Source organism: Mixophyes fleayi, chromosome 3 (genome assembly GCF_038048845.1).
Source record: "Mixophyes fleayi isolate aMixFle1 chromosome 3, aMixFle1.hap1, whole genome shotgun sequence".
In the NCBI taxonomy this organism is placed as follows: domain Eukaryota; kingdom Metazoa; phylum Chordata; class Amphibia; order Anura; family Limnodynastidae; genus Mixophyes; species Mixophyes fleayi.
The window spans coordinates 308,446,190-308,734,547 of record NC_134404.1 but is presented as its reverse complement, the minus strand read 5'-3'; the positions used below and the strand labels follow the sequence as shown (position 1 = coordinate 308,734,547).

General features: G+C 40.1%; 2 protein-coding genes across 5 annotated transcripts; one reads left to right on the top strand and one right to left on the bottom strand.

Moving 5' to 3' along the window:
- Window positions 1-20,080: 20,080 nt before the first annotated feature.
- On the top strand, window positions 20,081-65,100 carry ISM1 (isthmin 1). Its single transcript, XM_075203956.1, has 6 exons — window positions 20,081-20,995; window positions 44,135-44,356; window positions 54,610-54,874; window positions 56,339-56,482; window positions 62,439-62,528; window positions 63,512-65,100. Exons 1-6 carry the CDS (start codon window positions 20,882-20,884, stop codon window positions 64,027-64,029), a joined length of 1,353 nt encoding a protein of 450 aa, XP_075060057.1. The 5' UTR covers window positions 20,081-20,881; the 3' UTR covers window positions 64,030-65,100.
- A 59,352-nt stretch (window positions 65,101-124,452) lies between these two features.
- Window positions 124,453-245,962, bottom strand: TASP1 (taspase 1). 4 transcript variants are annotated; one of them, XM_075203953.1, is made up of 16 exons: window positions 245,838-245,953; window positions 245,059-245,141; window positions 241,615-241,687; window positions 240,499-240,713; window positions 238,626-238,693; window positions 236,614-236,682; window positions 235,050-235,170; window positions 226,551-226,635; window positions 211,973-212,052; window positions 202,224-202,330; window positions 186,494-186,613; window positions 172,554-172,632; window positions 153,507-153,617; window positions 136,028-136,138; window positions 135,791-135,864; window positions 124,453-125,555 (listed from the first exon to the last, which is right to left on the bottom strand). In XM_075203953.1, exons 4-16 carry the CDS (start codon window positions 240,641-240,643, stop codon window positions 125,463-125,465), a joined length of 1,263 nt encoding a protein of 420 aa, XP_075060054.1. In that variant the 5' UTR covers window positions 240,644-240,713; window positions 241,615-241,687; window positions 245,059-245,141; window positions 245,838-245,953; the 3' UTR covers window positions 124,453-125,462. The 4 variants fall into 4 exon arrangements, with proteins under 4 accessions (XP_075060054.1, XP_075060053.1, XP_075060055.1 ...); XM_075203952.1 differs by lacking the exon at window positions 245,059-245,141; XM_075203954.1 differs by lacking the exons at window positions 153,507-153,617; window positions 245,059-245,141 and having other exon boundaries at window positions 245,838-245,962.
- Window positions 245,963-288,358: the final 42,396 nt, after the last annotated feature.

Sequence of the window (288,358 nt, the reverse complement as noted above, 5' to 3'; positions counted from 1 at the left end):
CGGGCAGTATGCGGGAGGCTTTCTCCCCCGGGAGTCCAGGAGACCTACCTGGAATTCAGAAGTCTCCCAGACATTCCAGGAGAGTGGGAAAGTATGACTTACACCTGTCCTGTAGCCGGTGAAAATGATACAGCTAAAAACACGTACTTAAGATAAACCCAGAACTTGAATCGGACACATCTGCGTAGGCACGCCCTTGGCATGTTCTTACTGTGCATGGATTATGTTCTTCTGCCCCTTCAAATTGTAGGCAGTCATAAGTGTCATTTACATGCAATTGCATTTATTGGGGTAAGTGATGCAGGATACACCACGCAAATGGACTTAGGTCTGAAAAAGAATCAGGCCCACAGTTTGCTCACCCATAAAGATAGGAAAGCCTTCCTAAATGCACATTCTCCTTCCCCACCTTCTTATTTAAATAATCTTGTTCTTCTCAAAACAAATCTTGCTTTTCCATGCAACCATTTTGACCTGTGTATCTATTCAGACTTCTGTAAAATCGTGTACTCGCACACAAATAAGTGCATAGCATCACAAAAGAACATTTGCTTGGCAGATTTGCATTCAGGGGCGGCTGGGCCGGGGGTCAGGGGGGCATCGGGCCCCCGGGCCGCTCAGTCTAACGGCTGTTCGGGCTGGCTCAATATTACCGGCGGCCGCATTACTTGTCAAGCGATGCGGCCACGTCAGCGCACAGGCGGCCGCATCACATGACACGCAATGCGGCCGCATCGCGTGTCATGTGATGCGGCCGCCTGTGCGCCCCCCCGGGCTGAAACTTGCCAGCCCGCACCTGTTTGCATTTGTCATAAATTGATTTTTATTTTATTAATTGACTTTACTTACAACGTTCTCTGTCCTAACCATTCAGTATAAAGCTTGTTTTCCTTTTTTCGGCTGATTTTTGTTTTTAATATATAGAGGTCAATAAAATGTTTTAGATATAAAAAGAAAATAAATCTCTTCATACTATACCATATTTTTTGTACTCTGGCTAAACACACGTAATCAATGCAACTGAATGAATTTCAAATTTACTGTCACATATATTATTTTTCCCAGTGTTGTGCTCATAATTTTACAACAGCATCAACTGCTCAGGTAGCACAGATAAAGAAAAGTGACATATTGTGATCCTTATGAGTGCAATAAATGCCACAATAGTACATAACTGTCACACAGTTGCTATGGAGACACAACAGGCACAAACAAATCCCAAAATGGTGCTCAGCATTCAGTACATATGGTGCTGACAGTGCAAGGGGTCATAGGATAGATTGTATCCAATGTAGCGTTATACTCTGCTAATAGGATGTATGTCATGACAGTAAGTACAGTTCAATTTGCATGTCTGCAGACCTTTTACAGGACACATCTTTCCATAGGAGTGTCCGGCCTATGTGTGCCTTTGCTCTTTCTCCCTGCTGTACCATATTTAATTAGACTTAAAATAAATATTTTTAAAAAAATTGCATCCATTAGAATTCTGTTGACTGCTAAATATAGGCCTCAATTTACGAGTCGCAACTGGAGTTAACAAGTGACAGGTTACTAAACTAATAAAAGTAACTTCAGTCAGTTCAAGTTAGTGCCGCTTAGGAGCCCACTCTTATTTTCTTTCAGATACATCTTACTCAGCATGGAGAACACTGATAGAACTTAGTATTTTGAGGAGAAAAAAACTACTTCCAAACTCGCCCATTATGCTATTTCCCGTATTATTTGATAAATTTGGTAGATGCAATGGTGTTGTTTGTGCAAAAACCTCCGAATGAAAAACAGGTACAGGCAGTGCAGCTGCTGGTGGATGATCAGGGTGAGGCGCGGCCAATCTGCGGCTCTCCAGGTGTTTTGAAACTACAAGTCCTATCATGCCCTGCCAGCTATCAGCTGGCTATCAACCAGCAAAGAATGCTGGGGCTTGTAGTTCATACTTGCCTAGTCTTCCGGAATGTCCCGGAGACTCCTGAATTCCGGGTAGGTGTCCCGGACTCTCGGGAGAGCAGGCAGTTCTCCCGCATCCTGCCCACTTCCTAGAGAAGTAGGCAGGATGTGAGCCTCAATGATGCAATTTGGGAATCATGTCAATTTGGCCAGTCCCCAGCGACAAAATGTCAATTTAGTAGCGGGTAGGGCCAAATGATGCAATCAATTAGTCCCGCCCCCTTCCGCCATCCAGACCCACCCCCTCCTCCGGGATCTCCCGGAGGTTAAAAATTAAGTCAGCAAGTATGCTGTAGTTTCACAACCCCTTGAAAGCCACTGATTGGCCAGGCCTGATCAGGGCAATTTGCTTGGGACATCACAATAGGATGCCTGCTAACATTCCCTATCCCCCCGTCCAGTCCACCCAAGCTGCACTCTAACCAAGCTAAACCATAAACCCAACCTGCCCATACTCCATCCATTTGATGCAAAGCTACGACCCTTTTGGTTGAGAAAAATCAGGGAGTTGCACCTATGTGATGAGAGTGGCAAGAGAGGGTCACAGGAGGCAAAGATACAACGTTTAAATATTTAACATTTTGCTGGAAATATTATAGTATAGATTTTATTCCCATATATAAAGAACATAAGGATAGCTCTGCAGAGCATCGTGTCCTCCTGACCCCAGACTATGCAATTATATACAGTTAGATATGGGAATTCATAATTAGGGTTTCTGTTTTTAACATACATTTTCTACATACCTATAAAACTGCAGTCTGTTGAAGCTATACCCGGTGTATAAATAATGCTGTAAACTATTGATTTCAGTGACTGGAAAAATGTCAAAGTCAGGAAATAACATAAAGAAATATGGAAAGATTAAAGTATAAACCAGCTGCCTTTCTCTCAGAAATCACAGACCACAGACTGTCAGCACAGCCCTCAGTATCAGTGTTACTAGTTATTGCATTCAGTCAGTTCCAGCAAGTGTACAGACCTGGGACAATGACCACAGTGGCAGAATGGTATTTATGGTAAGGCTACATAGGCAAAGCCCAGAGGGACACTCTACTCACTGACATCACTAATATATTTGTATTCACACATTAAAATCATAGGCTGAACATTCAGACATTCAATTATTATGTACATATTGTAATCATTTAGCCATGGGTTGAATTATTTACATTTATTTATATTATACAGATGGGCCATGGTAGCATTTGAGGAAATGGGCACTGCAGCCCCTGGTAGAGAGATAGCACAGAAAGTGTCCTGGGGAACCAAAAATGTAAATCTAGACATGCACAGAAGATAAGTAATTCAGGACCAGTCATATAATAATTGTAGAACACAGGGGCGTATGGGAGGTACCAGTGTATGGGGCCTGGACTGTTTTTAGAAAATTTGGGTATTGCTGTAAAGGGTAGGGTGTTATTTATAATATATGGGGAAGGTATTGTGATACGGGCTGGTACTAGTACTGGTACTAATACTAGTAATACTTATCCCACAGTCAGTGCAATATACATGATGGGCCTGAGTCAGTAAGGAGAGCAAAGCATAAAAAATGAGTAACTTTGCACCTGTGCAAAACCATGTTTCAATGGCGGGGGAGGTAAATTTAAAATGTGGGGACAGATTTAAAGTTGGGGTAGAGCATGTCCTAGATCAACATTAAATTTCAGTGTAAAATAAAGCTATCAAGTATTTGTGTGCTAGATGAAAAACAGCCAATATTTAACTTATGTGCAAAATAATAAACTAATTTACACCCCTTGGATTGTAAAATGGTTTGTCCCAGAGAACATTTACTCATTTTCTTGTCTTCCTTTCCTTAATGACTCAGGCCTGATATCTCTCTCTCTCTCTCTGATAAAGAGTATGTGGGGAGGTCTGATGGGGCATGTGGGGAGGTCTGATGGGGCATGTGGGGAGGTCTGATGGGGCATGTGGGGAGGTCTGTGGGGAATGTGGGGAGGTCTGATGGGGCATGTGGGGAGGTCTGATGGGGCATCTAGGGAGGTCTGTGGGGCATGTGGAGAGGTCTGATGGGGCATGTGGGAAGGTCTGATGGGGCATGTGGGGAGGTCTGATGGGGTATGTGGGGAGGTCTGATAGGGCATGTAGGGAGGTCTGTGATAGGCATGTGGAGCATGTGGGGAGGTCTGATGGGGCATGAAGGGAGGTCTGTGGGGAATGTGGGGAGGTCTGATGGGGCATGTAGGGAGGTCTGTGGGGAATGTGGGGAGGTCTGTGGGGAATGTGGGGAGGTCTGATGGGGCATGTGGGGAGGTCTGATAGGGCATGTAGGGAGGTCTGTGGGGCATGTGGAGAGGTCTGTGGGGCATGTGGGGAGGTCTGTGGGGCATGTGGGAAAGTCTGATGGGGCATGTGGGAAAGTCTGATGGGGCATGTGGGAAAGTCTGATGGGGCATGTGGGGAGGTCTGATGGGACATGAAGGGAGGTCTGTGGGGAATGTGGGGAGGTCTGATGGGGCATGTGGGGAGGTCTGATAGGGCATGTAGGGAGGTCTGTGGGGAATGTGGGGAGGTCTGATGGGGCATGTGGGGAGGTCTTTGGGGTATGTGGGACGGTCTGTGGAGCATGTGGGGAGGTCTGGTGGGGCATGTGGGAGGTCTGATGAGGCATGTGGGATGTCTGATGGGTCATGTGGGGAGGTCTGATAGGGCATTTGGGGAGGTCTGATGGGACATTTGGGGAGGTCTGATGGGACATGTGGAGAGGTCTGATGGGACATGTGGGGAGGTGTGATGGGGCATGTGGGGCATCTGGAGAGGTCTGTGGGGAATGTGAGGCATGTGGGAAAGTCTGATGGGGCATGTGGAAAGGTCTGATGGGACATGTGGGATGGTCTGATGGGGCATATGGGGAGGTCTGATGGGAATCTAGAGGGCATGTGGGGAGGTCTGATCAGCATGTGGGGAGGTCTGATGGACATGTTATGGGCATGTGGGGAGGTCTGTGGGCCATATTATTTTTCTGGGTGTCATGGCTCCATGCTACATCTCTGTGTCCACTGAACCGAGGGGGGGATGGGGATGGTCAAAGAGAGGGGTGACCTGGCCTCCCTCTTCATTTGTACTGGGCTCCACAATTTCTGACGGCAGCCCTGATAGTACAGATAGTACAGGCACAATAGTAAGCAAGGACATCATAGAAAGAGACTAGATTCAAAAGTACAGTTCAGTGTGACTTCTAGTTGCCAGTGCTCTCTAGCAAATTTGTACCTTAAACTGGACATGTCACCTCCAAACTATGGAGGCAACCATTTTTTATATATTGAAACAGCATATACAAGAAATCAGCCAATAGGAACCAGTGATATCAGTGGGCCATGAAACATGAAGCATGAACATTGGATCAGCTCACAAAAATGATTACTTTCCCTGTGTGAAGATGACAGATAGACTTTAATTATAAAAATGATAGAAAAGTATAGTGAGAAACATGACACAGCAATTCAATAAAAGCATTTAGAAACAAAGTTGTACTGCTGGTTCAATAACACAGAAATTCCTAGTTAATACAGATATAAAAGTAAATCAATAAAGATTCAAAAAATTCAAGCAACCCGTTAAAGGAGTCAGTGGCTTTACAGAGTCTAATAAAAGTTAATATATCAAGGCACTCACAATAGCAGTCTCACAAAACAGATACAAGTAGGTAAATAAGGTACAACTCCAGTAACTCTCTTTCTGGCATGCACTAACCCCAAGCCTAGACGAATCAAAGCTGGATATTATAGAACAAACACATGAACATCTCGTTTTTCCTTCATCGGCTGTACTGAAGACATGCAGGACAAGGATTTCCAGAAAGATAGAGGGTGCTTGAACAAGCGGAAAAACAAAAACGGCAACAATTTATAATAGTGCGAAGGTTTTTATTAAAATTAACAAACTGAAAGTAGTTGCAGTCACATAGTAACAAGCATATACAACAGGCAGGCCATTCTGATTTCAATTAAATCAACGCAACTAATTCAAGAGGCAATGAAGTCTGTCCTAAAGAAATGTAAATATACTTGACATTTGGGAACTCTACCTATAACACTAGTATAACATACTGTCTCACGTATAAATCCACCATACTACTAGAGATCGGCCGTGTCTAAATTTGAGGCACGGAGTCTAATGGGAACCTTGGTTTTCTGAAGGACTTCACTACAGGAAACGTACAAATATTGGTCCCCAGAGCTATCCTCACTAGGCAGCAGCTGTCTATACAGAACGATGAGACAGGAACCAAAGTCAACATATAGATCAAGGTTGAAGCAGGTAGCAATGGTTCAAAGGCCTGGCTCAGGATCACTACCAAAAAAAAGTAGAGTTGAGGATAACAGTAAGTTAGACAGAGTAATGCACAAAGCACAAATAAAGGCCAACACAACCTTTTGATCAGACACACCAAACAATAGACTGAACTAGAGGAGAGACTGACATCACAGACCTGTGACGGAACACTTACTCACGTCATAATAAAGCTATAATAACCTATATATAATTCTAATAACTCTGGCCCGTACGTCTGTAAAAAGCTATCAACTGGGCATGCTCAATTAGCAGGAAACACGGGCATAGCATCTGAAATAGCGATAACACAAGGACAAGTTTGTTACACAAGCAAGGAATTGATGGCACATTATTATATAAACAGATATATTAGTCATGTTCTACTTCTTTTTCCTGTGGCACAGTAAATTGCCATTTTCTCCTAACTATGCAGCGAGCATTCCTTTGTTATGAGTTACCACATTTATGTGAAAGTCAGTTGCTATTACTCAGCGTGCTCAGAACGTGTCTATGAACCCAGTGCCTCTGTTTATAATGCCATTTGGCCCAGGCACCATCTGCAAATTCTTTTTACAGTCCCAGGGAGCAGGGGCCACATTCCCACTTCTTATTCATATTTCCGTTTCTATTAAGAACGCCCACAGAACTCTGACAGTGATGGCACTTGGAAACCATGTGGAAAAAATTAGAAAAACCACAATGAGGCTCCTGTACACACGCTGCCCAGTTTGGACCTTAATGACCTTTCACACCATCATTTCCTACAGTTTATTTTTTTTGTACACTGATTTCTAATATGTTGTGACCTTATGTCTGTAGCTAGGGTTTTATGTACTTTATGTGTGCCGCTCTGTCATTTCTCATTTAGCTACTAAACAGGATCTTCCTTTCTTACCGGAAATTTTAGCTGCTCTATTTACAGCAACTGCTCGTCAACTCTCTTATAGATGTTAAAAAGCTCTCACTAGGATAGATATGAAAACTGTGTTAAGAACAGCACACTTTATAGATAGCAATAGTAACAGTGCCACCTACAGTATCATTGTTCATACTTGCATCAAATATTTTTATCTGATCTAACATTACTTGGTCACTTGCAAACTGGGCCTTGGTAGTGAGATTGATGTGATATAACTGGATTCTGCAAAAGGCTTCATACCAGAGGTTCCCAAACTTTTTCAGTTCGCGGCACCCTTAGGCACCCCTAATCCAAAATAATTACTGAGCAGTCCCGTTTTATAAGTAGTTGGGTCAAAATAACGTTATAAGTATTTAGGTCAGGACAGAAATACTCATTAAGTTGTTTGCATAAATCCTACACATAAATCAAAGGGAAAATAATATTTTTATATATTTTTAAAAATTATATTTCTGTCAAAGAACAAATTACAGCTATTATCAAGAAGAATAAGATTAAACAAAATAAAAACAACAATATGTACAAAGATTATTACACTGTGCCCCTTCACCATTACACTGTGCTCTTTCATGATAACACTGCCCCTTTCCCATTACACTGTGCCCCTTCACCATTGCACTGTGCCCCTTCATGCTCACATTGTGCCCCTTCACCATTACACTGTGCTCCTTCATGCTCACATTGTGCCCCTTCACCATTACACTGTGCTCTTTCATGATTACTCTGCCCCTTTCCCATTACACTGTGCCCCTTCACCATTGCACTGTGCCCCTTCATGCTCACACTGTGCCCCTTCACCATTACACTGTGCTCCTTCATGTCCTCACATTGTCCCTTCTTGTCCTCACACTGCCCCTTCATACTCACACTGCCCTTTCATATCCTCACATTGTCATCATCATCATCATCATTTATTTATATAGCGCCACTAATTCTGCATCGATGTACAGAGAACTTATTCACATCAGTCTCTGCCCCATTGGAGCTTACAATCTAAATTCTCTAACATACACACACACACACACACACACACAGAGAGAGAGAGAGACTAGGGTCAATTTGATAGCAGCCAATTAACCTACCAGTATGCTTTTGGATTGTGGGAGGAAACCCATCCATGCACCCTTGAGCTTATAGACAACACTGTGGTTCCACGCAAACACGGGGAGAACATACAAATTCCACACAGATAAGGCCATGGTCAGGAATCGAACTCATGACCCCAGTGCTGTGAGGCAGAAGTGCTAACCACTAAGCCACTGTGCCCTTTATATCCTCACTTTGTCCCTTCATCTATTCACATTGTCCCTTCATGTCCTCACACTACCCCTTCATGTCCTCGCATTGTCCATTCATGTCCTTACATTGTCACTTCATGCCCTCGCATTGTCCCTTCATGTCCTCACATTGTCCCTTCATGTCCTCACATTGTCCCTTCATGTCCTCACACTGTCCCTTCATGTCCTCACATTGTCCCTTCATGTCCTCACACTGTCCCTTCATATCCACACACTGTCCCTTCATGTCCTCACACTGTCCCTTCATGTCCTTACATTGTCACTTCATGTCCTCACACTGACCCTTCATGTCCTCACATTGTCCCTTCATGTCCTCGCATTGTCCATTCATATCCTCACATTGTCCCTTCATGTCCTCACATTGTCCATTCATATCCTCACATTGTCCCTTCATGTCCTCACATTGTCCCTTCATGTCCTCACACTGTCCCTTCATGTCCTCGCATTGTCCATTCATATCCTCACATTGTCCCTTCATGTCCTCACATTGTCCATTCATATCCTCACATTGTCCCTTCATGTCCTCACACTGTCCCTTCATGTCCTCACAATGTCCCTTCATATCCACACACTGTCCCTTCATGTCCTCACACTGTCCCTTCATGTCCTCACATTGTCCCTTCATGTCCTCACATTGTCCATTCATATCCTCACATTGTCCCTTCATGTCCTCACAATGTCCCTTCATATCCACACACTGTCCCTTCATGTCCTCACACTGTCCCTTCATGTCCTCACATTGTCCCTTCATGTCCTCGGATTGTCCCTTCATGTCCTTACATTGTCACTTCATGTCCTCACACTGACCCTTCATGTCCTCGCATTGTCCCTTCATGTCCTTGCATTGTCCCTTCATATCCTCACATTGTCCCTTCATGTCCTCACACTGCCCTTTCATGTCCTCACACTGCCCCTTCACCATTTCACTGCGCCCTCCATTGTTGTTTCCAATCACCATTTCACCTCCGTTCCTTTACTTTACTTACTTGGCCTTCTCTCTTCTTTTTCTTCTGTCTTCTTTCTTCCAGCTTCTCTCTCCTGACGCTACTCACTGAATATGTCAGACATGATGACGTCACGCCAAACATTCAGTGAGAAGAGAACAGGGAGCAGGATGCAGGGTCCCGGGCGCTGCCAGATTGCTTTTTTTTTTCTTCCCTTGCCGTGGTACCCCTGTGACAACGCCACGGCACCCCTGGGAGCTGCGGCGCACGCTTTGGGAATCGCTGCTTTATACTGTTCCATAATAGTGTGGTGCATAAGATGAGATTTATAGATCTAGGGGTAAAAGTATGTACTGCATTTGGGTATAAACCATGTGAAGGATAGGAGGTAAAAGATAAAGGAAACATATACAAACTAGGCTAAAGTTGTTACTGGGCTACACACAGGGATCAGTATTGGACCCTGTCCACTTCAGTCTACTTATTCTTGTAGATGACCTTGAAAATGAAGTGTCCATATACACAGTTCCAGGCAGCGGTTGCAAAGATGAACAAAATCCTGGGATGCATAATAAAGCACATAATGCAAACAAGGTATCACCAATTTCTAAGTCACTAGTTAGACCACATCTTTGATATGGTTTAGGGACCTCACATAAGAGTATCCCTTACCACACACATCCCAGGAAAGATAAAAGCACTACATGAGTAAGATGAAATTGTTTAACTCCAGGCGACCACCTTAGATGTAGCTAAATTTGACAACTGTCTGAGTTTTTTTATGCCTTCCTATTGTTCAACACAATTAGAATTTATGAAATGTTGAACTTTATGCACCTGAGTCTTTTTTTCAGTCACAGTTGCCTACTCTCCCAGAATGTCCACAGGACTCACAAATTTCTAGGAGTTCTCCCAAACCCCCGGAAGAGCAGTACAGCCTCCACAATCCAGTTCACTTCCCTAGTGAAGTCGATGGAGGCAGGCTTGAAGATGCAATTCACAGTGAAACGTGTCATCCTGGCCCAACCCCTCCGCTGTGTGGTGACACACATTACGGCTTTATGTATAGGCTGTGGGACTGCCATGACGTAATACAGGCAGTCACCAGGATCTTAAATGAATATAGTAGTGAATAGCGACGCACAAAAATCTGCAGCCAATACCTATATCAATAAGGGTTCCACCCAAAACCCATTCAAAAGTACATACAATACACAAAAAAGATATGGCAATACGGAGCTGATCTCTTGCACATAGAGATGGTACCAATAGGAAAATTCTTCAAAAGTGTGTCTATTCCAAAAAACACTAGTACACAAATAATGGTAAATAACAACCTTACATAATGGTAAATAACAACCTTACATAATACAGTCCCACAGATGACACTTCTTCAAATTTTCAGAAAAAAAGTCACTGATATACTTGATGTTACTAAATGATAACTTGTAATGGTATTTAGGTAACATGGGTAGAATATAAAATATAAAGGAAACAATGATAGTGTAGTATTTTCGAAAATACAGGCATGGCCAAAAGTTTTGAGAATGGTATAATTATTGGTTTTCACAAAGATTCTGCTTCAGTTTTTTTAGACCTTTTTGTCAGATGTTGCTATGGTATACTAAAGTAAAATTACAAGCATTTCATAAGCATTAAAGGCTTTTACATTAAGTTTATGCAAACAGTCAATATTTGCAGTGTTGACCCTTCTTTTTGAAGACCTCTTCAATGTCCACTCCCACCAGTGCAGAGCTTGCTCAGTTATGGCAGCAGCTAAGTGTGAGTGCATCTGTACGCAGAGTGAGGCGAAGATTTTTGGAGGATGGCCTGTTATGAAGAAGGCCAGCAAAGAAGCCACATCTCTCCAGGAAAAACATCAGGAATAGACTGGTATTCTGCAAAAGGTACAGGGCTTGGACTTCTGAGGATTGGGTTAAAGTCATTTTCTCTGATGAACCCCATTTCAGACTGTTTGGGACATCTGGATTAACCTGTACGGAGAAGGAAAGGTGAGTGCTACCACCAGCTCTGTGTCATGCCAACAGTAAAGCATCCTGAGACCATTCATGTATGGGGTTGCTTCTCAGCCAAGGGAGTGGGCTCACTCACAATTTTGCCTAAGAACACAGCCATGAATAAAGAATGGTACCAAAACATCCTCCAAGAGCAACTTCTCCAAACCAACTAAGAACAGTTTGGTACGATCAATGCATTTTCCAGCAAAGGCAAAAGTAAGGCAAAAGTGATAACTAAGTGACTTGGGGATCAAAACATAGAAATTTTGGGTCCATGGCCAGGAAACTCCCTAGACCTTAATTCCATTGAGAACTTGTGGTCAATCCTCAAGAGGCTGACAAAATTCTGACAAACTCCAAGCATTGATTAGGCAAGAATAGGCAGCCATAAGTCAGTATGTGGCCCTGAAGTTGATTGACAGCATGCCCGGACGAATTGCAGAGGTCTTCAAAAAGAAGGGACAACACTGCAAATATTGACTCTTTGCATAAACTTAATGTAATTGTCAATAAAAGCCGTTGACACTTATGTAATGCTTGTAATTTTACTTCAGTATATCATAGCAACATCTGACAAAAAGGTCTAAAAACACTGAAGCAGCAAACTTTGTGAAAACCAATACTTGTGTCATTCTCAAAACTTTTGGCCATGGCTGTATATACATACACCCTGTGTCAACAATACCTACACCATATAAGTGCCAGAAATTGTGTACAGTCTCCAAGTTCCCAAGCCACTGAAAACCCCTGAGTGAGACAACAAGATGAGATTTACATATGCAAATATTCTGAGGGGATCTCCTTCATCTTTGGTTCGAAGGCCCTATTGAAAATGCACTTACACAAATGCAAATCGAGTAGATAACAAAACCACTTCGGCACCAGGATCTTCTCACCTCATTCCTTAAAGTTCCTCTCCTCAATTACTCCTGAGTGTTGGTATACAGAGTCCCATAAAGAAACAGCCCATAGCATGCAAGTCCACACCGTCCTTCTCTTGCACTGGTGATGAATCGTGCTGGAACCTTGGTATTCGCTTCTATCACTCTTACCTTCTGACGCATTTCAACCTTTGCATTATAGGTCTTTCTCAAGGCTTAGGGATCTCTCCAACTTCTCTAAAAAATTTTCAAGTATGGCCTAAGTAAGCATGTAGCTATGTATATAAAATGGGGCCTGGCTAGTACTAAAATGAAACAAATAGAAACTTGAAGCAAAACATGAATTCCTCCATTCCCTCAAAAGGAGAAGATCTGGCCTGGAGCATGTTAATCAGCCTAACTCATATGCTAATCTCTCTGTGAGCATTTTCATCAGCATAGACCAGAAAGGAGCAATGACTGGGTGACAGCTCCGCTGCCCGTGGAGTGATGAACCCACAGGTGTGCTCTTCACTGTTCCCTCTATCAGGCAAATACAGGTAGAAAATGCATGTTTTTCCCCATAGATTTTTGGGAGTTATTTAGTTAAATAACATCCATTCCATACTACATATACCTGCTAGTGGCAAGTCACCTTTAAATATAGCTCCCTTTTCAGTAACCAGTAACCTAATAGTCTAATACAGCTGACTGTAGCCAGTAGGAACAGCATTGGTTCAGAATTTCCCAGATGTAAAGTAGGCTATATAAATTAAACTTAATAATAATAGATATATAGGCAGTGGTACATGCCACACTTATTATATTGTATGTACTACCTCTCTGTGCATTGCTGCATAATATATATATATATATATATATATATATATATATATATATATATATATACATACATATATATGCAATAATAATAACGCTGGGTGCTTCCCAAGGAAGGGAAGTGTTACTCTCCTAATGACCCGGCTTGTGGACTAACTGGTTAGAGGCAATGTTATTCAGCTACCCGAGTCTCCATAGCAGTAAGATAATGGATAAACGTAATGGGCCCGATTCAGAGTTAGACGTATGTCTGTTTGGTTAGCGTATATTTGCTTTTTTTTCACTACGCATGCTCAGACATTGAACCTATGCAACTACGGCTATTCAGACCTGGGACTTTTTGGCACTTACCAATCATGACGGTAGAGGGGGGGGGGGATTCTAATCTAGGCAATGTACAGTAAGGGCGTGTTCATGCAATTGTGTACGGATTCAGAATGGGACATGGTCGCAGATATGGCTGAAAAAGGGGTTTTATTTGCGAGTGGTCAGGCTCAGGTGTAAGTAGCAGATGAGGATGATCATGATGGTCTGAACTAGCAAACGTCTTGTAATTCGAGATTTGCTAATTATTCGCTGACGATTATTTAGGCTCTAGTAGTCGCTTGGCCAGAGATTAGGATTTGCCGGGTGGGTTGTAGCAAACATAAAATAAATATTAACTTTTGCACACCTGTCGGGAGGTTGCTCCTGCTGTATTAGCTGGTTATTCATGTTTAAATGATGCTTCATAGCAATTGTGCTCATAATATATAAAATAATAGGTTTTTGTACATGGTCACAATTTGGACGTAAAAGGGGTGTGTCTGTTGTCAAGCGGACCCATCGGCTACTAATTTAGACCTGGGAGCATCGTCAACACTGAATACAGCGTACATATGCATACATTTGCTTGCAACTTTTTCAATCGCAAGTTAAGCTTATGCTTGCGTTCTACTCTGAATCAAGCTCAACGTTACTATTGACATCAGGCAACCTCTGGAGCAATACTTCCATAGTTTCCTACTCTCCCAGAATGTCCGGGAGACTCCCAAATTTCTGGGAATCCTCCCAGACTCCCGGGAGAGCAGGGCAACCTCCCACATTCAGCATCCTTCGTTAGTTAACAGGGTGGGGCGGGGCTTAGTGACGCGATTCTCGCGTCATTGTCGTCCCGTCCCTGTTGGAATAGGGTAAAATTGTGTTGCCTGTTTAGGGGACGGGTCCAAATAATGCAATTTGGTGAGCCCCGCCCCACACACCCACCTGCCCCCGGGATCTCCTGGAGGACACCAACCAAAAGTTGGTAACTATTAATAATACTCAAAATGAGGTACCTAATATTTTGAAAGACAAAATACCCCTCACTCCTGCTGCTAATACCTTGTGGTGGAGAACTGCATTTAACTCTACCAACTGCATCAACAATTGCACAACACAGCCTGCTGATCTGAGTTTACTTATCATCTATCACTTCTACCACTCTCAAGCTGTGCCCACATCTCTGTATATCCCAGCAGGCACATCCATGAGCTGATCTTGCAAGCAGAAGCTAAAGGCCCCACGGTTAGTTATGTTTGTTGTCATTAGCACTTTGCTCTTCTGTTTCAGAAGTCAGGGCCACCCAATTAGAAATGTAGAACACTGTGTGCAGGGTCTTGACAGTATAATGGCTATGATGTAACAGGGGAACAGCGCTCCCAATTCACTTTTATGATAGACTGACTGAGTGTATCATCGCCCTTACTGACATATGTCTTGTCTTGTACTTCAGGCAAGTGAGAGCAAGACTGTCATAAGAAAGCAATTGTTTCCGGGTCACTCATGTTTATACCAATAAAATCTGAAAATTGTGAGATTGATGGGGTTTCCTTCAGTGCTGCACTTAGTACACTCAGTAGACAGAAGCCAGGTGGGTAACAGTGGTCCATACAAGCAGCCAAATAACAGATTTAACCACATGGCTTTGGAAGAGGATATAGTTATAAGCATAGGAATAGCTCGTCAATAGATGCTAACTCTTAATTGCCTCCCACAATAGCCTGGAAATGAGGGTTGCATGGCAGCACCATGAGTGATACCATGAGTGGCTTGTACGTGTTTCCCAGAACAAACACTGGAAAAGTTTCTCTGACCTGTCACTATAAACAGTGCCAGATTAAGGGAATGGAGGCCCCTGGGCTAAGAGGGCCTCCATCAGGGGCGGATCCAGACTTTTGCTATACCCCGGGCGATTTTTAGGGGGGGGGCGATTTAGGCCCCGCCCCCTTTCTAATTTCTAAGGCTGCCGGCGGCTGCACGGTATGTGCAGGTCCGCTCGGCAGTGACAGTGTGCTGCCCCGCTGCTCTGATTGTGTTTAAAACACAATCAGAGCAGCCGGGCAGCACACTGTCACTGCTGAACGGACCTGCACAGTGTGCAGCCGCCGGCAGCAAGCCCCGATCGCCCCCCCCCCCCTGGATCCGCCACTGGCCTCCATTCCCCCATGAGGGCCCCCCCCCCCCCCCCGTGATCCGAGCTGCCCGCCCCCTGCCCCCCCGTGATCAGAGCTGCCCGCAAACCTACCTCCTTCTCCGGCGCGCTGTACGCTCTTTACTGAGGAGATCTCGTGAGAGTGAGACTCACGAGATCTCCTCAGTAAGGAGACTACAGCGCTCCGGAGAAGTACTGCAGTGAAAGTGCTCAGCAGCACTGATCGCGCCGGGGGCGCCCCCGACCGATCACTACTGCTGCTGAGCACTTTCAAGGGCCCCCTGGATGCCATAGGCCCCTGGGCTGTAGCCCAGTTAGCCCTATGGTTAATCCGGCCCTGACTATAAATAAACATTTTCTGGTTCAAAAAATATCTACAAACTACCAATGGTCATGCTTACTTTATGTCCAAGCTTATTTTTGTAATCAATGTCTTTTCTACGCATGGCCTATTCTTTTTCTATAGTTCCTGCTTTGCCCACATGCAAATAAGATGCAGTCTGGTATATAAGAGAGGGGAGTGGGGGTGAGAGCAGTGTCGGCACATCTCTCTTAATTCATTGCATTCCGCGCTGCTGCACCAGATGGAGGGCAGTACGGCACTGGGGAAAATGTGAGCATACACTAAATACAATATTTAAATGAAATCTCTCTCTCTCTCTCTCTCTCTCTCTATATATATATATATATAGTATATATATTGTGTGCTTGATATCATAGCAAACATTACTTTTTATTTTTTGCACTGAATCTCTGCCCTTTTACAACAACTAATGTTCAGCACCCACTACCCTGAGTATAACAGTGTTACTGATGATGGCATGTACAGTTTAACGGATGAGGAAACTCAGTATTTTCTTACATTACACCAGGGGGTAAATGTATCAATCTGTGGGTTCTTCAACACCCGCGTGTTCAGCCTCTTCCGCGATTAAATTTCAAGCGGCGCTGCATAATCTTCCATTTACCCCCAGATGTGGTAAGAAACGAACGATTGGTCTGATAAATGTTTTATCTGCTAGAATAATACAGAATAAAGGGATTCCTACTTCAGAAACTATAACAGTGACTGTAAAAAAATGCATCACTTCTGAATTGGTGTTAAGGCTGAATAATTGCTTTTATTCAGGCAAGGAACACTGAGGTGTCTTCAAATATCCTTATTATCTATACTGTATAACTAAGGGAAACCTCAACGCATAGCCAGGATGCAACAGGTCTTTGAAAAGGGAGCAGCATCAATTGAATCCCTCAATCCAATTTCCTGTTTGTTGTCACTTAAAGAATAAACCCAGGGGAATTGAATGCTCTGTGACTCATCTATCCACATTGCTAGTCTGAATGTTTATATGAACATGCAGACACAAACACTTTGAACTGTTTATCTCTTAATATTTCTATATGAAGTATTTTCAGGATACTGGGGTTATTACAGCTAAATAATATATACAAGACCTATTTGATAACTTTTTCATTATATAGTTTGTTTTTTTTGTATATTAAACTGCACTTATCAATTAAATGCAACCAATTTTTGTGCTTAACCAATATTTAGACATTGCAGCCTATCATCGATTTTGTATGAGGTACTGAATATTTAGAGATAAACCAGCTTAAATAAAAACAGTTGAGACTCATGAAACAGCAAAACATTTGAGTAGCTAGTTCATTGATGGTCATTTCTAACATGATTTAATGATACGCAACCAAAGATACTAAATACTTTATCTGCGCTGCATTTGTGTGACAGATATTATAAATAGAACACAATTTATTCTGTTACTTACAGCTCTATGGGGCATATTCAATTGTCCGAAAGTCCACCCGCGTAAAAACTACTACCGATATTACGGTAGTAGTTAGCTGGATTTCAGCTGAAATCCAGCGAGAAAATTACCGTATTAACGGATTTTCCGCGCACTATTACCGTAATAATGGTAATAGTGCACAAACGCGGGATTTTCGGCATTTCCGCCAACAATTGAATACGCCCCTATATGTCTGTGGTGCTCTGTGCAGACAGAGTTGCCCCCACGCTACAGACACTGTTCCTCAGCTTTTTACCTGGTGTGGAGCAGGGGGTGGCATAGTCAGACTGGGAGTGTGGAGCAGGCCCAAAGCCACACTCCCAGCCTATTACCAACATGGTGGAGTAGCAGCATCAGGGAGCGTCACAGGTAAGGAGCTGCTGGCTGTTGCCCCTCCATGTTAGCGGTCTGCGTGGAGTCACCACAAGAGAAATAAAAACACTAAATGAGGGATATTATGTCACTTATTCAGGGCCTGATACATTAAGGAGCGTAAATGCAAATCCATGCCGTGTTTTGCATAAAATTGATCTGAGCATGCTCAGAAACGGACTATACGCCAGTGAACGCAAGTGCATGCAATTCATCCTCGAGCGCATAGGACTCTTCCAACAGCCAAGGACGGAACGTGGGAGAGAAGGAGCGTATGCACAAGGTCAATGTACAGTGAGGTCAAGCTCTCCCACACCCATCTGATTCAAGTTTCGGGTATTTCTCAGGTACGTATTTAGCCTTATTACTTGAACCCGCTACAGGTCAGATTTAAGTGCCGATTGATAGTGATGCGGGCCAGGTATGCGTGTCAGAACGTGTGTTTACAATTAAGAGCAACTGTAAAAATGCTACAGTATGCATTAACAATATCCTGATATAATTTTCCTGTACAAAAATAAAAAATAAAAATTTCCAATATATTTTTAAGAATGATTATATTATTAACAGCTATTAATGTATTAATATATATATATATATATATATATATATATATATATATATATATATATATAAATATATATATATATATATATATGTGTGTTCTGATGGGACTTCACATATACATATGCATTGTGCACATCCTGCAGTGTGTTGTGTCTGATACCCGTTTTCAACTATACACGATTCTTCAGACCCGCTTGTCCTTGAATACAGACCTACTTAAGTGCAATATCCACACTCCAAAAACATACTGGTAGGTTAATTGGCTGCTATCGAAAATTTACCCTAGTCTCTACCTCTCTGTCTGTATGTATATGTCTATGTGTGTGAGTGTGTGTCTATATTAGGGAATTTAGACTGTAAGCTCCAATGGGGCAGGGACTGATGTGAATGAGTTCTCTGCACAGCGCTGCGGAATTAGTGGCGCTATATAAATAAATGATGATGATGATGATGATGATGAATATCCGTTCAATTAAAAAAAATACAAATTGTGTTCACTTTGCATTCTTTAATGAATAAGGCCATCAGTGTTTTAGGTGCCCCTTAACCCTTGGTGCCCAAGGCGACCAACTAGGTTTGCCTAGAGGTAGCTAAGGTTCGGCAATCACCAATAATATGCCAAAAGTTGCACTATGACACTTGCCAATAATCCTCATTTTCCAGTGACAGTCATAGATTTCAACAGGGACAAAGCTTCACCAAAAATAAATGAATTTTGGTAGAAAGGATGCCACTTAATTTGTCCCTAATTGTTGACAAGTAAAACTACTATTTCCTAAGTACAATGTCTTTTCCATTTTTACATGAAAGTCAAGGGGGATAATAAAGTGCAAATGTTCAGCAATCACCCAATTAGGCATACATTTTATTATTTAGATTAGTCACAGCTAGTTGCTGCACAATTGCACTTTGTTAGTAAATAACCAATATATTATTCAAAGAGAATTATAGCCTAACTAGAAAAGGAGCCTATTTGTTTTCTCTCTAGATCATTTTGTTTTAAATGCTTTTTCATTTTAAAGCAAATAATAAAGAACTCCTTTAAAATTAATTTTATTTCCAATAACAATGATCTGTTTACATATCTTCTGGCCATGTGCTGTATTTCTATTCTGTTTTGTGGCTGTCATTTACTTTAGTTGCAGGTTTGTATTTATTTATTTTTTTTAAAAAAATTAAGTGTATTTAATTATAATTTAATTGTATACTTTGGTTCTAACTAAAGACTTGTACACAAAATACATTTACTTGTCTATGGTGGACAGTAAGGCATACAGCTGCTGCAGAACTTCTTCGAAAGCAGCTTTAGTCTTATAGCGCAGAAAAAACCCCACAAAGAGGTTCTGCAGAATCTGAAATTTGGTACACACTAGTTCCAGACCTATTTTATTTTTAGATATACCCAGTTTACTGCAGCAGACATATTGAGGGATTCTGGTTGCTTTGTACGGGCTAGTAAGACTTATCAGCTCTGTCAGTCAAAAATCTATTAGCAGGACCCTACTAGCTACCCCCAAGTTAGCCATACAGCACTGCTGCGCGGCTAGATGTGGTGGATAGCTGCATCCCCCTGTGGCGAGTAAGGAAGATTGTTTGTAAATTATCCCTGGCTGAGCTGGAGCAAACTCCACGGGGGAGAGAGGGGAGAATGGGGGTGGGAGGGTAGTGTAATGACAGGGGGAGGGGTAACACACAGCAACAACAAGCACTTGGAGTGCACTATAAAGCCCATTTGACACGCTGGGCGTCTACACACAAATAGATTGGAGCGAGCAGTCTCTGTAGCTCAGGGGTAGTAGATACAGGGGGCAACAGCCAAAGGGGGCGGGGACAGGGTGCAAATAACTACAGCGGGAAATCCAGATAGACTTTTTAGATGTGCCAGGTAAGAGACTTCATGGAGAGCTGATTGTAATGAGACTTGTGTGGAATGGATACAGCGCACACTCTGGAGCGCACAGCAACTGCCTGCCCGAGCTAAGCAAACACTGAGCCCGGAGCAAGAAGACTTCTGTCTGAACCAGGGGCCAACACCGAGTGTCATAGAAATGACAAATATTCCTAGAGCTTCCTTCTGATTCCTAAATGTCAGACTGCACGTGGAGCACAGCTGGACAATAACCTCCTGTACCGTGCAGTCCCCCCTCCGTGCTAGGATATCAGTGTCTGCAGTGCGCCCTCCTACTGGATCTGGCTCATTGGGATATTGCACACCTATTACCTGCGCACACTTGGATTGGGTGCTACGTCATTTCGGGGTGAGTCTTGGGGTGCAGAAAGCAGCCCATGTTAACTCTGGATCTCAGCTGGCTCAAGGAAGTCCTGCCCGTTGCTAAACTGCCTCCACCCCCGGCTTGGGGAGACCCTCACTCGCCCCCTCCCCTGTAGCTTTCCCTGGGGCTTTGTTCCTTCCTGTCCCGCAGTGGCTCCTATTTGCTGCGGTGGTGGCGGTGGCTCCTCCGGCTCCTCCACCCAGCCGGCACCCCTGGATCCGGAGAGCGGGGGTGCAGCTGGCCCGAGTGAACGGGCACTGAAAACTGGACGCATCAAGAGGATGGTGCGGCTGGCAGCTGAGCTACTCCTGTTGTTAGGACTTCTACTACTCACTCTGCACATTACTGTGCTTAGAGGCAGCCCAGCCAGTCCTGCCAATGTCAGTCAGCATCAGGTATTTAAATTACTTGTTATCAAATTATATAGTTTTAATGGTGACACCACACTATTCTGTTGTTGATATACAGTTTTTAGTCATATGGTTTATATTTTCTTATTGGCTATATAGGCTACTAGGAAACTAACAATTATATATGTTAAATATCCATAGACTGTATTTATAGATGACGTTCATCCCCGTTCAGTTTTGGAACGATTAACTCATTAACCTCACACTCTATAGTGGCCATGAAGTTGTGTTGTGGTGTTTTTGTTGTGTTGTTTTTTTTTTATGATATTATCCACTTAGCTGATGTTGAATCTTATTTGCTGTGAGTGACAGTTGCAGTTCCTCAGTAGCTACATGCTTAAATTCTATAAATAATTAAAACCTTCCTGTTGGTGTTACACTTTAAATTTGCAAGGTATATAATTATTCATTGCATTACTGAATGGCTGGAAGAATATGATGTAAATTGTAGTTCACCATTCGCTACAAAGCTACATGCAGCTTCAGTCTCCTCTAAATTTTGGTAGCAGAATCCCTATTTAATAGAGACTTGGCACAAGTTTAAAAAAAATCCTAGCGTCTGTCACTTCAGAAACTGCTGCCATATGGTTATTACTTTCATTTATGGTGAACCGAAATGATGAGATTATAAAGTCTTCTTAACAGACAGATTAGGGATACAATTTATGCTCTGCAGCCCAGCAAACTCCAAACATATGGACATCAAAGATGCATCCACTAAAGTATTTGGGTGAAAACCTAGAGCATAATTAAATATAGTTTTAAATTGTCTTAAAATAAGACTGATTGATGTAACATATATAAAAAAAAAAAAGATTAAATAAGCACAGGCACACAAAATCTCTCTCATTGGGCAACAGTTGCCTTGACTATGTCAACCTCTTTGTGCCCTGACCAGAAGAACACTTGTTTTCTTCTTATGCAGTGAGTAAATGTCTCAACTATTTTCTTTCACATATATGATGTCAGAATTTCAACACTTGTTCCAAGGGTCATATCTGGGAGTAAAGAAAAATAAGGGATCACAGTTGGTAAATATGGTGCAAAAGGAAATAAAACATTTTTTACTCCAAAGAAACTTCTATAAATGTACCCCTAAGTATTTTCTAACAACTGCTTAAAATGGAATTTGTAGTAGTCAAACTATTTCTGTTGCCTGTCACTCCAATTGTAGCCCTATCAGTCTGACGTGTATGAGTGATGGCTGGGGTGATGCCCTTGCGGAATAGAGTTGGGGGTGCAATATTGATATTAAAAACATTTCTGACATATTTCAGACAGAATCTTAATGTGCTTTTCAGGGATACACTTTTTTTTTTTTTTTTTTTTTTTTTAGTAGTGATTAAGTTTAACCTATAGTATCATTCCAGTGCTCTATCTGTTGTTCTGTTATGGAGATGAACACATTGAAGCAATTGTAACAAGGAAGTTGAAAATGAGGTCCTAGGATGTGCTGCTACTAGTGCATATCCCATCTCGAGTGTTTTGTAATGCAACTTCCACCGTGATGACAATGGTTTATAGATAATGTATGTGTTTCCAACCTCATCCTATAGGGAAATATTAGTGGCTAGAACTCCTTGGTCCATCTACTGTGTAAATGTTGACCTTTCTATTTATTCCTTCATAACCATTCTGCAGGTCTGTTATAATGGGTAAGATTGGTAGTTGGACAGGGTCAAGTTAAAGCCATTCCTGTCCCTAATGCCACTCTAGGCTACCACTGCTGCAGAGGTTTATACAGAGGTGTTCATATGACTGGCATCTGGAGGAGACTGTGGATGCGTAGTATGAGATGTCCACGTGCTGTCTTCTGTCTTGAGCACATGGTACCAGCAGGGAGAATGGGGATAGGAGGACAGTTATTCCAGGAGCCAGAATTTGCTGCTGACATGATTGTCAGCAGGAGATATGGTGGACAGGGTACAGTGTGTTTCTCTTGGTGTCGCTGTAGAGGAGCAGCAGAAATAGGAACTTGTTCTGATCCCTGGCGCACCCAGATTCTGCTGCCTGAGGGCAGCACAGTGGCCTAGTATTTAGCACTTCTGTCTCACAGCGCTGGGGTCATGAGTTCAATTCCTGACCATGGCCTTATCTGTGTGGAGTTTGTATGTTCTCCCTGTATATGCGTGGGTTTCCTCCGGGTGCTCCGGTTTCCTCCCACACTCCAAAAACATACTGGTAGGTTAATTGGCTGCTATCAAAAATTGACCCGTGTGTGTCTATATTAGGAAATTTAGACTGTAAGCTCCAATGGGGCAGGGACTGATGTGAGTGGGTTCTCTGTACAGCGTTGCGGAATTAGTGGCGCTATATAAATAAATGATGATGAGGTGACTTTTGTTCCTGGCCATTCCATCCTAAACCTATCAAGTTCAAGTTGGCTTCACCTGGAATCAAAGGTGTGTGGCTATTAACATGTATATAAATGTCCTATTGGTGTGTAATTAATAAATATACATGCATTTTATGGCAGAGAAATCTACAATGTCTTTTCCAAGTGTAAATTTCCATTTTCACCCTTTTCCTATATATTCTGTATAGGACTAATCATGTCTCACTCGCACAATGTCTTTTAACCGTTTGACCTTAGCTCAATGACACAGCTGTTGACGTTTTGTTGTTAAGAGATTCAAAGGTATTTGAACATCAATGTTCTCTTCATCTTTCATTTAAATGTTTGTTTGTATATAGTTTAGTCTACTGTGCACCTAGGTTAGCATGAACAGAAGAATTTAGATTGTTTTGATACATTTGCCACTAGTGGCCCTTACCCACTGAGCACACTTCATGGTAAACGTGCAACCTTTGAGAGGCTCTCCATTGCGGATGACTCCTTGTAACATACAGTATAAGCAACTTTCATGTTAGTCTGTGTTCCAAAAACCCCTAACATTCCTGAATCTCTTCACTGCTCGAAGGCTCCCTTTAGTACCAAATGGTTTAAATTATCCTCCTCAATGTAACAGGATTTGAAAGCTCCAATATTGTAATTCTATCTCTTGGAAGTCCCTTCAAGTAAATTATTTTTGTTTAAGCAGCTGTATTTCTGAATTGAAATATCTCGAACAAATATTAACTTGATCATTTGCAAGTAATTAATATATACTAAAGTGAAGCGTAACATCTGCACGGCGGAAATCCTGTACCTGCTTTATAGTTTGTTCATATAATAAATTCGCATTAAAGTGCAATTTCAAGGTTTAATATTCCAGTATAAGAAATTTTCCACTATGGAAAGATGCAGCTTAAGTGAAAGTTGTCTTTTGTGTGTGTACTGAATTACTGTTCTGCATGGGTGCTGGTGGGGAGAGTTGAGTGTATTTGAGAAGGGGAAGGGTGGGGGGGGGGGGGGGCTCCTTTCAATCCCCTGAATTTTATGGATGCTAAAAACTTCTGTGGCTGTAATCTAGTCTGAGGGAGTTTAAAAGTGCTGATTATAACCCTTCATTTCTGGAGTTTGTGCACTAACTTGAAGAAGAGAAAATTCTAGTTTACTGGAATAATGCAGTGTTTATTTGTTACTTTTTTGCTTTTGTGTGTAGTGGATGTATAAAATGCCATATAGAGGGCACCTGAGTAGAAGACCAGGAACTTCTTATATTTTGGGGAAAACCTTCAGAATACATTTGTATCCAGTAATTTGGTTATGGCTAGTTGACTGAATAATGATGATGACACACTTTGCTCACATTTATAGATGGAGGTTCAATTGCTGATGTGGCGCTCGGACATCGCCCTGCGCACATTGGCGCCAATTATTTTAGAAATCTCCCCTCACTTCCCCTTGCATCTCTATGGGGGTCGAGGTAAAAATGAGTGGGGAGATTCATGTCTAATCTTTACCGCAAGGTGTCTCGCGGTTGTTCACGGAGGCACTTTGCGTCTATTTGAATCTCCCCCATAGAGGCCCATACTCTCTCGGTTGTGTCTTATGGGGGTTTTTGGGGTTTTTTTTGGGGTGGGGGTGCAGTTTGTGCTCTATATTTTGCCACCCCAGCCTACGCCCCCATGCGATTTTGTCTTTGATGCTTCTACTTCACGTTGGGCACAGTCTTCTAGGATGAGCGAGAGTCTGTTCCTGATTGGCTGGCCATCTATTAAGTAGGCAGGCTTGCTGGACTTTTCATGTTGGGAGCTCAGGAGCAGTTGGCAACAAGGTGTGGTGTTTCTTTCTTTTTGCAAGTGGATTAGAACAGAATAAGACTTCATATTAATACCACCGTACTACAATCACATTGGGGGAACAATGATTTCACTTGCGTATGGAGAAAATAATTTTTTTATTTTTTTTTTAAATAATAAAATTAATTCCTATGCCCAAAAGTCAGGATGGCAATTTGTAATGTGGTGCTTTGAAAATTGTATTGTTTCATTTTTTTTTATTTTTTGTTAATCCATTCCAAAATTTTACAATCTGCAACTTTATACATTTCCCCTTAAATAAGACTCTATGTAAGTATCCATGACAAACAAGGTGACTAATTATTTAATCAACATGTGCCACATATATATATTAATTTGTCAGACAATAAAAAATACATAATGTAATCCTGCATTTTTTTTGAATATAAAGAGTCCGTAAAATCCTTAAGTTTTTTTAAAGTTTAAAAAGTGATAAAGCGACCATGAAATCTAAGGGCCCTCTGTCAATGAGAGTACCGACATTCCTTGCATATGAAATTAGAAATGTATTCTGCATTATTTAAGACCAGACAACGTCTGGGAACATAAATTACGTTCCTTAAGAGATTTTGCCAGTAGCTTAAACTTGACTTTTTGCTTCTGATAAATTAGAAAGGAAGAAGCACACAGCTGGGGAAGTGATAAAGAAATGATGGCACTTCTAAAAAGAAAACCACTGACCATCTCTGAACAAAATCCTTCTGTTGAAAAGATCATTGATTTTTCCCCTGACAATTTAAGTGTACATCTGTGCGGTATTGAAGCAGATTTCTTCTGAGGTAGCATGTGCCGTGGTGTGTGATATTTGAGATCACAATGCAGAGCCTTCTTTCTACACCCAATAATGAATATAGCAGGTCTGTTGATATTTCATTATGTCTTGCTGTATCGTTTCATCGCTATTTTACGGGCATGTACCAAGAATGATTGCAATGTGTCCTCTCGGCTGAATTACATTTATTAAAAAAAAAAAAAATTCTCTTTTTTTTTTTTAACGGCTTTCATCAACAACCTCTATCCCTTACCTCATAACAGGGCACTCTGGAATTACAAAGATAAGGCAGTCTACGTGTCTTTACAAGAAAGGGTCCCGCGAAGTGAAATGTAAAAAGTTCACTATTCACATTGGAACGTTTGTATGTAAAAGTTGCTATACCAAAATAGAACCTAATGTATTTCAAATTGTATATGCCCTAATCAATTTAACAAGTGTCAGGTGGCATAACTGGTCATTCCAGTTTAGTTGTGACAATTATAAATGAAGTCGTTATTTGCTTATCACGGCATTGAAGTAGGACTGAATCATTTCACGGATATTGAATTTACAGTACATAGTTTCTCAAGTTCTGTGCTCATTATCAGCTATTTATCTAGCGCTAGTAATTCCGCAGCGCTGTACAGAGAACTCACTCGCTTCAGTCCCTGACCCATTGGAGCTTAGTCTAAATTCCATAACATTGGCGCAATGTGACTCCGTGGACATTCCGAAGATGCATCGTGCTAAATGGAATTTCTACCATGCTTGCTGTATTATAAAAGTAACCCCCTGTCACTGTGTGTAGTGTTGAAGTGCACAGTTTAGGCAGTGCACCTCCTTCTCAGCACTGGCTACCTCCTGGCGTGGATGTAGATGACCAGAGGGTCCCCGCACACGCAGGTTATTTTTAGAGTCTCTGTGAAGGTGTTGGGACACAGGTGATGTAACTTGGTGGTGCAGTGCAATCAGATGTCTAAATAATGCGGGCACCAGACCATCCCTATATTGCAAAATAAACTCTTTATTTATACTCCTCCTTCACTCCAGCACATTCTTAAATTCTTGCAGTAATAAAATAAATATTTAAAGGTTCTATATACATCTCCTCCTGCACAGTTCTTAAGGGCTACATGGACAGAATATCAATGGGGCAGTCACATCCAAAATGGTGGCTCTCTAGCTCACCCTCCTCTCACAGCAGTGTTCACGCTTCCTTCCTCTGCGGGGGTAATATCCCTCTCTCCCTTCAATGTTTGCTGCCTCTCCTTTATATCATCCTGTCACTTTCTGCGGAAAATTCTCCCTCATCTATCCCATGTCACTAATATTATGTCAGTGATGTTGTACATTTGCCTCTAGTGGCAGCAGGCGATAGACCAGCTCCCTAGATTACAAAGGGAAGGGGGGGGGTGGAGGTGTCTCAGGACCTCATCCCATCTATCCTGGGTGTTGCATAAGAAAAGTGTAATAGGTCTCCATCCCCTTTTGCATAAGAAGGACCAATTCACGGTAAACTCTGGGAATGACTGTCTCTTTTAAAACTTATTTTGCAACCAGTCCTTTTTACTGATCATTAGGTGCTTGAATTTGCTGGGACATAACCTTGGGTCACCCTGTATCCTAAGAAAGAAAGAGCCAAGCTCAAGAGGGAAAATATTTTCCAAGTGATTCACTAGAAAACCTCTAGCATCTTTATGCTTGCGCTCTTGTTTTTACCTTATGATCCCAGCAACTGTCCAAGCAGGACTGTCTGTAGATGTATACTGAGTGGTAAATTGGTTCAAAGGTTTCCAGGTTTTCTTGAATCTATGGGGATCCCCAGACAGAGAATCCACCAGGTCTGTCGGTTGTGGAGGCGTATTGATGTAACGGTAGTTAAGATCTATTCTATCATCAATTTGAGTCATTAGAGAGAAGGGAAAGACAGCATATTTGGGGTGTTGGACATAATCCGACACGTCAACTTCTAGTTTATGCAAGTGTGTGTAGCTTACACATTTAGGTGGTGGTTTAGCTCATAGCGATGTACCGCTGGACATCGCCATAATGTCTGGCTGTGCACATTACTACAAATTGTCCTTGCATCTCTATGGAGATTTCAGGCTGGACATCTCATGAAAGTGTCTTTGCAGCCTTTTCCTGGGGCACCTCGAGGCACACATTGCAAGAACTGAATATCCCCCTTAGAGGAATCTGTATTCCAAAGCTTATTAATGTCTCCTAGAAATGATAAAAGCAAAAGTAATTCCATTGCCTAAAATGCAAAATATGTTTACTAACAAAGAACCAAGAACCATGTTGAACCAAACTGAAGGTCTCCTTAGACTTTGCTTTGTTCAGAGCTTCTTTCTTGGGCAATTGATTAACACTACTTTTTTATTTTTTATTTTTTATTTTTTTTTTCCTGGGTTTAAAGTGTCAAAACCATGTTGATATGAATCATTACTAAGGGTGATGCCATGAACTATGTACCAGTGTTCTCGGAATTCCACCTGACAGAGGTGGGGACGTTGTTGGTAGGAGGCAATCTCACCCCTAAAGCCAGTTTATAGGTCTTCGATTCCTACAACTCTTATTTGAACAAATGGAAGGATACCACCTAGTAACAGATAATGGGAGAATAACACACACCTGATGATGGTTGCTCTCATAAAAGCCACCTGTTCTCTTTCTGATGTAAATGTAGGAAAGGAAGGACATCTGGCTGCAAGCTGAATCTTTTTAGTAGAAGCTGAATCTTCTAGAGTGGCCTTTAAAGTGAGGCATAAGTGTTTTGAGGATTTTTATGGCAAAGCTATCCAACTCCTAACATTTTAGTCTTCGCTGCTTGGTAAGGAGAGAAATGTATAAAGAAGAGTTGAGAAATGTTTCGTAAGAAGAGTTGTATTATAGTTATTAAGCACTGAGCTATGTACAGGGCTGAATACTCTGTATCTCATCAATGTTAATGCTGGTACTGCAAGGGACAAATTCTTAGTATTTTTCATTAAGAATAATGTAAAATCCATCTGGGGTAGGTCGGAGACGTTAATCAAAGATAACTCTGCACATCTGGCCGCCAAAGCTAATGCTGGGAGGCTTGTTTGACATACAGAAGGTTTAAATCTTTGGTAATTTGATTCTATTTTGGAATAGAAAGATTGTATTGCCTCTATATTCCAAGTGGAAATGTAGTGGGGTCTTATCAGTCTGGGAAATGCTGCCCCTCTTAATGAGACCTTGGTATAGTCTTTATTTGACATCTTGAAATAAACCTACGGATCAACTTTAGTGTAGAAACCTGTAAATCCAGTTCACATTTATGAGCAAGAGAATTCAAAACTGAATGTAAAGGGTCTGTTGAATTGATAGACATGGCCTTTTCCTCAAACCATTTTATGAACCAATTTGAAGTGGTGTGGTATCTATTCATTTTTAGGACATTAAGCAGAAGTAATCTGATCCTTTCCTCTAACTTGAAAAATGGTTTAATTCTTGTCCCTAAAGTGATTGTAACCAATTTCATTTCTATGAGAATATCCACTGTGCCCTGAAAGCATTGCTAAGTCCCAGGGGGCAGTTTGGTAACTGCTATTAGTCTAGAATAAAGTACCAGAATTTTGCTAAAAAATGGGGTACTCCAAAAAGTCTTTGACATGATCCTTCATGAAGATTTGTAAAACCTTGTGGAGTAGAGTTGGGGGACGAAATCCATAAAGGTCCCAAAGATGGGTTCATGGGAAGAATGTCTCCATCTTCCATACTTGTTGGGTTGAAGTCCTTGACACGAATACCACCATTGAGGAGGCAAATAGATTGATTACTCCAGACTCCAAAATTAAAGCAATCCCATCAGGTGTCCTTGGTCTATTTGCAATGAGACACCCCCCCCCCCCCCCCATCACATGACCTGCTGCAGGCTTCAGTCTCTGAAGCTGCCATTTTTGTTTGCCATTCAGAGAACTTTTGAAACTGACATAATGATTTGTAGGAGGATAGGTAAGAAGAATGAATGCTTTAAAAGGTACTTAACTTTCTTACTCAGTCCCTTTCTATTGTTATAGGCTCACGTGTGTGGGAGGGGGGGAGGATTTAATTGCTGGCGATGTGCCGGCAATTGAATCTAGCTAAAAATGAAAAATGTAAGTAAACTATCTATCCAGGAGGGTTGTTTTAAAGGGAGAAAGACGAGCGATTGTGGAATTCATTCTCTATGCCTAAAATGTCTTCTGTGCCAATCTCTACAGGCAAAGAGCTTTCCAATGCCGTTTTATATTTTGGTCTCCACATTCTGTTGCTGTAAGCTAGAGCCATTCTGTTAATTTAAAGAACAGAATAAACTGGACTTTGAGGTTTCAAGATCACTTAAAAGGGCTTGAAAGCTGCCTTGAACTCTAATACATTTAAGTGACAGTGACCACAAATTGATTTTGAAAAACTCCTCACAGGTTTTGAACCTATGAAACCTCAGTTCCATTGGAATCTCTTTATCCTAACAGACTCTAAGCAGACCTTGAATAACTAGGAATTGAAACAAAAGCATCCTTCAGATCTATCTTTATTGGCCATGCGTTTGCGCTTGAATGACCAGAAGATCTGCAAGCATTCCATCATAAATTGTTCTGGCTTTTAGGGCATTTAACAGCTTTATATTTTGGTATGGGATGGATAGACACGCCTTGTCTCAGAACAAATGTGGCTTATTCACCCTTTTGTGTGTAAAACACAGTTGTGGGATTCAGCTTTTGAGAAGTGTGGTGTGTACTACAGACAGGTGAGTACACCACCTTGTGTAACTAGTAAAACAAAAGTACTTGGCTTGTTGCCATGAAGCACATTGCCGATATATTGGGTCATCACAAAAGTTTTGCTTCCAGTTGCGGAAGAAGAGAGATAAAGTGCTTAAGAGGTTACAATTTAGATATGAGAGGTGAAATTGCATTATATTTTTTTTTATTTATTTTTTTAGTAATGGAGTGAATTGTATATGAATAGAGGGTGTTTTGTAGGTGGAAAGGATTAGTAGAGAGTATGGATGTAGAATATGTCTATGTAGTGTGGGAAGTCCACAAACCCGCATTCCACAGCAAGACCAAGCTAAGTCCTTTTGTGGTGTGATCTGATAGAACGATATTTCCCATTTGGTGCTGGTGGAAGACGAACCTCTTCAAAATTCATAACACCTATTTAACTTTGGTTATCTGTGAACATGAAGTAATCTTTGCATAATGGGTGATGTCCCCCCCCCCCCCCCCCCTAAATCCTGGTTGTATGAGATGAGTAGCCACTTTCTTCTCTGGACTGCATCCTCGGGAAATGGACTTGTATAAAGAAAGAGCCTAGATGCTGTCTTTAGTTGTTGTTTTAATGTTTGCTAAATATTTCCAGGATGTATATTGCAAATCAACTTGCTAAATGTAATCGGGGCTTAAAAAAAAAACCCCCCAAAGAACAGAGTTGAGCAACAATCTTGCTGATTTTATGTAGTCTACATCTTCCATCTGTGACACGAACACACGTCTGACCGAAAAACAAGGGAGCTCTGACTTTAGCTCTAAAAAGGGCTAATTTCTCAGCTAACCAATAAGCCATTGGGTTAGCAGAAGAGTTTGGTTGCCATTTACTAAAATCAGTGCCAATGAGCCAGTTACTTCAGCAATTCTCATTTAGTGATCTGAGTGTGTGATCTACCGGATGTGCATTTAAGCTGCTTGTGTCTTAGAATGGAGATTAAGGCAATATCTGTTTACAATGCAATCAACTCCTGCATCTTTGGGAACGCTCTTGTGAATGCGCAGTTTGAACTCAAACTCATGCACCAAGGTTGTTCTAAAGACCAGGGGTAAGACATTTTGACTTATGATGTAAATGTTGGTGTGAGGGTGTGAATTTAGTTGGAGGTTGTTTACCCAATAGGCCAACACAGCCCATCTGTAGCCTAGCCTAGTCTAGTCACTTGCTAGATGCATAAGACGGTTCCAGCTTCACATATTTCCAGTCAAAGCTTCTACATTTTATTTGAAAAAAACAAAAAACTTAAAAACGTGTCTTTTTTTTTTTTTTTTCTCTGTGGAAAATGTGGCATCTCTGTAGAGTTGCAGTGAAATGTTAGCTAACCGTATATATTTTACCTTTTTATGGTTCATATCTAAAAATTTCAATTTGGGGTTAAGTGGTTTTTTCACACTGATCCTTTTTACTGTGTGGTGGTTTTGTGTTTTTTGTTTTTTTTTTTAAACCGGGATGTGGATGACAAGTCTCAAACATTTTAATATATGTTGTAGATTGATCATTGTCTTGCTACATAAGCTTAACCCAGAACATAAAAATGTGGACATGATACTTTTGAGCTATAGAAAGTGTTTTTAGATCATTTGTTGCTTAAACTGGCCCATATATCAAGAACATGCTTTTTGGGTTTCTTTGTTGATCCAGGTGGTTTACATTATTACAATTAATACATTTTTAGCTTCATGCCAATAGAAGGTGCAGGTGCTGGAAGACTATAAAAAAATATGTAAGATTATAAAATGCTCAAAGGAGATTTATTAAAGGAGCATTAAATTTTATTTGTGGTAAAAGTGCTTTTCAGCAAATACACCAAATGCTGGCACTACTATAATTTTTACTAAGCAAACTTAAATGGGTCATGGTTGAAACGTGAATTGTACATATTTTGTTAATCACATGTGAAATGGCTGCTTTTATATATTTGCCATATATAATCACTCCCATATTATTGAGGATTGTTTCAGTCTTATACAGTCTCTCATTCATCTGCAAAAGTGACTTGGGTTACTGTGTCTGTTTTAAATTAGAAGCTAAATATTGCAAACACTCTACTTTCTATCTTTCCCCCCCAGATCATTGTATACACAGTTATGTCTTGACAAATTAATTTGTCTGGATTGTAAGCTCTTGTGGAAATGGTCTGCTATGCCTTTTATATAGGTCTCTGTCATATTGTACATCAACAAATTGTACAATATGCTGTTGAAAATATAATGGGGCTAATCACACTATTGCATTAAATCACAGCAACCAATCGGATACATTCTCTTCCTCCTGAGTTCTCCACGGCAGCCAGTACAATGTTTGTCCCTTCTAACCCTCGGGCAGCTCTTGCTCTTTCCCTGTGTCCTTATTCTTGAGTCTAATTGAGGATACAGCACATGTAGTAGTTTGTGTACAGAGTTACCTGCGACGCACCGCTAAACTGGGTCTGTTTCTTCCCAAACCAGATTGGATATTGCTCCTGACAGCCATCTGGTACCACAGCTGGGGTCTCGTCTCCTGTCTAAGGTAGCACCAAGTGCATAGTCAAAGAATGCAAAGAAATTGCACCCAAATGTTATGGAAATGTGGACAGTATAGAATGCAATTCATAGCTTTCACCCTCTCCTATAGGGAAAGTGTCTTAGGATAGTCTCTGACAACAGGACTGTAGTTGTCTTGATAGATGGCCAAGACTGTATTAGGAGTAGGACTATAATGGCAGAAGTAGCAAAAGTCATGTCCTAGACAGAGAGAAACCTGAAGTCTCTTTAGGCACTTCATGTAGCAGGCGGAATGTCATAGCCAATTATCGCATCTCAAAACGGGTTCGTCCACTCTCCTGGATGAACCATCAGGAAATGTACCAGTTGCTAAAGTGAAATATGAACCTAATTCAAGTAGACATGCCCACAAAGTCAAGGTTTTTCTACTGACACAAAGTTCCAGGAGAAGAGGAGATGGATGCTCTGGCAATCCATGGATTGTTTTTCTTTCATTCTCCATTGCTCCTACACCTTGCCCAATTCTCCATCCAAATCTAGAAGGATTATCTTTCATAGCATGGAGATTGAGCTGTCAAATAAAGGCATTTCAGATGTAGGCCTCCAGCGTGTTTTCATGTGGCTAGAACAAGATGTGTCCTGCAAACTAGAGTGCTAACAAGCAATGGTAACAGCTGTAGTGGGAATGGTGTCCTTAGATACAATAGTACTGACCTCCCCGTTTACATACTGTTAAATACTAGTATCTAATTCGTGACTGTGAGTATGCTGATTGCTATCGAATACCTTCCAAAGGAAGGTAAACTATTTGGTAATCTATAATTTCTAGTTTTATATAATAAAATCATATTAATCAACTATGATATTGCGGCTTTTGATTGGCTCTTCCTCTTTCGTAGCCATTTTAAAGTGTCAAATTGAATCGCTTTTTCCAGTTCTGTATTACATATGCTGAGGAGTACCAGGAAACAATGGTTGCATGGAGCAGCCCCCGGGACTCCAGCTAGAAGAGGGACAGAAAACATAACCTGTAGGTGGTAGCGCAACTTTAAATATTTTATTTAGTAGGCTATAGTTGTATACCATGCTGCTTAACCAATTTGCTCTGCCTTAACTTATTATATTGCATATGTGACTGTGGTTGACATTAAAGCCATTCTGTACTGACCACACAGTAATGCCTCACTGTGAGGTGTCAATGTAAAAGGGTGTAATATTTTAACTGGAGACCCAGTATCCAGAAAGTTCTGAAAACCAGAATGAAATAAAAACAACCTTCTGTTGCTAATTGATGTTGTAAACACAGAAATGATTGCTGTGAACTACAGCATATATTTTGAAAAATTGTTTGGGATGGGAAGCTCCCACAAATCAAGCATTCAATCCTTAAAAAAAAAAAAAAATAATAATGAATTTTAGCAGGAGGCAGTGTTTCCAGATGTCGGCCTCTACTATTGGGGTTCACACCTATCTAAAGGTGCGGCGACCTTTTGCTCCCTCTGGTACTATAGCCAGGGTGGCTATTGAAGCCAAATTCTTAGCACTCTCCGCTTTATGGGCACTTACCAAACCTCATACACGTATTCGTCCTAGTCTCCTGCCTACCCTCAGATTTTGTGGGACACCTGCGTCAACAAGTTCAACCTCTCCACTGCTATATCCCTGGTTACCCCAATATGGGATAACCCCCCCCCCCCCCCCCTCCTTCCACGTTGCATGCATGGAAAAGATCACTTACTACTTCCATGATCGGATCTTTCATTAGGTTTAGTCCCCTTGGCTCTTTAGAGAGAGCCTGCAACATCCATCCCATTTTTAGTGTCCATCCATCGCGCATTTAGGTGTCCCCCCCTTCTCTTGACTGAGCTCCCCTCCTCTCTCAAATTCAAATATAACCTACTGAGTATTTTTACAACCACACCCAAAATCTACCCAATGCCTATTCTCCCCTTCACTCCCAAAATTGTGATAGTAATGTCTGGTTTTTCCAGTATATGGACCTTTAGCATCTTTCTCTTATTTCTTGTACTGAATGTATTGACTACGTATCCTTTCAAAATAAAGTTTCATTTAAGAGAAAAAAAAAAAGTAATTATCTCTGAGCGTCTCCTCTGATTTGCAAATGTGAGGTGCACCACTGAACCTGATAGCAAGGAATAGAATACTGGTAGCTATGCAGGGGTCATTCTATGTGTGTTAGTATAAGCTGTCATGATGCTCCAAATTACGTAAAGTAAAACTCCAAGTCCCCAGTATTTTGGAGAACCGATTGTATTATACAAGAATGCAATGTAAAATTCCAGTAGAGCAGAAGCAAAATGTATATTGTATAGTTGTAACTAAACCTATTTTTGTAATGTGAGAAGTTATTGTTCTATGACACTGTTTGTTACTTTTGGTTCCTGTATCTGGTCTATTAATGTTTTGGGGTCATTTGGTGTGTTCCAGTGCTGTCGACTGTATTGCTGCATTTGTTTTTCCAAGCAAACTAGTGGCTTCCAGAAGGCAGACCCAATGGCCAAATGTAATGAATATAAAACAGCCCTGGGGTAAATGCATTGTCCTGTCACCCAGACGGGCAATCCTTTCTGTAATATCCCTCCTGGCATCACTGGCCCCATTACTAGTACAGTGATTTACTAGGTCTCATGTTTCTCCATATATAACCGGCTGGGAGCAGAGGATCTTTCAGAGCCTGGACTATTGTGTATCTCTGCCTCCAGAAGGACAATGCCCCTTGTATTCTTGGCGTGGGCCCTTGAGGGTTACCTTAGAGAGCTTGAAGGGCTGTGTACTTGGGAGTATGTTCCAGTGTATACTTCTCTCTCCATGCTCTGAGGCAGTAGTTTACTTTAGAATTTCAGCCTTTATAGATCCAGAGTTTCATAACTGATGACTGATTTTTTTTGCCTCCATTGTCTAATCAGTTTAGGTGACCATGCAGGTAAGTTATACTCTTTCTTTTATATATGAATTTGCTGTGGATAATGCTTTTGTTTCAAAATAGACCTTTTATTTGACATTGTGGGAAAAAGTTCACTTGAAAACCTATCAAACCTATAGTGCACTAAAGGGGTCTACATCGTATTTTTCTCAAGTTTGTTATTATCTCATTGATAAGAAATTATATAACGAGCCTATTTATTGACTTTGTTCAGCTGGAACAGCAGCTGTGATAGGAGTCTGTCCCAACAACTAATTTTGTAATAAAGTGATCACAATTGAGATCCCTTAACGAACAGGTTTCTATAGCCAGGCTGAAATTGTGATGGGGGAGCACAAACCCTGCTAGGGAGGGATTCAAAGATTCCTCTCGGGTGATTCTTTCCTCATAGCCTACAGTGGCTAATGTCATCAGGTGGGGTTAGCTGACTGGGTCAAGCTCTGAATATCGGAGCTTGATAAATAGTGCATAATCACAGTCCCCATAGACACCCATGGACTGTATTTGTGAACAGTGAAGCTGGAACTGCAGCAAATATTAGAACTGTCAGTATTTTGTCATACTTATCTAACAGTGCAGAAGCAGCAGTGGTCTGTCTACAAACAAATGTCCCATTCTATATACTGAGTGCTAAATGGTTCACTAATATCCATGCACCCAGCGGTTGCGGTGGGTGTGGGGGGGGGGGGGGGGGTTAGTGAATTATTAGCCAGGTAATCATTTGGAAATAGTTTCTCCAGGTTGTCATCACATTTGGTCGAGCACAGTGAAAAATCTTGTTGGCCGTATGACTTCCATTGAGGCATTAAAAACCATTTTCCAACCCAAGAGGGAAGAGGTACTTGGCAGGGATAGTCATGTGGCAGCCACTGAAATTATGTATCTGTCGCATTTGACCCTAAATGTGTATTGTGTATGGCCAAAGAGGATACAGATCAGGTGATTTGAAATCGCCCAATAGAGGGTGCAAACAATTGATACATCAAATACACCCATCGGTGACATCACTGATGTGGTCTGTACAGGGCCGCCGAGAGGGGGGGGGGGAGCGGGTACAGTTTACCCGGGCCCGGCCATGCCAGGGGGCCCGGGCCGGGCCCCCGCTGCTAATTAATTTTTTTTTTTTTAATTTTTCTGTCTTGCGCTTTTTTTTTAAACTTTTTTTTTTTTTTTTTTTTTCCCGCGGGGGGGGGTCTTGGGAGCTGGGAGGAAGAATAAATTAAAAAAAATAAAATAAAATAAATACTCACGTGATCGCGCGGCGCCGTGTCCCTCCTCTCCTCCATTCACACTGACTGCCGGGCGTGACGTCATCAAGTCACGCCTGTCAGTCAGTGAGGAGCACCGCAGCCAGCAGGAAGAAAGAAGACAGAAGGGGAGACAGAAGAGCAGAAAAGAAAAGAAAGAAGTTGACAAAAGGTAAGTAAAGAAACGGAGAGGCAAGGGGAAGAAAACAGAGAGGGACAGTACTATAAAGAAAGGGGAGAGAGGAACAGAGGAGGAAAAAAAGGAGAGAGCCACAGAGGAATAAAAAAAAAATTGGGGAAAGAGGAACAGAGGAGGGGAAAAAAAGTGGGAGAGAGGAACAGAGGAGGGAAAAAAAGGAGAGAGCCACAGGGGAATAAAAAAAAAATTGGGGAAAGAGGAACAGAGGAGGGGAAAAAAAGTGGGAGAAAGGAACAGAGGAGGAAAAAAAGTGGGAGAGAGGCACAAAGTAAAAAAGAAGGGGGAAAAGCAGCATGGAGGTCGCAGTGTGAGCATAAGGGGGTACAGTGTAGTTGTGATGAAGGGGCACAGTATTGTGTGTGTAATGGCACAGGGGGCTTGTTGCAATGTAGTGTGTGTGAGGTAGGTGGCAGCTAATTAATGGGCGCTATTTTGTTTGTAGGGTGATGGTGAGGCAATTTAATAGTAGGGACTATTAATTTAAGATGGGGTGGTTTGGGGGCTATTGAATCTTGGGGTGAGTTTAGGGAGAATGAGGTCTATTTATTAAATGTGACTATGAATTATTTAATGGCAGTGATGGTTGCGGGAAATAGGTATTGCTGGGGCTGTTTGCAGGAAGGGATATAGGTTTATTTATTAAATGTGAATAGTATTATTTTAATGTTGGGGCTAATTATTAATCGTGGGTGCTATTGATTTAACGCTGGGGCTGGCTGTAATTTTCTAAATGTAGCCATTTTTTTTTCAAAATAGGTCCTTCAACATTTCTGGATCCGGACAAGCCACAACTAAAGAAAGCAGCAGCCACAGGTGGAGAAAGTGAGAAGAACAGGTAGGAGAGAGCAGCACAGTGTGTGAAATGTTGTGATTCTAGTAGGGACAATACCAATTTTTGGTGAATGTTGTGTCCAATGTAAGGTGTAGGCCAAGACTGAACTGTTTGTGTACACACTGCATTGTTTGTATACTACCCTGTGGTGGTAGATGTCCTGAAAGTCAGGAGTGCTTGAACATATGTGACGCTCCGGCGAATTGAGAGCCTAGTGGTTTTTATGTTAGCCACGCCCCAATGGCACGTTTGCCACGCCCCCAAATGCATGACCACACCTCCCAAAAATTTTGCACTGCCGTTTGGCTAGCCACGCCCCTGAATATATGACCATATACCTAATTTTTTTTGCGCCGCCGTAAGGCGGCGCAAAAAAATTTTGGGGCTTACTTCACTATGAGGGGGGCCCCATGAATTTGTTGTACCCGGGCCCTGAATTCTTCTTGGCAGCCCTGGGTCTGTAGCTGGAATTATACAGAATTGGTTACCGTGAAAAAAAATAAAAAATTATATATATATTTCTGCCAACCTGTATAAAATTCTGTTTGCCATTTTTGTTTTTCCCCTTGAAGTCTAACTTCCCTGATGTATTCCACATGTTAGCAGATTGAGGACAGCTCAGAAATTAATGCAGCCACTGACATTTCTGGCTTTAAATGCACCTGTTTGCCTTTTAAATCTTATCTGAAGTCCTTGGAATAGGACCCAGAGCTCTAAACTCAATTTAGAAAAGCAATGGCAAGAAACTGCTAGGATTATCCAATAAGTGTAATATCAACTTTCATGTTCCTGTTCCTAACTTTAGATCGAATACTGAAAATAGTGGACATGCCCTTGTAATTTTTAGAATGCATTTGTAGGTGATTTCCAAGTTCTCTTACCTGGATTGACTCTGTTACCAATGTACAATGGTGGCATTTTTAGTAAATGGGATCTCCCTATTAACTTTTTCCCATTTTATGCACTTTTTAGAATAGACTAATATATATATATATATATATATATATATATAGCGCTTCATTGTATTTAGTGTTTCTTACCCATTTGTAGCCAGTATATTCTGGTATGGATGTCATTTACTTTGCTTAAATTTTTCGCTCTTAAGGCTGCAACAAGCACAATTTGTTGCATTCTGCTGTGCTGTAAACAATGGGTTGTTGTATAATCACAAATTAGCCAGGCTAAAGCTAAAAACACAGATTTCATCAGTCAGTCTGGCCTAAACATGTGGCCAATTTGGGGTCACAACTGTGTTTTGGACAGTCTAATGAGTGAAACCCAGCTACTAAGTGTTCTATAGCTATTGTGCAAAGCTATTGTGGAAACACAATGAACCTGCAGAAAGAACTATTCTAAATCCATAAAACTCAATGAAACTAACATTTTATTTTATGATCACTCCATACACCATGAAATAGAAGAATGGTCACAGCCACTGTTTTATAGAGCTGTAGGCTTTGTCTTACTCTTTGTATACAGGGACTGTTTGTAACGTAATAAAACAAACCTAGACAAAGCATGTTTCCCATATAGACTGAGATGTGACCAGTCAACAAAGACTTGTGTTTTGTTTTTTGTTTTGTTGTTTTCTGATCACATACCCTCTTTTTTTTTATTTTGTTCACTAGCAGGTGCAATGTATAGTGGAACATTTTGGGCACAGGCCAATATGCTGTCCATTTGAGCTCTATAAAATATAACCTTTTAAGCAATTGTATTCTGGTCACTATTAGATATGAAGCTGTGTGCACAGCCCTCACTATTTCTGTGTGGCTCACACTCTTACTTTGGCTCTGGCTCCTAACTTTTTTGGGAAATTTGGCCAGGCCTGAAATAACTTCAGATGAAACGGACCCTACACAGTACGCTTTTTGTTTCTGAATGGTGTTGTATGGGCGAGATCTGCAAAGGCACTAAAGTGGGACTAGCTACATCCTGTGTAGTGCTCCTATAAAGCAGAGTTTTCCTGCAGTGTCTTACCGGGAGGTTAGAACGGACAGACTTTTCTTTAGGGTTTGACGAGTGTGACTGTTCTTTTTAAGGGAATTAAGTCAAGCCATAAATTCACTGTTCGCCCTTTTCACATTGACTGTGTCTCCCCCAGCACGTTGTCTTTGATGTTGTAACAATAGAACATTGACATAGTGGAAGATTAGGACCCTTGAGGAATAACAAGAAAGTCCAATGTCATTAACCCTTTGTTAGTTATAGCTTTGGATTCTCTTACACAGCATGTCACTAGTGACAAAGGAATAGAGGACTACTGTTTAAAGTACATTGTACTGCACTGAAAGAATTAGTGTTTCTCATAATAAACTAGCATGTTTACACTTAACAATTTAAATGTTGTTTTTAATTTAGATCTCCTGATTGAAGATGATATTTGCTAACATTGTTGTTTTTTGTTTGTTGTTGTAGTGAGGGTGTATACTTTTCTGTCCCATATGATGGTATATGCAAAATGTAAAACTTTTGGTAAGTCCCCGCTGTGTTCGTTATTGGAATGATTAAATTAAAAAGATGTGGGGGGGAAGGGGTGGATAACTAGAAAAAAAATAAAACTTTAAAAAAAATTGAGTTGTCAACATTATCAGTTTTTAAGCAGCAGGAATGGTTATTTTTAATTATTTTACTTTGTTGCAACAGTGTTGTCACACTATAATAATTAAACAGATGGAGTGCTCAGACTAGACTCTTCTGTAAAGCTGTTAATACAAGTCAGCTGACATTTCCAGCACACAACTAGAGAATATTAGTCTCCACTTATATACTCTAAAGTTCATTCTTTCACCAGAAGGCGGCAGGAAAAATTGTAGACGTCATTTGTAGAAAATATTAATACATATGCATTTTTATCAGGGGGACACTAAATAATGGATGTGCATCTTCACCATAACTTGCACTACCACTAGGTGACTTAAGGCTGCCTCCGAGGGAGCACAGGTTTAGGGGGCACCTAAGGTACACAGTGTCACTCATTCAGTGGTTTTCTTGTTCCCTGCACCTGCTGCTGACATGAAGGTGGAGCATCATGAACCTATGATCATCTAAGGCAGTGATAAGCTGGGAATGTGGGGCTATACTATAGCACTACGCTCCCTGTCTGACAGCAGGAGATACCTTCTTGCATCACACAAGGTATGAAGCAGAGGTGGGCGAAGGGTTAGGGGTGTAGCAGAGCGCTTCACTAGCCCTGATCTTCAATGCTCTAGAGATCCTGCTGGAGATTTCAGGAGCCATTAAAATTGAATTGACAGAAGTCCCAAATATTTACTCAAATAGAATACGAAAAAGCCCTGTTGACCAACAAGCAATAACTTAATAACATATCATCTCTCAGGTTATGTCCACATTTTGTGTGGTGGTTTTCCCCATGGAATAATCCTAAGACATTTAGTGGTCTATGCATCAAGCTAATTTCCACTTAAAGATGCGGAAACGTCATCTTTAAAGTATATTTGCTATGCATTAACTGCCTAACGTAGGAGGTTTCACATAAATCTCCTCCCTTTAGGCTAACACCGTACAGCATCGCAATCCCCATAGATTAATATGGGGACTGCGATGTTCTGCAATGCATCAAGCTTTACTAAGCTTCTCGGGATTGCATTACCGGTCACTTCCTATGGGATTCCTCTGAAGCCTCTCTGGCTCCTCAGAGTCCGATACGTGGTTGGTGCTCTGCGCATGCGCACAGCACTTCCTCCTGTTACCAGCAGCTTCGTGCAGGAAATTGTGATTGTGGAAGAGGGGTCACTTCACCAGGGGCTCCCAGAGTAACCCTGGCATGATGCATCTTGACGGTACGTAAATAAGAATCGATGTGATGCGCAGCGATGTATATTTAGCTGCACCGCATCAAATTGATGCATAGACCCCTTTTAGTGTTTACATTTGTAAAGTATATTTTAATCTACTAATAAACGAAAACCTTTACCTTTCTGTAACGACCGTAGCTCTCCAATTTTCAGAATGGCCAGCCATATTTGGTACAAGGTCATTTGAAGGTCAATTGACATTGGGGATATCCATTTACTGCAGTTATTGTATATTGGACAAGCATTCAGAAATAAAGTGCATAAGGAGAACATTGCATTCTAACGCCCAGGGTTGTGGATACTGTGGCCCAACAGATTTGTGGTGAATCCATTGACTTAACTGGCAGGGACAAACTTCTGGACTTAAAAAATCTCTTTAGGCTCGTTGTTTGAAGGTCTACCATTACTATTGATGGCATTACCATTCATTAACTGGGCAATGTATCGTGAAAGGGTCCCTCTGCTGGACATGTGGATGGCCTGGTGCTTTCCTAATGAGTGAGTGTGTGTATATATAGATGGAGAGAGAGAAAAACTGAGCTCCTTTCTTTACGATGGTACATTTGTTGGGCTTTTATTATAAGTGATCTATCAGAGTAACAGACCTTTTTAATTGAGAAATATTTTTAAACTGCTTTTTTTTTTTTTTTTTTAATATACATTGGGGCATCAGGGTACAGGAGCCAGGTAGACAATGAACTAAAAAGATTACTGCTGGTGCTAGGTTTTAGGAGTCATTTCAGTTGCTCCATAAACTTGTTTGTGAATGACTGACTAAGCCAAAGCCGCTGCTATATTTTTTTGGGAAGGCCATGCATACAAACTATAATTTTCCCTTTAGGTCTCGCACTTGCTGAAGTGGGTTGTTTGTTTGTTTTTGGGTTTTTTTTGCCATTTTTAACTGCTATTTAATACATGCAGATGTTTTTAAATAAAAAATAATTTATTGAGTATTCTGTCTGAGGAGGAATTCAATTGACTGCGTTTGTGAAAATAATGCAGCCTATGCGCCATTAGTAAAGTAATATTAACGTGAATTTTTGCTAACGGTAATCGTGTTGGTGAGAACAACGCAGCCCACACACTGTCAATTTAAATCCCCTCCCCCCCTACATGTTATGTTCAGTAGAAGTAGAGCTTATTTTTCTTTTGAGAGCCATTCCTACACATGGGACCAGTGAGATTTCCACTAATCAGATTTAGTGAATATTATTCTCTTTCCTGGTAGTAATTCTGCAGAGGGTGTGGAAGGAGAGCTGCTGGAATGTACACACCAAAACCATGAACCATTGACCCAAGTCTTTTGGGATATGAGTCTAAAAAAAATTTTTGCATGTGGGTTTTTTTTTTTGGGTTTTTTTCTTTCAAATTGTGGATTGTATCTCCACGAGTTACTTGTAGAAATATACATGGTGGAGTTGTGGGTGCTTTCTCCTCCATTATCCTAAATTAAGAGGTACATTTTATTTAAAGCTGCGATACCACTTGGAGCCAATTGGTTTCTTCCCCTCTCCTGAGCCACAAGGGCAGCCCCATGATGCAGTTTTTCTTGTGTGAGCCCAGATGAAAACCGGGGACTGTGTGACAATGCAGAGGGGAAGGATTAAGAGCTCGGGCACCAATGAGAAGTTGTAATTGCTGATATTATGGATTCTGATTGGTCTTGGCATAAAAGAAAGGACTGAAAATATGACTGAGCAGACACAACTCCCCAAGTTGGCTCAGACTGTATAGAGGGAATAAGATAAAACTGTCTATATACTCATAAGGTATCTGTGTAATTACTGCATCTTGACTGAAATTGGCAAAACTTGCCAACACTTTACTAGGTCGTCCTTTGCATTAATTGCCAGTTTATGTAATTATTTCCCCTGTCACCTCTGCAGAACGGACAACCCTCTTCTGAAACCAGCTTTCCGTTCACCCATGGTGAAAGACAAGAGTATCTGGATGACCAAGCTAAGCGCAGGCCTCTTCCTAAACATCGTATTATGACCAATGGACACTCCTCTCTACAAAGAGATGGACCAGGCTCATTCCTTTTGGATCTTCCAAACTTTCCAGACCTGTCCAAGGCTGATATTAATGGACAAAATCCAAACATTCAGGTAAATTGTACTGCTTTTTCTGTTTGGATATTGTGGAATAAAGTAGTGTCTATATTTGTTTTGTGTTTTTGGGGCAAACGGCTTGTTCAGTCACTGACTATCCTTTTACAGCCTTCCTTTAATGTTTATCTGCTCCACATGTAGCCAATGGGCGAGTGGGAGTCTCAGGAGCTTTGTTGCCGATGACCTAAAATAAGGGTGGGTGAATTTAAACTGGAAATGGTCAATAACCTGTTAACATGTAATATCTTCAGAAGCCTAGGAATGAGGGTTTGTACGTCTGTCTACCATAAATGCTGTTTGCTTGTTTATCGCTGGGATTCGATGAGGGGTTTGAAGAGGGGCGAGGATTCAGTACATAGACTAGTACGTCTAGCCTGCTTGTTGGTTGTTTTTTGGGGGGTTTTTTTTGTGTAGAAGTAGATCAATCCGTCAAACACAATAGCTGCTTCTTGCTTTATGCAAAACTCCTAAACAGGCTACGGTAGTAATTAACGTATAGCAGGGGTCGTCTTGAATTTTGTTGAGTGAGTGTAGAGTATGCTCCAGCACCACCAAACTGTTATGGGAGAACCTACTGTTTGGGTTACGAAAGTAATTTGTGACCCTCTTATGGATTCAAGAGGTACTTGCGTGGCGACCGAAAAAACATGTTGCTCATTTCTGGTCTCCGTATTGTAGATATATATACTACAGTTCAGTAAAGGTTGATTTGGTCTTGTGGTATAGCTATTTTTAATTTCTTTGACTTATCTAATTTGGAGACTAAAAATAGAAAATCAACTGAGATTTTGCCAAACTTCTAACCTGGCTTTGTATACCCGAGACTTTCCCTGTTGAGCTTCAAGCCTGTTTCCAAATAGATAAAGAATGACTGGAAAACTTTTCAAATGTCAGTCAGTCTGGGATTAAGGGTCTGTTACTAAACCTAAACATGAAAGAAATAGGTGTTGGCTATCTAACATCATTCTTAACTTCTGCCAAATTGTTGCACCAAATAGTATTGAGAATCTGGTTAGTCAACCTCTGGCATTGGAAAGGTGAACTGGTAGTGGCTGCTAATGCATACTTACCAACCTTTTTAAAGTTCTATCCGGGAGATCCCAGGCAGGGGGGGCGTGGAGGACGTGAGGGGCGGGGGCGCAATGAATCTCGTCATTTTGGCCCTGCGACAAAATGCTGTTTATCTCGGGCGGGGCTAAAATGACCCGATTCACCACGAATCGCGTCACTTTGACGGCAAGAGGCCATTTGCAGGTTATTTGCCTGCTCTCCCGGGAGTCCTGGAGATCTACCCAAATTTCGGGAGTTTCCCGGACATTCCGGGAGAGTTGGCAAGTATGTGCTAATGCCTTAGTGAATTGGTCGACTATAATGTTGTAAATGTTGGTTCAGCCACAAACTGGCTTCTTTCATTGTGTATAGGAAAAGCACGCATTTGAAATGTCCAAGTTACAAGTTTGCGAGGTTTGTTTTGTCTTTTCCTGTCCTGTGTAATGTGCATTCAGAGGTTTGCTGTATTCTCTTCTGGTCTATGATCATGGATCGGTTTGTCTTAATGCTGTACTGAAATTTCATGGATACCGGACAGAATACATGTTTACTTTTGGTGACGTCTGTAACAGATCGTTTGTGATCTGTGTGGGAAACTAGTTACAACAGCTGTCTTGAGTCTGCTCGCAATACATTGCACACTGCAAAAAAAAGGTTAATACAAGTAGAATGGTGTGTGGAACATCTTTATGCTAACATAAGCATGTCTCGTTTCTTATCTAGCTTTTAATTTTGAAAATGAGCAGCTGATTCTGTCTCTCAAAGAGATGGTGAATTTGTAACAGCTGTATCAGCACCATGTAATCTACAAAAGACATCTCTTGGGTTTGTTTGTTTTTTATTTTTATATATATCGAGCCAAGTTATTTGATTGGTGGTCCTTGGTTCATATAAAATATATGTAGTGTGTATAGTGATGTGTTAATAAAACAATCTCTACAGGTTTTTTTTAGTTGTCTTCCTATCATATCCTGGCTGAATTATGGACCAATATTCCCCAAGAACATAACCATCCGTTATTTATATAGTGCCACGAATTCCACAGCGCTGTACTGAGAGCTCACTCACATCAGTCTCTGCCCCATTGGAGCTTACAGTTTTTGGGTGTGGGAGGAAACCCACACAAATACTGGGAGTACATACAAGCTCCACACAAATAAGGCCATAGTTGGGAATCAAACTCATGACCCCAGTGCGGTGAGGCAGAAGTGCTAACCACTAAGCCATTGTGCTGCCAGCTGCTGATCTGGCCCAGTGCTGTTAACCTACAGGATCTAAGTCCTGCCATCCGTAAAATCAAACTGCATTGATGCTAAATAATATTTTGTCTGGAAGATGGTGTCTCCTCTCTCTTATTTGCATAAAGGAGCCACTGGCTTTAAGTACATTGTTGCATTAAAATTTCCATCTTGATAAATGTGGCCTTTTTAACCCCCAGCCCCCCCAATCCTTGTGTACATGTTAAGATTTGCACAAAGTAATCATTCTCCTTACCAAGCTATACTAGGACTTACTGGGAACACAGAGGCTAAAGAGTAGACTGAGTACAATTTTAAGAGCCCGCTCTAAATACAGATGTTAACAATTTCAATGTCTTGTTTTGAGTGCAATTTCCTACCTTTAATAATGTACACAGTTATTTCAGTAATGCCTGTAATTTCTTTAATCGGGTCAGTTTATCTTGAATGAGAATAAAGTGGGTTATTTCTAAATGTCATTTTAGTTGGTTCACAAATTTGTGCAAGTTCCAAAACTGCTTCAGATTGTATTGTACTGCAGGCTGGGGGAAGGGAACGAACACCTCCGAACGTTTGCAAATTACTAGATGTGTAAAAACTCTGCATACCACCTATATTGTAACTGCTCTAGATAACTTTCTCCATTCATATAGTTTTGTTTATTGTAACTAGTGTTATTTTATCACAAGCCATGTCAATTGTTCTTTGGTCATAACTTTAATGATTTACCCAGTATATGGTTTTTTTTTTTATCACACAAGACATAAGTTTTGTTAGAAAGGTCCGATATCTGTCTGGGAAATATCGGCCCTGCCTGTTGCACCCATGTGATCATTACTTTTAACACATAATATAGCACCGAAATTCAAAATTCTGCTGCTACCTGTTAGTCACCTGATCTTCTGGAATTTGGGGAATGGGGTTTTTACAATTAAATATTACTATGGGCTGACTCTTTATTTTAGAATTAAGGTTCAATTTATTTTTTGAACACTGATTATACTTCTGTATCTTTGGGCTGAGGTAAAGTGCATTAATAGTTATAGATCAGTGAAACAGTGGTCAAATTATCGAAAAACATGGATGAACACTTGCTTACATTTAGGTATCTCTTGAGGAGAAAAAAAAACCCCATCTCTCGGACATTGAAATATGTATTTATCAAACAAAGGTTGTCCAGTGTAATATGACTTCAGCAATTCATGAGAGAACATTCCCACTTGTTCAGATTTCAGTCAATTTTACAATGCAATTTCAAAATGATTTGAGAATTTTATTGGAATGCAGTGTAACACTTATTGTGTGTTTTTGTTTTTTTTTTGTTTTTTTTTTTGTAATTAGACATTTATTGAATATGTAAGTAATTATTAATCTTTCTAGTAAATTTGAAAGGAAATGTTCACTTGCTCAACTGCACTATTTAATACTAACCCCCCCTCCCCCCAAACATCTATCACAGTCTGATGCCAGTGATGGTCTCTGTCCTTTTTTTAATGTATTTTTAATATAGAGCTCCAGTGCCTTGCAAAAGTATACAGACCTTTGGCACATTCTACTTTTATTGAATAACAAATACTCCACTGAAATATTATTATGATATAGACTATTTAACATGAAACAATGTCCCAAAAAGTATTCCTTTTAAAGGCGCTAGCGTTCAATAACTGGGACTGTAGTAAAGATGTCCCAGTACCCATATTAAGAGCTTTGTATTATATTGGCCATTATGGGTGGGTGGCACAATAGAAGCCGTTACTCAAAATGTAACCTATAAAAGAACATCTAGAGCAGTGTTGGCTAACCTGTGACACTCCAGTTGTTGTGAAACTACAAGTCCCAGCATGCTTTGCCAATATATAGCAGCTTATTGCTGGAAGGGTATACTGGGACTTGTAGTTTCACAACACCTGGAGTGTCACAGGTTAGCCAACACTGATCTAGAGTTTCCCCACATGGTAACTGGGGCACCCATGCTTTTTGGCCAAGTGTTTGTGGTCAGATGAGACAGACGGAGACAGACCGCGTTTGACAAAAATTCTAAACTGTGTGTGTGTGTAGCCCAAATCTATCAATGCCCTTATCTCAAAAACATCTTGCCTATATTGAATTATGGGAGTTCTAACATTATGCTATGGGCAGTGGCGGACTGGCCAATGTGTCAGCTTGCCCTATGGCAAGTGGGCCCCCTTCAACATTAGACAATATGCTAAAAATGTTAATGACCTTTTAATAGCTTGAAAATATAATAGAAGATCCAATATTACTATATGCAACTAAAATATATGTTGTATTACTATTTTAATATTTTTAAAAGATACTTTATATGTAAGAATATAATAAATAAATCTGAAAAAATAATTGAGTCAGGTTATGTAAGGCCGACACATACATTATACAGGGTCAGATCTTTACTATTGCGACTGTGCAATGAAGCTTAGCTGGGAATCCCAGCCCGGGATCATGACGTGTAGCCGGAGTCGACTTCGTATCGAGACATTACAAAGACAGCAAATATTTTTCATTGCCTCAACCTCAGTTTGAGTGTGCTTCGTCTATTCAAATTAATTCAACACAAGATAATTCATCCATCAATCAGTTTAGCATTATTATTCCATATGTGCTGTGTGTGTTATCTGTGAGCGACTACTTTCAGTTGTGCCAAGTAATGATGGTGCAGGACAGGGACTTTTTGATCTATTGACTGAAACATTACAGCATCTTAAAATTGATCCCAAAAATGTTTAACTGATAGTACAGATGTAGCTACAAGCTCCCATGGTCAATATAATGGTTTACACAGTAAAATTACTGATATGGCTGATCAACACGTTCACATATGGTGCTATGCCCATGTCTTGAATTTGGTGATAACTGAAACGCCAAAATGTTGCGTGCCTGCAGTTTTTATTTTCACGTTGCTCCAAAATTTAGCAACTGTTGGGAAAATATCAAACGAGAATGGCCGTATGGATAGAAGTTGTTGGAAAACATCTAGGGAAAGAGAGAAAAATAAACGATTAAAGCTAATTGGTGAGAAAAGATGGTAAGGAAAATCCAATACAGCAACAACTATATTTGGACATTTTGATGATGCTGCTGTCAGTACTTTTATAAATTTATTGACATGCCTATCAATGATACAAGAGTCAGAAAAGTTTGATTCAAAAACAAAGCAAGAAGCACATTTTTTCCTTAAGTCTTCTAAAGTTTGAAACAATATTGACAGCATTTAGTTACTTGGCTATATTTGAAAATACAGCCCTGTTATCGCGTTATTTACAGACAAGTGGTGTAGATATGTTTACTGCATGGAGCTTAGTAAATTCAGCTACAACAAAGTTGAAGGAACAGACAAGAACATTTGATAACGTTCATAGAAAGGCATTGGAAATGGACTCTTTGGAAACAACTTTGCCAGGTAAGCGGCAGAGGAAGAAGACTGTCAGATGAGCTTATACATGAAGGAAATTCCTCAGATCCTCTAGCTGATTTTGGAGTAAATGTGTTTAACCTAATAATGGACCACATTGTCCAGTCACTAGACTCACGCTTTGTACAAAACAAAAAGTTGAATAAAGATTTAAAACTATTGCATAGTAGATTTGAAGATGAAGCATTAGAAGGTATTATTAAACGGTCCCCACAAATCAGAAAAGATCAAGTAATATTGGAATTGTTTCCTTTTTGTTTTAAACTTTGCTGTATTAAAGCTATTGCTGAATGATGGTGAGAATATGGATTCCAGTTGCAACAAGTGTAAAATTTGTAGCACTTGCCAATCGTGTGTGTTACAAACATTTTGGCATCCAACAGACTTCATGACCAGGCATATGATAACCTTTCTGAACCTTATAAAGTCCTCTGCACACTAGCAGTTACTGAAGTCCAATGTGAGAGGACGTTTTCAAAGCTAAAGATTATACAGACAAGGCTAAGAAATCCACTGTCTGAGGAGAACTTGGAATCGTACCTGTTGATATCCATTGAAAAGGAATTGTTAGAGGAATTGGATGCAGAAGCAATTATTGAGATTCACATGATCATCTCGTGAATTCAAACGATTGCTCTTAATATAGTAGATTGCATGAAATATGCTTTTGAACTACCTGTTAATGTGTAAAATGTTCAGTACAAGCAAACTATTAAAAAATATCCACCATTTATTTGAAATAAAAACAAAATAAAAATATTAACGCTCTGTATTTACGTTTAGTATCTACTGTATACTGCCAGTAATATGTACAATATATGTACACTGTAATAAAAAAAAATATACATTTATTTTGCAAACATTTTGATTGTACCTTTTTTTCCACTTATGTATTTTTTTTCGAAATTTGATTTTGTTCTTCTAAAAATTAAATGACATCCTCATAGTTGCAGGTGGGCCCTCTTTGTCTCCTAGCAACCAATATTTTTAGACCCAGCCCATCACTGCTATGGGGCTACATTTTAGGAGCTGGGAATATGGTTATCATGGAAGAAAGGATGGTACAAAATAGAGGGAAGTATTGCAAGAGAACCTTTTTCAGTCTCAAGTTTTGGTGAAACTTGATGTTTTCAGCAGCATAATCAAAGCTCTCATCTCCTTTCAAGTAAGAATCTGTGGCACAGTTTAAAAATTAGGTTGCGCAAGCATCACCAGATTAATCTGAACTGTCTGGATTAAGTCATAGGGCAAAAATCACTCCCAAACATTATGCACAGCAGTTGTATACGTAAAGCTGTTATTGCTACAGAAGTTAGCGCCGCAAACTATTAAAGTGTGGGTGTTAAATACAAAACGGTGCATTTTAAAAAATATCACAAACAACATTTCCGTGTCTGATTTGTTGCAAAGTAAAATTGGAGAATTGGTCAAGGCAAGGCACTGTACAGGACACATATTGCTGAATGGCAACGTAAACCGTACTGCTAAAAGCCAGTCTACACTGCTTGTTATCGAGTGTCTGCTGATTTTGGCTGCTAATTGGGATAAGCTGTTCACACAACTTTTAAACGTTGTTTTGGTTGGAGTTTACAAAGTTATGATACAATACATAGATCTACCTACTTGGGGTTCTGCATTCCTCTGATCTGGTGGGTCCCCTTAAAAGCATTTAATTGTCCATTGCAGCTCTTCTCTGCTGCTAAGAGAGTATAAAATACACAGCGGTGTTGTTGATGTCCCTACCCGTGAGGTTCCTTTTATCAAGCATTAAACCCCATGATGGAGAGGCATCAAAAACACTGCTGTTTGAAACAGACAAGCAGTAGAAGCAGAGGGGAGTACAGTCCTGAGCCATTTTGGAAACCCACCAAATCGGGGGTATGCCACACCACTGGTGAATAACCTGTACTAATCACCACTCACACACTACATTTTTCTCCTTTTGATGGATTGATTCCTTAATTGCACCCAGGAGCCAAATTCTACACCACAGTCCCAAGGAAATCTATAATTTGCAGTGCTTAGGCTGGCCACACAAGGGCTGATCCTGTCATGCCCCTTTTTTAGCATGATTGACATCTGATCAGAAGATAACTGCACATACATGCAAATAACGATAATCTACATTAATATTCTGAACACCTTTAACAAGATGTCCAATAATCTATCCATTTAGTGGCCATCATGGTCATTTCTCAGGCCACTCCCACTCCAGTATCAAGTAGTCTGTCAGCTAGGATATAGCAGTTGAGTTTTGATGACCTTAAATAGATTTATACATGCACCTAACTTTTAAGGGGTCTGTTTGTTTAATATATGGCAATAGGTTACTATAGAAAATCAACCCTAATGCAATCCTTTATTAAAATCTCGCTGAGGCAGCTGAGTAACTGTGCAGTATGAGTTACCTGATTGCTTCACCTGGCCAGTCTGAGGGTATATGCATGCACAGTGGCACTGAAAGCCCAGACTGGTTTCCACTCATTAAAAGATTATATTGTAAAAAAAATAGATTAAAAATAATTAGCTGTTTAAGAAAAAAAATGAAGAAAAAAATACATTTTTTTCCGAATATTTTTTTTGTTAATTTTCTACTGTAATTTCCATCCTGAGATGACTATAACAGAAGAAGGATTTTGGCGTTACTTTTACAGCTGAAATCCTTCTTAAATAGGTTTCCCCAAACATTGCATGTGGCTGCTCTCACTGGCAGTGATCCCTTGATATAATGGGCGAGGCCGATCTCTGAAAAAAGATTGCTTCTTTTTTTTTTCTCCCTATAAGAACTAAACCCCCTTAGAGTGACAAACTAAATGTCAAAAGTTTTTAACCAGCTAGAACACGATCAAGAAGGTATCTTTGGCTCCCCATCAGAGGTTGAAGGAACACTCTCTTTAAATTGTCAGCATTTGGCAGCAAGTGAATTAAATTATACAGGACTTGTTTTTGCTCTCAGCCGTACAAATCCCAAACCATATTCTTTAATGATAACTCCCCAAAACGGAAGTATTAACCTGCTACGTCTGCTTTTTGTGATATCCTAAACCTTGTTTTATTGGTAAGAGGACTGTCTGGCCTCTAGGTGTATGAGTAGATATATTAAAAATCTTGGGTTTAAAGCAGATGTTACTGTCCTTGAATTTGCCGGTATTTCAGAACATCTGTGCAGCATATGTACGTTCCCAGCACTAAAGCAGTGCTTAATCCATAAGGCGTAAACGTGACACTGTGTATGTTTTAACAAAGTATTTATTAAAATTAGAAATGTTACATAGAGTGTAATAGGTTTTGGACACCACAGTGCAGATCAAGGTGTAATGCCCCAAAATTAAAAAAAAAAAAAAAAAAAAAAGGTTTTAATAAAATGCCTTTTTTTAGAATAACCTGAAATAGAACTGCTTCTGAAGATCTTTGGATTCTGAGTTCCCCCCTCCTTAAATATACCATCAGACCATCCTAGTCTAGTCACACACCATCATCTTTCATTTCAGGGTAAAGATGGAAATTATTTTATACTGTGCCAGGTGGTTTATGTCTTAAACTGTACCTGTTGCCACAGAGTAATTGGCCACCTTTTGGACCTTTTTTGGAGGGCAAATAGTATTTTGCATCACAACTGTGGGGGAAGAGGTGGATTGGGGTCGGAAACTCACTGGTCTCCTGGATGTTCAAGGAGCATAGACAAGCATGTGCCATAGTAGAATTAGCCACTATGTGGACCTTACCAATATTCATTAGGAACTGGTGATACCACTGAGCTGATGTGCTTCCTGCCTCTTTTCATAGGCTGCTTTCTCATGAACATTGATTTAGTTCACAAACTGCCGCTTCCGTTGTGTTGATGATGGGCATAGTAAACTACATTTTTTAAAAATATACCTTTTGGCATTTGTTGGTGTGAATCACATGAGTACAACCTACATTGATATGATTTAATATCTAGCCTGGTCAATGAAACATTTGTGGATTGTATCCACTAAAAGGGTTTATTTATGTTGAAAGTAGATAAGCTGTCAAATTTGGTGTATTACAGCTTTGTTGGCCATGTGTATTTAGCTCTGTACAGTTGAGGCCTATTTATTAAACCATAAATCATGCAGAAATTGCTTTTTTTTTGTATGCTTCAGGCATTTTAAAGTATCTGTTGTATCTAACAAAACCCTAACACATTTGATATCATAGATATCTCCTGCATTAGCCTAAATATTGCATTAATTGCATTGTCCCCATTATTTTTTCACTTTCTTCGGATACCTCTCTGCAGCCTTCTTGCTCTCCCTTCCGTTATTTAATATAAAATGGCTCTGCAATAAAGACTCCCGGTCAGAACCCTATCGGACGTGATAAGGGATGATACTGAAGGGGGTGCAGCCATTTGTAAATAGGCCCCATATAATGTGCACATTATGTTACATATATTGAGTTGTTGTTGTTAATTTTTGTGCAGTTTATTTTATGACTACTGGCAGGGCTGGCTAAGCATAGTTACTGTTGTAAACTAAACTTGCCTCTCACCTTTCTTAATTTCTCAGGTGACTATTGAAGTAGTTGATGGCACAGACACAGAGCCAGACAATGAAATGCAAAAGGAAAACAAGCCCAGCTGGCCTGTTCCATCACCTGACTGGAGGAATTGGTGGCAGAGGTCATCAACGTTACCCAGGATAAATTATGGAGGCCAGGATTACAAATATGACAGTACGACTGAGGATAGCAACTTCTTAAACCCTCTTGGTGGCTGGAACAGACAAGTGCCCAGTCACCGTACGTTTGATCTTAAAGAACAGCCAGAGTATGGTAAGTCCACAATACACAGCTCATCTGTTCAGGCTGAACACAAAACAAGGATCTGTGTTTAAAAAAAAACAAAACCTAAAAACAAAAAAGCAGTCCCTTTCCTATTAGAAGACGAGTGGGGGATTTGCATTTAAATTAAAAACATTTTTATGCATATTACATGAAGTTCTTGCCATTGATTCTTATTTTCTGGTTTTTAGCTTAGTTTATACTTATTAGGTAGTTAAAAAGAAAAACTGCATTACAAAAAAATGTAGTAAACATGACATGATGGTGATTGTAGTGCTTCAGGGTGTGTTCACAGTGTAGGGCTACGAATACACTACAAGAAAATTCTCCCGATCCGGTAGTTTCACCAATTTTAGCAACCACAACAAAAAAAGTCCCAATCGGCATGCTGATTCCCGTGTACACACTATAACTATATTATAATATGTGCTCTTCATCTGTCCTTTGATTTGACACTTGTCAGCAAGTGAGCAGGTGGTCTGTGCGGTCAGGCGGTCTGTGCTGTCGGGGTTCAAGTGAGGCTGTGTTGTCAATGTATTAGTGTATTGGTGCATCTTGGGTAGGAACAGTGCAGACAAGGACGTAACAGCTGCAGTGAGATGACAGTGGACACATATTAAAATAAGACCTGTCACATGGAGATCCACCATTGGCCGTGTAAGTGCATACATACTGCAGGACTGGAAGATGATTGGAAGGTGATTGGTCGTACTGTTTAAATATTTTCCGACCAATCAAATGAAACTATGATCAGCATTTTGGGATGACTTTAGATCATCATGTAGGTATACACACTCGCACGATACGGTTGGATGTCGGCTGATTTGCACGATTATTGGCCAAGAATGCTCCAGTGGGTACCTAGTCTATCTTACAATCCTGTTGTCAACCTTTTCACAAAATTAGTCGTCCTGTAGTGTTATTCCACAGCCTTGCAGAGCAAATGTCTGCGGTGTATGAGAAGATAACAAGTTGTTGGGGAAGCAATTCTGCCCAAACATTTTAAAGCTGTAACTTAAATAGCTTGTTTTTGTATTGATACATTCACAAAAAAATAATCCATATATTTTTAATGTGTTGTATACTTTACCCTGTGAAAACCCTTGTAGACTGCAAACATTAGTTTATATTCCTTAAAGCTAGTTGCTATACTTAAAGTAATAGACAGATAGTTGTTGAATAAACATTTTAAGTCCCTATTCCAAAGAGCAATAGGCAGCCTGATAACTGATCTGTTGGGAGCCATTATTCTGCTTCTGCTTCTGTTTAGGAAATGTGGTCTGCTAACTGCGTAAAGCAATATACATTACTCTATTGAGTTTTTAAGTTCTAAAATAACTGGTATAAAAACTGCAAAATGTAATTCCTGCTATTTTGTTCCTGAGTTGATGCAGTGCACTTGGTTTAGTAACCATTTTACAGTAACTTTGTTTACATTCTGGTTTTTATTCCTAGATTATGCTGATGGAGAGGGAGACTGGAGCACCTGGTCTGTTTGTAGTGTCACATGCGGCAGCGGGAACCAGAAACGTACCAGGTCTTGTGGATATGCCTGTACAGCCACAGAGTCTAGGACGTGTGATATGCCAAATTGTCCAGGTGTGTAAATGTATTCGGGCCACAAAACAACCTTGTTGTTTTATCACCACCTCAAAACCACCCTGAAAATATCAGGGGTACAGCTTTAAAAGTTGGGTGTTCTGTGGAAAGTTATGGTTTATATAATGACTACCATTCTTTTTTTATTCTCTTTTAAAATGTATTAATTTGGCCAGTACGCAAGGTGACTGCAAAACACCTGGAGAATGTACTGGCAGATTTTTGGCTCCCAAAATACATTCCTGACCGTTCGATAATACATTTCTTACATACTGCTTTCTCCTGCAAAACAAGAATACCAGAATACAAGCTCATGATGCAGTATAACTAGCCTGTTATTGATTGCTGCTTTAGAAAAGATATTTCATCGTAAAGACGTAGCAATCTGCTAAACCATATTGGTTACTGATGCATTTAATCTCATCATTTATTTTTAAAATTGCTTATCGCAGCAAATTGCCAATAAAATGTTGCCTAGGTAGCTGAGTAATACTGGGCCAGAGTGGTAAGGGTTAACTGGTGGCAAGTATGGGGGGGGGGGTAGTTATATGCACATGCGTGACCCGGGTACATGTACTGCTGTGATCCTTGTTTTATAGGCTTCCTCATGTAAGAAGCCTGGTGAACCTTACCGGTGGCGCGGATTATCATCGGCAATAGCAGTACGGATGCTGGCAGTATCCTCATGTATAGGGCAAAGCCCTATCGACTGCAACAAAAAAAACAAAACATTTCTCTGGAAATTAGACTTTTTGCCCTTTCTTAAATATACCTAAATCTGTCAGAGCACTAAATGTAAAGCATAAATGTTCCTATATTAAGTAGCTAGCATGCAATTCATTTGTTTCCACATGTGTAGAGATCTCCATTTAAAGTTGCATAATCTTGTTATAGAACTCCACATTCGGTGCATTGGCAGTAAAATAGACATTTGGAATAACAATCAAAATCATAATTCAGCTCTGATTTTTGCTGAGTGTATATATCTGTAGTACTGTAGGTATAAAATTAGCGAGTTGTCATTAAGGCATTGTTAGCTTTACCTTGTTTTGCATTTCTTTACAGTGCACGTTTCATGCTTTCCTAAAATTCTTGCCATACATTTTTATTTTCCACTTAAACCACCTTCCTTCCCTAATCTATCATCAGTTATTTATATAGCGCCACTGATTCCGCAGCGCTGTACAGAGAACTCACTCACATCAGTCCCTGCCCCACTGGATCTTACAGTCTAAATTCCCTAACATACACACAAGGAGAGAAACTAGGGTCAATTTGATAGCAGCCAATTAGCCTACTAGTATGTTTTTGGAGTGTGGGATGTAAACCGGAGCACCCGGAGGAAACCCACGCAAACACGGGGAGAACGTACAAACTTCACACAGATAAGGCCATGATCGGGAATCAAACTCATGAGCCCAGTGCTGTGAGGCAGAAGTGCTAACCACTAAGTCACACTATCTAAATAGAACAATCTAAAGATTTAAACAAACCCTTGGCCTTGCTGCAGGTTGGATTGTTCATTTTGGTGAGAGTAACTCTCCTCCACAGATGTCCCCCTTGGCTTCTGCTGGCATAATTGCTGGAATTGGAGGACAGAAATGTTGCTCAATCTAACAAGTAAAAGTAGTCTTTTTAAAGCTTTACAATGCAAGACATCCATAGAAGTGAAACCTTAAATGGTCACTGTATCTTGAGGTGTCTGGTTGCCATTTTCATCTTGCTAATTTGGTACCCGTATCTAACTTGTACAGAACAAGTGACAAGATGATAGAACACCTTTTTTTATGCCTTTCCTGATATTTATTTTTTTGTGTCCCTCTATCACAAGAAATGGGTACCAAGCATAGTTACTAAATGTCAAACCCATCCTGGGGCCCCATTTCTTCTGCAAACCTTGAAGTAGGCTTAACTTTCTTAAATGCTCATATGTAAATATAAATGTAATGTATGTTACTGTTCACATATCCCAAATGCGAAGTGGTAATAACCAGGTTCAGGTGAGCAGATTCTAAGCAGAAGAGTGTTTCCAGTACCCATAGGGCCAATCAAAGGGTTTCACAGTAATAGTTCATGGGAGAGGTAGCAAAGACCTCGCCACAATCTGATACTATTGGGCCATTGCGCGCCTCCCCTGCTTACAAAATATCACTGCCAAACGCTGAGGAGCTAGTAACCAGCAGGATACTGAGGGGGAGGCATGTGGTCTCCTCTCCCATGACCAGTCTCCAGGGGAGTGCTGGCAAATTTTTGCCTGGGGGCAATGGTCAACTTGGCAGCCTATTGGGTAAAAGTGAAAGAAAACAAAATGCAGTTGACCCAGCCCAAGGTAGCCCACTAAGGGACTGGCCCAGGGAGCATATGCCCCGGAGCCCTGCCAGCCTCCCAGCAGATGAGCACAGTCCATCTCACCCTACTGGCATTGGAGCTCTGCTGGGTATATTGTAGGAATCAGAGCATGGGATGGAGTGAGGTATTTGAGACATCCTGGCTGAGGATTATGGTTACCACTGGACTAGTTCCACTGGGAAGGTCATTGAGATAGGGCTTATCCAGTAGTCTGCTCAATCAGTTCTAGCCTGGTGTCAGTCTACCGAAAGTGGGGAGACGCCAGAACTGAACCACTGTCATATTGGTTAGGCAGCAACCCCAGGTACACTAGTGGTGGGCCATCCGCTATAATTACCAGAGGCACCAGTAACTGTATCTGTACATCAGCTGTATGTTGTAATAAAACAAAATCCTCATGCTGGTCTCAATTGGTACCTAAAATGTGCAGAAAGGATTTCCGAAATGAAATATTGTTATATAATGTTACATCATAACCTGCCTAGGTGTGGGCTCGTACCCATGCTACAGTACCTAGGGGAGCTGATTACATAGTTTCTGTATAAAATCCAAAATGGGAAGAGTATATGGATTTATTCAGCCATTTTGTTTGCATAACCTTCGGAGCACAGGTGGCTTCTGGTGATTATATTTTTATACAGCAGCAGGCATATAATGAAGGATTTAGAATAACATTTATATTTTATTTGTTCACTTAAAGTCCAGTACCACTTAATTCCTTTCAAATAACTCATTTTTGGCAGTTATGGGTGTTTCCTAAAGTTGGTAAGAAAAAGTGTAGCATTTCATAACCAATGAGGTGTTTGTAATGAAATGTCTGTGTGGTCCCTGAGCCTCTCAGCTTTTTACAAAGCTGCCATTTCCAGCACAATACATTTACAGTAACTATGATTTTTATGGCTCACAGGAAGCTGGGTTAAGATTAATTTTTATACGAATACACATTTTGCTGTCTTTGGCTAATGATTGAACAAGTCTGGGTACAATTAAGCAGTGCTAAACTTCAGAACGCCAATTACAAGGACAGAATTGTGTTGGTGTCTCTTTGTGACTGGCTTCAACACAAACATAACAACATTGGCATAACTGGAAACTTCCCATGAGCCTCTTCACTACATTGCAGTCTACTCTACTGTAGAATGTGCCACTTTTTATTTCTAAGTTACAAAAAAAGGCACTTTGGCAACACATCCATGAGATTAATTAGGTGAGGATACTGGATTCCCTTTTAAAAACACAAAAAACATAAGTATTGAGGCTTAATTCTTTTTTTTATATTGTTCCAGGCCACAATGTGCATATAGGCAACGTGTACATTAGGGCTTATTTTATGTAGTGCTCAAATATCACATGAGCAGCATGGTGGTTCAGTGGTTAGCACTTCTGCCTCACGCCACTGGGGTCATGAGTTCAATTCCCGACCATGGCCTTATCTGTGTGGAGTTTGTATGTTCTCTCCATGTTTGCGTAGGTTTCCTCCGGGTGCTCCGGTTTCTTCCCACAATCCAAAAACATACTAGTAGGTTAATTGGCTGCTATCAAATTGACCCTAGTCTCTCTCCTTGTGTGTGCGTGCTAGGGAATTTAGACTGTAAGATCCAATGGGGCATGGACTGATGTGAGTGAGTTCTCTGTACAGCGCTGCACAATTAGTGGCGCTATATAAATAACATGATGATGATGATGATGATGATGAATTTTTACTCCTTTAATGTTTTTGTTTTTTATTGGTCTAACTAGAACTAGACAGATCAACATTCAAATCAGGTTGTCAGGACATTCAGCACAAGTTCTTGTTCCATTTTTATTATTGCACAGTTAGTGCCGCCACATGAACAATTTCCCCTTTCATAGGGGCAGATTCAATAGTAAAAATACTAATACCATTGCTACGGTAATTTTAACTTGCGGCTCACAGAGCTAGTTAGTCTTACTATCTCAGAATGACTTTAAAAATGATATAGGGCCTTCTAAGACGTGGAATACACTGTTGTGACCCGAATATAGTCATACCATTATGGCTGCAAATTTGTGTATTTTGCATTGCAAAAAGATATATGTACAACTCAAAATATTGTGTATACAGTTACATCAATATACACCCTAAGGCCCTAAGGCAGAGTAAAGATACGGCAGTCATCACCAGTTTGATTACTGCTATTTAAAAAAAAAAAAAAATTAAAACTGATTACCCTCCCATTAAAATAGCCAGCACCAGTGCAAGGACCTGGGCTTATTGCCACTGAAACAGGGGGATAATGAGCATTTGGACTGCTGAAAAGGCAGCAACTACTACCAGTCTATGCCAGGCTGTGCTGGTCGTACTATAACAGGGAGACCTGCATGTTGGAGGTGGGTACCAACGTACTGGTTTAAAGTGTTTAAATTCATGAAGTATATTTGGCAGGTAGGAATTTTAGTTCCACAATCGCCTACACAGATATTTCAAATACAATATTACAATACAAAATACGTACTCTCCTAAATCCTTTTAACCTTGGTGGTCAATTTGTATGCCATTTGTATAGAGAACAATTGGGTACATTCATTGACCACAAGGGGTCAATACACAAATAGCCAATCAGAGTGGTTTTCCCATGTGGCAAGGAGCTCTGATTGGCTGTTTGCATACTGCCCCTTTTATTCATTTGCGTTGCAGCTCCAATAGACGTAAACGCTTTTTGTACAAACGGTTTTTCTTATTGGATTACTTCAGAACAGAAGAAAAGATTCCATATGGATTTTGGAGAATAATAAACTGGAAAACAAAGGATTTGTGTATTGCAACATACAATGTCTGTTTTTTTGTTTTTGCATTGGGATTATTTAATTTTTTTACTATTGGGTAGATTTGTGTAACTGCATGTTCCAGCAGGCCTTGACTGTCGGATTGAACTGGTCACAATCCCTCCCATAGTCTGATGCTTATTGATGATTTGCAGGTGGGCCCCCGAATAAGTATTAACCAGCCCAGTGTATATAACTGGTGCTGATTAATGTCCAAGGTCATTATCCTGCATCCTGCCCACTTCCTAGTGAAGTGGGCAGGATGGGAGCCTCAATGATGCGATTCTCTGTGAATTGCTTCACGTTGGCCCCCTGCAATAAAATGTCGAGTTTGCCAAGCCCCGTCTCCCTCCATTAAACTTAAAAAGTAGGCAAGTGTGGATTATTTTAGGTGTTGCTCACGTATGCGTCTGTTTTTCTTGCATGTTTGTTAATTCTTTTCTTTTTGTTTGCGTTTTGGGGGTATTTAAAAAAATTTTTAACAGTGAAGATGCATCCTGATGATCAGCACATATCTTTACCCCAGGGCTACAGGAGCTGCAAATGATATGCCTCCTAAGAGGTGTATCTGGAGATGTGGCTTACTCTGCAAGTAACTTGCACGGTCTTGAGATAACACTCCAGGCAGAACGAAGTTCTGTGCATGTATAGCAAAATTAAGCAGACTTTTGAGGCCCGCAGTTGGTCTTGTGTCCAACTCTAAATCGGGTCCTCCGCTTTCAGTTTTGGTTCTTAGTTTATGCCCTTGTCAACTGTTTTTGATCAGAATCACTTGAAAATATTGTAAACATGCATGTGCCTTTTTTTTTTTTACCTTCAGGAATTGAAGACACCTTTAGAACGGCAGCAACAGAAGTGAGTCTTCTTGCAGGGAATGACGAGTTTAATGCTACAAAGTTGTTTGGTGTTGGTAAGTATTCTGTCTATTACATAAGCATGGGTCTTTTGAGATTCCATAATTCTGCTGTTATTTTGTTATACCTATTATAGTCACATGCATTTTTGTAAGTTTTCAGAGATGAGAATTTATTAGAGCAGATAAGGAAAACAAATGTATATCTTTTTTTTTTTTCTATTTCATTAACTACATCATGGTCATACATACAATAACATTGAACATAATTTATTACTATCCTAATTTATTAACTCCTTTACAAATTAACTTGCGTTGTTAAAGAAATTGAATAGAGCTAGGATGTGTTTTGTTGAGACACAAAGTTAAAACTCCTTGTTTTGAGTATGTGAACTTCAACTATTCACAAATGTCTAAACCATGCCTTTTTATATTGGGGTTTCATATTTTAAATATATTTTCTGTACTTTAACTCATTAATCCAGTAACTCCTGTACAGATCCATAAAATCTGGCAATATAGCAGCAAAAGTTCCCCCTGATTAATGCCTGTCTCACTGTGCCTAATGGAACGGGCACATGGGTGAATAAGTGGCAAACTACTGTATGTGTTGGAGATGTGAATGCTACATCTGCCACATAGGGGGAGGGTTTGTGCCAACTGTCCCTGTAATGTATTAGCGAATGCTGTAGTACATATTATGTTGGCTTCTAAAGTATTGTGGCACTGAGAACACCCCCCTATCCAATTTAGAGTTGGTTAGCTAAATTTTGTGGTTTTGTTTTGGAAGACTGGCAGAGTATGTAGCATCAACCAAGGATCTGGCTAGGGAGAGTTGCACCTTAATTAAGCACTTTCCATGAAGTAACATCCTACAGTTTACGTGTCACAAATTGGGGAGATTTATTTAGGCAATCCTGTATGACACCAGCCACAGGATCTTTCTTTTTTTTTTTTTTCTAATGATGGTTAATTATTGTGTGACATCGGTTGTAATGTTTGTATTTTTTTTATTTATTTTTATTTTAATTCTTCCCTAGATACTGACAGTTGTGAGCGGTGGATGAGTTGCAAAAGTGAATTCCTCAAAAAGTATATGCATAAAGTAGCAAATGACCTTCCAAGTTGTCCTTGTTCTTACCCAACGGAAGTAGCATACAGCACAGCTGACATATATGATCGTATTAAACGGAAGGAATTTCGTTGGAAGGATGCAAGTGGTCCAAAGGAGAAACTAGAGATTTACAAGCCAACGGCAAGATACTGCATACGATCAATGCTGTCTTTGGAGAGTACCACTCTAGCAGCACAACACTGCTGTTTTGACGACAGCATGCAAATAATAACACGGGGGAAAGGAGCAGGGACCCCCAATCTGATCAGCGTAGAGTTCTCCGCAGAGCTTCATTACAAGGTAGACATATTGCCTTGGATCATGTGCAAAGGTGACTGGAGTCGGTATAATGAGGTTCGCCCACCAAACAATGGACAAAAATGTACTGAAAACCCTTCAGAAGAAGACTATTTAAAACAGTTTCAAGAAGCTAGAGAATTTTAGACGCTTGCCGCAATGCAAAGAAATGCTACAGAAGTTGTGTGTTCATACGGTGGGGAAAAAGGGTTGCACGGTGTTAACACTAGTCTTGTGAATGGCCTCTTTGTGTGCCTTTAAGGCTAATGCTAAGCTTGCCATGATTTGTAACCAATGTACACTTCTGTATCTAGATTTGTATATGTGTGTAAATATATATTATATTACACACAAACTGAAAATTTTAATAGTCTTGATCCTGTGAATTATTTTTAAAATAATGCAGAGTTGCTTGACTCATACAATATATGAAGAAGCTGGAACTCCGTCTAGAAAGTATCTCAACATCTTCAATGAATGACTCTATATAAAGCTTCCCATCTCTGGATTCTTTTGGGAAACCGGTTTGGTTCTCCGTATCTTACTCGATATGACTTTCTGATAAAAACAACCTAGCAAAAATAAATAAATAAACAAGTGAAGGAAGAATAGCAGAAAATGGATCATTAGTTACAACTTAAAATGACCCCATAAAATTGTGAACCCTGCTCTTATGACAGAGTGATAGAAGACATGCTACCTTCTTTTATTTTTCGAAATGGACACCATGCTGAGACACAAGCGGGGAATTCAGGGTAGCTCCTTACATGTGACTTTTATTTTTCAGGGACTAAAAATATTAAGAAAAGTGGCACTTTCTCAAAAAGACAATATATATGATGTTTTGTCTTCATGTTTTACATTTTATCATGGTGGTTAGGGCTCACATGAAAATATATATATATTTTGTGTGGGCATGAACCAAATGCAATTTTTTAAGAAAAGATTATTTGAATAGTGTGTGTGGGGGTTCATTTGTTGTTGCTGTTTACAAATACTACAATATTTTTGTAAAGTATTTATTATGTTGTAGTTATATATCATGCATTGCGCATGTCTGTTATATTGTGGTTTATTTTATTTTAAATTTTTATTTTTTTGTCTTCTGGAATGTGATCACATATGTAGGACATGACCGTGAAATTTGAAGCTGGTCATCTTTTATCTGTCCTTGAAGAAGACAACTCTAAATAAATCCACCCAAAGGGAAAAAAATCAGCCTTGTTAATTTTTTTTTTTTTTTTTTTTTTTTATATTTTATACCAACTTTATCAAAAATATTTCAGTGTGCCTTTATCATCAGTTATTTGAAACTAAAATTCTATCAAATAGACATATTTGATAAAAATATTAACAAAATACCGGGACACTTCCCGAACTCCAGGTAGGTCTCCCAGACTCCCGCCCACTTACTAGTGAGATGGGGCCTCCATGAATTGTCAATTTAGCCCCACCCCCAGCAGCAAAATGACTCTATGGCAGCATTGCGACATGGAGGTAGGGGCAAATTGACTGTTTGTGGTACTCTAACACCCCCTACACAGATCCCTCTTAAGACCATCTTGGGCCCCCGGGCACAGCAGTGCACCGGGGCCCCTATATATACAAAAAAAATAAAAATGATTATATATATGGGCCCGTCGGAGGAAGCCAAAAAAAACAAAAACCTGGAAGAAAAGAAGAAAATACTTACCGTGCTGTCAGCTGGCGATCCGGCTCCCTCCATGGTCTCCTCCGTCGCGCTCCGCAATGGATGTCAGGCGGGCGTGATGACGTCACGCCCGACATGCACTGCGAGCGCGACGGAGGAGGAGACCATGGAGGGAGCCGGATCACCAGCTGACAGCACGGTAAGTATTTTCTTATTTTCTTCCAGGTTTTTGTTTTTTTTGGCTTCCTCCGACGGGCCCCGGGCACCTGCCCATTGTGCCCTATGGGAAAGACGGCCCTGCCCCTACAGCTTCACATCTCTGGGGTTGAAGCTGTCAATTCTTCTCATGTTGTAGAAGAATTTACAGCTTTAACCCCATATCTTAGTGGGACACTAGTAAGGTAGCATGGCTGTTCATTTTACCATTCCTGGGGCTTTCTGTATAGGGTAGTTACACCCACAGTGAAATAATGTGGACAGGATGTTGATTTTCAATACTTTGAAATTCTGTGCACATATACTTGTATAACCAACAATTCTTGAAGATACGATCTCTTTACTAGACTATAATTGAGGTAACTTTGAACTGTCACATTTCCACATCTATTTAGGATTATGGGATGAGGTAGCCTCTGTCGTGCACATGAACACAGACTTCTCTGACTAATGCCTCAATAACTGCACTCATTGCACCTTTTGTAGCAACAGCTCCAGGTTTGACATATTTATAATATCAAGAGGTTTGAAAACTCGTTTGTGTGCTTTGCAAAAATGATCTGACGCACTAAGACCCAAGGGGTTTAAAATTGGTGGGAGTAGAATGCATTCCACCTGATTGGAGAGGAGGGGATTACGTACAAAAGATTGCAAGGACTGAATCCAGATGGATTTTTAATATGAAAACTTGTGCCCCCATGGAATAAATTTGGATTTTGATTAGTCATTTTCTCTAATTTTATACATATTTTTAATTTATTTTTAATATTTTTATTTCCCTTCCATGTTTATACATTTTATTTTTTTAATTTAATTTTGACATTTTGTCCATATTTTACTATTTAATTCTGCCTGCATCAAGTTGCATCAGCGCATATAGTGCTTTTTAATGTATTACTTTCAATAAAGTGAAATAGGGAAGAACAAATAAATAGCTTCTCTTTCACTATGTCTGTATTCTTGACAAAGTCCCAGAGTGGATGAAACGCGTTGAAACTCGCTACCTTTTTTACCCAGCGAGGACACTGTTTAATAGATGGAGCGAAGCCGCGGATACACAGAAGTGTGCGTACCAGCTGACTCTGGTAGGAAGATTTGGACAAACATCGCTCTGATCCAATGTGGTACCAAAGTATAGGGTAAGCACAGTTAGATTTGAGGGCAAAACCTATCTGAATGAATTGCAGTGAACCTCCGAAATTTCGGCAGAAAGCTATAAATATTACACTGTTCATATACATTGTTTTCCGTATCTGTATTGGTATATACATTTGCATTACATCGTACCCACCTTTTTTGCACTCCACTTTTCCTTTATTTAGCTCCAGGTTGGGAGTATGTTCTCTTGGTTGTCTCAAACTGTTTCCATAACTGATCATGGTCCACTCTTAGATTAACAAAAGACAGATCATTCTACATTACCTGATGTGTTCTGCTAGACAAAGACTATTTATATGTGTCTGTGTTCATCCACCTCTTTGTTACTCTGTTTAGATCAGGCCTGTCCAACCTGCGGCCCTCCAGATGTTTGTGAAACTACAAGTCCCAGCTATCAACTGGTTGTCTACCGGCAAAGCATGCTGGGGCTTGTAGTTTCACAACACCTGGAGGGCCACAGGTTGGACAGGCCTGGTTTAGATGTTGGTTGCTATAGTTGTCCAGTGTAAATTAGGACAGATGAACACATAGAGAACTCAACTGTATTAATTTACAAAGCACCTGCACGTCACGATCAGTATTTTAAAAGGTTATATGTTTAGTTTACCAAGCTCCATGCATTATTGTAGTATTCTGTAAATATTTAGAGAGAAAAACTACCACCTGGTAAAAAAAACAAATGCAGTTTTAAATCGTCCATAGCAAATGTGAACAGCATTAATTAACAGCTATGGAAGTAGGAAGTGCAAATGCTTCTATGTAAAGACATACTTACCAACTTTAAGTTGGTGTCCGGGAGACTCTCTGCAGCAGGTGGGCATGCGGGGGGCAGGGCGCCGAAATTGCCTCATTTTGGCCCCGCCCCCGCGACGTAATGACGCAAATCGCGACATTTGACAGCAGGGGGCGGGGCTAAATGCTGCGATTCACCGGGAATCGCGGCGTTTGGGATCTAATTCTGCCCACTTCACTAGGAAGTGGGGCACTTCCTAGTGAATTGGGCAGAATTCGGGAGATTGCCACACTCACCCGGGAGTCCGGGAGACTCTCGCAAAATGCGGGAGTCTCCCGAACATTCCCGGGAGAGTTGGCAAGTATGTGTAAAGATGACTTTTGGGAAGTACTCTGCATTGAGACACTACACAGCAACCATGAAAAGTGGGATATAAGAAACAGGCAGTCTAAAGCAGTGTTCATTTATATAATTTTGTGGTATGCTCTGACAGCAATTGAATGCTGCAGACCCCTTGTGTTGTCTGGTAAATAAACTATAATCAATTGATTCACATTAGGAAAGAAACCACAACAAAATCTGTGGAAAGCACAGCACATGGTGCACGAAAGATGTAACTAACTTTAATAGTACATGTGTACTGCTATGCAAAAGCATCAGGAATTGCAAGAGCATGTCACCAACCTTCCAAACATACTCTAGCAAGAGGCATTAATATCTTATGAGCTGTGAAATGGTCAAAGCCAGTGAGGGTCATTTTGCAAAAGTGCATTTTTTAGGGGATATTTTTACTGATAGTGCATGGATTTGTGTAACAAGATGACCTTGTCTAAGGGGGTGCACCATATGATAGGAAGAGTTTTGGTGGCTCAGGGATGCTCTTTAAGTGTGTTTTAGACAAACAAATGTGTTTGTATTGCACTAAAGTGGGAAAATGTATATTTTGTGGGATGGGATTGGTTAAATGAGCTGACTGGCATGGAGAGGGTGTGTATAGGGATACTTTCCCTGCTTTATGGGTAAGTACAGGGCCTTTTTTCTTTCCTACAAAAAGGTTTGAATTCACCAGAGGTGCTAGAACCACAAACTCATATCTGCTTTTAAAGAGATGCATTTTGCACCAGTTGCATTTTTGCAGGCAGTCACACTTCATCATTATTAACACTTATTTATATAGCACCAGCAAATTCCATAGTGCTTTACATTTGGGGACAAACACAGTAATAAACAATACTGGGTAATACAGACAAAGAGGTAAGAGGGCCCTGCTCGCAAGTTTTCAAGCTATAGGTCAATGGGAGCCTGATACATGAGGTTAAATCTACATACTGCATAGTGGTCTAATCAGATTGCAATGGTAAAAAGTGATTCATATGCTATGATCCACTCACACAGCTATATTGGTCTATGGTCCGAGGGTTGCTGTCTTGTGTGATTTGTGTAAGGAGTGGTAATAGGGTAACCTAGTGAGGTGAAGAGGGTGGTTGAGGCGTATTACAAGCTTGTCTGAAGAGGTGGATTTTCGTAGAACGCTTGGAGTTTGTAGACCAGAGGAAAGTCTTATTGTGCAAGGCAGTGAATTCCACAGAGTGGGTGCAGTGGAAAAAAAAAGTCCTGTAAACGGGAATAGGAGGATGTATTGAGTGGATGAGAGATGCGAAATAGAGTTGTTGAGACAAGTGAGGAGTTCTTGATGCCTTTTATATTGGCAGAATTTTATATTTGGATTCTGTAAAAAAAACAAACAAACAGGCAACCAATGTAGACACTGACACTGACGTGGCAGAGGAAGAATGATTTTCAAGGAAAATCAGTCTGGTCACTGAATGCAAAATAGATCGTAAGGGTTTGAGTCTGTTTAGGGGAGGACCAGTAAGGAGGGATTTGCAATAGACAATGCGGGAGATGAGTACATGAATTTAGGTTTTTGCAGCGTCTTGTTTGAGATATGTACATATTCTGGAAATCATCATCATTTATTTATATAGCGCCAGCAGATTCAGTAGCTTTTTACAATTGGGAACAAAGAGTGATATTACAATACAGGGTAATGCATACATACGTAGAGGTAAGAAAGTCCTGCTCGCAAACTTACAATCCTAGGGCATAATGGTTTGATACACAAGGGTAAGTGTTACATCATATTGAATATTTGTCCAGCTAGAATGCAAAGGTTACAAAGTATTTAGTGGGCTGTATGCTCAGTCGCACAACTATGTTGGTCAGAGGGTTGTCGTCTTGTGTTGGCTGTGTAGAGGGTAGTAATAGGGTAACCTAGGCAGATTAAGAGGGTGGTTGAAGAATATTATAAGCTTGTCTAAAGAGGTGGGATTTCAGAATACGCTTGAAAGTTTGAAGACTAGAGGAAAGTCTTGTGGTGCGAGGGAGTGAATTCCATAAAGTGGGTGCAGCCCGAAAAAAAAAAAAAGTCCTGTAACCGAGAATGGGAGGAAGTGATGAGAGTGGAAGCGAGAGTCAGATCTTGTGCAGAACGGAGGTGTCGAGTTGCGAGATATTTTGAGACCAGTGATGAGATGTATGTTGTTGCAGTTTTGTTGATGGCCTTGTATGTTAGTGTCAGGTTAGCTCATGAATAATTGAGTGAGATCCTGCTTTCTCAATGAGTATTGACTAAACTTTGCTGGAGGCGCGCAGTCTAAAATGGGAGGTGTTCACCAGGGATTCCCGCAAGGGAATATGGGCTTCTGCGGCTCCCACCTTGCAGGTCGCAGCCCTCAAGGACACCTCCCAATGTGACAGCTAGAGAACAATTTACATAGCAGGAGAATGATCTAATTCGGACATCAAATGGTGGTAACAAAGATTACCATTTTATTGTAAAACATTAATACAAGGATCTATGAAGACTTGAGTAATTTGCAGATGATGATCACGAAGACATGCAGAAAATGGTAACTGTCAGCAACATTCATTAATACAAGATGCATATGCAATAACCAGAGTCTCTATTAATAGTAGAATTGAGGCACAGGAATCAACAAAGTCCAAACATATTCAGCCACTATTGGTACAGCTTGTCACAGATGGTGGAGCTGATGACAGTAATCAACAATGCCGGCCAGGTAGCTAACAGATGCTTATCATAGCGTTCATTACAAACAGTGGAACAGGTAGGCAGAGATCATGACAGTCCAACATACACAGCAGCAATAAGTAGCAGCTTACCACTGATTGTGGAACAGGTAACAGTAGTCAGCAATGCAGCCCCGAGCAGGGAACAGGTGTAGATCATAGCATTTACCACGAACAGTGGAACAAGTATGCAGAGATCGAGGAAGTCCAATATACAGCAGCTATGAACACACATCAGTGCTGAATAGCAGCTCACCACGAATTGTGGAACAGGTAATAGCAATCAGCAATACAGGCCGAACAGGTAACCGGTGTAGATCATAGATCATAGCGGTTACCACGAGCAGCAGATAAACTCAGTTACCACAGGTATGCATCCCAACAGAGACATCAGAGTAACAGATATGACTTGAAGAACCAGCAATGCAAGAATGAAAAGAGAGGCCTTATAAGGGGAGGCTGACCAATGGTAAAACTGACCAGTACACAGGTGTAGCCCATGACTAATCGTTTGCACTAGAACAAAATTAAAGTGACAGTGTTTAGAGGGTCGGGTAGAGGTACCTGTGGAGCGGAGTTTGACAGTTAGTGTTCGGATTCTGTTCAAAACCTAATTCCTTATAATTATAGCCATGGAGCCAGAAATGTGATACAAACATTAAACTGTTTATTACAGCGAAAATCTAGTCCAGGTGAAGCAGAATAAAGAGAGACCAGTTCAGGCTTGATAAATCAATGGACTTCCAGGTCTAGCAAAACAACAGGTAATTGATAATGAAAATACAGCAGGTACTTTAACTGAAGCCAGATCACAGCAAAAGCCAGGAGTTCTCAGGAACTATAAGTTAGGAGTGTGTCCAGGCATGAGACAGATATCATCATCATTTATTTATATAGCGCCACTAATTCCGCAGCACTGTACAGAGAACTCTCACATCAGGTAGGTTTCCAGGAGATAAGGTACAGGTGAGTAGCAGGAGCTGGCTAAAACAAGGATATCCACAGAAACAGCCAATAACAAAGCAGGTAATCCAGGGACAAACAAACATTAGCAGGCTCAGGAACATCAATGACCAGCACATGAACCTGGGAGAAGCTGGTATAAGAAATGAGAAACACAGGTGTGCAATAACGAGGAGCAGAGATTAACTCCTATCAGTGAGTAGAAAATGTCCATAGGAAAATAGCAGGACCACTGGCTGCATGAAGGTACTGCATCCAGGAACAGGACAAAGGCAGAGACCAACAAAGTTTTTGCAGTGTCTTGTGTGAGATATGTACGTATTCTGGAAATGTTTTTTAGATGTATGCAGCATAAATATAGAGTTGATGTGGGGAACAAAGGATAGTTGCGAGTCAAGGATTACACCTAGGCAGCAAGCTTGCGGGGTGAGATTTATGATCATGTCAACAGAAATAGAAATGTCAGGCAGTAAGCTTCTATTATTGAGAGAGAACACTGAAAAAGCGATTTAGATAGGTAGGGTGAGAACCAAGATAGGACGGTGTCTTGAAGACCTAGGGATTGTAGCATTTGTATGAGGAGAGTGGTCAGCAGTGTTGAATGCAGCAGAGAGATCCAGGAGAATTAGAAGAGAGTAATCACCTTTTAGTTTTAGCTTTGATCAGATCATTGACAACCTTGGTAAGCGCAGTCTCTGTGGAGTTTTGAGAGCGAAAGCCTGATTAAAGAGGATCCAATAGGTTGTTTACAGAAAGGAAACGTGTGAGGCGAGTGTAGGAAATTCACTTGAGAAGTTTGGAGGGGCATTGGAGCAGAGAGATGGGGTGATAATTTGAGGATAAAGGATAGTTGTGAGCCAAGGATTACACCTAGGCATCGAGCTTGCGGGGTAGGATATATGCTCATGTTGCCAACAGAAATAGAAATGTCAGGCAGGAAGCTTCTATTGTTGGGTGGGAATATTATTAATTCTGTTTTTTGAAAGATTGAGTTTGAGTTGGCGAGAAGACATCCAAGATGAAATGGCAGAAAAACAGTCTGTAACGCGAGACAGCACAGATGGTGTTGATAGAGATAAATTTGTGTAGTGTCTGCATAGAGATGATACTGAAATCCAAAGGTGCTTATTAGTTTTCCTAGAGAAGTGGTGTAGCTAGAGAATTACAGAGGACCTAGGACTGAGCCTTGTGGTGCTCCAACTGATAAAGGAAGCGGAGTGGATGTTGTTCCAGAGAAATTAACACTAAAAGAGCGATTAGATAAGTAGGATGAGAAGCAGGATAGGTGTTAGGGCTCACGACCACCAAGATGAGCTTTTAGAACATATTAGAGTAGAGGTCTTCAACTCTAGCAGCCGCCTTTCCTGTATAGCTTTACATGCACACAGGTACTCAGATTCTTCCAGGTCTTAAGCTCAGAGTAGTAAAAGCTCATCAATGGTGGCCATGGCGCAAATGGAACCGGAGGCGACAGCCCAGACTGGTCAGTAGCAGGCCGAGGTCAGAGGTCCATAGCGAAACATCGAAGTCCAGAGTACAAGCCAAAAGCTCAGGGAAACAGGCAAAGTCCAGGGTATAAGCAAAGGTCACAATGGAAGATCAGGAAGACAGGAATCCAATAGGTCAACAACAGCACAGAACTGGAAACTCTATAACGGGCAGGGAGGTCCAGTCCTCCCTGCCTTAAATACCTAGAGCAGCCAATGGGAACCAAGCAGCCCTGCCTAACTTAATCAGCCACAAGAGGCTGATAAATTATTCACTAAGACACACGCGCCCAGCTAATCTCCCCGCCGGGGGGCAGCGTTTGACAGAAGTAATGGCCTTTGTTGTTAGCAGTGATCAAATCATTGACAGCCTTGCTCAACACACTTTTAGACACACTCAACCAATGTATTTATAACATACTGTACAAACACACATTAAGTATATGTAGAGTCCCCTAACATGGATAAGTGTTAAGATGTGTCGTATGCTCCGGGTCAGCAGCACAAAGTAAGCAGTATGCATGGGTGGAGGGCGCTGCACTTACCAGCGTGCCCTGCCAACCTATCCGTGCAAAAAAAATAAAATTCTTCCTCCATATTCTTCTAGTCCCTGCTCTGAATGGAACAGGGATCGAAATAGGCATCTGGGAATGGCTTACGCAAACTCCGGCATGGGCCTCTGGAAATGCCAGCACTGCCCAGTATCTGTTGTTTTTGTTTGTCTTTTAACTTACTGGTCTCTACCCCAGGTGGTTCCATTCAGGCCTGCATCCTCTGCTTCTAGCACGTCCTGATTTCTCAGAAGTTGCAGTCATGTGATATCTATCTTCACTTTCTGGTTCATTTAAACTGTACTCATGTGACCTCTGACATCACTTTCTGGTTTCAGTCATGTGATTCCTGGTGCATGACAAACCCTCTCGGCTATTTAAATACCACTATATACAGTTACCACTGCCAAAGAAAAGAAGTGTATATCAAGGCACTCCAGGATGTTTTGAAAATACATCCTGGTCTTTCAGTAATTCAATATGTGTTCAGGTGCACCCTCCAATTAATGAACAATATCGATACCTTGAATATAATTGGATAATGTTTTAATAAGGGGATGTATTATACCATCGCCTAGTGCGGTTATATCTCTGCTATCACAGCCAGAGTGTTGGTCTTAGCTCTTGTAGGTTTTCCTGTTGTTTGTTGTGCTTTAATCATCATTTTGTATTGATTTTATTTTGCTTCTCATTTTGTTTCTGACTCGCTTTTTTTCCTACTGATTTGGTGCCTCTGTTGCACCCTGGAGGAATTGAGGCATTTGATTTGGTAGGAGAATGAATATGGGTGACAGAGGGGTAAGGGTACTGACATGTCTCACTACCAACTCAATAAGCGACAGCACGAACCTTTACTAAAACACTACAAGTAGCGGGTAAATAAACACTTCAATAACGATCAAACTAGGGAACTAACTGGGAGCAGAGAGTGAAATTTCCTACAGATGAATTACAATGATGCCTCAGTAAAGTTCCGGATCTACGTTCTGGCACAGATGTGGCTTAGCTAAATCCCTGAGCACAATAGCAACGTGGTAGTTCTTGATCTTGGTGCATTAAATAGTCCTGCTCGCAAGTGTACAATACTCTCATCAAAAAGGAAGTAACCCGAGGTGTATTCTCTCAAACATTTTCAATATTAGTTCTTCATAATATCTCAGTCTTTTACTTGATATTAAAGTTATATGGAAACAGACGAATAGTCCTCTAACAAATGGGTGAAATGAGATGATATTCCATTATCAGCACCATAGTTGCACAGACTATTACTCCTTATATGCCGGGAATAGTGTTGTAGCATAATACTTTTGTGTTCTGACAAATAACATTTCCGGACTGTTTTGGATCTGTGGTTCCACAAAACTGAAGAGTGTCTAATAGTCACAAAGTTTCTTTAACAAAATTACTGCTTGGGTAGGAAACATGATATAAAGGCCGGGCTCCCTTTTGGTTGTAGGATTCAGAATATATATCGAGTAGGCACACTACCACTGCTTAGTGTTTATATGGTACTTCAATACAGACTGAGTCTTGTAATTCTACTAATAACAATACAGTTCTGACAGATTGTTCAGTCTCTGCACCCAACAAAATGGCTGATCCTTGATGCTACATTCGATTGTCTCAAAATAGTGCCGTTTAGCACTACAATTCCCTTAACTACTGGGTAGTCTTAGTTACAGTTCCGAAAAAAAAACATAAAAAACTTCCTGCTAGTGGTTTTTTTTTCCCTTGTGATGTGCTGCAGAAACTTAAAAACTTTAATTACTATGTGCTTTTTGTATTCTCAAGCTGGGACTTGTAATGCCATGCGATTGCACAGGTTCTATCATGCTATGATTCACCCTCTCAGTTCCTCTGAATAATCATACAAGTGTCTCAAATATAGTCTGAGGATTTATGCTTAGAGCTGTACTCCTGTTTCTCAATATTGTTATGCTTCAAACGGTACAAAGTGCCACTCTAGGGTAGAGATGAGCGCACTCGGATTTCTGAAATCCGAGCCCACCCGAACGTTGCCGATCCGAGTCGGATCCGAGACAGATCCGGGTATTGGCGCCAAATTCAAATCTGAAACTGAGGCTCTGACTCATAATCCCGTTGTCGGATCTCGCGATACTCGGATCCTATAAATTCCCCGCTAGTCGCCGCCATCTTCACTCGGGCATTGATCAGGGTAGAGGGAGGGTGTGTTAGGTGGTCCTCTGTCCTGGTAGATCTCGTGCTGTGTTGTTTAGTTCTGTGCTGTGTTGTTTAGTTCTGTGCTGTGCTGTGCTGTGCTGTGCTGTGTTCTGCAGTATCAGTCCAGTGGTGCTGTGTGCTGTGCTCTGTCCTTCTGAGGTCAGTGGTGCTGCTGGGTCCTGTGCTGTGTCCTGTTCAGTCCAGTGGTGCTGTGTCCTGTGCTCTGTGCTTCTAAGGGCATAGTTATTTCCCCAATATTCCCCTGTGTTTAAAAAAATAAAAAAAAGTTATTTAAAAAAATACCAAAAACTAATTTAATTTTTTTTAATTACCACAAAATTTGCACAACCAATCCTGCAGTATAAGCCCATTGGTACTGCAATATTACCAAGTTCACACATTCAGCAGTAAAAGTCCAGTGGTACTGCAATATTACAAAGTTCACACATTCTGCAGTATCAGTCCAGTGGTGCTGTGTCCTGTGCTCTGTCCTGCTGAGTTCCGTAGTGCTGCTGGGTCCTGTGCCGTGTCCTGTTCAGTCCAGTGGTGCTGTGTCCTGTGCTCTGTGCTTCTAAGGGCATAGTTATTTCCCCATTATTCCCAAGTTTTTAAAAAATAAAAAATTAAAAATAAAAAAAAAAATATATAATTATAACCAAATTTGCAAAACCAATCCAGCAGTATAAGTCCATTGGTACTGCAATATTACAAAGTTCACACATTCAGCAGTAAAAGTCCAGTGGTTCTGCAATATTACAAAGTTCACACATTCTGCAGTATCAGTCCAGTGGTGCTGTGTCCTGTGCTCTGTCCTGCTGAGTTCAGTAGTGCTGCTGGGTCCTGTTCAGTCCAGTGGTGCTGTGTCCTGTGCTCTGTGCTTCTAAGGGCATAGTTATTTCCCCATTATTCCCAAGTTTTTAAAAAATAAAAAAAAAGTTATAAAAAAAATTAAAATAAAAAATTAAAAAAAAAAATAATTATAACCAAATTTGCAAAGCCAATCCAGCAGTATATAAGCCCATTGGTACTGCAATATTACCAAGTTCACACATTCAGCAGTAAAAGTCCAGTGGTACTGCTATTACAAAGTTCACTGATTCAGCAGTATAAGTCCAGTGCTACTCTCCTGTGCCGCATATAATTTTTAAAGGCTTTGCCGAGTGTGTGTGGCTTAGGGGTACGCTCTCTTGTGCTACATATAATGGAAAACCAAAATTTGGAGGATAAAGTAGGGAAAGATCAAGACCCACTTCCTCCTAATGCTGAAGCTGCTGCCACTAGTCATGACATAGACGATGAAATGCCATCAACGTCGTCTGGCAAGCCCGATGCCCAATCTCCTAGTACAGGGCATGTAAAATCCAAAAAGCCCAAGTTCTCAAAAAATAGCAAAAAGAGAAACTTAAAATCATCTGAGGAGAAACGTAAAGTTGGCAATATGCCATTTACGCCACGTACTGGCAAGGAACGGCTTAGGCCCTGGCCCGTGTTCATGACTAGTGGTCCAGCTTCACCCAAGGATCTAAGCCCACCTCCCCCCCCCTACAAAAAATTTAAGAGAGTTATGCTGTCAGCAACAACAACAAAACAGCAAAGAACTCTGCCTTCTAAACAGATGACATCACAAATCCCCAAGGCGAGTCAAAGGGTGTTGTTGGTTGTGAACCCTGACCTTCCCATCACTGTACGGGAAGAGGTGACTCCATCCAGCATTTGCAGCACGCCCTCTGCATATGCTGGAAGGATCACCCACAGTCCAGTTACAGATTTGGCTAATGAAGGTGTGAATGTTGTACACTGGGAGGAGGATATTGATGTAGCTGGCGCTGAGGAGGATGTTGATGATTATGATGCAGACAGATACCAAATTGCCTTTCTCAATTTCTATTTATATTCTAGATTATATAACGGCTGAAAAGTTTCCTGTTTTACTCCTAGTGGAGAGGGGATCTGATGCAGACAGATACCAAACTGCCTTAGTCCATTTCTTTGTATATTTGAATTTCTAGTTCTACAGTCTATGCAGGCTGCTTTATTTATATTCAACTACAAGTGTAGGGCGGGGGGGGGGGGCATAGATAGCCACCAAAGTAACGTGGTCCATTTAATTTCACTTTCTAGCTCAACAGTCTGTGCAGCCTGCTTTTTTTATCTTCAAAGTATTTATATTTACAAGCCTTGCAATCTAAATTAACTAGAGGTAGTGACGTGGTAGAACTCCAAAAGGCAGTTTGGAAGCCCCTGTACAAACTGGCTCTATTTTTTAACTGAGTTGTCCCCCCTCCAGTGTGTACTCGGAAAGAGTTTTTAGTGCAGCGGGGAACCTGGTCAGTGAGCGGCGAAGGAGGTTGCTTCCTCACAACGTAGAAAAAATGATGTTTATAAAAATGAATAATCAATTCCTCAATGAAGTACAGCACTGCCCTCCAGACAGTACAGAGGGACTGTGGTTGTGGAGTCCAGCGGGGACGAATTGATAATGTGTGAGGAGGAGGAAGTACACACTGTAGGGAGAGAAGAATCAGAGGTTGAGGATGAGGACGACATCTTTCCTCAGTAGAGCCTGTTTAGTTTTTACAGGGAGAGATGAATTGTTTTATTGGTGTGGGGGCCCAAACAAACCAATCATTTCAGCCACAGTTGTTTGGTAGGCCCTGTCGCTGAAATGATTGGTTTGTTAAAGTGTGCATGTCCTATTTCAACAACATAAGGGTGGGTGGGAGGGCCCAAGGACAATTCCATCTTGCAACTTTTTTTTTGGCATTATGTGACCATTCAACAGTCGTTTGCCATGTTCAAAAAGTAAAAGAAAATGCCAACAAATTCAATAAATTAAATCAAAAGTTAAATGCCCTGTCATTATTTAAAACAAGAGGTTTTGACGTGCTAGAATTAGTGTAGTGTTAAGATGTTATAAACACTACACTTGGAAATTGGAGGAGGTATTGTGGCCCCAGTATCAAATTGGGTACCGGGGCCACCCCACTACGCAGTCCAGATACTTGTTTGGTGGAATTCAGACCAGTTGAGGGTGTATTTATTTTATTGTGGCCCCGGTATCAAATTGGGTACCGGGGCCACCCCACTACGCAGTCCATATACTTGTTTGGTGGAATTCAGACCAGTTGGGGGTGTATTTATTTTATTGTGGCCCCGGTATCAAATTGGGTACCGGGGCCACCCCACTACGCAGTCCAGATACTTGTTTGGTGGAATTCAGACCAGTTGAGGGTTTTATTATTATATTGTGGGGACCACTCTATCTATACCACACTACAACTCTATACCACTCTATTTAATACTTTAATTCTATTTAATACTTTAATTCTATTACTAATTCCCATAAAGAGGAACTGCCGCTTCTATTTAATACTTTAATTCTATTAGTAGTTACCATAAAGAGGAACAAAATAAACCAATTTTACCAAAAGTATAATATGACTTAGACTTACAAACACTACACTTGAAAGATGGTGCCTTTAAATGAAAAAGTCAGTCTTCATTGCACGACTATGTGCAACAGGGACAGTTTTTTGGTTTACAAAGTCAACCAATAACACTTCGACCCTGTCTGTCTTTAACATACTTGATGGGATCTCAATGACGAATGGTCTGTACCATGTTTGGAGGAGGTATTGTGGCCCCGGTACCAAATTGGGTACCGGGGCCACTCCACTATGCAGTCCAGATAGAGGTGTATCAGATATTAAACAACGTTGACTGTTGCTGCAAAAATTTTAAATAATATTGTGGGGAACACTACACTACGCAGTCCATAAACTTTTTGGGTGGAATTCAGACCTATGTAGGGTTTTTTAATAATATTGTGGTGACCCACTCCTCTACGCAGTCCAGGTACATTTATTGGTGCGAATCATACAAGTTGATGGTTTTCTTGTTATATATATTGTGGTGACCCACTCCTCTACGCAGTCCAGGTACATTTATTGGTGCGAATCATACAAGTTCAGGGTTTTTAATATATATTGTGGTGACCCACTCCTCTACGCAGTCCAGGTACATTTATTGGTGCGAATCATACAAGTTCAGGGTTTTTAATATATATTGTGGTGACCCACTCCTCTACGCAGTCCAGGTACATTTATTGGTGCAAATCATACAAGTTCAGGGTTTTTAATATATATTGTGGTGACCCACTCCTCTACGCAGTCCAGGTACATTTATTGGTGCGAATCATACAAGTTGATGGTTTTCTTGTTATATATATTGTGGTGACCCACTCTTCTACGCAGTCCAGAAAGATACCTCGTTGCAACGTTTTGGACTAATAACTATATTTTGAGGTGTTCAGAATACACTGTAAATTAGTGGAAATGCTTGTTATTGAATGTTATTGAGGTTAATAATAGCGTAGGAGTGAAAATAAGCCCAAAAACTTGATTTTTAAACTTTTTATGTTTTTTTCAAAAAAAATCCGAATCCAAAACCTTAAATCCGAACCGAGACCTTTCGTCAAGTGTTTTGCGAGACAAATCCGAACCCCAAAAATAATGAAAATCCGGATCCAAAACACAAAACACGAGACCTCAAAAGTCGCCGGTGCACATCCCTACTCTAGGGTGTAGTATACAGACTCAGCACCGTGCTTTTGATGTCTCGGTTGCTGCCTTGTTCCCAAGGGAAAAACTTGTCACACTGCTGTTATCTCCAACCAGCTTCCTGTTTGTCTGTTGCATGATCCTGCTCTCTGCAAACAGCACCTCACACCACACTTCCCTCGTTTTACATTTCAGCGTGATTTCAGCTGTGATGTCTCTGTCAGTCTGTCCCTCCTGGACTGACAGATGCATGAACCAATGGGCAGTAGGAGTAGGGATTGTACATGTGTATTATGCTTCCTGAGTTTGTACAAATCTTTGAAAGGGCTCCATACACATATATCAAGCTCTGGGGCACTACACCTCCCTCCTGACATAACTTGCCTGCTAGTGATGTCAGGTGACAGAGAGAGGGCCGAGACCTTGGGCTCCCAACAGCAACGTCCTTGGTTCCTGGTGATGACCAGAGAGTTTGTTATACTCTGTGTCACCAACTCTTCAAGTGCCAATCCTGACTGATAAACAGGAATCCTATTCCCTTGGTTTAAAACGGGACAGTGGGTCTCTCACAGTTCTCCAAGTGAGGGGTGCCTCTTTCCAAGTCGTCTTCAGCTGTGTAGTGAGGATGTGGATGTAGACCACCAGGGGTGCTCATGTACCAATACAGACATTATAACAAACACTGAGCATACATAACTTTCTGCAGAAACCACCATGGGAGTGGTGAAAAAATTAAGTATGTTTCATGTGACAGTTAATACAGTAAAAACAGAAAGAAAGACAAAAAAGACAGTTGTCAGCGCTTGTCCTTAACACTGCATATCTGTGTATATCTAGGAAGATTAAAACATGAGGGATTAGTTCATATTTTGATCAAAACATTTAAGCCTGCATCCCAGTGTCAATGGCACCTCATTATATGCAGGTCCTACACTGACCTATATACTTTAAACATGATTAAAATGCAATTAAAATCAGATGCACTCACCTCCCAGGTATAGGGGTTTACATCTAACGAGGGCTGGCTTGTGAGCCACAACCAAATCTGCTTTAAATAGGCTTGATGGACAGCTGCTATGACAATAAAGCAATATTTTGAAACAAAACCAGAAGAAAAAACAAGCCTGCGCTCGGAATATCCCACATTATTTATGGTACCAGCTGCAGGGCAATAAGCCAGCGTTTATCCTTTACACTGCATATATGCAGGCTTAGATGGTTTGATCAAAATATGAACTAATACATGTTTTCATTTTGCTAGATACACACAGATATGCAGTGTAAAGGATAAGCGCTGACATCTGTCGTTTTGTATACATATATGGGCATTTACATTGCCACGCAGCTGGTATCATTTACAATATGGGATATACCGAGTGCGGGCTTGTTTTTTTCCTCTGGTTTAATAACAGAAAGGCATAACTATATAATAAAGTATAATACAATTCAAATTATACAACCAAGTCACACAATATAATCCTAACACTAGCTAAGTAATTTCTTTACTAAGCTGTCTTGCTCTAACATACATAGTGCACCTGTCATTTGGGTGGTAACCCAGGTTACTTTTTATTAATGAAGTATAGCACAGAAATGCTTATGAAATATAGTTTATGGTTTTTGAGATGAACAATTAATAAATTAGAAATGCCTTATGTCTTTATTCCACAGGGGCTAGTTAAATAGTAATACTTCTTTAACACACTTTAAATGTACGGCTCAATCTTTGCGTGTTAATACAAGACAGATATAGATATAGAATGCAATACTTCCAATAAGTTTGATATACACAGGAAAACTTTAGCTGTGATTTGATTGAAGGTGTTTTCTCTGTAAAGTACAGTCCCAAATGTCTCTCAGGGCATACGGGTTAATCTGACAGTGAAATACCCACTGTAACAACTTGTCACAAGGAGCTTGTATTTTCATTTCCATACCAGACTCTGGCTCTTCCTGAGGTAAATTATTGTTAAAACGCTGCTCGCACCTGGATACAAATACAGGGCACTTATCTAATTGTTCTGCAGCTTTGTCAGTACAGTTTATACAGTCCCTGTCTCCTCTGGCCTTGGCTCTGCTCTTATCACCTCCTGAGTAGATTCTTGTTACTTCCTCCCTCCCAAGAAAGCTTCCAGCTACTTCCTGTATCTCTCTATCTATGAAATGTCAACCTAATACTTTCCCTATGGTGAGGCTCACTTCCCTCATTTAAAGGGAGCCCTGCTTGAGGTGGGTGCCAAAATTTCCTCCCATCTTCCTCACAGAGGAGGGTTCTCAATCTTCACCTGGGTGGATGGAACACTGTCACGTCCTGCAACATGTGGCTGCTCCAGCTGAAGGGTGGGCTACATCTTTCTTTCTGGATCCAATGTAGTCCAGGTATATACAGTTGTACGTACAAATAACTTCATAAGCTCTGTGTAGCTCTCAATGGTTGCCATACAGAAGACACACATGCACAGTGCAGTTTTAGATAAGCCTGGCATTTGAAATTCCCCATGCCGGACAATAAATACGAGCTCACCTCTGTACATAGAATAACCACCGGGGTGTTTAATTTCAGAAAAAAACCCAAACACCTAAGGCCTCATATAGAGTTGGACACAAGTCACAGAAACAAGAGAGGTGGCAGTTTTTCATCCTGAAAGACAAATTATAGGGCTGGCAGTGTTCTTCAAAAACTCCAGTGACATTCTACAGAGGCACAAAATTGGCACTCCTTGTCGCTGAAATACTTGGTTTGTTAAAGTGTGCATGTTCTTTTTAAGATCCAAAATAAGGGTGGATCTTTTCTTTTCTGCCACTGCTGTGTGGCAATGTTTCCTAGATGTGCTATGAACTGCCGTGTGTTTGTGTTGTTGCTCTTTTGCTTAGTATCCAGCCAGCTCGCTACAGTCTTTGTCCAAAAGTGGAAGAAAATAATATTGTGACCTGTGAGGTGTACAAAATTGACTGGAAATGACTCAAAATTAGTGTTAGAGGTAAATAATAATGGAGGAACAAAAAAAGAGCAACATTTTGTGATTTTAGCATATTTTAGCTATTTTTCTAAAAAATACAGATCCAAAACCCAAACCAAAACATGCGAGGGCGGTTTTGCCAAAACCAAAACCAAAACATGAACTTAATCCAGATCAAAAACCAAATCCAAGACACAGGGGTCAGTGAACATCTTTATTTGTACCATAGGCCTGGTGCAAGTTTCTATGTTAATGATGACAAATGATACAACTTTGCACAAGTGCATCTCTATGTTACATTTAATGTTGCACCCATCTTAAGATACATGCGACTCAAAATACAGCTTCAGAACCTTGTACAACCACATTTTTTGCATCTACACAAAATTCCCAATTTTGCATTCATCTCTAAATAATACCGCTAGTCTACAAGCTTCAGAAGAGAATATATGGTTTTAAGCAAGCAGCCAGAGCATCCAATGTGCGTCGGGTGATCGCCTCGCTATGTAATTCACCCTTATGGTACCACATAGGCAGAACTAATTCCACCAATTTATACTTAGTCAGACTTCCATGGGGCATAGAAAATAGCACCATTAGTTTATTATTATGTGATACTGCCGAGAACAGAGCAATTTTCATTTGTATAAGAACTACTGATATAAGATGCAAAGGTGGTTTCATATATCTGTATTTAATTTTATCAGTGAATAACCTTACACATCACGTATCTGGTTAGGATATAGTGAGGCCTGGCAGTGATTCTTCCATTATATTCACTTTTTTCTGTTTTTATATTTCGCTACAAGCACAGATTCTGGATTAAAGGGAATGTTTTTAATGGTAATAATAAAGGATTATGCTTTATTTGTATTATATGCATATCACTGAAAGCCCCACATAGAACATTATTTTTCCTCTTTTCGAGCTTTTGTGTGAGTATTTCTCAGTATTCTGACATGGAGGAGTGGAAGCTGCCAGCTCCACATGATGAAGCTGCTTCTCCTTCATGACAGAGGCCAGCACTCCATATGAAGATGCTTCAGGGGCATTAAAGTCACTGGATCAGGGATATTATGTCACTGATAATGTTTTATTTGCCCCCTAACATGAAAGTTTGATTTCAGTGCAACCAGCGCATGCCTTGTGTGTCTCTGATCTTACAGTTCTGGGAAGATGTCACCATCGCTGCCAGGGACGGACGCCATCCTCTGCTGGCAGCGGGACGCCTTCTTCTTCCTCTGGGCTTCTTATTGCTGTGCGCGTGTGCAGTTCACTCACGTCTCCGTTGCTAGGCAATGGGACGCTTCTCTGCACTTCCTGACGGCAGTCAGTTGTTCTGACCGCCGGTCCCACTGCCACCAATCGGGGAGTTAGCTCCTCTATTTAAACCTACCTCTAACACTAGGTAGTGCCAGAGTGTCCAGTTCTTCCTATGCTCCAGCGTTCCTGTCTGCTTCCCTGCTCTCTGACTGACCTCCTGTGTACTGACCTGGCTTCTTCTGGATCTGCTCCCGGATCTCCCTCTGGCCTGATTGCTCCCGCTGTATCTGACCTTTGGCTTGCTGACTCCGATTTGCCTTCTCCTTTGATACCACATTTGCATGAATGGTGTGACCTCTGCCTGCTCGTCCACGTCTGTTCACAATCCATTTTGCTGATAGTTAACTTGGAGGGCCACGACCTGCACGTCCCTTGCAGCAAACTCCAAACTCTCTTGCGGGGGTCCCTGGCGAAGACCGCGCCTCTAGTTTAGCATTGCAAATGTCAACAAGTGGCCTTCAGTCCCTGTATCTCGGAATGAGCGCGTTAAAACTATTACCGTTTATACGGTAATTACTCGCTGAATTTCATCTCGCAGCTCCCTGAGATGCGAGATGAAATTCAGCGAGTAAACTACCGTATTAACGGTTTTTACGCGCAAGTTTACTATATAAACGGTAATAGTTTTAATGCGCTCGTTCCGGCGGCGCCCGGAGCAACAATTAAATACTGCTTTGTATTAGTGTGTCTTTAATCAATAGGACAAACAGAAAATGTTGAGCTTTTGTGTTTTCATGAAATAGATGAGGAAACTAGGGGCCTGATTCATTATGGATCTTAACTTAAGAAACTTCATATTTCAGTCTCCTGGACAAAACCATGTTACAATGCAAGGGGTGCAAATTAGTATTCTGTTTTGCACATAAGTTAAATACTGACTGTTTTTTCATGTAACACACAAATACTTGATAGCTTATTTGTACAATGAAATTTAAAGTTAATACATTGTAACATGGTTTTGTCCAGGAGACTGAAATAAGAAGTTTCTTAAGTTAAGATCCTTAATGAATCAGCCCCTAGGTCTTTATCTATACAGTGATTATAATTAAAATGAATTAGTTAGGCATTTTTTTCCAAAAAGCAAATTTAGTCTAACAGACATATGTTCTAATTACTATTATTTTTTTTATTATTTAATATTACAGTCTCTCCCCTGGCATTCCCATTCTCATTAAATTGTTTAGCAGTGCTCCTCACAGTACTTATAAGAAGAAATACTTGGTGATCATGTGTGAGTATATTACAAAATCTCTGTATTTCATAACTTTCTGTACATGATCTTGGAGTCTGAAGACATTGTAAAAGTATAATCCCAACACTTATATATAACTACTCAGTTCCTAGAAACAATGCATAGAAAAGGGGCTGATTTTTTTTTTGTTTGTTTTCTGTTACAACACCGTGACTTCCAATACATATTCTACTGTATACATTACTCTCCGCTGCTCTTTTATGCATTACGTTAGCATGACAATTACACCCTTCATTCAAGGTATTTTTCAATAAAAAAAAAATATTCTGTTCCTTAAAAATAACATCCCTACTGTTTATGTTGGCAGTTTGACAGCAAACTTTCTGTTTCAAGTGGAAATGACTGATTTTATGCTTCATATTTATTTTTTCTTCCTTTCCGGCTTGAGACACTCAGGCAGTCATTCCACTTCTCGTTTATCCATTCATATTTCAGAATTCATTTTTATGCAGCAAAGCATAAATAAAGCACACAGGTAGGGCCATATAATATCTGACTATAACATGATGGCATGTCGGAGTGGTCTTGTATTTCAGAAAACAGCTCCTGTACGGCTATACGTGTAACACGAGTAAAACTATTTTAATGATCGCCACACTCTCCAGGGCTGGTGATGGATCTCTGCTTTTGTAAAAGTGCAACCCAGGCAATTTGGAAACATACTATGGAAATACTTTGATGATTGACAGCTTTCCTACTCCCACTCAAGTACCTAACTCTCATAGACAGCTAGAAGTACTGAAATGTACAATGGATTAAAAAGACATAGCTCTATGGCAGGGGTCAGGGAACTTTTTTACCTTTTACCCCCAAATATATTTAGATACGCCGACGTTACCCCATTGATTTGAAAGGAAGGAAATCATATATTATTAATTATTGGAATTCAAAATTTTATTGAATCTATTCAAAATTTCTTTGAAAGCATCAACTTCAAAACTTCAGGTTTTGGAGAAATTATGTTGCTTCATTTTTGATACGAGAGCATCAATATTGGGGCATTTTGATGTCAGAGCAATTTGGATAAAGTCTTCAGCGTCCAATCGATTTCTCTGCTTTGTTTTTATGTTTGTTAGAGTGGAAAATCCTTGTTCACGAAGATAGGTTGTTGCAAAAGGCAGCAACTTTTTGACTGCCTCCTCATGTGCAAATTTGAATGCCTTTACAGCTGTTGACATCCAAAAATATGACAGATCTGCTTTGTTTTCAAATGCAATATGTGCTTCATTATTGCATCGAAGCTCAAGACGTGCATCTGCCAACCCTTGAGGCTCTTCTGGTACAACAGCAATTTCACATTTAAAGGGGTCTACAATCTAACTGACAGCATGTGAATCGGCAGCATTACCCCCAGGAATTTCATTTTTACCCCATTTGGGGTAATTTACCCCTGTTCCCTGACCACTGCTCTATGGTGTAACAAGGAACGAGGGGCATTGCCTTTTATTTTTGAAAATCCCTAAAAATTTCAGATATAAACCATAAAGGTAACAAACACTGTGCAGTAATCTGACATTCTACTGCGGCTCTGTTCAAAAGCAAAATATTATCTCCCCACTACAAATAAGATAGCCTCTTTTACATCTGCAGTGTCCAAATAAGATCTGATGTCAGTCAAAAAGCTGAGACTGCAGTCATTTAAGCTTTCCGTGTGTGACTCTTCCTATCTACACAACTGATGCGTTTTGTCTACTTAATTAGACTCTTTGAAAGTTCTGCAGAGCAGCAGAAGTTTGGTGCAGTCAGGGTGTTTCTTGTTAAGTACGGTGTAGACACATTCATGTGAGTAGTTTGAAAACAAGATTTAATTTTGTGAAGCGAGATTAATTATTAAAATGAGATAAAGGGTTGGCACCTTTTTAGGGCAGTTCCTTGCTTGTGCAAAGGCTCTGATCCTATACTTTTAATATGAGACATTTTGCATATTCTTGGTAGCCCTTCAACAGAGAAGTCTATTGACGCACTGTAATGAAAACAGTCCCAGTGTCCACTCACTCTTATAATTAAATTAACTTAAGCCATGTAAAAAGCTAAACTGAACTCTATTCTAGTAGGAAAATGAAAATGTTTAATTTAATGAAATGGATGGTTCTAAAGTGGTGATGTGACATTTACAATTTCGCAGTGGTCCTCGCCACGCGTTTTGGTGCAGATATAGGTTGCAGAGGTAGGTAGGGCTGCACTTGTATGTGTGCTGGGCGGCCACCTAGATGCACTGATGTAAAATCAAAGTATTTATAGTGTGCATGCAGTGTGCATTGTAGATGAAGCTGTATATCTACTTTGTCTTTGGCTTACTTTGTCGTTCTCTTACTAACCGCTATTTCTCTTGTCATTTATCACTTCAATTAATGAAACTCTTATTTCATTTTTGCAATTGGTCTGATTTTGTGTGTTGTGGGAGTCTCAGATTTGAAATTTTGTATTGGTTCAAACTGGCATATTGTTGTTATTATTAGTCTACTGCCTTCAGTGATTGATCCCATTTCCAAATAAAGGCCTTTCCACAAATCCAACTGAAGGTTTGCAGGACATTTAGCTCCGGTTCTTGTTGAAGTTTCTGTGCCATGTACGAAGCTTGTCAACCAACTCCCCATAAATTGCAGCACCACATGCACAATCTGGACCTGAGTAGGATTATGATACTGCAAACACCATATGTCCAATTTGAAGCCCCTGCTCTTTTAATTGGATACCTTTTTTTTACCATATTTACTAGGTGTACTGTACTACTATTGTGTCAGTAAAATATGCTGCATATTCGAGTGATAATTAATGGTTTTAGAAAAAGATTTGATGCAAATAGGAATATAAAAGTCACTGGTTCAAATAAGTTTGTGGAAAAGTTTGGTTGGAGTTGTTGCACAATTAGGTTACAAATAAACAGACTCACAGTTCTGGAATTAATATTATTATTGTTTGTTTATATGGTGCCACAAAATTCCGCAGTGCTGTACAGTTGGGAAATAGATTATGTTACAAAGACGGAGAGGACCGAAATGCAAACTACAAAACGGGCAAAAGCAAAATACGGGACATTCCAAGCTCATAAATACAAGAATATCAAGAGATAATAGCATAATACTGTGCATAAGACATAATAGGTAAGGTGTATATAACAAACAAGTGTTGAACAAAACACACAAGAGGTAAGATCCAAGGAGATGGGTTTTAAAGGCACATTTAAAACTTTGGTGACTGGTTTACACTTCCCCCTGGTGCAAGATCTTTGCTGATGATCATCATCAAAATGGAACTTGCAAGATCTGTTTTAAAACAATAAATCAATGATTAAAGAAGTGTGACCCAACCACAAAAAATCCAAACCAGCCTTCGTGCTGCCAACCTAGGGCGGTATTGGCAAAATCGGGGAAATGACAAGCATTGGGTCCTCCCGAAATTGCTAAAACCAGCACTAGACTATACCAGTTTGGGCTGTTGGCACTATACCAGGGGATTTCCCACCTCCTGGTGGGAAATCACCCAGTTATCAATATAACGGCATAGCCACTAAGGGCTTGTGCAGAGGCATCTATTGTGGTTTTAATTTTTTTCCAAGCCCATGTGAGGAATTAGAGGGCTAAAGAGGGTGGTGTCAGGGAATTTATATTACAATTATTTTATATATGTGTGTGTGTTTTAGCTATATTTTTTCTAATGAACTACAGGTCCCAGCGGGCCCTGGGTGCCAGGGCATGCTGGCTTTTGATTACATGAATTGTAATATTTATTTTATATTGCAAAAACTACTAATATAGCATTTTTTTCCTTCATAGTGCAAGGAAGACAATGGATCAGTCAAAAACTCTCAAAAATTATTTGTGAGTCTAAGCAAAATAAAATCTGACCTTTACCAATTATTTTTCCATAGGCAAATGATTACAATATGTTGAGGTGCAATATTTTATGGTTAATTTGCTTGTGCAGCCATGGCTTAGATTAGTGACAGGCAACCTTTGGTGCTCTAGCAGTTGTGGAAGTACAATTATTATTATTATTGTTGTAGACTTATAAGGCACCCCAGTGCTCCGTAGCACCGTACAGTAGGCAAAACAGGACATACCTAAAACAGGGACATACAAGGCAGACAAAATAAATGCAGACATGAAAACAAAGGGTATGAAGAACCCTGCTCATTAGAGAGCTTATATTCTAGGTGGAAGAGGGCACAACTGAAAAAAGAGGAGCGAGAGTGGCTCAGAGTGGAGATTGGGATGGCTGTGAGGGTGTAGAAGTGTGAATAGTATTATTGGGGACAAATTAAGCTCTAAAAAAAGAGATGGGTTTTCATTGTGCGTCTAAAGATATTAAGGCTCTGGCAAAGCCTGATTGGGCGTGGTAGTGAATGCCATAAGTGGGGAGCAGGACGGGAGAAGTCTATGACAGCTGCCAGTCAAAATATAGGACTTCTAATTACTCAGGTGCTGTTGGCCAGGCATGCTGGGACTGCAACATGGTATACTAGGATGTACTTCCACAACAGCTGCTGGAAGGGTATGTTGGGAATTGTAGTTTCACACCAGCTAGAAAACCACAATTTGTCTACTTCTGCTTTGTCTTAGACTAAAACCCTCCCTCAAAAAAGGGCAACACAACTAAAACAAAAATTAAAAAAATCCAACAGCAACAAAGCACCAAACTACATGAAGTTTTGGTGTGACTTGTAACATAACTGGTACAGCTACAAGTGAGCACCTTATGTAAAAGGGTAAAAGTTCTTAACTATTTAATTACCTATCAAACTCTATTTTAATGTCTAGCATATGTTAAACAGCTGTGGTATGGAAAATGGACATGATTATTCCTTGTGATTTATACAAAGGCTTTGATGCTCTATGCAATATTTATTATTTCTAATCTTCTTGAAATCATAATAGTTATATGGAGCATCTTAAAGCTTTACTTAATGAAGAATATTGCATGAAATGTATTAATAAAGTTCACATAAACATAGAATTGTGTATGCAGAGTAATTCACTAAATGTAAAGGATTCACTGCAATTATGGATAAAAGGGATTATTTCCAAACTAACAGGAGAACAAAAAATTCTCAGAAAAAAAGATTTATTGTATAGCTTTATACATTTCTGATTTGATCTTGTTCCAAATAAACAGTAAAATCTGATATAGTTTTAGATTTAGTCCGCTAATGTTTGTCTTAATCAAAACAAATCATCAAAGAACTTAAGTCACTTTTGACGATAGTAAATTAGTGCTGCAGTTGACTTGAGAAAGAGAATAAAAATGGATGATTTTCTCAAATTTCCCCAGATCATCAAAAGTTCGTAAAAGTTAACTATGCATTCTAAAAACAAGCAATAAACTAAATGTGCATGTACACAAAGTGTTCCAGATACTTCAAAATATACGTGTGTGTGTGTGTGTGTGTGTGTGTGTGTGTGTGTGTGTGTGTGTTTAGATTGTAAGCTCCAATGGGGCAGAGACTTATGTGAATGACAAATATTCTCTGTAAAACGCTGCGGAATTGGTGGTGCTACATAAGCAAATGATGATGATGTTTGGCCTGATTGCATAATGCAAATATTCATGGACATCAGTTAAAAACATCCACCAGTATTTAAGAGCATCTCAACTCTTAACATAGGTGTAACCAACATGCAAGTTAGCAGTTACATGGCACGCGTAGAACTTGCATCTACATTGAGTTAACACAAAAATATGCCTACAAAACACACATTTCAGATGCAACTTTAATCCTAAATATGTGTACAGCACAGTGGGTGTGGTTAATTGTCGTCTTTACGCCCTAACTGTACTGCACCTGCACGTGAATTTTTAAGAGATTCTGGCCTCTCTTTCCATGCTGCATCACAAATATTCAACCGGTTTTGTTCCGTAAATCAGGAAATTCAGTAACTGGCAAAATTATGATTCCACTCTAAACTGAAAGAGGTCTAAGTATTATGGTAGGGTGCCCACTTCAGTCTATCGTGGAATTTAGATATTTGTGTAGTGTCATTACTAAATCACCCTCACAATTTCTGGCAATAAGGGTGCACCCAGCTATGCAATTAATCAAAACTAAATGTTACAGCTGGATAAAAATGGAAAAAGGCAGACTTATATACCAATATATAATTACATAATATAAATAAAAAGATATTGTTCCCAAAGTGATGTATGTTACCTAGCATACCAAAGTCGCCATGAAAAAAAATATTCTTTGCTGAACTTAATAACATGATGATCTTTTATATCTGTAGGGTGGCAAGGCCAAGCTTAAAATTGGCAATCTATAGGGACCAAAACCTATTGGCAGGAGTGGCTCTGCTTGACTTTAACCTGCACTACCTGGCATGAAGTTAGAAAGAAATCATAATTTATTCCAATGCTGTGGTCCAAGTGGAAAATTAGAAGTGGCTGTTTGGAAAATGTAAGTGAATGTGTGTTGATAGTTTTACAATCAAAGCAGAAAGAGAAGTGGCAGTATAGCATACCGCTGTATACCAGCCCAGTTCCAATGTAAATGTACCCTCTGTGTGCACTGATGGACCACAGACATGTCTACACCATCTAGCATTTAACAGAACCTATTAATAGCTGAAATTAATACAATACCTTGAAATCCCACCTGAGACACAACTAGGACATTCCTCATTTATATTCTTTGGTAGATGCTGGAGACTGGTTAAAATATAACAATATTTGACCACATTTATATATTTTTAATTTGCTAATGCCTCACCCAGGAGTTCCTTTTACTGTAATCTCAAGCTTAGGCATGGTCTAGAAGTGTAATTCCAAGATTCTTCCCAGCTGTTTCTTACTAGACTAGTCAGCATACTAAAAACACAGGGGCTACAAAGGATTATTAAACCATAATAAGAATTGCTTTAAATAACTGCCCAGCACCTCCATATTGTTGATAACTGAAGCTCAGTTATTCCAAGGCTGGAGGCTGACAATTGAGAAGATATATTTGAGTCTCCTCTTCATCATCATCATTGTTTCTTTATAGACCGCCACAGATTCCGCAGCATCGGAACTTGTGGCTGTCTATATTATATATATATATATATATATATATATATATATATATATATATATATATATATAATTTCTGAGACATTCTTTAGCACTTAATGTCTTTTGTTTGAAGTGCACACACACTGCAAATTGAGTTATATGGTGGGACCAAAGCTGGTTCTGTTTTGATATGCTCCTGGTATAGCCAATTAGAGCTAGAAGGTAGCATGCATAGCTCTTTTAATAACATTTTAATAAAGAAGCATATAAGATACTTTATTTTGGGACTAAAGGGGCATTTTCCAGTAGACTGTGTGACCTCACAACCATTGGGGTAGGACAAGATCCTCAGCAGCTCCTTAGTGAATACCACAAAATTAGAGATCATTCACTGCAACACTGACCACAGGATGGACAAATAAGTCTGCACATAGCACTATCTACTGCTCGGAGCTGGCCAGACTCCCAAATTGGCCTGCCCCGTTCTGAAGCATGGACACATGGCTAACCCCACCTGGCCAAAACAAAGGGACCCAAAGAAGGGGACACATAGCCCCAACGTATAATAACTCTACGATCTGCCTAACTTACCACAAATGCGGAAGAAACTGTAAATAAACAACCCACTAAGATGTATGGGGCCTCCAGCCCAACAGAAGCACAGGAGCTGGCCAGACAATCACACTAGCCAGAGAGCCAGAGAAAAGCTCCAGCTCTAACACACAACCAAGTTTATATATCAAAAAGGAGCCTCACATACCTTAGCAGCCCAACACTGACAATAGCACCTGTCTTCTCATGGCAGGATGCAAGTGGCCCATCGCCATCTTGAAAACTGCAAGCCTTACAACATTCCAGGAGAAATTTAAAAAGCTGTTCTCCACAAAATATTTTAACCACATCTGTTCAATCTTCTGAGGCAATTAGCCAGCATGAATACCAATTGCTTAACACCTGAGCTGTTGAAAGTGATTCTGATAACAATACTGGCTAAAATCATCTACAAAATCAGAGTAGAACTCATGGCCTTAAAGTCGCATACAGACCTGCTGGAAGAGACATTTTATGATGTCTGTCATTATCAAAAGAGTGCCCAGCAGGTGTATGTTAAGACTGTAGGAAAATTTTTCATTGTGGGAAGGCTCATTAAACTGCTGAAAGACGCCACTGCCATCAAGGAATGCCGTTGCCATGAAAGGGTATACTTGGTCTGCAACAATGTTTAGGTAGGGGTATGTGTCAAAGTAACATCCACATGAAGGTTAGGACACAAGTTTTCCCAGCAAAACATTGCCTAGAGCATCACACTGCCTCCACCGGCTTCTCTTCTTCCCATACTGCATCCTAGTGCTAACTCTACCCCAGATAAATGATGTACATTTACCCGGCCGTCCACATGATGCAAAAGAAAAGTGATTCATCAGAACAGGCTGCCTTCTTCCATTTCTCCATTGTCCAGTTCTGGCGTCCATTGTAGAAGATTTTGCCCATGGACAGGGGTCTGTATGGGCACTGTGACCAGTCTGTGGCTATACAGCCCCTTACCCAGCAAGCTGCGATGCACTGTGTGTTCTGCCACTTTTCTATCATAGCCAGCGTTAACTTTTACAGTAAGTTGTGCTACAGTAACTCTTTTGGACCAGTAGCTTAGCCTTCATTCTCTTTGCCCATTAATGAGTCTTGGGTGCCCATGACCTGACTCCGGTTCACTGGTTGTCCTTCCTTGGACCATTTTTGGTGGGTACAAGCTAGGGGAGGGCCTGGAAAATTTTAGCTCGGGGGCAGCCTATTAACATTTTAAGGGGAAAAAAATGCAGGTTGCCCAGTGACCCATTCCAATGTAGCCCACTATGGGACTGGCCTGGATGCAGATGCCCCCCAGCCCAGCCTGCCCCTGCTACTAGCCACTGCATTCTGGGAACACACCACAAGATCTGCCATTTTGAAGATGCACTGACCCAGTCATCAACCCATCACAATTTGGTCCTTGTCAAAGTCGCTCCGATCCTTACACTTGCACAATTTTCCTGCTTCCAACACATCAACTTCAAGAACTGACTGTTCACTTACTGCTTGATATATCCCATCCCTTGATAAGTGCTGTGGCAACAAGATAATCAATGTTATTCACTTGTCAGTTGGTTTAATGTTGTGGCTGATCTGTGTATATTGTAATGATGTGTCATATACACAAGAGAATGTCTTGGCCATTATTAATAAATGCAAAAGTAGCATTTTCATTATAAAATTAAATACAAACTCCTTAACATCTGTTGTTTACTTCTCTAAAAATCAAATCGTAATCTTCTTTCCTGCTTTGACCAAAATGAAAATGTCAATTAAGTAATATGAATAGACGGTCACAACTTTACATAATATAGTCGTAATGATCATAGGTATTATCATATGGAGGGTCAATACACAATCAGCCAATCACTAGCAGCTTGACAGTGCTGATGATAGTCGTCATCATCATCATTGCCTATTGTTACACCAGACCAGCAGTATCTGCAAGAAACACACCTCCTAAAATTCATAATGTGTTCCAATTATATGAATATGTCCTTACTGTACTCATCCAACAATTGATGGTTTTTGCATTTCTGAATGGTTTTATTTTTGAGTTTGTGTATCATTGAGTTTATGGCCATATGCATAGGAGGATTACAATGACTTTTTGGGTAAGGGGCCTACACACAGCTATTAAAAAAAATAATGCTAGCTAAAAGGGCAGTCAAACCCTTCTACTTTGCCCTTGCTTCATCAGAGTGTCTCAAAGCTTTCCAGCAGCATAGAGTACTATGTACTAAATGCAAATACAACTACTGCCTCATGACGAGAACTCAAGGTGAACTGTATTTGTAATACATGAGATCACTATTGTGCTATGTAACAGATGCAGTTTAAAACTAAAGAGATTAAAAAATATATTTTTGAATGTTATTAGTCGTGGTTTTATGCAAGACAACTTGTATTTTATTTTGGTTTAGTGGTAATTTAAAGAACAAAAGAAGAAAATGGATTCATGTGCTCAGTACAAAAACATGCAAATATACCAGGCTCTAAAATACTTTCTAACAGCTTTCCAATGGAATGAAATGTGTTCACCCTCATAAAATTGAAAAACACACTACAAAAAACACTGGAAGTATATTTACTAAACTTGGGTTTGAAAAAGTGTACATGTTGCCTATAGCAACCAATCAGATTCTAGTTATCATTTATTTAGTACATTCTACAAAATGACAGCTAGAATCTGATTCGCTGCTGTAAGCAACATCTCCACTTTTTCAAACCCGCAGTTTAGTAAATATACCCCTAACTAGATTGCAGAATTTTTTTTATTGTTTGTAATATCTTTAGCGAGACAAGTCATTAAGGGTGATTTTCAAATAGCAAAAATAGAAAAACCACAGCACAATTGCGATTTTGTAATCTGAAACACCCACTTTTGTACAATTGCACCCTGTTTGAATGAAGGACATGGATTCGTAGGCCACAATAGTGCAAAAGTTTAGGAATATTAGAGCATACTTTTGCTTCCATGTGTAAAAACTGTTGCAGATTATGCTTCTATGATCAACATCAACATGCACGGAAAACATTACTGTGACCAGTACAGGTATAAACTCACAATCTGGAGAATTAAAGAATTAAAAGAGTACACTATCACAATAAAGAGAGGCTACACAGTGACACAGTTAAGATACAGCGCCACCTACTGTCCCTCCAGTATAGTCTCCAAAGTATTACTTAGCCCAGTGATTGTCAAACTCTGCGCTGTGGCTCCCTGGGGTGCCGCAGCAATCTCACAGGGGTGCCATGGCCAGGGCTGGTGGTAAGCAAGGTGGGGGACTATTTGGTAATTATTTTGGCTTAGGGGTGCCTTGAAAAAAATTATGGAGATCCTAAGGGTGCCTCGAACTGAGAAAGTTTGGGATCCACTGACTTAGCCTGTATCTGTTATTGTTGTACTCCAACAAAAATTTGATTTTGTGCTGTGCAGGGACGTTCCCTGTTTTGTGGGAGGCCACACAGGTTTTTATCCCTGCATTTTGAGGTTGGGTCAAATCCATATACTTCCAATGGGATGTATTTTGCACCTAAGCTAACACATACAGTAAAGACAGTCTGAATGTCTTCTCACTTTCATGATTCATTTAAGAATTATACTTCGAAGGCAAAACTGAAGCTATAGCAGCAGGAGCATAGATTGGCCATAGACCTTACAGGGAGAATTCCTGGTATGCCAATGGCTTCCCATACTAGTTTGGGACTGCATAGGGGCAAGGCGGGCTTCTCCGGTCCCAAATGCAATCATTTGGGCCGGATCTTTGTAGACTGCACCATGCTCTGTCTGTTGCTTTAGAGAGGCAGCGCACGGCAATTTAGACAGAATTGGTGTGTGTGTGTCAATCCTAACTCCTCCCCGTCCTCCCAGCTGCTTCCTCCATTGGCTGGGACTTTGCACTGCACGGTCCCAGCAGAAGCAACAAGACAGCATGCAGCATTCAAGGTAAGTAGAAAACAAATGGGGAGAGACGGGGGGGCTGTAAAAAATGGAGGGGGAGGAGAGGGGCTCCTGTAAAAAATGGAGGGGGCTGTAAAAAATAGAGGGAGGGAAGGTGGAGTCTATAAAAATGGAGGGGGAGAAGAGGGGGACCTGTAAAAAATGGAGGGGTGCTGTAAAAAATAGCGAAAGTGGGAGAGGGGTCTGTAAAAACAGAGGAGGTAGAGAAAGGCTGTATACAATGGAGAGGGACTCTAAAAAATAGAGTGAGGAATAGAGGGGTCTGTAAAAATGGAGAGGGCTGGGTGTTGGAGTGAAGGGAAATTTCTTTGGAGTACAATATATATTACATTAATAGAATACAAACATAATAAGGAGGCCTAATTATTAAATGAGGATGCTATTTAATTTAATGTCTGAGCTATATGGGGGAAAATAATCATATTTATTAAATGTGAATGCTATTCATTAAATTCTGAGGCTTATTATATGGATGGAAGCCTGTTTATCAAAGAAAAACAGATGATGATTTGATGTGGGGCTGGTTGGGGTTAGGGTGGTCTAGTGTTTAGTTAATACTCGGTCAATAATAACTATCTCTTTTCCAAACAGGAACCCAATGTTCCAGGACCCAACAAAGCAGCAACTGAGTTTAAGACACTGGCAACAGCACCAGGTAGAAATGTCCCTCTGGCAGTGCATTCCCGCAAGAGTGCGGGAAGGGGGGGAGGGGTTGGCAGTGAACTGTCTTTCCCAGGGCACTAAAATGTTTAGTGACGGCTCTGTGCCTCTGTTTCCCCTGCTTGTATTCACGCCTTTCCTTCCTCTTTTTCTGCTGGAGTCTCCCAGACAGAACCAGAGCTGATAGCTACTGATCAGAAGTGACGTAGACAAAATGAAGCACAACCGTGTCCAACGCCACATAACCGAACTGAACCTAAGGATGACAGGTAAGATTTTCTGATTTTAAGCATTTTTCCTGAGTGTCTCAAAAGTAAACTTTCTTGCTATGTTATAAATCTTATTCATCATGCTCAAAACCCTATTAGTGCATGTGCTAATGGAGTTCTGAGACACTGCTGGCCAGGGATTTTTTATTGTAGATTTTGCATGCACTGGGGAACTCATTTATTAAAGTGCGAAAAGTATGGCGGTACACCCTGCCGACGGAAAGATTATCTTTACATGTGGAAGCCTATTTAACAAGTATCTCGGTGGTACTTGAACCACCGCACTACCTGTTCTGTTATCACCATCTCAGGCGCTATCCTGGCTTACCACTAGGGTGGATAAGGCTAAGGGTGTACTAACACCACCTACTTTGTGTTGGCCCCGCCTACAGTTGTTCTGTGCCCACTTATATGAGGCCACTTTCAAAATAAATTCTAGGGTCACTTTAGGCTCCCAATCTGCTCCTGCCACACAGAATTTGTTTTACAGTCTTTCACACACTTTGGTGAACAATACGAAACAAAAAAATGTTCCTCCTAAATATTGTCAGTTCTATTAATTGTACTAGTAGGTGTTTAATATAAAAATACTTGCAGAATATTTTGGGATTAGTTTAGTGATTTATAACAAGAAAAAGGTTTATACTCAATTAATTGACTTTTAATACAGTTAAAAGTTATTTACCTATCACACTTACAAAAGGAAACAGGAATAGATATCATAGTAATTAACAGCTCCGGTTAGAGGTAAGGGATTACCATGAAAAGTATTGAATAATCTGATACCTCTCACAATAACTCCACTACTGCACAAGGTACTGTTAATTACTGTTACAGATAATCCCTGTGTCACTGACAGATGCTGAAATCTCCGGGTCAGAAGTTCCTACTGCAGTTTCTGTATTTTTTTTTTTTCATTTTACATTTCCAGTGCTCTTAATAAATCTTTAGATAAAAAAGATGGAGAGCAATTGCACAACTTTGACAATCTCATCTGTCCTATCCTTACAAAATCACCTGCAGCAAATTTACAAAAGGAATGTGAGTAGGTCATTCTTGGAGTAGCTACAGAAATAGCTCGCTTTGAAGACTCCGAACTGCATTGCTAGTAAAAGCGTTTGGAACCTCACCATCAAACAATTACCAGCCAAGGAATTTTACAGAATTGTTCAGCTTTTGAAAGGGTTCCAAGCTTTGTAAAAAGAGAAAGGATGTTTTAGAAGTGCTGTAGGTCAATGGATGGACAGGGGCTATGGAGGTGGTTCATTGCTACGTTGGTATTTTTACTTCGTAGGGTAAAAAAAACTGTCCAGAGTATCTGGAACACTTAACATTTGTTTGTGAGTCTTAAGCAAATGTGTTCTGCATTTTTTTCTGTACTCTTGACTAATTTGTGTAGCTGCAGCAATATGTTAAAGAGAGAAGGCATTCAAACACATACAGTTTAAGGGCTGCCAGTCACTGGATGCAAAAACACTCAACTCCCTCCCAAGCAGACCATGAAAATGAATGAAGAGTAGAGCTGTTTCTAATATACGGCAGCCAAAGGAAACCTTGGAGGAAGCAAGGAGGGTAGACTTCATACAACTGAGACTATGTTTTTTCCCCTAAAAAAATAAATATTTCTTTTGGCAATGATAACATTAAATGCTTCATAGGTTATTCTGGCATGTCTAGGTTAACGTTAAAAATAAGAATAATTATCTTATATATCATTTGATTTGGTGCTGCCTAAGTTAGCACCGACATATAAGTGTGAGCTGCTCAAAATGTTCATTTAAGAAAATGTAGAATAATTATCTTTAACAAAGTGTTTATAGAAATTTAACATAACGGGGCATTTCAATGCAATGTTTTTAGGTTATAAAATATCTTCGGAATAAAATGGATTGTAAAAAAAAATCAAGAGGCTCATGTACATAATTTACAGGCTTGCAGTTAGAATAATATTGCAAAGTGGAACTGAGTACTTTTATGATATGATTTTTTAAAGGGTTTGGTAGGAGATTCTCAACTGTAGTGTCTCAGTATTATTTTTGTATTCAAATTTTGTTGCAGTTTAAGGCCAGGATGCCTAATTTAGAGTTAAGCGTAAAATTGTGACTTTTGGCCACACACAAAAAATGTGTGCACACACTTATGTTTCTGCTGCTGTATTGTGAGTGGCATATAACATATGGTAAATGCAACATTAAAGCTGCATTACTACCAATCATCATCATCAACTATTTATATAGCGCCACTAATTCCGCAGCGCTGTACAGAGAACTCACATCAGTCCCTGCCCCATTGGAGCTTACAGTTCAAATTCCCCTAACACACACACACACACGTTAGGGTCAATTTGATAACAGCCAACATATTTCCTGGGGCTCGTTTTTCTCAGGACTCATATTTCCCAGGGCAAATTCATTTTGGTAGCCAACATAAAATGTATATGAGCAAAGATGTTCCTGCACACTTGCATTTCCACGTTAGTATATTGAATTGAATGCATTTTAATATATATGCAACTTTAAATCTAGTGCATAGATGCATATGGAGCTAAGATGAGACAACTATCATCATCATCATAAACTCCAAAGCTTTGCACCTGGTTTGTATATGTTGAGAATGTATTATTATAGTGAACATATTTCAAGATGCGTCTTACTCAAGGATTCTCACTTACCTTGTGTCCTCACAGCTATATTACATTGCATGTGATCTTCCTCTCCAAGCACAAGGAGCTGCACGTGCGAGACACAGGCAACTCTAAATTTGGAAGCAAGTTGTGCACATGTGCAGTGTGTCAATTTTGCACCAAGATGGATCTTTAAATCGACTAAATGTACATACCGCATGCAACATACATACATGAGGATCACACTTTAGGAAGCACATTTTCCATCTCAACAGCCCAGCTTCCATCACTAATAATATAAAATAGTATTTAAAAATGTGAATCTGGTTATTTTGTAATAGTTCTTATTTCTAATGTATATTTTCTTATAAAATGTGCAATAAAGATCATTGTAGTGAATTGAATGTTATTTTTAAGTCTGTTGAGCACTGCTATTGCCAGTGTTGACTCCTTGATATATCGGGTGAAGCCTTATCTCTGGCGACAACACCAGTTTTAGATGGAAGTAGGCTTTTCACCCTTTAATATATAGATCTCTAGGTCTCTGACCACTGTGGTTAATGATCAGCTGCTACCAGGACTGAAGCAGACATCACTATACTTATCACCCGCAGGTTTACTCTGCACGACCGGGAGCCTTATGTTAGCTACAAAAATGGACACAAGTTTCACTTTTAGTGAGTGTATAGAATTTTTTACCTATATATTTTAAATAAGGTATTGCACAAATGAATATATAATTTAGAAACGCATATAGCTGACCCTGGAGGACCCTCCATTTCTTCACTATTTTCAAAAAGCACTTTACTACACATCCATAAGGATAAATTCATACTAACATTGTAACTCACTGTATTTAGGTAAATACAATTTACAGCAATTTATATTATTTTTTTTTATATCAGGTGTACAGTATATATTTTCCTTTTTGCCTCCTCCATGTATGGAGGAGATGTGATTATTACACCAGCAGGAGCATCTCTTCAAATAAATACATATCTTCTGTCTTATTAAAAATATTGCATTGGAAGAAGAGAATTATTGTTTTGTCCACAGAATGGGCCCGGTGGTCTCACCAGGATGACTTTTCTGTGTGTCTATGTCCAGGACCAGATTTTGTACCATATCTAGGTGGCCTTTCCTGAGGGGCTATCCACAGGCCCTATCACTTTCACACAGCCCCAGCACCCACCGCTGCAGCAAGGCCTTAGCCGCATCCTTCTTTATGGACTGTGCACAGAGGAGATGGTGGCACATGCACTCCACCTAAATTGGTGTGAATGAATGCTCTGTCTGCATGCTGCACACTTATCTATTGTTTCCACACAGCCCTCATGTCCATATAATACATTGTATGGCTGTTACCTTTAATACACAGCCCATCAAAACATACCACCACATACAAAGGCATGCCAGCTCCATACCCACCACATGTCATCATAACCACCTATGTCTCTGACCACAGTGGCTAGGTCATTTGTTTATATGTCTAACAAGAGCTATGGTACATGCCGTGCCTATGTCTCTGACTAGAATTACAGTCGTACAAGCCTATGTGTCTGACCAGAGTATCTATGGTATATGCCTATATGACTGATCAGTACGGCTGTGATGTTTGCCTATTTTTCTAACCATAGTGACGTAAATGTGAACCTAATCAGAGTGGGTGTGGTGTGTGCCGTTACTGACCAGAGCGATTGTGGTAAGATGAACCCGGAATGAGTTGTGATATCTGACACTGGGATTGTACCCAACCTTCTACTAGGTGCTCTATCCATCCATAAACAAAAGACTAGACTGAAAGGCTAACATAGTGCACATTATATTGTTCTTATAAACTAAAAAAACCTTTTCTCATGGCAGGTTAGGATCGCGGGGAAGCAGAGGACCACATGAAGGATTACATCTATCCTAGGAATTGCCAGATCCTTAGCTCTCATACAGACCAGTATAAGGCACAGCAGGACGATGGAAAAGATAATAATTTATAGAGAATGTGCTGGCTCCAATCTTTCCAAATAGCAGATCTACTCTCACATGTTGGAGTAACCAATCTAATTATAAATACTTATTCATAAAAATAAATACTTGCTTATGGGTAATTTAAAGTGAAGCTATTTAGCTTCAAACAATGATCTTCCAAATTGTTTTACATCAATTAGTATACATGCATACATTTATATGTACCTGTACAATTTAATCTAAATATTTCTGTGCGAGATTAGCTATGAATACAGCTCTATAAAAAAAACAGCTGTCCTCCTACAAATCATTATATCCTTTTAAAAAATCTCTCTGGAGGGTGCAAATTATGTCTCCTAGTCACACACAGGATCACTGTTTGCGTTAAGTTGAATAGTCTTTTACAAAAGGTTTAGTGAAGGGCTAGTGTATTTTTTAATATAAATCATATCCATCAGGCACTAAGTGAACAACAGACTGATTTTATAAATAAAACAAAATAATAGTTAAATAGTAATTATATGTTTTGTTTTTTTATTTAGAAGACCAAGTATGTTTTATAATTAGAACAGTACATGAATTTTATTTTATAGATTGATTTTCCAACTACTGTTCTGAGCCCCCATGAGGCCCTTAACTTATCCCACCCGTGTTGATAATTGTTAAGAACACTACATGTCCAAAGGGCTTTGATCCCAAGCAACACTTCAACAGACTGAAAAGGCTAGTTATTGCAAGGTTTATTATTCATACTTTGTAAATGCTTTTGAGGCTGACCATACGTTTGCTTCAGTGCTGCTTTTGATCACTGGGTACTCCACGGTCTGTTCTGGATTTAAGATTGCATGTGATCAAACAGTGCACCTGGGATGTTTCCCATGGACAAGGAAAAAAGGCCTTATCTGTTCTAAACTTCATGATCAAAGCGCTGCAGTCAACCTTGCTTTCTGCTGAAAAAGCTTTAGCCATGCAATCACTGACTTTCCATTTTATTAACCTTTTCCCTCTCTGTTTGTTTGGATATCATGTGTTTGAGAATTCAATTTGTCCATTAACTCTTTCAGTTGTGAAGAGGAAATCCAAAGGCTACAGTGCCACATAATGTAATATGCTATTTCTGCTATGCACTGTGCAGCAGACTCTCTTGTAATCAAGGACACAAGGTGACATTTCCTCTGCACAGAGCAGCTTCTATATGCTCTGTCCTCTCCCCCTTTTAATTCTTAAATTATGTTACACTCATTTGGGGGTATTCAATTGTCAGTGAGTTTTTTTTTTAGCGTGTTAAGTCATTGCAACTGTTGTAAATGTTGAAAAAAGTTAAATTTATGTTTATCACTAATGCCTAACTTGTGTAAGTTGATTTTCTTGTGAAAAAATTTTGAAATAAAAAAAATAAAAAATAAAATCACGAATTAATTATATTTATGTATGTTTATGGTACAAATATGAATGTAGTAATGTGTTTTGACATGGTATAGAGGATTGTATTGTAAAAAATAGTTCAATAAAAAAATATGCTAAAGAAAGTACTGTAATGTAGATATTATCAATGTGTATCAATGTGTAATGCAATCTATGTATACATGTATAGAAATGTATGCAAAACCTTTTTTTTGTGTTATACATGACAGCGTTAAAACTCCCCTTCACTCCCCCTAAAATCACAATTTTTAACGCGCGGGGCAGAGTTCCCTCTTTTTCAATTGAATTGCATGAGTTTCCTTGCTGCGGTAACTCAAAACGTCTCTGTTGCCAGCAAAAACACGCGGGAGATTTTTTTTTAACACGGCGGAGGAAAAAAAAATCTCGCTAACAATTGAATACCCCCCAATTTCTTTCTGTGTGGGGAAGTGCTACTTAGAAGCCCTATCATCTAACTTTATTATATTTTTATTAAAATAATTGAAGAATAGTCAGCCAATGGTCCTATGTATATCCAGAGATATATTTTGTTAAAAACAACGATCAAGAAATAGTTCAGAAATTGTGTGTCTAACACCTGACTGTGCACATCTCAGTATTTGGTACTTCAATATATTTCAGGGATAAATACACTTTCCCAGGGCCGTAACTAGGGCTGTGCGACAGGGGCGACCGCCCAGGGCGCAACGCTGAAGGGGGGCGCAATTTAGGAATATTTTAGGCTAATTTGGTTAAAATTGAGGGCTAGGGGGGCGGCATTTGTCTTTCTCGCCCAGGGCACTAGAATTCTAAGTTAAGGCTCTGCACTTTCCCTTTCAATCTTAAAATAGTATAATATTCTGACAAGAGGAGATCGAACATTAAAAAAGTTTCTTATTTTAGGGCTGACATGAGCCTCCTTCACAGATTGGGGCATGAATGGTTACTTAGATATTGTTGTGCTCAAATATCTTGTATTAATATCTAACCTTTTATTATTTGCAATAAATATATTTCACACCGATTCAATATATGTATTTCTGTGTTTAATTATGGGTCGCAGGGCAGAAGTGTTTAAAACTTTATTCAGTGTGATAGGGGAGACCTATTAAATAAGCTTATACATTTTATACATTTAATAATGTTATTTGTGGCCTAGGGTGCCTTTAGATACTAATATTTAGTAGCAGATTTATGTTAATCAATAGAACTGCCTTCTAGTCATAAAGTTTTGGGTCATTTTATAAAATAAGCTTTGTAAACACTTTGCTCTTCGTCCCCTAATCTGTAGGTTTATATAGAGCACAGTTACATTATTTGTCCTCGTTCCAGCAGACAAATATCCTCTCATATTCTAATTAATTATATTTGGCCTGTATAGATGGCAATCTGGCTTTATTGTTTGATACTTAATATCTGTATCTTTATATTAGTAACTGTGTTTCAGCTTCACAGGTTTTCTTTACATTTGTAATTTTATATTAAATGATTCATAGTGACAATTTGTTTTACATATTTTAAGTTACCAAGAGCAAGTACAATGGTTTTACATTGCAATCAGATGGTCATTTTATAACAAAACTAATACCGAACATACAATCAGGTGTATTCTCATTTAAACACCCAGATTTGCATTTTAAATAAAATCACGGTCTATTTGAATGCTGTCTCTTTAAAAATTAGATTTTATATCACATGATCTGTTGCTGTTGGATTGGTTCAGTTGGTCACGTTATTTTGCGTTATGTTCAGGTTGCTGTGGTTTTTTAGGCATCCATTCTAGTTACATCTCCAGCCACTTGATCCACCACCTATATCCACCAAAGACAAGCCTGATGACACAGACAATGCCTTTATAATATACTCTGATGGTGGTATGCAGTCGAGAATATTCTTCCGCAAATAATGTTGTGTTGAATAAATGTAATAATGTTTGAGTCTACCTCAGTGCACTATATTTAGTTTTAATCTTTGCAATCCCTATAACACAAGACGTACAAAAGAAATCAAAATTCAGACGAGGCAATAGAGTGCTCAGCTCAATCCGGTCAATCTGGACTGTATATGAAAAGACACAGACAATATTCGAGATTGCATAGTAATGAGGACTAAATAAGTTCTGGATAAGGCACTAAATATTTCTAGACTTCTATTGGCTCATTGCTGTTACCTGCAAGGGGAGTGTACAACCTGTTTTTTATTATTATTATTATTATTATTATTATTATAGATTGGTAAGGCGCCACAGTGCTCCGTAGTGCCATACAGTACGTAAAACAGTACATACAGTACATAAAACAGGGACATACAAGGTAGACAAAATAAATAGACATGAAAAGGCAGGGTATGAAGGGTTCTGCTCATCAGAGAGCTTACATTCTAAGTGGAAGAAGTCACAGCTGAAACAAGAGAAGCAAATGAGGCTCAGAGTGGAGATTGGGACAGTTGTGAGTATGCATTAGTGTGAATAGTGATATCGGGGATAAGGTCACCTCTTAAAATAGAGATGGGTTTTCAAAAAGCGTCTAAAGATTTAAAGGCTGTGGGAAAGTCTGATTGAGTTTGGTAGAGAATTCCATAAGTGGGGAGCAGCACGGGAGAAGTCTTGTAGGCAGGACTGAGAGGTGGTTACCAGAGATGAGAATAGACGCAGGTCAGAGGTAGATCTAAGAGGGCGGGAGGGAGAGTTATTTTGATTTGAGATGTATGCAGGGGTGTTGTTATTGAGGGCTTTGTAGGTAAGGGTGAGTAATTTAAATTGGATTCTGGAGGACACAGGGAGCCAGTGTAGAGATTTGCTAAGTGGTGCAGCAGACGTGGAGCAGCGAGAGAATGTTTAATAAATAACCCCTTTCATTTTTATTAAGAATAATCAATGTGCTCACATGGGTATTACGCTCCTATCAGCTCAACTGGTATTTCCCCAAAGAAGATCTCTGGATGTATACAATATTAACATAATAAGATGGAAGGAAATGAATATGCTGCTGTTAATACAAAGCAATACAAGTCGCACAAGAAAAAGCTGTACAAAACAATATCTTGTTCTAGAACAAGATCAATTTGCATATCACAAGTCCCTAAATAATCTTCTAATTGCCTCAATGTGTTCTAACATACTCATAATCAAGACCATTTAATTTTTAATTTTGCTTGACTATCCCGCCATGATTTCATGCTACCCCAACGCAGAATACTTTTTATGGGTTGAGCGAAACCGTATTTCAACTAGTGGTGTCAGCATTGTACTGGTTTGCTTTGTATTTATGATCCCCCTGGTAACGGATGGAGTAAATCTAACCTGGATATTCTTCCAGCAGCCCCTGGTGAGTATTATTAGTGCCTTAAGTGTAAACCGCAATAGTAATTTTTCACAACCATAGTTTTGCATTCACTTTCCAATGAACCATGTTTGGCTTTTTCTTAACTTCTCTGAACGTGATATGTTGTCATTAAATTTCTGCAGTGTATTGTACAGCCAGTCTTAGATTTAATCCTTCCTTCCCATATGCAGTTTACAGCCAAAGTGCATTTTTGCGTTCAGATCTTGCTTGGTCAGCCTTGGAATTATATACTTTTTACAACTTTAGCCAACATTGGAATTTGAAAAGTTTAAGCAGTCTTCAAAGCAAAAAAAAAGGCAAAATTAAAATATATGTCTAATAATAAATGGGGGACTTGTTTAACTTTAAACTCAATGAGCCCACAAGTAGCACTTGCTATTTTATTTGCAGTGGTGGAGAGATATATTGGTGGCATCGCATTGGGGCAACGAGTCATCAAATCAGAAATTAAGTATGTCTGAAAGAAAAGTGTTCTGCAGTAAGTTGTGTATAGTCTAGTAGTAGCCTTGTATGACAATTTCAGATATAACAGCATTAACAAGTAGGCTCATTTACTTGTCTCTGTTTATTCTACAAGATGTGTGGATTATAGGTCACTGTTTACAATTTGCAATGTAAGTTTCCATCTCTGAAGAGGAAATCAGTAATGTAAGAGGGAGATTTTCTTCATGTTGAACAAAGTAAACTGTAACTTATCACTTACATCTAACTTTACACTTATTATAAATTAAACCTATGCTAGATAAATTACAGTGATATTGTATTTTAAGTTGTAAGAGGGTGCATTATGGTGTGAAATAGGATGAATAATTGGGAAGAGATGTATTTACAGATAAAGTGAAGCAGAACTATTAAAAACTTTTTTCAGTAAGGAATGGTGTTACAAAGGATAACAGAGGAAAACTGAAACATTTTGAAGTCTGCTTTTATTTTAGAATTGTTATACTTTTCTCGTGCAAACCATTTAACAGGCTCTCTTTAGGTCTCATTGTTCAAATAATAGAGCATTCTTTAAGTCTAAGTCTTTCATCCGGTTTTAACCAGGTAACAGATATAATAATACTCCAAAGGTTATATTTATTAAAAATTAGAATAAGGAAAAGTGGAGGTGTTGCCCATAGCAACAAATCAGATACTTGCTATCATTTTTCTAGAATGTACTAGAAAATGATAGCTGGAATCTGATTGGTTGCTATGGACAACACTTCCACTATCATTGTAGAAGTTGTAGTAAACCTACCCCAAGTCCCTAACTCTGGAGTCCACCGAATGCTCAAGTAGCTGAATGTTACCTGGGGGACTAACAACACACGTCTCAGCATTTATTCACTATCCGTAGCTCCAGATCTGTAGCAGAGGCCGGCTGTGCTTTTAACCTAGTGTTTCCAGGCTCCTTGGTCCTCTGGAGCTCATAATGGATTGCAACTGATTACACTAGTTTCTAGTGCATTTTGTTAAATAAGTCCTAGGAAATTATGCGTCTGAGTGTTTTTGCCTTTGGGCTGCTGTAAATGATATGTTAGGTCTTCTTATTTGCCCCAGCTTTGCCCAACCATTCACAAATATTCTGCCTGCTTCAAAATCAGGACTTCACCCATTGATAATAGAAAGAAACAACTGGACAGCTGAAAACGTAAAATAACCACTACTAGAGGATAAAAGCACCTACACTCACAATATCTCTCACTATGTAACATTTGCACAATTTGTACAATCAGGAAGATGTGTTGCACTCTGAATAAACATTACTAATCCTATTCCAGGGTTCCTTGTTGTGAAATTATTTGAAACTATGCTGCTTTAAAATTTGGATGAACACTTATTCAAAACACATAATTTCCAATTTGCAGGGCAAATAATTTAGCAAACGAAAATCTTTCAACTTGCTCTTCACTACTTTTTTCTTTTTTAAAAAAGACACCCATCCTCCTTTTTGTAATCAAATGCAGCACAACACACTTATATGCATCTATTTACATTGCCTTAGTACAGCGTGGGCAACCTGATACACTTCCCCCTTGGGGGGCCCTCTAACATTCCTAAGGGCCACACATCAACCTTAATCTCGGTAATACATTAAAATAATACATTTAATCAAAACTATCTTTAATAACACACCAACAGGCACTTTAAACAAATTTGACAAGCTATAACAAATAAAAGATAACAAGTACAAGGTCAGGTAAATGAGGTAAATAGTTCACTAAACACCATAGCTGGGGCAGCACGGTAGCTAAGTGGTTAACACTTCTGCCTCACAGCACTGGGGTCAGGAGTTCAATTCCCAACCATGGTCTTATCTGTGTGGAGTTTGTATGTTCTCCCTGTGTTTGCGTGGGTTTCCTCCGGGTGCTCCGGTTTCCTCCCATACTCCAAAAACAAACTGGTAGGTTAATTGGCTGCTATCTAAATTGACCCTAGTCTCTCCCTCTGTCTGCCTGTATCTGTGTGTGAGTGTGTGTCTATATTAGGGAATTTAGACTGTAAGCTCCAATGGGGCAGGGACTGATGTGAGTGAGTTCTCTGTACAGCGCTGCGGAACTAGTGGCGCTATATAAATAAATGATGATGATGATAGTTCCTATGCTGTTGTTGTGGACAGCGGTTTTAGTTTACATATCTGAATAACCGCGAAAAGCTCGATCTCTGGTGAAAACAGGTGGAGCAGGGTCTCACTGGCGAAAGAGTCCCCATATTAGCTTATTTAGCTAAATTAATTTTACCGGTCTCACCGCAGCTCTTTTATTATCTCCATCTCAGGATGGCGATAACAGAGGAAAGTTAATGAAAAAAATGCTTTAACATTTAAATAAACCATTTTATCAAAGGGTAATATTTTAAACAAAATTTTACAATTGTTATAATTTAAATCTATGTTTAACTATTTTTTATGGCTTGACTGAACCAGCTAGCAAATCCCATGAGACTGGCACAGTGAAGTGCTAAGCTAATCCTTACAATATTTTAATGATAAATTGCTGCGACAGGTGACTTTCTATCAGTGAGTTAAGCAGCCATAGAAAATCAGCCTTATCATCACATTTTAACAACAATAGATCACTGAGACTAGAAGAAACATGAATACTCCAACATGCTGCCTCTGGATACTTTTACATTTGACCGAAAAATATTCTTAAACTATACAAATAGCAATAAAATGTAAACAATTTACACACAAAGGGTCTGAGTCATTAAGGAAAGTAAGGCAAAAAAAGCAGTACATGTTCTACGGGACAAACCATGCTACAATGCAAGGGGTGCAAATTAGTTTATTATTTTGTACATAAGTTAAATACTGGCTGTTTGTTCATCTAGCACACAAATGCTTGATAGCTTTATTTTTACACTGAAATTTAAAGTTGATCTAGGACATGCCCTACCCCAGCTATAAATCTGTCCCCTCATTTCAAATTGACCTCCCCCTCCAATGCAACATGGTTTTACCCAGGTGCAAAGTTACTCCTTTTTAATGCTCTGCTCTCCTTAATGACTCAGACCCAAGCAGTGTTCTTCAGAGTAGTGGAAAACAACATCGAAGGTCTAAAGTGGTTGCAAAATCCATTATATTCTACTGTTTGTCCATCTCATCTTTTTTCCGTCAAATTATTGTTCAAAGATTATAATAAAGATTAATGAAATAGTTATTTTTCAACATTGCATCAAAAATCTGAAAAAAGCCATATAATAATGGAGTACAATTGTCTGGTGGTTCAAACAAAGTGATGATATTTTTATGAAGAACAGCAATCCATTATGACGTGAACTTGCTGCATATGGAAAGGAAGAAGTCAATCAAGAATTACTCTTTAGGGGGTTTATTCCCTTCTTAATTGCCTCTGCCTACCCACATATAGCAAAAAGGGTTCCCCTTCACCCATGGAAACGAATTGTCCTTGCAGTGATGCTTCCATAGGGCTCTATTTAACGGCTATAAATGGACTGGGTCCTCCAGCACCAAGAGCTCACTGTCCAGTTTCAGGAATTTGGGTTCTGGGGAAGACCCCCTATTTGCTTTACATGCAGGCCAGAATAGATTAAGACAGGGTTTCCCCAAACCCAGTCCTCAGGGCTCCCCAACAGTGCAGGTTTTCTGGATCACATGTGACATAATTAGGACCATCTGTGGGTCTGTTACAATGTGTCAGTCAGTAATGAATACACCTGTGCTCCAGCAAGGAGATATGGAAAACCTGCACTGTTAGGGAGCCCTGAGGACTGGGTTTGGGAAACCCTGGATTAAGACAATTAGGATTTTCAATACACCACCAAGACCTATTAATTTCAATGAAACCCACATTTACAAAGTAAATCAGTAATGAACATTACATATTTTGTTTTTTGTTACTCTAATATGTCCAAAACAACCAACCACTATCATGGATACATCCACCACTAAGGTTCTGAAGATTAGATAACTCATCAGATTATTTTACAGTGTTTTCTATTTTTCTCTGTTGTATTATAAGTTAATTGCAAGACGTTCTTACTTAGGCCCCAAAAGAATGATGAAGAATAATGGGGTGTTGATGATACAGTGAAAGGAATAATACCAGTTTCCTTTTTGACATTTATCTTTTAACGTCAATGACTAAACATCTAAAAAGTCATGCGATGAGCACATGTAACCCTATATTTTATTGCCCTTTGTATTTGCCTCTAGTATAGATTAGATTAAATTTAACCATTGAAGAAGATCGCCAAAGCGAATGAAACGCGTTGGGGCACGCCCCTACATCTTTGACGTCACCCGGAAGTAACGTGCGTTCCACTGTGGAATGCACGCCATCTCCTTCCTGCTATCGACAACTCACTACCACCAAGGATTCACCTCGTGAGCGCGGTTAGCGCTGTGTAACAGAACGGGGATCCCTGCACTGTAAGTTAGATCAAGGACATCACTGGACTCCATTCATATTGCTGGATTGTCTGAGGTTGGTTTATAGATTGCTCATTGGACCCTGTTGCCCTTTCCATTATTTAGTGACTTGTTTGGACTTAAAGGACACACCATCTTTACACAGGGCTAATTGCAGTAGCCTCTACTGGCCCGATATAATTGGACCTCCAGACATTGTTGTGTGATCATTAAGCACCGGTTGCTATGTTTTTATTCATTACCAAAGTGTTCATTCCTTTAACTTATTTATTTGGATGTATTATTAAATGTTATTGTTCTTACTCCATGTTATCTCGGAACATCATTACTATTTATAGTCTAAAATATTTTAACCTACTACAAAGACAATTGAGCGCAATTACTTTACTATTTTGTTAGACTTTCAAAGGGATAGGATATTCCCTTATAGTATTAGCTGCTCTTGTCTTTACTGGAGTGAGTGCTACCTGCATTATGATTTTCTAGATTAAATTCATACCATTTAAAATCAATTACGTTCCATATGCTGGTTTCTGTTACACATAGCACAAACTAAATTTATTACATTATTTAGTACTTAAATATATATATGATTTTATGAATTTATAAAATAGTTTACTTATACTTATTTTGTTTTCATCTGACATGTCATAAGATTAACCCATAAGGTAATAAAGGAGACACCAATAAAATAGATAGCCCTTCAGTACCTATCACAGTATAACAAAGAAATTAAATACTCTGTGCTAGATGAGATGTGGAATATGATACTTAGGTTGGGTACACACTACAGAATTTTCCGACCAATGTGTTATCTACAGCCATTTTTACTAATGACTGAAAGAAAAAAAAGTCCCAATTTACCCTCAGATCTGTGCTCTTCATCTGTCATAACCGTTACCTGAAAAGATCATGACTCTGTAAACTCTATGAAGATCGTGATCGTGAGTGCCTACACACTGCAGGATTGGAAGGTGATTGGAACGAGATTTTGTAAGTATACACACTAATTCAATACCGGTCCAAACAGTCATTTATCGGGTGTTTGGCCCGATAGTTGGCTGAAAAAACTGTACCTAGCTTTAGAGTCTAATATACATAAACAGGAGTATCTATCACAGCTAAATTTGTTGTGAAAATACAGTACAGCAGGCAATTTTAAAAGACCAAATAGAAACATCTAAGACTGTGACTGTGATATAAGTTATACTATAATGTACAATCAACATGAGTTGAAGGGGAGTGCAGAGCCTACAGCTTGGATAGTGGTTAAGAGATAAGTATGGCTAGGGTCTAATATTAAATAAGGCACTCCAGAAAAAAAGAGGTAGGACAGGGTAGAAAAAAAAATCTAGATTTAAAACCTTTTTAAATATTTCTTATTGATATATTTATGCAACAAACACAGTAATAACACAATCTCAAAACTGCATTCAGCCACCAAAACTAAATAGCAATTAAATACAACAAATATCTTCAAACCTCTCTTTGGAAATAGTTGGCAACTATACACTTGTGATTAATTATGACTATAATTATGACTAGGTCTTAATTCAGCCTATTTTTTCTTTTTCTAAATTAGACCACACACGTTTACATGGTGCCAAACCTCACTTCACTGTGTTTCCTGGCAGTGAGCAGTTCACAATCACTGCCAGAGCATATCAGATAAAAGAAACCACAATTTATTTTTGAATATCACTCTTCATGAGTCATTAACAGTGCAATGTGCAAAAGGCACTGAAGAGTATACGAGTGAAATGCTCAGCCTGGGTCAAGGTATCTGTGAAATTTACATCTCTTTTTTTAGAAACTATGTGAAGCATCTACAGACTCCAAGACAATTAAATGTCTTGACATACTGTACAACTGATCACTAAAAATCCATGGGATCAGATCACCTATTGTATTCATTATTCATATCCTGCATGTCTGTGTATAACCAGTTTCGCAGAGCATAAAAATGTTAAGAGCAGCAAAGATTATTTTAGCTCAACCAACCCCTTTATAATTATATGTAGACAAAACTTAAAGTGTGGGGGTAAAAGAAATAGGTAGGCAATGTGAGCACCTAAACCAATGGTCGAAGTGAGATGGTATCAGGGGCGCACGCAGGGGGGGTTTCTGGTTCTCCAGAAACCCCTCCCCTCCGCGAACAAATGGGCACTAAACATTGCCCCTACCAGCATCACTGTATTGTACAGCATCCGCGGCGGTGCTGTATTGTACTACAATACAGAACTGCTGTGGACAGTACAGCATTGCCAAAATGGAACTGCTGCGCATGCGCAACAGCTCTCTTTATATTTTTTTTTTGGGGTGGGGAACCCCCCCTTAAAAATCCTGCGTTTGCCCCTGGGTATATGGTGTATGCTATACCGCCACTTCTCCTATTGCCTTCGTTGTACAGCTAACAAATTCTAATTTACTTTTTCCATATAGTCACTTCTAAATTTCCACTTCAACTACTGATTCAAAATTCCAGATAGGTCATTTAGGTGATTTGTACCACAATGTATGTGGAATGTTTAGTGAATACTTAAAGACAGTTTAGACAAATATTTATATAACAAATCATGATTCTTCTCTGTAAACATACAGTATACAGTACAGTATCTTACAAAGCATTATTATCTATGGACTAGCTCCTGTGATAAGATACTCCGTATGCTGCTTTCAGAGATATCTATGCCATGCTGGCTTGTTACCGTTCTCTTTATTTGGCTTCCACAATGCTCATTATTCTCACCATTTAAGGCTTCATATAGAGTTCAGAGAGATTTCCAGTTAGAAAAGGGTGCAAATTTGTCCCTGGACAAATCATGTTACAATGTTTGCAAATGAAATTTTTTTGCATGCGTGCAGGGAAAATGCTGCTTGTTTCTGCATGTAGCACCCAAATACCAGGCAGCTTTAATTTTACTCTGAAATTCAAGGTTGAACTAAGATGCAACCCCTTCCCAACTGTAGAACTAAATTCCCCAGGCAGTACAACATGGCTTTGTCAAGGTGCAAAGCTACTAGCTGAGTTTACAGTCATGACCAAAGGTTTTGAGAATGACATGGATACTGAAGTAAAATTACAAACATTTCATAAGTTTCAAAGGCTTTTATTGACAATTACATTAAGTTTATGAAAAGAATCAATATTTGCAGTGTTGACCCTTCTTTTTGAAGACCTCTGCAATTCGCCCTGGAATGCTGTCAGTCAACTTCTGGGCCACATACTGACTGATGGCCGCCCATTCTTGCCTAATCAATGCTTAGAGATTGTCAGAATTTGTGGGTTTTTGTTTGTCCACCTGCCTCTTGAAGATTGACCACAAGTTCGCAATGGGATTAAGGTCTGGGTAGTTTCCTGGCCATGGACCCAAAATTTTGATATTCCGATCCCCGAGCCACTTAGTTATCACTTTTGCCTCATGGCAAGGTGCTCCATCATGCTGGAAAAGACATTGTTCGTCACCACACTGTTCTTGGATGGTTGGAAGAAGTTGCTCTTGGAGGATGTTTTGATACTATTCTTTATTCATGGCTGTGTTCTTAGGAAAAATTGTGAGTGATCCCACTCCCACCAGTGGAGAGCTTGCTTAGGAATGGCAGCAGGCAGGTGTGAGTGCATCTGCACGCACAGTGAGGCGAAGACTTTTGGAGGATGGCCTGGCATCAAGAAGGCTAGCAAAGAAGCCACTTCTTTCCAGGAAAAACATCAGGGACAGACTGATATTCTGCTAAAGGTAGAGGGATGGGACTGCTGAGGACTTGGGTAAAGTCATTTATTCTGATGAATCCCCTTTCAGATTGTTTGGGGCATCTGAAAAAACGCTTGTCCGGAGAAGGAAAGGTGAGCGCTACCATCAGTCCTGTGTCATGCCAACAGTAAAACATCCTGAGACCATTCATGTGTGGGGTTGCTTCTCAGCCAAGGGAGTGGGCTTACTCACAATTTTGCCTAAGAACACAGTCATGAATAAAGAATGGCACCAAAACATCCTCTAAGAGCAATTTCTTCCAACCATCCAAGATACAATTTTGTGTGAGGTTACTCCGCGTATGTTCCAGAGACACCTTGCGCCAAATTTATGGCAGGACTCTCCGCTCATTTTTTTCTCTCGCATCATAAAGGTGTGAAGAAAAATGAGCAGAGATTCTACCATAATTGCCGGCAATGTGCGCATCCGTTGTAGTCCACGTTCCACATTGCCGGAAATGTAATCTCTCCTTGGAGACAGGAGTGGAAAGAGGTTATAAGAGGGAAAAGTCTTCAAGGTCAGAGACAGAGCAGAGAAGTTGCACTGGGATGTATCTTGTGATAAGATCAGAGATGTATGGAGGGATAGCATTAGTGAGGGCCTTGAAGGTTAGGGACGAGCAGCTTGAACTGAAGTCTAGAAACAAAGGTGAGCCTGTGAAGGGATATACAGAGTGAGGCAAGAGATGAGGAACGACTTAACCTAGCTGCAGCATTTAGGGTATATTTTAGAGGGGAAAGGCATGTGAGAGGGAGGCCAGTCAGGAGTAGATTACAGAAGGAAATAAAGAGCAAATGGACCAGGGTTTTAATTATTTCCTGGGGCAGGAAGGGGCATATTTTGTTTATGTATTTATTTTGCTGCGGAGGAGAGGAACTGGATGTGAGGGATGAAGCTTAGGGCAAAGTCAAAGATGACATCTAGACAGTGTGTGTGGTACAGACGATAGAGTGATGTTGTTGACTGTAAGGCACATGTGAGGGGGGGCAGTGACATTAGCAGGGGGGAAAGCTTAGATTTGAACATGTTGAGTTTGTGGAAGCATTTAGGTCATCCAGGTGGAGATGGTAGAGACTGTTGGACACATGGGATAGGAAAGAGGCTGTGTGCTTGGGGAACACAAGGTAGATTTGGGTGTTGTTTGTGTAGAAGTAGTAGTGGAATCCAAAGGAATGTATGAGTTCATCAGGAGAGAAGGTGTGGATAGAGACAAGTAAATGTCCATGGGTAACATTGATAGAGAGAAGAGAGGAGGGGATCTAGATTTGGAAGTAGAGACACTGAAAGAGAAACCTGAGGGTTAGGACTGGGCAGTATCCCAGGGAGGGGGGGGGGGGTTGGAGTTGGAATGACAGAGACAAAGTGGGGTGGCTGTGGCTGCAGCATCAGGTGAGAAGGTGAGAAGAAAGGCAGTGAAGAAAAGGCATGGTTTAGAGCATATAGCACCAGTGGGGGGAGGTTAGACAGAGAGGAGGTGAAGGACGTGCATGTGCTAGCATTAGCAGGAGGTGCAGGATGGCAGAAAAGGCAAAGATGTGGTAGGACATTGACAAGTAAAACTATGGCAGTATAAACAGTGACAATAGCATTAGAATCAGAGGCAGTAGAAAAGCATAGAGGCAGGGCTGGCAAGAGGAATTTTGTGCCCAGCAACTCCTGGGGGACCATTGCATAGCCACTGAAGGGGGTGTGACCACAGTAGGTCAGTGGCTCCTCCCACTACACAGGTAGGCCAGTGCCCCAGATAGGCCTACGCCCGTCACTTTGTACCCACTACCCCCCCTTCCTCAACACCCCTGCACAGTGGTAGTTGTGAGACACAGGTAATAGTATAAGTGTGCAGAGCAAATAAGTGGGGAGAGTAAGTAGAGAGCAGTAATAACGAGCAAAAGAATAGGAGAATTAGGACAGGAGGTATCTGAATGAAAAGATCAGACTAGGTTGTAGAGACAAGCTCATTGAGTATACAATGGCAATTATGGCTACCCAGGGATGAGAAGAACATATTTATTAACATTTCTTCTTCTTTATTGCTTGAATTTGCCAGTTTGCTCCTCATCAATTGCAGACAACCCCACTCAGTCGTAACCTGTAGTCTCTCCCAGACCATAAGAATAATTACCACGGTACAGAACATTTTACTTCTGTTTCCAACATTATTACAGCATGATGACAAACATTAGTGTACATTGTAATTATAATGTTAGTGTAAAAGAAGAGGCAATCTGGAAATGATTTGGACCTGTAGTAAAATTGTAATGGGACCCTCTATGCACCAACATAAAACCATTCCCACTACAATGTCTGCTTCATCCCATGTCAGCCTTCAAATAGGTCAGACTACTGAGCTATGTCACGTTTGTACCGCAAGGGACATTGTAAAAGAATATGTGATTGATACTTGTCACTTGTACACTACATTGAATATACTGTATTTATTTTTTTCATATTGTAGCTGGTGTTTGTACGAAAACATAGCTTGTGGTCACGCTAGGACTTACCATAACAGAATTTCCATTAGGGATTGGAGAGGATTTACTTCCTGCACCAAGGTGTAGATACTTTCAAATGTGATTGTAAAGTATAAAACTGTACAGTAGACAGCGAAGAAAATGTCCACCGGTGACTAAGAAGAGCAAACTCCAGATAGGTGATGTGTTTGGTTTATTGTGTGGTAGAAGTCGTAGATGGGTGATGTGTTTGGTTTATTGTGTGTTAGAAGTCGTAGATGGGTGATGTGGTTGGTTTATTGTGTGGTAGAAGTCGTAGATGGGTGATGTGTTTGGTTTATTGTGTGGTAGAAGTCGTAGATGGGTGATGTGGTTGGTTTATTGTGTGGTAGAATTCGTAGATGGATGATGTGGTTGGTTTATTGTGTGGTAGAAGTCGTAGATGGGTGATGTGTTTGGTTTATTGTGTGGTAGAAGGCGTAGATGGGTGATGTGGTTGGTTTATTGTGTGGTAGAAGTCGTAGATGGGTGATGTGTTTGGTTTATTGTGTGGTAGAAGTCGTAGATGGGTGATGTGGTTGGTTTATTGTGTGGTAGAATTCGTAGATGGATGATGTGGTTGGTTTATTGTGTGGTAGAAGTCGTAGATGGGTGATGTGTTTGGTTTATTGTGTGGTAGAAGTCGTAGATGGGTGATGTGTTTGGTTTATTGTGTGGTAGAAGTCGTAGATGGGTGATGTGTTTGGTTTATTGTGTGTTAGAAGTCGTAGATGGGTGATGTGGTTGGTTTATTGTGTGGTAGAAGTCGTAGATGGGTGATGTGGTTGGTTTATTGTGTGGTAGAAGTCGTAGATGGGTGATGTGTTTGGTTTATTGTGTGGTAGAAGTCGTAGATGGGTGATGTGGTTGGTTTATTGTGTGGTAGAAGTCGTAGATGAGTGATGTGGTTGGTTTATTGTGTGGTAGAAGTCGTAGATGGGTAATGTGGTTGGTTTATTGTGTGGTAGAAGTCGTAGATGGGCGATGTGGTTGGTTTATTGTGTGGTAGAAGTTGTAGATGGGCGATGTGTTTGGTTTATTGTGTGGTAGAAGGTGTCGATGGGTGATGTGGTTGGTTTATTGTGTGGTAGATGGGTGATGTGGTTGGTTTATTGTGTGGTAGAAGGCGTAGATGGGTGATGTGGTTGGTTTATTGTGTGGTAGAAGTCGTAGATGGGTGATGTGTTTGATTTATTGTGTGGTAGAAGGCGTAGATGGGTGATGTGGTTGGTTTATTGTGTGGTAGAAGTCGTAGATGGGTGATGTGTTTGGCTTATTGTGTGGTAGAAGGCGTAGATGGGTGATGTGGTTGGTTTATTGTGTGGTAGAAGGCGTAGATGAGTGACATGGTTGGTTTATTGTGTGGTAGAAGGCATAGATGGGTGACGTGGCTAGTATATTGTGTGGTAGAAGGCGTAGATGGGTGACGTGGTTGGTTTGTGTGGTAGAAGGCATAAATTGATGACGTGATTGGTTTATTGTGTGGTAGAAGGTTTAGGTGGGTGACATGGTTGGTTTATTGTGTGGTAGAAGGCATAGATGTGTATGAGTCAGCAAAAATACAATTTCCCAGTACTGGACAAACTCCAGTATTGATACACAAAAGCCCTCAGAAAATATTACCCTGGAATAGCTGTCCAAGCCTAGAGGTCACTGGGATGCCATGCCCATATTTCCAAAACATCTTTTTTTATAGTACTGCTAATTATTATTACAAAATCAATTAAATGTAAATTAAGGATTGCACAGAAAATGACAAAGTACAGCACATCTACTCAAAATGCAGATACAGTAATCTATACCTTGATATCCCCAAAGCAATGTAGTAATGTACAATAATGCTTTTTGCAGAGGAAACAGTGGTGTTCGGTAATAAAGTTAATGGCTATACTAGGTATGCTCTACAGTATATCAAGTATAGCACAGTACATAAATTGAGTTTTTCAAAAGTCGGTGACATATTGTAAGATGCAGCATGACTTAGTAGGAGAAATTGTGACTGTGATCCAAGGTTAAAAGAAAAGACACACTAGATAGTTCAATCATTTCAATGGGGTTTCTGTCCGGGATGTGCACTATGCTCGGGAAACTCCATTGAAATAAATGGAAGAAGCTCCACTAAGTCTTCACTAAACCTAAACCCCAATTTAGAAATATAGTATAAATAAGTAAATGAATGAAACACGAACACAAGCGTTAATATACCAAAATGCCCTGGTTAAACACTTTATTATGTTTGTTCTTCTTTCTTGTAATCCAATGGGAAAGTTGTAATCCATTTGACATGAAAGACACAAAAACAAAACCATATTAATAGACAACTGCTCACTACAAGCATCTGAACTGAAATGATAGAAACAAGCCTTCACCAGTTGCATTTCACGGACATTCTGTGGTGCTGCTCCTAGTGAACAGTTGTTTCCGTATTTGTTTGTAGTTCCAGTGAATTACATTGTTAAAGAAAATGTTTATTTGGAAGTGGTAAAAAAAGAGGGATTTGAGAGACAAAACTGTTTTTAATCCCATGTGTCAGTGTGATATTTATGTACTTATATGTTCGTATACTGGGATCACTGGGATAATAAAGTTTTAACTGCCAGTTCCAGATCTCAATTCCATGAAAATCCCCAGCACTTTTGAACCTGTCTAGTAGCCTCTGGGAAAGGGGGGGTGGGGGGCACGCTGTTTTTTGGCAACCCACCTATACAGGCTGCAGCCCTGCACTGTATGTTCTGAAGCTAGATCACATTATAACAGCAGACCCCACAATGTAGGCTTCCCTGCCATAATGTGAACAGCCCAACCTTTCTAGAGCCGGGTATAGAATTTAGTGAGGGGCTAGGCTTCTGGTTTTTATTTATTACAGAGTTTTCCTATTCAGTCGATTGGGGTGTCCAGTGCATGCCCAGAATGATTGACATCTTGTGTTAGAAAAAGGTATTGCATGTTACAATGGTTAATTGAGACTCTACACTTTGGAACATTCTGTAACGCGAGGGGTTTGCATAAAGATCCACTGCACATTACATTAATGGCTATGTGACATGCCTGGTGTCAAATTAACACTTGCTACATGAGTACTCCCACATAAAAATCCAGGCATTTTAAAAGCGGTGTATAAACTGCAATCCGCTATGTCGCTATAAAGAACTCTTAAGACAATAAGCAGCCCCTAGTCATTTGGCTGTAAGAACACCGTTGTTGTCACATAGGATATTTCACCTGAAGTTAGCGGAATGGTGTAGGCAGCCAAAGTCACAATCCCACCAAAATTAGGTCATGAATGTATCAATCATATGTGGCTTATTTAACAAATCATTAAGTTTAAAGAAAGTTGGAAGTAAATAACAAAATAGAAATATGACATATGTTCTACAACCACCATCCACAACTGTCCATAACATACTAATGTGCCATTATCACTGTTGCCACAACCAAAATGAATAGGCAATCATGACACTTTCTAAAACCATAACTAAAAAATGACCAATAGTGTATTGTAAGTAATCAACATTTAAATATAATGTTATAATTAATATTTGGATATCAGTGATCTTCCTTACACCAGAATGAATAATCCCTTCGTCTCTGGTGGTGATGGTGGAGGGTCTGGTTTGCAGTAAGTGCAGTGTTGAAGCACCTGTTATAAACTTCAAAGAGCTACTCTCGCCACCAGTGCTTTTTACACAGCATGAAAAATTGTGTGACTTTCCTTTGAAGTTTGAAGCAGACAGAGCATTGTATTGTCAAGCGCAACTCAGAGTCTGTGGAGAATTAAAGGAACTGACAGCAAATATTGTGAGAGAGAAATCTAAACGGTTATCTGAACATTTTACATATTTGTTGAATAATTAACCTCCCCCCACCCAGTAATTATGGTGTGAAAATAATGCTGTAAAGCTACAGCAGTGATCTAAAAAGAAATACTAGCATTCTAGAATCTGTGGAGCTCAGTATAATTTAGCAGCTTCTTGTGTCCTTTTTACATGCCAGTTCCCATAAGTTTATTGGCTCGAAGATAAACATAACTTTGAATGACTGTCACTTCTGACTGAGATGGGATAACCCATTTAAAACTTGTAATGCAATGAAAGGGGGTTTGATGACATGTTTTTGCCCAAAGCTAGAATTCCCAGAGAAGGGGTCTCACCTTTTGAAATATCAAGTTGATAGACATCTCCTTAATGTTATTTTAGCTTTAGTAAGCTCTGTGAACATATACTAAAGTTCCATAAGGAAAAAAAGTGCCTTATAGTACAAACTGCTTCATAATCAATTTATCCAGGCAAAGAGTTGAAAAATAATCAATATAAACTGATTGTACTCTATTGGATCATGACTGGGAGTGGGCAGATGGGTGGGTGTGAATGTATGATGGTATGTAGAGGGACCTAGACATTTGTAGGTGCTATTAACTCAATCTCATCCCTATACTTAGAATAGGACACATTTTGGACTTTCAACTTGCAGTTCCGCGGGAAAGCACACATCTAGGCTGAGCTCGACCAATGTAATAAAAACCCTCAAACACACAAGTGGATAAAGACAGTCCTAGTATCACCTTACTCATGTGTGATAAAAACATAAATTAGGATAAATGAAGCAGTATTTAGGAGACAAAAATACGAAAAAAAATTAGGAGGCAGTGGTCCAAAAATAGTAGTAGGAATGAATTTGATGTGACATTTGTACTGTTTCCACCCTGCACATGTACCAGGGCATCCAATAATCCCAGATGGACAAGCAGGAGCACTTGCACAAGTAAAGGCAGTGCTGGCTGCATTCTTTGGTTTTTAAAGGAGTCTTACTTGAACTTTCTATCTCTACAGTATATATGAATAAACTAATATAGTGCCAGTGTTTTGGGATATCATTGCCTCAGCGAAAATTAATGAATCTTGATTGAATATGTAAAGATAAATTCTTAACTCTATTAAATACAGTTTGTGCAATCCACTGTTAACGTTACATGAATACTACAGCATTGTTATATAAATCGTGTGCACTAACTTTGGTACCTCAGGTCAACTAGTTAGTCGTTTTTATTTACTAAGCACAGATTTGTTTTGTATTGTACTGTATTTTAGTTTATGTGGTTTGTTTGCTGTTTATGTCTATAACCTGGAAAATATTTTAAATAAACATACCTGCTGTAATTGAAATAAATAATTTTGATCCGTTTAAAAGGAATAGCAATCATTACTTTGCCATTGGTACATAACAAGGATGTTAGTAGACAATGCTTTGCTGCAGCCGTGCTACTTCTGCTTTTTACATTTCTTTTTATGCACAAATACAAACTGATAGGAACAGGAAAAAAATACTAAATAAAAATAAACAAAAACAGAACAGGCTACTAAATAATGCACAATAACTAAATACTACATTGTAGTTTAAGAATATTTACGGATTCTTACACATTTCATGTTATGTCTGTACCCTTGTTGCAAAAACAAATGATCAAATGTAACTAAAAACCGATCATTTAAAAAGCTGATCTTTGACAGTTATTGTATACGTGGGAAATTCTCTCAAACACAATAAAATGTATATTAATAGTTGACTTTATTTGCAGTCTTAGAAAATATATTCAAACAAACAGAGCGGTTATATTCCTTTTACAGTACATAGACTTTTACATACTTTGTAGTCTTACTACAGTACTTTGCCTTTTTTCTCCTTTACAGAAAACACCAATGGACAAGAAATATTGACCAGATGTACTAGCAGATATTTGTTGCATAAGATCACTGGTTTGATCGGAATTCCATCTAAAATATACTGTCGATTTAAATATACTTGATTTATGGTTCCATTAAGCTTTTGATCTGTTTATGTAAAACTATTGTTTATATTTTCTTTTGCTTATTTTTATTTCTTAGTCAAACATTATATATGCATACAATAAATATGTTTTCTATGACTCCCAGTAAACGAAATTCAGGTTGCCACTCGCCTTTAAATAGAGGGGAATACAGTAATTAAATATTCAAATAATGCTAAGGAACATGAATTAATTATTATAAATTAAATGGTAATGTGGTAAAAGAAATTACATTCACCTTATTTTTTTTTAAAAACATTTTTTTTGCATTTGATTAAATGTTTTTTTTGTGCACTCTGCACAAATATGTACACGATAGGTCATAGGTTTGAAAGGAGGTCAAATGAAATACAATACTCAAAACCAATTCTGGAATTTAAGGGAAAAGTATAATAAGGGAACATATACCATTACAATGTAAAACAGGCACTATACTTTGGAAGCAAAATAACAAATTATTAAGGGATGTTTAGTTCACACTAACTCCAATAACTGCGGACAGATTTATGTCAAACGTGAGTAATTATATTATCATCAAGACGCCATCACTGTGGCACAATAAAAGACTACAGATTACACAGCTGCATGCTGCTCCGGTTATACAGTGTACATTGTGCAATGGCAGCAGTTTGAGGAGAAGAGAATCTCAGACAGTTGTTGGAACACAGCGAAACATTTCCATGAGTGGGTTATCGGTGTGGAAGAAGCTGATCAAGCAGGGAAGTGTCCTGTTTAGCTGAGGGAGCTCTCCAGTCTGCACACGCCACCTTCAATGGCTACAGACTGTCCCGCTACTGCACCCGGAGGAAGCCTAGAAATGTGTGTCTGAAAGAGGTAACAGCAGAAACTAGTGTTATTTAATTCATACAATAATAATGCATTAAATAGTCGCTAGAGCAATAAAAAAGAAAAAGATAAACATTTCTATTTTGTAGTGAGAGAGTTTTATTATTTCACTTCACTTCTGGTTGTCACAAGAGTGGTTTACAGAAATCATAAATCATTTAGTACAAGTATTTGTCCGATTATAATGCATACTTGCCTACTCTCCCGTTATTTTTGGAAGGTAGCCGAATTTCAGAATTCCCAGAAAAGTAGGATACGTACGGAGACAGGGCTTAATGACACTATTCGCGTCATTTGTCCCTGAACCGCTATGCGAGACATTTCTTTGCAGGGGGTGGGGCTATGGTGCACTTGTCATCTGACTTTATCTCCAGGGTTCCAGGAGGGGAGGTTATAAAAGTCGCCAAGTACAAATCCAATAACACCAGTTACTGAATTTCCATGTCACATAGGTGAATAAAAAAATAAATGTGTTTCTTCTTCTAGTATATTGAGCTGGCTTCCCATGGTCGTGCTCGGCACATACTTATGAATAATGCAACATTTTTGAGCTCCACAAAAACCGTCAGCACAGACTTAGTTACTCGGTGTAGAGCAGATCCAGAAGGCCTTTACTTAGAAAATAAAGAGACAAATAGAAGCAGCTCTATATTACTATAAAGGGCACAGGGGAGAGGACAATTTGTCACAAAAATTTATATAAATTTAGATATACTTGATAAAAAATAAAAATAAATATATTTTTGTTTGTCTTATTTCTGCTGTCACTATTTCAATAAATAAACCCCATATGTTTTAATTGAAAACAAGCATTTGCAGGTTGACAGTGTGAACTGCTGCAGGCAACAGAGGGACGAGTGACAGAATTATAGGAGTGAGATTAAGTAATTTCAAGGAAGGTCAAAAACATTTCTTTAAAAGGGAACAGAGAAGAGCAGCTGCTTCTGTCATCAGAATCCAGATTACAGGAAGACACCAGGAATATGATAACTGTGTAGGGCAGATGTCAAAAGATGCAACTGTGAAATCTACAAGCTTAGTGAGCAAAGGGATTTTAACCTATAGTGGAAATTTATGAAGCATCTTTCACTCTGTCACATAAAGGATGAAACACAGGACTGTGCCTCATAAATCAGGAATATCACTTGTTCCTAGTGATGCCTCATTAATGTCACTAGTTTCTAGCGAATCCCTGGGCCGCATGTATATTCATTCATGGCATCCTGTAATCTTCACACTGAGAATATAAAATTATTGTAATCCTAATAGCACTAATGTACAGTCATGTGAAATTTACATATCAGGACATAACTAACAATCATCAACTCCATACCCTGAATTTGATAAAAAAAAAAGTCTGTAGGCAAAGACATAAGTATATGCAATAATTCTAATAGAATGGGAAATATAGAAAACACTGGAGAGAGTGTATCTAAAATTGATTATCTGAATATTAAATTCTACGAGCTCAAATGTTTTCGCTCACTGTTTAGTTTATATTGGCAACTCCTGTTCTATTGGGAACACAGAATTATCAGGTGAGCAATTCAGCAGCGAGTATAAAATATTACTGGCACATAGTATACACAAGCAACAACGTTGCAATAATATAAGCCAACTGACTGCCAAAGTAATGGGTATGACAACTTTCTAAATGTGACAGTGACACAGTAATAGCAAATACCTTTTAAAAAACAAACAAACAACTTTGAGCATATATAGAATATAGCAAAGAATGTCTGTTAAAAGAATAGTAGTGTGAAATATATCATAATCTCGTTCTTAGAATATAGCCAAAAATGTCTACTGAAAAAATTAAATATCCTATAGTGCGTTTTTAAGAGGTGTGAATTCTTCTCCTCTCCCAAACAGGCAGCATTTAGATTTGCATAAGGAGAATTGCACAGACTCTTTCCCATTTATTTTTCGTTCTTAAATCTGATCAATCTGATCTAATCTCTCATGAGATAACATAGGCCATAACTGATTTTATTTAGCATTACTTTAATAAGCCAACATGAAGAAGCCATGTTTAAAAAAGTAAGAACATCCCAGTATATATCCATTATACCCTAAAAACACCTCACTATAAATGTGTAACAAGTAAGGTCTTCCAGTTTTCACCAAATAAAAGTTTGAATCAAATAAAAAGAGTCAGAAAACCACCCATTGAGGGCTTTTTCTTGTGTTTTTAATTAAAACAAAAAGGACAGAAATCTGGCTCTTCAGAGCGTGAAGGAGCAAGTGGCAGATCAGCACTGGAAGTTGATTGCGCTAGTTCCCACGCGTGGGAGAAGTTCCTCAGGTGTTCCACTGGTTATACAGCCTTCATAAAGGTTCAACGAGCAAAGCAATATCCTCTTGTGGAGGGAGTCTTCTGTCCTTCAGCATTTCTGGTAAGTGGCCCATCGGTCCTCCTTCCCAGTCACAAATTGTGTCCCCATCCCCTGGCACCCTTTACCCTAGGATCCGCTCCTCTGTCACTCTCCGCTGGGATCTAGTCTCCTGGCCCCCTCTCCCCTCCAATGTGACCCTACCCTCTTGCACCTCCTAAATATAATCATGCTCATTCATTAATGGTATCTAGTCTCCTGGCCCCCTCTCCCCTCCAATGTGACCCTACCCTCTTGCACCTCCTAAATATAATCATGCTCATTCATTAATGGTATCTAGTCTCCTGGCCCCCTCTCCCCTCCAATGTGACCCTACCGTCTTGCACCTCCTAAATATAATCATGCTCATTCATTAATGGGGTCTAGTCTCCTGGCCCCCTCTCCCCTCCAATGTGACCCTACCCTCTTGCACCTCCTAAATATAATCATGCTCATTCATTAATGGTATCTAGTCACCTGGCCCCCTCTCCCCTCCAATGTGACCCTACCCTCTTGCACCTCCTAAATATAATCATGCTCATTCATTAATGGTATCTAGTCTCCTGGCCCCCTCTCCCCTCCAATGTGACCCTACCCTCTTGCACCTCCTAAATACAATCATGCTCATTCATTAATGGTATCTAGTCTCCTGGCCCCCTCTCCCCTCCAATGTGACCCTACCCTCTTGCACCTCCTAAATACAATCATGCTCATTCATTAATGGGGTCTAGTCTCCTGGCCCCCTCTCCCCTCCAATGTTACCCTACCCTCTTGCACCTCCTAAATATAATCATGCTCATTCATTAATGGTATCTAGTCTCCTGGCCCCCTCTCCCCTCCAATGTGACCCTACCCTCTTGCACCTCCTAAATACAATCATGCTCATTCATTAATGGGGTCTAGTCTCCTGGCCCCCTCTCCCCTCCAATGTTACCCTACCCTCTTGCACCTCCTAAATATAATCATGCTCATTCATTAATGGTATCTAGTCTCCTGGCCCCCTCTCCCCTCCAATGTGACCCTACCCTCTTGCACCTCCTAAATACAATCATGCTCATTCATTAATGGGGTCTAGTCTCCTGGCCCCCTCTCCCCTCCAAAGTGACCCTACCCTCTTGCACCTCCTAAAAATAATCATGCTCATTCATTAATTAAATGAACACATTTCTACCAAAGTCTTCTTTCTTGGGCCTAGAAATTTCTTAAGCACAACAGCACCTGTTTTCAGCAACTTCTTAACAATATCCAGCTGTGCTGTGGAAACACTATCTCTGGCTCAGCACAGAAGACTCATCTGTGAAAAATGCCATGAAGATCTGAAACTGCTGAGGAATATGCACTGGATAACAATAATGTCACAGTGGAAGAATTAAGTGGCAAGAGAAAACTTATCTGTAAAGTTACAATACCAATAATAGAGGGGAAAATAGAAAGCAGAAATAAAAAGCATGTGCGTTCCAAGGAGCACGTAAAGCTGAAGGCACCAAGGCCAAAAACAGATTGCTGCCCTTCACATATGTCCCTTGCTGTCATAATTAGACACTTTAAACAAAAATATGAATAAGAGCGATATATTGCACATGATTTTGCTAAAGCTAGAACTCTACTAGAGCTAAGGTGATCCTGGGGTTAGCCTTTATCATACTGATGGTACAGGAAGCATGCACCAGCAGCTAGCACTATGTCCAAATCAAACTAGATGTGTGAAAAGAACCTAGCTGAAATGTAAGCCACTGTCACTTACTATGACTATTGCTGACATCCCTGAATTACATGGTGTTCTTGCTATGGTTCTTCGGTTTACTTTCACAGCAAATGACTGGGTGTGTTCCACTGTTATAGAAGATATGGAAGTAGTTTAAAGCTGAAATGCGGTTTCCACTGCAGCAAGCTCCCAAAAAGTGCTTTACAAATATTTTTAAAAAAATTGTTTGTATCGCCAGTGACACTAAAAATTTAAACGAAAAAATGTTGCAAAGATCTAAGGGAGACAAACTCACACTAAATACTTTAACTTAAAGGGACCCTAGACTCTTGTTAAACAGCGCTTTGAAAAATGCTATGAAGTACTGTTGATTTCATTATGCATTCTAATCCTTTATTTGCAACTAAATATAACATGAGCTGGGCCCGTAAGGGAGTATAACAAAAGGTATTACCAATGTTCACTCAAAGTGGTTTCCAGTTTTGGAGGCTGTGAATGCTTTGCTAGCAATTTGGAGACCATTCACTGATTTTCTACTAAGCTATGATGGTGTCGGAGAAAAATGTGATTCTCCCAAAGCACACATTAGCAACAAAGTTAAACCAAACACTGTGCCGTAAACATGATACCAATTGTTCATCATCAAAACTCTTCAATCTGAAGCCACACATTTGAATAATGTGTTTAACAACCTAAGGAGTCCAAATAAAGCAGCTGTAAGAGTCTAAGTAAAGTGGATGACACTTGCGGTGATTTTTAATCTGTAACATCTATGCTATTACAGCATTATCCATTTAAACACAACAGTTACTTGGGGAGAGTTTGATTTTTTTTTTTTTATTCTGTGAACAACAAACTACATAAAAAAGCTTTAGTGTATTATCTCCCAACATGGCTTTAGAAGAGACATCCCTCTGGCACCCTGTTCAGATTCTTGACCCGTTTCTAAATGTCTAATTTAGCCAGGATTACGAAAATTATGTTATTTTTGTTTTTGCTATTCTTTAATGTCTGGAAACTGAACTCCACCAATATTTGGCAGAGCCAGCGCCAGAAAATGAGACACTGACCGGTCATTGTTACAGAAAAGGCAAATTAAACACTTGGCCTGATTCGGCAACAGAGGCTATGAAAATTCTGGGAGCTCCAGGGTCCAGTGTTAATGTTGAACCTGACTCCTCTCCAACTAACTCACTACGATAATCTAATTTCTGCTTACCTGCCTTTCCATCTTGACAGCAATTAAAACAACAGCTGTCACTCACCTCAACGATAAGGCTACTTTTGAGTGCCTATTAGAAGCTTGGTGCTCTCACCAGGAAATTAAGCTCGTCTCGTATTCACTGTAACAAGTCTTAAAATAAAAACAAGATAACCTACAAATTATTTGTATCATGGTATGTTTATGTCATTATCACTTTGCAAGTAACCCTTGATCCCCCAAGAAAGGAATAATAGAACACAAAAGTCCGCAAAAAATAAACACTGAAAAAACATATACCACAGTAATACGGAACATAAGCTATGAAAAAAAGGGTTGACACCATTTGGCCATAAGTAGTATAAAGCTACAATGCTGTTTCCACAAAAACTTTTATCGGAGGGAAAATCAGGTTCATTTCTATTTATCAATTTGATATTTTATTTGGGGCCCTGACATTCAATATTCGATGTAGGCTCTTATCCTGACAACATTTAAACCATAGAGACAACCACACATGCATCAACTATCTGGTGATATTACTAAAACTGGCAAGGCGAATACCAATAATAAGTATTTTTCATAATATAACATAAGAGCCTGCTAAGACCAAAATGTATATGGCCCATACATTAATAACAGCTCTCTCCAGTGGAATCCTTCTGAAAATAGAAATTAAAGTCCATCTACAGCAGAGGTGCATAAACTGTGGATTTGGATTCTTAAGGGCATATTCAATTGTTGGCGGTTTCCGCCGCGGAAAATCTATTACCGTTATTACGGTAATACTAGCTGGATTTCAGCTCGCAGCTCCCTGAGCCGCGATCTGAAATCCAGCGTGAAAAGTACCGTAATAACGGTATTTACGTGCACTATTACCGTAGTGACGGCAATAGTGCGCGGGGCGTGTTAATTTTGCCTGTAACGCCAACAATTGAATATGCCCCATAGTCTATTTTTGGTATACCATTTTTGTCAGATGTGCAGTAGTTTATAAATTGCTACTTTTGGGGTCCCCGAAAAATGGCACATGGACACTTGACCAGATGAACGCTACTATTCAACAGTACTCATACTTACCTGAATTTTCTTAGTATTGTCAGCATTGTTTCTCTTTTTTTTTTTTTTTTTACCCAATCCCTTGATCACAGTGAGGATTACTTAATTTTTTTTCTTAAGATAGCAATACAAATTGCTGCACGCTGTGTTAGAAGATACTTTTTCACTTGCTTGACATTACTACAGTTCCGTGCAGCTTAGGCCACAGATGAAAAATGTGGTTGTTCGGGATTCCCAAAGAAACCACACAAGTAAAAGACATGACTACGCTGTGACAGGGAACACGGCTGAATTATTACACGTTCGCATCACTAAGTGCTCTGTAGATGGGATTACTGCCTTTAATTGCATGTGGTATACCTCCGGCCTCTTTATGTTTTATGAAATTGGATAAAATAATTATTAAGGTTGTAATTTAGCATTTAAAAAAAAAAACCTAATATGTAAGATTACAGTTTTCTAATACTAGCTTTGGTGTACTGCCAATCCCAAGAACGTATAATCAGGACTTGCACTGCAGTGCCTCTCTGCCATGACTCTCCACATCTGCTTCTACTGTAGAGATTAAGTAACCTCACGATTGTTCAATAACATATATAAAATCTTTTGTATCAGTAGGCTAAATAATAAGCAGTGTGTTTATAATACATTGTCCAGAATACTATCTGTTCCATCGCTGTGCTGGCATGTGTCATCTTTCAGTGCCGTCGATCTGGCGTACGGACATTACCAAGATGTGCAGCTGCGCACATTGCAGACAATTACGGTAGGCATCTCCACGCAATTTCTGTGCACTTCTAATGGGTACGAGAAAAAATGAGCGGGGATTCCGGCCAGGACATCAACGCAAGGTGTCTCCAGAGACACCTTGTATCAGTAGGCTAAATAATAAGCAGTGTGTTTATAATGCATTGTCCAGAATACTATCTGTTCCATCACTGTGCCATCGATTGTACCCCCAGTTTATATTGTGTCTCATATCTGTGCCCCCAGTTCATATTAAGCATCATACTTACCCTCCGGAGACTCAGCACACATTTCATTCATTCCACAAGGCAATCTTGAAGCTGCGTCACTAAAGCAGCCTAAGATGGCCAAAACGGAGCTGTGCATGCACAGCAGCTATCTTCCTCTATCTTCTGTTGCTTTTGTAAGACAGCTGAGGAGCTCCGGCACGCTTACCGCATCTGGCACACGTGCCAGAGGTTGCCGACCCCTCCTATATCTTTAGACCCTTTCAAGATCCCCAGTTGAGCAAAATCCAAACCTCCATCACAGCAGTTGAGGTAATACCTCTTCTTTTTATACTCCTCTGTGCTATGTCCCTTGCACAATTCTTTCCCATTCATTATATACTTCTTTTTTTCGACCCACTATCCTAAATGTTAGTTAAAAATATTCTGAAGATATGTTACACTTCTACATTACAGAGAAATATTTTGTACCATTTCTTCAATAAAATTTACTTTAAATACAAACAAACAAAAAAAACGTAAAATACCTTTCCCTACGGTTTAAAACTAAAGAATTGCATACACAGACGTGAAGGGATTTTGGCACTGGGGACCTCTCATACTTTCATCTCATGTCTGAACATTTACAGTACAACTCCCTGCATACCGCTCTCACCTCTGTTTAAGTTGACTGTTGCTGGGATTTTAAATCCTTTAAAAAGGATATGGTTTGCATTGCCTTTAATACCATGCACAGTAAATAAAATAGCATTTCTAAAAAGTATCAAGCAGAAATGTAAAAAAAAATAAAAATGTATAAATAAAAAAAACAACACAGACATTCGTAAAAATAACATTAGTGCCACATAGTGTAACCGCTGGAATAAAATAAACTGGAGCTTTGTTTTATTTAAAAATACAAGACAATAGTAAATCTGGTTAAATTAGATATAGAAGCCAACTATCTGCAATATTCAAAAGTGTGAAATTCATCGCCTACAGCATCTGTTCCTAATCCCCTTTCAGCATTAAAAAGATATGCAATGCTTTGAATGTGGAACAAGCACATAATTTGGCCAAGATCAACTACAGTTTTTACTAGTCTATGAACCAAATCTGCTATCAGAGGCAAAATAATAATAAAAATAATATTCATAGCCTAATGCCAGTTGCCCCTTATCGCAGTATAGCATTGCAGAACAGAATGACCCATGACAGCACCCTGGCGTAGTGTTTAGCACTTCAGTTACAGCACTGGGGTCATGAGTTCAATTCCCGACCATGGCCTTATCTGTGAGGAGTTTGTATGTTCTCCCCGTGTTTGCGTGGGTTTTCTCAGGGTGCTCCGGTTTCCTCCCATACTCCCAAAAAAATATATACTGGTAGGTTAATTGTCTGATAACAAATTGAGCCTAGTTAGTGTCTGTCTGTGTGTGTATGTAAGGGAATTTAGACTGTAAGCCCCAATGGGGCAGGGACTGATGTGAGTGAGTTCTCTGTACAGCGCTGCGGCATTAGTGGCGCTATATAAATAGATGATTATGATGATGATGACATGGGGTACAGCATGGAAAATTGTATATACAGGTTTCCCCTATGTCTCTTGCTTTTTACCGTTGCCAGACTTCCTTTTTGTTATCAAATGTAACGCAGCGTTAAAACCAGAATATACTATGTTGAGGACATGCATCCCCCATCACTTTCTACCTCCAAACGCACATACACCAGAACACGTGTAATTAGACACAAATACACTTCACAGCTCACATCTTCAATAGCCTCACACCACCCATGATCTTTCCTTCCCCTCGGACATAATCCTCCCCAATAAACTTTACATGTGCGCAGCGTGACTTCCACTAGCCCAAAAATCCCCCGCTTTTGTTCCCTTCATTAACCCGCAGGAACAGAGGGGTACATAACACAGCCTTGGGCTAGCCTGAGCACTTCTGTCAAGTCACAGAGCTACCACTAGCTGATGGGCGGCAGTGTAGTTCAGTGCAGGACATAAACCTAAAAACACCATCAAAGCGAGTTCTAGGATTGGCTGAAAGAGTAGAGTTTCCTGTACTATACTGGACTCCGGAGTTCAATGAAGAAGAGCAAAAAGAGCTGCTTTCATTCATGCCAAAAGCAGTTCAATGACCCAGTGGGAGTACTAGTGACAGCTACTAATTACTTATGTTTTCCTCTAGATTTTAAGTCAAAAGGTACATACAAATTTTTTTGTAAAATATATGACCAAACCTGAAAACCTAAGTAAAGACTTCTTAAGAAAGAATAAAAAGAGAATACTATTACAACACTGCGTCCGTTCCAAACGTAGAGCAAAGACATAAAAAAAGGCCAAAAATAAATAAATAGAGAGTACTTTTCCAAAAGATAGTTTTCTGCGTATATCGCTGTAATTATTTTATCCCTGCAAATAAATCATAAGGGCCCATAGACCCTATTTTTATTTGCCTTATTGAAATATTAAGATAGAACTGTTTAGTGCATATTTCTATTGCAGGTCTTTAACGTGCTTCTATAAAGGCTTTACTAAATTGAACTATACTGTGCCTTATTTTGGTCTCTGTCCCATAATCTCACATTACAATTTGTAACATTTGGCACAGGTGGTGAAAAAGTAGATTATTATGACTGAGGCAAAATGTGTTTAAGCCGTATACAGACAGCGGACAATTGTTTGTACATCATATTCCACAAAAAATAAGGTGTGGACATGGAAGGCCCAGCATCACCTTATTACTTTACTATGTGACCAATGCTGAATACAAAACTCTTTCTGAAAGTTTCAACGAACTGTTTATCGGCACTTAAGATGTCTCACTTACCAATGTCAAACTAATAATTGTTCAATGCCAGATGATTCACAAAGACATTTGTATACAGCAAATAATGATAGATAATACGTTACAAACCTTGGCTTTGCCATCCTGAGCAGACATATAGCCAACACACATGCTCTCTGTAGTATGACTCCACAGGAACTCCACTATAAAGTAAAAGCAAGAACAAGTACATACACAAGGTTACAAAAAGAGGAATTAATAATAAGAAATAAAAAAAAAAATATAGGCTACAAAACCAGAGCCATACAAAACATACATTATTTGAACATGATATATATGTAGGCGAAAGCAAACTAGTTTTTGTACCTAGCAGAGCCTGTTTATCATCTGTGGAGTCCAGCTTGGAGGAGCACCGGCACGATCGAAGAACAATTACCCCACCAAGAATGCTGTCTTCATCAGCCAGGAAAGGTGAGCCTGAAAATCATTACTTTGATTAAATGTTACACTAAACAAACAACTGTAAACTGCAAAAAATATATTAAAACAAAAAACTACCACAAACATTTTGGTTTATTTCAGGAACCCGAAACCAAAGGTATGTAAACACACTATTGGAGAGTCAGTCGATACCTTTGATATCACAAAATCATTAAACAAATAAAAAGCTTATATTATTTGTATTTATAAAATACAATATATGTGCTACATAAAATAAAAATTGATCCCACAGTGGGTCCAAGTAACTACATTAACTGGTATGCCCTGCATACTGCAGTCAAACACTGCTATTACACAATACACAGGCCCTATCTATGTGGAGTTTGTATGTTCTCCTTGTGTCTGAGTGAGTTTCCTCCAGGTGCTCCAGTTTTCTCTCACACTCAAGACATGCTGGTAAGTTAATAGGCTTCTAACAAAATAAACCTGTGTGTGTATATAGGAATATAGACTGTAAGCTCTACAGCGGCAGGGACTGATGTGAATGGTTAATTATTCTCTGTAATGAACTGCGTAACATACGCTATATAAATAACTTAATAGATTACAGTCTGTACACTACTGAACTAATATATCTGAAATAGCTGAAGTGTTTAAATGGAAACAAGCTGCTTAGCATGTTATTTGTCTCACCCCTCTGCCATCTTGCACAAGTTGCTAAATGAAAAAATTAGACCATGCCCTATGCACACCGGCCATGCCAGTTTATCTGAGGACACTCCCCTTCCCAATAGGCCCCAATGGACCACTGGGCTTGCTGTTAGCCAACACCTTTAAAAAGCTGTTTAGAATAGGTTCTCATTCTTGTATCAATCCAAAGGCAGCTGGAAGCTTCAGCAATTGACTCCAAGTGGTAGATTTACTAAAGCTTCTAAAAGTGAAGGTGTTGCCCATAGCAACCAATCAGGTTCTAGTTTTACTAAAGTGGACTAGATATGGGCAATGAGCCAGATAGATGATAAACAGAATGAATACCTTTCATATTGTATTTATTAGCAATATGTTTATTTTAAATTCCTATTACCTTGCTAAAAATATCTTGGCTCCAGAACCTAATTATGAAGCTAAATAAACACCTTGGAATGTAACCTATTGCTAAATTATCCGTTATTTAATTTTCAAAGGGTGGCGGTTTCTAACTTTGCATTTCATGTAAACATCCATATTCTATGTATATGCACACAAATTATATACACAGTTTACATAGAATCACGTATATAATTATGCTCTGGAATAGTCTACAGATCACACTGCCTTGCAAAGGGAGCCTGTGCTTCACCAGTGCTAGAAATGGAAGTGAAACAGCTATATTCATACTGTAAATCCCTATTTCTGGACTGGAGAAATGATCATCCAGTCAAACTGTACTCATCTATAAGTGCAAAATGTGATCAAATCTCAATTGCAAATCCTTAGTGTGAGTGGAGTGAACACAGATTTTCTCCTAATTTCCGAGTCATAAGAGGTGATTTCTCAGAACAACAATCTGCTTAGAACCTTTGTCAGTTTGTCTACTGTAGACATATTACATAAAGCATCAATAAAGGGGTTGCACACCTATGGACACACCATGACATTTAGGGGCAGTCTCCATGTAGCCCTTCAGTGGGACATCAACAGTTACCAAATTGCTGCCACTCACAAGGGGAGATAGCTGTCAAAAGATAACTGGGCAGCTGGCCTGTGTATGTGGTTAATGCTGCTTCTAGTTAAACAGAAGTGCAAGTCAATTCACTCAGGAACCTCATTTATTGCTTACATACTGCCCTAACTGCATGACCAGCAAGGACGGCTTGCTGGTCCCGACAGCTCTCTTCTCTCCTTGCTGTCAATACTGGCGATGAAGGAATGAGTAAAGGAAAGGAATGTGACTGTATCGGTGTGGGGTTAAGGGGGGATTGGTGCCACTATACTCTGCTCTGAGACCGAAGTGGCGAAGGTAAATAATACTCTGTATTTATGAGGTGTAACGGGACTTAAGTCATCAATGGTTACGGTTTTAAAAGTTGAAATGTTGTGAATCCAGCTCTGGACTCGGGTGTTGAGTTTTTCATTAACAAGGTGCTTCTTTCTAAATTAAGTACAGCACATAATTTCTATAATTTAATATAACTAAAAAAATCAGTTGAAGACTTGTACAAAGTAATAGTATTGAAACAGCATAGCTAATTTGTTTGTACACAAATCAGTAGATTATAGTGATCTAACCCCAACAGCTTAGCGAACCATTTCTAGCTTCCCGTCCCTTTTTAAGAACATTCTTACCTTGGCTTCATACATCAATTTTTAAACATAGTAAATTTAATATACGTGATAAGCTCTTGAGAACCGTGCTCTCTTTACATTTTGCTTCGGTGTTTACATGACTGTGGTCTCCTATGTAAGTGATTATTGCACAATACTACAGAATATTGTGGCTCTTCACAAGCTGTAGCAATCACAATACTAAAAAGCATAACGTGATTGCAGACACATGCACTTTCTCTTATGTTAACTATATTAACAGTCATATATGTGGCGCCTACGTATTGCGCTATGAAAATGATTACGTAGATATAAAAGTGGTCATGGCTGGTGATGAAATAAGAAGTTAAAGGCGTGAAGGCTGCAAGAGGGATCAATGATCTTTTGATTTCGTTACATAGAAGGGATCATATAACTAAATCACAAGGTTAGTCTTGTTAGGGCAATTTCAGCCCAGAAAAGAAAGCAATAACCAACAGAAACCAGATTGCAGATGGTTTAAAAGGGCAAACTTAAGAATTAAAACAGAGAGAACAAGCAAGAAAAACAGATGTTCAATTAGTTAGAAGCAAATTCCAAAACAGCAGAAGTATGTTATTTTTAAGAATTACTTGAGAAGAAGAAAGGACCAGAGAACGGCAGCAGGTTAAAGATAGCAGGGAGCAAAAAAAGAAAAAAAAAAAAAAAAAGAGTTGAAAGAGATTACATCTCAATGTAATTAATTCAGGGATAGGCAGAAATTTTAACTTTTAGTGAACAACATTCCCAACTTGTTACGATAAATAGTTACTAAAATTTCGAGCTTTTCCAGTTTCCGCCTTTGCACTAAATAGAACACTGGTGGAGTTGGTTAAATTGTATTATTATCCTAACCTCTGCCAGCTGTGTATCAAGTAAAATAAGAAAAGAGGAAAGTTTACAGAACAATAGAAAACTCTCTTTGCCAAAAATGAAAGAAGATGATTAGACTCTCAGCAATTTAGTAAACAAAATTCCCAGAAATATAGACTAATGCATACAACGTCCAGGGGCTCACAGTTCATGTGAAATAAGAGAAGAATGAAAATGATGAATGGGACTGTTGCATGATGTGGATAGTATTAATCCGTGCACAAAGACATGACTATTCTCAATGTGTTGAATTGTACAGCAGGTGATTACACTGACAAATATATTCAGTGCATTGTTCCTTAGAAAGCTCGTCATAGCATGAAACAAGATCAAAGAAGCTATGTTGTGAATTTAAGCCAGGCTTGCAAAAAGAGAGGTAAATGTGACAGTGCTATTCCCCTCCTTTACAGAAGATGATGTACGTGCCAAGATAAGAAGAAAAAGAAAGCTGAAAATGAGCAGGGGAGTTGGAGGTCAGTGGATTGAGATGTGGAGAATTAACATCTCAGGGACAGCATGGGGTAACAGCAAAAGAAATTGGAGAGGAGCAAGGATTAGAATGGAACATTATACATTGCAAGTTTTCAGCTATTGCAAGTCTTTCAAACACAGTTTAGCAAACAACAGTAGAGATGTTATAGTTTGACCTATCATGAGCACATAAATTCACATTAGCATCTTTAAAAAAACACTGATTAAAGATGTTACAATATGACTGTGATGAAGGCAAAAAAAAAGGAATTTTGTTAAAGGGTTTTCCAGTTTTGGACAACACTGTCTCTTTCTGTCACATGGGCCCTTCATGTAGCAAATAGGGGCCTGTCCAGTTCCATCATGCAACAGCTTACAAAGCCTGAAGACTAAATCTGTCTAGCTTTCTTCAGTAGAGCATAATGAAAGCACTATACTGAAGAGAGCTGGACAGTGAGGGTGATACAAGCAATAGGAGGGGTCAGGTGGGGGAGACTCCACATGTACAACATAGGGGAACAGGTTAGAAAGAACGGGTGGTGGGATTAAAGGACTACTCTACTTAAATACAACCCCATGAAAGTCCTCCACTGGGACAGTAGAAAGATGGGGAGCTCCATATGTTACTTGTAAATTACAGCTTAAAATTCCCATGCACTATTTTTGTTTGTTTTGGATGGAGTTTGTTCTTTATTAAGTCAATAATTTGGATGTGAGATGGAGTTCCATAAAAATCTGTAATAGTCCTGTAAGCAAGTTAAACTGATAACTAGGCAAACAAACTAGCAATTCTGACTTCCAATGAAATATATAACACCTTCTACACAGCATTATATACACAGACATTTATTTAGGTTTAGTTCTTACAGAATCTTTACAGGACAAAACAGGTGCACATTATAGTCACATATGACTTATATTGCCTAGCACATCAAACTGAGGAACTTGATGTGGTAGGCAGGTCTTATTAAATTGTAATCCAGTTACAGAATCAAAATTTGAACTTGAAAGAAAATATTGTGTTCTAAATTTATGCTAATATTCTACACTATATTATTTGCACATAAATATCAAAGCATTTTGTACTATATGAGATTTTCAATTGATGACCAATTAATTTACCTTATTATCTGCACAATTAGTAAAACTCACTTATTTTAAATTAAAAACCAAAGCCAATTTTTTTTGGGGAACAAAATGTAGACAGGAATCAAGACTACATATAAACCAAGCCCTCAAATGATGTGGACGTTCAAGAGAGAGCAACATTTTAAGGACTCAGAGACAAGTAAGTGTGGTCAAGACGTTGGGCATACTGTGCAATTAATGTAACATGGCTTCTAAAAGATATTTCTCCAATGCATACACAATTTTCTTGTTTGTCCTAAACTTAGTAAATTGTTATTTTTACACAAAGTTTGGAACAAATATTTAGATTCGTGCATCAGCTCCCAGTCGATGGAACTCCCTACTCCACAGAATGTCTCAACCTTTAAAATCATTTAATAGTCCCCGAAGGCTCTCTTCTACAAAGAGGCCTATCCCTCTCTCCCGTACTATTTTTACACCGACGCTCCCTAACTATCGGCTCCTACCTTCCCCATGCACATCTAACATTTTCATTCCCTTTCATGCTATTTATCAAGTGTTGCCCCCCTCCCCCCAACTCCTAAGCTCATTTGGGTAGGGTCATCTTTAACTTCTGTTTTATCCCAAATAAGAAATGGGTTTGAAATTTGATACCCTTGAAGCTCTAGAAATGTTGGCCGCTTATAAAGGATAATTTTATATGGGAAAATACACTGCCTACTGTAAAAAGGGAATAAGAAATCTTTCAGAGTTCTGTGACATGTACAACAGCGTTTATGGGCTCACAGAAATCCTCTGTGACTTCTTACATTAAATCATATATACATATTATTTACAATGTATACGATTCTATAGGTAGCATATAATCATCTTTTATGATTAGCTATGTTAAGATATTTATCACTGGGACCTGAAGTGAATGATCAATACATTTTGAAGTTCTCCAGTTAATACGAGTAAACCTCTGGAAGGATAAGTATTTTTCTGCTTTAAATTTCTGCAGTATTCATCATCATCATCATCATCATTTATTTATATGGCGCCACTAATTTCGCAGCACTGTACAGAGAACTCATTCACATCAGTCCCTGGCCCATTGGGGCTTACAGTCTAAATTCCCTAATATAGACACACACTCACACACAGACATAGACAGACAGGCAGGGAGAGACTAGGGTCAATTTTGATAGCAGCCAATTAACCAGTATGTTTTTGGAGTGTGGGAGGAAACCGGAGCACCCGGAGGAAACCCACGCAAACACAGGGAGAACATACAAACTCCACACAGATATGGCGATGGTCGGGAATCGAACTCATGACCCCAGTGCTGTGAGGCAGAAGTGCTAACCACTAGGCCACTGTGCTGCCCATGCTATTGTCCGTGCTGTGGTTCGTTCCCATATAAAGAAGGGTTCCCTTCACAGCTGATTTTCCTTTGGTTATTGATACTGGAGAGTTTGAAATACCACAGATCCATGCTTCAGTCGGTGGCATAAATTCTATTTCCCATTTGAGAGGGTTGTGAAATAATTGTTTCATTCATGAGACACGTCAAAGTCATCACTGCTTATCTATGTAAAATGATGCTGCTATTTGACAGGTTATTTATGATATATTGTGATTTCTATGAATTGTAATTGATCAATGACTGAGGCTATCAACTCAAAAGCAGATCTGTACAGCGTGATTATTGGTTATAATTCATCATCATCATCATCATCTATTTATTTATTTATATACCGCAGCGATGTACAGAGAACTCATTCCCATCAGTCCCTGCCCCAATGGAGCTTACAATCTGAATCCCCTAACACACACACACAGACACAGACACAGACACAGACAGAGAGACTAAGGTCAATTTAATAGCAGCCAATTAACCTACCTGTATGGTTTTGGAGTGTGGGAAGAAACCCAGGAAAAAACACGGGGAGAACATACAAACTCCACACAGATAAGGTTATTCAATATATTAATAAATTTATAATTATTTTATCTTGTATACAGCGCTCTCATTTTCTGTTTTTAACTATGTTAAGAGTTATGTTAGAGACTGACAAAGATAAAAGGCATTTTCTCAGTTGATTATCAGTATGCACACCACTCATGTACTGAATTTCCATAAAAAGTATGCAGCTGTGTAGATAATAATTACAAAAATACTGAACAATGTTAATTGTTAGACTAAAATACAAATTTATTTCAGAAAAACTGCAGCTGTGAATTCAAAATGGCACAACTGACAAGAAGTTAATCCAAAAGATTCTTTTACACGTCTTTGGATTCCATATGTATATGGAAAACACAGGATAATATATGTACAGTAAATTCTGAAAAAAAAAGAGCAAGCAACTGCCAACTACGGTTCATTTCATCATCTTCACAGTCTTTATTGCTTTACGTAAAAAAAAAAACCATTGCTAATCTTTATTACTGCAAACAAACAAACAAACAAAAAAAAGGAAGCCCAATGGTGAAATATCTTTGCACATAAATGACTATATATACACCGATCAGCCACAACATTAAAACCACTGACAAGTGAAGTGAATAACATTAATCATCATGTTACAATGCCATCTGTCAAGGGGTGGGATATAGGTAGCAAGTGAACAGTCAGTTCTTGAAGTTGATAATTGGAAGCAGGAAGTTGATAATTGGAAGCAGGAAAAATGTACAACCATAAGGAACTAAGCGATTTGGACAAGGTCCAACTTGTGATGGCTAGAACGATTGGGTCAGAGCATCTCCAAAACGGCAGGTCTTGTCAGATGTTCCTAGTATGCAACGGTTAATACCTACCAAAAGTGGACCAAGGAAGGGCAACCGGTGAACTGGCAACAGGGTCATGGGCACCCAAAGATCACTGATGCGCGTGGGAAGCAAAGGCTAGCCCGTCTCGCACAATCCCAAAGGAGACTTACTCTAGCACAAATTGCTGAAAAAGTTAATGCTGGCTATAACAGAGAGGTGTCAGAACACACAGTGCATTGCAGACTGCTGCGTAGCTGCAGACCTGTCAGAGTGCCCATGCTGACCCCTGTCCACCACCAAAAGTGCCTACAATGGGCACGCGAGTGCCAGAACTAGACCATGGAGCAATGGTAAAAGGTGGCTTTGTTTGATGAATGTCGTTTTCTTTTACATAATGTGGACGGCCGAAAGTGTGTGTGTCATTTACGTGGGCTAGATGTGGCACCGGGATTCACTATGGGAAGAAGGCAAGCCGGCAGAGAAAGTGTGATGCTCTGGGCAATGCTCTGCTTGGAAACCATGGCATTCATGTGGATGTTACTTTGACACGTACCATCTACCTAAACATTGTTGCAGACCAAGCACACCCCTTCATGGTAACGGTATTCTCTGATGGCAGATATATAGATGGATATAGATATATATATATATATATATATATATATATATATATATATATATATATATATATATATATATATCTGTATGTATGTATGTATTAATATATATATATATATATATATATATATATATATATATATATATATATATATATATCTATATCTATATATATATATATATATCTATATATATATCTATTAATATATATATATATATATATATATATATATATATATCTCTATTAATATATATCTATATATCTATATATCTATATATATATAGATAGATATAGATACACACACACATATATGGAACAAAATGCATTCTCTACACTGCCACCATACCACAGAATACTGCCACCCAAACTCTATAGTAAAAGAAGCACTTTATTGCTGCCATAATATACACACACTATACTCTTACACCTTCAATATTACATGGTACATTGTCACAGTTTCATGTTACAATGATAAACACACTCCACAAGCACCCCACCAACAATTCTATGCTACTATGTGTGACCTCCCAGCCCCTCCTAGTCAGTGCTATGTCAAAGTATTGCCACTCCAGGGATTCTTAACCTTTTTATGACCAGGACCCAAATGACTGTGAATCATTTCAAGGCCAACAGATAATAATGTACTTCCTTCCCAATGTACATTGAAATACTTTAATGATGTCTAATAATTAAACATTATTGTGAGCAATATAATGAATAGGACAGGGACTAGTACACAATATTAACACAATTTATAACTACTTGGTAATAAACAGGCATGAAAAGAAAAGACCATATTGAATGATATACAAAATCATGATTTGAGAAATGATCCACATGTTCTAGGTTAGTAAGAAGTGCATTGCAGAGTTTAGTATGAGATTTGTGAAGTGTATAGGAAAATGCATCAATTCTAAGTATGTTTTATAAACTATAATGTTATATCAGTGATGCTCAACCCTATTTTTAACTAGGACCAAAAATAGTGCGCCATCGTTGTGGGACCCCAAAAGAAGTAAACACAAAGAACTGTATATCTGACACACAGTGAACCAAAAATATCAAAAGGTTGTGTACCTATGTTTTTTAGGCAACAAATGGTTCCTGTGGGTGTTCTACGTGAACCTCTGATCTACTCTATGCTGTTGGGTACCCTGCTCCTTCCACTATCTAACTCTCAGTCTGTGGCATCCCGTTTGCCCCCATTTTTCTATTTGCATCTTGACACTGCCCCTTGTCATATGTAGCCCTTTCCTCACTTACAAAATCACATGAATGGACAGGTCACTGCCTCCCAAACAATCAGCACACTTATTATGCGCTGCATAGAACATTCAAATTATATCCAACGTAATTGTCTTCTTAGAGAAATTGTAAGTTTAGTTTTTTTCCCGTTATTTTGAGTCTTCCATTATTTTTACGAGTTTACATGAGTAAAACCAATGTTAATCACCATAACAATGACATATTTAATTGGATAATACCTCAATATTACCCAAAAAAATCGTAAAATTCATAAAACATGTTTCTTTTCTCTAACACAGTGTTTCCCAAACCCAGTCCTCAGGTACCCCTAATAGTGCAGGTTTTCCAGGTGACAAGTGAAATAATTATAGTACCTGTGCTATACCCCAGTCCTCAGGGACCTTTGACAGTGCATATTTTACATAAATCTCTGCTGGAGCACAGGTGTATTCATTACTGATTGACACATTTTGAAAGATCCATAAGTGGTATAATAATTTCACTTGTGACCTGGAAAACCTGCACTGTTAGGGATACCTGAGGACTGGGCTTGGGAAATACTGTAATATACTATCAAGCACAAATGAAAAATCCTTATTTGGGCAGATCTGGGGCAGTCGGACTAATGTGTCTTAATGTTCCACTTCAGAATGTTGACAGGTATGTATCAACAGTGTTAGAGTATAAATACATTTGGATGAAGTTAAATCTATTTCAACTTCTACCACTGGATTTGGTGTCCGTCTTATATTTACCCATGAATCGTGATGGGTATGATGCCCCAGAAGAGCAGCAGTGCTTCCATCCAGTGTCATGAGATCAAAGACATTGGAGAGACATGGGCAGCACGGTGGCGTAGTGGTTAGCACATCTGCCTTACAGCACTGGGGTCATGAGTTCAATTCCCGAGCATGGCCTTATCTGTGAGGAGTTTGTATGTTCTCCCCGTGTTTGCATGGGTTTCCTCCGGGTGCTCCGGTTTCCTCCCACACTCCAAAAACATACTGGTAGGTTAATTGGCTGCTAACAAATCGACACTAGTCTGTGTGTGTGTGTGCGCTACGGAATTTAGACTGTAAGCTCCAATGGGGCAGGGACTGATGTGAATGAGATCTCTGTACAGCGCCGTGAAATTAGTGGCGCTATATAAATAAATGGTGATGATGATGATGATGATGAATTACACATATATAATTCTTTGCCGTGTCCATTAAACTTTTCAATTCTAAATTCTACTAAGCATGACCATTGAGGCCTGTATAAAACCACTGTCTGTTCTCTGAATAAGCAAATAAACAATTAACTTTCTTTTTCGCTCTCCTTCTACATTCCTGTTGTCTATATTTTGTATAAATGTATACGGAAAACTTCAGAATCCCCTTGTATATAAACTGTAAAAATGCACATATACTACCAGATACAGCTTTTAGTATCCAAACATCAATATAGTTCTAGAAAAGCAAAACATATGACCCAAAAATGCAGTCCAGAATCCTGCGGTGAGAAGATTTATCAACATTTTATAAACAATATTTTATCTGCTCAATATTTGTCCAAGTTTTTCTAAATGCGTTAAAAACACAAATATTTATGGCAACCTCTGCAATCCATAAACGTTGGCTACGTTTTAAAAGAACCCATCAGTAACACATCTCCATTTGTATTATTTAGATTTTTGGATAATGCTTGTGTATATATAACATCTTTTCTATTTGTCGTTATTTCACTGTTCGATTATCCACTCAACAGATCGCGGTCCAGGGCATTAACATTTAACAAATGTGTTTTTCGCAAATCTAATTATGCCATGTCTTTTATTTTTAGTTCTGAAGCATGGTTGGCTGTACACTGATTAAAAAAAAACCAAAACTACATCTGCCATTGGTTTGTCCATCACCTGCAGATTAGAAAGATCCAAGTGCCTAAGCCAGGCACTGCCTTCTTGGAAGAATTCCCAAACCTTTTATAGAGTCTGAAAGATGCGCTCGAAATAGGATGGAAGGAATGGACTGAAATAGCCAAAATCAGTCACCTCCAAGTACACAACAAGATGGTATTTTGTATGAGAATGTGATATAGTCCAGCCCAGTCCTCATTTCTCTGGAGCCAAACCAAGAACAATTTCAACTGGATCTTCTTGTGTGCTTCTAAATTAATAACAATTGTTTTACATCTGCAGTGCAACAAAGACTCTCCAAGTATTTTCAGTTCCTAACTGCAAATTTCCTGTACTGTATTCATTTACAATAGCTTTTAAGTTGAAATGAACTCTTAATAAGTATGTTTATAGCGCATTATCCTTTCCGCTAATATTGTGTGCCTCACGCAAATAAGAGAATATATTTCCCATTTGATGTGGAAACTTGTTAGGATTTGTTTTTTTTACTACATACAAACTAAGAACAGACACTGAAAGCTTTAATTTAAGAGTAAAAATAACAGGATACATTGCATAGTGGTATCTCTACAGTGAACTATGAGGATATTAGAAGTTACAGAAGAGTTCTGTGACAATATAAAAAGGTGAGGATATAGGACAAGCCCTTGATACAGAGATCTGAGATGATTTCCAACATCCATAACTGTTACAGTAGGTGTGCATTATTCCTTTTAATACACACAAGTTTCCAAATGTGCACTGAAGTGATGTCAATAAGCAATGACATCAGAGCTTACTATTTATACAGATATTATTTGCAGAGTTTATACATATATCAACATCATACAGCTGTTATCTTCTATATTTTCTGTTCTAAAAAGTTCCTGGAATATATACATATCTCTAAATGTTCTTAGCAAGTATTTTAGTTTAAATATCGATATCGCTATCTATGCTAATTATCAACAAAACAGTCATGAAAGTGAGCTTACAGAAATATTGTATTATAGGTTCCAACTTAATAAAAATGTTTCTGTAAGAAATGGCCTCAAGTGAACTTAACATTTACCAATTTTACATGTGTACAATTTAACTGCCTCTTTTACCTTCTCTAATCCCGCTTTAAGAGAAACAAGGTCATCTCTAGCTCAATCATTAATACTGAGCCACCTGGGTTAAAGGGGAGATAGAGAGAGAGGGAGATAGAGAGAGATGGGGAGAGAGAAGATGGGGAGAGGGAGAGAGAGAGGGAGAGAGAGAGGGAGAGAGAGAGGGAGAGAGAGAGGGAGAGAGAGAGGGAGAGAGAGAGGGAGAGAGAGGGGGAGAGAGAGGGGGAGAGAGAGGGGGGGGAGAGAGGGGGGGAGAGAGGGGGGGAGAGAGGGGGGGAGAGAGGGGGGGAGAGAGGGGGGGAGAGAGGGGGGAGAGAGGGGGGGAGAGAGGGGGGGAGAGAGGGGGGGAGAGGGAGAAAGAGGGAGAGGGAGAGAGAGGGAGAGGGAGAGAGAGGGAGAGGGAGAGAGGGGGAGAGGGAGAGAGAGGGAGAGGGAGAGAGAGGGAGAGGGAGAGAGAGGGAGAGGGAGAGAGAGGGAGAGGGAGAGAGAGGGAGAGGGAGAGAGAGGGAGAGGGAGAGAGAGGGAGAGGGAGAGAGAGGGAGAGGGAGGGAGAGGGAGGGAGAGGGAGGGAGAGGGAGGGAGAGGAGGGAGAGGGAGGGAGAGGGAGGGAGAGGGAGGGAGAGGGAGAGAGAGGAGAGGGAGAGGGAGAGGGAGAGGGGGAGGGAGGAGAGGGAGAGGGAGAGAGGGAGAGAGAGGGAGAGAGAGGGAGAGAGAGGGAGAGAGAGGGAGAGAGAGGGAGAGAGAGGGGAGAGGGAGGGAGAGGGAGGGAGAGGGAGAGGGAGGGAGAGGGAGAGGGAGGGAGAGGGAGAGGGAGGGGAGAGAGAGGGGGAGGGGGAGGGGAGGGGGGAGAGGGAGAGGGGGAGAGGGAGAGGGGGGAGGGGGAGAGGGGGAGGGGGAGGGGGAGAGGGGGAGGGGGAGAGGGAGAGGGAGAGGGGGAGAGGGAGAGGGAGAGAGGGAGAGGGAGAGGGAGAGGGAGAGGGAGAGGGGGAGAGGGAGAGGGAGAGGGAGAGGGAGAGGGAGAGAGGGAGGGGGAGAGGGAGAGGGAGAGGGAGAGGGAGAGGGAGAGGGAGAGGGAGGGGGAGAGGGAGAGGGAGAGGGAGGGGGAGAGGGAGAGGGAGGGGGAGGGGGAGAGGGAGGGAGAGAGAGAGAGAGAGAGAGAGAGAGAGAGGGAGAGAGAGAGAGAGAGGGAGAGAGAGAGGGAGAGAGGGAGGGGGGAGAGAGAGAGGGAGAGAGAGAGGGAGAGAGGGAGGGGGAAAGGGAGGGGGAGAGAGGAGGAGAGGGAGGGGAGGGGAGGGGGGTGGGTGAGGGGGGAGAGGGAGAGGGGGGAGAGGGAGGGGAGAGGGAGGGGGAGAGGGAGGGGGAGAGGGAGGGAGGGGGAGAGGGAGGGGGAGAGGGAGGGGGAGAGGGAGAGGGGGAGAGGGAGAGGGGAGAGGGAGAGGGGGAGAGGGAGAGGGGGAGAGGGAGAGGGAGAGGGGGAGAGGGAGAGGGGGGAGAGAGAGGGGGGGAGAGAGTGGGAGAAAGGGAGAGAGAGAGAGGGAGAGAGGGAGAGGGAGAAAGGGAGAGAGAGAGAGGGAGAGAGGGGGGAGAGAGAGAAAGGGGGAGAGAGAGAGAGAAAGGGGGAGAGAGAGAGGGGGAGAGGGGGAGAGGGACAGAGAGACATAGAGAGAGGGCAAGGCAGAGGAAGAGGGAAAGGAGAGGAGAGTAAGATCTGGTTTGTGAGCAATCACAACTAATACACCTTCAAGGTTTCTCCTCATTTTTCATTAACATTCATCTTTTCAGTAGCTCTTGATAATCTTTCAACCACGATTAACAACATCCCCAATAATAATCCAAACCAATTTCAACTGGATTATTACCAGGCATATGGGTAGTTTTAAAGAAAACACGAGCGGAAATATCAGATCAATTGCCTAATATTACTGCCGACTATTGGAGCATGTAGCCAGCTGTAGGTTCAGTGGTTCTTTGACTTATCCCTGGATTCTTGGGACACAGACAGTCTGGTATTGTGACACATCCAGTCTGACCACATCATCAGGAACCACTGGATAAAGATGATGGTATTTCTGATATAGCCTTTCTTAAGAAAACCCAAGATTAATATTATAGTTTTGTACTCACAAGAGGTTATACCTCCACTCACAGTGAAAGGTGGGGAATATAGATTAAAGGACTTTATAATTGTGGTCTATTGCTAACTATGAGGGAGGCTTTGTCTACACTCTTTGGATGCTGGATGGACCCTGAATTTAACTTCTTCTATTTTTGGTCTGTCTAGCGGTCCAGATAGTACAGACAATGTGTCACGAGTCACACATCACAGGTGGAGGACCACAGCTGGTCCACGGAGTGCTTTGTTCAGGACATATACGAGCCAGAAACAAACTTTCCATCTCACAAAGAGCATGCTGACAACAGCAGGTACCAAATATTACATGTAATTTCCAGAAAAGGAATGTGCACCATATGCCCCATCTATTATTGTGTCAGCCATAATTTGAGTAAAACTGTAACATATATGATGGAATTTCCATACGGAGAATATTCAGAATCCATGTGCTCTTTTTCTACACAACTGCACAAGATGTGTAACTTGTACAAAAGCCATGATGCTGGTTTAATTAACTGTTTAAATACACTTATGTAAATCTTAGTTTGGACTGTAAATAGTTGGCGTCTGCTCACTGTCAGTGAGAACTGTCCAATTCAATTTTGATTTCTTTCGCAAACTAAATACACTTGTTTTATCCTGCTTATTCCTCAGGGGGGAGAATTGGGTAACTGGAAACCACTTCACCAGTCAGATTTATGCATGACACATCAAATGCTTGTTTTGCTATTTTTGTATAGATAAAATTACCCTTTATGCCCAGGACACTATCCAGAGCTAAGCTATAAACAAATTTCTTAGCAAGCTGGAAGAATTTCTTTTTTTATCTGGCAGGCATATGTGAAAAAAAATGAGCTCTTCGGAATATATTCACAAATCCTTCACTTCATAAGTCACGTTTATTTATTTGCTTAATATTAGGATTGGTAAAGTCTTTGGGCTTACAACTACACCTAGTATGAAGACCTGCATTAAGAAAATCTCCACAATATAGTTTGTATAATGAAACCACTGTGAAATACAGTGCATACTTTTTTTTTTCCTATAGAAGCAGTTGCAAAAAAATATTTTAAAAACTAATATACAGAATTTTTGATTTGAACTTTGATTATCTATTAAAATGTGCAGTTTTAATGGTCACTATTGTTAAAAGTTTGAAACTACTTTATAACATGTAAAGTAGTGTTTCATAGTTGTTGACCGTTGACATCCCACCATTCCCCTTACATGCAGCTTGGATCTCCATCATGGGGCCTGAGAGGTACTTAAGTACAGGTGACAGCTACATATAAGTTCTGTGCTGAGGAGCTTTAGGAGCCATGAATGAAAACCCCAGGACTAGATGCACTGGTAAAAATGTCAGCCAGCTCAACACTGGATGGCTGAGGCAGCTGTCCATTCAGAAGCCAGTGTCATTTACCACTTCTCCTGAAGCTACTGTATCACTGGTGCAGCTATCTAGCAGAGGCTTCCAATACTGAAGAGGGGTCCAAGTACTATTACTGGAGACAGCTAAGGCGAGACTTTTCAGAAAGATCACCATCATCAATGTTTATTTGTAAAGTGTACATCAAATCATACAAAATACAATCGCACAAAAATAGAACAATTACAAATGTGGCTGATGAAGGAGGTGCAGACGTGAGACAAAAGGTAGAGAGGGCCCATGTTTGTAAGAGCTTACAGTCTATAGGTAGAGAGCAATTCTGAGACATAGGACTGGAGCTGGTAGAACATGTGGAGGATGCTGTATCAGATGGGGATAGGATAGGCTATAATGAAGAGGTGAGATGTGAGAGAGCGCTTGAAAGATTGAAGGGTTGGGGAGAGATTGGTTAGGCAGGGGTAGGGAGTTCCATAAGTGAGGTGGCAACACAGGAGAAATAGTGGAGGTGGGATTGAGTTGGTTACCAGAGAGAATGAGAGGTGTAGGTCAGAGGCAGAGATGTATGAAAGGAGGACATGGTGAGATGCATGAATTGAATTATGGAGGGATATGCCGAGTGGAGCAGCAGATGCAGAGCAGCAAGAGAAGGATCAGTCTTGTTGTGGCATTCAGGACAAAATGTAGAGGGGAAATGACGGAAAGGCCAGATAGTAGTAGGTTGCAATTGTCCCAAGCGGTAGACAATGAGAGAGTGGATAATGATATTTGTAGCATATTCTCCTCCTCGGTCTGTTACGAAGGAGAAAACAGCACAGGGGTCTGTGGGATGAGTGGAGTTTAGTTGAGGACAAAGTCAAGGATAACACAAAGGCAGAACAGGGCCGATTGTAATATTGTCAACCATGACTGGAGGAGGGTTTGTAACACTAGAAATGGAAGGAGGTGATGAGCTTGATTTTGGACATATTGAGCTATAGGTAGCAATGTGGCATCCAGGTGGAGAAGGCAGAGAGGCAGTTGGACAAACGAGATGAGAAAAGGGGAGGAAAGGAGTTATTTGTGTCATCAGCATAGTGGTGGTAGAAGAGAAGAGGGAATAGCAGAGGACCAAAAACAGAGCTTTGAGGTACCCAACAGATAGAGGGAATGGAGAAGACGATGTATCAGTAGTAGTCACTGAAGGAACGCTTAGAAAGGTAGGAGGTGAACTAGGAGCAAACAGTGCTGTGAAGACCAAGGGAGTGCAGTGTGTCAGGGAGAAGGTGGTCGATTGCTTCAAAAGTGGCAGAAAGGTCAAAGAGGATAAGCAGGGAGAAGTGACCTGAGCCATGACTAGATCATTGGTCACTTTAGTGAGATGGATGATCATCACATTTCATTTCTAAGGATTTACAGTGTTATTAACTCATGAACAGTGTAAATCCCTAGTGACGATCAATTTATAAAGGTACACTGGATTGGATAAGCAGGATCAAAATATTTGATCTGTGAACAAAGCAGTGCAAGTACCATTAAAGCATACATTTTGTGAAAATAATCTTACCAATAAATTTGTTTTGCATAGACTCTAACAAAGCTTGATGTGCATCTTCAGCCTGCAATGCGAGAGAACATTCCCTGGCCAGAATGGTCCTTACAAGGTGCTCTCCACAGCCTACAAATACAGAAAGAGAGATACATAAAACACACACTGCTGGCAGCTTGCACACATATAATTTGATTGCCCCTGCAGTTTCTAGAATCCTAACATGTATTATTAGCTGCTATAAATGCACATTTGGAAAACGGAAAACAAGTGCTTGTATAGAAAAAGTATATGGTATCAGTGATGTATATTGATCACAATACATAAAAACCTGCCATGACAAGATTTTTTACAATAGATATGTGTTTATTTAGGATGTAAGCTCTCATGAGCTTGTCCCTCCTGTCTCTCTACCAATTCTTCTGCTCCATCTTCAATGTGCAAGCTATGTTTGGAGCTTTGAAGTCCTGGCATTTTTTGTTCTGTATATTTGTACCCTGTATGGTCCACTGTGTTCGTTTTGTACAGCGTTGCAGAAACCTTGTGATGCCCTATAAAGAATAATAATAATAATAATAATAATAATTTATGCATGCAATCTAGTGGTAGGCCATACATGTGAACTAGTACCAGGCTGACACTAGAAGCTGCGCAAGCAATTTTCCAGGACACATTGATAGCCGAAAGCACGATACCAATGGCAGTGACAAATTCACAGGGTACGTTTTAATTTAAGAATTTTTATTTGATTAAGTTGATTTTGTAATTGCTGTACAGCAGTTCTTCACCAAAGTGTTTTTGAAGCAGAATGCCTTGGTGTGCACTAATCCATAGGGAATGTATCCTAATTTAGTGGATTACAAAACATAGTAAAGACTCATTGGGGTGAACTGAACAAGCCATAAAAATGCTAAATAATTAAAAGTATTCTACCTGTAATTAAAACATTTTCAGGTGGATGTGTGGGCCCAAACACCCCAACACAACTTTAGTTGCTGTCAGCAGAAGACACATAAAGATCCTTCAATTTCCTTACATGTAAAGGTGAAATCTGATATTATATAAACAAAGAGGTAGAAAAAAAACCAACACCACGAAATCCCACCACCTGTTGGTGAAGAAAATCAGTGGAGGAGCGTACTGCCCCAAACAGACACACAACACATATACTTTAAATGATAAACACAATCTCACAATTGTGATCATACAAACCACTCATATTTTATAGACATGCTCTACACCAAGAGTTTAATAAAGCATATAGACCATAGAATTGCAGCTATCTGTATTTCTAGCCGATAGAATATACAAGGCTCTTACGGAAAGAAACTCGTGTCTCATTCTATAGTTTTCCACTGGTTCATTATTTAGGAAAGATGGAAACAATTAAGGTACAAGCTGCCAAATACAGGAGCTGAATGGAAAGATATAATCTGCAGTTTTGAAATACACAATGCAAGTGACGATATACATGGACAAAATCCATCATATCTAAATATGGAATACATCAATTATATTGTGCATAAACACAACCTGCGCACCAGTCGCTGTGTATTATCTGCTAAATGTTCATCTTTTCTACAGTGCACTCATCCTGTATTTTATACCTAATATTTACAATGTCTGCATATTATATCGAAGCCTATAAAAGATCAAATTCTGAAAAAAAGGACAATCTGTCAGGAAGAACCAAAGTTGTCTTCTGTATAGTGTTCAATACCAAAGATGGCAATCCTGCTCACGGGATTGAGTCAGATAGACTGACAGCATACTACCAGCTACTAACCTATCCTGAATCCCTATCTCATCTCCACTTAGGTCTAGTTGGATCCACATTGCACATCTCACTCAATCATTGCTTCAATGGCTGTGTTATGCCACAATCATAAGGATTTTGCTGTTGACTCTGACCATTGTTGGTAGGTTCAAAAGATTACTATACAACACAGTGGTGGGGAAAAACCATATCATTCAAAAAAGAAACAGGAATTCTAGATTTACTACAGCAAAATATTTGAATGTGCACATTATTTAATATTACACATGGAAAAACAAATATATGCCAGATGTTACAGCCCACAGAGCTGACCTGCTGGGCAGTATAGACAATTGTTCAAAGACTGCAGAAAGGTACTGGTTACTGATTACTCCTTTTGAGGGACAAGCACAGAAAACAAAACTAAACAAAACACTTTTCAATGGCGGTCCCCAGGGTTCCCCCGAAATACTGTGTTCTCTTCTGTGCTTCCATTAATATACCACTCTGAGGAATGAATCACTAACAAAATACCTGTGTGCAGCCTTTGATCAATTTATTCATTCTTTGGGAGAACCTGTTCTTGACTAGCACAAGACACGAATAGAGTTTTGGAGTCTTCTGCTGTAGCCCACCCATTTTAAGTTTCGAGAGCCTTCTCTACCTACTATTGTTGAAATGGATGGTTATTTAAATTACCTGTTCGCTTGAACCAGTCTGCCTGACCTCTCTGATTTACAGAACTGCCTCTAACTGAATGTTTTTTGATTTGCCCCCCATACTCTGTAAATTCTAGAGACTGTAGTGTGTGAAAATCCCAGGAGATCAGCAGTTTCTCAGATACTGACACCTACAATCATTCCACTATCACAGTCCCTTACGATCACACTTCTTCCCCATTCTGGTGTTTGGTTTGAACAACAACTGAACCTCTAGACCATGTATGAATGCTTGGCTGATTAGATATTTGCATTAACATGCAGGTGTACAGGTGCACCTAATAAAGTGACCATTGAGTGCACGTTCTTTATAAATGGTGCTTTATAAATTAAGGATAATAATACATTTATAATCTGCACTCTCATGAATATTTGCCTTCATTGTATGTAGGTGACAGGCAAAAGAAGAGGGAGAAAAAGCAGTAAAGTCAGACAATGAGTAGAACCAGAAGAGGCTTTAGTAATAGGAAAAAAAAAAAAAGTTTATTTCGCTATACAGATCTCTAGTTACGTTACATCTGAAGTGCTGTGTTCAGTTCTGGAGATCAAAGAAGGATATTCAATTAGAGAGTATGATACTTCAAAGACAGGCTACAAAGATGGAGCATTATGTTGAAAAAAAGAATATACACTAAAACACCTTAATAATATTTAAAACTTAGAAGATAAAATAACTATCAAATATATTAAGGTACTTGAAGTGCAGCAATAGAACATAATCTACAGAAATAGAAGTGATAGAGCATGAAGACACGTACTGAAGACTGAAGGGAGTAAACTAATGCCAGGAAACACTTATATGAGGAAAAGGTAGTGAATGTGTAGAACAATCTTATAGAATCCAAGGCTGGGCACACATGGGCTGGTCCTGCTGCTCCGGATGAGCTCATCTCAGTCCAATATGGACATACATGTAGCTGAAATGGACAAATCTGGCTTTTTGGTGTTAGGGCCAAATTGCCAGACTTCTTCCACCTTACGTGAGGACCTGTTGGTGTGGATGGAGGATGAGCGCACCCACAGCGTACATATATACGATAGTGATCTAATCCATTTCAATAGGATTAACATTGTGCATTGCGCTCGTTTTAGGGATCCACTATGCAACTAATAGGCTATTTAGTAGTGTGCGACCAGCTTAAAATTGTGATAAAGTTTGTTATAATATTCCTTTTGGTATTTATTTGCTATCATACACCTGTGTCATTACCAGAACATCTCCATTTTATCTTGATAACACGGATACATTCATTGTTACAATATTTGTTGCATATAAGTCAAAACAAGTAGATTTTCTACCTAAAGGAGAACTAAATCCATTTCTAATGGTCAACATTACACACATTATTACGTAAATGAACAAGTAATATAATATAATATACAGGGCTCCAAATCACCATCTTTAAGTCTCCACACTAACCTTGCTGTTTGTAGAACTGTCTCAAATTAGAAAAAAAAAACCTACGTGGATCCTATAAAATTATTTGTACTAAATACCTTTCAACTTCCTAATCTGCAATTCCTCTGCGTAAGCACAATTTCACAATTAAATGAGTTATTCAATGGGCCCGGCTACGTAAGTAATGTGAACTGTTGATAAAGTGGGGGAGGAACAGTAGGCGCAATTACTGGTCTCTTGGTAAAAGTTTCTCTTTCATTGAAGTATTTAAAATTTTTGTTCGTTTTTAATGTAAAACAAACATATGAATTTAAAAAGTCATAATATTTTTACTTATTTGACTCTCGCTAGTTCTGGGATTTCATGCATATAAAACTTCTAACAGTTGAGAAAATAAGTGTGGGTTTGAAAATGTATAGTGCATTTGTAAAAGATGCCTGAAAAACCACAAATCACCAGGTATGAGGGGGCAGAAAAAAGAGTACAATTCCTGCTACATTGTAATTTAAATCATTAAGCCAGACAGACTGATCCGTAACTATTGCTCTAAGTCAATGACCTATTTACATAAAGCCCCTTTAAATATGGCCTCCCGTTTTTGTAATGTCAGAAACAGTTAAAGCCACATTACAAGAATTTTAAAGCATAACATTCCAACCACCAGTATATTAGCCGAGCCTAGCAGAACCACAACAAAAGATTCAAAAAGCAGCATGCTATGAGGCGTAGCCCATATATTAATTTGGAAGCCGACAATGGAAAAAAAATTGCCAACACAATGCAAGAGGACCTGCCAAACACTGGAATTAAAGCACTACGGTCTTCCATAGATATGGATAACCTTTACAGCTGATGGTCCTAAAGTGGCTGAATTGAAAATAACTTATGGAGTAGGGCCTACTAGCAGCATGTCAGGGAGAAATTATTGTAGCTCTCCTTCTTTTGAAGGACTCTGCTTTTAACTCAGGAAATTAGAAACAGGAGTGCCAGAGGGCATACACATCCAAGGCTGTACACTGGAACACACACGTTTTCAATTACAGAACATGAAAGGAACGTCTGATGAACGAAAAAAAAATAAAAAAAAATGAAACCCAGTCTTCTTTCTGGGAGCCATATGCAGTGAACTTTGGAAATCTGACATCAGCTCTAAGCTGGTTCTTACTTACTCCTGAGTCAGGTTATGCTATAGAAGTTGGCCCCAGATTCCTCCACAGTTTTCACTACTGATGGAGAGCTTAGATACTACAGAAGAATCCAGCTTAGTCAGCAACTTTCAAGTGAAGTTCTTGAGCTTGAACAATGTGGTTAGGGAAGTTTGTAATATTGGGCCTGAAAATATAAACTAGGCCAAACTGTATCAGATTCAGATTGTCCAAGCTATTCTCAGAATAGAAACTGTGGACAGCAAACTTGTTTAGTTTTGCTACAGGATACACAGAACGGCAATCAGGTATTTTATTAATTGGCTGGAACCTCATTACTGGATACTCTTACAGTATGCCGAGGTACAATATTTTCCCATTTGGGCTACATTCCACTATACACATTTCCATTAAAACCAACTTCCTAGGTGGTTACTTTTGGAAGTTATGCAAACGAGATTTAGTAATCAAGTACACCAATATAATTAGGAAAAGAGTTGAACGTATTCTGTTAATTTCAGGCAAAAACTTGTTTCTATAAAGATCCTTAAATGTTTAAGTACCTGTCAATTAGCTGCTGCTGACACTTTACCAATACAATCTTCCCTGATATCAGATATTCATTAGGGGTGAGGTAGTGTGTTGCTCAATGAGCAAGCAGCAGTTGTATGCTAAATGTGACATAACATGATTCTGGACTCCCACTGATTGCCTCCTATGTCAAGGATGAGGAGTGTTTACCCACAGGTATATCTGTTCATTCTCCAATGACATTAACAACTGACTTAGTTTCTGAAAAAGGTATTTGCTTCTGGAAGCTTAAACCCTTCTGGCTATCTTTAATGGGAGATGGATCAGAACGGATAGGCATGTGGGATAGATACCCTGGCACTAATACGCCAATTATGAATCTGTGCACTCTTTTGGATGCCTATCAGCAGGGTAGCAGGATTAAAACACATTTTCCAGGTAACAAGAACAAACGTGTCTTAATCTAGAATGTATGCATTATTACCGTTAATGCGGTAATTTCAATGCCGGTAATAGGTTTAACGCTGTGCTACTTCGGGGGGGAATTGATTTCATACTGAATAACCTTTTTGCTTTTCACCAGGCATGCTCAATATGCCTCAGTAGATAAAAGTGGCAATTTTGTGGCATGTCTGGCTAGAGCAGAATTATCAAATAGGACTGTCCCAGCCACAATGAACAATCAAAATACTAAACGATTTACAGATGTCAACATTTTCTATGATTTTTTATTAACAATATACATCTCAGGCAAATTACACTAATTATCAGTTGCTGAAATACTTATATGCAATAAGTGTAACCCAAATTATCCTCAGACTCCATGCAATATCTTGATACCCCCATTACAGAAAAGGAAATATATGCTGCGATTGCATCATTCCCTAATAACAAAGCTCCAGGATTGGGTGATATTCCTCTGGAATTATACAAGAAATTCTGGCAGTATTTTATTCTTAGGCTTATTGATCATTTTATCCAGATGGCGTCTAGAGAGACTTTATCACTTCCAGGTCAGATGCATTCATAATAGTAACCCCTAAACCTGGTGAAGATTAACTGTCCCGAATCTTACCGACCGATTTACATTCAAGCCACTGCTGCCCATTAGGCTAAATATAGTTATAAACAGATCATCCACCCAGACCAGATAGGCTTTATGCCCTGTACATCCATAACCTCTAATCTTAGGCAACTATATACCCATCTACAAACGTCACATGACATGGGTGATGAGGCAGTGGTTACATTATTATTATTATCATTTATTTGTTAGGCGCCACAAGGTATCCGCAGCGCCGCACACAGTACTAACAGTAGACTATACAGGGTGAAACCATACAGAACAATGAACAAAAAGTACCAATACTTCAGAAACTCCGGCCAGTCATATGCAGTAAAGACGGAGCGGAAGAACAGGTATGGAGACAGGAGGGGAGGCCAAGATCTGTGACTCATTGAAGTAGACATATTTGTGGAAGTTATGAGGAGTTTTGTAATGGGTCCCATATTATATTAATGGGTTAAGTTGTATTCAGCTCAAGCGACAAGAATATTTGTGATATGCCACATCCCCCTTTAAACTAGGTAGGAGCACCCAGCAGGGAGACCCTTTGTGGACTTTCTGCAGACAATACTGTTGCCTTATATGCTGATGATATGCTCCTTTATCTGACTTATCTGTATGACTCACCTGACAATCTGCTACATTGTTGAGGGATTTGGGTCTAAATTATGTCCACAACATCATGAAATATCTCAGTAGGGATTGATGTAACATCTCTTACAATGGACCTGTAATTATGGAAGTAACTTGGGACGTGCATAACTAAACACTTGTCAGCTTATTTATCGCCTACTATGGATCCAGTCATTTAATATCGATTACAGAAAAAAACCTCCCTCTCACTATATCTGCAATTGTAACTTGATTAAAAGGATAATCCAGCCTAAATGTTTATATCCTCTACAACATGCCCCAATATACATCCCTGGACACATCTTCCAGAATAGTAACAAATATATATCCTCTCTGGTATGTGGGGGGAAATGGCGGAGATAATTAAAATGATTACATTGTGTAGCTCTAAAGCCTCAGGGAGTTTAGCACTTTCCAATTTCAAACTATACTATCAGGCTGCACAGCTAACATACCTGGAAGAATGGGCTGGAAATTCGTCAGGAGGAACCTTGAGACATTATGTGAGTGGATAGATTGGGTCTTCACTTACCCTGATACTCCTCCTATACAAACCCTGCTGCCAGGTAAGAAATCAAAGAAAATTGACCCGGTTATTAGACTAGCAGTAGAAATGTGGTCAGCCACACACAAACATTCTGGAGGAACAGGTATTGCTCTGCATACACATTTATGGAATAATGGAAATTGGCAAGTTTGAGAAGGATAAAACATGGTTTAAGTCTGAGATCACTTCAACTGGATAGATATATGTTAAATTCCATCATGTATTTCTAGTGGTATTAAAGGATATGCACAGATGTTCTTGGAAACGCGTGGTTTAAGCATGGATGTTTTTTTTGAAAATGCAATATTGAACTATTGTTTTTTTTCTTTTTTCTTTTTTTTTGCTGATATTATGTAGTCATTCCCCGGTATATGGAATAAAGATATAAAAGACAATGTGTAACATCATTATATACAGATGAACATAATTTGATTATGGTACATGATTTTGTATTGGATAAGACCATAAATGATTGAAATACTGTACTAGAGGGCACCTTTTTCTTTTAATTCTTTTACATATTTAAGTATGTATTCAATTTGATGTCAATGACCAAAGTCATCGTAGGACATGCATGGCAGAAGAAAACGCCTCTGTCCACAAAAGGGTGGCCTTGGTCAATGACACGGAGGGTCACGAACAATTCACAAACATAAGAAGATCTGGTTGCAATAGGCAAAATCATGGTATGTACTGCAGCCTCAAAAAAGAGGAGCTTGATTGATTGGCTCTCGGAGGGTCCAACCCTGCGCAAGTCTCTATAGTTTGCATAATATTTGATGTGATGCGTTACATACATAATGATGTTCTCTATTTTATGTTATAAATCTGTCAGCTAACTCACTTCAACTTTATTTTTCACATGTTGTCTATATTAAACCTATACATGTGAATTCCTCAGAAGAATTGAATAAAAAGAGACTTCTTTAAAATCCATCATTTAATTTTTGTTAGTGGATGACCAATATGATATCAGATATTCTGTACAGCTTAAACTTGTCATAATATAAGACTCTAGTACAAGATCTCCAGTCTAACTTTAGTTAGACCGTAGGTGTAGCCAATCTGAACCTGATGGCGCGACTACTGGTAAGCGATTACCAAGCTATGGCTTTATAGTACTGGTACCTAGGGTACGTTTCTATTTGGGTATTGTTTTACGTTATATGTTGTAACTTTAGTTAGACCAAAGGTGTTGCCAATCTGAACCTGATGGCGCAAGTTTTGACTTCTGGTAAGCGATTGCCAAGCTATGGCTTTATAGTATTGGAACCTAGGGTACGTTTCTATTTGGGTATTGTTTTACGTTATATGTTGTAACTTTAGTTAGACCGAAGGTGTTGCCAATCTGAACCTGATGGCGCAAGTTTTGACTTCTGGTAAGCGATTGCCAAGCTATGGCTTTATAGTATTGGTACCTAGGGTACGTTTCTATTTGGGTATTGTTTTACGTTATATGTTTGTGTTTTTCAACATGCAAATTTTTTCAATAAATATACATGATTTAAAGAGAAAAAAACCCAAAAGTAATAATAATAATTATTATTTATAGATCACATTACTCCCAATATGACCTAAAGCACTTTACATTGTTGGAGAAGGTGAGGCAGCCATCTTGGGGATGCTCAGCTACTACTCTATGGAATCATTCACATCGGTACGATACTACATGAATGGTATTAATCTCAATGATGGGCAAAAGGCAGCCCTCATAGGATTTACCTGTGGCCCCTAGATCCTTCCTGCTTTATTGTCAGATTTGTTATTATAGCTTGATGATATGTTATTGCAGACATGTGTCTCATTCTTGTGAAATGTACAGTTTTAACTTATTGCTGAGATTAAGGGTATTATGCAGCCCTTTAGGTTAGAGGGCAAGAAGTGTGTCAGGTTGCCTATCACTGGTATAAATTGATCACTGGGTGTTAGCGAAACCAGAAGGTAATAGTAACAATACATCCCATATGCCTACTGCTTCCCTGCTTCATTCTAAAGACTAGGATTACATCACCCCCTATATAATCAGGGGTGGTCCTAGCAGTTATACTCACCACCAGGGGATGGCTAGTAACTTTGCAACCAAACACAAAAGTGACCCATGCTCTTCTACTAGAGTGCCGTAATGAAAAAATGTATTATTTTTAATAAAATGTTATATCCTTGATGGATTGAAGGCTCCTGTTTCACTTTCAGCGCTCTGCAAAACATTGTAATTTTCACTTTGGCAGTGAAGGGGTGCACCACATGGCAGTGCAGCGATATCTGGAAATAATAAAAGTGCAGAGACAGCGTCTCCTTCTCCATTTTGGAGACTTACCTCTGGATGCTTTATACCCTGTCAATAGACTATGGCCGGTAAAACATAACCGCCATCTAGTATATAAAATACACAAAAAAATTACATGTAATGTAAACTAGGAAGCAAACTATAATTTGTGTATTTTATACAGTAAAGGTCTGTAATCTTTTTTTCTATCAGTTTGTTAACTATAACCAGTCTTTTTCTGAAATATGGCAAAAGCCAAAAAGCAACTGGTAAATTATTATTAGAGATAGAAATAAAGGGCAAACATCCCACCAACTATATCAGTGTTTGTTAAACCTGGTTCTTGGGACCCCTACCAGTGCATGTTTTCCATATCTCCTTGCTGGAGCACAGGTGTATTCATTACAGACTGACACATATCCACAGGTGGTATGATTATTTCCCTTGTCACCTGGAAAAGCTGCACTGTTAGGGGTCCTGAGGACTGGGTTTGAGAAACATTGAGTTATATGAAATATTAATTTAATTTGAAACTACTACTATTTACTTACTACTTTAAAAAGCAAACTCTCTCTACAATAGCTACACACATTTTTCTGGTTTCCATAGAAAAAAAACCAATTGGATCAAAATTGTATTGTGTAATTATGTATTATTGTAGCTGTCTGTGTATTGTGTAATACTGTTAAATGTGTACTCTGTGCTGCAGATCATTTAATAAAAGATAATAACAATAATCTATTATCAGCCATACACTACATACACACAAATACGATGCGGAGCATCACATACACTAAAATGGAACACTAAGATGGGAATTCAATTAGCCACAAAGTGTCTCCAGAACGTTCGTGAGACACTTTGCTCATTTTTCCTTGCACCAATCGTGCATAACGGCAATTGAATTCCCCCCAAAGGATTCAAAATAACATACCACAGCGTAACGCAAGTTAAACGCATATATAGGAGTTTGTATGTTCTCCCCGTGTTTGCGTGGGTTTTCTCCAGGTGCTCCGGTTTCCTCCCACACTCCAAAAATATACTAGTAGGTAAATTGGCTGCTATCAAATTGACCTTAGTCTCTCTCAGTCTGTGTGTGTGTGTGTGTGTTAGGGAATTTAGACTGTAAGCCCCAATGGGGCAAGAACTGATGTGAGTGAGCTCTCGGTACAGCGCTGCGGAATTAGTGGCGCTATATAAATAACTGGTGATGATGATGATGATATAAAGACATAAATATGTATGGTTTAATTTGGTACTGTCAGTTTTATTTTCACATCTGTTTACATGTGGTTAACTTGTGTTAAAAATACATGTCAAATGCACAATTTTAACACTGGTAGGTCAGTAGCTTTAAAATGCAGAAAGTCATAACTGAAGATACTGTGTAAATCATACTACACAAATACTTAATTAGCATTCACTAAAGAACAAAATAATGAAATTGCTATAGTTTTATGAAGCAGCATTTACAGATTTAGACATTTCAAATAATAAACAAGTGTAACTTCAAAGGGCAGATTGTGTGTTTAATTTAAGCAATTTGCAGCGTTAAGAAGCTGATGTTACCCCCATAAAAATAAATTATTCCAGTAAGGACTTGCAAGTCGCACCTAAGAGTTTAGGAATATACTATAACAATATTTGTGTTTCGCTGAAACAACATGATCATTTATGAGCAATGGAGACAGACAGCCCCAGTCCCAGATTTATTCACTTAGTGTTTATGCTTGGTCTACACTGCTGCATAAAACACACACTTCAATAGCTCCAGGGCTCCAGCACAGGAAAGTAAAACCGTTTCGTTGTCATAGAATAAAATAAGAATTTTTGAGGATCTTCATTGTAGATTGAATTATTTCATGCATTTAAAGTATTTGACTGGTAAATACATTTAACTAAGACCTATCACAGCTCCCTGTAAGTGTTAAAGTAGACCCATTGCCTACCCCCACTGGACGCAGCGAGTTTGTGGACTGAATCAATATTTAGTCCATTCATTTACTAGGAACCAATTATATCACTGAGGTATGAGGTACTTTCTCCTCGTGTCACATTGTTCACAGTGAATTGTTAGCTTGAATATTAGTTTGGTTAGAAAACACAACACAAGTGCCCAGTTATAGCTGACTGAGGATTCTTTATCAAACATTTTCTAATTTCTCATGTAGTATTGGAGAAAGAAAACAATAATAAACAAAAGCTAATCTTGCATCTAGCTATAACTTTAAATTTAGAACACATGCTTAGGGGTAGATTAACTAAAACTTTAATAAAAACGAAAAGTGGAAGTGCTGTCCATAGCAACCAATTTGATTTGCATGTGCCCCTCCAGCTAAACCAAGTTGCCCATCACTGATCTAGTACATTCTAGAATTTACTAAATCAGTGATGGGTAACTTGGTTTAGCTGGAGCGGTACCTGTGAATCGAATTAGTAGCTATTAGTAGCACCTCCACTTTTCCTTATACATTAAAACCTGAAATATTAACGCTATTGGACAATTAAAAATTCCAAAAATCATCCTCCTCCGGAGCCCGACAAATAATCCTTTATCGTGCTAAACAGGAAAAAAAACTTCCCCCCCTTCTCTAACAGCCCTTAAAATACAAATCTGCCATGTCGCAGCCATGGAACAGATTACCTATTACCTCCATGATAGAGGCCATGTTTTTAACCAGGTTTGGGCTCCATGGCAATTTGTAGAAAGCTTGCGTCCCCCTAACAATTAGCCCCGTGATGAGGACCCATGTGTGGTAAACACGGCTCCCTCATACGCTTTGCTCCCTTACCGCCTTCAGTCATCTACACACTTCTCCACCTCTTGAGCTCTTTCATATCCCTGCTTTGTGGTCTTCCCCCCGGTCTTTTCCTCTTTAGTTTACATATTACACCGACTTAATTGCTTCAATTTTTGAAGGATAGTTTCTCCTTAAGATGTTCATTTTCTGTAAAGATTAGATCTACTGGACCAATAGTTCTCTTTATGTTAAATATATCTTTCGAACAAACATTTTCAACAACACTTTGTTCTCCTGTTATGTACAGGGGTGCCCGGAGGTGACTGGATTTCGGTATAAATGCTTTCTCCATGTTTGACAAAAAACAAGCTGCATGATGATCAGACTGAGTATTTCAAAATAGCTGTGTCATATGTTTTTACATGTACATATGTGCACTGCAAAACAGTTGCCTTCACGGTGTGCAACGGAATAGGACACTTTAAAAGCCTCCTGTTACTATTTTAGCCTTCCGCCACTACTAATACTCTGGGCTAATTTCTGGTCTTCAACTGCTGATAATTCTGATGTTGCCAATCTAAACGATATGTACCAAGGTGCATCAAATCTATAATCGCAGACTGCTGTATAAATAAAGAGGCATTTGACTCAGACTTCCCAGAAACAAGAGGGTGTACCATAAGAATTCAGAGTAATGGTACTTGTATAAGGGAAGTCCCTAAAACAGCTTTTATATCAGCCCCTTGGTGACCTATGAAGGGAAGAAAATCCCTGGTTCTACAGGGGAAAGTGATCAAATTAAAAAATAGATAAATGGGAAAAAAAAAAAAACAGCCCAAAAGCGTAAATCCTAACTCACAAAACCCTAATGTATCATAGATCCCCATTTGGAAAATAAGGACAAAACATGCCTTGATCTATTTATATAGCTGAAGTCATCATCATCAGCTATTTATACAGCGCCACTAATTCTGCAGTACTGTACAGAGAACTCACTCACATCAGTCCCTGCCCCATTGGAGCTTACAGTCTAAATTCCCTAACGTACACACAGACAGACTGAGAGAGACTAAGCTCAATTTTGATAACAGCCAATTAACCTACCAGTATGAATTTTGGAGTGTGGGACGAAACTGGAGAACCCGAAGTAAACCTACGCAAACATGGGGAAAACATACAAACACCACATATAAGGCCATGGGAATCGAACTCATGACCTCAGTGCTGTGAGGCAGAAGCGCTAACCACTAAGCATGTCCAGATTCGTCTAGATTCATTTTTAAATGAGATGCTGCCCCATCTTGTTGCAAACCACTCCCCTTTTGCCACCAAAATAAACTGAACTGATGACAGGTTTGCTTTAATAAGCCCTAAACCAGCTGATCTGTAAAGGAGCACAGATCCTCTAATGTCATCTCGGCCCACTAGAAGCAATGATATGATAACCTACTAAAATGTGAATTGCCAATATGCTCAAAGGACTCAGTGATCCAAGTCAGTGACTTGGTACAGACAGTGTCTTGTGTCTTCTTAGAAAGATATCAGTATCTAACTAGCACATTTCCTGTGTAGACAACGCTTGTTTGACATACAAATAAAAGTAAAACAGAGCAGTTCTCCAAACACTTTTCAGGGTTAGCTCTTTATTAATGTAGAATTTCTCCAAAATGTTATAAAAATACAAAAGTTGTTTTTTGTTTTTTTTTTTACATTTAAAGTCATAATTCCTGAATATAAAATCAATACCATGCCACTGACGAGAATACGGAGCATTCTGCAATTGTTTTGCAATTGCTTCAAGTTCAGCCATCACTCACATGATGGTAAACTTAGTCATGATGAAGGGTTATTAAGAAGTAGGCAAATCCCTCATGGGAATTTCTCATTAACCTTCTTTTACATCTCTTAATTATATATCCCTTCTCTTTCAATTTGAAGCTAGAGGTCTTAATTTAAAGATAGTACCCACATCCTCTTAAAATCACTGCCACATTAAAAAGAAAAGAACTCTGACAAAGAGAACTCCAATTTAGTACCACAAACCAATATACTTATCCCTTAGCAAGCAGATGGTTAAGCCACACAATCATCATTCTGGCTTTAACATTTGCTTGGATCCCATACTTTGTGTTTGTGCGTACTTGATAAAAACCCAGTGTAAACAAATGATGTGACCTGGATACAAATATTTTGCTTCATATGTTCCGGAACAATGCACAACTTCTCTTTCAGCTCAATCCAGGGCTATATTTTATTATTAACTGTATGTATTGGACTTTCAATAGTGATCACATAAGTACAACACAAAGAACATAATAAAGTAACATAAACAAGCCTTTACCTTGCCTGTATCTGATTTTACATTGTTGATCCTTAAACAACAGTAACAAGCAGACTTTAAAAGACAAGTGCCAACACACATTTAGAATATATGAACCAAGGAGATTGTAAAACGGAAAGGTGAAAAGCAAAAAACAAAATAAGAAATAAAGCTGAAAATTACAGTCAGCTGAAAATGCTCCGTGTAGATAGCAGCAAAAAATGTAAGGTGCTTAAAACAGCTATTCTGTTACAGCATCTCAGTGAGCTTTATTACTTCATCATCATCTTACTTATATAAGTGCCGCACATTCAACAACAAAAAATAGTAACTTCAAATATTTGATAATAGATGCAATGTATCTATTAAGCAATGAATGTATAAAATTATTCCTGATAATTTCTACAGTGGTACTCATAGGGCTGCATGCAGAACTCCCAATTTAGCACAGTTCCATAGTTTTCCTCTCTCTTCCCAATAATCCCTTTATTTCCTCCCAAAGATCTCCTATAAATGTTAAGGTGTGATAATCCTCTTACAATACAACAGCGTGAGACATGGCCTAACAGCAAGAGACATGGTGACATCATTGAGGGTGGACATGATGTCACTGGGGGCGTGACCAAGTCCAGAAAGCACCAAAATCAGGGACAAGTATTAGAAGATAACTCCCTGAGTATGCTCATTGGTTGTAAAGATGCATAATATAAAGTTATATCTAGCATATACATTAACTTGTGCTAGGATAATTAATCCCTTCAATTAGCACAAAAATTATACAGATTGTTTCTACAGTGATAAAGCAGAAAAACCAGTGCTTTTGTTTCTACATAGTTTTGGTGACCATCTAATCCAGTGGATCCCAAACTTTTTCAGTTCAAGGCATCTTTAGGGTCTCCATAATTTTTTTAAGGCACCCCTAAGCCAAAAAACTTACCAAATACTCCCCCGCCTTGCTTACCACCAGCCCTGGCCGTGGCACCCCAAGGAGCCGCGGCGCACAGTTTGGGAACCACTGAACTAATCACTAATGTAAGTGTGTTGGTTGTCATATTTTTAAGACATGTTAACAATATACAGTCTAGAATATAATTGGGAATTTTTTACTGTACACAATTACAAATAACATTACAGGTATTCACAGTAGCATCTGCATTGCCTACAACATACAGGCACAAGAAGAGTATAATGCTGGGTTCCTGGAGCAGTTATATGAAGAGTGCAGAAAGTGGCAATTGTTATTTGACCTGATGGTAGAATGATTGCATTTGGAGGCAAATTGGCACATAAGTGATAAGTAAAACTGCACAGATGTAAATGTCTGGCACTTAGGCTGAACAAGCGGATCACAGGATGCAGTGCAGTCAGTCAACGGTTACTGGCACACAAGTGAATACAGGCATCGGACAAGCAGAATTATGAACCATCAGACTGGATTTTTTTAAGGTACAGTAAATGCTTTATGCAAAGAATGGACAGATCTCGGTCACTATGACAACTACAAAATGCACCCGTTTAGAATGGAGTGTGTCCTCTTCTGTGCTCCCTCTTTCCCCTGTAAAATAGAATGAGTTGAATTGACGGTTCAGTGCTTTTTCCAGGGACCATTAGAGTTGGCTCCTAGTGATCTTACTACATTAACAGCACAGTGGGTCATAACACTATTTCTAACTTGTGCAATCATCAGTAATATGTTCTAATGTTTGCTGGAAGATGCACTGGAGAAAGGCGGTAGCCAGAGCAGATTGCCTAAAGTGGTCACTGGCAGGTAAACTGGCGGTGCAGGCTGATAAATGGAGTGATGGAGCACATGTGGTTATGTATAATATATGGGACTTATATGCCTGCCATTGTTAGGAATGATGCTATGTAACCTACTAACATATCAGCGCCCAACCTAAAAATATTTGAGCTGTTCATAAACTGTTCATTGCAAACTGTTGGCTCTGACTCCTTATTTGTGGGGAAATTAATCCAGGGAGTATATGGAGTATATTAACTAAACTGCAGGTTTGGAAAAGTGGAGATGTTGCTAATAGCAACCAATCAGATTCTAGCTGTCATTTATTTAGTACATTCTACCAAATGACAGCTAAAATCTGATTGGTTGCTGTAGGAAACATCTCCACTTATTTAAACCAGCAGTTTAGTAAATATACCCCAGGCCTCTTTTAGACCCATGTGTGGTAATTTGAAGACAGCTGGTACTATAAATAACCAATAGAGGCAAAATCCACATATATGTAGCCAGAATATTACAGATAAGTTTATAGAATGGTACAGAACGACCTCTTGGCCATAATGTCTTGTGTATTCTAATTTGTGCGACCATTAAAAAAAAAAAAAAAAGTGGCAGTCAATAGTCTGGTAATGCTTAGTAATTCCAGATGGTCATTTACTCATATTGGAAATTTGGATATCTGATGGAATATCAAGAAAATGACAATTATTCTGAAAAATTATTTCTTAGCACATTGTTTTGCAATATACACAGATTATTAAATATATTTCAAGATAAGAGATTCTTGATTACCATACCACAATAGAACAGTAATATACAGAACTCTTAACTGATTGATGATCTGTTTTTAAAAGATGTATTTAATTTGTAACATTTATTACATCATGCTTATTATACTCCATAAAGTCTATCACATAGGTACAGTTATTTCAATACAGAACATTTGAATGTTTAACATACTATTGTAGCAATGAAACCCCTCCCCCCAAATAACATCACAGTGGGTTCCATGTTTCAGAGAAAACACCCCTCTGCTAGCATTGATAAAGGTTCGTTCTCCAGGGCTCAATATCAGAGAAATGCATATAAGCTTTCATAATGCTGAGTGCATGATTGCCGCGCTTCGTTTGCTTATTCGTTCACTGTATTAATTTGAATACTTTCAGCCAGAAACATGGTGCCCCCCATAATTCTGCCACTTAGAAGGTGGGGGGGGGAGGGGGTAAGGGGTTCATTACTATACTAATAACATGTCATATGGCAATTATATTCGCCAGTTTAGAGCAAACTGTTCCACAATCACAGGGTGTGTAGGCTTCCAGAGACCACATGGTGAAAACATTGGTTGGCTGTAGGCCACAATTGTGTCCAATATCATTCGTCATCAACTGACTGATCACAGATTAGCCCATTGTGGTTCGTCATTTTACCCAACTACCGAAGGGTTGAATACGAAATGTAGACAATGGAAATGTCGACAGTTTTCTTGTCGACATGACAATGTCGGTAGGCTAAATGCAGACACTTTCATTCTGATAACAGCTTCAAAACATGAATAGCGTGATTGTAGACAGTCACACTACAGACATTACAAGAGCAATCTTGGCTATACATCCACAGGACCCGCAGTCAGCACAGGTTTGGATGACCCACCGGCATTGCTTCTTTAATGTAGACAGTGTGAGTTGAAGTGTTGACATTTAGCCTGCTGACATTTCCATTGTCTACATTTCATACCCAACCCATTTAGCCTGTCGACCTTTTCATGTCGACAGGATTAACTACTGGCATTTCCATTGTCAGAAATGTGACCGCTTCACCTACCAAATACCCATGTGTGCGGACAAATAGGATACAAATTGAGTCCCTCTGCAATCCTGCAGAATGCCAGTAACAATGTATGTGACCGGATTTATCATCCGCCGCAACAAATTGTAAACCACAAGCTGAATTTTCTCGAAGATTGCAACAGAAATAACAATAAAAAATATGAAAAGGGAACAAACTTTAAAAGATTCAAAGCAGCTGTCACATTTACAAATATATTATTCACAGTAAAGTAACAAGGGTATAAATAGAAAAAGTACTTATACAGGAATAACCCTCTGCAAAAAATGCCTATGTGGCACACACATGTTCTGGTTTACTCATTCAGCTGGAGAAGTAGCAGTAAGTAATCATGGAATGGAAGCAGTAAATACCTGAAGTACTCACAGCTGTAGAATAAGGGTTGTGAACTCCAGTGTTTTCAGCCCAGCAGCCACATCCATACAGAGCAGCCTGTAAATAAGACAACTGGAGTTAGGTTGTAATGTCGTGTTTGTAAAAATATTATATAACAGAAACTGATCACAAATCTATTCCCACCGATACAATAGTCAACCAAGACGATCACTTTTTACTCAACTATCTCTTGTACAGTATTATAAGGTTGCTAATATATCAATTAAAAGGCCACAAAATAAATTTGCTTAATGTTAATGTGAAATATAAATGGTTTATCTGCTTATGCAACATTTTATTATGAGCAGACTCCATCAACTTGGTTTAAAATACACCATTAGTTTACACACAGTGTAGGCAGCCAGTTGTTGAACTCGTTAGGAAACCGTAACATCATGAAGGTAGGAAGTGACAGAACGATAGAATGCATCATCTATGTTCTCTTCACATTGCTTCAATTGTAACATTGTCTGCAGTTTACACAAGCACGCGATGCAACGTGTTCATGCTTGTATATGCTCATTAAGTACAAAGTACACTGTGCTGCAGAGAAGCTTTGAGAACACACTTTGAGCATAAAGATTTTGTCTACTCTTTTACCAGTCATTATTTTTCAGCACCTGTGTGTATAAGCTCTAACAAATTAGATGGGTAGTGGTCAGATGGTAAATGAAAGATTAAATCAATATAGTTATATGTACTAAATTAACTAATGTATTTAGTTCACATTCACAAACAACCAAACGGTCCATTTATTATTACCAGTACCAGTTGGAAATGTATCAAACACTACATCCAAAAAATCAATCGATGGAATCCAATACTAGTAATACGCTATTGTTATAGGATCATTGTTTCAGGAACAAAGTCTATCTTATGACACCTGAAGAAATCAAACTGTATATAGAGGGCAATTAAACTTAAATATTGTGTACTTTATCCTTATAGTATATTATATTAGCAGTTTCAGTCTGATATTTCTTTTCACGGACACTCATCTTACTTATCCCAGTTACAAGTCATGGGATGAAAAGTGTTTTTACGCAGGGGAATCTGGTACACATCTGATGCCAAATAAATAACATTTGACTGAATGTTACCTGTCATGAGAAAAAAAAAAATCTACATTCTTTTTACAGCACTTTATAACTCAAGAGAAGCTGCTGCCATTAATGAATATTTTCAGAAAAATATAGGACAATGACATTGTTATATCCATAAACATGCCGGTGCTTGACTATAGGACACCATTCTGGTGGCTCCTAACATTGACCTTTCTAGATCTCCCACAGTCCTCTAATAAATGTCATTGCAGTTTAAATACAAATATAACAACGATGGAAGCACAATATAGGAAACCGCTCAACATTGCAGGAATTTTATTAAATTAAAAGTAATTAAAACCTTAGACTCAACATTTTACAGAGAGATTTCACCACATTCTCAGGAATATGAGTATTGGACAGACAGGTGGGGGGGGGGGGGGGGGGGGGGTCAAAGGGATTACTGCCTCGTTAGAATGTTTGAAACTGTACCTAGGTACATTGGTTTACATTTACCTCATTCTCACACACTAGCATCTCCATTGCACATACGGCTCATACTGTACTTAAGAAAGTAATGCCTAAATATATAAGATTAATGCCCCACTGCAGAGCCATTTTAAAGGGTTAGTTTTTGGGCAGACACTATGAATTCCATTTTCTTGCATTCCTAGAGCGACCATCCCCTTTGTGGGATATTCCATGCTGATAGAAGCTGAGGCAGTGTCTTTTCTCCCACTCCCCAAGAGCGAACCGAGCAGCTACTTAAGTCGATTATTAAGACATTGCTGTCCGATGAGGCCGTAGTATGCTCCCGAGGATGACTCAATAGCGGATGGGGGAGTACAGATGGGACTTACACAATGATAAAGTTAAAAATTAAAATAAACCCCAAATCTAAAGGAGTGGTTTAAAACGATAGATCTTTAGATCATGACCATGGACGATTTTACCATGTCTAGCCAGAAGAAACTCTCAGAATATACACCAATAGGGGGCAAAAGGGTTCCGATGGCTGAAGTTTAAAGACTCTCCCTCTTCTCGCTCTCTTGTGGAATGGGACCGATATCCCTTTGTTCCATTTAGACAACTTGGACCTGTTTCTATAAGGGGGGGGGGGGGGGGGGTGAGCTACTTCCATATACTTTTGACGTCTCTTTCTTCATTTACTGATATATGTTTGTATTTTCTTTATTGTTTATTTTCCTGTTTTGCAATATTAAATATAAAAAATGTTTTTAACGATGGTTTGCTTTATTTGTTTTAGAATATATTATCGCACTTTGTTGTATATGATGTTTCTCTCCTCAATAAAGAAAGATTATACTAAAAAACATTTTTAAACAAAAAAAACGAGCAAGATATTTTATTGCTACATAAAGCAGAATCCTATTAACTTTTAAGAATAAAAATATTCCTCTACTCAAAAAAAGGACAGATTACTATTGGCGATGGGGAGGACAAAACAAGTTAGGCTCAGGACTCAGGAGCCAGTCTGTCAATTGTAGCATCCAGGAACTTTGTGCTTCTATTGAAATCAATATAAATGACTGTCAAAAGTTAGGCACCAGCCGTACAGTTTTAGGTGCACTGGTTTGGTACCAACCAGCAGAATTATTTTTCACTTCAAAGGCTAGTCTAAGCATGCACACAGGAATGTTATTACATTCTTAATATGTGTAGGATAGGTGTGTAGTCTGTAGTGACAGTCCCGGTTCGTATTTTATTGACCTAGCATTCCATCTAAAGCAGCATAAGACAAACAACTAATAAAAAGACGCTAATAACAAGTGCATGACAAATGCGTTGTATTTGACATACATTTTCAATGCTTTCTTTGCCTCTTGTATATTTTAACATAAAAAAACCCTGCTATAGTAGCGCCAGTGGGTACCTAGCCTAAGCCATAAGACGTTCATGTGAAAGGTTTTTCAAACGAGATCACAAATGCTGCATTCCACGAATACACGCTTCGAGCCACTAGAGGGAGCCTCCCATGCATACAGAGACTAACTTAACAAGGCTTGAAGACTAAGCAAGTAACAATGAACTCATGGCAGAACAACATGCATAATCTCAGTTGCTTTCTGGAAGTCTACCTTTAAATAATAAATGCAGACTAAATAGTATTCACATAAATGTAATTATATAAATGCAAACATGGCATGCATTTTATATTTGGAAAACGAAAATGTTCTCTTCACGATATATAATATTCAATATGGAATTGGGGGATGGAGGTTGGGCTTACACAATAATACTAAAATAAAGGGCATTTGGGCATCAAATTAAATGATATGTAAGAAAATCATATTATATTGCTACAAATAAGTAGAAAAATAAATTACTTTTTTTAAAAAATAAAAGCGTCCTGCTATTCAAAATATATGACATTTCATTATTAGCCACAAAATACCAGACAAGGGAGACTTCTGCACTCTGTGATTTAATAAGCAGGATGAACCGATGCCATATTTATAGAGCCACTTCATGTAAAATACAAGATGATTGAATATGAAATGACATCCTTTGACATGACAGAACACAAGATGTTTGAGCAAGCCACTATCCTCTTCTTAGACACGGTAGTTTCTGGACTGTGAAGACATTTCCTTGTTGACTGGTAATCTCTTGTGCACATGAAAAGAATGTCTAGCATACTATGAGAACTGTATTTCAACTATATTCATTACTAATAAGCTCCCGAGACCCGTGCACACATATTTATAAATGTTATTAGTAGCTCTTGTTTCAGTTTTTGGTATGTTTTGTATTTCTCTGTTTTATTCTGTATTCACTTTTATGGTATGTTTGTGTGTAATATATATATATATATATATATAAAATAAAAGAAGGGTAGAAGAAACAGGGCGCCACAAAGTGTATTACCACAATACAATAAATACTGAAAACGGATAGAGTATGACAGAGACAGAGGCACACATAAGATATATATATATATATATATATATATATATATATAGTGTGATTTTCAAAATAGTGATCAGAAAAGACACTTGTGCCAACACACTGTAATCCCAGGTGTGATCACCACTAATGAATATTAGGCGTACCAGATATAAAACTTGTCAAGCATGTCCATGAAACTGTTAGGGTTCCCAATGATTTAGGTTGTCTCCAAATCCTCAGTATTAAAAGAAATCACTGCATAACCACTTGAATCTCCATGGTGCAATGTAATAGAAAAAACTAAAATAGTATAATACTGTATGCAACAGATTTTATTTAATAAAAGTAAGTATCAAACTTACATAAAAACAAATATAACAGGACACATAAAGGTATCTTTAAGGTGGTACTCATCTAAGCAGCATGCATTTCCCGCAGGGTAGATGACAATCAGTCCCAATAAAACTCCACAGCGGATCTCTTGCACAGGTACCCCGATAGCCTGCAGTGTACAATATACCTCAACGCGTTTCGTCCATACAATATGAAGGACTTCATCAGGAGAGAAATATACGGATATCAATACAGTCACGGAGTCCAACTTTATACCTAATATCGCCATCTTGGGACTCACGATCTGAGGCACGTTGCGTATACCCACGTTGATGTGATGACGTGCTTAGAGGCGCTGCACAGCCAGCGCATGCGTACTTGTATATTAAAGTCTCATAGATTAATGTTGTGGTAATAGATCAAAGGTCTCTTAAGACCGTGAGAACCACGAGTATAAAAATAGCGATGGGAAAATGAACCCAGGGCTAACGATAATATATACAAACAGTGTAAGTGTATCTCACTATACAATAAAGCTGGTAAACATAATAACTATTGGTAAATATAAAAATATGGTCTAATACAATCAGATATATAGCTGAAATAAAGTGCATAGCAAACAGTACATGATAACACTGTGATATACAAAGTGTATATATATTAACAAAAATAAAAAGATGTTTTTGAGCTTAACAGGTGACTCAACAATAGTGAAAACACTACAATACTTAAACTTTGATATTTGGTAGGCAGCTTCTCCTCTTTCAAGACACTTGTTTGCAAATGTCCAGTATAAAGGATTACGAAAAAAGAAAGAGAAATAATGCCACAGTAGTGTAAATCTTTACTTCAATTGTTGTATAATGCCAGTGCCCAAAATTAACTCATACCAAAATTAAATAAACAATGCGTTTATATGATCATTATGTTGAACACCACAATCTCCTTTCCCATATTAATCCAAATCCCAGGATTCTGTGCCAGGATGTAAATTAAAATTAATGTTGTGCGCTTATCTGTGACCAGCAGTCTCAGCAGGTCTCTTAGGGAGTATGTTCCAGGCCTATACAAGACGTCCCAAAGTTGATCCTACTCATATCTCTGACGCATTTCGTCTGGTGTGACTTTAGCAAAGGGTATGTGTGTGTGTAATTGTCTATCTTGTGATCTGTCTCCCTATCTATCTCATTTCTATCTCATATCTTTCGCTCTGATATCTCTTACTATTTCTCTCTCTTATATCCCTATCTATCTGTCCATCTATTTATCTATCTTTCTGAACAGATACTGCTGGGACAACAAGCTGGAATTACCCACTGATATAAAACAAAAACAAAACAAACCTGTTAGTATCCATTAAAATGTTTTATACATTGGGCATAACAGTTATTGCTGGACAAAGAACAGTCATTTATCAGCTGGCCTAGAGCCAATGTATAACATATACACCGATTAGCCACAACATTAAAACCACCTGCCTAACACTGTGTAGGTTCCCAGCTCAGATCCGTTGAGGCATGGACTCCACAAGACCTCTGAAGTTGTCCTGTGGTATCTGGCACCAAAACATTAGCATCAGATCCTTTAAGGCCTGTGAGATGTGAGGTGGGGCCTCCATGGCTTGGACTTGTTTTTCCAGTATATGCCATAGACGTTTGACCATATTGAGATCTGGGAAATTTGGAGGCCAAGTCAACACTTTGTCATGTTCCTCAAACCATTCCTGAACAATTTATGCAGTGTGGCAGGGTGCATTATCCTGCTAAAAGAGGCCACTGTCATCAAGGTATACTATTGCCATGAAGGGGTGTACTTTTGTCTGCAACAATATTTAGGTAAGTAGTAAATGTCAAAGTAACATTTTACAAACAAGTACATTCTTACAGATTAGGATCCATGAAATATGCAAAGTTAATGCCTCCATCCGTGTTGTCAATACATACTTAATCTCTACACTAGCGGCGATACTATGTGACCTGGCCAGAGGTCTTGTGTACAGTGCGAGAAGAAAAGGTAAATGGATAAATGATCAACCAATGGGTAATACATGAAATAATGCACACAGGATGATGCTGCAGCAGGGTTAAATGACTTTAGAAAATAGTAAAAACTAATGTTGCCCAAGACATTAAATAATGATCATATAGTCCTCAAACCACTGCATGCTCTCTTGGGCTGCCCCATAAACATCCTAATAAAGTAAAGCAGAGAACAAGCTTTGGAAGCGAATTACTGCAGGTGTATACACATTTACATAGTGAAGAAATAGTAAAGGGAAAAGTTAACTAGGGAGTAGCATAAGCCAAGTGTGAACAAGAAGAGTTACAGGATAAATCTTGGTGCTCAGACAGGCACCCATAGAATATAAGTCTACACATACAACTGAAGGGCAGATAGCAAGCAACAAGGGTGTCTTTATAAAAGAGGCAAACAAATGGAGTACAGGTATAAAAGTATCCAGCATGGCCAAAGAATTGATGTTTCAACCACACTAGATACACTCCTACCAATATACCCCAATATAAAGAGAAAAAAATAACAGTACTATGTGTGATCACCAAGTGGTGATATAGAACCTTTCTGTTAAAACTGTAATTTCATTATTCAATATAGTATGTGGACTGTATTAAATATACCATATTTTGTGTATTTTATGCAGGCTTTGGATACATCAAAAATGTGATTTGGTAAAAAAAAAAAAATAATTAAGCTGGAAGCTCCTACGAAAAACCAATATTTGTTTCTGTGATAATCCCCATTGTATTTGAATTTAACTCTCTAAAGTCCTCTTGCAATAATATGGGCTGCAAGTTACATTACAGGAAGCCCTTTTCTCTTAATAACAGCTGAACTGGGGGGCATGGCATGGTCAGGCATGGAGTAAGACGCATGGCTCTTGTTCTCTTGCCAAAATCCTGCTTTAAATCCTTCCTCACACACTGAAGGCACTGTATCTTTACTCCATCCCGCTTGCTAAGAGTTCCTGGTTACTTGCGTCAACTGATGGTGTGCCTGGACTACCTGCCATGGAGTTTGCACTGAGAAAAGACCCGTGACTGTTGCTGAAGCTCCCTTCCCCCCACCCTCAGGACCCCGCTGACCGTCAATTTTGAAGACCCTGTGCAGTGTTACCTGCGAGGTGATCGCGACTGTCTTCTGCGGTGGAGAGTCCCCTGATCGGAGGTCTGGCAGCCTTTGTGGTTGCTTCTGGTTCCTGTTTCATTCCCCTCCTCCTCTGGTATATGGGGCGCTGTGAGGCGGGAAGCAGCCATCTTTCTAAGTGACGGAAGAGAGATCCAGCAGTGACCGGAGGTGCGCACTCATGATCTACTCTACTGCAGTTCTGACCCCTGACCCCCGCTGCTGTGACCCGCTGCCTGCTGTCTCACTGATTGATCTCTCCAGGTGTGTGTGGTGGCTGCGGGGACTATCTGCCTCTGTGGACTGTGGGTTTGAAGACGGGGCTCCAATTCTCATGCCTCCATGACTACCCCCTTTCAATGTATATGCCGTCTTCCCGTTGATATTGAGGAGAGCTTGCCTCAGGACGTGGTTGGCTACAAGCTGTTACTTATCAAGTATATCGGCAATACAGTGGCACAATATACTACACTGCACCTAAAAGCCTGTTGCCATTGAGGGGTAATCAGACATTTACATCTCCTATATTTGTAAGCTCTTCTGGGATAGGGATGAGGAGTTGGACTATTATACCTATAACTAATCATCTGTAAACTCCTTTGGGTCCTGGGTTTGGAGTTGTGCTGTCCTCTGCTGGTACCAAGTGGAAATCGTGGATACAGGACCTGCTATAACTGTATGTGCTCTCCTCTTTATCCATCCTTCTGTAAACTCCTCTGAGCTGCGGGTATGAAGTTGTGTTGCTCTTTGATACGCCTGTGAACTGTTACACAATTCGCTGTATAAATCTCTCCACATATCTCTCTGAAAGTCTTTCTTGCTACCTTGCTCCATAGAGCTGTAACCATGAGGAAAACTAATGTCGCTAACGCGGCTGCTAAACTTGAAAAATATGCTCGAGGTTCCTCCACTTCTACATCTGCAGCGGCTGCTGGAGCCAAGAGACCCCCTGTTGCAATGTCAAACTCCCCTCCAAATGCTCCAGAAGATTCTCCCTCTATTCAGAAGGTACTACAAGCCATTACATCTTCAGGAAAAAGACTCACAGATCATATTGGGGAGATTCAGGCGGATATATCTCTAATCTGTCAAGACATGCAGAAGATGAGAGAGCGAGTGGGTGAAGCTGAGCAGCACATGATAGAAGACAATAATGCACCCATGAAATGGGATATGGCTGAGCTGACTAGAGGTTAACATCTGTAAGCAAAAAGTGTCAAATATTGAAGGGCGCCTGCGTAGAAACAATCTGCGCTTTGCTTCTCTTCCTGAGAGAGCAGAGGGCCCCAACCCTTAGAATCCTGGTAGATATATGTGTTTGGGAAGAAAGCCTTTACTGCGCAGGTTGAGCGGGCTCACCAACTTCCTCCTCAACCTCCACAGCCGGGAGCCCCGGCTCAGACTTTTATAGCAAAGCTACTGCATTATCGTGATAGAGATGTTGTGCTTCGACTGGCTCGGACCAAGGGCCCACCAAAGCATGAAAATCAACCCGTCTCAGTCTTCCCTGATTTTGCTCTGGATGTTCAGAAAAGTAGAGCCCAGTTTGTGCTGGTGAAGCTGCGGCTTCGAGACCTGCAGCTTCCGTATGCCATGCTTTTTCCTACTCGACTGAGTGTGGTCGCAGATGGCCGCACTCACTTCTTTCCTACACCCGGAGAGGCGAGGGACTGGCTAGATGGCAGGGTCCGGGTTGATCCTTGGTGAAATGGAGATCCTTAGATGGAACTGCCGCTCATCATTCAGGTCTAGGGTCGGGAGGACCCTTTAGTCTGGTGTACTAGAAAGCTTTTATTGATAATCTTGTGAATTATAGCAAGTATCTCTATATATACAGTGTGTGAGGTATATATTGCGGTAGGGTCTCTTGCTGCAAGTTAGAAGTAGATAGCTCTTCGTTAGTTGTAAATTTAGTGAGTTGTTTATGGGAACAAGTGTAGCAATGTTTTTTGATAGGTATACAGGGTGGGGATGGGATAGGAAAGGTGTTAAAAAAAAATGGTTAGAAAAAATCAGAACTAATTACGTTAGTTCTAATAATACTGCCACTTATTGAAATGTCTTCTATTCCACAAAAGATGCACCTGTTATTATTATTTATTGTATTTTCACAATGCTGTAGGCTTATATATGTTGATAACTTGCACTATATGTTTCCATGATGTACTGTTCTCACTTTTTTCTTCATATGTCCTGAGGGGGAGGGATAGTTAAATGTTATGGACTAAATGATGGGTTCCACTAGGGTGGTGAACGGGGGACTTCGATTCCTTGCCTGGAACATGCAGGGACTCAATAACAGGGTCAAAAGATCCTTAGTCGTTAAACTAAAAAATATAATCCTGACATAGCGTGCCTGGTCAAGACTCATCTGGTGGGGGCCGTGTTCTGGCCCTAAAAAAAAGTCTTGGGTGGGATGGGCTTATCATTCTGTACATTAAATACCTTCACGAGGGGTTTCGGTACTGGTTAGGAAAAATTTACAGTTTGCACTTGAAGAGGCTCCGCTGGACCCATACGGTTGATATGTATTTCTTCGGTCATTAATAGACAATTCTCCATTTGTATTCTTAGCTGTGTATATCCCCCCGCCTTTCAATTTTGAAGTGTTTAAGAAGGCCTCCAAGTTTATTGCAATCTCCCCGCATGTCCCAGTGGTTTGTATGGGAGATTTTGCCAAATTGGTAGCTGACATGGGGTTAATTGATATTTGGAGAAGTCATTTCCAGTACAAAATCTTTTTTCATGCTACTCTATGTCCCATCACACCTTTCCCAGAATTGATCTAGCATTGGTTTCTAATAGATTGGCTCCATTGGTGCAGGAGGTCAGCTATCTCCCTAGGGGCATATCTGATCACTCTCTGATCCTGCTGGTTGCTGCCCTTGTCCCAAATGCTGGTATCTGCTTCTGGAAGCTTGATCCATTTTGGCTCACGCTTATAGGGGCGGGTAGTGACCTAGTGGCTGATTGGGAGGGATTTTTCTCCGACAATGTCACAACGGCTCGACCTCCGGTTCTTTGGGATGCCTTTAAGGCATTTCTCCAAGGCACCCTCATTAACCGTGTGGAGGGTCGTAAACGATTCTCTAGAGCAGAGGAATTAAGATTAGAACAGACCTGTCAGGATTTGGAGAGGGTATATCTGACATCATGGCTATCAGCTGATCGGCTGACCTGGTTGCATACACAGAAGGCATGGACAGACTATTTGATCGATAAATCCAACCGCCGGCTTCTCTTCTCCAGGCACGCTATGTATGCATGGGGGATAAAAGTGGTAGCCTTATGGCATAAAGGCAAGGACGAAACTACAAAATAATAGTATCTCTGCCATTACTGATTGGTCGGGCACTACCCATTTTGAGACTGAACATATTGCTATTGTATTCCAAGCTTATTACTCAGACTTGTATACCTCAAGGGCAGACTATTCCGCTCTTCAATTATGATTACATGACCCAAGTACGTCTCCCTAGGCTTTCTCTGGAGAGTGTGGACTATCTTGAAGGCCCCATCACTGTAGAGGAAACTGAGGTGGCTATTGCATCTTTTCCTTGTAATAAAGCTCAAGGGGTTGAAGGACTGCCTATAGAGCTATACAAACAGTTTTCTGGCTTCTTTATTTCTGCACTATTAGATAAATATAGCGAGTTCTTCAATGCAGCCACTTTACCATCTTCCATGTCAGAGGCAATGATAGTAGATATTCCTAAGCCCGGTAAAGATCCGCTACTACCCGAGTCCTATAGACCCATCTCCCTACTAACAACGGATGTTAAGATTCTTGCTAAAATACTCTCTATAAGACTAAACATGGTAATTGCCCAGCTGATCCACCCAGACCAGAGAGGCTTTATGCCTGCGAACTCTACAGCCATTCCTTTTAGATGTTTGTTTACCCATTTACAGATGCCGGGGGGACATGTGAGTGATGCAGTGGTTGTATCCTTAGATGCGGCCAAGGCATTCGATTCTGTGGAGTGTGAATACTTATGGGCAGTTATGAATAACTTTGGCATTGTCCCTAGATTTCTCTCCTGAGTCAAACTGCTGTATTCCGCCCCTGCGGTTAGAATTAGAATCAATGGCCATACTACCTCTTCTTTTGACCTAAGTAGGGGTACAAGACAGTGTTGTCCTCTCTCCCTTGCTCTGTTTGCCTTTGCTATAGAGTTTGATATGGGCACATCCCGGCATAGGTGCACTCAGGGCAGAGGACAGGGACGACTAAATCGCGCTTTATGCAGACGATATGCTCCTGTTTTTGAAGGACTCTGGGACGTCTCTGACCACCCTTCTGCAGCTTGTGGATATGTTTTCTCCTGAAGATTAACTGGTCCAAGTCTAAAATTTTCCCTATTGGTAGGGGTCTTCCGACAGTTACTGGTGGGGCCCACTCGTTACAGTGGACTCTGAAATTTAAATATCTGGGAATCTGTGTCACCAACTCAGTTGCTGACTATGTGTCACTTAGTATAGACCCTGTGACCAGTTACCTTCGGGCCAAGATCTCTACCTGGACGAGACTTCATTTGTCTATGTTGGGCAGAGTGAATCTCATTAAAATTATCCTTCAGCCCAAATTCCTGTATTCACTGCACCACTCCCCTACCTACCTCCCAGGGTGCATTTTTTCTCAGATTAACAGGCACTTATACACTCTGGTCTGGGGGTAGAGGCGGGAATGAATTAGGTTGACCTTGTTGTGTCAATTCTGTGCATCCGTGGGCCTAGCCTTGCCAGACTTTAGGACATACTACCTTGCCACACAGTTAACACATCTCCAGGGGTGGTTGGGAGCTTCCTCGACAGATGATTTACTGGGTCTGCTTGAAAAGTGGACTGGATTCATTAGACCACCAATACACGCACTTAACTGGTGACCGGATAATGAGAGCAGTCCCCCCATTGCTTAGACAGGCCTTGATGATCTGGAATATCATGAGTAAGACATCGGAGACTGCAGGCTTCGATCCCGACACTCCTCTGTGGATTAATTTGGCCTTGTCTGAAATTTTTAAGTTAAAACAGTTCCCCCAGTGGCGAGCTGCAGAGGTCCTCACCTTCGGACAGGTATATGTTAAATGTACCCTTAAATCTTTTGCTCAGTTACAGATTGAATTCTCCATACCGAACTGCCTCTTTTATACCTACCTCCAGCTCTGACATGCATTACTGGCACAGTTTGGCAGTACTCCCCTTATTTTTAGAGCAGACCCCTTCCGCTCGCTTCTTAGGCAGGTTCCATTAAAACTATATCTATACCATAGGCCAACGTCCTCTCCTTTCTTACTACTGACGATTTAGAGGGATTACGCTTGAGCTGGGAGATGGATCTGGGCAGTCACTGATGTAAATTGCAGCTCTATTTTGGACAGTGCCAGAGAAGTTACCTCCTGTACCCGCTATAGAAAAATTCAGCTATATCTCCTGCACAGTATATACTACTCTCCACATAGGTTGCTCCAGATGGGTGCCAGGCTGGATGCCGTTTGCCTGAAATGTGGGGGTGACCCTGCTACCTTCTGGCACCTGTTATAGAGCTGTCCTGTAGACGGGAATTTATGGTCGCTGGTGGTGTCAGGCATACAAGATACTGGTGTTGAGGTTCCACTCCTATTTCCAAAGAAATGTGTGTTTGGTCTGGGGGTTGATCTGATTCTGGGGAGGAACAAGACTAGATATGTCCGTAATTTCCTGGCCTTAGCCAAAGTCATTATTGCTATAACATGGATAGCTCAGAAGGGACCTGAATTTGATAGCTGGTTAACGAGGCTGTAGGACATGAAAGGTTTACATATGAATCTCAAAATGCTATGCCAAGATACTATAAGATAGGGGCTAGTTGATCCTGGTTGAGAATCTCTTTACTCCTCATATTCGCCCTTCCACAAATTAGAAGCCTAGCTCCTAGTTGTTGGTGACCAGAGCCACTTACGCCGCAACTTTCATATGGTTTCCCTTAGGGTGAAGAAGACAGTTGAAGTAGAGGGTTATAAGTCATTTAATGCATCCCATTATGATCTGTGGATAGTAGTCTACTTTGCATTGATTGTTATATTTTACTTTTTAGGTGCAGTTACCAAATGTGGTTTCAAATGTATATCAGAAATAGGTTTGTTTTTTTTTGCACTGTTTAAAAATTTTATAAAAATATTTGATAAAAAAACCCAAAAATAACAAGTCCTTGAGGTACAAATATTTATATGCATTCTCCCCTTCATGCCCCATCGAATACATATTTTTCCTGTCACAACAGTCAAGCACATTTTGAATAGCCAAGTTCCTAACACTAGGGTGCTGAATACAGCAGATTTAACTGTCCTTACAGTGAAAAAAGGATGCTGAAGCCTGAAGCACGGTTAAGTGGCTCAGAAATGGCATGGAGAGAGAATTGGTCCCTTTAGTCAATTATTTGACTTCAGGTGGACAATAGTATTAATAAAAAAACAACGGGCAATGCATGTTTCAAATAAAAATGTGTTCACCTGGCCAACTCTTCCAGGATGTTTCATGGCTAATCCTCCACTGGAGACAGCAGCAGCTACATTCCCATCTTGGTCAACAACTATTGCTCCAACAGTGTCCAGAGTTCCTGAGTCATTCTCCTGTGGAGTAATAACAGCAATTGCTTGAAGGAATATTAACAAGTCACAGAGGCAGCCTTTAATGTAAACTGATTCTACTATAAATACTGGAAAGGAAATGTAAGCATTTCATTTCAGTTGAGAAGGTCACGAGACACACGTAATAGTTTTTGCATTGTTTATATTGGCATAAAATAAATAGAACACAGTTTATTAGATACACACTGTATTATTGTAACCTCAAGAACCCTTGTGTTGTCACAGTTACTCAATACCATTTTTCTTTTACTTTTAACATAATACGGTAAGGTCACGTTTTGTACTATGCCAACAATATCAATACAAGCAAAATGAATGATGACATACTTAGACACGATAAACACTCACAGGGAGACAACGGAATACAGAAACAACATGTTAATTAGAGACGGACATCACCATTGGCTACAGTACACAACTTACACAGACGTCAACAATCCTAATAATCCTATGTATCACTGAACTCTATTATACCTAAAAAAAATTAATGCCCACTTAAGGAAGGAAGGGGGGGGGGGGGGGGGTATGTCAAAGAATGGTGCAAAAGAAAAAGTGGTGTTGCCCACAGCAATCTGGTTCTGTTATTTTTCAAGTGTAGACTACAAAATTTAACACTGGATTGGATTCTTTGGCCATCACCACTTTTTTTAGTTTATATGAACGTCCTGCTAAGTGTTTATAATGAACTAGATTCACCCAGCATGCTCTCTCTTCTTCCTTTCCTATGTTAAATGTTGACATGCTTTAAAAACATGACGAGGGGGAGAGTTGCCATCTCATACAGCTCTGAAGCTGGGAATGAGAGACAATGTACAGATATCAATACTACATAGATCCAAGCAGTTGAAGCACATTGGCCAATTGTTGTTAAATCCAACTACAGATCAGGATTAAAATGCTATCAAGTTGTGAAGCAACATATTTTTTTTAAAAACACACACATAAAACCCCCAAAAAAACATAAGTGAACTGACGGGCAGCACGGTGGCTAAGTGGTTAGCACTTCTGCCTCACAGCGCTGGGGTCATGAGTTCAATTCCCAACCATGGCCTTATCTGTGTGGAGTTTGTATGTTCTCCCCGTGTTTGCGTGGGTTTCCTCCGGGTTCTCCAGTTTCCTCCCACACTCCAAAAACATACTAGTAGGTTAATTGGCTGCTATCAAAATTGACCCTAGTCTGTCTCTCTCTGTCATCTGTGTGTGCATGTTAGGGAATTTAGATTGTAAGCTCCAATGGGGCAGGGACTGATGTGAATGAGTTCTCTGTACAGCGCTGCGGAATCAGTGGCGCTATATAAATAAATGGTGATGATGAGGGGAACTCTTAATCAGCCACACTCCACGACTCAGACAGACAAGATGGCAGAGTAGACATCCTGCCCTCTCCACACAACGTCAGTGCCATACACACAGAACCCCGCCCCCCCATCATTCTTTTGAAGTCCACACCATCTGTCTCTCCGCTCCACTCCACCTTTGTATTGCTGCTATTTATCCCCCGCCCAGGTCCACTCCCACAATTCTTTGTTATCTTTACTGCCTGCCTCACATACCTCCGATCCTATTACGACCCCATTGTCTATCAAACCTCTTTAATGTAATTCCTCCTATGTCCTCCCACTGTGGACTGAATCTTTGATTGTCACTCCCTTGACATTGTCTTCCACTTCTGCTCCACCACTAGTTTCTCCAACAAAATAAATTCATCCTTACATCTTACAACACAGCCCTTCTATTTGTCAAGCAAACCTACAAATGGTGTCGTTACAAGAAGCAAACTGAAGCAGGCCTTGACGTGAAGGTTCTGATGACACGAAATGTCCCAGGATCTCCCAGAGGGGAGGTCCAGAAAATAGACAAGTATGAGGTAAAACACGCTATTCGGTGTTACCGTACCATACTAGTAAAGCTCCGCCCACATATATTTCCTGCTGGGAGTTCATACAAGTCAAAATGCGGATTCTGCTAATCAATTAATCTACACAATGCAGTTCTGCACATCAAGTAACCAATCTGCCACTCAAACCCTGCCAGCTTAGTTAAAGCACATTCCTCATAACATGGCTCAGAAATGCACAGACTTTGTTATATTTTGGCTATACTTGTACTTTAAATATTATTTGGGCAGTGTAGAAAAAAATAGTATTTACTTTTGTTGTTATAAAAATAATGTCAAACATTAAAAAATACAGTGCTTTACATAAACAAAAATATTGCCTTGCCCCACACTCCATATAATGTCTATATAAACATCTGGATTTTCAGATATAAACCATTACTATTATTATCGTACGGCGCCACAGTGCTCCGCAGCGCCGTACAGTAGGGAAAACAGGACATACAAGGTAGACCCTGCGCATTAGTGACTTTACATTCAAAGTGGAAGAGGGCACAGCTGAAACATGAGCAGCTAATGTGGCCTAGAGTGAGGATTCGGACAGTTGTGAGGGTGTATTAGTGTGAATAATATGATCATGAACCATGAGCGCAAAATCCATTCTTCAGTGTCGGACTTTTCACTGCAGCTCTGTTAAAACAAAAAGTAAACTATAACCTCCATACTTTATTACAGACACACAAACTCCTCCCACATCTTTAGGACAGTGTCCTAATGAGATCTAACACAAGACTGCCAAGAAGTCAGTCACTCTATGTCTGCTGAGCTAGGCTCCTCCCCTCCTAACATGGAATCCTGTTGAAAACAAGTGAAAGAGAGCATGATGTATATTCTATGTATATTGTCTTGCTCAGTAAAACAGTCTTTGACATATATTAATGTCAAATTGTTACTTTACTTGATCTTGCCATGTTTCAGCAAAATAACATTATTTTCTACAGTGTTTTCTGCAATGTCCTATAAAGAGTCGGCCGATGCTCTCTTTGAATGGCAGAACAAAGCATCAAGAGAATCCTTATTTACGACATAAATATGGAACTAGGCACTATATAATATGGCCTTTAGCCGAAACATTACAGGTCCGCTTTACAGTTTCATTAAAATTCCTTACAAATATGCTCAAATTGCGTAATAATAAAAACTTAGAGCAAGACTTGTCAGATACAGCTCCTGCTAATTGTGGAAAAAAGTGATGCAGACAGGAAAGGACTTTGACATCACTAAGTTATTACAGAGATTATCAATTACTTTCAGGTAGCCAGAAGCAAGTTCACTCCTGACATGCCCTGCAGTCTGTTATTGGTCTAGAGTGTTGCTGCTGGTAGTATTTACAGTAGATGGAGAGAAACAAGACAGATAACATCTTTAAACGTTTAGTAAATGTGGCATGCAATCATTTCGCCTAGCAACTCAACCTCTGTGGTTGTAAACATTAAACTACATCCAGGATTTATATGGATTCGTATCTTACTTTATTAGGAAGGTCTTTTAATAACACAAAAATATGGAAACTGTTTCTGGTAAAATGTGCTCGTGAAAAATACCAGATTTTTTTTGCTAAGGTTACAGAATGAATGAAATGATTTTAAAAAAAACGGTTCCTTATATTGCACTTTGCATACTGATAACTTATAACGGCAAACAAACAAAATTGTAATGAACTCTACATTGTTCTTTTTATGGTTAAAAAAGAATTATACTGTTACAACCCTCACCCCTATATACAAATGTAGCAGAGTTTATTGTAGTCAGCAGCTAAATGTTAAGGGAGAATCTGTGACATCTTATGACTTGGGCTTCTGGCTTTTAATATTTATTTGTTGGAGAAATTTAGTGATTATTATTCCTGTTTTGTTTATTCATATGCAAAAAGTCAGTGTCTTTTAATGTTAAAGAACAAATATACAAGTAAATAAAACTAAAAAACTCTTGTTTAAACAGGGAAAGGGGACAGAGTCTAAATGAAAAAGATAGATGAGAGGCCGTCATGGTCCCAGGGAAGGGCATAGGGAGACAGGGGATGGTGCTAGGGAGGAGGGAGAATGTGCCCAGGGAGAGAGGAAGGTGCTAGAGGACAGGAAGAGGGTGTCATTGTCCCAGGGAAGAAACAAGGGTGTCACGGGAGAGAAGAAGGTGTCAGGGAACAGCAGGAGGGTGTCATTGGAGAGAGGAATGTACCAGGAGACAGGGAGAGGGTGTCATTGGAGAGAGGAATGTACCAGGAGACAGGGAGAGGATGTCATTGGAGAGAGGAATGTACCAGGAGACAGGGAGAGGGTGTCATTGGAGAGAGGAATGTACCAGGAGACAGGGAGAGGGTGTCATTGGAGAGAGGAATGTACCAGGAGACAGGGAGAGGGTGTCAGGGTAAAGAGGAAGATGCCAAAAGACAGGAAGAGGGTGTCATATTTCCAGGGAAGAAGCAAGGGTGTCACACGAGAAAGGAAGGTGTCAGGGGACAGTGGGAGGGTGTCAGACAGGAGAGGAGGAAGGTGCCAGGGGACAAGAAAGAGTGGAAGGTGCCAGGAGACAGGGAAAGGGTGCCTGGAAAGAGGGGAAGGTGCCAGGCAGAGGGTGTCAGGCAAGAGAGGAAGGTGCCAGGGGACAGGGAGAGTGTCAGGCGAAAGAGGAAGGGGACTGGGAGAGGGTGTCAGGCCAGAGTGGAAGGTGCCAGGGGACTGGGAGAGGGTGTCAGAAACCCAGACAGAGTGTGCCCACGCTTTCTTGATGCGTTTCTCCGTAGAAGCAGCTCACCTGCTCTGTGTTTCATCAATACTACTAATTGCAGTGGCATCAGAGCCTAGGGGCCCACAGTCTGTTTGGGGAAGCCTTTGGAATTTTCCTGGGATCCTAGGGAACCAAATGCCCTTATACCACTGAGATCAGTAGGGATGATGAAACAAAAGGTGTATGCACTGAAGAAAGAAGAACATCTGGTTTCCATGTAAGAGAGGTGCAGAAGTAGAAAGAGGGGGGAGGGGGCTTGCTGGTGGAGAATTTGGAAGGTCCCAGAATGCTGTGTAAGGACCCTGACTGGCAATCAGATTTCAGGCTACCACAGCTTTAACCAAAAACTCCAGTAAAGCCATCATTGGGGGTTTTCGGAATTTTCTGGTTAGAAATAAAAACCTACATCCCTATGATAAATCTCAAATTAGTTTACCTTTCCATATGAATATTTAATTTGAGCAAAAAGAGATCAAACAAAAAGAGGCCAGAAGGGGTTATATACCCACGAACGCACTAAATAAACACAGCTGTTTAGCTATTAAATAATAACTGCAGCTAAAAGGATTCTATGGTCATTGCTAACTTGTGGATAACATTTGTATTTTATGTTTTTTTAAATCCACGGGTAAAACTTAGTTAGAACTAAACATCCAAAATAAGGTGGGCTGTGAGAAGGTAACCGGAAGGTGAAGAGGTGCTGAGATTTCAAATACAATGACCCCCTTTAAAAGATGGTCAGTGTACAGAATTTTGGACCGGTCTACAATGTGAAATGTAAAATAGTATCAAGCTCAGACAGCAGACTCTAACTCCAAAGCAGTTTCCCACTTCTCTATACAGTAAACTATAAAAGGTGAGGTTTACGGCCCTGGGTCTCAGGAGCTAACAGTCCTTTTATCATTCTCTGCTAAGGGCCCTGTTATACCATAAACCCAACAATTTCCAAGGACAACTGAAATTTGGAGAACAGAACCATGATAATTACAATGCAAGCATTCAATGTCATATCTATGGTATGTATCTGAATATCACTGTGCATTACAGTCAGCCAAAACCTCTGCTACTTATTTACAGATGAGTAGGTTCAGTTTTCAAAAATAAACACATGCCAGAATAGAAGAAAACAATGTAATGTCAATGGAAAGGAAATATTTAATGCAGAAACAAAAACACAGCTGCTTTCAGTCATGATTACGCACATAAAGCTCCATATATATCAGTATCATTTATCTTTCATACGAGCAGCTGGGACAAAGGGGACGGAAGCACAGGATACAAAGACTCAATGAGGAATTGTAAGGCAGTACTACTACATCTTGGGGACATTTCTTCGGCAAGAACAAATGTCTGCATTCATCTTTATGCCAGACTTATAGACTTATAGAAATGTATTGAAATTAAAATCCCAGGGCACGATCTAACACGATTCTGGTATCATTTTGCCACAATTCACAAATTACACCTTGCCAGGGTGTCAGACAATGATAATTTCAAATTACATTTTTTCTTTTCCACTACGTGAGGGTTCTAAGAGTCCCCAGACACTGATTCCTTTTTTTATTGCTAATAGATCCAATGGATATAACCGTAATTAAAGAAACAAGTAGAGAACTAATAGATCCATGTCATGGATCGATTAGTTATGCCTTGCATGGAATAGTCATTGCAACTATTCCAAACAAGTATCTAGGCCTGCTTATCAGGAGACCCTTCCTGGTGATCTCACTGGTATCTCCTTTCCAAATGTGGAAGCATTCCAGAGCCTCTGGCAGTGTACAAACAGCCCTCGCGCTTCAACAGTTTGTACCGATCATTGAGTCAGGAATTAAACAGAGCGGTACCTGGCTCCATTGCGGAACCCGCTGGATTTTAATGACCTTGGGCTGTACAAGAGTGTGATCCTCCTTAAGACATAGAATATCTAGAATGCAACTAGAGAAAATACATGTGTGGACCTGTCCTTAGTGATAAGTCCTATAATGACATTATTAGTGAAAAACCTAGACATTGGACACAGAGCTAATTCAGAGATATAGTCCCAGCCAAAAAACATTCTTACACAGACCTATATAGCAGAAAATGGACGTGTGTGTCCAAAAAGAGATGGACGGCTGGGAGATATACAGCTAAGCTAACACCAGAAATGACCAAGTTTAGTACAATAGCACATAATTTACATACCACAAGATGCTAACTTCTGTTCCCAAAACAATAACTTAAAAAAAAATAGGATCAGGTCAGTCCTTCCTCTATAACAGCAATATCTGATACAAATAACAGGTGACCATCTCAACAAGCCGTTTACTATTTAAAAATCCATATCTGTTTATAAAGCGCCACTAATTCCGCAGCGCTGTACAGAGAACTCCCTCACATCAGTCCCTGCCCCAATAGCACTTACAGTCTAAATTCCCTAACAAACACACACAGACATGATTTTAATATAAGACCCTGGGCTCATTAAAAGGTCAATTTTAGTAGCAGCCAATTAACCTACCAATATGTTTTTAGAGTGTGGGAAGAAACCAGAGCGCACGGAGGAAACCAACGCAAACACGGGGAGAACATACAAACTCCACTCATATAACTCATGACCCCGGTGCTGTGAATGTAAAGTGCTAACCACTAAGCCACCGTGCTGCCAGCGACTGATCTGGCCCAGTGCTGTTAACCTACAGGATCTAAGACCTGCCATCCCCAAATAAAACTATGAATTTTGATACATAATATGGTAGCAACCCCCCAGCATTCCCAATTCAAAAATTGTGACATAGAATTCACCTACTCATAACCTCCTCAAATGTGTAAACCATATCACTCATCAACAGTATACTGGTCCTATCCACCATAAGTCAGGGGTGTTGGGGATATATTGTATGGTTAACAGTGATGAAAAGGTAATTCTGCAGTTCCTTTCAGTTTTAACATAAAATGAATGAGACAGACCCTAATGAGATGTTTTAAAGATATCCATGTGGTTTTGTGTGGGGATGACACATGTACTCTTAAGCTATGAACTTTTACTTGATCACTCAGCTTTCCTCTATTATGTGTCCATTGGACCATAGACAGCAGATACATTTTACTTATGGTAAAAGCAATGTCTTGTGACTCATGCCCTTTGATTTTTGCAGTAGCAGACAACTGCTAATAGAAAGCATACTGAGACAACCCCTGCCTCCTGTAAGTGGGTTCTTTATCCAAATTTAACAAATGTTACAGTTCCAAATATTTGCTCATTTAAACAAAGGATACATTCAAATGCACAAATAATTTTCAAAATATATTTATAAGAAATTCATAACAGATGAAAGAAGCAAGTAAACCATTGCTTATAGGGGTGTGTGGGAGGGGGGGAAACCGACCCCGCTACCACAACCCCATATTTTGCCCCACCACCTCTATGAAAGAAAGTTCCACAGTCAGGATAAGCAACCCACTTATCTGAAGTCAAGAGCCAATGAGAGCCGAGAGCAGTGTGAAATCAGAGTGGGAGGGCTGAATCTGTCCAACTAGTGCTCCTAAACAGGGACAATTTAACCCAAAACCCCTAACCTCTACATATGAGTAACTACTTCAAAAACCAATAAACCCCCGAATCTAAAACATATTGAAACATATACAAGGATGCTGGCTCAGATAGAGCAATACCTCCATCTCAACAATACAACTTGCTACAATTAATATAAATATATATATATACACAAGTTAACCCGTGCATGATACTCATGCATTCTAGTCAAATCAAGCTACTTAAGGTGTTAAAAAGGTTCTTGTCATGCATTTGGGCCATAGCCCAGGCCTCAACCACCAACCACTCCCCACTGTTACCCCCGGCAACCACCAACCACCCCCAACTGTCACTTCTCCTTCAAGAAATATATATACATTTTTTTTAAATCTTTATAAACACCTTTAACAATTAACAAATTAAATTAACAAATTAAAAACATCTTAGTATACCAAATTCCAGCCCTTTCTGATTTTTTTTTTCCACACACACTAAGAATTTAGTAGGTCAGTGTATAACTCCGCCCAGCAGGTGGCGCTGCAGCTTGGTTTTATATTTTACACACACACACAGACAGACTAACACATGCCACTAGACATTTATATTATAGATAAAAAAAAAAATATATATATATATATATATATATATATATATATATATATATATATACACACACACACACATATATACATACACACACATAAATGTGAAATAGTAACTTTTCTTGCACTTGAATGTTAGTCATGAACATTTTGCTAAATAAGGTACATTACCAGAACAGCCACCAGGGGCAGGCTGGGTTGGGGGCAGGGGGGCACCTGCCCGCCAGGACAGTCCAATAGTGAGCTATCTTGGGCTGGATCACTGGGCCACCTGCATTTTTTTTCCATTAAAATAAGCTGCTGAGTCGAGTCTTGCCCCCAGGCTAAAATTTGCCAGCCCTTCCCCTGCCAGCTACTAACAAGTCTCCACAGCAAGTGTTGGCCCCCATTAACTAGGGCCAGCGCTTCTCTATACGAAAAAAATAAATACATTCTTAATTCCAATGATGGAGCCGATGCTCACTCACATTCTTTTTTTTTTAATGTATATTTCTATTTTTGTTTGATTTTTCACTGATTGTCTGGCGCTGTGAAATTGTATGGCACCTTATAAATAAACGATGAAAGTGATTCTTGGCACAATAGCTCCTTTAATACATCGGTATAAAAACAAATCTGAAAAACGTAATGGAGAAGTCAAGTGAAAATGTATCATAAGTCCCACATATCTGCTAAAACCTCTTAGTCCTGTGCAAAGCAATGCGACATTGACTTTAGGAAACTACACTTATGGCAGTTTTCCGTAAGAATCAAAAGTGAAATGACTATCTTAGGTGAACATTTATACTCACTCAAAATCTGTAAATCATCTGCTCTTCACACACGGTTGCACATTTCCAGCCTCAAGCAGTTGGGGTTTTCTTTTCATGGAACAAGGAACACAGTTTGATTCAGGACAGAACCAAATTACATTCCTATAAAGTGAGCTGTAGACACCTCCAGCCGCACAACCATTATTAAACTCCTACATCTCAAAATCCATCTAACGACTAAATTGCAGAATGTCACTGTTGCATCATGTGCTTCACACTGTACTTAACTAGACACTGTAAAGCAAAATTACACAAAATGCCAGCAAATAAAACCAAAGGAATGGAAATAAAGTGGGGCAATAAAAGTCTCATGGCTTCTAGATTCATTTACGGAGTTTAAAAGGGACAGTACCTGCAAATTCAATTTCAAATCTCCCAAGACTGAAACTGATAAGCAGTAGAGGAAGCAAAAGTTTACACACTACAAAAAAAAAAACAGGTACTAAACCGTAATTTCCCTGATAGTTATGGTTCAAAGATAATTATGGTTCAAAGATGATTTGGAGAGCTTTGCTTTCAATATACTATATATTCATGTTTATAAGACTGAAATAGCAAGTTTTGGGATAAATAAAACAAAAAAAAATGCCCTCAAATCTGCTGAACAGCATTGTTCCAGGAAGTGTGATACACAATTGAGTGTACTGACCACAGGATAGATTACCATCCTTGTACAAATCTGTCCAGATATGGATTACTCTAGTACATGTGTGTGGCCAAAATGGAAAGATCCAGTAACTCGGGTTAAACAAACTTATTGGGCACCATTAGGGGTCAAATAAGGACAGTGAAAACATGGTCATGGTCTTTACATTGGCTGCCTGTATTTCAACGAATCCAATATAAAATTCTTCTACTAACATACAAGGCCGTCAACATAATTGCACCAACATAAATTTCCTCGCTTGTCTAAAAATATCTCCCAACTCGACACCTCCGTTCTGCACAAGATCTGCATTTCTCTTCCCCTCTCATCACATCCTCCCATTCTCGGGTACAGGACTTTTTCCTCGCATAGTAAGACTTTCCTCTAGTCTTCAGACCTTCATGCATTCTCTGAAAACCCACCTCTTCAAACAATCTTATGATATTCCTCAACCACCATCTTAATCTCCCTAGATTACCCTATTACCATCCTCTACACAGCTAACGCAAGACAACAACCCTCTGACCAACATTGCAACACACACAGCCCACTCAATACTTTTACATTTGCATTCTAGCTGGTCCATAGTGCAATATGATGCAGCACATGCGCTTGTGTTTCAAACTCTCATTGTCCTATAGATTGTAAGCTTGCGAGCAGGGTTCTCTTACCTCTCTGTCTGTCTGTATTACCCAGTATTTTCTTATTAATGTTTGTTCCCAATTGTAAAGCACTACGGAATTTGCTGGCACTATATAAATAAATGTTGATGATGATGATGATGGTCATTGCCCAATCACATATCCACCAGCCCCAAATCCATATTTGATAAATCCTAATGAAAAGTTGTTTGGAAAAGGTGAACTTTTGGCCCAGATACGCAGTGATTTGAAGCCATTTGAAATGATTCAATTAGCTCTCAAAATCTCAGGATGTATGGGCACTTTAAGATAGACTGTAACCTCAACAATTTCTTTTTTTGCTTCATTGTACAGAGCAAAGAGGATTATGGCTATGAGCAAACTGACAGGAGTTGTGTCAGTTACCTCTTTGCTCTCTGTCATATTTTCCATCCTTCCTGAACCTGACCACACCTATCCCTAAGCAAAGAGCCCACACCCTGAAACAATTGTATGATGTGAGTATTATCACTACTAAATGAGAATGACAAGAGAAGATATGGGAATTACGGGAATGGGAAGACAATTAATTTCAATTATGCAGAATAGTGAACTCTGCAAGCAGCATTATAAAAAGTATATCAATTCTTGAAACAAGAAATGCCTTCAAAAATACAAAGAGACAGATTAGAATCCCTCTAATAATGAGGGAAAGAGAAATCAATACATTGAGTCTGAATATCAGTATCAGCTCATTGTGACTTTGGATGCGTCATTTTTCTTGTCCATTTCTCTCCATCACGAAGATAGACCAGACATTGCTGTGTTAAATTGTGTGCACTATATGTCAAAGTAAAATCATAGATCTGTTGTGAGACAGCAGAACATAATTAAAGCAGGTTAACGGTTCTCTTATCATTGAATGAAATTCATTGACTATAATGTTAACTTGAGAGGTAAAACGTGTGCTCTCATCTGTGTTTTAGGTGGCACTGTTGTTTGCTTTGGAAACAAAGATCATTGAACAAAAGTATTAGCACTGTAAAAATCACAAGTTTCCCACTTCTCCATTATATCAATAAAATTCAGTAAATTATGTTACAAGGTATTTCTAATTACTATGCACACAAGTATGTACAAGTTAAAGGAAAACTACAGTCTGTGTCAACTATAGGAATAGAGGGTGATGACCTCCTGGAACTTCAACCGTTTGTCTGATGCTCAATTCCAAGGCAATATGAGCAAGGCTCCCTGTGTGTAGATCTCAGCTGACTATAATTCATGCACTCACCATCTCCCGCATTGGCTATTGCAATTCACTCCTTACTGGTCTTCTGCGAATCAGACTCTCACCCCTATAATCTATTTTGCACACAGCGTCTATATTGATTTTGCTTGCAAATCGTCCTTCCTCCTCTGAGCCACTCCTGTCAGTCTCTACATTGGTTGTTTTTCACTGAATACAATATAAAATACTTCTACTAAAATACAAGGCCGTCAAGAAAAGTACATCTTCTTACTTGTCTCATAATATCTCCCAACTGGACACCTCTGTTCTGCACAAGATCTGTGTCTTGCATCCACACTCTTTATGCTCCTATTCCCAATTACAGGACAGTTTTCGGGCTGCATCCACTTTGTGGAATTTCCTCACTTGCACAATAAGACTTTTCTCTAGTTTTGAAACCTTCAAGCGTTCTCTGAAAACTTACATCTTCAGGCAAGCTTATAAAATTCCTCAAACACTTTCTTACCATCCCTAAGTTACCCTATTACCGCTCTTTACACAGTTAACACAAGACAACAAGCCTTTGACCAACATTAAAATGTGACTGGATCATATAGCCCATTAAGCACTTTTTACCTTTGCAATCTGGCTGGACCAAATATGTAATATGTAGGACTTACCCTCATGTATCAAACTCCCACTGTCCTATATATTGCAAGCAGGGCCTACTAAACTCTCTCTGTCTGTCTGTATTACCCAGTATTATTTTATTACTGTGTTTGTTCCCAATTGTAAAGCGCTATGGAACTTGCTGGCGCTATATAAATAAATAATGATGATGACTATGATCTGGGCAATCACATAGGAATCGATACACACCGACACTGCTTGTCAGGTCACAGCTGCCTGGACAAGCAGCAGTCAATGAAGATCAGACACAGAGAGACAGTCCTGCTTACTTTGAATATTCTGTAGAACAACAGAAAGCAGTGGGGGCATCAGGGCCAAGTCTAGGGACAGGGAAGAAACCCCCAATTTCCAGATAGCTCTGGGGAGTGGAGATTTGTAAAAAAAAACAACAAAAAAATAAATTTAGCGGAGACCACAGTTCTCCTTTAACAAGACAATAATGTTCTTTAAATCATTTTTTTCTGCCAGATGAGTCTGTAAGACATAATAAGAGTTTCTTGCCAATAACATCGGAAGTTAGATAAGTGAGGATCTGCTATTGATGTTTACCACAAATCCAACACGCAAAATGGAAAAACTTAGTTCCTAAACAACATGTTACTATTTTGACTGACATGACTAAGTTGGAAGCAGATTTTAATATCTACCTTTCAAACAACTTGGAAGATATACAGCAATGTCAATTTTAGAGCACAAAGGAAACAATGAAAAACAACAAACCCTAACAAACTATAAGTCTTCAAAACAGATTAGATCACTAAAACCAGAATCAGACTTTGGTGGAATTAGAAAGATGAATAATTCCAAGTAAGCTGGATCAAAGAAAACACGTATTTAACCAATGCGTTACTGCAATGCGACTGCAAAAATGTCATCAGGACTTGAAATACAACATAAAATTGAAAAAATAACTTCATCCAAAACTAAAAATATAAAACTTTTGGACAGAGTTGGTTGAGTTGGAAATTATTTTTCATTTTCTTTATCTATCAAAGCAAATTTTATATTGCTTTTTTCTAGGGACCTAATTGGGTTTCACTTTGTAACATATTGAAATAGATAACTTTTTTCTGTATGGTCATTAACTATGGAAAATATATATATATTTCCAGAGAGAGATTTAGCAGTTATCTAGGTCTCCACTGCTCAATTACTGATCAATCCAATGCAATTAGCAATACAATAGAAATGAAAAGGATAACTACTCAAAAATTATTTGCCTCCTTACAACTGTTATGCTGGGCACCATAACTTACTGAAACAACTCCTGATATTTTATTGGACTGCAATAACCGATTCTATGATTAAAGGTTTTGCTAAAGAGTGTCAGTTAGGTACTTGTTAATTATATGGGCATAACTTACTAAAACTGCGCAGTTGGCAGGGGAGGCACCAGCCCAGACGGGACTGCTGCCAATATTACCTGGGCCGTTAGCTGACTGTGCGGCACTTACGCATCCCTAGTGACTCAAACACCTCAAATACGCTTATTCCTCAGTGGGACCAACACGATGTATTGGAGCCATGCCAGACAGGTCTGCCCTCTGGGAGGACACTGCATCACGGGACTGGTCGGATGGATGAAGAAATTTGCTTCCCAGTGCTGGGTGAAAGCGCCTCCCATATAATTAACAAGTAGCAAGAGTTAATCCAGTAAGTTGTGATACAGAGAACAGCAATTTAAATTAGGCACGTTCATATTAGATCTATATTAACATTGACCTATTAGTAAAGCCTTGCATGAAATAGCTGATTAAGCTATCCGATTAAGGATCGAAGGCCTGTCTAGATGGAGTCGTCCCCCAGTGACATCATCAGACTTCACGACAATGCGCTATGCGCTGTTTCTGATTTAGGGCAGCATGGTGGCTACGTGGTTAGCACTTCTGCCTCACAGCGCTTTGGTCATGAGTTCAATTCCTGACCATGGCCTTATCTGTGTGGAGTTTATATGTTCTCCCCGTGTTTGCGTGGGTTTCCTCCGGGTGCTCCGGTTTCCTCCCACACTCCAAAAACATACTAGTAGGTTAATTGGCTGCTATCAAAAATTGATCCTAGTATCTCTCTCCCTCTCTCTCTCTGTCTGTCTGTGTGTGTATGTTAGGGAATTCAGACTGTAAGCTCCAATGGGGCAGGGACTGATGTGAATGAGTTCTCTGTACAGCGCTGCGGAAACAGTGGCGCTATATAAATGATGATGATGATGATACAAACAGCTCTCACAATTGAATGCTTTATGCACAGATTGCAGCCAATAAAATGATTCCGGGTCCTATCACTTGAGACATATGTGGCTGTCACATAGCATGAAGGAGTTAAGTTTTGTGGGCTGTACCAACATTGAAAAGGACGTAGCCTATTAATTCATTAGGAGCTAGTGACATGACTTGGGAATGAAACACAACAGGACATATATTATCATGTGTGGAGTTTGTATGTTCTCCCTGTGTTTGTGTGGGTTTCCTCCGGGTGCTCCGGTTTCCTCCCACACTCCAAAAACATACTGGTATGTTAATTGGCTGCTATCAAAATTGACCCTAGTCTCTCCCTCTCTGTCAGTGTGAGTGTGTGTCTTTATTAGGGAATTTAGACTGTAAGCTCCAATGGGGGCAGGGACTGATGTGAATGAGTTCTCTGAACAGCACTGTGGAATTAGTGGCGCTATATCAATAAATGATGATGATGGTACAAATCTGGTCTCTAGTGCAGGCCACAATAAGAAAGAACATTTCTGATTAGCTTCTGTGGCATACTGCGCACTGCACCTTGTAAGTACATAATCCTTTAACGCACGTTAGGCTAAACGCACCTAAAAATAGAGGAGAGAGTTGTATACAGATCAATTTAAATACGAACCTTTTCACTTGATTGTCTTCTTTTTTTAAATTGAATAAAATCTGTTTCCACCTTTTCAGCCAGCTCCAGTTTTCTTTTGTTGCGCTTAAAAGCGGCTAGACTTAGTTCTGTAACATAAATGATATACGTATAGAATTATGTAGTTCTTATCATATTGCTGTGAAAAAGAAAGAACATTAACACAGGACTGCTTGAAGCTAGCACACGTCAGGTCAGCATTGTCCTTTTCTTATTTAACACGTACACACATGAATGTCTTATTAACGTTAAACTACTTTACAAAACAATTTTTTTTTAACAATTGTTTAGTTATTTCGCCTACATTTTTCCAACAAACTAGCAGGAACACATTTACTTTTCTTTATCATATTAAAAAAAGATAATCTTGGTCTGTTCAATAAGGGCTCATGCACAAGGGCTACTTCTCTCTGAGTGGTTGTACGAGCACAGGTCTGTGTAGGTTTGACTAGTTAATGGTCACTGAGTTTTGAAAAATCTAACTTTAATAGTACAGCCTGAGTAAAAGCCTAATTGCAATGTAAAATAATTTACATACATAGCATTTTTGAGAAATAAATAGCTATGTAATTGCACCTCCTCCTCATGGGGTCAGGACGTGCAGTCTGTACACCAAACCTTTGACTTCCGATTCCTCTATTTTACTACTGCCGACTCCTTCATAAATGGCTAATGTGTATTAAATAGTAATAACAAATTTACTGTAGTAAAATAGTAGCACAAGGCATAGATTCACCACCACGTAAATCATCAGCCTACTTAGATTGATTGAACATAATTTATTTTACTATCATTTCTGAACAAGAAAACTTTGCTAAATTACTATGAAAGTAAATATGCAACAAACTATACATTTAATATAGTAAAAAAGGGTTTTTATAGAAACATGGGACATACCTTCCCAAAACTAAAGAATATATAAAATTAAGACTACCAGAACATGATAATACACAAGCTGTCCTCTGCTTACAAACCGTTTATAATTACATTACCAAATGCTTCAACTTCACTTCACCATGCAGCTACTTTTTGTTTCGCTCTTGTTTTGAACAAAACTTTATTGTTCCCCAGAGAACAGACACTGCTTGTGCTGGTCTTTTTTCTTTCTTGGTTTCAACAACACTTTATTGACTTTCTCCTCCTGCCATTTAGCGTTTCTTTTCTGCAAGATAATGATCAGGCTCATGTTTTCAGAGAAGAATGAGACTGATCAGGAGGAGTGCCTGGGAATAATGAGCCATAGACACATGTACATGTTCGTTAATGCGATCACAGATATATAATAGGTTTTACATTTCTACCGACTCCACCCGAATTTGCCTCCAACTCCACAACTATAACTCCACAGCTCTGTATGGAGTTCAGATCCATAGGGGACTAACTATATTTATCCCTTTTAATTTGACACTAGTTGAGACCAATGGCTGATAAATACTGTGTCTGGACCTCTTTTTCATTAAGAGTCATCGGCAGGGTAAATCTTTTTACTACGAAATAGCTTCCTAAAGTCACCTACCTTTTCACTATTTTACCAGTCTGGGCACAGAATTTATTTTTAACCAAGCAGATAGTATAGTGCCTACACTTCAAAGTCCAGTGGATGAAGGTTGGGAGGCTAACCTAACTACAATTTAATATTCATTACTCTTCATGGGGCACTACACCGATGAAGACATGAAGAAGTTTGGAGCTGGTGAGAGTTCAGGTTTCAGGAACATCAATGATCCCACCGGCAGACCGAGGCGCTCTCAGTTTGTCTCTATACTGGACTCTCAGATGAGCTCATTTGAATCGCTTTCTTTTCTTTCTTTAGAATTTTACTACTCAGACATGCAGTCAATACTCGGTTTCTTGTCCAACCTGATTTTGGAGCCCAAAGCAGCTGGTCCAGCAGTTAGTAGATAGGCCTATCTGAAGTGTATTTACAAAATATCCTTCCAAGTTAAGAGGGGACATTCCTTAGCCAACAGTTGAGTTCTAGCAGGAGGCTCTTGCAGGAATTCCTGGATCGGTAAACTCTTCTAGGCATCATATGATCCAACTCACATATAGAATATTAATCCTGAAATCTCAGATGTCCAAATGCATGATTGTTGAAGATGGATTCTAACATCTTATTTGGTCCTGTCCATTGATTTTTCGTTACTAAAAACAGATTGTTGATTTTATTTCCTTCCTGGCGGATGTCCATATCCTCCTGGATCCCTCAGTCTTTGAATTTTTTTTCTTTTATAGAAAAATGGAAACAGTGCTTAGATGGAAAGGACCTGACCCAAAACTGATTAAACAATGTGTAGCGCTGGTTAAGAGTATCTTGCCATTATATTGATTAACACAGTCCATAATGCAGCAAGAAAGTTTTTAAGGATGGGTTGATTCCAAGACAACAGGTGTTTTACTTAAATTGTGTATATTTACCTGTACAGCGGTAATTAGACTTTGTGCTGACCTTTGCTAGGTTTCAAGTAGTCTTGGTGACTTATAATGAATGTGGTGGTTGAATGCAGTATGAGTGTGCTTTTATGTGTACAGTTTTTCTCAAAAGTTTCAAACTTCAATATAAAGACCTATTAAAAAGGTGACTATAAAAAAAAAACTATGCAGCTGTAATAAATTAAATGTAAACGTATGTTTAGTTATAAGCTGTCTAGTCAGATATCTTTGTAATGTGCAGTTGTATGTAGAGGACAGGTCTGCTTTAACTGTTATACAATGGAAAAAAAGCTAGAGAAACAGAGCCTTGCATTCATCTACATTTTCATTTAATGCACCAGATTAATGGATCTGCTCTCTTTATAATTCCTCCAACTTGCTATCCCACTCTCCGACCACAATCTCTTTTCCTTCAGCCTTACCTTAGCTCTTGCTCCACCTACTCAATCTACTTCGCAATACTAAAACTACTACTTTCTCCTATAAATACCCTATGCGGCCCTCATCCGGCTGTCTCTTTTAACAATACACTCCTTTCAGCATTAGACAATGTAGCTCCAGCCACCACACAGTCTCCAGGGATCAAACCTCAACCAGGGCACACAAAACAGACCACCTGCAAAACTGCTCCCACACAGCTGTGTGCCACTGGAGGAAACATCACTCCAACAACTTTCCTCACTACATATTCATCCTTTCATCTTACAACATTGTCCTTTAAGTTACCACGCAAACCTACTTCACTTTCCTAATATCCACCCAATCTTCTAACCTCAGATGCCTCTTCAACTCCCTTCTCTGCCCACATGCACCACTCCCACCCCCTCATAGCCCATGACTTTGCTATCTAATTCAAAGCCAAAATTGACACAATTTGACAAGACCTCATACACCCCACCTTCTCCACACTCCTCTCCCAATTCATTCTTCCCCATAACCAAGGATGTAATAATTGCACTCAATTCATCAGCTCATTCTATAACCCTAACTTGCCACCTCAATTCTATCCTCTTCTATGCCTGTCACTCCCTCTCACCCACTGCATGCCACCTCTAGCTCACTTCTTCAACCTCTTTCGCTCTCCACTCCATTTCTAGTGTATCTAACTCTGGCACATCTCCCTCACTATCCATTCTCTTCAGTCTCTTTTTTTTACTGTACACTTCTCATGCCGTGACTACTGCAACCTTTTCCTGTTTTGCATTCCCCTCACAAATCCATCCCAGCTTCAATCCTTTCCAAATGCTGTGGTATGACTGATCTTCCCTTCTCAACGCTCCACATCAGCTGTGTCTCACTGCAAATCCCTACACTAGATCCCTATAGCCTTCAAAATTCAACGGAAATTACTTACCTTCAACTCAAAGCCCTGAAGACCAACCCCCTCATACATCTTAAACTTTATCCCTTCTACCACCTCTGACATGTGCCACACCTTGTCTCCAATAACCACCTCTCACTTTCGCTTATAATTCTTCTTCCATGCCAATACCAATTTACAGAACTCTCTACCCCATCCAATTAAACTCTTCCCCAGCCTTCAAAGCTTTAAACGCTCTGAACTCCCCTCCCCCTATTTATTAGAGCCTACCCTACACCCACCAAACTACTCATACTAAAACTACTCACACAACTGTCCCATCTCCACTCTGAGCCACACTCGCTCCTCTTGTCTCAGTTGTGACCTTTTCTCACTATATTGTATCTCATGATAGGGACAGCCCTACTCTTTGTATCCACGTCTACATTTATATTGACTATTGACAACCTTGCATGTCATTATTTTATGTATGGTCTGTTTTTCCCCTCTATCCTAAATTGTGTAGCTCTGTTGCACCTAACAAGTAAATACTAATAACCATAACAATAATAATTGAGCAAAATGGTGCTCGTATGCATGAGCCCTAAGACGTCCCTAAACAGACCACCACATGCCATCTTGAAGGCCTAGGCAGGTAAAGAAAGTGGTGCAATAGACACATTTGACATTCTCTCACACACACACACACACACACACACACACACACACACACACACACACACACATTTTGTTTAGCCTTGTAAGGACATATTTTTTAGACTACTGAACACATTTTTAATTTCAAACAAATAGCTGTCCTTTTGTTTCCTTTTCTCAAATTTTGTTAATAAGTGCAATGAAGAATGGTGGTGGATTAAAAATCATTTTTCTTAGAGTAAGTTTAAATCTATTCTCTCTATTCTCTTCCTTAAGGATGACATTTGCTCATACTGGGAGTAGACTGATTTAATAATAAACATGGTTTCATTTCACCACTAGACGTAGGATGATGTCGGAAGAGAATTATGTAAGGTTTGCTAACTGGATTCCATGCATAGAAGGTACTCCAGAAATATTTGTTTAACAATTATATTCAGCAACAGGAAATTAACAGTCCCATTTGTCTTCAGCATTAAAAGGGATGAAGACAAAACAAACGAGAGGAGACCAGAGATGAAAGCAAATGTTACATGTATCACTCTGGTTGGCAGACATTTATCTAGATTGTGCTAAACAATGCAAAGAACGGAATAATCATTTTCAACTGTCTGAATGTAAATAAACAACAGATGAAGTAGTTTTTTGATACTTAAATCCTCCATTGGGACATATAAATTATTTAATTGGAAATCCATATGTACTGGTCATTTAAAGGAGAACTAACATATATATGCGTGTGATACAGGCAAATTTACAGGATTCTATCAATATAATTAGAAAAAAAACCTGTAAAGCTAAATATGTATAGAAATAATCATCTGACAAAAGCTAATTAAAACTACCATACATATAACTGATACACATTTAGTGGGATAAACAAACTGTACACTTACGTCCCTGTAGATCCATATATTATGATAGGGTTGAAGTGAGGGAATTGATTCCGGATATTGGGAACACTCTAGGACTCCATATGTGTTATGCAAAGAAAAAAAAATCTCTCTCTCTATAGATATATCTATATCTATCTATATATATCTATATCTATATCTATAGATATACAATCACACATCTCACCAGTTTAGTTCCATTCTGATCCTTGTGTACATGGGTTGCCCGTGGTTACTCCTATCTGTTATATAGTCTGGCGTTCCTCTATTCTCTGACGCCATCTTGCCAAGTATTCTGCACATGTGCAAGCCGGGAACCTTTTAAACCTTCTGCTCCACAGTGATTGGAGGATCACCAGCCAGTTCCCTTTATATGGATCCTCCTCCTTTCTATAGGTGTCAGATCATCAGGTCTCCTACTTGATAGAAAACATCTGCTCTGACTCCCATCTGTGCTCATACTTACCCTGCTCCGATCTTCGCGAGTTAGGCAGTTTATTCTTCGGCTGCAGCTTCATCCATCATTGGTCCTATTCCAGAGTTATAACACCTGTGTGGATCTCAGCTTTGGGCTCTTCATAGTTCATCGCTTCACAGCAATACTTGTTCAGCTTACTTCACAGTTTAGACCTGTCACTATAGTGCTTCGCTCAGTATCTGTCCTGTTCCTGAATTACTACACTAGCGTATACCTTAGCCCTTCTGAGTCCTGCAGCTGATCTCTTCACAGCATCATCGTGCAGCTTAATCTGTTATTAAGACCTGTGACTATATGTCATCGCACAGCATCAGTCCTGTTTCTGAATCCCCATACACCCGAGGCTACATTTCATTCTGCCTTACAGTTACTTTGTGGTTCTCTGTATTATCTGCTCTGCGCCCCCTAGAGGACCGTGACCCGCAGTTGAGAGCAGCTAAGACCATATTCATTTGCGGGAATCCCTGGTGAATACCTCTCCTCCGTTAGACTCCGCACCTCTATGGGGGTAGCTGTCACTCAAACAGAGATGAAGACCATTCCAACTATCGGACTTTCATGATATATAATATAATTTTGTGTAGATATATATATATATATATATATATATATATATATATATATATATATATATATATATATATATATATATATATATATATATATATATATATATAGCGTCACTTGTAATGGGCAGACTAAAAATGGAACATTTAAAGCGGCAATGCTATGACCCACTGCCTGGATTACATTATACAGGCGATGGGTCTGGCCATTACCACTTTAAAAGCGCCATTTTTAAAAGGCAAATGTCTGCTTTGGGAGTAACTGCACAACAAGAAGCAGCAAAAAGATTAAGGCAGTGGGATAAAGCCTGATGATAAACTATGACTGATGACCAAAGAGAACATGAACATGAACGTCATCACCATGCAGACATGACTCCTCAGCAAAGTGCCCGTCACAGAGAAAACAATAAAAGAACGAACAAGACAGTGGTAATAACACGTTAACGCCCAGAAAGTCAGCAAACAAGGTGCCACGCCATTCTTGATGTTGGTAACTTTGATTAAACAAATATTAATGCTCATAACTGTGGTCCCATAAACAGTATTTGTGAATTTTGCTACACTAAGCATTTTGCGCTTGAGCAGCCATCGGACAAACTATTCAATCAATGCTGCCACAAGGGTAAAGTCAAATTGGGTGCAAAAAAACAAAAAAACAACAACTCTTATTTATTTTCCGTCATTTTTATGGGCTTTTAACCAGTATATCTATAAATATTTGCTGTCTGGACATCCTTAATTGGCACCCAAACACTGCACCACTAAGGCTGCTATCGGAATGAATTCTCTGGGCTTCTATCACAATTTGGTGGAGAAAAGGCTTGAATGTTAGGATCTACACAAGTGATATCTGGACATCAGCAACTGCAAACAAGGAACATAGAACCACATTAAACCTGGAGGTGGTTAGTGACCAAAGCTTACTATGAAGTAATGTCTAAACAACATGTTTGCTACATATGTGAGGTTTTACACTGTGTGACGCAGAAGTGTTCAGTCAGTCACAAAATAAATAGACTGACCAACAGATAGATAGAAAATTGAGCGGTTACTGTATTCTCATTTTAGCTTGCAACAGCTGTATATCCATATGTTTTTTGACACTTGCACATTAAGCCATACTTGCAAATTGTAACTGGCAGATCCCACAGTAAAGCTTTACTGACATGTAATGAATCTTGTTAACTTGTGCTGAGAAATTAATTGTTATTTGCTTCTTTTTTTTTAACAACATAAATGAATGTGTGGGCAGTAATTCAAATTAGTATGAATTACATAAATATGATTTAGACATTCAACAATTATTTAGGACACTGCGCTTCACAGTAGTTGGCGCTCTAGCCTGCAGATTAAAACCTTGCCAATTCTGTAGCTTAATTAACCTAATAAATATTCTTGCTGGGTCAATTATCGACTCACTGATGGCAAATCATCACATACATTTATGCAACAATGCTAATCTGTTACTAAACATGAACAGAAGCATTTGCTAGGTTAAATTAGATAATGTAAATTTATACAGATGCACAAAATAACTGGTTAGGTGCGCGTGAACAGCGCTGTAAGATCTGCTGAATTCATTCTTCATCTCATGCACATTCATATGAAGTGCAGAGTTCTCCCCAGCACCTATTTCCCGGGTGCTCCAACTGGTTGTTTTAATTTGGCCCCCCTGCCCTCTGAGCCCAACAGAGTCCTATTATAATAAAATAACCCATTATTTCTATTATTAGAACAGGTACTATGTCAGCACTACAGACAGCAGTGTGTGTTAGACCACTGACCACCAGTCCTGGCAGGTGTGTGCAATAACCTGCAACATTTTTTATTATCATTGCAACATATTACAACTGCCCCCAACCGGCCACTTCTTAATACCACCCGGCTGTCAAAATGTTCTGTGGAGAACACTAAAGTGGGTGGGGCTAGAACAACCTGCAGCCAATCAGAGTATTGATTTTAGCAACAGCAGAATAATGATGTGATGATCCTGCTAGAATAGTGCAGGAACATATGAAACCCAGCCCATACTTCCAAGTTGCTTTTATGTGCCTTAGGACTCATTTACATGGATTTTCTTGTCCATCTCTAAAACATTTGAACATTAACTATTATTGGCTTCAACAACAACAGAAAAAGTACACATTTTTCTTATATATGTGTGCGTGTGTCCTTAAGGGTTAATCAACTTCATTAGAAGAAACAATTTTCTCAAAGCAACTGTCTGTTTTACTGCACAAGATTATTTTTGTTAAAACTATTTAATTTCCCTAGTATATCGAAGTGGAAGATCTGATAAGAGATGCCGCAGATGCAGCCCTGTAATTCTAATTACTACCTACGCTTTACTGTGTAACTGGTTCATCAAATTTATGGAACATCTTTTCACAATTAGTGTTCTACCTCCAGGCTTGAAGGGGGGAAAAAAAGAGCATTCAGATGACACAGAGTGCACACAACAAAAATAAACTACATTGTAAAGAAAATACAGCTCATCCTCGAGTGCATACCAAGATTCTTAGTTTAAATTCGGCAGGACCTACAACATACCGTAATATTTTACTTCCCAGGGAAGAGGCTCCAACGTACATGTGTTGTGCATTTCTGTCTAGTGAGCCTAAATGGCATTCCAAGCACTTAAACAAAGATTTCATGCCTATATTCTGAGCGAAGCTAGACAGTCTGTGTTATAGACATACTTAATGTCCAGTCTCCTTTCAACCTGGATCCTGACTACCTAAATGATATAGCCACCTTACTTTTATATCTTGTCAATGGGACCCCAAAATATAAATATACTCTAGAGAATAAAATAAAATACCTATTTGGGCTACTTAACAAAAAGTGTACATAGTCTTTAATACAAATATATTAGGCTAAAAATAAGATATTGACACCGTATAAACCAGTGAACTCTATACTGTTCTTCATTCGCTGCTCAAGCAAGAAGACCGTACTAGATTTATTCCAGAAGCACAGAACACGCATTGCTTTCTATAAAATTGAGTTTATGTGGATCTGTCAAAAGTACAACAGACTCACCAAGGACATTAGAAATTAGGCCATAAATGTGTCATCTAAAGCCTGAAATATGAATTTATAAAGGGGGCAGTGAGGACAATAACAATAATAACCAAATAAATTAGCAAATCAGAAGATAGCAATGTCCTACACCAAAGTCAGACTGATTTGGAAACTGCTTCTGGACCTGCTGGATTGTTATGCAGGTGGTGGGTTGTTCTTTTTCTTTTACTTATGTATCTGTTTTCTGAAGAATTTCCAAGGACAATATCATTGTCTTATGTCGATATGTAATATGGTATTGAAAAAAACAAAAAACAAAACAAAAACTATGGAGTACAGACAAGGCACAGTGCTAGATACACACAGCCCCTACTTACTTGTAGCCATGATGTCTTGAGGGCATGTTGGTATACCATGGTCTACAGCCCACTTGAAAGCACCATCTCCAACTAAGAAACTGAAAAATAATAAAATCAAATGAGGACTCCCTTTATTTACATAGCACATAAGTTAATTAGCTACATCTAACATTTCCCTATGGTCCAAAATATTCAATAACCAAGAGGGGGCAGGAGTAACCCGATACTGGATAAAATGGTTATTGTTTTGCTACCAAGTTGCATGAGCAATAACTGCTACTTCCCTTACTGTGATTGTAATGGGTCTACTGTACATTCAGAATCCAGTTTTACCAGTGTGGACCCATAACCTTTTACTAAATAAATGTATTATTTACAAAGGCAAGATACTAGTAAAGTTCCATATAAGTTAATGGTGTCAACAGTGCTAGACTATAGCTTTATATCAACACATAGAACTCGATGGTTACTTAGCAGATGCTTACTTAACATAACAGCAGAGGAAAATATATATTTATTCAGCATTCTACAGTCATGTACCGTTAGGATTCCTACTCCCTCTTCTATTTTGACTCAATTGAGTGTATTTTGCCAGCAACTAATGTAAATAGGGCGATTATGTCAGGCAATTTGGCAATTTTCAATACAATAGAAGCAAAGTGACTAGCTAGCCGCATGAAATCCAAGCTGTATCATTGCGATTTTTATCGTGTACACGTGTCTGCATATACAAGCGACGGCCAGAACCTCTGATTGGGCTCCATGTGTCCTCACAATCAATGTAGCACACTGCATATGTCACCATACAGGGCAACGATCCAGGTATTCAGCAATTAGACCACTGATCTGTCCAGGAGTGGAAGCCTTTATAGCAAGGCTCATCAGTCAAACAAAGCTTTCAATCTTATTGTCACTGGAAAAGGGAATTAACCCTTGTTTTAACATCCCAAAACATCAGCAGCCAAAACAAGAAAATAATATACAATGCTGAGTACTAACAGTATCAGATAACAGCTGTCAGATGTCATCCACGTGGAAGAAAACATTACAGGTTATATCAATTTTATGGCCAAGTGTGATCTGGTACACAGGCTGACTTTAATAGAGTTTACTCCATAACAATACAATGTATTTAATATCCCCATCGACAACCCCACCTACCCTGCTTCCAGCAAACTGCTCACCCTCTCTTCCTCCCTTGGTCTCACCCAATGGACCTCCTCCTCTACCCACTGCCTTGGTCACTCCCTTGATCTTGTCTTCTCCTACCTATGTAATCTCTCCGACTTCTCCATCTCTCCCTTTCCTCTATCCGACCACCATCTCCTCTCCTTCTCTCTCTCCTCTTCTCCTGCTCCCCTCCCCCTGCCCAAACCTACTCTGTCCATACGCAACCTCGATGCTCTTGACCCTGCCTCTCTGTCCTCCTCTCTCGATACCCTCCTTTCTCCCCTTTCCTCCCAGGCCTGCCCCAACCAGGCGGTCTCCCTCTACAATCACACCCTCACCTCCGCTCTGGACGCGGTTGCCCCTGCCCACTCCGTCCACCCCCGCTCCTCCAAACCCCAACCCTGGCACTCCAAATTTACCCGCTTCCTCCAAAAATGCTCCCGTTCTGCCGAACGTCACTGGAGAAAATCCCGCTCCCTGGCTGACTTCCTCCACTTTAAATTCATCCTTTCATCCTACAGCTCTGCCCTCTCACTCGCTAAACAATCTTTCTTTAAATCCCTCATCTCTTCCCAGTCCTCTAACCCCCGCCGCCTCTTTGCCACCTTCAGCACTCTCCTGGCCCCCTCCCCTCCCCCCACCCCCTCCTCCCTGACTGCCTCTGATTTCGCCTCCTTCTTCTCCTCTAAAATCGAGGCCATCCGACTTGAAATCTCCTCCTCCACTCTCTCTTCCACCCCTCCCACTCTTCTGTCCTCCCCCCCCCCAACCACCTTCCCCTCCACTCCTTCCGTCCCACCACTGGCGAGGAAGTCCACTCTCTCATTTTATCATCCCCCCCCACTACCTGCCCCCTGGATCCCATCCCCTCCCACCTTCTTCGCTCCCTTTCCCCCACCACCTGCTCCCACCTCGCTCACCTCTTTAATCTCTCCCTCTCCACTGGCATCTTCCCCTCCTCCTTCAAACATGCTCTCGTATCCCCCATTCTTAAGAAACCTAATCTCGACTCCACTTCTCTCTCGAACTATCGCCCCATATCTCTTCTCCCATTTGCCTCCAAAATTCTTGAGAGGCTCGTCTGCAGCCGTCTCACCTCCTACCTTTCTGAATACTCCCTCCTTGATCCTCTCCAGTCTGGTTTCCGCCCCCTCCACTCCACTAAAACTGCCCTGGCTAAAGTCACCAATGACCTCCTCTCTGCAAAAGCCAGGGGCCACTTCTCCCTTCTCATCCTCCTTGACCTCTCTGCAGCCTTTGACACCGTTGACCACCCCCTCCTCCTTCACACCCTCCAGTCTTTCGGCCTCTCCGGCCCAGTCCTGTCCTGGTTCACCTCTTACCTTACTCACCGTTCCTTCTCTGTCACCACCTCTGGGTCTCTCTCCCCCCCATCCACCCTTCCAGTCGGGGTCCCTCAGGGCTCTGTTCTGGGACCCTTACTCTTCTCTCTATACACCTCCTCCCTTGGTGAACTCATCAGCTCCTTCGGCTTCAGCTACCACCTTTACGCTGACGACACTCAACTATACCTCTCCTCTCCTGATCTCTCTCCCTACCTCCTCTCTAGGGTGTCCGCCTGCCTCTCTGCCATCTCCTCCTGGATGTCCTCTCGATTCCTCAAACTTAACCTTGCCAAAACTGAGCTCATAGTTTTTCCTCCCTCTCATACCCCATCCCCTTCTGACCTCTCCATCATTGTCGACAACACCTCTATCTCCCCTGTCCCCCAACTTCGCTGCCTTGGTGTCATCCTCGACTCCTCTCTCTCCTTTGGCCCCCACATCCTCTCTCTTGCTAAATCCTGCCGCTTCCAGCTGCGCAACATCGCTCGCATCTGGCCCTTCCTCTCCCAAGATGCCACCAAATGCCTTATCCACTCTCTGATCATCTCCCGCCTGGACTACTGCAACCTCCTCCTCACTGGCCTCCCCCACTCTCATCTCGATCCCCTTCGATCCGTCCTTAACGCTGCAGCTAGGCTTATTTTCCTCTCTCGCCGCTCCTCTTTTGTCTCCCCCCACTACCTAGCCCTTCACTGGCTCCCATTCCCCTTCAGAATCCTCTTTAAGCTCCTCACACTCACCTACAAGGCCCTCGCCAACTCCACTGCGCCCTACATCTCCACCCTCCTCTCTATTCATGCTCCATCCCGCCCTCTCCGTTCTGCCTCTGACCGTCGCCTCTCTTCCCCCCTTATAACCTCCTCCCACGCGCGTATCCAAGACTTCGCCCGCGCTGCCCCCCTCCACTGGAACAAGCTCCCTCCCTCCATCAGAACTTCCCCTAATCTGTCCAGCTTCAAACGGGCCCTAAAAACCCACCTTTTTCTTAAAGCCTTTCTGTCTCCCACTTAACTTCCTACCTTATCTTCTGCCTCTGTCCCCCTACTCTCCCTCTCTCCCCTGCGTCTCTCTGTCTGTCCACCCCTCCCCTTAGATTGTACGCTCCTCTGAGCAGGGCCATCTCTCCTCCTGTTTCCACCACTTCTAACTCTGCTCTCCAGCTACTTAGCCCTCCTCCTCAAAGGTCCTCCACCCCACATCCACTTTCGCTCCCTCCTCCCCCCTGGGGGTCTCCCTGTCTTCCACGCCCCCCTTCTTGGGCCCCGTCATTTTCGGATCCTCCCTCCCCCTTCCCCGCCCTCTCTAGCTGTGCATTGAGCGTACTGAGTTGCTGTGTTTACTGTACTGTGCTGTCTCCCATTGTATTGTGATTTTGTTTGTCTCTGTATGGCGCTGCGGATTCCTTGTAGCGCCTTATAAATAAATATTAATAATAATAATAATAATAATGTATAGTTACATGTACCATATGAGAACAGGTACAATATTTTATAATTTTCTCATATATTAAAAACGCGTCTGTGTCTTACACAATTGAGAAAACCATTTTGGACAAATATTCAGTTAATCAATTCACTAACAATTGGTGACATCACCAGACTGTAGACAATTCTTATTATACTTGAATTAACACACAAACAAATATTTTCTTAACAGTCTAAAATGTTACATCTCAATTCAAAGTTAAGGGGCTCCTCTTATGCTGGCATGTTTAAGCTATTTATTGAGTACTGGAGATTCAGTCCAACTGAGTAGATGTATCTACCCAACCAGTACAAAATGCCATGAAAAATTAGTAGGCTTATGTGACGAATAACCCTTGGCCTGGCTATGGGCCTAGCTTTGTGAAGGACCGGCAGCCTCTACTGAACAACATTCAATGTGACAACCCACTACAGTACGTATTCATAGCAAGGACAGATCTATTATCAAGACATGTGGACATTTTTTAGCAGAGCTCCACGATAAATGTACCTTACATTCAAATGAAATGATATTCAGACGGTGTACAAACATGTCTGTTTCTAACTCAGTACTCCCCTGGCGTCTTATGGACTTAAACAACTAGCAGATATCTGTATTTTAGCCCAAACATTATTTCAAATCCATTGTGCATCTTATGTTTCAGCTTTCTACAAACTATTTAGCTGTGTTGGTAAAGATTTATTACTTTATGCTATTTTGCACAGCCAAGCGTTGACTCTAGTTTGCTCTAGGAGATTCTAGTATCCCACAACTATGTTTACTGGCATACACAGGCTTAGCATTTTACTACACATAGAAAAAAGCTGAACTTGTCTTTAGAATCAAGATATATTATCTGTAAAATATGCAGATTCAGAACACTGGGCTCAGTGACTGTCGACAGCACAGGTTTGTCATTCTGATGGCACAGTAATCCGGGCTGGCAATTTTTCTCTCCTGGCATAAAAGTGGGGTGATGAAATATAACGCATGTACTGCCGACGCTTGGCACATAAAACATGCTGACATACAGTTTCTGAGTTTTACTTATTAATGGGCTGTAGCTACTTGCAAAACATCATTTGTATGTACTAAGGTACTAGTATAAAAAGGTGTTGTTTGCATGCCTGGCGCTATTCATAAATCCAATGCTATACACAGTAAAATATGTGTTGGTGGCAATTTGTCCCTATATGAAGATGTATATGGTTCATGAAAACTGAAACAAGAAACTAAAATATATTTTACATTTGTAACTACTGACAGCAATGGGGTGCAAAATTATTTACAAAATATTTTAAATATTTTTTTTTTAAAAAAAACACAAAGTTTCCATCATGATCTGGCTAACATCACTTCTTGTATTTTTTTTACATATTTTTAAAAGCACAAATATTATTTTTTGTTGTCTTAGATTTAAGATTTACTGGAGCTTTGTTTCCCTTAATTGTGGACATAAAACTTTACGGTATTTTAAAACCAACAAAATTGTCTATTTTGCCATGTTAAAAACAAAATATGGAAAGCTAGTAAAAATAGAAATGTCTGTTTCTGAGCAAAAGGTCTATAAGGCTATACTGCAGATGTCAGTTGTATGGATCAAAAGGAGCATTAGAGCTCTTTAGAAAGACTAGAAGCGAGATGATTATGTGCTTATAACATTTAATAACTCAACCATACAGTGAGATAAAGGCATCAAATAATGATGATGATCATAAACATACTAGTACGTTAATTTGGCTTCTCACAGAATTAACCCTAGTGTGTCTGGGTGTGTATTTAGAATGTAAGCTCACATGGGGCAGGGACTGATGTAAATGATTACTTATTCTCTATATGCACTGCAAAATAAGATGGGTGTTATTTAACTTAATGATATTAATAATAGGAGTGGGTAATCTCTGTTATCAAAACAAAGGACAGACGAATGCTCATGACTGAGTGTAGGAGAGTGTAGGAGAGATACCATGACAGTGGCTTAACAAAAGTGAATGTTTGAGCATGGATGGGAGAACAGTGAACATGTTCTACTTCCCCCGTCCTGGTTTCACTCATGTAAAGCACCTGCGTGCCGTGAATCAGTGATCCCCATGTGAGTAGCTGTACAAATGGCTGAGACGATAGTGTGTCTCTGACCTACATCTGTTAAGAAATGGTTAGAGATCTTGAGCTGTGAAGGAAAAGAGTACATTTTCTCAGCAGATGCACAATAATGTTGTAAAATGGTAAAACAAAAAAGAATGTATTAAAAACACAAGAGCAGCAGGAACATAAACCTTCAACAGCACAATACTGCACCTATATTAACCCATGCAGACATCGGGGTTGCTGAGGTTGTGTGACTTACGTCATTCATTAATGTGTGGTGAGAGTAGTCAGGGAAGTCACATAACTGGTAGCATGTAGTTAGTACAGTGCAGTATGGTGTGCCCACTGACTATACAGAACAGAGGCAGCCATTTAAATTCCCTAGAAAGCAATAATATCACTGAATTGGGGAGCGACTATGGAAAGAGAGAGGGTTTAGAATTATGTTTATTTTAAAGCATTTAGAGCAGGCCTGGCCAACCTGCAGCTCTCCAGATGTTGTGAAACTACAAGCCCCAGCATGCTTTGCCAAGATAACCAGCTGATAGCTGGCAGGGCATGCTGGGACTTTTACTTTCACAACACCTGCAGAGCCACAGTTTGGCCAGGGCTGATTTAGAGCAACCTAAAATCTATTCTGTCAACTATATTATGGAATACAAAACATGTATACATTAGTAGAAGCTTTGTCTACTGAGAGACGCACACGCTGTGCCTGCCCACATGGAAAAGACGTGGCTATAAGGAGCCATGAGCAGCGGGGTACTGCTGTACCTAATATATTTACTGTCTGAGGAGCAGGAAATGGCAGGCACACTGAACTATGGGAATCTGTAGCAAACCTCTCAAGTTTGGCACAACAAGATGGAGTATCTCCAACGTCAGCCACGGCTTCTGCAACAATAACTAAGGTGTTATGGCTGCAGAAGCTTTAGATATATTTTTCAATAAGATGAAGTATTCATTCCAAACAGACATAGAAGCATCTATGGCTGAGCTGACAAAGGAGCTTTCTACACTGGAAGCTCAAACTGACATTTTAGACATGAATGGGATATATTAACTTGGCAAGATCACATAACGCCATGAAGAGAAAGCTGCAGGTTGCAAATGCTGAATTTGAGCTGAAGTTCCAGGAACAATAATTTAAGAATTAAAAATAATCCTGAGTATTGAAAACCTTCAAACGTTCCTGACAAGGCTGTTTAAATTGCTCTTGCCCAAGACCGATGTGTACGGATAATGCTCATAGAGCCCTTCATCTTATAGAGACGTGCTTTTAAAAATGCATTAACACATAACGAGGAAAGTAACTTAGCTGCTACCAGAGATCATGAAGCTATTGAAGTTGACAACATCTCTTTATCGATCTACACGGACGTAGCACCAGCTACGTTACAGTGCAAGAAAAGTCATTCACTAATGAAATTAGCACAGCAGACACACCGATGAAGCTTACGTCTTCGCTTGATGGTTCAGATGTATGTCTGTGCGCCGTATCTTGTGTGAAAGAACTCTGCGCATGCTCAGAAATGGACCGTGCAACAATGAATGCAATTCATGCCTGAACTCAAATGACACTTATGACTGCCTACAACTTGGACAGCAGTGGGAAGGGGTGGACTGAAGTAGACCATGTATAGTAAGGCGCGCTGGCTCAGATGAGGCCAATTCAAGTCCTGTGTTTCTCATAAGTACACTTGGTTTCAACCATATTATTCACACTAACTACAGGGCAGGTATAAGAGCCGACAGATAGTGATAACTGACATGGCATAGGCTTTGTATTACAAACTACATGGAAGCATGCAACTAGCTAGCAAGAACATCTGGTTAGTATGTACAGTATGCATTAAAAGAGTCTTGATTTATGTATATAATGTAAAATATACATTATATATACTTTATCTAAATTCATATTTTTATTAATGACTTAAGAGTTATTTATTTATTTTATAATTCAATTTTATTCTTTGTGTGTTCTGATGTGACCGTTTAGTGAACAGACACTTGTGCGTATACTGCAGTCATTTGTGTGTATCTACATATAGCAATTAATACTTAGGTAGAGCCTACATCCACCCAGATCCAAATCGAAACCTATCCGGCATAGTATATAGCTACGGTATGTGATGGCTATCTCGCTTTGGTCAAAAATATACCCCTTAAAGAAGAAGAAGATACCCAGGGCCAGTCTCCGGCTATGATGTCACCTGATGAATCTACATGAGAGGACCATTTTATTCACAAAGTATAATATGTTAAGCACAATGGAGATTCCTTGTTATAATTGTACGGCAATTTCCAAGTTCTCCTACAGATTGGACTTTCATCCTACTCACTGTTCAGTGTTCCACCAAATGGAATTTCCCCCACACTTAGGAAGGGGTTACATGACTAGGATCGACTGTCGTGCTAGATTTTGAAAATGGATAAAAGGTTTAGTCCCCGTCCCCCCGTCAAAAAGAAAAATTGTATTTTTGTTATACCATTTTCTAGTAGTGAGGGCTGAATGTGACCGAGTTCACAACAGGTGGCAAATTCATAATTTTCAGTGGGGAACGGTAGGTCACCCAGTTTACAACAGTTAATGTTTATGCCCCATCTATAATTCAGGTGGATTTTTGTTTTGTGCAAGGAAAATATGCCTTATATTGCTTGGTGATTTCAGTATATTTAATGGATCCACGCTTGGATTGGCCATCGTATTCCTAATAATTACATCAGTCACACCCAAATATTTTTGTTAAGAACCTTACATTATGTATTTATAAGGGAATTAAAATAGTTATTCCTGTATTGATTTGTTGCTTATGTTTGTAGCTAAAATGGTCTAATTCCTGGGATTAAACCATCTGAAACATAGTCAGCAGTGTGAGCAGACCATGGATATCTCTTTACAAACCCAATGAGTTCAGAATTGCACTGACTCTTGAACAAATATATACTTTCTGACCAAGCTGTTATTTATTCTATGAATACGTTTGTAATAATTTTTGAACATTAATTTCAGCTCACAAAGAAGAAAAAGAAGTTAAAGGAGGAGAGAGACCTTTTGGTTGAACTCTTATCACTGGAGAATCTGCATAGAGGATCCACTAAAGGTCGAGAGATAATTTTGATTGGAAAAAGACAAACTGAATGATTTAATTAGAAGGCAGAGAAAACGCTGCCGTTGTTTGAGCAATTTTTGGAATGTATGCTGACAGGCATCCGAGTCCCTCTGCTAGAGGCCACTCGACTGACATCATTAAGTTACTCTTTCGGTTGATCCTCAGGAAATGTTAAAGATGTTTCTTTTTTGCTTTTAACTCAAAATTACATGCTGCAGATAATGCTACTCTTCATACTCTTATAGTCCTTTTGTGCAGGAGTTAGTCTCAGGAAATGTTCACAGAAATAGGACATGGTACATGCCCCAAATACAGCATGAGTGGTAGTGTGCAATCATACATTGGTAATAATTATAGTCCTATCATCAATTTAGATATAAAAGAATTTCCACAATGGTAACACTTAGCCCCACTGCCAAGGATGCTGCTTTCAACCCTTGTTTTTTATTGTTGGCAATGAAACCAATTTTAATAGCAATTTCAAAGAAATCTGGGGCTTCAGTAGCACACTAGGAATGCAAAATTAGCACTTATGCTGATGATCTTACTATTACAAGTCTCCTGGCCTCTATTCCTAGCCTAGGTTTATTACTGGAAGACTTTCCCAGAATGTCAGGGTTAAAAATAAATGTAGGGAAATGAAGTCCATAAGGCTTGCTTCTTTATTACTAGAGCAACTGAAAGACACTTACAATCGAGGGTTAGACATTAGATTATCTAGGCATCATCATCAACATTTATTTATATAGCGCCAGCAAATTCCGTAACACTTCACAATTGGATGAACCTTTCACAAACATATTTTTCACTTTATTCAATTACTCCAATTTAATTAAGAGGCTTTTTAAAAGACTTGGGTGTATATTTACTAAACTACAGGTTTGAAAAAGTGGAGATGTTGCCTATAGCAACCAATCAGGTTCTAGTTATCATTTATTTAGTACATTCTACAAAATGACAGCTAGAATCTGACTAGTTGCTATAGACAACATCTCCACTTTTTCAAACCAGCAGTTTAGTGAATATACCCCTTAGAGTCCTAGTCCAGGTGCTCGATTATCATGGCTAGGATGTATTGCAATAATCAAGATCGTCTTTCTCCTGCACTTAATGATTTATTTTCAGGTCCCTCCAGTATGGTTATGCAAGGGGTCCATGGTTAGATTACAGGCTGCCACCCATGATAATCATCTGGTACAACGATCAATCTAGAATTAAGAATCTACCTAATTACACCTCAATCTACATGGCCGCTGGGTATCCCGGATTTGTATAACTATTGCAAGACAGCACAACTAGCACTAAAGACTTAGTTTGCATGTACTCTCAGGTATGATCAGGGTCAACTGGATGTGAATGAAACCTCTACTTACTAATTTGCTTTGGTTTCCCATTGTCAAACCGCCTCTTCTACAGTTTGCTACAGTCAGTAGTATTACTATGAACTTGTGGATTTGATTTAAGATCAGATATAAGCTTAGTGTATTCATCTGTTCTCCTTCATGCAGGCCATTACAGGCTATAGGTAAAGAAGGGTAAAGGCGTTTCAATGGCAGGTACAGGTAGTTTCCATAAGATGCCTTGAGGCATGAATGCCCAAAGGTTTCATGTAATTCTTAAAATTATCACAGAATCTCTGGGTTCAGTTATAAGAATGGTTACATTATAACCAAATCATTCATTTCTACTATTCTAGAGGTCCACAACTGCAGGAAGGTACCTTTTATTAAACGTTTGACAGACAGTTGAGTATTTCTAAAGCTTTAATAATGATTTGCATATGCTGGTTACTGCCAATTAGCCTCCCACAGCTTATGTTGGGCTGGGTATCAGTTCTTCAACAAGCTGATTATATTCCTAACCAACAACATATTTGGTCCCATTAAAAAAGTATTGTTAAGCATGTCAACACAAGAAAACATGTATAAAGTTATTATTATATAAAGTGTGTAGAGTAATGTTTAGATGGTACATAGTTTTAAAATTATGATCAATACAGAGGAAAACAAGAGTTAATTTAATTACATATATTGGGAGCATTAAAGGGCTTATATGCACCAAACTGTAGTTGGGATGATAAACGAAACAGCTGGTGGCCTCTAAACATGAACATCAATGAATTAGGTGTGAATGGTGTTAATATTTGCACTACTATCATTTATTGGCTAAGTGGTTAGCACTTCTGCCTCACAGCCCTGGGGTAATGAGTTCAATTCCTGACCATGGCCTTATCTGTGTGGAGTTTGTATATTCTCCCCGTGTTTACGTGGGTTTCCTCCGGGTGCTCTGGTTTCCTCCCAAACTCCAAAAACATACTAGTAGGTTAATTATCTGCTTTCAAATTGACCCTAGTCTCTCTCTCTCTGTCTGTGTGTGTGTGCGTATGTTAGGAAATGTAGACTGTAAGCTCCAATGGAGCAGGGACTGATGTGAATGAGTTCTCTGTACAGCGTTGCGGAATTAGTGGCGTTATATAAATAAATGGTGATGATGATGATTTATTTGAGTAATCTTTTTTTGTATGGTTTAAAAGTGATAAAAAATGAGTTATTAAAATAAATAAATAAAAAGTATGCTCTGCTTATGGGGATACTAAAATAGTATTGATTTTTGATTTATATTTGTAGCTAAAATGATCTAATTCCTGGGACTGCATGGCCGCTGGGTATAAAGCAACCGATTAGGAATATTCAATCTGTTTTAGACACAGATAATCTAGGTTGTGCAGGTAAACTCTGGTGAAGCTATCAAAGAAATCCCAGAAATACACTGGAACCTGGGCAGTCACGGACAGCCGAGTTGTAGCTGTTGCCAGGCACAGAAGTGTGCTATCTCAATATGCATAGGATATACAGTATAGTACATGCATATGTTTCGTGCACTAGGTACTAGCTCACCATGAACAATAATCAAACCATAAGGTGCAAGAAAGGTTAACGAGAATTCTGTACGGTGATCCACAGTCTGTGAACTATACTGTTTTCTATAGCAGCCACTGGAATTTCTGCACAGTCTTCCGGAATTTAAAAATAAAGGTATATTGTAAGATTTACAGAAGATACAATCCTTTTCTATATTATCTGTAAGTTAATCGCTTACATTTTAATTTATAAATTTCACATGGGACAGTACAGCATTATATCAAGTTAATTAACCAATAAAGAATGAATTTTAAAATAATAATAAAGGAAAGAAAAATACATTCTGTCTTAGTAATAAATTAAAAGTGCCTCTGATAACAGAACTTTCTTTACTTTTTTCTTGACTTATATATTATAATTGCTCTAGGAGAGCACCCCATGCAGCGCCGGTGCTAGGGTTCACGGCGCCCTAGGCAAAATTTCGCCCTAGGCTAGATTAGAAAATCTAGTCAGCGGCGCCCTGCAGGTCCCGGCGCCCTAGGCAACTGCCTAAGGTTGCCTAATGGGAGCGCCGGGCCTGACCCCATGCAAAACACAGATTTGGGAGATATTACCGGTAGCAAGTAACTATAATCAAGACATATCTGGTGCAGATAAATCCCATGTACATTATCTATAGTCCTCTAACATACTACTGAATCAGAAAATATTGAATGATAATGATAGATTGAACGGTAAGTGATTATCTTATTCATAATGGTCACAGCGCTTAGGCAGATCACCTGTAGTATTTAACAGCCCTTACGAAAATGGCCATTTGCAAAGAAAAACCTCTATGTACAATTTACATTTACATCGTTTGTGTTATTGAAGAGATGTTAAATGACTTATGGAAGTGGATAAAATATATACCATGAGAATAGTCACGTTTCCTCTGTAACCAGACAATTCATTATTTATAAAGCTGGAGCTCGTTTAAAGAATGGTAGGAACACAAGCGAGTGTAGATCCATATTTTGTTCATTTAGTTTTAACACACACACCAGCAGATTTTTGGTTCCACTGTAAAAATATTAAATATCAAGCAGTTTTTAAAAGGCTAAAGAACTTTGCTTTCACTGGCCGGATCGAAGCTTTCAATCACAGCTGACAATAGACAACGCTGATAGTTTTATAGGAGAGGCTAATGAAATACTCTTTAGTAACCGACCGCACAGCTTTCTCAGAACTTTCTGCTGATTGCTAACATTTCTTTACTCATGTTTTTTTTTCTGTTGCTTTGAATTGGGCAATAGATCAGAAGAATTGAAATGATATCATGTGCCTTCCAATACTTTGTCTTTTGATTACCCTCTTGATCAAAGTGAATGGTATTGTAGCATTAAATTATTTGGTAAAGTCGTGCTATTAACAGACAAAAGATATAAAAAAAAACTGACAAAACAGTTTAAGTTAAGACCAAACTTACATTTCCAGAAAGAAATGCAGTCTGTTCACAAGAGAATGAGCTGCCTAATATCAGTGTCAGTGCATGCGATCCCTAAACACTAAAGTCATCTGTTTGAAGAAATCCCTGTTCACCACTACAAGAGGAAAGCTACAAGTACATGCCAATTGTTGCTACACAGCATACAGGATCTTTGCTAAAATAGTATCATTTGTTTTTTAAGTTGGATCTCCAATATCTTGTTCCCTAAAGCAGAAGAGACAAATTAAATTACTAATGTCAAAAATATTCCCGTAAATAGCAAAAGACTGAGCAATTAATATTTCTCACATCAAGCAGTGGACAAGATGTTCTCAGAATGAAGTGAGTGGCTCACACATCCGCCTCTTGGAGAAATGATGACCACAAATATGGACATAATAAAAGGCAAAGAATAATTATATACAGAAACGACGAAAACGCATTAAAAAAAACCCATAATATATAAACCCTTAAGGAAATGGTGGGGATCCTTCCCTGGAATTACCAATGTCGATGCAAAACAGACTGATTAAATTCATTATTGTCTAAGCAATTTTTTAACTATAAATAAAATGCATACCACTTGTGTATTACGCCTGAGTGGCAGGGTTTTTAACTATAAAAAAGAAAGCTACACTTCACGGACCTGCTGGAAACCATATCTCCATCATTCTAAGGCTCTTTGGCATGCTTTAACTAAACAACCATGAGAATTCTACTTAATGTGGCCAACTGCCCATCTCTCTTCTAGTTTATAGATTTTGGAACATGTCAGAAATTACTTTTTTGTCACTGGAAAATTAATAGTTTAGGTTGACAACCCTGGGAATGTTTCTTGAATGGATAGGTGCCAATGCAATCCTTTTGCAAAATTGTAATCACAGTTATAAGACATTTGAATGTACTCCAGGCAAAGAAGCCTGGAAAATCAAAATTTTGCAGGCCCACATCTGGGCAATCACCAAGGTCCCAGGGAATAGAACCCCATCATTGGCCTAGTCAAGGGGTGGTTTGCATAAGGATATTGTCAGGAGTGGTCATTCCTATAAAGTCGAAGCTTCCATATAATTAGAGCAGTATAATTACCAAGGTGGGATTCTGCCAGCTGATAGCTTTCCTTTTTGTCCTTCAAACAGCAACTTGTTTGCTGCCAATACTGGATTTTTTATCCCTTAAACAAGAAATTAAGAGATTAAAAAATAACACATTAAATATCACAAACATGTTACAGTTATTGTTATTTTAGACTTGAAATTGAATATTTTTTTCAAATGGCAAAAATATCTGATAAACTAATAAAATATAACATTATACTGTGAAACCAAAAAATGAAGGCTCCAAACTCATATCTAGTTGGGGTAAAACTTCAAGATGAATCACATGGAGTGCTTTACAGAGATGGGCGAGATTCAATTCAGCACAAGGTGTCCCCAGAACGTCCATGGAGACACCTCACACCGCTGTTCTGGCTGGAACCTCTGCCCATTGTTCCCGTCACCCCATAAAGGTGAGAGGAAAAACGAGAGGAGATTCCTACGGTAATGGCTGGCATTGAGCGCAGCGTGAAGTCCGCGCTCCACACTGCCGGCAATTGAATCTTCCCAACAGAATTTTCAGGAAATAGCCTATGGTCAATCTAATGGAGGGTTTTGTTGGTTTTCTTGCACATTTATTTTACAGCCAAGTCTTAACAAAAGTCATATGTTTGTCACATGCATTCTTGAATTATTGTACTATGTGTCTCCCCACCACAAATGCCAGGAGACTTTTCCATGGATCCATCACTTTTCCTGTAAAAATGCTGAATCTTTGAATGCTTCTGTTAATAGGACATAGGGCCTCCAGAAATGTATACAGTAGGCTCCTACCAGAGACCTATAAACTTCTTTCTGCTACCAATACCTCTTTCTATACAGCCAAGTATTCTACCAGATATTTCCACTGCTTGATTACCTTCCGCTGATGTTGTTGACATCACTTCACCATTCATTCTGCATTTCAAGATTTGGGCCCCATCTGGTTTATTTTACAATTTGAAGTATTCATGTAAAGATTCCACACTTCAGGCCATTCCTCTATTTTCACTATATAATAATATACCTGCCCTTGTAGACCATAAGTATCATCAATAATTAATACATTAAGCAAAACAGGATCCAGAACTGAACGTTAAGGTACCCCACAGACCACCAGCCTTTCTTATCAGCTTAAACCACCGACTAAACCATTTTCCATTCCACTATTTTTGATTCAAATCCAATCATTTTCAGTTTCTAAATGTACTGAGATCACCGATTGCTGGTCAACAATGATCTATCACTTTAGTTACAGAACAAGTTTAAATAAACACATCTCTATTTAGGTTTAGAAGGGTCAGTTATATTTTCCGATTTTCTACCCATTTATATCATTCCAGTGTTTATGAGCTATCGCAACATTTCAATTTACCAACAGCATATTCTCAGCTTTTTAAAACTCAAACCTCTTCTGCTTCCAACTAATATTTAATAGGGTTGAAATAGGGGTGAGAAATAATCGAGTTAAAGCTTCAATTGATGATCGACACACAACAAACAACAGTTCCAAACGCAAATCAGTGATAGAAAGACAGAAGTAGAGAGAGACACCCACAAAGCTCTATTGTGCAATCATAATATGTAACATTCCACCTAAATAAGCATTATCCAGGGTAAAGGGAGCATCCCATGCACACTCTATCACATAGCACAACATTTCACCCCTTGCTAATCTTACACCTTTCTGCCAACCTTAGCCTTTTAGCCATGGCTATAGATGGTGCCAACTTTGCACCAAACTTAAAGAAAAAAACTACAACCAATAAATAATGTCTATGATTAAGGACACAACTCAATCAGGCAAAAGAGCTCTGTGGTCACACCTATAAATAAGAGGATTTATATACTTATGTTAAATCTGTTTCTCTGATTCCATCTGGGGGACACTGCTTACCATGGGGTAGTGGAGGGGAGCACGGGAGTTGGCACCTAGCTAGTTAATCTTTAGCACTGCTGACAGACCCCTCCCCTCTACAATCCCCCCGCCTCTTCCTCCTCAGTTAATTCAAAAAGCCCCAAGGAGAAAGGTCAATCAACCAAGAGCATACAGAGGAAAGGCAGAAGGGAGGGATCGCAGTGTCCCCGAGACGGAATCAGAGAAACGGATTTAACGTAAGTATATAAATCCTCTTTTCTCTTTCATCCAGTCTGGGGGACACTGCTTACCATGGGGACGTTCTAAAGCAGCCCCCTAAGAGTGGGACCGCTCTGAAAGCCCCGCTCGTAGAGCACTACGAGCGAAATTTGCATCTGCGGATGCAAATACATTAAATTGATAGAATCTGGTAAATGTATGGACAGAAGACCAGGTGGCTGCCCTGCAAACCTGGTCAGCATAAGCCCCATTTCTTGCTGCCCATGACGCCCCTACCGATCTGGTGGAATGGGCCGTAAGTCTCCCTGGCATAGGAAGGTTAGCCTTTATGTAAGCCTGCTTAATAGTTGCCGTAATCCATCTCTCAATGGACTGTTTAGAGGCTGGCCGGCCTCTCTTGTTAGAATCATAGAGAACAAACAGAGAATCGGTTCGTCTAATTTGAGATATTCTTTTGACATAAATACGGAGAGCCCTAACCACATCAAACTTTTCCATAGACTGCAAATCAGAATGAGAAGTAGATGAAAAAACCGGAACTACAATTTCCTGGTTCAAATGGAAGGCGGACACTACTTTTGGAACAAAAGAGGGGAGAGTTCTCAAAACCGCTCTGTCCTCGTGAAAAAACAGATATGGTTCCCGGCAAGACAGAGCTCCCAATTCCGACACCCTACGTGCCGATGCAATTGCCAAAAGAAAAACAACCTTCCAGTTCAAACACCTAAAATCTGCCTCAAGTAAAGGCTCAAAAGGAGGCCCTTTAAGCATGTCCAGTACCAGGTTAAGATCCCATGGTGCTGTAGGCGGAACATAGGGAGGTTGAATATGTAAGACTCCCTGAAGAAAAGTCTTGATATCTGGCAAATCCGCTAATTTCAGGTGAAAAAAGACTGAAAGTGCTGATATCTGAACTTTTAGGGAACCTAAACGAAGCCCTGCTTCCAGCCCATCCTGAAGAAAAGCCAATAAGCGAGGGAGATGAAAGGAAGACGTGTGACATGTCCTATTTTCGCACCATCTGATATAGGCTCGCCAAATCCGGTGATAGATCTCGAGCTGAAACTGGCTTCCGAGCTCGCATCATAGTGTTCACTACACTGGAGGAAAAACCCCTATTCCTCCAGAGGCTGGCTTCAACAGCCATGCCGTTAAACTGAGCTGAGGTAAATTCTGGTGACGAAAGGGACCCTTGAAGCAGAAGGTCGTATCGAGACGGAAGACGAAATCCCTGTCCTTCCGCCATTGAGATTATGTCCACGTACCACACTCGACACGGCCATGAGGGAGCTATTAGAATTACCGGCAGACCGCCCTGCCTTACTCGCCTGAGCACGCGAAGAAGCATGGGAATCGGAGGAAACAGGTATCCCAACCTGAAATCCCATGACATCGTCATTACGTCCACTGCTACCGCTAAGGGGTCTCTTGCCCTTGCGCAAAATCTGTGAACTTTCTTGTTGTGTCTGGAGGCCATAAGATCTATATCCGGAAGACCCCATCTCTGAACTAGAGACTGAAATACTTCCGGATGGAGTGACCACTCCCCCAGCATCATTTGATTTCGACTTAGGTAGTCGGCCTCCCAATTCTTTATTCCCGGAATGAACACTGCCAAGATTGCTGGAACATACTGTTCTGCCCAAGCAAAAATCTGGGCTGCAATTTTCATTGCGCCTGCACTCCTGGTTCCTCCCTGCCTGTTGACATATGCCACAGCCGTGGCATTGTCGGACTGAACTCTGACAGGGTGGCCCCAAAGGAAGGTCTGTGCCCCCCGAAGAGCTAAAAGAATTGCCTTCAATTCCAACACATTTATTGATAAGGCTGATTCCTGAACCGATCCAAGTCCTTGGAGCCGGAGGTGTAGGATTACCGCCCCCCAACCTCTCAGGCTGTCGTCCATCGTGGCTATGATCCATGACCATGGAGCGAAAGACCTGCCCACCGACATGTGACCCTGATTCAGCCACCACTGGAGCGATTCTCTCGACCCCGGAGACAGCGAGATCCTCTGAAGATCCAAGCGTAGGTGGGATCCTGACCATTTCTGTAACAGATCCCACTGAAAGCATCGAGAATAAACCCGACCGAAGGGGATCATTTCCAAGCAGCCTCATGCACAAATGAATTGAGGGATTGGGAGAGGACAAGACCTGAGTTGGTATAGCCCGGATTGAACTGATCTTCTCCGTAGGCAGGAACACCTTCTGCCGACTGGTATCCATGATGAGCCCCAGGAATACCATGCGCTGACACGGAACCATCTGGGATTTCTTTAAGTTTATCAGCCACCCATGGCTCTCGAGGACCGCTATGGTGAGTGATAAGTGCTGATGTAAGCAAATCTCCGAGGAGGATTTGATGAGTAGATCGTCTAACTAAGGGACAACCTTAACTCCGTGTAGGTGAAGACACGCTGCCATCACCAACATGATCTTCGTGAAGACCCTTGGAGCTGTGGAGAGGCCGAAAGGAAGAGTCCGGAACTGATAGTGGGAGTTCCCCACTGTGAACCTCAGGAGGGACTGTTGATTGCTCCAAATGGGAATGTGGAGGTATGCATCTTTTATGTCTATGGATGCCATAAACTGATCCTTCTCTAGGCCGTTTATCACCGACCTCAGAGACTCCATTCGAAATTTGTCCACTCGTAAGTGCACATTTAGGCTCTTTAGGTTTAGAATGGGTCGAAATGACCCGTCCGGCTTCTTGACCAGAAAAAGATTTGAATAAAAACCTTTTCTCTTCTGGTTGTCTGGGACCCTGCAAATAACCTTTTGCGAAAAAAGAGAGGCGACACAGGCCTGCATTGCCTGTCTTCTTTGGGGATCTCGGGGTAGCGAGGTTACAAAGAAACGCTGTGGTATCGGCCCCATCAGATCTATCATGTACCCTTTTGAAATAATGCCCCGAATCCAAAAGTCCTGGGATGACGCTGCCCACTGTTCCTGAAAAAGAGACAGATGTCCCCCCACCAGCACCACCTCTTGGAGAAAAGAGTGTCAGTCAGGACGCAGGCTTCTCCTGAGTCTTGGAGGCCTGGCGCCTAGCTGCAAACGAGGACCTGCCTCTGACAGACGAGCCTCGAGAATTCGGTTGTCTACCCTTAAATGTCTGTCCCCTGGGCAAGGATGTTCCCCGAAAGGACTGACGAAAGGAGCTAAACCGTGGGGTCCGGCCTCTACCGGAGAAAACCGGCAAAGAGGTGCTCTTGCCCCCGTTGCCTGGGAAATCATATTGTCTAATTCCGGGCCAAACAGACCTGCTGCAGAAAAAGGAATGGATTCCATAGATTTCTTTGACTCAGAATCCCCTTCCCAGGATTTCAGCCATAACCTTCTTCTTGCTGAAACAGACGCAGCCTGAATAGAGGAGGACACAGAAGCTGTGCTCTGAGCCGCCTCATAAATATACCCTGACGCCTCTTTTAAATGCAACGCTAGGGTAATCAATTCTGGGTCCTGTAAGGTCTGTGCCAGTTGCTCTGCCCATGCTTCCATGGCTTTAGCAACCCAAGTTGAAGCAAAAGTGGGTCTAAAGGAAGAACCCGCTGCTACAAATATGGATTTTAACTGGGATTCCACTCTGCGGTCAGTGGTATATTGCAGAGTTGCTGAACCCGGGGCTGAAAGGAGAGTGTGTCAGGCCAACCGGGCTACTGGAGTATCTACTTTCGGAATTTCCTCCCAGCGAGCCACATCCTCCTCCTGTAACGGATACAGGGAAGAGAACCTCTTTGGAACAGAGAACTTTTTATCAGGCTGTTTCCAGGCTCCCTCAGCAATATCTCTGAGTTCTACAGAAGGGTAAAACGAATAACCTTCCTTTTGGCCTTCTTAAAGAGACTTCTGTCTCTAGGACTAGGATCCTCCATTTCTGGGAGGTCCAACGCTTGCCTCACCGCTAAAACCAAATGATAAATAAACTGATATTTAGTGATTTCTTCCTGGATTCCAAGGATTGAACCTGGTCAGAATCCAAATTTGATTCTCTTTCTTCTTCTGAAAATCCCTCTGAATCAGAAAGGACCATGAGAGGATTAGCGGATCTATGCCGCTTTCTTTTTGCTGGGGGCAGGTTTGGGGATTCAAGTAACTGGTTAAGTTTATCCAAACCCTTTATAAATGCTGAGGACCATGCAGGTTCTGTGGGTACAGGCGGCTGGTCCGTAAGCAAAGAGGAAGGTCCTGCTATAGCCGTTTCAGTAGAAACCGTGTCAGCAGGGAGCCCCACAGGTGTAATAGCATTATTAGTCACAGAGGCCGCCACACTAGACAACAATTTAGTAGATTGGGAGATCATCTGTGCTAAAGAGGAAACCGACTGTGTCAGGGAAGCTACCCAGGCCGGTTCCTCCGTCAGTGGGGCTGGAAGGAGCTGGGTTTGCGCAGAGGGGACCTCTCCTTCACAGACTGCCAACGGGTCTTTCTGCCCATTTGGTAATTTAACTTTACACCTGGAACATGTAAATATTTTGCCATAGGGCCTTTTCCCTTTTCTGACATTTTTAAAAAGGAAAAGCACACCAAACACACTTAGATAAGAGATATTTTGAGAGACACAGAGTAGACAACAAGTAACAGACTAATGTGTAATAAAAGCTGTACTTGTATGTGTGTAACAGATAAAAAGGTATATGTGCAAGTAAGAAGATTTTTACAATCCTACTAGCCTCCCTCCTGTAACCACATAAACAGTCTGTAAATGGTTAAAGAAAGGTTTTTGGTACTTAGCCAAAAGGGCCACTCAGGGGAGAAGTCCAACAGTAGTGTCGTGGTGCCTGCTCCCTTGGAGACAAGTTCCTTCCCGGGCTTCTGTTGGCGCCAGAGGACCGGACTGTACCATCTGTGCTGAAGAGCAGGGGAGCTCTAGTGATAGTTCCCCCTCTGCAGCTTTCTGTCTCTCCTTTTTTTTTTTTAAAAAGGAACTTATCAATGTATTTTGGCAGAGTTATGGAGGCCTCTTGAAGAGATCTCCTGCAGCGTTAATACCCCGATGCCCCCTCCTATTCACCTGGGGGGGAATCTTGGTATGGCCCCGATTCTCCTCCTTCTTTCTGGTACCTACGCGGTCCGCTGATGTAATCATGGCCGCCGGCGAGGTAATACAATAAGCGGCGCTCTATGCCTAATGGCAGCGCCGATTATCGTTGGAGCCTGCAAGAGTGACAGCGGTCCTTGAGACCGCTTGTCACTCTGTACTGTGACCGCTAATGCTCTGCCATTGAGAGCAGTCTGCTCTCTCTGACAGAGTCCGGTCACCGCTGCCCAGCTTCTGTGAGTGTGTTCTCTATATATAGAACACACTCCCAGCTCTGCCCTAAACTAACTGTACTGTAAAAAAAATGTAAAGAAAATTTAAAGTTATATAAAAATAAATGAAATAAATTACTAGCTATTTCTAATAAGCCCAACTCCTTTGGGCACCTAGAAAAAACTGATGAGGAAGAGGCGGGGGGATTGTAGAGGGGAGGGGTCTGTCAGCAGTGCTAAAGATTAACTAGCTAGGTGCCAACTCCCGTGCTCCCCTCCACAACCCCATGGTAAGCAGTGACCCCCAGACTGGATGAAAGAGAAAATAATGTATCCAAGAGTCATGTCAGTTACAAGAGTAAAGAACTCTTCCTGATCTATTCCTCAGCTGCATCAGATGCAAATAATCTGAGACAGCGCTTTGTGTTTTAATTCATTCATTCAAAGAATCCTCACACGGAAATATTATCCACAAAAATAAAGCATTTCAATTTGGGCTTTAATCTCACTGCTCCATTCCAGTCCCAGGTTCTGACAGAAAGTGTCTGCAAAAGGAAGCTATTCCATTGTGGACAAGTAGCCTCTGATTAAACAGCTATAAAACGCGTCAGTCCCTGTTATGAGAACAATATTTTTCATGAAGAGTTACAGTATATTGGCAAAGCCTGGGATCGAAACAGAGCGGAGAGAATATGATCCACAACTCAGTGTTGTCCCCAGCACCTACTTCCCAGGTGCTCCACCCGGCTGGTTTTACTTGCCACCTGGCTCTTGGAGCCCAACAGAGTACTATTATAATAGAATAAACCATTGTTTCCATATTATGACAGGCACTATGTGAGCACTACAGACAGCAGTGTGTCTTAGACCACTGAACAGTCCTGGCAGGTGTGGGCAATAACCTCCAACATTTATCATTATTATTGTAAAGTATTACTACTGCCCCTACCCGCCCACTACTTAATACCACCCGGCTGGCAACATTTTCTGGGGAGAACACTAACTAACCTGCTTATTTTTGCGGACACTATTTCTGTGAGAGCTCAGGACTGGAACAGAGCGGAAATTATGGTTCATATTTAAATGCTTTACTTAGTGCACCATGCCCAATTTTATCTTCTGAGCTATATATAAAACATATAATTAGTATGGTTCGTACCACTCAAAGATCCCACTGCTCCAAAGCTTAAAGACTTTCCATCCATTATGCTGGCATCACATTCTATTTCTCCCAGTAGATTCAAGTTTGACCCCATTCCTGCATTTGTAAAAGGAGAGTCCTACACCCAGAAAAATGAAGAACTGACATTAATATTGACATCAAGCATTAAATAAAAACACACATCATTAACTACTGTTAATGTTATATTCTTTTAAAACAAATTTTGATTTGATTTTAGACAGGTGGCATAAAAGGTGACTGACGGGAGAGGGGACATGAATTACACACAGGGCTGAGAGTACAGGCTAATCAAAGTGGCAGAAGGAGATTACTAAATGTGGTACTCTTATGTTTACATAATGAATAGAGTGACCAGAATTATATTATACAACTAATCTTAAGCATGATTACTGTGTCTTGCAGGAGGACATGGCTGCTGATTCACTATAAGTTTTGACTAATTAATTCCTTCACATACCAACTTGATTATTTAAGTGTTTGGAAGGTGATTTTGGACCACAGGTCACTTATAAATGCTTGCCACAGGCTAGACGCTGTGAACCATGTAAGATAGACAATAGTGGCCTGATTCATTAACGATATTAACTTAAGAAACTTCTTATTTAAGTCTCCTGGACAAAACCATGTTACAATGCAAGGGGTGCAAATTACTATTCTGTTTTTCTGTTTTGCACATGAGTTAAATACTGACTGTTTCTTCATATAGCACACAAATATCAACTTTACATTTCAGTGTACAAATAAGCTATCAAGTATTTGTGTGCAACATGAAAAACAGTCAGTATTTAACTCATGTGCAAAACAGAATACTAATTTGCACCCCTTGCATTGTACCATGGTTTTGTCCAGGAAACTTAAATAAGAAATTTCTTAAGTGAAGATCCTTAATGAATCAGGCCCCAGGTATGTAAATTAAGGTAACAGTCCTGAGAATTAATGAGTGCAACAATATACATCGCTTATGACAGGTTGCTTTTGTCTGACTATCTGCCATTGGGTTCAGTTAAATTTTGACATATTGATGCTGCTAGTAAACAGTGTTGCTGTGTTACATTTGATATGCCTTCATATATAAATATATATATACAAGTTAACCCGTGCATGATACTCATGCATTCTAGTCAAATCAAGCTACTTAAGGTGTTAAAAAGGTTCTTGTCATGCATTTGGGCCATAGCCCAGGCCTCAACCACCAACCACTCCCCACTGTCACCCCCGGCAACCACCAACCACTCCCCACTGTCACCCCCGGCAACCACCAACCACTCCCAACTGTCACTTCTCCTTCAAGAAATATATATTTATTTTTTTAAAATCTTTATAAACACTTTTAACAATTAACAAATTAAATTAACAAATTAAAAACATCTTAGTATACCAAATTTCAGCCCTTTCTGCATTTTTTTTTCCACACACACTAAGAATTTAGTAGGCCAGTGTATAACTCCGCCCAGCAGGTGGCGCTGCAGCTTGGTTTTATATTTTCCACACACACACAGACAGACTAACACACGCCACTAGACATTTATATTATAGATACCTCCAACTCCACCAGAGCTGCAGTGACTGCGTCCGTTGCAAGGTCGCCAGCTTGTAGCTTTTCAATTGCCTGTTTACAAAGCGTAAATGTTACATTTTTGCATGACCAATGTAGGAGACGCAAATTATGCTTTTATCAGCAACAGTTTGTACAACAAAAAATAAATATAAATCTCAGTCCATTTAAACCAGAAATGTAAAAGTCAGAGTAGCAGTTCTGTGTAGTTTTATAGAAATTATGGAATTTGCAATGTTTAATTACATTTAATAGTTAAAATATAAAGCTAAAGATCCTCTTCATCTTGTGCCTATAGCACAATGCAACATTTGAGTAATAAAACCACATGGTTGCCATGCCTGGGATTCCTACATTACACTATATCCTGCTGATGTCTCAGCTCCCATAATCCTCCAGGCTCAAAGTTGCAGCTCATCCAATCAGCTTCCAGCTGACAGCCCTGCAGGGGAGCCGTTTGTACTGTAAATCCCCCAGACTACCTCAAAGGAGCAGAGGTGCAGGTGGGTATTAATATTGTCTGCTGTCGCATCCTCGCCATTCAAATAATTGGTGGGAGCAGACTTGAAAGGAGGGAATTACATAGTGTTCTCATTTTATTCTGGACTAAGCAAAGAGAAAATGAATTTGGTATAGGTTTATTTTCACATTCTTTAATTTACTATCTGGAACCACAAAAGCACATTAATTGCTCCGGAATATAAAGATCCCATTTGGGAAACGTTTTTGTGAAACTGAGCTTGCATCCATAAGATTAATGGATGTCTGGCATGATAAAATCTTGATTTTAAAGTCGAGATTGTCTTTGTAGCTATCACAGAACTGGTAAGGACGTGGGTGAAGTATGCCATTGCATAAAGGTCAAACTGCTCACACATTTGTGAGAAACGAACAGGAAATATTGCCTTAACAAAAGAACGTCAAGTCTAGTAAAAAGCAGTTACTCATTACAAAATCCTTCCCCTACTCCACATAAACATTCTCCTGAACGACTCTTGTGTCATATCGGTCTCCTCGTTTGCCAAGCTTACATTTTAGCTGGCTCCTGAAACAAGGGAGAAATTCAGACACTGCACCGCTCAAACACGCGCCAACTGTAATCATTTCCCCATAAATTACATTCTCTGCCATGTGCTTTAGGTATTCAGCACAAGTCAAAGGATGCTTTTACTTCCAAGCCAAGCGAGGCGGCACAGACTAATGAAAATGCAGGTTATGTAATAAAGATGCTGTTGTGAGACAAAGAATTCTGCAAGGAAGCGGTTCTCTAACTCTGGTTGGTGTATTGAGAGACTCGTTCCTCTCAGAGATGGAACCACATACTTTTCTAGTGTGTAATACATTGGCATGTGCGTGCAATTTGAATTACAAAGAGTAAGTGAATTACACACACATACTGAATAAATATGCATTCTTTTTACGCACGACAACCATTTCCTTTCCTGCCATGTAAAACGGCCAGAAAACAGAGTAAAATAATGTAATATTTGCTTGAAGGTAAAAACAGCAACAAAAATATGGTCGATTGCCATAAATAAGAACCATTTGGACCACCGAGGCTGATGAACTCTTTAGCCTTTCTCGGAAACTCTTAAAATGGGTTGTCCACTTTTGGACATCCTCTTTTATCAGGACCCCCATGTAGCAAATGAATCCACTGCATACTTTCCTGGTTCCCACCACCCACTAACCTGAAATCGGGAGCCGATTCGCGGTACCTCTTAAAAGTAAACTCCTACCAGGAGGTATTGAAGAGGACTGGAGAAGAAGGAGCTCCCTATTGCTATATGGGAGAAGGGGAGTTGTCCAAAAGTGGACAGATATATTTAGGTGTATTAAAAGAATAAAACTGCTAACAATTGATATCTAAATATACACATACAGCAATTCCCTTGGGTGTAATACTTGGTAATGAAACACTCAGATGTGAAACACACAGCAGCAACAGTACTCTCAATTTGCACAAAGAAGAGACAGACTGAACAATACGATCATACCTTTTTACATGCTCGTTTACAGACATGTTTATATTCCTTAGCTTTTGATTCAGAATGATATCCAGCACCTAAACGTTAGCAAAACATACAGATTAAAACATTTCCTGTCTCTAGATTATTGCCATCCTGTTCTCTACTGTGGCTCATAGTACTGAAAACCTTCATTTATTTTAAAAGGACAAGAATAAGGGGCTTATTAGCCTTTTTCTGGTTGGGACCTAAATTATGTTTGTGGAGCAGTGTAAAAACCCATGACGTGCCTTATAGGCTTAAGTTTACTGCGGTCTACAAAGTCATTTTACTATTGATAAAAATATAATAATTATAATGACTATTAAGGGCTTGTTTAAACGTGTAATAGATATGCCTCCTCTTAACGGCATAATGCTGTTATACTGGCTAGAGGGCAGTCTAATGTACATAAAACAGTGGCAGACAGGAGTGGTGGTCACAGGACACAAGGCTATTATTCTGTGCCCACTGATGTGTATATATATATGGTAGCTACTGGATTGTGGTGCTCATGAGATTAGCATGCTATACTCAAGTCAGTGTATGGTGAGTATAAGAAGACAGGCTATCATATCTAAGGCCCAGGACTGAATACATTAGGGCTGATTAGCATGGCACAGCCAGTATATGGTGGGCATAGAACTGCAGGCATGAAGCAAGTATGCTGGGCTAGAGCTTCATACTGTGGGCATTGGATTGATGGGAATAGGGAATTTACATTGTGCACAGGGCTCTCATACAATACACATGGCTATATAAGGTGGGAATGGGTCTGCTGCGTTCAGTACTTGTACGCCCAGCCTCTAATTGTTATTTTCTCCCACAACAATGAAACCTTCAAGTCTTATATTATATAATGAAAGTACAAAGTCCCATGCCGCTTGCCTCCTTCTCCAGATGCTGGAAAGGTTGCATCTTGTTACACACAAGGCAGCACCCAGTCAGTACTGGTATAATATCTTATCAAAAAGTTAAATTGATCATATTTTGTGCACAATAAGACATTTTGCTCCCAATTTGCTTCTTAACCACATAATGGTGTCCCAATAATTCCCTAATCCAACAATTTCTTTAACCTAAAACTCTTTCAGATTTGGAAGCCAATTTGGCAATAGTTACAAATCTGAATACCGGTCCAACTGACACAAGACACTGCTTAAATGGGTTACTCACTATTGGAATCCCTCCCTTACAACCCCCTCCTATTCCCCAGTGCAGCAAACAGGAAGTCTTACCTATTACCTAGTGAAGAGTCAGGTCGCACCACAGCTCAAAGCCAATCTGTACAGTCCTATGTAATAGAGCTCTCTGTAAACTGTTGGGCAATCATGTTCCTGCCTTCGGGTGGGGGTGGGGTACATATCAGAAAGGGTAATGTGGCATAAAAGTGGACAAACCTTTCAATTTTAAAACTTTATGATTTAATTTTAATCCTGCCGTATTTGCACGAATTTTGAACTATGTTTTTACATTAAGGGGGGTATTCAATTGTTAGCGAGTTCCGCTAAATACTCGCGCTCTAAAAATATTACCGGTAATACGGTAATATGCGCGTAAATACCGTTAATACAGTAATTTACTTGCTGGATTTCAGCTCGCAGCTCAGGGAGCAGCGAGCTGAAATCCAGCAAGATATTACCGTATTAACGGTAATATTTTTAGAGCGCGCGTATTTAGCGGAACTCGCTAAAAATTGAATACCCCCCTAAGGGTGTCTTTTTATTTTATCTCTTTTACTCTACTTAATAGGCAAGATATTTGCAGCTATAAAACTTTTTACATATATTTAAAATGTCAGTCACCTAAAATGAAAACCTTCAGCAAGACATTACATGTAACCTGGCTATTTGTTCTCTCTTACCTGCGTGTACCAGCACAAAGCCCACCCGTTTCTCCTTCTGCGTTTTACTGGAGTCTACTTCTTTGGTTGGTTCCATCTCTTTCCTACCCGACACCTGAGAAGATTTAGAAGGCAACATCTCTGATGAATTTACTGCCTTCTCCATAGTGGTACCCCCAAGTTTTCATTGCTGTCATGGGAAAGAGCATCCCGATAACCAAAAATTTGAAGACCACCTTAAAAACAAACAAAACACACAAAAATATATTTAAAAATATTTGCACATAAAGAAAAACACAAACTTGATTAACAATGTTAAATATATAAACACTGTAAATACCATTTAAAACATACAATGTGTCACATTTAATTAGACTAGGACTAAACTCAAGAAGGAAAAATGTTCAATTCCTCATAATGTATATTTACTAGTGATAAATGGATATTGTATAGTTTGTCACATTAGGTCAGACGCTTAGAAGCTTCCATTTAAAGTGAGTGGCAACGTGCTCTAGCATAGAAAGGACCTTCTGCATCACAGGGGACCGGGGACGACACTTCTTGGTAAATCCAGCAGCCGATTTATCAGCAGGATTGATAGCTACGCCATGGAGCTCCGCCCACAAGAAGACAGAGTAGCGCCTACATTACTTTACCTAGTCAGAAATTGTTGACTCTAAAGAAACTAAATCTTTGTCTACGCTGTTATCAGGAGATTACCAAGACACTGAATAATGGATCCATCATTATAAAGAAAACCAGAACCTCTGCTTATCTTAAATATTCATGAAAACAGATCGGAAGTGACCTGAACACAAATAACCTGCAGACACATAGGAAATAGTATTGTCAAGAATCTCTGTTAAATTGGTATATAGCGAGATAGATGCAGACTATATGGCGCTACTCTGTAACCTGTTCATGCCCTGTAGTTTGGGATCTACCTCAACAGGATGGTGACCACACCCTTGTGAAGCTCATTTAGGAACTCAACAGGGGGAGAAAGACATTGTATAGTTCTTGGCTTTCTGCTAAATAGTCGAGTGGAACAGTTGAAAATTAAAAACAATTGAAATATAAAAAATGAAAGTAAACAATGTAAGTTAATATATAGAACGTGTTTTGGCTTATACTCACATGGTTTACTTGTCATCGGACACCTCCAATTTAGAATAAAAGAGGGACATGGTGCTAATTATGATGTGGAATCCTAATAAAGTAAAAGGATACACAAAACTATTAGTTAAATTCAACAGATGTGCTAACTTAACACAACAACAATACCCCTTACAATAACATGGCGACTATGAAGTTTAGAGTCCTGCATTATTTACACACAATGGATATCAAAGAAACCAACAATAATATAACATATCATTCCAGGATCCAAAATAATGGGCTGCCACCTCGTTATGTTCATACACAACGGACCACAGGACCAAAAGCTCAGCTGCAGTGGTTTGAATGACCAATTAAAGGTACCTCCTGATAGGTACCTGAAACTGCCTCCTCCTTCCCTCTCCTCCAATAATGTGCCTGACCACAAACCCCATCCCTCTCCTCCAATAATGTGCCTGTCACACATCCCTTCCCTCATTGCCAATAACATGCTGAACTTCGCCTCCCCCTTTACTCCAGTCAGAATCAGGATTGTTCAAAAAAAACAGAAAAGAAAAGCAGTGTAGTGTAAGTAAGTTACACCCAGGTGACTAACACTCAATCGGTGTGCCCCAAATGGTGGGAGTGCCAGGCGATGTAGACTGTCTAATTGGGAGGCACCAACTATACTCTCCAGAGCATGCTTTGTGGAACTGCACCGGTCTTCTCACTGCACCGGCATTAGTTCTACCACTGTTACCAATTTCAAAAAGTTAACAAACAATGTAAAACATACTTTTCCCAAATCATAACAAGAAAATTACAGCGCCAACTAGCAAATAAACACTAACTATGCTTGTAACTGAAAGTGACTTATGGGGAAGGGTTATGATGAATCAAGTCCGCTGTCACTCTATGGGGGACTGCAGTTTTATCTGTTATTCACCCTCCCTTTCATCATCTTTACAAAGCATGGCAAGTGTTGGAATGCAAAAAATCCACAGAATTAAACAAGAATGAAATTAACCTCACCAAAAAAAACACGTTAAATACAATGTTTATGTTTCCAATTTACAAATCTAGATGAAAACAAATATGTCAGTTATTAAATTAGAGTTGCTTTAAAGGAAAACTACAAATTAAAAATAAAATTAAAATTTGCATTTTGGAAGGGTAACAATGTCTACTGTGAGACAACAATGTACACCTGCCAGTCAGGCCATCCAAACATTATTCCATACCCTGTTATTCTAAAATGTCTTGGGGACCCACAATAAATTACTTTAGACTTAATGTTTACCATAACAAATAAATAATATTGTCAGAAAATATAACAATAATGTTATATGCTCTGTTTTACTGAATCTCAAAGTGAAAAGAAGTTACCACAACCTCTGCAGAGTACACACTTAAACTTAATATTTCTGCCCCTTTAAATTCACACTTACTATTTGCTGAATTTAACAGATTTAAAAATAAAATAGAATGTCAAATGTGGCATGTGTAAATGTTTAGCATCCAGTTTAATTTATTAATATGTGTCCTCAAATCTTGATTAACTCACTAGGCCTTAAATAACACCAAGGAATTGTAAAGCTGATTAAATACTCTGACGCTTATAAGCATTCAGGATTTTGGTGCCTACACTTAATAACCACTGGCTTCTCCAAGCTGCCGAGTGGGGACTTGAAAATAAAGATAATTGACTCTTACCAACCGGGAGCTTTAAAAAAAAAACATATCTAAATATGTCTAGCCTGCAACTTTCCCTGTTAAGTGGAACTGTTGAAGTCAATGCAAAATCTAGAAGGATTTCTGATAGAACTGATGTAAACCAGTCATGCACTGCAGAACATGCATATATCACTGCAATGGACCTGCAGGAGGATTTAGCTGATACCGGAATAGTGTTCCAGAGGTTGCACAAAAATGATCACAATTCAAAGTGCTGTAACTATTTTATCCACAACCAGAAAGATATAGCAGCACAGTGGCCTAGTGGATAGAACTTTTGCCTCACAGCACTGGAGTCATGAGTATGATTCCCGACCATGGCCTTATCTGTGTGGAGTTTGTATGTTTTCCCTGTGTTTGCGTGGGTTTCCTCCCCCACTCCAAAAACATACTGGTAGGTTAATTGACTGCTATCAAAATTGACCCTAGTCTCTGTGTGTGTGTGTGTGTGTGTGTGTGTGTGTGTGTGTGTGTGTGTGTGTGTGTGTGTGTGTGTGTGTGTGTGTGTGTGTGTGTGTGTGTGTGTGTCTATATTAGGGAATTTAGACTATAAGCTCCAATGGGGCAGGGACTGATGTGAATGAGTTCTGCTGCGGAATTAGTGGCGCTATATAAATAAATAAATGATGATATAGCTGGAGAACAACAGGTGAAGCATTTGAAGAAAATAACACCTTTACCAACCAATAAACCCATGGTGGATTCATTGTGCATTGGGGTGATGTGGCAGCCAGTGGCACACGAAATACTGCCCGAGAGGAAGGAAGAATTGATTCAATTAAATATCAACAAATCCTAGAAGCTAATGTCAATCAGTGAAGCTGAAAAAAGACTGGAAATTTTAGCAAGACAAAGACCCAAAACATACCTCAAAATCAACTGGAATGAAGATTAATAATGTTTGGATGGCCTTTACAGTCCCCAACCTTTATTATTATTGAAAATAATGCAGCCAAGTCGATATTAGCTAAAAACTGTAAGAATCCACGCCCCCCACCTTTCTCTGCTAGTATAACGCAAATTTGGCTCATAGCTGCCGTGGAGGAAATTATTACCTTCATGATAGAGGCCATATATTTATCCAGGTATGGCGCCCCTGGCTCTTTGTAGAGGGTAAATCCAGGCCCTCCTCATAATCCTCTTGAGTTTCTTTCTTACCCATGTATAGTGAGATATTACTCTACATGCAAACCCTCCCCCTTGGCTCCAAGATTTGCCCTCTTCCACCCCTGACAACATCAGACATTTTATCAATTCTTTTATTGATAAAAACTTTTATGTTATACTCATAATACTTTAATTATAATTTTTTAATGGTTGTTTGTTATGTACTAGTTTGCATACTCAATTCTAGTTTCATTGTCCCGTTTCGCCAATGTATGTATTCTCATGCTTAAACATTCAAAATAAAGAATTATGAAACATAAATAAATAATTCATAATTGTGCAAAAATGTCACATTAACATTTGTAATTTGTAGAGGTTGTGTTAAATTATTTTTGCTGAAAGATCAAGGAAAACACAATTTGACAGGGGTGCCCGGTCTTTTGCACACAACTGTAACTTAAAGATCTATTTAATAATTTTGCATTACAAGGATTATTACTATTAACTGACCAAAACAAATACGAACACTAGTATTGTTTTTTTTTTATTTGTTTGCAATAAAAACTATTTTAAAACTTGCAGTTACCTATCCAATCATACAGACATGCTGGACAGAAAACCTATTCTGTAGGACAGAGGTACCTTATCCATGGCTCTGCAGCAGCTGTGGAACCATTGTGGTGGTAGGGTATTCTATGAAGTGTATCAATGTGTCCAACCTACAACTAAATGCAGAATAGACTTCTTATTCTACTGCAGCTGACAAGCTGAGACTACCAGCCAGCAATACTTAAATACAGTATGGATCATACAACAGGCTAAAACATCATGCACTTGTAGAACCACAAATCATTTGTAGAAGGGCCATATATCACTTGTGCAACAATCACAATGCTGAGACTTGTAGTTCCAGAACAAATGACAAGTTCTAGGTTGTCAAAGCTTGCTGTAGAATTCATGCTGCATTTAAGAATGTGAAATATATAATTTCTGATATTTTAAATATTACAACATAATAGCTGTTTACTATACACCAATGGGAAACAATAGAAGGAAATAAAAGACACTGTTTAATAAAAAATAAATCTAACATACACAGACGATACATTGGAGATAGGTATATGTATCATATAATGTAGCAGAGTGCATAGATTTCCTTGACACTGGGCAAGACACAGAAAGGTGCGCTCAAACTGCAGCTCAACTGATGTTCTAAGATTACAACGCCCAGCATAATGCAACCTAGAATGTACGCAGCAGCATGCTGGGAGTTGTAGTTTAGTAGCGCAGATGAAGCGCTGCATGTCATTACGCTGTGCACTGTGCGTGGCAGCAGTTGCAAGGAGCACCACACACTCTAAATGACAACAGGCGCCGGTGCGGATTGTGGTCAGCAGAGGGAGGTGATACTGTACACTCACGTATAAGCGGTGCTGATCTCTCTGGCCCCGGCCCCAGCAGGCCCCTCTCACCTAACAGCGCCCCGGAGCCGGTCAGCTCTTTGCGCATGCGTGTCGCTGATTGGCGCGCGCCTCGTCACGTGACGCAGGGCAGCGCGCGTGCTAGAGAGACTGTCAGTCAGAGTAGAGTAAGTTCTCCCTCAGTTGGTGCACGGCTCCTGCGCTCTGCTATGTGTGATCTTCATCAGTAACCCCCTCTTCTCTCTCTGATGATCCTCCTTACTGATCCTGCGCTCTGCTATGTGTGATCTTCATCATTAACCCCCTCTTCTCTCTCTGATGATCCCCCTCCTGATCCTGCGCTCTGCTATGTGTGATCTTCATCAGTAACCCCCTCTTCTCTCTCTGATGATCCTCCTTACTGATCCTGCGCTCTGCTATGTGTGATCTTCATCATTAACCCCCTCTTCTCTCTCTGATGATCCCCCTCCTGATCCTGCGCTCTGCTATGTGTGATCTTCATCAGTAACACACTCTTCTCTCTCTCTGATGATCCTCCTTACTGATCCTGCGCTCTGCTATGTGTGATCTTCATCAGTAACCCCCTCTTCTCTCTCTGATGATCCTCCTTACTGATCCTGCGCTCTGCTATGTGTGATCTTCATCAGTAACCCCCTCTTCTCTCTCTGATGATCCTCCTTACTGATCCTGCGCTCTGCTATGTGTGATCTTCATCAGTAACCCCCTCTTCTCTCTCTGATGATCCTCCTTACTGATCCTGCGCTCTGCTATGTGTGATCTTCATCAGTAACCCCCTCTTCTCTCTCTGATGATCCTCCTTACTGATCCTGCGCTCTGCTATGTGTGATCTTCATCAGTAACCCCCTCTTCTCTCTCTGATGATCCTCCTTACTGATCCTGCGCTCTGCTATGTGTGATCTTCATCAGTAACCCACTCTTCTCTCTCTGATGATCCTCCTTACTGATCCTGCGCTCTGCTATGTGTGATCTTCATCAGTAACCCACTCTTCTCTCTCTGATGATCCTCCTTACTGATCCTGCGCTCTGCTATGTGTGATCTTCATCAGTAACCCACTCTTCTCTCTCTGATGATCCTCCTTACTGATCCTGCGCTCTGCTATGTGTGATCTTCATCAGTAACCCCCTCTTCTCTCTCTCTGATGATCCTCCTTACTGATCCTGCGCTCTGCTATGTGTGATCTTCATCAGTAACCCACTCTTCTCTCTCTGATGATCCTCCTTACTGATCCTGCGCTCTGCTATGTGTGATCTTCATCAGTAACCCACTCTTCTCTCTCTGATGATCCTCCTTACTGATCCTGCGCTCTGCTATGTGTGATCTTCGTCAGTAACCCACTCTTCTCTCTCTGATGATCCTCCTTACTGATCCTGCGCTCTGCTATGTGTGATCTTCGTCAGTAACCCACTCTTCTCTCTCTGATGATCCTCCTTACGGCTCCTGCGCTCCTATGTGTGATCTTCATCAGTAACCCACTCTTCTCTCTCTGATGATCCTCCTTACTGATCCTGCGCTCTGCTATGTGTGATCTTCATCAGTAACCCCCTCTTCTCTCTCTGATGATCCTCCTTACTGATCCTGCGCTCTGCTATGTGTGATCTTCATCAGTAACCCACTCTTCCCTCTCTGATGATCCTCCTTTAACATCACACACTGCTCTGTGTGATGATCTTCCTTTAAAGTAGAACTTTACTCTGATCCTTTAGGCTCTTCTAACAGTTCTGTGTGACTGTGACCCCAGTATGTTGAATATATTGCTGTAATACTGTACTCTGTTATGATCTATTCATTGGACATTTTAAAAAAAATGCATGATAGGGTGGTGTAATGTGCAGAGGCATTCACTTTTTTTTTTTTACGGTTTTTTGATTGCTGCCTTCAATCTTTGGAACGCCCTACCCCATCTCACTCCACTCTCCCCCAACCTTCAGTCCTTGAAACATGCACTCAAATCTCACATTTTCAAGCTCGCCTATCCTACCACCTCCTAACCATTCTATCCATCACCTCCTCTTCTTCATCTACCATCTCCATCCTCTTCCTACTGTCTCTCACCACCGCTCCCTTTAGAATGTAAGGATAAGAGTGTTTGTAGCATGTCGAGTAAGAAAAGGGCGTATTCTGACAATGTTTTTAATGTGGAGTAAACAGGACTGGGAGAGAGTCTGGATATGAGAAATAAAGCAGAGGGCAGAGTCAAGTGTGACACCAAGGGCTTGGTAGACTAAGGAAATTGTGTTATTGACAGTGAGGGAGACTTGAGGATAAGTGGTGACTCTGGAAGGAGAGAAGATAATAAGCTCGTTTTGGACATGTTGAGCTTTAGATAGCATTGGGATAGAAGAAAGATAGTTGGTTACACAAGATAGTACAGAAACACTGGTAGTCAAAACAGTAAAGCCTTCTCCCTCAGTGGTTCCTTTGATTCAGATGATGTTGATGAGTCTAACAAACCCATACTCATACTGGATCCAGCTTGCTACTATTGTACCCAAATAATTTCCACAGGGGAAAACTTTTGTTGTGACCGATTTAAGACAGTGGGTGCATCAGACTAGATTTTCCAGTCATCCCGGTGTTAGGAAGATGTTATCATTTGTTTGTGGAAGCTGCTGGTGGCCTACACTCTGCAAAGATCATCAGCATCACCATTTGTTTATATAGCACCACTGATTCTGCAGCACTGAACAGAGAACTCACTCACATCAGTCCCTGCCCCATTGGAGATTACAGTCTAAATTCCCTAACATACACACACACAGGCAGAGAGAGACTAGGGTTAATTTTGATAGTAGCCAATTAACCTACTAGTATGTTTTTGGAGTGTGGGAGGAAACTGGACAACTGGAGGAAACCCACGCAAACACTGGGAGAACATACAAACTCCACCCAGATAAGGCCATGGTTGGGAATTGAACTCATGACCCCAGCGCTGTGAGGCAAAAGTGCTAACCACTAGGCCACCATGCTGCCCATATCCTAGAATTTATGGTTTACTGCGACACTTGTGTTCAACATAAAGTGGTCAATCAAAAACCTGCAGGACTATTGCAACCTCTCTTTGGACTTTGTGGATGAGCTCCCATTGTGAGCAGGATGCAATATTAAATGGGTTGTGGCAGATTGATTCTCTAAAATGGCCCATTTAATGCCCCTCAAGGGTTTACTTTCTGCAGCTTTTCTAGCTAATCTATTCATTAAGGAGATCCTTCGGCTTCATGGATGCCCGGAGAAGATCATTTTGGACTAAAAGATTAAGCTCAAATTATCTTCAGCCTATCACCCTAAGACCAATGGACAAACTGAGAGTGTAAATCATGATAATAAGAAATACCTTAGGATGTATGTTTGTGCTCATCAGGGTAACTGGATAGCATTTTTGCCATGGGTAGAGTTTGCTCATAATTTTCATACCCATGGCAGTATCCCCAAGTACCATTACTTTATTCTTTATGTGTATCATGCTTGCCCACCCATGTTGTCTTCCCACCAAGCTCCTGAGATTCCTGCAGCTAATTCTGCTTTACGCAAATTTAAAGACATGTTGGCTTAAGTCAGGAAGAAATTAGAAAAGACTCAAACAAGTATCAGGTAGTTACACAAAAAATTAAAATTGGTTAACCACCCGTAATCTCAAACTTTGGGTAGCTTCCATGAAATTTGCGCCTATATTCATAGAACCTTTTAAGATACTCCAAAACATAAATCCAGTCGTTTATAAGTTGAATTTAACTGCAGGTCTGAGAATACCGAACTCCTTTCATATTTTGTTGTTGAAACCATTAGTCATCAACAGATATTCATCTTTTTGTCATCTTCCCCCTCCGGTAATTGTCCAGTATGTGGTTAAGCAAATACTGGATTCCCACATCTCTTGGAGAGTCTTTCACTTTTTAGTAGATTGGAAAGGATACGGTCCTGAGTTAAGGCCTCTGCCATACATGCACCTAGGGCCTTTCTCTGCACAGCATGGCAAGCACAGTTGATGCAAGTTTAATGTGTGCAATCAGGTGATTGCTGATATCACATGTGGGGAGCTGAACTTGCAAACAGTTTCTTTACCTGCTCTGCCAGATAATCAGTTTTGTTGTTCTGAGCATGTTATCCTGTTTACTGCTTGATTCCTGATTATTGACCCGGCTTGTTCCTGAGTTTGTATTGCACTGACAGATTGGTTTCCTTACTGTTGTTCTGCTTGCTGATTCTGTTTTTTTTACCTGCATCCTGCTGACCTCGACTTTTCTGACTATTCTATACCTGTAGTGCTCCGCCCACCATGCTAAGGGCCAGTTCGGTGTACCTCAACACCAAATCCATGCTGCTTTGCAGCGGGCTCTAGTGAATACCAGCAGTACTAAGATTAAGCAGGTAATAATAATAAATGGTAGATTTATCATTTAATTCCCTTTATAAGGCAGGGTATTGCACTTGTCAGATGCACATGCATCTTCTTTTATCTTTGAATAGATGTCCTGGTTTCTCGAGCTATTTTTAAAATCATGTGGGTTTAGCTACCTTGAACATTGGAAGTGCATTCCTGGATTCCTTGGATTCCAAGCCCTGGTTATGAACCATTATATAGGAATGCTGACCCTGGATTCAAATTACTTTTTGTTATGAGGATACAATTTTCAAGCTATCCTGACCTTAAGGCAGGGTTTCCCAAACCCAGTCCTCAGGGCTCCCCAACAGTGCAGGTTTTCTGGATCACATCTGACATAATTAGGACCACCTGTGGATCTGTTACAATGTGTCATTCAGTAATGAATACACCTGTGCTCCAGCAAGGAGATATGGAAAACATGCACTGTTGGGGAGCCCTGAGGACTGGGTTTGGGAAACCCTGCCTTAAGGTATTTTTTCCAATGGGTTGTGGCAGTTCATGTTCTTGTATTCAGTCTTAATCCATTAGGTTACAAAAAATACTATTGAGTTGACCCATCAAATTGCACTATGTTCTGCACATGGGAAAGCATAGTGCATAAAGAGCAAGCTGGATTAAAGGCTCTAGCACAGGGGAAGAACCCTGATTTTCTTGCAAAACAAAAACTGAGGTCCTGGTAACAGGTACACTTAAATAGTGTTATCCATTTCAGCAATAATGTAACACACTGCCTTGTCAATACGTTGCATCTTTCTTTTATTTATGCAATAGATTACAGTAGCTCCTTTCAGTGCTGTGTGATTTAATAATGATCTGCTTTTATTTACATTTCATTTGAAAAGTTGTTTACTCTACAAGAAAATTTCAGGAATCCCAATTAATCTTTTGCATTCACATAGGCTTGATTGTGTTCTTTCTTCTCAGAAACTAGAGACATTCTTAGAAGCCTTTGATATATTCCTCTTACTTCTGTAAAGTTATGGACCTACTAATTGCCAGGTATATCCAAACATATATTATCAGTACTTACTGTAAGTCATTAATAACTATGTGTGTGTCTTCTTTGTGGTGATCTCCTGACTTTGGGCCTTTAAAGGGCACGCTAATGCCAAAGAGTTGCTAATAGTTGAGCAAATACGCTGATGAACATTTAATAACTAATCTCATTGACCTTTCACAAAGGTAGCTTCCAGTTTTCACAATAAATACTACAGTTCATTTTCTGTCCTGAACTGACTCTTTGTGTTCAATGTATGTATCATTATATATATTTTTATACACACCATAGCAGAAATTCTGTACGTGCAACTTACAATCATACACACAATTTTATTTCTGCTATACTTTTATATAGTGTGAATAGATATTCATATACACTGGTTGTGATCCCTGGCTATGTCTGACTTTGATTCTGGTCCTTATTCCTGGCTTTGTCTGACCGTTTGTGTTCCTGTTACCTGCCTGGTTGCCAAATAATCAGCACTCCATTCCTTGCTGAGGTGGTGGTGTCCCGAGAAAGCCGCAACAGCGGTACCATTACTATTTATACAACCTGTGCTGTTTGCTGACATCTGGTGGTACATCTCTCTAGTGTTCACATCCATTCCAGCCTGCATCCTGACCATCAATTGTGCAGCTCCACTCAATCCAATTGAAGTGGTCAGAATTTCCATAGACTTTCGTACTGCTTCAAGAGCTATTGTGGCAGCTGATCTGAGGGACTGTGGGTCTGTCTACAAATACTTTGGCTGCTCTGGATTTTGTTATACACTACTGATAAGTACACTGTGACATTCCGCTGTACCCCAGCTCGCTGATTTGGGTTAATCTCCTGCTCTGATGTTGGGACTTTCTGTATTCTGCATTATTCCGAGGTGATAGCAAAGCCATCTGCATATGATTCTAAACCTAATAAATCTGCATATGATTCTGAACCTGATACTCTGCATCTGATATTCTGCATATACTGTTTCTTGCTGATTAATTGTGTTATAAAATAAAGACTGTAATTTTAAGTCACACACCTCGTAATTTCTGCTGCTACCCTAACATCATCGCTGGTCCCAAAGTCTGAGGTGTGTTGCCAATATGACTACCAAACTGGAACCAGCAGAGATTCTGGGAAACCAGATCTTGGAGTTGCAAAAGCGGTACATTTTCTGGCTGACTGATAAGTATAGCACACACACAAACTGCTGTACAAAGTTCACGTTCCGTGCCTTAAACTAATTTACCTGATCATTTTGATGGTAATAGACTTTCATACTACAACTTTCTGCACAGAAGCCTTTTTTACGGCCTTGTCTATCTTGTATGATGATCCTGAAAGAAATGCATCGTCTGACTCTTATTTCCACCTAATGAAACAAGGTAGCCGACCAGTAGTAGAGGATTGCTCCAAATTCCATAGATGGGCACTCGATTCTGCCAGGAATAATCCAGCCCTGAATTTTGGATTGGGCTGAATGATTATTTTAAAGAAACTACTGTCTGAACTACATGATCACAGATTAGCTGCTCACCCAGGTATTAGGAAGATGCTGTCTGTGGTATCTAGGTGGCCAACCTGAAGACGGGATGTTCGTGATCTAACATTGTGTATATGTATTCTGGATTTCATTACAATTTCCATGTTAACAACATTTGCTCAACATTTATATATATATTGAAGCAATATCCTAGTTTAACAGTCTAGCACAGAATCCTTATTTTGCCTGCACTCAATACAATATCACTGCAGTATCTTGCTCGATACAATATAACTACTGCCAATATATAACACATATTTTGCACAGCCCCACAACTATAACTCACAGTACCAACTAGATATCCTATTTTGCATTGCACTACTGCAACTATTATCATTACACAATATGTAAACTTCATATGGTGCCTCACAAACTCCATAGACTATAACTATATTACTTCTCATATGCAACAATATACTCCTGTGTTAGTCCACATATGCAACCATATACTCCAATATTACTCTACATATGTAACCCATCCTACGCTTCACAAGATCCTTCTTCTACCAGTCTGCAGTAATGACAGGTGTTGTGTGACCACTATGTCACAATTGTTTTTGATGTCATCCATTCGTGATGTAATGGATGGAACATCAAGTCAGTGGTGTTGGACAAAGTCATTACAAGCAAATGTCACTTCCACAGAAAGGCTGGAGATGGAAAATACAGATGTGATAATACATTCTACAACTGTGTTTTGAGCACCATAGTAAATAAATACAGCTATGCTAGTTTAGGAAAAAAGGTTTTGCATATTTCACCAGCAGAATTTTTCTACATGGAAGTCCTCTTTCATATTTGCTCCAACAGGACAAAACACTTCCCATACACAATGGACTGTATAATTAAAAAAAGAAAACACGAGAAGGGGTAATTAGAACGCTGTAATTACAGAATGTTTCACAGAGATGCAGAGTTCTGACATTACAATCTTCGACTTCCGCTTTTGCTTTGCTATTCTGCAAGGACAGTGTCATAAAAGAATGAATTAAAAAAATGGGCAAAACCCACCCTCCTATCCTCATCCACTCCCAGCGCAAGACAGCCTGGAGAGAATGCCCCCTACCTGCTGGGAAAACCAGCTCCAGGTCAGCACAAGGGCAAATGTGACAAAAAAAAAATCAATACCCTCACCCAGAGGCTACAAGCACCAGGCTGAGAAACTTTGCTGTTCTTTCCAATCATAACAGTGGCAACTTTTCAACCTTGTTGGTCCCAGTATAATGGAAACTATAAAGACCCCTGCTCATTATACCAAAAGAGTAGAAGAAATAATAAGGGCAAACGCAGGATTTTTAAAAGGGGGTTTCCAACTTTTTCCAAAATAAATAATGGGGAAATTTTTATTATTCATTATATTAAGGGGACAGAATTATTGTTTATATTTTAGGGCAATATGAATATATAATTATATTAAGGGGCAATAATGTTTGATTGCTAATGGGGGCATTCATTTTTGGGTGTAGTACCTATTAACAGTACTGACTACCCCGACACAGAAGACCACGACATGAGGATTCCGACTGAATAGTACAGCGACCTGCAAAAAAACCCCTAATGTTAGGGATATTAGGGTTAGGTTTAACCCTAATCATATTCCTAACATTCCTAAAATAGTACTTACATGACATAAATGACAGGCGGGACGGTCCATCGTCCCTTTAAGCCAAGTAGCGGTTGCTGATGACGTCGTTTTCTCCACCTGGCAACGCAGCGAGTCGTGATCTGAAGTCATCTGCATTCCGGTAAGTAGTTCTTTTTGCAGGTCGTTGTACTATTCAGTCGGAATCCTCATGTTGTGGTCTTCTGTGTCGGGGTAGTCAGTATTGTGAAACTAAGTACCACCGTTAATTTTTTATGATGGATCAACACTTAACAGTTCACAATGTGCATAGGTGCATGCTGGCACTTGTAGTGCCATGTAATAAGTGTTGCCCCATCATAAAAGTGTATTGCCCCCAATAGTTAATTATAAATTCATTTTGTCCCCATAATCATAAAATAATGATTGCCACAATAATTCATAAGTCAATGGTGCCTCCTATTATGTTATGAATGGCAAGATAGCTCAAAAAGTATGCGGTTTGCTCAATCTCACCTTTTACATCCATCTTTTTGCTTTAGCTGTTTTGCTGCAGTTTGTAATACCTCCGATTCATACATTCGATGGTTTGTAGGTAATCAAAGTTAAATATTGGGATGTCGATGGTGAATGCTTTGCTGGATGAAACAGCAGTTTTTTGGCAGTTTAGCAGCAGTTTTGTCTTTAATACACCAAAAACCACCGTTTCATACATTTACCCCAAAAAGCGCTTTTCTAGTTGAATAATATTCTAAAAAATTAAACCATAGAAAAGTGACACATGAAATAAAGATAGTCCCAATGGTAATACTCTTTTATGATTAGTTTAATTTAAAATACTACTCAGTTTATGTCTTAAACTTTAAGACATAAACTGAGTAGTATTTTAGGAGCAAAACTTAAATGTTTAGATTAATTAATGATTGGACTAACATGAAAGCAGGTTGCAACTAAACGCAAACTCACAAATGTAGACACATCCTCCTTTTATAGGGTGCAACTAAAAAAGTGTCAACCTGCAGTTTTTGCATTTTCTATGTAACATTTGGTAATATGCTGAATTTCATGATCTATTTTCTGTGTGTTTTAAACAGTGCAGCTTCTAAAGGTTTTACATGCGTAAGATAATGTAAAATAACCAAAAATACTTGTTGCTCAGGTAATAACAGCTATTAGTATTCTCATTGGACTGTAGGAACTTGTACAAAAGTTTGGCATATTGTCATTTACTATGGAACCCAGAAATATCCTCAGATATTGAAGATTTTGATATTGGTTAGTAAGAAGAGGAGGTAATGAATTTACATATTACTATATCAGTCAGATAGCAGCATTAATAACATGTAGCAGAATCCACAATACCATAATATTCTGCATTCCAAGGACAACCTCCGACCTATTATGCCTATGGGCAGGGCCGGACTGGGACTAAAAATCAGCCCTGGCATTTAAGGTACACAGGCCCACCTCAGTTCCAGCAGGAATGAAAATATGTGCCGCCGCGTAGCGGTGGCGCTGAACACGGCGTGACCTCATTGTGTTGTGGGTGTGGCCAACATGGGGCATTGATACATACATTATAATAATACATTACATTTAGCATTTTAGACAAATACACAGGCCCTACTGTTAGAAGCACACAGCGTTGCCTTCACAAGCAGTACGTTGTGAAGCGGGACATACCTCCCAACTGTCCTTGCAGTCGGACCAAATCCTGACTAAGGGAGACAGTCATCCAAATTCAGGACTGCCCTACCAGATTCAGGACAGTTGGCAGACTGTCCTGCTCTCTCCTACCTGTCTTGGTCACTTTCACCACTTGTAGCAGATGGTTTCTTTAGCTCAGTTCATTCTTGTCTCGAACCTGGAATATTGGATGCCCTATTTTGAAAAAAAAAATGGGTACATGAGATTTAGAAAACTCCAACCAGCCCCAATGTTAAAACAATAGCACTCACGTTTTATAATTAGGCCTCCCTCCAGTCCCCACAATAATAATATTCACATTAATTAAGTAGACCAATTTCCCTCCAACCAGCCCCAACATAAAATTAACAGTATACCCATTTACTCAAGACATATTTCCCTCCCTCCAAACAGTCCCAGCAATAAATTAAATAGCATTAAAATGTAATAAATATAGCCATTTTCCACAACCAATCCCGACAATAAATAATTTATATTCACATTCAATAAATAGCCCTTCTCCCCAAAATCAGCCCCATATTCAATTGATAGCCCTAAACCACCCCAGCATTAAATTAAAGGTTCTTTCACCTCACCTTAAATAATTAGCCCCCACCTACACTCCACCATTAAATAGCCTACCTCCCACACTATATTAAGATCCTCCCTTCTCTCACATATTATATTAAAATACTGCGCGCACGCACACACATGCTATATTTAAAATACTGCGCTCGCGCACACTATATGAACATGGCCAAACACGCACGTACACTATAGCAACATGGGGCCACACATGCACAAAATTAGCCCCACAGCCACACTGTTAGCCCCACTGGTTGTTAGCCCCACTGTCTGGTTGTTAGCCCCACTGTCTGGTTGTTAGCCCCACTGTTTGTTAGCCCCACTGTTTATTTGTTAGCACCACTGTTTGTTAGCCCCACTGTTTGTTTGTTAGCCCCACTGTTTTTCCTCCACTGTTTGTTTGTTAGCCCCACTGTTTTTCCTCCACTGCTTGTTTGTTAGCCCCACTGTTTGTTTGTTTGTTAGCCCCACTGTTTGTTTGTTAGCCCCACTGTTTTTCCTCCACTGCTTGTTTGTTAGCCCCCCTGTTTGTTTGTTAGCCCCACTGTTTGTTTGTTTGTTAGCCCCACTGTTTTTCCTCCACTGCTTGTTTGTTAGCCCCCCTGTTTGTTTGTTAGCCCCACTGTTTGTTTGTTTGTTAGCCCCACTGTTTGTTTGTTTGTTAGCCCCCCTGTTTGTTTGTTAGCCCCACTGTTTGTTTGTTTGTTTGTTAGCCCCACTGTTTGTTTGTTTGTTAGCCCCACTGTTTTTCCTCCACTGCTTGTTTGTTAGCCCCAATGTTTGTTTGTTAGCCCCAATGTTTGTTTGTTTGTTAGCCCCACTGTTTGTTTGTTTGTTTGTTAGCCCCACTGTTTGTTTGTTTGTTTGTTAGCCCCACTGTTTGTTAGCCCCACTGTTTGTTTGTTAGCCCCACTGTTTTTCCTCCACTGCTTGTTTGTTAGCCCCACTGTTTGTTTGTTAGCCCCAATGTTTGTTTGTTTGTTAGCCCCACTGTTTGTTTGTTTGTTAGCCCCACTGTTTTTCCTCCACTGTTTGTTTGTTTGCCCCAGTTTGCCAGCCCCACTGTTTGCCACACTATTACTTACACACACAGACACTTACCTTTTTACATCCAGCAGCAGCAGCACCCTGCGCGCTGGTCAGCCAACGGAGAATCAATGACTGCCGACTATGCAGTAATCACATGGGACGGCGCCTGTGGCGTGGTGCCGTCCCATGTGATTACTCACATAGTCGCCAGTCACTGACTCTCCGTCCGCCGAGCAGCGCGCAGGGTGCTGCTGCTCGGCGGACATGCGGATCGGCCCTTCTGGCATTTGCCAGAAGTGCCAGATGGCCAGTCCGGCCCTGCCTATGGGACTAGTTAATGAGGTGATGTGATGAAAGACCTATAACTTATTACCAAACGTTTTCTGTAACCATGTTCTTTGGTACAGTATAGAACAGTGTTGGCTAACCTGTCACACTCCAGGTGTTGTGAAACTACAAGTCCCAGCATGCTTTGCCAATATATAGCAGCTTATTGCTGGAAGTGTATGCTGGGACTTGTAGTTTCACAACACCTGGAGTGTCACAGGTTAGTCAACACTGGTATAGAATGTTCTAATACTTTGACATGTGAGATTTTATTTGCCAGTGCTGGACAAATACCAGTCCCCAGGTCACCATAGCGACTAAACAAATGCACCTATTGTCTGGTGCAACCTAGCTGGGGACTAGAAGTTACAATGAAGGTACACAAATTCTTTCACATAACCAACAACTGGTTATAACTGCTGCAGTCCCAAGTAGATGTCAGCACGATCAATAACATTCTGACTTTTGCATGTGGCCTGTTGGTACTCACTAGATTTTCTTATGTTCAAGCAGTAGCATCTACCAGTTACATAAGTATGTTATCCCTACATGTAAATGACATGATCAGCGCACAACTGTACATGTGTGATGGACACTGCAAGGTATGTGGGGATACCAGTGATGGTGTACTGTTTGCACAGTGGTACTGGCAGAATGCTTGGATGCTGGTGTACTGTTTGGTTGGTATGTGGGGGCACTTGCACTAGTGTATTGTTTGAGCCATGGCACCGATGTACTTTTGCACATTGGTTAGTATGTGGGAGCCTGGTGTACATTTGTTTTATGATTCAGCACCATGTCAATTGCAGACACTTTCTCCACAGAGATCAGTGATCCCTGGTTCAAATTATCTTGAGACTGCATTCACCATGCAGCAGAATTAACCTGAAAAAACATATTGGGGAGAATTCAATCCTATGTCTAAATACACTATATAGACAAAAGTATTCGGACGTTTGACCATTACACCAACAGGTACTGTAATAACATTGTATTAAAATACATATACTTTTTCATGGAGTTGTCCCCCTTGTGCAGCAATAACAGCTTCCACTTTTCTTGGAAGACTGTCCACAAGATGTTGGAGTGTTGCTGTGGGAATTTGTGCCCATTCATTCTGTAGAGCATTTATGAGGTCAGGCACTGATGTTGGACGAGAAGGCCTGGCTCGCAATCTCCATTCCAGTTCATCCCAAAGGTGTTCGATCGGGTTGAGGACAGGGCTCTGTGCAGGCCAGTCAAGTTCTTCCACACCGAACTCATCGAACCATGTCTTTGTAGTCCTTGCTTTATGCACTGGGGCACAGTTATGTTGGAATAGAAAAGGGCCTTCCCCAAACTGTTGCCACAAAGTTGGAAGCATAGCATTGTCCAAAATGACTTGGTATGCTGAACCATTAAGATTCTGGAGATAAGGGGCCTAGTCCAAACCCTGAAAAACAACCCCATTCCATTATCCCTCCTCCATCAAACTTCACAGTTGGCATAATGCAGTCAGACAAGTAATGTTCTCCTGGCATCCGCCAAACCCAGAGTCACCCATCTGACTGCCAATCAGAGTAGCGTGATTCATCATTCCACAGAAAACGTTTCCACTGCTCCACAGTCCAGTGTCTGAGTACTTTACACCACTTCTTTCGATGCTTGGCATTGGTCTTGGTGATGTGAGGCTTGCATGCAGCAGTTTTTGTGCTTACATTAATGCCAGTGGAAGTTCGGAACTCTTCAGCTATGGAATCAGCAGAGCGGCTTTTACACACCATGTGCCTTAGCAGTCATTGACCCTGCTCTGTAATTTTACGTGGTCTTCCGCTTCGTGGCTGAGTTGCTGTTATTCCTAAATGCTTCCACTTTCTAATAATAACACTTACAGTTGACTGTGGAATATCCAGCAGGGATGAAATTTTATGAACTGTATTATTGCAAAGGTGGCATCCTATCATAGTACCACTCTTGAGGTCACTGAGCTGTTCAGAACAACCCATTTTGTATCACAAATGTTTGCAAATGGAGACTGCATGCCTAGGTCCTTCGTGTTATACACCTCTGGTAATGGGTCTGTTTGAAACACCTCAACTCAATAATTAACAGGTGTGGCCAAATACTTTTGTCCATATAGTGTATGTTACAGTATTTTTTCTTAATGGAAAGTTATTTGGAGAAGACTTGTCCTACTCCTGCTATGCTCTTGATCTGAGAGTTGTTTAAAAGAAAGAAAAAAATTAGAACATGTAAGAGCCAAAACAAATATCAATGTAACAAAACAATACAATGTCACTATATGTCAGCACTAGAGAACATTGACATATTTATGTCTAAATTATGGCTAGCCTTTTTTATTGGAATTAAAGTTAATATGAACAATTACCGCATTGATTATATCCATTTATCGTGCACAGCTTGATACACTTACAAGCATGAATGAAATCTCTGAAGACCTGCCCAAGTTCTCTGTAAGATTTATATAGTCTTGGTTAGCAATGCTGGACAACAGAGAGATTTCCCAGAAGAAACCCGATGTGATTGTCCTGATTTATGAATTTGGACCTTGTTGCCCATTGTTCCCTGGAACCATCTTTTTGATATTGGAGACTTTTCTTTAAATTACAAAATCAGTTAATCTTCCTTTCTACAATATGAACTTTGCATTGGATTAGGGTTTGTTTCTCAGTATAAAAGTCACATTTTTTTATACAATGTTTTTCTAATAATGAAAGCCATATGTAAAACACACACTATTGTTTGTGTACTGCTAAATACACAATTAGATCTATTATGAACTGCTTTTCTGTAGAGCAATTCTGTTAATTTGTTTGTTTTAAAAATTATAAAACGCTACATTATGTAGCAGTGTTTCTAATGGCAAACACATTCTAAAACCATAGTTGAAGTCTTCTTATCTGATTTATTAGCAAAGTGAAAACATAATGTTTCTTGAATAAATAATTTTGCTTGTCCCATTTAAACAGAAATTTAATCTAAAATGTGATATGACAAATTTAGAAGTAAAATGGAATATATAAAACTTTCAAGTGACTTGTATGGAGCACACTACCATAACCCATTCCAAGACAGCATGAGTATATACAGGGCCGGACTGGCCATCTGGCACTTCTGGCAAATGCCAGAAGGGCCGATGGCTAGATGGGCCGGCCTGTTACTTCCTGGTGGCTGGCTCCTCTCCAGGAACCAGCCACCTCTGTTACACGCCGGATGACGGCTTCTCTGCTCCCTCCCTCATCATCTGCATTGTGCCCTGCAATCTGCACACAATTGCCAGTTTTTTTTTTCCACAGGGGGGTGCCGCGACTTTCGCAAATCGCTGGGGGTTGGGGGGGGGGGTGCCGCGATAGAGGCACTCCAGGATGTATGCAATGTGTCACATTGCACATACATTTTTATTTTAATATTTTTATTTCTATTTTCACTCATGTATGGAACAGTTTTTAATATATATTAATAAAATGTATTATATTTTAGATCTATAACACATCCTGGAGTGCCTCTATACATACTTTTCTCTCTCCTATTGTTTCTCTATACATTATATGTAGTAAGAGGGTGCACCTCTTATATCTATGAATAACTGGTACAAACTGCATAGTCAGTAATATTGGGGATGTATGATATGGAAATCTATTAACTCACTTAGTGCGGTTATGCCCTATAGTCAAAGAACTGAGAGAACCAAAGGGGAAGAGGTACAGGGAGAGGACTGAGAGAACCAGGGGGGAAGAGGTGCAGGGAGAGGACTGAGAGAGCCATGGAAAAAGGAGGTGCAGATAGAGGGGTGAAAACCAGGGAAAAAGGGGGTGCAGATAGAGGGGTGAGAGCCAGGGAAAAGGGGGTGCAAATAGAGGGGTAAGAGCCATGGATAAAGAGTTGTAGATAGAGGGGTGAGAGCCATGGATAAAGGGGTGTAGATAGAGGGGTGAGAGCCAGGGGGGAAGGGGGTGCACGAAGAGGACTGAGAGAGCCAGGGGGGAAGGGGGTGCAGGAAGAGGGGTGAGAGCCAGGGAAAAAGGGGGTGCAGGGAGAGAGGTGAGAGCCAGGGAAAAAGGAGGTGCAGATAGAGGGGTGAGAGCCAGGAAAAAGGGGTGCAGGTAGAAGGGTGAGAGCCAGGGAAAAGGGGGTGCAAATAGAGGGGTGAGAGCCATGGATAAAGGGGTGTAGATAGAGGGGTGAGAGCCAGGGAGGAAGGGGATGCAGGGAGAGGGGTGAGAGCCAGGGAAAAAGGGGGTGCAAATAGAGGGGTGAGAGCCAGGGAAAAGGGGGTGCAGGAAGAGGGGTAAGAGACCCAGAGGGTAGGGGGTGCAGGAAGAGGGGTGAGAGAGCCAGGGGGAAGGGGGGGCAGGAAGAGGTTTGAGAGAGCCAGGGGAGAAGGTGGTGCAGGAAGACATGTGAGAGGGACAAAGGAGAAGATGGTGCAGGGGCATAGGTAAAAGTAAGTGTAAAAGGGAGAGACATCTTAAGAATGGGAATGTCAGGGATACAGCCATCATAAAACACAAGTAGTAATGAATAATGGGAATGCACAGAGGGGACAAGAGTTAAAAAAAATAAAAAGATCAAGCCTTCATACTCCATTCACTTATATTTTCTATACCCCCACTTCGTCCACTGCCCTCCGTCCCTGCTCCCAACTTGCTGTGTGAGCTGACAGCTGCTGATCACCAGGGCCATCTCTTCCATTGGGCACAATGGGCAGGTGCCCGGGGGCCCTGCGGGGGAGGGGGCCCGTCCGAGGCAGCGCTGGAAAAAAAAAATCCTGAAAAAAATAAAATGAAAATACTGACCTTGCGGTCACGTCAGCGGCGATCCGGCTCCCTCCCTGGTCCCCTCTTCCGTGCTGCGCTCGCAGTGAATGTTGGGTGTGGTGTCACGCCCAACATTCACTGCGAGCACAGCACGGAGGAGCGCAGAAGAGACTCAGCGGCGTGGAAAAAAGAAGAGAAGGGGATCGGACTTAAGGTAAGTTAAGGGGGCCCATATATATATATATATATAAAATCACTTTTTTTTTTACATACATGTATATATTTATATATTTTTTTACACACACACACTATTTATATATATATATATATATATATATATATATATATATATATATATATATATATATATATATATATATATATATATATATATTATTTTCTTTTTTTTTTCTTTTAGAGGCCCCGGTGCACTGCATTGCCCGGGGGGCCATAATGTAGTTAAGTTGGTCCTGCTGATTACTCCTCGCTCAGCGCACCCAGTAGGAGAACAGAATACAGGATGCCATAATTAGGTAAGTTCCTATATTTTCTCGTGTGCAAGGTGTTTTTAACCATCCTTTGTTGAACTGGGGGCACTACTGTGTATCCAATGATGTTTAAAACACTATGTATTGCTCATTATTGCACTGTAATGTTTCTTGCATATTTATCTGTACAGAGATTTTTAATTAAGAGGAAAAAACACTGCTTGTCATAAATTTTATCTGTGATTGTGTCAATATATCTATTTTTGTTTGCATTGTAAATGGTGTATTAAGCTGCTCCTGGGACTCACATTGTCAGGGGCATATTCAATTCTCCGGAAGTCCCGCCGCGTAAAAACTATTACCGTTATTACGGTAGTAGTTAGCTGGATTTCAGCTCGCGGCTCTGGGAGCTGCGAGCTCAAATCCAGCGAGTAAATGACTCACTTCCTGGGTCAGTGAACGTCCCGGCCGTCTCCATGACGACCAGGGTGTCACTTCCGGTTTCTCGGACCAGACTGTTGCCAAGGCAATGGCCGGACGCCGAGTGTAGCAAGCGGTGCGCATGTGCCCGGCAAGTGAGGCAGCCGGGCACATGCGCTAGGATGTTAATGTTGGTAGCACACCTGGGATGCATTTCAGGGCTAAGCCCTGATTAGCCAAAGTCTGTATATAAGGCAGGGAGGCTCCGGTTATAGCGTCCAGTTACCTGTTAGCTTAACCTGCTCCTGCTCCTGCCTTGTATTGGTGAAAACCTTTTGGACTGATTCCCTGTGTATGACCTCTTGCCTGGATTTGGACCCTGCCTGTGCTTCTTGTGACCCTGACCTTTCTGCCTGTTTCTGGACCTTGCTACCGTGCCTGTGACCCTTGACCTCGGCTTGAGTATTGGATTCCCTGTCTGCTGCCGGCCCTCGACCTTTGCCTGGACTTCACTCCGCTTTCCTGGGTTTTCCCTAGTCTCTTTAGGGCCCCGACCTGCGCAGTGGTGCACTTAAACCATACCCTTTTGTGGGGATCCCTGGAGAAGACCAGCTGCTGAGTTAGACTTCGCGCCTCGGGTGTAGGGACAACTATTGGCAGAATTCTGGGTCGAGAATCTTAGTGACCGTGACATTATGATCTGTATAAACTATCACTGGATAATGAGTCCCTTCCAGCACATATCACCATTCTTATCACCATTCTTCTATAGCTAACTTAATAGCGAGCAATTCTTTGTCTCCGATGGCATAATTCCGCTCAGCTGGGGGAAATTTCTTAGAGAAGAATCCACATGGATGCCATTGTTTATCAGGAGACTTCTGGGAAAGTACGGTCCCCACACCAACCGAGGAAGCATCAACCTCCAGATAGAATGGGCTCTTAATGTCAGGTTGCAAGAGGATAGGAGCCGAAACGAATGCTTGTTTCAATTGCTGAAAAGCTGTCTGTGCTTCAAGAGACCACTTAGTAGGGGTGGAACCTTTTCGGGCTAAAGCGGTAATAGGCGCTACTACTGTAGAGTAGCCTCGAATAAACTTCTGGTAATAATTAGCGCACCAAAGAAAACGTATTGCTCTCAAGGTGGTAGGTTGAGGCCAATTTATAATAGCTTGTACATTGTCTGGATCCATGCGTAGACCGGTTCCTCAGATAATATACAGTAACTCAGGAAAGGAATGGAGTTAACCTAAAGGGTGCATTTTTCCAGCTTACAGTACAGCTTGTTCTTACGGAGACGTTGAAGGACCTCCTTGACATGGGCTTTATGAGACTTAATATCTGGAGAGAAAATAAAAATGTCATCCAGGTAAACTACTGGGGTGTTGTACAAGAGATCTCGGAAAATTTAGTTCATGAAGCCTTGAAAGACTGCAGGGGCATTACTGAGGCTGAAGGGCATAACGAGATACTCATTATGTCCATCCCTGGTGTTAAATGCTGTCTTCCACTCATCACCTTTACTAATCCGGATCAAAGTATAGGCGCCACAGAGATCAAGTTTGGTAAAGATGGTAGCTCTCTTGACCCGATCAAAAAGTTCTGTGAAGAGAGGCAGTGGGTATCTGTTTTTTACAGGGGTCTCATTAAGTCCCTATACAGGGACGAAGGCTGCCATCCTTCTTTATAACTAAAAAAAACCCGGCCCCAGCAGATGAAGAAGATGGGCGAATGAAGCCCTTTTCTAAATTTTCCTTGATATATTTGGACATAGCCTGTGTTTCAGGAACAGAGAGCGGGTAAACCCATCCACGGGGTGGAATCTTTTTGGGTATCAAGTCTATGGGGCAGTACCAGACATGGTGAGATGGCAAAGTCTCTGCAGCCCGTTTACTAAAGACATCTTTGAAATCTCGGTAGGGCACAGGGATAACATGAGTCTCTTTGCTAGAGGTATTGTGAAGAGGCAATACTTTCTGAAGAGAGGTTTTAGTGCAATCAGAGCCCCAGGAGAGCACTTGGAGAGAAGACCAGTCGATATGGGGTTTATGGCGTTAAAGCCATGGGAAACCAAGAGCAATGGAACTGGTGGCCTCGGGAATAACTAGGAATTGAATGGTCTCAGAGTGATGAACCCCCACCTGCAAGGTTACTGGAGATGTTTGGCAGGAGATGGTGCCACCAGGGTACGGCTCCCATCCAAAGCTGTTAGAAAGATGGGTGGAGACATCAGGACCAGAGGAATGGCTAATTGCTTGACTAATTGAGCTAACATGAAGTTGCCTGCAGCTCCTGAGTCCAAGAGAGCAGAGATGTGCATGGAATTTTGAGACTCGACTTCACAGGTAGGACACAGTCTCTAGCTTGAGGAGGACGAACTGTAACTCCTAACCCAAACTCCTCACTATTGGTTAGGAGACAGAGTTTCCCGACCTCTTGGAACATGACTTCAGATAGTGGCCGGCAGCACCACAGTAGATGCAAAATTTTTCCTTGACCCTCCGCTCACGCTCACTGGGTGAGAGCCGGGCTATGCCAAATTGCATGGGTTCTCCTTGAGGGGAAGTAGGAGATCGGACTCAAGGTATCTGACGAGGAATGACATACACAGAACCCCTTTTTTCCCAAAAGTCTCCCTTGGAACCTCAGATCTACCTGACTGCATAACGAGATCAGTTCATCCAAACTGGTGGGCAAGTCACGTGTGACTAACTCATCTTTAATGCGGTCAGAGAGACCTTGCCCAAAAGGCTGCCACTAATGCTTCATTGTTCCATGAAAGTTTAGATGAGAGGGTTTTGAATTGGATTACGTATTGGCCTACAGATGATCGGCCCTATCACAGCCGCAGGATGTCGGCAGCAGCAGGGGATGATCTCCCAGGCTCATCAAATATTCATCTGAAAAGGATCAGGAACCCATTGATGTCTGACAAGATGGGATCAGATTTCTCCCAGAGGGAAGATGCCCAGGCTAAGGCTTGCCCAGATAGTAGGGAGATAATATAAGAAGTCTTGGTTCTATCTGTGGGAAAATTAGCCAACTGCAGCTCAAAGTGAATACTGCATTGGTTCAGGAACCCTCTACAGTTTTTGGGGTCTCCATCGTATTTGGCTAGCGTAGGGAGAACCAATCGAATGGTTGAAGTCCATGTATTAGCAAAAGGATGAGACTGAATTTTCTCAGAGGGTAAATGGTTGAAATCTCTATACAGGCGTAATGAAGCAGCAAACAAGATGAAGCTGAATTCACAAGAAGGGTTGATGGAGGAGATTTGTATACAGCAGGCAGTATGAAGCAGCAAACAGCAACTGTGGTAGTCTGGAACCAGGAACTAGGAAAGTGTTGCACAGGCAATTTGCTGAGTGTAGGAGGAGACTCATAGTCTGCAGAGGAAGCTTATTGGTGTATGAGATCAAGTGTTCAGACTCAGCAGGAAGTTTAGCAAATGTCTCACCCAAGATAGCAGCCTCAATTACTGCAGACAGAAGTCACGCTTGTCCCAGGATAGAATGCTACATTCGACCAAAAGGTGATATGGTACCACTGAGTGGTGTAAACAGGACTAAAACCCTGATTCATGACAATGTGGAGATAGCAGAAAGACATTTGGTTACACAAGATAGTACAGAAGAAGAGAGGTCAGGTGAAGAGATATAGATTTGGGTGTCATTAGCGTAGAGGTTGTATTGGAGGCCAAATGAGCAAATTAGTGCCCCAAGAGAAGAGGTGTACGGTAGCTGGAGAGAGAGGCTGGATCGAGAGATGATTTCTTTAGAATAGGTGAAATGAGCGCATGTTTAAAGGAAGATGGAAATGTGCCAGTGGAGAGAACATGCAGTGTAGGAGAGGAAGCGGAGAGGTTGGGTGGAAATAGGGTCAAGTGGAGGTTATTAGGTGAGATGATAAAATGAGTGCACAGACTTCGTTTTCAGTTACTGGAGAGAATGAATTAAGGGTGGATTGGGGAGTATAGGTAACGGTGGGTGGAGTGAGTGGAATTTGGCATGAGGAAAATATCTGGTCGAATGATGTCAATTTTGTCTTTGAAATAGGTGGCAAAATCATGGGCAGTGAGGAAGGAAGGAGGAGGAGGTGCAGGTAGGCAGATAAGTGAGTTGAAGGTGGCAAAGAGGCGACATGGGTTAGAAGACGGGGTGGATATTAGAGATTTGAAGAATGTTTTTTTGGCAATTCAAAGGACAGTGCTGTAAATTGAAGGGATGAATTTATAGTGAAGGAAATCAGGATAGGAACGAGATTTCCAGTGCGGGAGCACTTTTGCAGGTCTGTTTGTTGTGTCATGGCTGGGGTTTGGATCGTCAGAGACTATATGTAGTAGCTGGAGCTGCATTGTCTAGGACTGAAGTGAGTGTTTTGTTATGGAAAGATGCAGCTTGATTAGGACAGGACAATGCAGTCATTGGAGAAAATAGTTGTTTTAGTGAAAATGAGAAGTGGCTTGGGTTAGGAATACTTAGGTTCGTTGTGTACGTATGTATTTGGGTGCAGGGGGAAGGGCATGAGGTAAGATGAGGCTGAATGAAAGGAGGTTGTGGTCAGAGAGTGGGAAGGCTAAATTGGAGAAACTAGAGATGGAGCAGTAGAGGGAGAAAACAAGGTCAAGGGAGTGCCCATCACATTGGGTGGAAGATGAGGTCCATTGGGAGAGACCAAAGGAGGAAGTAAGTTAAAGAAGTTTAGTGGCAGAAGAGACAGTAGGATTATCAATGGGAATGTAGAAATTACCTAGTATGAGTGTAGGCAGGTCAAAGGATAGGAAATAAATGAGCCAGGCTGCAAAGTTGTCAGGAATTCAGAACCTGGACCTGGGGGGCGATAAATTACAGCAACACGAAGGTGGAGAGGATAAATTAGATGGATAGTGTGGACTTCAAAGGAAGAGAATGAGAGGGAGGGTTTAGAAGGTATGGTTTGGAAGGTGCAGCTTTCAGAGAGTAGAATGCCTACTCCACCACCTTGTCTGTTTCCGGGTCTGGGAGTGTGGCTGAGGGAGAGTCCCCTGTAGGAGAGAGATGCAGGAGATGTATAAGGTATGCCAAGTTTCTGTAATAGCAAGGAGGTTGAGGGATTTAGAAATGAATATATCATAAAAACAGATCTGGCATTCCATAGTGCACAGGAGAAGGGAAGAGAGGGTAGTTGAGATTTGTGGATAAGGTTGGCAGGATTGGAAGTATGGGATGGATGGAAAAGTTTGGGGTGGAGCGAGGAGTGTGAGCAGATAATGGGGATTATACGAAATGGAACATACTTTTACTTCTCTATCTTGCCTTATACTTTTGAGGGGTATGTTGTTGTTTTTCAAGCCATCATATAGTGTTAGCTTTTCCTGTATTTCCAGCTTGACTAGGGTGGCTCTACCCTTCTTAAAGGTTATCCATATTTTTGTACAACGCTAGATCTGTGCAAATTTACAACCTTTGTGTCATTTCCCTAATTAAGTTTTCTTACTCAAGTTTTCTGAACAAACAATATTTTGCCATAAAACTGGCTTTTTTTCATGTAGCACACAAATACTTTATAGCTTTATTTGTACACTGAAATTTAAAGTTGGTCTAAGACATGCCCTACCCCAAATATAAATCTGCCATCACCTTTTAAATTTACCTCCCCCTCCAATGCAACATGGTTTTGCCTTACTTACTTTTGCTTAACTTTCCTTAATGAATCAGGCCCTTAATACCTTTACTTTGTCAGATATACTCCAAAGGAGAATGGCTGTATCTTCTCTCCATCTTTATTCAGGTTACCAAGGGCAATCATTTGATATGCTGAAGGAACTCTGTATTTAAGAACACAAGTGCTGGTATTTCATTCCCATGTAGTCACTGTAAATTAGGATAAACTGGAATTTTATTTTTAGCAAAGTGGTAATTTTTCAAAAGTCGCTCCCAAATTCTGGCTTCCTGCTGCCCAACATTGGGTCCCTAATTTATTTGTCCTGTGATTGATCTCAGTGCTGTCATTACAAAAAAATGTTCACTGCAATGAACTGGCAGAGCTCCTATCATATGTGACTTTTCTTGAGCAATTGTATAGAATGCCCTGTGTGGTGAATGTGGGGGTAGATCGTTACGTGACACTAGTAAGTCTCATTTCTACTCTCTGTGCTTTGTACCTTCATGTATGTGTCTCAACTCCAAAAATCATGGACGAGTACTCCACCCCACTGTCACTTTCTTCATTCCTAATCATGCTGAACCACTCTACAAATAACTGCTGGGTAGAGAGTAGTAAACGTTTCATCTGTTTACTTCTTCAATGCATGATTAGTCTACGTCTGTACGAGGTGTTGCTGTTATCCTACTTTAATAAGTTTTACAACAATGTCTTAAACCTGTTGACCTGAAGGACAGAAACTGAGTAAAACAAACATTTATGATGGAGCAACACTTATTATTTCATGATGAGTGCACCATTTATATGGCCCATGTGCACCAGTTATAGTGCCATATATTGAGTGTTGCCCCACTCTAAATAATAATTTCCCTCAATAGTTAATTATAAACTAATTTTGTCCACATAATCATTAAATAATGATAGCCCAAATAATTCATAACTCAATAGTGTCTCCTCTTATGTTATGAATGGCAAGACCCCTATAACATCACCTTATGAAATATACTTAGAAATTAAATATTTTCAAAAATGCATTTTCTCTTGCAATCAGTAGCAATCTGTTATAAGTTATTGTACTCCTGGAATCGTTTTGAAGCAGCTTAGTTCTGAACCGCTTACACTCAAACCTATTCCAAATGAAACACACGTGACAGGAGAGCTGTTGTATCAGCATAACAGCAATTAATAGTATGAATTTGGAGGCATAATCTTAAGCCATTAAGAAGGCAAACTCAGGATCAAAATGTGCAGCTTTAAAACACTACATTTCCAATATGTTGGAGAGACAATATATTGCATGGATATGAAAACACTTCTTCGGAAAGCATTTTGTTTTAAAAGGTTAGCAACCTTTTAAACCTAAGCTATTTTGTTGGGCATTGTTCCCTTTTAAACAGAGTTTTTATTTTATGTAAATATGCTCTATTCATTTCATTTTAGTTCCATTTTCTGGGGTATTTGCCTCTATAAATATTATGGTGTATAATTTCACCTCCATAACACTTTACACCCAAGAAACGTTGAGAGGCATTTATGACTTGGTATAAAATCCTGGCAAACTGTCCTTGGTCCTCATGTAGGAACACAATTCTGAAACATCAGCACATAAGTTAATTATGGATATAGTAGTATGTAACGCAATATGGAAAAAAAATAGAACCATTCACATGGGTGATGCCAGGAATCGCTGTGAGTTCTTGGATGATGATGAGGAGGAGAACAGAGGCATAAGTCAATGTTTATTTTATAGTGTTGCATGTAATTGTCTAGTGCCAGAACCAGCTGTAATGAGAAATATTCACTATTTATTGATATATTGCAAGGATTACTTAAAATTTTTGTGTAGATATTATTTGCCATCGTCTAATCAACTATTTAAGACTACAATATCTCCTCAATATAACCTCGACTCTTAAGTTTTTGGTAGGCACAGTGGGCCTGATTAATCAAGGCATGCATACTAAGTGCATAGTGCATAGGTCTGCTCTACTCTACTAGACAAGACATTGCAGGATACGACCAACACCTATGTGGGATATAAAATCACAAAAGAACGCACAGAAGGAAAAGAAAAAATATTATCACCTGTTAACAATATAGGCATTCATTATAAAACATTCAAAAATAATAAGTGTTTTTTTTTTGTTTTTTTCCCACAAAATACATTTATTAGTATATTATGAATGTCTACTGTACATAAAATATTTTTTTACAGTTGCTCCCGATTGCAAACAAATGTAGTAGCCTGCATACTGATCCACCATCACTAGTAATAGTACAGATACAGATGAAAAATAAGTGCTTTTGAGATGCCCAGAGCTTGGATTGGACGGTGTAGCATGTGCTGGAGATTGTCATGCCCTTACTGTACATTGACTACGGGCAAATGCCCCTTCCTGGCCCCATTCCCTCCCTGAAATCGGAGGCTGTAGTAAGTGTCCTTTGCTCTGGAAGATGAATTGATCATTGCTGCGTTCTATGGCATATAATCCGGTTCTGGGCATGCGTAGAGTTATTTTTCGGATTGTACGCCCAAAATCGCTGATTACATTCCTTAATAAATCAGGCCCAGTACCTTTATTCAGCAGGTATAGGAGGCAGCAAGTTGCAGCTGCATTATGCACACAGCAGCTAAATTGTTTAGCAATCAGTGGAATGTCTCTCCTTTATCAACGTGCCTATGCTCACCTCCTGTCACATGGCACCCAGGGCTATATTTGTTTAGTAACAATGGACCAATTAACAAAACTATATCATGATCCTGTTTGTCAACACTGGCAATAAGGGAGACCTGGTTTGTGTACTGCACCCATAGAAATACAGTTCTGGGCTTGACCTTACTTGCCAACATTTTAGATTTGGCTTCTGGGAGCTGCCGGGGGGAGGTGGGCCAAACACCGCAATTCCGGGTGAATCGCGGCGTTTGAACCGAATTCTGCCCAGTTCACTAGGAAGTGGGCAGATCACGGAGATTGCCACACGGAAGACTCACGTGAAATGCGGGAATCTCCTGGACATTCCGGGAGAGTTGGCAAGTATGGGCTAGACAGCATCCTAGTCCTGGCCTTGTGTGGAGGTGGATAGCTCACACTTACACTAAGGATCAATTATAAGCAAAAAATCCTTCAGACTTGTAATGCTTCTTTTAAGGTGCATGCTTATTTTACAATCTTTAGAAACACCACCATAAAAGTAGTCTATATCTAACAAGTTTCTACAAAGCAAGTCTGCTGCCTAAGAAAGCAGTTCCGGCATACTAAACACAAAAGTCAAAAAAGGTTTGCTCAGCCTAATAAAGGTCACTTTCTTTATTCACTAGGTGTCCCCTCTATTGTAGCTTCTGCTTACCCGTTGCACCACCTCAGGCTGAGCTTAGACTGTGCAGTGGTTGAAACCCCGGACTGTTTCCTTACAAGAGGGCCTGGGCACTGTCTGAGGCTTAGCAGCCATTTAAAAAACATTTGGGAACTCAGACAACTGCTATTTGCATTCAACATAACCCCTAGCATCAGGAGAAGTCATTAAATATTCCGTTAGCAAGCCAGGATGTAAAAGTAGTTGATGCTGGCTGTGCTCTCCTCTCCGATGAACCATTACAGCTATTATTTAAGTAAAGTGTATCATTTTGCTCCCAGATAATACCCAACATTTGTGTTATTTGGGTGACCTATATGTCAAGGTGTATTCAAAGTTCACTAGTTTCCCAGTTTTGACATGCAGTGCCTTAATACCATGCAGAACATTTTCTTTCTAAATCTAATCTTCATCGCCCTTGGGAAATGCAATTATCACCTCAATGTGCGATTACTAACACCTCTGAAAATACCAGTAATAACCCAGCGAGTTATTCTTCATTACAGGATGCAAGGTTACCACATCTTTGAACTTTAAAAGAATGTTGTGTCGATTGGTTTCCTCTTGCATATGGGCTTGCTCAGTAGTCCAATTAGTGCAAGCTAAGAAAGAAAAATCAAATAAATGTAATTTACATAAAGCATCAATAACAAGCACAATTTATTTTATTTCAGCTATTACTGCATACACCTTTGGGGCTAGTGCCTGGAAGTCTTCTATGTAGGAGAATACAAAACCCCTTGCAGAAGGTTTTAATTAATGAAATTACTATTAAACTCCAAAATGTAAATTTGTGCAAATGAAGCATAATGTAAAACATTGTTCAGTCTTACCTCCAATTCACAAGTTTAATCAAATATTCTCTCCTTGCTAACACAAAAAGATTTAGACATCCCAACAGTTCTAAGACACTGTTTAAAGTGGTGGTAATAATGAACAACAATCTGAAATGACAAAGCACAGAATCTCATTTAAGTTTGCTGTGACATATCCAACAATGCTCCGTTCTGTGACTCCACCAGGATTCCATCTGTGCAGAATGTCTTCGTGCACGAGGAGCCAATTACATGTGTGAACTACAAACAGAGTAGTGCAAGAGAGTGAAGCATAACACTCTCAGGCATTTTTATATTATGGATACAACAGGCAGCATATAGGACACATTTATTTAAGTACTCTGTCATCTCAAGTATATTATTTAGATTTGTAATATATAGGTTTTGCTATAAACATTCATGTCTAATGGTAGCTTCATTTTCTGTTCTCTGAATACTGCAACTTCCATCCCCAAGGGAAATGGCACCAAGTAACAGATGATCAAAATTTGCTATTCAAAGTCAGGCCCCAAAAACTTGGCAAATTGTAGCCCGGGGGGCAAGACTTGACTCAGCAACCTATTAGGAACATTTTAAAGGGGAAAAAAATGCATGTGACCCAGGCCAAGGTAGCCCACTATAGAACTGGCCTGGGGAGAAGATGCCCCCCAGCCCAGCCTGCCCCTGAACACAGTCAAGTCACATCCCTATACTATCCCTACACTTTCTCTACACTATTGTTGTGTGTAAGCTAAGGTGCTATTCCCTCCATATTTACCTCATTTCTGTTGTCTTGTATGGCTATTCACTGGGGGGATTCAGGGCTGAGTTAGGACAAGCATATGATTAATGAGGTTAAGCATTACAATGCAACGTTTTCCATGTCCGAAAGGGCAGATCTGTTGGTGTAGGTAAAACTGATTCTTATATATGAATGAATCTCTACTTCAAAGCTGGAGAACTGCAGCTGCTCAGGGAGTCTATGTACATTAGGGCATAGAGCCCTAAAACCTGTAGGTAGGGCTGTATTTATAAGGTAGGCCAATTAGTCATGTGTCTATGACAGGGCTGTTCAGGTCTCAGTATAAAAATGTTTATATGGCTATTTCACTTACATTTTTCTTTCTAATGTTCTCGTTTTGCTTCTTGGTCTTTACCAACCATATACAGTCATGAACAAAAAAGTTTTGAGAATGACACAAATATTATTTATCACAAAGTCTGCTGCCTCAGTTTTTATGATGACAATTTGCATATACTCCACAATGTCATGAAGAGTGGTCAGATGAAATGCAATTAATTTAAAAGTCCCTCTTTGCTATGACAAAGAACTTTATCACGAAAACAACATTTCCACTGCATTTCAGCTCTGCCACAAAAGGACCAGCTGACATCAGGTCAATGATTATCTCGTTAACACAGGTGAGAGTGTTGAAAAGGACAAGGCTGGAGGTCACTCTGTCATGCTGATTGAGTTAGAATAACAGACTGGAAGCTTTAAAAGGAGGGTGGTGCTTGAAATCATTGTTCTTCCTCTGTTATCCATGGTTTTCTGCAAGGAAACACGCTACTAGTAAGATTGCACCTAAATCAACCATTTATCGGATCATCAAGAACTTCAAGAAGAGAGGATTAATAGTTGTGAAGAAGGCTTCAGGGCGCCCAAAAACGTCCAGCAAGCACCAGGACCATTTCCCAAAGTTGATTCAGCTGCAGAGCTTGCTCAGGAATGGCAGCAGGCAGGTGTGAGTGCATCTGTACGCACAGTGAGGCGAAGACTTTTGGAAGATGGCCTGGTGTCAAGAAGGCCAGCAAAAAAGTGATTTCTCTCCAGGAAAAACATCAGGGATAGACTGATATTCTGCAAAAGCTACAGGGATTGGACTGCTGAGGAGTGGGGTAAAGTGATTTTTTCTGATGAATCCCCTTTCAGATTGTTTAGGGCATTTGGAAAAACGCTTGTCTGGAGAAGGAAAGGTGAGCGCTACCATCAGTCCTGTGTCACGCCAACAGTAAAGCATCCTGAGACCATTCATGTGTGGGGTTGCATTTCAGCCAAGGGAGTGGGCTCACTCACAATTTTGCCTAAGAACACAGCCATAAATAAAGAATGGTACCAAAACATGCTCCAAGAGCAACTTCTCCCAACTATCCAAGAACAGTTTGATGATGAACAATGCCTTTTCCAGCATGATGGAGCACCTTGCCATAAGGCAAACGTGATAACTAAGTGACTTGGGGATCAAAACATGCAAATTTTGGGTCCATGGCTAGGAAATTTCCCAGATCTTAATCCCATTGAGAACTTGTGGTCAATTCTCAAGAGGGGGGTGGACAAACAAAACCCCACAAATTCTGACAAACTCCAAGCATTGATTAGGCAAGAATGGGCGGCCATCAGTCAGTATGTGGCCCAGAAGTTGACTGACAGTATGCCAGGACACATTGCAGAGATCTTCAAAAAGAAGGGTCAACACTGCAAATATTGACTCTTTGCATAAACCTAATGTAATTGTCAATGAAAGCCTTTGACACTTATGAAATGTTTGTAATTTTACTTCAGTATACCATAGCAACATCTGACAATAAGGTCTAAAAATACTGAAGCAGCAAACTTTGTGAAAGCCAATACTTGTGTCAATCTCAAACTTCAAAACTTTTAGCCAAGACTGTATATTTTCTCAATAATAATGTAGGTTGGACTGTTTAACATAGCAGCTCGAGCATGATGAATGTATAATTCACAATGTATTCACTAACAATGCATTTTATGTGTATATTCTTGTGGTATGAAATAACCATATGTAGCACCTTTTACACAGGTGGGAGGTGTAGGTGGAGTCCAACAAGCACCTAACTCTTGCTCGTTTTCTCCAGGCTAGCTTAGTCTCCCAGGCTACAAGTTTGAAAGTACACATGACAGGTGTCAGAAGAAGCCCCTTCTCTCAATAAAAGACCATCTCTCAATAAAACTCACTACTTTACTAAACTCCTCCAGCATACACATAATCGATGCAATATATATTCAACAATTCATATTTTCAACACAAGAGCTGACACTTAAGCACCTTCGGAACTGTCACAGTGTCTCGCAACTTCTACACTATCGTCTTCAGCAGCTCCTCTGATCTCAACATCAGGTCAACCTTCATGACAATTATACCATCAGTCTCACTAGAAATGTATATCACACAGCTTACAGGTACTGGGCTCTGTCATTAACCTCAGGTGTCCTGTTCTCACCCTCTATAATCTTTAAGAAGGCTGAATCTTCAGGTTTTCCAGCATGACCACAAATATACTTATGTCTCTGTAGGTCCATATAGCTCTTGCTAGTCTCCAGCTTGGAACACTGGCTAACGTAACTCTTGAGTATGACTGATTTTCCCCACTGTCAATATTTGGGTCTACATAACTCCGACCACTAGTCATGGTGAGGGCTATATCAATGGCCTTGAACTTGGACTCGGTCAAATGGTCATACCTGACCATGCTCCTAGAAATTGGGCTCATTCCCTTGCAATGGAGAGAGGTTTTAAATCCTCCAAGTAGTGGTACGTTCAACTCCTCTAAAACTCAGGGAGCATTCCACTGAATGATGTATAGACAAAGGTTGTTACACATATGATACTTAAATAATGAATTGGATTTATTTTCTTTAAAGGGTATCTTCAATAAGCTCTGAATAAAAATACCTGTCTCCCATGCACCTGTCTCCTGCAGCATCTCTACTCCTCATCACACAGAGCTGACAGATGGAGTTGCTTACTATGCAGTGGCATATAACAGCATTCTGTTCATGCCAGCTCCACACTCCAATAACAAATCAACAACAACTAATGAAAACATGCTTTTCATCCAAACAACAAAAACACAGCAGGGTAAATGACTGCTACTCAGGGTAACATCCATCACTTTTGATTTATTGGAAAATAGAGCAAACAATAAAAAGCACTGATTTGTGATGCTCTGAACAACAGCTGCCAGTTCTTTACAGTTAATATTCTACAACATTATGTTTCACTGTTTTGTTCTTTAGCAACCCTGGTTGTTTAAAGTATGTGTCAGTACGGCTTCAAACTGTTATTTTTGGATGATGTCAATAATACGATGCAGAAACAAGGGCCAACTGTCACTTCTGATTGGAAACAATAAATGTAATTTCGGAAGGCAGGAATATTAAAACAAATACGAGATTGCTCATCGTGGGCCTCTGATCTTTGGGGGGTTTTATTCTTTTCCAGTTGTTAAATAAATTAAAAACCTCTTGTGGGTTTGACTTGTAATCTAAGATTTCCAAATGTCTCAATTCCATTTTCAGTAATCATTCATAATAATGTGCTAACAATTACAGCTAAAATGTGGATGTACAATGGCATTCACCACTTTTATTTTCAATTCACCTACTTACAGTATCAGCTACAATGTTGTATGCTGAATATTAATGAGAATGCACATTTTGTGCCTGATACCTTAGTGATACAAATTGTTCATGGTGATTTGATTAGTAACATATTAGTTCGGCCCAAAAAAATGGGGCCTCCACTGTGTGTAGGTGAGAAGCAGACTTTAATGGCAATTCAAATAGTTTTATAAATATTAGGATATAGATTGGCACATTTCAACTTGCTTCTTGGAATAATCAGACTCTGAACTCAATTTTGGAACAAAGCAAAGATAATTGTCTTTTTTTTGGTGAAGAATTGGAACTTATTCTTCCATCAGTGTACAGTTTTATATGGATGACACATTGGTTGTTCCTTTCTATTGCTAAAGTGCCTGAAATATGGTCTTGCAGGAACTGCATGCCAATATTAATTAGGTAACTAATTGGAATTAATTACCTTTCAACTATGTATTTGTTTTTTAAAGTATGTTTGACTATGGTCCAATCAACTTATTGTATTAAAACTTCACCTCCTGCTTGTCCATGAACTCAGATTATTAGCCAATCAGATTATAGACCTACAAATCATAGCCAGTCATTGGAATGTTCACAGCAGCTCAAAGTATTTCAGTGAGTGTGCTGATCTTGTAGGAGGCAGTGACCAGTCCACAGATGGTGAAAGATCAGGAGAAGATAGATAGATTTGTGTATCCAAAAGGAGCTTATTAGTTTTCCAAGAGAAGTGTTGTAGATAGAGAATAGCAGAGGACCTAGGACTGAGCCTTGTGGTACTCCAACTGATAAAGGAAGTGGAGCAGAGGTGAATCCAGAGAAATTAACACTGAAAGAGCAATAAGATAGGTAGGATGAGAACCATGATAGGACAGAGCCTTCAAGACCTAGGGATTGTAGCGTTTGTATGAGGAGAGAGTGGTCAACAGAGTCAAATGCAGCAGAGAGATCCAGGAGAATTAGAAGAGAGTAATGGTTATTACTTTTTGCTGTGATCAAATCATTGACAACCTTGGTCAGTGCCGTCTCTGTGGAGTGTTGAGAGCGAAAGCCTGAATGAAGAGGATCCAATAGGTTGATTGCTGTAAGAAAGTGTGTGAGGCGAGTGTAGGCTATTCTCTCGAGAAACTTGGAGGGGCACGGGAGCTGAGAGATGGGGCGATAATTTGCGAGACAGTTAGGGTCAGAATTTTTTATTTTTTTTTACATGGGAGTAATCACTGCATGCTTGAATAGTGATGGAAAATACCAGTAGAAAGAGATAGATTATAGATTTTAGTTAGAGGGGGAATGAGCACAGGAGACAGGGACCTACTAATTTGTGAGGGAATGGGATCAAGAGGACAGGAGGTAGAGTAGGAAGATGAGAAGAGAGTAGAAACTTCCTCTTCATTTGTGGGATCAAATGAAGAGAGAGTGTCAGAGCGTGCTACAAAGGAATTGAGCTGATTGCTTGTCGAGGGAGACGATACCATTTCAATCTGATCTTATCAATTTTGTCCTGGAAATAGGAAACAAGATCCTGGGCACTGATGGTAGTTGGAGGATTTGGGTGGGAGGATTCAGAAGAGATTTAAATATGTTAAAAAAGTGTTTGGGGTTAGAAGCCTGAGCATAGATGAGAGATTGGAAGTAGGTTTGTTTAGCAGTGTCCAGAGCATTTCTATAGGAGTGGTATATATCAGTATATGTGATGAAATCATTAGAGGTACAAGATTTACACCAGTGACGTTCTGCTTTACGAGAAAGTTTTTGTAGAGTTCGTGTTACTGTAGTGTGCCACGGTTGGCAACGAAGTCTATGTGAAGTATGCAATGTCGCTGGAGCCACTTTATCCAGGGCAGTTGCTAGAGTTTGGTGAAAATGGGGTACTGCCCGATCAGGGGAGGAGAATGTAGAAATTGGGGAGAGAAGGTGTTGGAGAGAGGTGGAAAACTGTTGAAGATCAATAGAGTTGATATTCCTGCGGTTGTGAGGAGGCTTGGAAGAGTTTGACACTAGGGAGGGTATAGAACTGGGGGTGAGCGCGTAGCTAATAAGGTGATGATCTGAGAGGGGGAAAGGAGTGTTAAGGAAATCAGAAACTGAGTTAAAAAATACATAAAGAAACGCCTTCCCTTTTTTTTTCTACGTTTCACTATTGGTCCTAAATTTACAACTTTCCAATTCCCCCTGCCATGTGTCTCATCCAGCTATGTTTTTTACACCCACTGTAAAAAACATAGCTGTCATAATCCTAGTTTAGCTATTTTATTTGGAAGACTTCTCTCACCTTAGTGACCATTCATTTTGTTTTCCTTCCATCTATTCTATACATTTCCTTATTGACTGGTCTAATTATTTTTCCCCTATCACTGATATACCTTACCTAGCATAGAGCTTGTTGTTGTACAACCTGTGGCTCTCAGGGTTTTGTGAAACTACAAGCCTCTACATGCTAGGCCAGCCGATATCTGACAGGTTATGCTGGGATTTGTAGTTTCACAACACCTAGAGAGCCACAGGTTGGCCAGGTCTGCTGAATCCAATACAAAATTCAGCCCTGTTCTCCTAGAACCCAAAGTCCTCTTTCCCTAGTCAACTTCTCAGACACCTACTAACCTTAATAAGCTCCGGCATATGGCATTGGTAACATTTCAGAAAGGACCACATTAGACGTCCTAGTTTTGGAGGCCTGAACAGTCTCAAAAGTTTGCAATTTAAATGCGCTCTGTAAACCAATAGAGGGTATGGCTTGAAGAACACTTTTTCCTGCTTCTACCAAGGCTAACACAATATATCACTTCAATAGATTTAATATCTGAAATTGTTCTCGAGGACTCTCCATTGACCTCTCACTTTGTCACAGTACCTGTTTAAAGCAGTCATTTGCCTTATACAAACTGAAAAACACGTTGTTGCTGCAATTTAATAAAAAAATGTGAAAATCTTCCTTAGCAACAACTGCAAACATGTAAATGATTGTTGTAGTCCTTGTTTGTTTCCATTGTTACAGATGTTGCCAAGTATGCTCATTTGTTATTCACTACCTAGTAGCGGAACCTTTTTCAACAGATAATTTCAAGCAGAAGTTTTATTTTCCAGTATCAAGAGTTATTCCAGTAATTTGTAGAACCCAGCATAGTAATGTTAATTAGGCAACATTATTTTTCAGTGGAGTAAGTCAGAAAACCAGAGCATATGATCAGACAATGGCAATGTGTCAGACCCATTTCCTGTCAGCTAGTCAACTATTCGGTAGAAAGAACAGACACAAGTATTCACACAAAAATTCAAGGCTATCTACACTGGCAAAATCTTAAAGAAACAATCACATACCCCCAACATTGTTACGAAATCGGGACAAAATAAGCCCTGCCACTGTTTCGACCAAACTTTGCACACAAATGTTTAAATTATGTAAAAGCCCACCCATGTCTTGTTAAGCACCACCCCTTTTACAGCCCACGAATCAGGATGTCCCTCCGAAATCGGGAGAGTTGGGAGGTATGCAAATAGATACATGTAGGATAGGAAACATTGTTACTCAAAAAATGAAATACCGACGCACCAGGTGATCATATATCCAGTCTTATATCACTCATTAATATAGCTATCAAATGACTGGGATGGTGCACCCTATACATGTAAAGCTAATTTATACAAAACAAGAGAGATGAATAGGTACAAAAAACGCCACAGACATGTTAATCTGTTAGTAGTAGGGACCTCAATATTCCAGCGATGTCTGTAGTAAGGAAAGGCCAGATATAACTCTGCAAGCTATGAGGGAATGAGTGAATAGAGTGATAGATATAATACTAACCAAACAGCAAGTAGATAGCTCTCCCTTACTGGAAGACGAGGAGAAGAAAGTATGTGATCATTTTATATCTTCTGTCATTATCTTGACAATAAATAAGAATGCATAAGACTTTTTCACTTATTGCTGAGGAGTGGTTTGATCCCCTTTAAACCAATAGCATCTATATTATGAAGGGCAGATATATGTTACAAATATATGATTGTGCCATAGAAACAAATGAAGATACACGTCTGACCAAAGCTGGATTGAAGAGGGCTCTACTGCTTGTCCGGGGGGAACAAGGAGCAACTGAGCTAAAGACACCAGCAGCCACAGATAGTGAAAGTGACAAGAACAGGTGGGAGAGAGCAGGACAGTCTGCCAACTGTCCTGAACCTGGTGGGCCAGTTCCAAAATTGGTTGACTGTCCCACTTAGCCAGGATTTGGTATAACTGCAAGGAGAGTTGGGAGGTATGTCCCGCTTCACAAAGCTCTGCTCATGAAGGAAGAGCTGCGTGCACCTAACAGTAGTGCGCACAGTATTGCCTGTGTCTTTGTCTAAAATTATAGAGATAATAGACCATAAGGACCCCCCTTTCTTACTACAGCTCTGCGTCTGCCTACTAACCCCAGGTTTGACAAATATGCATTAAGCCAAAATAAAACTAGATACAGGTACAACATCATATATTACCTTTATTTGAGCTGTGAGTGTACATTTTTTTATCTGAATAAGATTAATTTAATGTTGTTCACATGCAAAATTTAACACAAAATAGTTGTTTAATTTTGTAAGCTAAGCTATACAGATACGCATTCTACCAACCGGGATATTATTAAGCATACAATGCACAAGTTTAAACGCTGCAAATTTAAGTTTGATGCCAGAACTTTCAATGGAATCCATATTTTCTAACATTTTTTTGAACCCTCTTGGGCTTTAAGAACTTTGCAACCTCAGGGAGAGCACTTGTTATTAAACGTCCAATTTATATGCCTGACGCAGGTGGAAACTATTTGACATCTGCAAACATTTGTTTCTAAAAGGAAAGGGGCAGCTAATAAAGGTTTGTAGACACTTTCTTGTCATATTTTACAGGTAAAGCAACACAATGGCAGCTGTATGCTTTCAAATCATTGTATATTGTTATATGCTAAAATGCAAATGTTCCAAATGCAAAAATAATGGATAACAGACTGCCTGAACACGGCAAAGGGTTAACTATTCTGTATTAATGCTACTATTAGGCTCCAGATGAATATAATTTATGATATAATGATGATTCATGAGATTCTCATCTAACAGACATTCTAATCTGTTGCAATTGTTCGCTTTTGTCTTTCTGATGGAGTCACATACTTTGTTACTTCCTGCGCTTGGACTGGGAAGAAACATTCACATCTAAGAAATACATTTCGTCTGATCTCATTCCTGTATTATTTCAATCTGTACATGATTCATGTTGCATGTCAATAACCTCAATGCTGTGCCCAAGCTGATAATCCTGATAATGCTGATATTCTGTAACTCATAGCCAGAAGAAAGTAAAAGAAATGTATTTCGAACAAAAAAAAAGATATAAGAATCACCAACATATCACGTAGCGTTATGTTGAGGGGATCAGGATATAAATGACATACAATCACATGAAAGAGAAGGTAAAGATAGTCTGCTCAAATGAGAGTACAATGTAAGAAGTGTGGGGTACACTTGATACAAAAAGTTGTTTAATAACAATTGTAGCTCTAGGTGATGATGATACATGTTCATTGATACATACATTGTGATGGTTTCCACCTCCAGGCAATTGATAATTACTGATATTGTGCTAGTTCCTGGCTCTAGGCGTTGGTGATTACTGGTACTGTGCTAGCTTGTGGCTCTGGGAAGTGGGTGATTACTGGTACTGTGCTTGTTTGTGGCTCCGGGAAGTGGGTGATTACTGGTACTGTGCTTATTTGTGGCTCCGGGAAGTGGGTGATTACTGGTACTGTGCTTGTTTGTGGCTCCGGGAAGTGGGCGATTACTGGTACTGTGCTAGCTTGTGGCTCTGGGAAGTGGGCGATTTACTGGTACTGTGCTAGCTTGTGGCTCTGGGAAGTGGGTGATTACTGGTACAGTGCTAGCTTGTGGCTCTGGGAAGTGGGTGATTACTGGTACTGTGCTTACTTGTAGCTCTGGGAAGTGGGTGATTACTGGTACTGTGCTAACTTGTAGCTCTGGGAAGTGGGTGATTACTGGTACTGTGCTAGCTTGTGGCTCTGGGAAGTGGGTGATTACTGGTACTGTGCCTGTTTGTGGCTCTGAGAATTGGATAATTACAGGCACTGTGCTAGTTCCTTCCTCTAGGCAGTTGGTTATTCTGGCACTGTGCTAGTTCCTGCCTCCAGGCAGTTGGTTATACTGGCACTGTGCTTGTGCTGGCTCCAGGCAGTTGGTTATGCTGGCACTGTGCTTGTTGCTGGCTCCTGACAATTGGTGATTAATAACAATGTGCTAGTTCATGGCTCTGCATAATAGTTCATGATGTATAGTGTTAAGTTTATTAGTCACCCTGCATGTACATTGAAGGCTGTTGTGCACAAACCGTCTTTACGGCACAGGTAATAGAGTTCCCTATTTTGAAGTGCATTACAAAACCACTAAACCTCAACCATCAACAGAACCAGGGCACAGAAAAATCACCTCTGTGTAAGTACCCTATAGATTTTTACCATGGATCAATTGTCCCCTGGAAATCTCCCACCTAGTAAAACAAAAGGGTACAACCTTGTCCTAAGTTCACAATTCTTAGGTCAGCCAGTTAAAGGAGGCACAAGGGAGGGAGAATACTTTATCTACCACCCTTGTAATTACTTTGGTACCAATGGCAGTCATGTAGTGACCACTGTTTACCACTGCACTTAACCCTGGAGCCATTGTGTGTGGAAGTGACTGCTAGCTTTGAGGTGCTGGGGAGATGGGCAGGTTGCTCTGCAATGCCACAGACAGCATCAGGGGTTGGAACTCACTGGGTTCGATGCATTGTACACATCTTGGTTCAGTACTATTCATCTCCCACCACTGTACTAATTTGTTTTGAGGATTCACCTTAGTGGTTATGCTTTACTATAGAGAGGAATCTCAAAGAAATAAATACATTTTAAAAAAAAAAAGGTCAACTCTTGGGTATATTTGAGGACTGGAGAAATCCTGGTGTAAGGTATACTAATTCATCTTTGGAAACACACGTAAGATTTAGACAAGAATTGCCTTTAAGGCCAATTGCATATTCTGTGTATGTAAAGCCATAAATAAAAAGAGAGAAAATTTACTATTTTTCCCCTATAAGTCTATTTAGCAAACTTACTATCAGTCCAGAAATAAGTAGGAAGAGTGAAAACCATGGGACTGATAGTAGGCTTGCTAATCCTGTTACATTTTACAGTGCATTTATTACCTTCATCCGATGCTGTTAGATACTCATCTATATTCATTTATGTGACTTTGGATTCTGGACATTAACAACTTTTTTTGTCGCTATACATGTGTGTATGATAGGTCCTATCTTGCTCAAGAGTTCTTTTATGTATTTTATTATATTTAAGAGAAATTGTCTCTTTGTTCAACACTGGATATAATTGAATGTATGTGCAATAAATATATTCTTTTTATTTCTGCCCTGGTTTTTGACATTTCACTTAATTACTGACTCTGGTTTGTATTTTAGCGGTTTTTCTGTTTTTTTTTGGAGATCAGCTGTCCAATTAGCACAGATGTAACTTATTTTGAAGTCTGCCTCACTATAACTTACCATCTAGTCTGGGGGAGTGTGTATGTGGGGGGCAGACAAGTGTTTTCTGCAGTAGGTGGTTGTGTCACAAAGTGTTTAGAAAATACAGTTAAACAAGACTGTTGAACAAACTTTGAACAACAATTAAAGACATCTAGAAATAATCTACATCTGCAGCATCTTTACTCTGCTACTTCTGATTGCACAGGACATTACCACTAGGTAATTCTTTGATTTCCTGTATTTGTTGCTATTTTCCTTCCAAATACCAATGTTTGACAAATAATTGTAATTGCTTTTCCTTCATGGCATTATCTTTAGAACTATTTCCTTCTTCACCCTTCCTGCAACACACACATCTGTCGACATTGCCCCTTCATTACTTCACTCACCTCTAGTGAACACTCCTGAACTGTTTTCCTATTTAAATTCAATAGTTATAACAGTCTCCCCGTCCCCAGAAACTAAAAGGACACACATCTTACAATCATCTTTCCTACCTTTCTTCCTCCCTGCTTCTATTAGCTTGTGATCTATCACCTATTCCAGATCCCCCACACGCATATATTTTAACGCTAGCGAAATCCAGCAAACCTCAAACACATCACCTGTCTCTTCCAAAGTCCTTTAAATGTGCCCTTTGTAATGCACTCTCTGTTTGTAACAAACTAACCTTCGTACATGACCTCTTCCTCTCAAACAACCTCAACCTTCTGGCAATAACAGAAACATGGCCCACACAATCGGACACTACCTCACCTGCAGCCATTTCACATGGTGGCCTCCATTTCACCCACACTCCCAGACCTGGAGACAGAGAAGTAGGTGGGGTTGGACTACTTCTCTCCCCACGGTGCACGTTCACAGTTCTACCAAATGTCCCATCACTCACGTTCATATCTTTTGAAGTACATACTTTTAGGATTTTTAACCCATTCTCTATGCGTATTGCTGTCATCTATCACGCCCCTGGACCCCACCAACAATTTCTTGAACACTTCTCTGCATGGCTCCCTCACTTATCTTCTGACATCCCCACCATCATCATGGGTGATTTCAACATCCCTATTGCTAATCCATGTTTCAATGCTGCTTCAAAACTGCTCTCTCTAACCTTCTCACTTGACCTCTCCCAGTGGATTGAATCTGCTACTCATCAGGATGGCCACTGTCTTGATCTATAGACTAAGTTCAGTTTCTAATTTCCTTAACACTCATTTCCCCCTCTCAGATCATCACCTTATTAGTTACTTGCTTGCTCCCAGTTCTTTAAACTCCTTGCTGTCAAACTCTTCCAAGCCTCCTCATACCTGGGAATATTAACTCTATTGATCTTCAACAGTTTTCCACCTCTCTCCAACACCTTCTCTCCCCAATTTCTACATTCTCCTCCCCTGATATGGCAATTCCTCATTTTCACCTTACTCTAGCAACTGTCCCTGATAAAGTGGCTCCAGCGACTCTTCATACTCCACATAGACTTTGTTGTCAACCGTGGCACACTAAAGTAACACAAAATCTACAAAAACTCTCGTAAAGCTGAACATCACTGACGTAAATCTTGTACCACTGATTTCAGTGCATATACTGCTATCTACCACTCCTATCGAAGTGCTCTGCACACTGCTAAACAAACATACTTCCAATCTCTCATCTATGCTCCGGCTTCTAACCCCAAACGCCTTTATAACACATTTAAATCAGACTTGAAATGGTATCATCGCCCTCGACTAGCAATCAGCTCAATTCCTTCCCAGCACCCTCTGACACCCTCTCTTCATTTGATCCCACAAATGAAGAGGAAGTTTCTATTCTCTTCTCATCTTCCTACTCTACCTCTTGTACTCTTGATCCCATATCCTCACAAACTGGTAGGTCCCTGTCTCATGTGCTCATTCCACCTTTAACAAAAATCTGTAATCTTTCTCTCTCTCAACTGGTATCTTTCCCATCACTATTCAAGCACGCAGCTATTACTCCTATTGAAACAAAAACAAAATTCTGACTCAAACTCTCAATTTATCGCCCCTTCTCTCAGCTCCCATGCCCCTCCCAACTTCTCGAGCGAATTGCTTACACTCGCCTCACACATTTTCTTTCTGCAAACAACCTATTGGATCCTCTTCAGTCAGGCTTTCTGTCTCAACACTCCACAGAGACTGCGCTGACCAAGGTTGTCAATGATCTGATCACAGCTAAAACTAAAGGGGATTACTCTCTTCTAATTCTCCTGGATCTCTCTGCAGCATTCAACACTGTTGACCACTCTCTCCTCATACAAATGCTACAATCCCTAGGTCTTGAAGGCACTGTCCTCTCCTGGTTCTCATCCTACCTATCTAATCGCTCTTTCAGTGTTAATTTCTGTGGAACAACCTCTACTCCACTTCCTTTACAGTTGGAGTACCACAAGGCTCAGTCGTAGGTCCTCTGCAATTCTCTATCTACACCACTTCTTTAGGAAAACTAATAAGCTCCTTTGGATTTCAGTATCATCTCTATGCGGATGATACACAAATTTATCTATCCTCTCCTGATCTTTCACCATCTGTGTTGTCTCGCGTTACTGACTGTCTTTCTGCTATTTCATCTTGAATGTCTACTCGCCAACTCAAAATCAATCTTTTAAAAACAGAATTAATAATATTCCCACTCAATAATGGAAGCTTACTGCCTGACATATTTCTATTTCTGTTGACAACATGACCATAAATCCCACCCCGCAAGCTTGCTGCCTAGGTGTAATCCTTGACTCGCAACTATCCTTTGTTCCCCACATCTACTCTATATTTACATCATGTTACATACATCTAAAAAACATTTCCAGAATACTTACATATCTCACACAAGACACTGCAAAAACTTTAATTCAGGCACTCATCATCTCCCGCATCGACTATTGTAATTCCTACCTTACTGGTCTTCCCAAAATCAGAATCGAGCCCCT

Excerpts from the sequence above, each read along its gene's own strand:
- ISM1 (XM_075203956.1), top strand. The coding sequence starts at position 20,882 with ATGGTGCGGCTGGCAGCTGAGCTACTCCTGTTGTTAGGACTTCTACTA. Across the intron at positions 54,875-56,338 it reads TAAAGAACAGCCAGAGTATG|ATTATGCTGATGGAGAGGGA; the intron begins GTAAGTCCACAA and ends TTTTATTCCTAG. Across the intron at positions 56,483-62,438 it reads TGATATGCCAAATTGTCCAG|GAATTGAAGACACCTTTAGA; the intron begins GTGTGTAAATGT and ends TTTTACCTTCAG.
- TASP1 (XM_075203953.1), bottom strand. The coding sequence starts at position 240,643 with ATGGAGAAGGCAGTAAATTCATCAGAGATGTTGCCTTCTAAATCTTCT. Across the intron at positions 226,636-235,049 it reads AGCAGTGGGATCTTTGAGTG|GGATAAAAAATCCAGTATTG; the intron begins GTACGAACCATA and ends TTCTTGTTTAAG. Across the intron at positions 172,633-186,493 it reads ATCCTGGAAGAGTTGGCCAG|GCTGCTCTGTATGGATGTGG; the intron begins GTGAACACATTT and ends TCTTATTTACAG.